At 47.2% G+C, this 275,708-nt stretch overlaps 15 protein-coding genes across 29 annotated transcripts; 8 read left to right on the top strand and 7 right to left on the bottom strand.

Moving 5' to 3' along the window:
- Positions 1 to 2,711: 2,711 nt before the first annotated feature.
- Positions 2,712 to 11,914, bottom strand: LOC310913492 (cytochrome P450 2J6-like). The gene is given in 10 exon segments (XM_083868958.1): positions 2,712 to 3,120; positions 3,617 to 3,704; positions 3,708 to 3,758; positions 3,981 to 4,168; positions 5,512 to 5,653; positions 5,818 to 5,997; positions 8,221 to 8,381; positions 9,360 to 9,509; positions 9,846 to 10,008; positions 11,587 to 11,914. Coding segments are annotated over 10 exon segments (1,473 nt in total). The 5' UTR covers positions 11,758 to 11,914; the 3' UTR covers positions 2,712 to 2,941.
- Positions 11,915 to 14,645: 2,731 nt separating this feature from the next.
- Positions 14,646 to 25,523, bottom strand: LOC310913491 (cytochrome P450 2J2-like; the record flags this gene model as incomplete). 4 transcript variants are annotated; one of them, XM_083868956.1, is made up of 12 exons in its annotated part: positions 14,646 to 14,981; positions 16,842 to 16,983; positions 17,394 to 17,581; positions 18,884 to 19,025; positions 19,777 to 19,953; positions 20,634 to 20,794; positions 21,434 to 21,583; positions 23,132 to 23,294; positions 23,704 to 23,817; positions 24,808 to 24,873; positions 25,084 to 25,210; positions 25,413 to 25,523. In XM_083868956.1, the coding sequence occupies 10 exons, from the start codon at positions 24,838 to 24,840 to the stop codon at positions 14,803 to 14,805; spliced, it is 1,449 nt and encodes a 482-aa protein (XP_083725082.1). In that variant the 3' UTR covers positions 14,646 to 14,802. The 4 variants fall into 4 exon arrangements, with proteins under 4 accessions (XP_083725082.1, XP_083725081.1, XP_083725083.1 ...); XM_083868955.1 differs by lacking the exon at positions 24,808 to 24,873 and having other exon boundaries at positions 23,704 to 23,824; XM_083868957.1 differs by lacking the exon at positions 24,808 to 24,873.
- Positions 25,524 to 28,367: 2,844 nt separating this feature from the next.
- Positions 28,368 to 36,424, top strand: LOC310913209 (cytochrome P450 2J5-like; the record flags this gene model as incomplete). The annotated part of the gene is made up of 9 exons (XM_083868422.1): positions 28,368 to 28,813; positions 29,838 to 30,000; positions 30,471 to 30,620; positions 32,018 to 32,178; positions 32,831 to 33,004; positions 33,235 to 33,376; positions 34,045 to 34,232; positions 34,347 to 34,488; positions 36,246 to 36,424. Exons 1-9 carry the CDS (start codon positions 28,643 to 28,645, stop codon positions 36,422 to 36,424), a joined length of 1,470 nt encoding a protein of 489 aa, XP_083724548.1. The 5' UTR covers positions 28,368 to 28,642.
- A 1,078-nt stretch (positions 36,425 to 37,502) lies between these two features.
- CAPN10 (calpain 10) lies at positions 37,503 to 50,259 on the bottom strand. Of its 2 annotated transcripts, none has more exons than XM_083868611.1 (13): positions 50,207 to 50,259; positions 49,623 to 49,830; positions 48,131 to 48,262; positions 47,688 to 47,884; positions 46,218 to 46,441; positions 45,571 to 45,712; positions 43,904 to 44,070; positions 43,036 to 43,319; positions 42,362 to 42,564; positions 41,743 to 41,998; positions 40,517 to 40,716; positions 39,875 to 39,920; positions 37,503 to 38,522 (listed from the first exon to the last, which is right to left on the bottom strand). In XM_083868611.1, exons 2-13 carry the CDS (start codon positions 49,764 to 49,766, stop codon positions 38,493 to 38,495), a joined length of 2,025 nt encoding a protein of 674 aa, XP_083724737.1. In that variant the 5' UTR covers positions 49,767 to 49,830; positions 50,207 to 50,259; the 3' UTR covers positions 37,503 to 38,492. The 2 variants fall into 2 exon arrangements, with proteins under 2 accessions (XP_083724737.1, XP_083724738.1); XM_083868612.1 differs by having other exon boundaries at positions 37,504 to 38,522; positions 46,224 to 46,441.
- Positions 50,260 to 53,719: 3,460 nt separating this feature from the next.
- On the bottom strand, positions 53,720 to 73,965 carry RNPEPL1 (arginyl aminopeptidase like 1; the record flags this gene model as incomplete). The annotated part of the gene is made up of 11 exons (XM_083868569.1): positions 53,720 to 56,975; positions 57,621 to 57,763; positions 58,019 to 58,246; positions 59,577 to 59,685; positions 60,393 to 60,505; positions 61,552 to 61,665; positions 64,005 to 64,240; positions 65,398 to 65,514; positions 65,955 to 66,106; positions 66,764 to 66,904; positions 73,243 to 73,965. 11 exons carry the CDS (start codon positions 73,963 to 73,965, stop codon positions 56,703 to 56,705), a joined length of 2,349 nt encoding a protein of 782 aa, XP_083724695.1. The 3' UTR covers positions 53,720 to 56,702.
- A 4,239-nt stretch (positions 73,966 to 78,204) lies between these two features.
- On the bottom strand, positions 78,205 to 122,674 carry ABCC5 (ATP binding cassette subfamily C member 5). 6 transcript variants are annotated; one of them, XM_083868563.1, is made up of 31 exons: positions 122,590 to 122,633; positions 121,995 to 122,034; positions 121,249 to 121,423; positions 108,440 to 108,600; positions 108,036 to 108,191; positions 107,163 to 107,310; positions 102,241 to 102,474; positions 101,955 to 102,128; positions 100,532 to 100,679; positions 99,843 to 99,991; positions 99,131 to 99,238; positions 96,995 to 97,345; positions 95,510 to 95,581; positions 95,256 to 95,380; positions 94,571 to 94,643; positions 93,827 to 94,030; positions 93,022 to 93,165; positions 91,207 to 91,312; positions 90,333 to 90,517; positions 89,175 to 89,321; positions 88,720 to 88,849; positions 88,027 to 88,180; positions 87,792 to 87,920; positions 87,256 to 87,442; positions 86,221 to 86,310; positions 83,769 to 83,958; positions 82,907 to 83,066; positions 82,405 to 82,483; positions 81,657 to 81,770; positions 80,427 to 80,591; positions 78,205 to 79,736 (listed from the first exon to the last, which is right to left on the bottom strand). In XM_083868563.1, the coding sequence occupies exons 3-31, from the start codon at positions 121,375 to 121,377 to the stop codon at positions 79,635 to 79,637; spliced, it is 4,314 nt and encodes a 1,437-aa protein (XP_083724689.1). In that variant the 5' UTR covers positions 121,378 to 121,423; positions 121,995 to 122,034; positions 122,590 to 122,633; the 3' UTR covers positions 78,205 to 79,634. The 6 variants fall into 6 exon arrangements, with proteins under 6 accessions (XP_083724689.1, XP_083724688.1, XP_083724690.1 ...); XM_083868562.1 differs by lacking the exon at positions 121,995 to 122,034 and having other exon boundaries at positions 122,590 to 122,674; XM_083868564.1 differs by lacking the exon at positions 121,995 to 122,034 and having other exon boundaries at positions 108,440 to 108,597; positions 122,590 to 122,674.
- Positions 122,675 to 139,971: 17,297 nt separating this feature from the next.
- EIF2B5 (eukaryotic translation initiation factor 2B subunit epsilon) lies at positions 139,972 to 158,595 on the top strand. Its single transcript, XM_083868534.1, has 16 exons — positions 139,972 to 140,133; positions 141,238 to 141,362; positions 141,794 to 141,979; positions 142,076 to 142,253; positions 143,764 to 143,844; positions 144,512 to 144,589; positions 144,670 to 144,982; positions 145,635 to 145,780; positions 146,073 to 146,208; positions 146,668 to 146,769; positions 147,391 to 147,498; positions 148,396 to 148,486; positions 149,272 to 149,395; positions 154,037 to 154,162; positions 155,673 to 155,783; positions 156,850 to 158,595. Exons 1-16 carry the CDS (start codon positions 139,981 to 139,983, stop codon positions 156,913 to 156,915), a joined length of 2,124 nt encoding a protein of 707 aa, XP_083724660.1. The 5' UTR covers positions 139,972 to 139,980; the 3' UTR covers positions 156,916 to 158,595.
- Positions 158,596 to 162,219: 3,624 nt separating this feature from the next.
- DVL3 (dishevelled segment polarity protein 3) lies at positions 162,220 to 196,157 on the top strand. Of its 2 annotated transcripts, XM_083868194.1 has the most exons (16): positions 162,220 to 162,419; positions 183,893 to 183,962; positions 187,393 to 187,514; positions 187,894 to 188,000; positions 188,567 to 188,702; positions 188,958 to 189,051; positions 189,425 to 189,494; positions 189,783 to 189,922; positions 190,120 to 190,196; positions 190,705 to 190,772; positions 191,129 to 191,179; positions 191,301 to 191,450; positions 192,211 to 192,342; positions 192,570 to 192,737; positions 193,352 to 193,564; positions 193,876 to 196,157. In XM_083868194.1, the coding sequence occupies exons 1-16, from the start codon at positions 162,253 to 162,255 to the stop codon at positions 194,298 to 194,300; spliced, it is 2,190 nt and encodes a 729-aa protein (XP_083724320.1). In that variant the 5' UTR covers positions 162,220 to 162,252; the 3' UTR covers positions 194,301 to 196,157. The 2 variants fall into 2 exon arrangements, with proteins under 2 accessions (XP_083724320.1, XP_083724321.1); XM_083868195.1 differs by lacking the exon at positions 191,129 to 191,179.
- A 590-nt stretch (positions 196,158 to 196,747) lies between these two features.
- Positions 196,748 to 223,306, top strand: AP2M1 (adaptor related protein complex 2 subunit mu 1). 2 transcript variants are annotated; one of them, XM_083868378.1, is made up of 12 exons: positions 196,811 to 196,825; positions 198,315 to 198,403; positions 207,168 to 207,280; positions 212,608 to 212,873; positions 214,277 to 214,359; positions 218,053 to 218,188; positions 218,282 to 218,423; positions 220,713 to 220,832; positions 221,341 to 221,476; positions 222,181 to 222,278; positions 222,422 to 222,533; positions 222,849 to 223,306. In XM_083868378.1, exons 3-12 carry the CDS (start codon positions 207,207 to 207,209, stop codon positions 222,981 to 222,983), a joined length of 1,302 nt encoding a protein of 433 aa, XP_083724504.1. In that variant the 5' UTR covers positions 196,811 to 196,825; positions 198,315 to 198,403; positions 207,168 to 207,206; the 3' UTR covers positions 222,984 to 223,306. The 2 variants fall into 2 exon arrangements, with proteins under 2 accessions (XP_083724503.1, XP_083724504.1); XM_083868377.1 differs by lacking the exon at positions 198,315 to 198,403 and having other exon boundaries at positions 196,748 to 196,825.
- Positions 223,307 to 224,818: 1,512 nt separating this feature from the next.
- On the top strand, positions 224,819 to 235,548 carry ABCF3 (ATP binding cassette subfamily F member 3). Of its 4 annotated transcripts, none has more exons than XR_014590770.1 (21): positions 224,819 to 224,920; positions 225,114 to 225,261; positions 225,335 to 225,414; positions 225,724 to 225,779; positions 227,471 to 227,568; positions 227,677 to 227,799; positions 228,063 to 228,329; positions 228,534 to 228,614; positions 229,161 to 229,220; positions 229,528 to 229,584; positions 229,790 to 229,812; positions 230,415 to 230,470; positions 230,603 to 230,803; positions 230,950 to 231,026; positions 231,269 to 231,313; positions 231,622 to 231,754; positions 232,350 to 232,438; positions 232,640 to 232,731; positions 233,190 to 233,390; positions 233,746 to 233,833; positions 234,628 to 234,670. XR_014590770.1 is itself a non-coding variant. In XM_083868297.1 (21 exons), exons 1-21 carry the CDS (start codon positions 224,848 to 224,850, stop codon positions 234,784 to 234,786), a joined length of 2,139 nt encoding a protein of 712 aa, XP_083724423.1. In that variant the 5' UTR covers positions 224,819 to 224,847; the 3' UTR covers positions 234,787 to 235,548. The 4 variants fall into 4 exon arrangements, 3 of the variants coding, with proteins under 3 accessions (XP_083724423.1, XP_083724425.1, XP_083724424.1); XM_083868297.1 differs by having other exon boundaries at positions 233,258 to 233,390; positions 234,628 to 235,548; XM_083868299.1 differs by lacking the exons at positions 224,819 to 224,920; positions 225,114 to 225,261; positions 225,335 to 225,414; positions 225,724 to 225,779 and adding an exon at positions 227,112 to 227,213 and having other exon boundaries at positions 233,258 to 233,390; positions 234,628 to 235,546.
- Positions 235,549 to 237,890: 2,342 nt separating this feature from the next.
- On the top strand, positions 237,891 to 241,911 carry LOC310913396 (PHD finger protein 13-like; the record flags this gene model as incomplete). Its single annotated transcript, XM_083868790.1, has 5 exons — positions 237,891 to 237,992; positions 239,519 to 239,611; positions 239,922 to 240,534; positions 240,854 to 240,892; positions 241,005 to 241,911. 5 exons carry the CDS (start codon positions 237,891 to 237,893, stop codon positions 241,229 to 241,231), a joined length of 1,074 nt encoding a protein of 357 aa, XP_083724916.1. The 3' UTR covers positions 241,232 to 241,911.
- A 9,485-nt stretch (positions 241,912 to 251,396) lies between these two features.
- Positions 251,397 to 259,820, top strand: VWA5B2 (von Willebrand factor A domain containing 5B2; the record flags this gene model as incomplete). Its single annotated transcript, XM_083868610.1, has 21 exons — positions 251,397 to 251,535; positions 251,934 to 252,095; positions 252,421 to 252,646; positions 252,751 to 252,905; positions 253,327 to 253,458; positions 253,571 to 253,695; positions 253,819 to 253,995; positions 254,078 to 254,188; positions 254,314 to 254,516; positions 254,821 to 254,935; positions 255,011 to 255,196; positions 255,281 to 255,440; positions 255,519 to 255,808; positions 256,931 to 257,156; positions 257,242 to 257,589; positions 257,657 to 257,794; positions 257,871 to 257,990; positions 258,229 to 258,306; positions 258,510 to 258,579; positions 258,806 to 258,914; positions 259,212 to 259,820. The coding sequence occupies 21 exons, from the start codon at positions 251,397 to 251,399 to the stop codon at positions 259,818 to 259,820; spliced, it is 3,879 nt and encodes a 1,292-aa protein (XP_083724736.1).
- Positions 259,821 to 260,240: 420 nt separating this feature from the next.
- ALG3 (ALG3 alpha-1,3- mannosyltransferase) lies at positions 260,241 to 263,345 on the bottom strand. Its single transcript, XM_083868275.1, has 9 exons — positions 263,193 to 263,345; positions 262,664 to 262,763; positions 262,430 to 262,577; positions 262,111 to 262,271; positions 261,854 to 261,974; positions 261,384 to 261,589; positions 261,059 to 261,135; positions 260,722 to 260,866; positions 260,241 to 260,617 (listed from the first exon to the last, which is right to left on the bottom strand). The coding sequence occupies exons 1-9, from the start codon at positions 263,341 to 263,343 to the stop codon at positions 260,428 to 260,430; spliced, it is 1,299 nt and encodes a 432-aa protein (XP_083724401.1). The 5' UTR covers positions 263,344 to 263,345; the 3' UTR covers positions 260,241 to 260,427.
- Positions 263,346 to 263,457: 112 nt separating this feature from the next.
- EEF1AKMT4 (EEF1A lysine methyltransferase 4) lies at positions 263,458 to 267,478 on the top strand (the record flags this gene model as incomplete). The annotated part of the gene is made up of 3 exons (XM_083868276.1): positions 263,458 to 263,629; positions 264,505 to 264,788; positions 267,176 to 267,478. 3 exons carry the CDS (start codon positions 263,458 to 263,460, stop codon positions 267,476 to 267,478), a joined length of 759 nt encoding a protein of 252 aa, XP_083724402.1.
- Positions 267,479 to 269,732: 2,254 nt separating this feature from the next.
- On the bottom strand, positions 269,733 to 272,486 carry CAMK2N2 (calcium/calmodulin dependent protein kinase II inhibitor 2; the record flags this gene model as incomplete). The annotated part of the gene is made up of 2 exons (XM_083868248.1): positions 269,733 to 269,848; positions 272,318 to 272,486. 2 exons carry the CDS (start codon positions 272,484 to 272,486, stop codon positions 269,778 to 269,780), a joined length of 240 nt encoding a protein of 79 aa, XP_083724374.1. The 3' UTR covers positions 269,733 to 269,777.
- Between the last annotated feature and the right edge of the window lie 3,222 nt (positions 272,487 to 275,708).

Genomic DNA, 275,708 nt, shown 5'->3' with positions numbered 1-275,708 from the left:
ATTAAGCAGGCAAATGTAAGTGGATATTAAATCTTGGAGTTTTTAAATTGGTTTGTATATATTCCATGTACACGTTGTATCTAGTAATGGCAAGGCTGATAGAAGTTAAAAGCCCACATTTATCTTAAGATACATATACAACTATCTAATGCTTAATACAAAAAGCAAAATTTGTTACACTTTTGAATGTAATTGAAAACATAACTGGATTGATGTATGACCTCACTTTTTTCCCTAACCTGTTAGCTCTAGGTAAACTTACAGGGGGTTTTGTCTGCTTCTGCATTTCCCTGTTCAATCTTGACATAAGGTAGATACCCTGTATGATTTGAGAAATCATCAGAAAGTATGCGAGATAAATAACACATACCCATAGGGAAAGTACATTTAGTATTAAATATACAGATTTAAAAGGAAAAAAAATTAAAAACATGAGAAAAAATTAGTAGCAGTCTTGAGCTACAACCAGAACATAGGAAGAACTAGTCATGACATGACTGTGGATCCTGGGTAACTTGAAAACAGAGTCCGTAGCCAAGGCTCTTTGCCAAGCCTCAACACTGGCAGGAACCACAAACACAGCACCAGGGGAGTTCACATGCTGCAATCAGACCATGGAAATCTCACAAGAGGGGTTCTGGGCACCACATAACCATGACCATTGCAACGCCATGTTATGGATCCAGGCTGAAATGCTTCCCTGTGAAAATTGGCCTTGAGGGTAAAGCACTTGTAAAAGAAACCTGTTTTCACTAACTTCTGAGAAGACTGCCAAGACTTGTGCACCAGCTTGCTTCTTGCAAGCTGATTTTGGGACGGAAACTATTTCCAGATTTTGTGGCTCTGGAACACAGAAGACCCTTGTCCAGAAGGAACAGCCTGGAGTCTGCCAGCGCACAATTTACAAACCTCCGGGTCAATTAGCCTTCAACCACAGCTCTTTGTTACCACTAATGCATAACTGATTAATGTGTATTAACCAAGGGATGTTTGTAGGTTTCCACATAAGTTTTGTTTGCGTACACTAATAATGTGGTTTTTCAAGATAATTATTTCTAATTTGTCTCTCTCCTTCAACAGGGAAAGTAAAATTCCCTTTAAAAAGAAATTCACTAAGTTTTACCTTCTCTGTCTTCAGTGTAATCTCACAAACTCTGCTTAAAAAACCCTAATTTATCAGGACTTTTAATTTGGAATCAATATAATACACTCCCTTTTATTTTAGGTATTAGAAGATTTTCCATCTAAATGATTTTCATCAGAAAAAGTCATTTTTGTCCACTGATAGTTAAGCCCCAGTGCCTTCACCCCACAAGGACTTCAGTCTCACACCTTTAACCAGTGTTCAGCTGTAGCCAGCCTGGAATACAGTTCTCTCACACTGGAGAAGGAAGATGACTGTGGGTTGGTTCGGATATGAGGCATGAGATTAATCTTATTTTATTTGATGGAAAATGTATTTATGAGATAGCAAAGGGTCCATTTTCTTAATAATTACTAAATGCAACCAGCAGCAGCATTTCTTCAGCACTCTCTGCCAGCTCTTCTTTAGGATTAGTTCTTTTTAACTTGCTAAAGGTGATGTTTGCAGGTCCAGCATGAGGGGACTTCATACCAACCACCTACCTGCCAGGACATGCCGGACATGGGTAGAACCATCCCATAAAGCTAATCCTGCAGGGGAAAAACTACCAGCACAAGTTTCATCCTGTATGCACATCCCTGCCTGTTAGAATGGAGTGCTTTAAAGCACAAGGTGGGCAGAGGCACCTGAAACAAATACAGCTGAGATAATGATATCAGCCCTGGAGATGGCACTGTCAGCTAGTCAGAGTATAAAAATAATCCTTCCTGTGTTGGCATGCAGTATCCAGATTGTACCTCATACAAGAAGAATGTATCCCAATGCCATAAAAGAAAATTCCTTGTTAAGTGCCAGTCAGCAAACCAGCAAAAAACATCCACTTTTGCCAAGTCCTTAGGCACCTGGCTCATAAAGGCCTTCCAGAATTCTTTAGTAGTGCCAAATCTGCTCTTGGTCATGGTGTGTTAAGTGAAGTCATCCAACTGTGATAAGGAATGCATTTTAAGAAATGAAAGAATAAATGAAGCTGAATAAATTTTTGGAGGATCTGGAGCAATCATCACAAGTAGACTACTTGGCATGAAGAAGTTGTTCCCATATCGCTGGCAGCCAGTGGGTTCATAAAAAAGAGTAAATTATCAACATTCTGTGCCTGCTCACTCCAGTCCTTGCTCTTTGCTTGCAATATGAAAAGGTCTCCACAACTGCCTGATGAAGCCATGCTTCTATTTTCATCAGAAGGGTTGAAATGCTACCTGGTTTAGTGGGTGAAACCCTGAACTGTTTTCCCTAGTGACAATGACAGAGTTGTATACAACAGGCTTGCTCAACAGCAAACCATATCAGTCTAAGGGAATTTTATCTCAGATCCTACTGTCTGCCTCTAGAAAGCTTCATCCAGGAGCCTCTTTTACCTCCTGCACTGACTAATATCCTGAGACAGACCGGAAGACCTCTGAGCCCATCTCCACAAGTGCAACTATGGCTCATGAGAAAGAATCTTTATTCATGAGTCTTCCAATTTATCGACCACACCATCATTCTCTGTAAGACCTTTTCCCAGTTGATAATAAATAAGTCCCAACTCTAATTCTTCCCTTAATGTCTTTATTTGTTACACATCAGAAGTTTACCAGTATTTTCCAAACAGAACAAAAACAAACAAACAAACAAAAAAAACCACCAGAATATGAACCCTTTATAATTATAATGCTCAGGATGCAACTGTCTGTCAAGAATCTTTCAGGGTTGCAATTAACCAAATGAAGAGGAAAGCAAAAATCTTAGGACATGCAAAAAGGAATTCACATACAGAAGCATTTTTACCGAGTAACTCTTCCCTGATTCTGCCATTTCTTATCGAGGAATGGCACAGAGCTGGTAGGGAGGTGGCTTCATCGTGCTCCCAAAAACAAACTTGGTGTTGACTTCCTTCACCCCTTCTGGCAGGGTGAATGTGAATGCTTGTAGCAGGGTGGAAAAGACAATAAAGAGTTCCATCCTTGCCAACAGCTCCCCCATACACACACGGTGCCCTGTGAAGAAACAGAAAAAGCAATTCAGCCAAAGGATTTCTATCACACCTCCCTTTCTAAACTGCCTGGGATTTTCCTTCTTTTCTGCAGATTTTATCCTTTTCTCTTGTGATTTAATGATTCATAACTGAAGGGCTGCTTGTATTTCCACAAAAAGTTTCAATCTTCATTTATAGCAGGCAGCAAGACATTATAGAAATTGTCACCAGGGTGGCATAGTTTACATTTACAGTAAAAGCATTTTTTCTGCTGCTGCTTTGATAGGTGGATCTCTTCTCAGAGAGAAACTGGATCTTTCTTCCAAGAAAGGCTTTTCAATGTGTCATTCCTTCTCTTCCAGTCTTTTCCACATACAACTAGACTTCCCTCTTCTTGGAGATCTTTAAAACAGTTTGCATATGCCCATTTGTAGGTGCCTTCCCAGTTATTTTGTGGAAGGAATGGATCTGAAGTTGTTACCACAAGGAATAAATAAAGCCCTGTTCAGTGCACTTACCTATAGCAAATGGTAAGAAAGCTTCTCTGTTTACAAAGTTTCCATCTTGATCCAGAAAATGGCCTGGGTTGAACTGATCAGGTGTCTCTCATTTTTCAGGATCAGCCAGAACAGAGTCAATATTTGCTAAAACTACAGTGTTCTGAAAAAGAGGAGCAGTTGCTTCAACAGAACCAATGACTGTAGAATCAATTCATATCTAGGGCAAAGCCTTGTGAAAGGCCATCCACAAAGACAGTCAAACCTTAGAGCCACTGCTAGAACAAGAGTTCATATTCTCAATCAGGAAAAACCTCAGAAGCCTTTCTAAAATCATCTAATGGACCAAAGATCAAATTCATTCAATCATGCAGCACATTTGTACCTTTGGAATATGATATCCCAGCAGCTCAGTGTCCTTCACACTCAGTCTGGGCAGTGCAATTAGGAGAATGTTACTGTATCGCTGGATCTCATGAATTACAGCATTTGTGTAGGGCAACTTCTTCCTGTCCTCATAGCAAAATACATGGGAACGACCCACAACAGCATCCAGCTCCTTCTGGACTTTCTCTAAGGAGGAATATTCAGCTTTAAATATACAGCAAACTCTATAAAATCTATAGTCATAGTTTTTCCTGCTGCTTTTAACATTCAGAATGGCATCCAGCCAGATGAAAAAGATACTTTATAAAAAATAATGCCTACAAATTCCCATACAGATGACCTAAAAAAAAAATTGACACTGAGGTTGTTTATAGGTTGCATATATACTTTTAAAATAACTATAGCAGATTAGGTCATTCTATAATAGTATCTGGGTTCCTGTTACATTTGCTGCTCTAAGGTAATTTATAAAAATATTTTTATTAATATATATTTCAACAGGCAGGGAGTCAACAGGAAAAAATATTAATCATGTGTTGAGGGAACAGTTTAGTAATTAATTGTTCAAGGATTGTTCTTCATTAAGAAGCACATAAATTTTGCTTGTCATCTACAGATGCCCTAACTGCTATTCTGTAATTACTTGCCTTGAGAAGCACTTACACAAATTAATTTTTCCCAAGGACTTTTTTTTTTACTTACAATCTGAGCTGAAATGGCAATTTCTGATTATTTTTTATTAATACTACAGACTCTATCATTGCAACTAGAATTACCCCCACAAAACTTAAGAATGTGTTAATATATCCTGAGAAGTTGAAAAATCATGTGAAAATTTAGTATGTGCATCCCAGTCTTAAGTTTTAAGTCTTTTGAAGATAACAAAAATGGGAGATCCTTTCTCCTTAACACTTCCACATTTTCTACTTGCCAGGCTCCTGCTGTGCCTGGTATTTAGCTTAAACTCTCAAATATGAGGCCTTTAATGTGAGTTTTGTACCTTCTAATCCTTTCTATCCCATACACTCTGGCTCTTTTTTTTGCAGTCATTTTACTCTGCCAACCTCTATCTTTCTTCTGTGAATATCATTATTAAAAGCAGACATTTTCAGGCTATTCACCCCAATATTAGCAACCTCACACTGTATTTAAGTTATTTCTGCTGCAAGAGGCCAAAAGCAAATCAAAGAGTACGAGTCAGGGATTTAAAAGGATGACCCAAAGACTCCTTAGTGGAAGTCTAAGCATTACTGTGGAAGGGCAGTGGTGTAATTTATCTTATCTGAGACTAAATTCCTCCAGCTGATTAAATTAATCACACCCTGCATTCTGTTTAGATCTGTTTAAAAAAAAACCCCGAAAAACAACTGGAATGATTTGCCTGTATGTTAGAAAGGATACAGCAAGAAACAAATGAATGCAGTTCTTGTGATTCGTACTTTAATTCTTCTACTTTTCTTTGAACAGACACAACCACTATTTGAACTTGTATCATTCTTAGAGTCCCAGACCTCTTTGGGTGTGCTTACCTTGAATGTCAGGATAAATCACCATGTAGAGCAATGCCCACAGTAAAGTGGTGGCTGTAGTTTCTGTGCCTGCTACAAAGAGGTCACTAACAGTCTGGATCAAGTTTACTTCATCATAAGTAGCATTAGCAGCTTCTTTAGTCTGCAGATATACATTGAAAAGAAAGTTATGGCACACAAAAGAAGAAGTAAACCACCTGAAGAAATCATACACTTCTAAATTTCTATTAGACATCATTAAAATCAAAGAAATACTTAAAATCCCTTGTTATGAGTGAAGTGTGAGAGAAGTTCAGAGGTACTCACTTTATCTATCTCCTCCAAATAGTAATCAATAAAATCTTGGTTTTCAACAAGAAGTTTTCTTTTTTCTTTGTGACTTTCAACTTCCTTTGCTAGCAGAGCATTCATAAACTCTAAACAGGACTTAGTCTTTTTAACTAATGGCAGAAAATGACCAGTGAGCCAGGGAGACAATTCATACATCTGTAAAAGAGATATTTTTGATATGTGATATTACATATAAATATGTGGCATTTAGCAAAACTAAATTTGAATCCTCATACAGGCTTCTGGGTAACAGAAAAGGCAAGTGAAAGACTGATGACTGAATCAGCATTAGATTGAAAGGACAGTGCCTATCCCATGATTAATTAAAAACAAAGCCTTTCTTAATTCTATTTTTCCCTGTAGCAAAAACAAAACTTCTCTCAGTTTTATACTACAAAGTTTTATATATATACATAGAGATTATATAAATATAAACATGACATAGAAAGAATAAATTAAATTCCTCTCTACCACAATTCTTTGCTAAGTTGAACCTTGCTCAGCTGAACCAAGAATCTCCAATGAAACCTGTCCTTAGTCCCACTTTATCCAACACACATATGATTTCTATTTCATCACTTAAAAAAACAGGTCCAGGCTGACTTCCTTGACACATCTGTTAAGTGAAAATAGAACTATCCAAACCCAAGTTTATTTTCTTACAATAGGATAGTGAATTCATGGGGATTTTACTCACATTTGCCTTTTCACAGAAAAGAAGCAAATAGGTCACATCTGTGTGATGTGCAAAACAACTCAGTGACACAGAAATGCAGAGCTGTGTGGATTCCTTCCCCTTTATTCACTGTTCTAGACATATTCACCTTCTTGTCCTTATGCTCTCATAAAGCCATATATCAGCATAAAAGAAGTAAAACACTTCTTATATCCATTCCATTCTTCTACTTCATTTCACATTTTTCCCCCCTTTTACAGACTGCATCATGTCCTCCCATTTACAGAACTGCTGCAGCTTAAATCATCCATTAGGCCATAACTTCTGGGCTCACCTATTTAAGTGGCAGCTGCATTACAAAGATTTATATCTCCACAAGCCTCTTCAGATTCCCAGCTCTATTTCTTCTTCACCCTACTGGATAATTTTCCTTAACACTGCCTGTCCACTTACCAGGAAACAGGTAAGTACAGCCAGTCATTAAGGGATTGCACATTCCTGTGAAAGCACTGGGGAGAGTGGGACACAATGAAACATTGGACTAAAATGTTTTTGTTGGCTCTGGACACACTATTAAGGTGTTTTAAAAACAACTTATATCAATATCTACTGAGAGCAGTTTGGAAATAGCTGAACCTGTATCTACCATGATTAGAAGGGTAGCTTAGGAATCATTTCACTGGCATCTTCTAGGGTAGTTACTAATAAGTAATTTTATTTTAGCTTATCTACCAAAAGTATCAAATTAGTCCTCAAACCCTCCAGGACGTTGCTTACAGCAATCAGAGATGGTGGAAATCATACAAGACACAGAACTGCATGAGTTCCAACAAGTTCTGCAGAAGCAGCTGCCTCATACGTGGGTAAATTCACTTCTTGACTATGCACAGTACTGTGGTTCTTTTTCATGAATGATTCATAATAAAACTGCCCCAGTCTGAGGATGCCTGTTCTGCTGCTTTGGCAGCTGCAGTCACAGATGCACCTACAGAAGAAAGAGAGAATTTTTCTCTCCAGTGGACCAGATGAGAAAGGTAGTAGCTGGTGCCTGGAATGGAGGCAGATAAAGCAGCTAAAGGAAGGTGACTTCCAGTGTGTCACTGTATCCTTGTAAGGACGTGCAGATGTGGTACAGATGTTGCTGCCAAAAACTGTAGGGAAAAGCTGCTATTAAGCAATTTCATGCCATGTTACCTTTGCACAAAACAGTTGCTCTACCCCAGTTTCTATGAGGTTGGCTGGCAGTAGTGAAGGAAGCAGAAAAACCCATTTACTCTTGACATTTGTTGACAGCCATGTCATATGATAGAGTGAAGAAAGTCAGTTTGCCAGACAGAAATTAAGATAGGCCTATTTCAGAGCTTTTCAGATAATTGAACCTATATTTCAGATGTAGTTTCAAACACTGGAGTTGTACAGGTAGCACTTTTGCAAGAAAGCCCTTTGTACATCTCTCAGCCATGTAACAAATCTTTGCTTTTTCACCCTGTCCCCCACACACAGGAAATTGTTGTGCTATGATGGAGCATAAGCAATTGAAACAAGTTTTGAACTGGGCATCTGGAACCACTGCTCTGATGTCCCCTCCAGAAATTCCATGTGATCTAGTATTTATTTTTGTTACAAAAGTAACAAGCAAGTTGCCTTTTATACACCGTCTATCTATAGAGAGTAAGCAAACAAACAAAATTGATTTTCCTCACAAAAAAGGAGATGCTGTTCAAAAATGCTGCTATGGTGTCAAAGGTTTCAATCAGGCGGTGAAAATTTTCATCATCTCTGGAGAAACGATGTCCCAAAATCATAGAAAAAATCACATTTGCGACTGTATGAACAACAGGCATAGTGGGGTCCAGAGGTTTTCCTGTGAACAAAAGGGACATTTCTGTACATTCACCAGTAACACTTATTGTTCTTGCTTTTCTCACTGACAGGACAGCTGATAAAATTTCATAAACATTTCTGACATTGTTTAATTAGATCAATGGATGGCAAATTGTAATTTATTGGTGAAATGCCTGAATAAAAAAAAAGTAACTTCGGACATCTAAAAAACACTGTTGGTTAAAAAAAGGAAAAGCTTCTGCTGGGAATGGAATTAGTAGTATTAATTATAAAAATACCCAGATTTCATCAAACCTTGGCATCAGCAGATCATTTGGCAATAACCAGGCTACAAAACCAGCTGAAGCATTAAATACACAGATGAGTTGAGAGGAGAACCACCTTCTATTCTTTGCTCACATCATTGTACATTAGAATATTTCAATCTACCCATGGATTCACCCCATTTTTCAGTAGCACAACCTGAACAAACTCCCTCTCCTACTGAGGAGTTCACCATAAGTTGTGTGAGCTGAGATGTTTCTACTGCACTTGAGCAGAGCACAGGGCTGTGCATCCTTGGTCAAAGCTTTGCATATTTTATGCTTTTTATTTTCTACACAGGAATAGGAGGCATTGTGACACTGATTTTGTTACTGTTTGCTGTTGCCCTGATGCTGTTACCAGAAGTAACACAGAAGTAGAAGACTCAGAAGTAATAACACTGATAGGGACCAGTATATATATAGTGGAATATATAGATCTCTGATATATATATATAGATCTCTAATATAATATATAGATCTCAAGATCTCTAATTCTGTGATCTTGCAGTGGGGTTTCACACTTCTGCAAGTAAATATTTCATGCAGATAGCATGTACAGACTTTTGAGACACAGCTCTGCACATACACTTTGAATCAATTTTTGTAATCAAAGAGTTTCAAAAGCTACCAGTGCCCCATTCTCTCCAGCAAAGTCTCCCACTGTACAGACTGCCCTGCACACCCTCACATACCTTTTGTTTTCTCTAAGAATTCCACCAAGTGCGCAGCCTCCTGTTGGAGTAGATAATCCTGGTCTTTCTTCCCTATTCCCATTTTCCGCATTGTTGCAATTCCAAAACGCCTCTGCTGCTTCCAGATATGACCATTAGAGAACATAACACCTAGGATCATAATGAGCTAATGCTGTCAGTACTTCAAAAATTAATGGATTGGTACATCCAAGAAACTTCTCTTTTAATTTTTTCAAATTTTTTACAACAGTCTGGCAACATTTTTCTTTTCTTTCTTTTTGTATTTTAGCCATTTATCTTCTGTGTAGAAGCTGTTACATTAACTCTGCGCTGTCATTATCGTTCTGACAGAATATAGAATTTTTTTAAAAACTCGTGAAAATAAAAACTTTTTTCCTGGTGTAAATTAAGGACTTTGAGGCTCTAAATCAAAAGTCAAAACTAGGGCTAGAACACATTAAAAGAATTTCTGAGAATAATAATTACCATTTCCATGTGTCAGAATGTGAAAGATTTTGCTTATGGGCCTTCCAGCAACATCTTCAGCATGGGCAGTCAGACCTTCCTTCACTGCCTGAAACCCTTGCAGGACAACTGCAGGAGTGTTTGAAAGCCATAAGGTGAAGATATTACCATGAATTTTGGACATCTGTAGAACAAAGCAGAATCAGAATAACTGGAGTGAGAACTGGTGCTTTTAAATCAAACAAGATGAACCAGATCTTCCCCCTGGGCAGATGCCCTAAGGGTGATTGACTTCAAGAATAGAGCAGCAGGTACATTCTTACATAAAATATAGTTTGAAGTCAGGTCTCTATCTAAAGTCTCATTTATTAAAGATCGTGATGTTTCTAAAATGTCAACCAATATTGCCAAAGTCTGTGATGTCATTTATTATGTCTTACGATTCAAACTCATTATAGATGAGCCCTTTCATCCTCACCACTTGCTACAAGACAGCAGGAGCTCATGAATTTGATGTGAATCATCTACAGATTTGCCTTTGTGTGTCAAGTGTAGCAAAAGCAGTCAAGGAGCAGAGTAATGCAGGAGTCCCCCTTTCCTTTCTAGCTCAGCTGTGACAGCCTTGCCTTCAGCTGCTGTGCACACAGGATCCCTGGCAGTGGGCAGGACAGTCCTTCCCCTGGCTGTTGAATAAGGAATTACAAAAGGAGCAAAATAGGCTGGAAAGAGTGGTGTGTTGCTAAGATATCCCAAGAAATGCAGGACTAGAGGATTACAAAATTTTGCTGCCTGGGAGCAAACCAGAAGGAATACCTATGCACAGTGAGCAAAAGTGTATGTGCTTGTGTTTGCACAATTTGTGTTTAATTTCATTTTTGTAAGCACCAGTTTGTGGTTTTTGAAACCTTGGGATGACCAGTACTACTCTTGATGTCTGGGATGTCAGAAATAGAAGAAAACACAGCAGGCAGGCACTAGCTACTATTTTATGTCATGGAATAATACCACTTTGCCTTGAAATATGCAGCTCAGGAGGACAGAACTGGCAGGACGTGGAAAAAAAACAGGGAAAGGGAAGGTTGAGAACAAAGAGGAGGAGTGAGGTGCTATTACTTACATATTTAAATGTTAAATATTTAATATAGACATAGAAGAACTATAAAACAAGAGGATACAAACTTTAGAAGTGCTGCATATTACATCTGGACCTAGAAAAGGGGTTTGAGCATACTATTAATTATTTTAGCCATTTAAAAGCTCAGTCTTGCTAAGGAGATTGAAATCTCTTGTGAAAATCTGACCAAATGGTATGTCAGAAAAAAACTGATTCTAAGATTTTTGGAAAATTCATTGAATAAGTATATTTTAAAAATCGTCCTTTCTAGACTGGAAACACACATGTCCTCAGTAGCTGTTTCATGGGATGTTTAGAAAATGCCAGTGCAACCACAGTCAAAACACAGACATCCAAAAGACTGCACAGAATTAGTGAGTCTACTTAAAAGTGCATTTTTTTCCTATGTGTAAGATGGCACTATTATCATCATTGTGGTTTTGTTCATATGCACTTAAGGTATTAAATATATATTTCATTGTAAGTGCAAATTTTCACACAAAGAAACAGATATTTTAATTATCTCCACATTTATGCAATTTAGAACAAATCCCTCCCTAGCATTCAAAATAAGACTATGTTAAATACATTTACTTTTCAATCAGCTTATAAGTCCATTAATAAAAAATATATTAAGAAAATGCATACTTTTTTTAGATGTTCATGATGAATTTTGAAGTTCATCTGCAGCAGATTTCCAAAGAGGGGATATGGAGTTGGTCCAGGAGGAAACTGTCTTCGCATCCATTGCAATTTCAGAAACTGTATCAACAGCAGAGACACCACAAAAAATACCAGCACTTCACTCACTGTTAACATTTTACTTCTGATTTACACAGCTACGTTGTCTCTCTACAACTGCTGTGTAGACAGAGGAGAGATCCAGTTTATCTTGGTTTTGGGATACCTCCCTGAAAAGAGAAAAAGGACTTGACACTCCTGTGACTCGCTGTCTTTCCCTCTTTATCACTTTTACTTCCCCATCCCTGAGAATTAAATGTTCTTATTTTTAAGTGTATATGACATCATTCCATTATATTACAGCTACACATCTATCAATCATTGTCTCTTCAAGGGACACAAAATGCAGGTTAATTATACAACTCCTTGTGCCATGACTCCTGCTGTGACAAAAATCTCTGCCCACGGTCCTGGTTTCATAAAAAACCTCTTGCAGCAATGAGAAATAAAAAAAAATCCTGAGGGTTGGCTGCATGCCCAAGGGCGGTGGGGTTACTGAAAAGTTCAGGCTCATCAGTAGCCATCATATGCATCAGCCATGTGCTCTGCTACTTCACTTGCCCCATGTTGTTGATTCTGATGTTCTCTGCTATTCCTCTAATAATTTTCCTCACAGTTTATATTGAAAGGTGTTTGGGGGATGTCTCTACCTTTTAATTTTGTGCCTAGAGCACACAGGCCATAAAAGACTCCAACTGATCATTGGGTAATAGGAGTTTGATGGTAATAAAGATGTAACACTCAAGTGTCCTCCCACTCCCCTCTCAGCTGTGCAGGGAAGTGTGGCTGCACAGTCTCCTTGACCAAGCAGAAAGCAAAATTTCTTCACCCCTCCACTTGCCTCTGGCTAATCCCCCTGGATTGCCTGCAGCAGGAACAAAGATGATATACAGCTGCCTCTGAGAACTTCTTTCACAAGTGCTCTCATGCAACTGAGCAACTCCAGCTCTGCAAAGGATGACATTTGGACATAATCAACACAGATTTGGCACTTGCACAGGAACAGAATTAGGCTCGGCTCAGCTGACTTAGACAGCAGCATGTGGCACTCTGGGAAGCACCTAGATGGCCTTGCTGCTCATGTACCAAACTTACAGAACTGCCATGGCTAGAAATAAGACTTGTGAGGTGTGAAGGACATTGGTTTACTGCAGAAACAGGTCAGAGAAATAACATTTACCCATCTTGCTGGCCACTGATAGAACTGAGAGCTGAGATCAACCTGAAAAACTGAATTACCCATTTCAGAGACCACTTTTGGGACTTTTATTTCCTTCACTGGTGTTGCATTTTTGGTATCTCAAACTGCTCCCAACTCTGAGTTTAGTATTTTCCAAAGTGTTCCTGGGAGGAGACTCACAGCCCCGAGGCTTGCCTGCCATGCCCACTTGCAGCCCCATCTGGCCCCTGCACAAGTTCTGGGTGACTGCTCCTCATCTCCCCTGGCTCTCCAGGTTCACTCTGACTTTTCCACACAGATCAGCCACATTCTGGTGATTGCACCTCTCAGCCTAGACATGAACTGCCTGCACACAGGAAGGCAGCTGCCAAACAGCTTTGCCGAGTCTTTGGGAGAGATGTCAAAGGGAGTACATATTGCTCTTCTCCTCATACAAGATGGTGCTGGAGGATTGAGAAGGGAGAAGCCTGATAAGATTTTGTAAGCTGTATTTGCCACAGATTCCATGAAGAGAATTGAATGCCTGGGGAAGCAGGGGTTAGAGCTGGCTGACAGCTCAGAAGAACAGAAAGGTATCCCTCTAACAAGTGAATCTTCCTCCTTTCACTCTTGACAGGAGAGCTGCTGGCCCACGCTCTTATCCCCCTTCCTTTCAGCCCATGACACAAGGGGAAAACAGAGCAAAGCCATCTAGTCCTTGAAGCATGCTTGCAATAACAGTTGTAAAGTCTCTTCTTCAAGGGAGAAAACTGGTAGAGCAACAGTAACCCCCACTCTGACCTTGGGTTTTAAATCTTACTGGGTGGGTAACAAGGCCAGTCTCACAGTGAGAGTGGCTTCTGGTTCTTGCCATATGAGCCCTACTTGGGCACTGCTCCTGCCAGCTGCACTTCACACAGCTCTTCCCTCAGTGTGCATTTGGACTCAGCAGGCTCAGTTCAGCTGTCAGAAGGCTGCTGGTGTGCAGCTGCCCCTCTGCTCACAGAAAACTCTCAAGAGCTTTGATTCTCCCACAGCTTTTGAGGAACACCACATCAATGTCTCCTGTCCTGCCCCTCCTTTGCAGGCACCAAGCTTTGCTGGGCAAGACTGCAAAGACTGCGAGCTGCCCCTGAACTGTGCTTTTGGGTACCAATGAAGAGACATGGCCAACCTTATCTGCTATACATCATTGTCAGTACAAACCCTGGTGTGTGAGAGGACTCCCACCTTCATTGAAATGCCCCTCAAATGCACTACAAGAGTATATTAAAAAAAAAAAAAAAAAAAAAATCCAGGCCAGCTCACTAGTCCTTATCTGTTTCCATCCACTGGGTTTTACGAGTAGTGGGGCTTCTCTCTACATTTTCCAGCAGGCAATAGGAGGGGTTTGCCTTTGCTCTTGGCCCAAGTCACAAGCCTCACAGCCAAATGAAGGGTTACACTGTTGTCTCTCTGTTACTTCCAGTCTCAAGCCATCATCCACCCATGGCTCTTGGCTAAGCAGACAAAGTTGCTCCCAGCAAGTTGAGATGCTCCTCCACACCTTTGTGTTCCCATGCAACCACACCTGGGAGTTCTGGCAATGCCCAGAGCCACCATGTCTGGGAACAGCATTCCCACACACCATTCTGGATTTGAGAATGTATGGAAAGACTCCTCAAAATATGGCTCTGATGTTCCTGCTCCCTCCAGTAAGATTCTGCCAAGTTTCTAGTAAGACTAGACAGAGCAATAATTGTCTACATTTATTTAATTTGTAACACAGCAGGGAAAAAAGTACAGACACTTTCCAGACACAGGAAAACCAGAGTATTTTTCAGGGCTGGCTTCTAAGACATGTAACACAACAAGGAGAGATTCGCACTGAATTTAAGCTAAAAATGAGAACTGTAAAGATGCACAGGTACCAGCACACTATCAAACCAGTGTCTGTGCCTCTTAAATCTCTAATGCTGAGCAACCTAGCGCAGAACTGCACAGAGCTTGTATGGATGGGGTTTCATGGTGCTCCCGAAGATAATGTCTGTGTTGATTTCCTTAACTCCTTCTGGTACAGTGAACTTGAATTTCTGCAACAGGCTGCAGAAAATGATGAAAAGCTCCATCTTGGCCATTGTCTCTCCCAGACAAACACGGTGACCTGCAAGGGGTGAACAGAAAGAGAAGTCAGTCTCCACCAAGGTCTGTAACCAGCACCTGTTTCCCAGATTTTCACAGGAGTTCCTTGCTCATCAAGGAACAAAGAGCTTTGCTGAATTTAACAATTTCCTCTCAGATTGAACTGGACACATAACTGAGATGTCTGCAATTCATCTTTGCAGGATCTGCCCTGATTCTAGAAAAGATACTAGAGATGCTTCTCAGAAGTTTCCTTCTTGCTTCCTAATCTATAGACTCCTAATTTTATGAAAGGGATTTCGGTCTTTTGATTCCAAATAAAAACAACAAGAAAACATCTTTAGGTTCCATCACAGTTTCTGCTTAGTACAGGCTGATTTATCTCCCCTAATAGCAGTGAAAAATCCGAAGAAAGAGGACATTCTACACTGTAGGAACATCCTTGGACAGCAGGGAGAAGGAACTCTGCAGACCTGAGATATTCTAGAAACACGTGGTTTTATTGCAAGGGTCGTGGGTAAAAAGGGCTTTGCCTTCAGCTACCAGCCTCAGCTGAAGAGAGGCCCCAAAGAGAGAGGGAGAGAGAGAGGGTATGAGGTAAGGGAGATAACAGGGGTGAGGGAGGTAAGGGAGCTAAGAGAGCTGGGGCAGGTAAGAGGGCAGGGGTCAGTGCGGTAAGAGGGGTAAGAGAAATAAGAGAGAGAGCGAGGACCTTATTACAATACATTATATCTCCTTTTGTGTTGCATATTCTAGTTCACAGTGACCAACCGACACAAGATACAAAACCTACACACTTTGCATGCAGCCTATGAGAACTGCTATATTACCATATCATCCTATATTCTAAACTCTAAAGACTACTTTTCTTATCTACCTTTTTCTTGATACCTTGGCAGGGTGGAGAGGGGCTACATTCTTGGGTCCTTTTGTTTTCTGTCCTTCAACCTATCTCCAGCTAATCACCATCTTCCTGCCTGCCATGATCACATCTCAAAACTGGCCTTCATTTCTATTTCACTCACAGGCTTTACATCTCCAGTATTTCTTACCAGGCAATCATATCCGCAAGCCCTTCCTGTCCCATCTTTCCCAACACTACACCTGATGAAATGTTTTCCTATGTAATGGTTTCAGTGAAAACAACTTGTTAAAGAAAAATCTCTTCCCAGTTTATCAATTATCTCTCTCCAGGATGTAATTCCCAGAGACAGATAGGGACAAACTCTGAAACACGGTGGTCAGGTCATTCAATTTGGTTGTGAGAAACCAATTCCTCTTCTGCTCAATTTAGACCAGAAACCTGAGCCTGACATTTTCACATCTCAGCTGACAGCTCTGACAACCAAGCTATTCCCTCCTGACACGATCCCCAAGAGCTTTTGTTTATTTAAGCTTCTATATCTCACACATTGGTGAAAGAGTGATTCCAAAAGCTCCACAGGAAAGGCATAGACTTCTGGATGTATTTGATCCAGCTTCCAGATCTTCCATTCATCTCTCTGCACTGATGAATATTGATTTATACAAAATAAGTTAGCTCCAGCAGAGCAGCCTGCCATAGAATATCCACTGTAATGGCATAACTCAGCATATACAGAGGAGGCCTAAGGACAACAGTGTAAGGACTCAAGTTCCTAAGTGATTGGGCAATCTGGGACCTTACTCATTTTATCTTCTCTGCATTTTCACAAAAAAATTTAAGATCCAGTGTTTATACAATTGCCAAACAACTTATTTTTGCAGTCAGACATTTTTCTTGGCTGGGAAAACCATGTGCTCCTGCAGTTTGGGGTTACACTCCCCTTTTGCCTTCTCCACAATGAAAATAACACAGCTTCACCTAACCCAAACACCTGGGCCCAGTTCTCAGTGCACTCACCTGCTGAGAAGGCTAAGAAGGCCTCTCGGGTCACAAAATTTCCAGCCTTGTCCAAGAAATGGCCAGGGTTGAACTGGTGAGGTGTCTCCCAATAGGCAGGGTCAAAAAGAGTAGAGTCTATATTTACCATAATTAGAGTGCCCTGAAAGGAAGATGCAGTTGGCACAGTTCTGTCTCTCACACATCAAGAAGAAAAGGACACAAACAGATTCCAGCTATAATTCTACACATGGAAAGGCAGCAGAAATGAAAGATTACATAATTAGGGGGAAAACAATAATCTCAAGGGCTCTGAGGGTTTTTTTCTCAAAAAAAAAAATAAGCAAAGAAACTTCAGTATTTTGGGTTTGGGGATTTCCCTGCTGTATTGCTTCATGTTTCTCCTTCCAGTCTGTTAGCAAATGCCATAGAATGTGTGGTCTGCAGTTCTTCAGCACCTTATCCTAAATCTAGTGAAATGATCTTCCTGCCCTGAGCTGGAGGGCAAAGGGTTTAATGGTAAAACTTTACTCGTGGCCAAAGATCACATTGGAATAGAAAGGATATCTGTACCTTTGGGATGTGATACCCCAAAACAGTGGTATCCTTCACAGCTTCTCTGGGAAGTGTGATTAAAATGATGCTGCTGAAGCGCAGGATCTCGTGCACCACAGCGTTTGTGTACGGCAGCTGCTTCCGATCCTCGTAGCAGATGAGATGGGAGGGACTCAGAACAGCATCCAGCTCTTTCTGGACTTTGTCTAGAAAAAAATTTAATATCCATTATAGATATAAGGACGCTGTTTTGCATGAAACAGAGCTTTCATTTCCTTTTTGGGAAAGTGGTGATAGTGATAGTAGTGATTGAAAAAATTACAATATGTAAATAATTTATACTTACCATATCATAAAGTGTAAATGCATTTATACAACCAGTAAATTATGATTTTACTACACTCTGTATCCTAATTGATAGACTCTATATTCAGACCCTCTTTCCACAATCCCAACAGATTTACGGAGCATTATATTTAAAGAAGGGGGAGAAAATTGGAAATATAACAAAATCTTCTTATTAAGAGATCAATTCAGTTAAGCTGTTGATTTTACTCCAGGTAAACACAGACTCACAGCACACTAATGAGAGTGTTGCAAGCAAGCCATCACATTAAGCTGATAGATGTCAAATGCTGTGAACTGAAATAGGATCATATTACTAAACCATCACCAAGTGTTAATCTCTTTGGGCTGCTATCTAACCTTCAGTAACTAATACACATTATACAGTCTCAGATGGTTTGGGGCCAGATTCCACACTCAGAACTTAGGCTAGTAAGCTAAGAGGCATTTTTTTCTCTATAATTGATCAGAATTTGAAATGCATGTGTTTGCACAGGGCTCTGTTCTTCTAGCACTACAAGCATGAAAAGCATTTCTAGGGTTTCTAGCCCTCAGCCCAAGAGTCAAGAACATGTACTTGGCTTAGTAATTCATCACCTCCGAAAACCCTCTACCAAATCATCCAAAAATTTTGAAACTTGTGTGCAACTATGCTCTTGTCTAGAATTTCTGGATCATTTTTTTGTCTTCCCATTATCGTCTTCCTTCTCTGTTTAACATTCCCATATATTAGAAGAAATATATCTAATTTACAGAAATTAAACTGATGTCTCAGTTAATGAACTCAAATAATTTAACCTTATTACACATTCTGGATACCAGAAAAGCATCAGTTTTCCCTAACCCAAATTCTTATTTCACTTCATGTTTTTTTCAGCCTGTATCTTCCATTACATGCTTACAGTGCTGAAACATTCTGACAAAAATCATCAAGACTCAATACAGTATCAGAAGCTGAATAACCCTGAAATAATTTTAAAATCTCTGATTTTATTTTTTTTTACTACATTGGCTTATTAAAAGCAAAGCTCATAAATTATCTTTTAAAAAAAAATCTTGATCTTAAAAAAGGCCCCTTGATCTTAGCTTAAAAAACCCCAAGAAACAGTATAACAGAAGATTACTTTACTTGAATCATATCCATGCGTGTGTGTACAACTCACCTTGGATGTCAGGATAAACCAACATAAAGAGCAGAGCCCAGCGCAGAGTGGTGGCTGTGGTCTCTGAGCCACCCAGGAAAAGGTCAAAAACAGATTGCACCATGTTGTCCTCATCAAATGTAGAATTGGGGATATTTTTAGTCTACAAGTGTCAATGGGAAAGGTAAAATGGGGCATAGCTATGTAACAGAACTGAGACAGACAGTGATCACTGTATCTAAAGGAACAAGATTTCTAGAGGACAGAGAAAATACAGATACATGAGCAGAACACAGATATAGCCAAAATTTTACGCAAATGAGTATGCTGATATTGTTAAATTACAGGTGCTGTTGAAGCTATCAGGCATATGAGTCCTGTTATGCTGCCTTCTGAAGTGGCATGTTGACTTCTGTTAACTTCCACAGCAGAAAAACACATTTCAAGCTAGTTTTATCCCACCCATACCACTCTCAGCACATGCTGATTTCGCCTATCTTTCAATATAATATATCGTTTATCCTTTTAAAGATTATGGGTTTTGTCAGAGCAGAGACTGCCAACATTTTAAGATTGTCAAGATACTCATGCAGCACTAAGTACAAAAATATAACAAGGCAAAAAGAATCAGAATTAGGCAGCCATCTAAATACCTGCACCTTTTCAAGGTCCTCCCTACTGCCCAGCCCTCACTAAGGATTCCACAGTATGACAACAAACCAATGTAAATAATGGGTACTCCTAAAACAAGTTATTGAACTAACTATTCAAAGTTCATATTTTGAGTTTTTAAGCAGAGTTTTTAAGCTGTACTTGCAGAGCTCTGCCGTAATGTTGTGGACAGACAACAGCAGGGAAGAGGCAAGGAACCCATTAAGGCTGGATCTGTGTCATGTACAGCATTAATTACTCACTTTCTCTATCTGCTTCAGGTAAAAGTCAATGAAATCTTCTGGTTCGTCTATTCTGCCTTTTTCCCTGTGCCTTTTGATTTCCTGCCTGACAAAGGAACGAACAAAATCCCGGGAAAATCTTGCTTTCTGTGCAGGTCCTGGGAGGAGCTCTGCGAACCACGGTAACACTTCACACATCTGGGGAGCAAGAATTCAGCACAGAAGCAGTTAGTGACACTGTAGAGAAGCCTTGCCATAGAGGTGTAGCATGGACATCTTTGGTGCTAAATTGTTGATTTAATTTCTCTGGGAAAAATCCTGTGGCATCAAAAAGATATGTTTAGTACATAAACACATATTAAAACTATAAATTAGAGACAGAACAGTTTCCACTCTGGATTTTTTCCCATCCTTACTGCATAATTCCATTTGTATTTGCCCTGTTAATTCACCAACAAAACAATCCACTTTTGCAGATATATGTAACATGTGTCAATATTAATATATCTAATGCTAATAAACTTTTATGTCTATCCCCTTAGCATCATTTTCACACAGAGTATCATCTTTTCACCTTAACAATACTGGTATTTCCGTTACAGAAAATGTCATCATCCTAAGCACATTACCTTTGCTAAGACATTATAATAAAGATTAGTAATAGAATATTCATAATTGAATCATGTCAAACCCAAAGCACTGCAGGTCCAGTTCATATTCACGGTCAGAATATTCATCAGTATTCAATAATACAATACTTTAGTACATACATACTGATATAATTATATTGCAATAAATAATGAGCTCAATAATCAAATAAGTTGCATATTAATAATATTCTAATAAGTCATATATAATCTCATAAGTAATATTCTCACATAATAAAAGTGGCTATTCCCAAAAGCCACTATACTATTGAAGGCTTCAATCAGCTGGCGGAAGGTTTTATCCTCTAGGGAGAAACGATGTCCAAAAACCACAGCACAAATCACATTGGAGACAGCATGGACAATGGGGAAGGAAGGGTCAACAGCTTCTCCTGCAGACAGAGAAAAACATTCATCTCCAAAGCACTTCCTTCTCCTCCTTTGCTATTGGGGAGAAAAGATTACAGTGACATTTTATAATAGATGTCCCCTATTTACTGCTACTCCTATTTACTACTAGGATGTTTTCATAGTGAACATCCCCAAGTTCACTAGGAAAAGTAACAAAACTCACTCAAAAATGAAGACAGGAAAGCCTCAAATCTTTAACTCTTGGCTTTTTTTTTTTTTTTTTTTTTTTTTTTAGTTTGCTTGTCTTTTTACTTTCTTTTTAATTTTCTTTCTTTTTTAATCTCAATCTTGGTGTTGATCCCAAAATACAAACTGCTGAGGTCCAACTATACAATAATCTCAAGGGTTCTGAGGGTTTGTTTTTTTTCCCTCAAAAAATAAATAAGCAAAGAAACTTCAGTATTTTGGGTTCAGGGGTTTCCCTGCTGTATTGCTTCATGTTTCTTTTTCCAGTCTGTTAGCAAACGCCACAAAATATGTGGTCTGCAGTTCTTTAGCACCTTATCCTAAATCTGCAGATCTAAGGTGTGCTCCAAATCCATTCTCTTCTGTAACAAAAGTACCCTCAGAGTCAAGCAGGCTGTGTTGTGTCTGCCCCAAGCACTGTGTCAATGCCATACCCTCTTTGTCTCTGAAGAACTCGACCAGGAAACGGGCCTCAGTTTGTATCCCACGCTCCATTCCTTTATTCCCCATTCCCAGTTTTCGGAGGGTTCCGATTCCAAAATGCCTCTGTTGTTTCCAGATGAGACCATTTGAGACCAAGATACCTTTAGCCATTGAGAATGAATTTTATGTCATATTAAACTTCATACAATTGTAAATTATAAACACAGTAAGAGCTGTCATCTCATCGAGGATGATGAGGATGATGTCATCATCGAGGTTGCTCAAAGAGGAGGGAACATCAGGGCAGTGTTCTTTGAATTGAATGTAGTTAGAGGCAGAGAAAACACCTTGGTTAAGATATTCCCATCCCTGCAAAAGTCCCACTTGAATCTCTGGACTCACACACCAGCCTTCCAAACCTAATCCTATTTTTTTCTGAAGCATTTGTCTCTGTTCTTTGAGGGATCCTGTTCTACCAGGACCTTTACACCAAATATTGAGTTCTCATCCTGGAAACATCCCTTCTGGAAAGACAATGAAGCCAGGGCAAGAACCACCCAGCGAACATGAGAAGGAAAAATAGGCTTTAGCCAATCTGCAAATTGCTTCTTAGGATCAAGAGCTCCTGTGGGGCAGAAAGGAATCCCAGCCTGCTCTGCTGTGAGTCTGTGTTCTAGCAGAGACCATGCAGCATGAACAATTTAATCTGCTTGGTGGGGAAATTCCCTCAATCAGTCTAGCCTGCACTTCCCCTGGGAAAGCCAGCTTACTCCCCGAGACAGGTGCTTCACTACAGACTGGGATAACTCTCCCCTGTTCCTTCTGCTGTCCTCGGAACTAGGGACAGGCAGGTGGTATTTGTGTTGCAGAGTCACAAACTTGCAGCTGAGCAGCAGCTGTTTCTTAAAGCCACCCCTGCAACAATTTGTGAGTTTTAGGCCACTTGTCACAACCCAGCTACTTTTCTCCACAGCACCCAGATAAAAAGTGGCAATACAGATCCTTCCAAATGGACTGAAATGGCCCAGACTTAATAATCTCTATACCTTAAAGTGTTTTTTCCCTACTTACATTAGCTAGTATTAGAAATTAAAACTTTCTAGACTGCAGCTCACATGAAACAAATCCTGACTGAAAGTAAAGGCATCTGCTATACATTCTCTGGATAAGAGGCTGACGGAAACAAGTTCAATTATTTCTGTTTTAAACACATCACTGTCTTTAGTCTTCATCTACCATGATTCAGCAGTGTATGTGATAGCACAATAGAATGTTTTAAACACTCTGGCTAATAAATTTAAAGCTCCACTTACTTTCCTGTGACTTTGTACTTTGGAACAAGACTAGATCAAAGTTCTGTATATGCTTTTCTTATAGCAACGTTGGCTGTAAACAAACAACTGTGAGCATAAGGATTTGCTTTAGTCTCAGCTTGCAGAGGAGGCTGCAGGCTCAGGATAATTTCAAATCAGGACACACAGACAACACTAAGAATGGACAAACAAGACCATGCTGCTCTGATAAGATGCTGAAATACATGTGATATACTGGGATTTGGAGATCACTTAGGATGATGCTTCAGAATTATATGATTCACCTTGAGCAGACAGAAAAAGACAGCTGGGAACTAGGGGTTTTCGTTAAGAAAAACAAGAGAAGAGGCAAAGAAAGTCAAAGATGAAGTCCTTCCACAGACATTAACATCTTACCCTTTCCATCTGCCATTTTGTTGAAAATGAAGGTCTGCAGTCGCCCTGAAACATCCTCCGAGTTGTTGGTGAGACCATTCTTCACAGCCTGGAACCCATAGAGCACCACCATAGGTCTGTGACCCATCCACAGGGTGCAGATGTTGCCATAGGTTTTTGCCAGCTGTAGGTAAGATCAGTGCCAAAATAATACCCATGAGAGAAACACGAAGGAACATGCACACATGATGAGCTGCTCTCTTCTAGCACATTACTATGGGGTTCAGGAGGTGAAAAGGGACAGCGGCTGGGCTGTCACTTTTTTCTTTCAAGGCCAAAGATTCCCTCAAAAACAGAAATCTTTTCTGAGGCAAAATTATTATGTTAAGTTCTGTTTAAGTTGCACACTTTTCAGCTTCCATATGAATTAGACTGTCTGCAGGTTTTTACCTTAACTTGTTTAGGTACTTCACTTCTACAATTCACCTTCTCTCAGGGTTCTCCCTGTTACCACACCAGCCTAGTAACAACCATCACCATTTTTTAAATGTTTTTCATCAATAGCTCTTTAGTTCCCATCTGCAAGTACATACCTTTTTCAGGCTCCTGTGATCAGCTCTGAAGTTTATCCACCAGACACTTCCAATGATGGGAAATGGGATTGGTCCAGGAGGAAATCCACGGCTCTTCCATTGCAAATTCAGGAACTGTGCACTCAGAAGAAACAAAACCAGGGCTATGAGAATTACACTTATCATCATTTCACACTTCCAAACTCGTAGTATAAAACTGCTACAAATCTGTCTGTTGAAATGACTGTATTGTTCTTCTTAACTCTTCCCTGTCACATTGAAGATTTCTGAATTTTCACCTCCCTTCTTTCCTACCACTCTTCCTGATCCAAGAAAATGAGGATTATTTCCATTCTTGAGTGTTATTTAATACATCACTATGATGCAATATGCTAATAGAGATCATTATTTTAAGATCCAGCAGAGGCTGGATCAAAGAAGGTGGGAACTTCAGACAGAAACATCCCTTTGAGCAATCAGTTTCACAGAATGTGTCACTCAAAATACTGACTACATGCATGCCAAGAACTCAGGTACAAAGCTGCAGCTGTCAGATGAGGACAGGAACATTCATCAGGTAGCATTCTTGAGGCAGAGGTAAAAGGTAGCAGCCAGTAGCCTTGTACAACAGTGAGTACAGATGTAGACCTGGGAACCAGGAGCAATGAAGTGTTGTAATTTGAGTTTTCACAGTAAATAATATAGATGAACTGCAAATAGCACAGTGAAGAACCAAACGTAACTATTGGCAAAAAGTGTAACAGATCTCACATTAAACTCTATTTTGGAGCTGAGTTCTTGTCTCCAATGAGGCTTTATGAATTTGTTTCTGCCTATTCTCAGTCCTGCTCAGCAGAATTAATTCCAGAGTCTGTAATTCATTGCTTTGTTTTTAATCCACAGCACCTGAAGCAGTGCATGCAAAGACGTCCTCAACACGAAAATAATCCCTGCAAACAGGAGCAATTATTAGAAGATTTCTAGAGCACAGCTAGTGGAATACACTCTTTGGGATGTTGGCACCAAGCTGCCTTATGGAGAACAGCAGACCTCATAGGGATGGGGCTGTGCAGTGCTCCCCAAAGGAGTGTCTTTAATTCCATCAGACAGGGTGAATCTAAACACCTGCAAAAGGCTGCAGAAAACGAAGAACTCCATATGCTGACTGCTTGCCCAAAAATATACACAGCCCTGCAGAAATAACACAAGAAGGCAATTACTGATCTTAATTGCTGTTTCCACCACCCCCCTGCTGTCTTGTCCTGCACTTTCTCTGAGGCTGTTGCTCCTCTCACAGCAGAGATATCCCTGTGGGCTATCATTCTGTCTCAAGGTTTGCTGTCTAAAAAAACTCAACTCATCCTCACAACTCCACTTGCATAATCCATTTGTGTTATTTACCAGCTGGCAGAAAGGACACCAGGCATGTTTTGAAAGCTCTTTTCACATTTTATTCATTTCTTCAAGTTCTTCAGTAGCATTCAAGGTACCTCTCTCAACCACTGCTTACAAGGGCAAGAACACTTCCCTGGAGAAAAAAAAAATAATCATTCCCTACACAGTAATTAATCTGGATTGGATTCCAGAAATTTCTTCCAGTGCTCAAGGATCAGTTGCAATATATTGCAAATACATTTTCAACAACCATACTGTCCTGCAGGAAAGGAGGAGTTTATCCTAGGCTGTCTCTAAACCTCTGTCCCTGGCAAATTCATCTGAACAAGTCTTACCTCAAGTTTTCTGTTCCGTCCACAACTTCTGACATTCCAAGTGCAGCATCTGGGGTAACAGATACTGCTCTGGAAAACTGTCAAAAAGAATGCTGAGGCTGCAAATACTCAAACATTAGGAAATGCCAGAAGTAAAACTGTCTGTACAACATTAATTACTTCTTCCTGACACTTCAGTGAGCAAAGGGTATGTGCTGTGGTTAATTTGTGAAATTCTTGTCTCTGTTCAGCTCTTCTGCAGCTGACTGCAGAGCACTGCCAAGATTACACAGCACTTCACAAACCAGGGAGCCTCAAAGGGCACCAGGCTGTGGTAGCTCCCACACCATCAGGACGTACAGCACCAGGGCAAGGTCTGCATTGCTTTCACCTAAATAACACTGCATTACAACACAAAAACAGGCAAAACTAACCAACAAAACAGAACAAACAACAACAAAAACAATGGGAAAACAACAAGAGGGATGTTTATAGCAGTCACTTTCCTTCCTAATAGCTAGAGCTCTTGCATTTTTTAGTTCTGCTCTTATGGCATGCCAGTGATGCCAAAAACTTGGTGAATCTCTATAAGATTAGATATATCAACTGGTTTTATTTTGAGATGACTGGGATGACTATGTATTAGTAGCAGGAAGAGAAGGTGATTGATGCTACAATTCATTGTAATGCAGAGTGTTAGAATTTAAATGAACTCCATCAATGTGCGCGAATTGCAGGACTTAAGTGCACAAAATAAGGACTAAAATACAAATAAAGTAATTGTGAGTTCAAGCAGGTAGAGGCAGGTGTTTACAGAGAAGCTTTCTGCAAGCAAGTTGTTTTGGAGAAAATCAGTTTTCCTGGTTCCAATATCTTCATTATATGTGAACTGCACCTCTCCATACAAGACTTATTATTATCTGACAAATATTGTCACAAGAGCTCCTTGGCAGAGATGGAAGATGTTTAGTCAGCCCAGAAAACTCTCTTTTCTAATGAAGGTTTTAGAGCAGAGGAGTGGGAAGAAAATACAGGGAAAGAGCAGAACAGAAACAGTCACACCTGCCATCTACAACTTGACTTTCATTAGTCAACCTTCAAGCTCTTTCAAAAAAGTGAACATCAGGGGTAATAAGCTCAGAGAAATAAAGCAAGTTCATGAGAGTCTCAGACAAGTTGTGAACAAATCTAGGAACAGAATCTGAAATTTCAAGTCCCATTCCAGTACTTTGTCTATGCAACCGAAAAAACTCATCAATCTTCTATTCCCAGCAACACAGATGACAGCAGGAGGCAAAAACTTACTTTATTTATAATGCTTATCAGCAAAGTTCTCTTTTCCTGAACTGAATAGAAACACAGAATAGGAATTTCTTTTGCATACATTTCCCAGTCTTGTGTTTACTCCAGCTGTGCTGTAAGCCATATTCTCCCTCTCTCAGTGCTTGCCTGGACATAGAATGTCAGGATAACTCTCTTTCCTCAGAGTAATTCTGATGCCTCCAGTTAACAGCTCTTGTTATGAAGCTCTTGAAAGATCAGGGAGTGCAGGGCAGGAAGGGACAGCTAAGCTGAGAAATCCAAATTAGTGTCTCACTGGTGGGGGGTGAAGGAAAAGAATGACAGAAAACCAAACCCATAAACAATCCCAAAACCTGCTTAGCACTGCCTGTGCTGTTAGGCTTGAGGCCAGACCAGGCAGCAAGAACACCAGGCAGTGTTTTCTAATATGTGCTGAGCCTGTCCCTGCAACAGACAAAAAACAACCCCTGGTTTTCTGTCAGAGGAGATGACACACTCTCTGGGCAGAGGTGGGCCAGGAGCCCTTTCCACCCTCAGTGTCCACATTCATCATTTGCTTCACACCTTCCTTGGATGTTCTTCTTTGCTTCCCACTCCCGTGGCCTGAAACCTTCATTACAAAAGCAGGTTTCCTCATCTGCTCAAAATGATCAAACTTAATACCTGTCATCTTAAATGGAGATCCAGCTCTTGCAAGAGTATTTGTGTCAGAGGAGATCGAGCAAGATTTATCTGAACAGCTACTACTCACATGTACTGAAAATATTAAAATACACAGTATTGAAGCAGCTTCCTTGATTTTTCTCTGCTTGTGAACTTCAGCCCAAGATTTTGTGAAATAACTTTGCCTCACTGTATTTCAGTTTGCCCACAGCTCTCACCTAGAAGCAGGAAAACACACTTCCCACAGTGTTCAAAGGGTCAGGCTCAGACTAACACTCTTGGTGGGTCCAGACTTATTCAGATGGATCCAGATTTCTCTCACATTAAACCCTTTTCTTTCCTTTTGTTTTCTTCTCTGAAGTTGCATCATAATTGCTGTTAATAATAGGCAACCTCATGGCTTAACTCACCTTAATTCTGGTAATTTTAAGTGTATAAATCATTCCCACACTGATGGGCATGAGAGCATCAAGAGCTTTGAGAAGTCTTCTAGTACTTCAGATTTCGATGGGAGGAACTCTTCCCATCTTATACTGAAATTAATTTTTTTAAAAAAGAAAAGTTAGAAAACATCATATAATCTGATGGATAGAAACATAATCTCTCACTAGTGTTCACATAATATCATAACCTAAGATATGATAAAAGGGGGAAAGAAGATATTCTTCAAATTATTAAATTACCTTTTGTTTTTTCTTATTAAAGACAATAATTTAGCTTTATGCTGCATTAATTCATTCTTTTACACTTCAGAGACCTCAAATATTGTGTAGCTGTTTCTTCTTCTGTAAAGAAATCACACAGTAATTGTAGTATTTCAGAATGACAATAACTAATGCATTTCAATGTTTAACTACATGAGACTGCCTACGGTATTAACATTATGCAAAACTCTTGAAAACTTCAGATAACTATTCAATAATTGGCACTTTGACCCACTATCAAGACTAAGAAGGAAACAAAATTCTGAATGAAAAAAGAGACATCACAATTACAGATCATAAAAAAAAAAGGGTGGGTGTGGCTTGGCTAACCACAAAGGATAGTTTGGTTTTGCAACATAGTTTGGTTTTCTAAGGACTTCAGCTTAGGAAAACTGTAGATTGTCAGAGAGAGATAGCTACAGGAGGCATACCCTTAGAAGGAGTTTGGATTCAGTAGGAGAAACACATCTCCACAAATCCAAATTTTCAGAAGTCGTTATACAAAAAAAAAAAAAAAAAAAAAAAAAAAAAAAAAAAAAAAGAAGCAGCTAAAACCCAGTGAGAAGTTAAAATTTTTATAAAATGTTGGGGATTACTGAGATTTTTATAGCTCTAGTGGCGTGTCTCCTGATTTTGCAGTTCCTCAAGCTGCAATGGATGCGGACCCAGCTTCCTCCAGGACCAGTTCCTCTCCCCATCATCGGAAATTTGTGGCTGCTGGACTTCAAACTTCGCCGAGAAACTCTTAGTAAGGTATTTATTTATCTCTGTGGCTGAAAATCAGTCTGAATCTATTTTAACTTAAATTGTGCATTGCATAGGAACAGCCTAAAATGCTATTTTTTTAAACCTCAGGCTTGATTACCGGCCAGTTGCAAAGACTCTGAGGACCCTGTACTATGAAAAATATTTCTAAGTAATAAACATCACCATTGCTTTAGTCCTTGCTCTTTTCTCTCTCTTTTGGTTATATTCTCACAAGCACTGTCATGGAATGGTATTTCATTAACAGTTTTGTTCTGTTTCTGTGTTGATTTCTAGCCCTGTAAGCCACCTCTACTGAGCTCTCCTGAAACCAATGCCACTGGAACATCTCCATTAGGAGACAAAACACCCAAACATGTACCCTAAACAGACACTTCTTTTCCCCCTTGTTTTTACAACAAAAAGATTTCTTGACTGCAGTAAACAGGTTACTGCTAAAACAAAGCAGGAAAATCCGGTTGCTGTTAGGTTTACAACACAACCAATCAAACTAATCAAAATCATTTTTTAAAAGTAAGGAATTTGCTTCCCACTATTACAAGGAAAAATATAAGCATGATGTGAGGAAGAACAGCAGAGGAAAATAAGAAAAATCCTGTGGAAGCTATAGAAAAGAAAGCAAGAACATTTCTTTGCTTTCTTTGTAAAATAGAGACAAGAAAATAATGTAATTTTAATTCATTAATAAAGAGAAAAGCTCTAGGATTTTGCCTTTAATAATTCATTCTTTGATTCAGAGCTGACAAAGTAACCTGCTGTTTTTCTTTCTGAGAAATTTCAGAGGTGCTCTTCTGAGAGATGTTCTTAGCATCTATTCCATAAAGAAAAATTATCTTCTCTTCCCAAAACACATCAATAACAGAGATACAATTTTTTTTCTGAAACCTGCAATTCAATTAGATGCCAACAAACGGGTTTAGTTACAACTACAGAAAACTCTTAAATAAATTGATATTTGAGTGCATGCTTTTCCTGGTTTATAGTTACAAATTTCCTGTTATCAACTCTTCAGTTAACCAACATCTATGGAAACATCTACACTCTGTGGATGGGACAGACCCCTCTGGTTGTGCTGAATGGATACAAAGCAGTAAAAGATGGCATCGTCACTCACTCAGAAGAAGTTTCTGGAAGACCTCTCACCCCTTTCTACAGGGATATGATGGGTGAAAAAGGTACAAAATGTTCCACAAGACTGGGACAGAACAAGGTGCAAAGAAGGAGGATGTTTTCCTGTGCACACACACCAGCTACTGCTGTACCAGGGCATAATGTTTCATGAGGAGCTAAGCACGTTAGGGAAAACCCCAAACTTTCTTGTCTTAGAAAACACATCACGCAGTCTTTTTCCTTCCCAATACATCCAAAGGAATACTTCCCTGGAGAAGCTGAAATTGTGTCATTTCTAAACCAGGAGACTGCTCATGTAGAAGATATCTATAGACAAAGCTGTTCAGTCCTCACTGAAATCCACTCGGTTTCCAAGGACACATTTATGAGCAGCTGGAGGTCATAAAATCCTTCTAAAACCTAAAATCATTGTGTCCTGTTAGTGAAATACAACCTCATCTAAATCCAAATTTGCCACCTGCAGTGAAAGAATTTCTCTTCCCAGCAATTAACTAAATGTTTCTATGTTTTTCAGGTATTTTCCTGACAAATGGCCACACCTGGAAGCAGCAGAGACGCTTTGGGATGACGATTATAAGAAGCCTGGCACTTGGTAAGAACAATTTGGAGCATCAAATTCAAACAGAGGCTCATCACCTTGTGGATATCTTTGCAAATACAAAAGGTAAATTCACTAGAGGAACAACACTTGGAGTTTTCCTGAAACATTAGGGCTGATAAAAGTTTCACAGTACATTTTTGCAATAATATAGATATTGTTGGTATTAGTAGAACTTTCACTGGCTTCTTAACTGCATTCTTGGCAAAAAAATGTTTTGTCTGCACAGTGGGCAATATAAAATTAGTTTTTTTAAAATAAGGAGAGTTTTAAAAATGTTTATTACCAACACAGCTGGTAAGGATTCTTACACTCAAGGAGTATAGAAACACCCTCCTTAAAATATGCAACGTGTGACATGCTGGAAGTCATTCTAGGACAGCAGGATTTTAGGATTTGGCAGAGGAAGAATCCCAACACAAGGAATATATCATTCAGCTATCCAAAACAACTTCTTTTCAAGGTTTGGATGAAATAGAAACCAATAGAATTTTAGCAAGCTGCCAAAATAAAGCAATTAAATATAAATATTCTGAGCAGCCAAATCCCTCACCCACATCGTGTTCCATGTGAAAACACAGAGAGGTTGCCTGAGGTCTCTCTCCAACTCTTCTTGGACCAGGATCATCTCTTTTCCGAGAGCAACATTCACACATCTTTAAATGTAGGATAGGAGATGAAAAAAAATCATCTACCTCGAGTCCCTGAACAGCCCAAAGCTTTACCTACCATGCAATCCCTTCTCAATTTAAACTCAATAAATGTATTTACTCTTTCCAAGAACAACCAAGAGCATTGGACTGAAATCAGGGATGCATTTTCCATAGGAGTATACTTCAAAGGTTGTCCTTGCTATTGAAATGTGTGCTTAATTTTTTTTTTTTTTTTATTTAATCCTTTTCAATGGCAGATATATTCCACCCTATTATATGAGCTTTGCCAGTTCAGTCTGTGGATTGTTAAGCTGATACTTGAAAACCAAAAAGAGATAAGTCATTTCAACAGAACTAAGAAATGAAAACTCCAATTTTTTTCTGTATTTTTGTTGGTGGTTTTGTTTTTTGAGGGTTTTCCAGGGGCAGGGGCATGAGGATTGTTTGTTTTGGTTTTTAACTGCGAAACTTAAATATCTACCTCCATACTTGAAGGCATATGCTCTAACTAATTGCTTGTGTTTCCACACAACCCAGACCACAAGTCAAAGAAGGGAAAAGAGACTTTATGTTTGTCTTCTCAAAACTGATAATCACTGTATTTTACAAGAGTAAAGACCAGATTGAAAATTAAGATTCCATGCACTTATAATTCATGCAGTTACCTGTATTAAACCAGGGTTCATTTATGTGAATGTTTTCTAAAAGTAGTCTGATCTCTTGTTGTTTTTACCATGGAAAAAAAAATCTTCCTAGTTTTTCTTGCTGTAGTCTATTCAGAAGTTCTCACAGCACCTCCCATATTCACAGGCAAAGCTTTTGACCCCCACACTTCCATCGTCCATGCAATTGCAAATATAATTTGTGCTGTTGTTTTTGGTCATCGCTTCTCCTCTGAGGATGAATCTTTCAGCAAACTCATCAAAGCTATTTATTTTGTGATCTACTTTCAAGGTACTATCTGGGGCAGGGTAAGAATCTAATTTTCTTGTTCCTTAAGGTGCGTTTGCACTTGACGAGTCGCAAGAAATTAAAAGTCAGAGACAATTATTCACAAACATTTCTATTTCCAAATGTACCGTTGCTCTACAATGTACCATTGCTCTACAAGCCACAGTGAAGTAATAAATCAATATACCTTGTAAATGTAATTATTGGCTTCTAATCCTTTTTTAGTCTGTAAATCAAATCCTAAAATTAAAATTCTAGATCATCACTGCTTTTCACAGATTTCCAATGAGCAATCATTTCCAGAATACTGTGTATTTAAGATTCTTAGTTCTTAAAATGAAAGCAACTTCTAAAATTTAATTTTCATTTAGTCTTGCAAATCCAGACATGCAGTTAATAAGAACTAAGTCTTCAAATAGATGCTATTTTGGGAAGATATCTTGCTTCAATTCATAATTTGTATTACCATCAAGATCTGAGTTATTCTGAGCTTTCTAGAAGATACAGGTTACCACTTTATCACACCAAGAAGAATATTTTTAATGTTCACTCTCTGACTTGTGTCTATTGCCTCTCATCCCAATTTGGTTGCCCAGGTGTTGCAGTGACTTCACAATTATCAGGAAATAGAACTGGGATCTGACATTCTTTGCTTTCTGTTTAATACCACAGCTGTACGATGCTTTCCCGTGGCTCATGCACCATCTCCCAGGGCCTCATCAGGAGGTGTTTGCCTACAACGACTTTATGCACAGATTAGTCATGAAGGAGGTCCAGGCTCATGAGAGACAGAACACAGGTGATCCACAGGATCTCATTGACTTCTACCTGGCTCAAATAATGAAAGTAAGTATCTGTTTCTCTCTTTCTCCCTTCCTTGGCTTCAATGCCCACTACACACACTTGCTCTTCCAGTAACTGCCAAAGGATTTTTACATGTAAAATCTATTTGTGTAGCACTGAAAGGTTTTGATTTGGTGGGCTGCTCACTGTTATCATCAATGACAGTTTCTATGGGAGTGGTGAAATATCTGAAATTATCTATTTCATAGTCTTCTCGTGAATATACCCTACAGACCAAGGACGACCCTACTTCTACATTCAATAAAGAAAATATGGTTCAGACTGTGGTTGATCTTTTGCTGGGAGGGACAGAAACAACAAGCACCACCCTTCTCTGGGCACTGCTCTACATGGTACAATACCCAGAAATACAAGGTGAGCAAAAGCACTGTCAAAGACAACTGCATTCAACATCCCAATGAACATCATTAGTGTATTAGCCCACTCACTTGCAAGACATCATAAAAGCCCTTAGCTATGCACATGAATGGTGGTACACCAGCAATTAAGATCCAGAAAATGGAAGGTCAATAAAGGAAACAAACAGGTGCTTCCCCATCTGGTTCATCAGCAAAACCAGCAGAAATTAGAAGTAGCCACAGTTTTACCTCACTAGGTTGGCAAGACAGAATAACAAGTTAAAGACATTTCATACACAACCAAGCCTCCTCCTAACCTTCAAAGTAGAAATATTTTTAAAAGATACCTGATATGATACATATTTATAAACAATGGAAATTATACCTGTCATTTCAAAGTTTAATCCATTTTTTGAAACACAGAATTGTACTATCCTCATCACCAAGTAGGATATGTCTTACATGAGACATCATTCTGTGCTTCAGGGAGATGCATTTCCTTGATCAACCAAAACCTACACAGCAGTCAAACCACACACCACAATACAAACCAATATATTTCATAGCAACATAATTTCTTTTATTTCCCTCATACAGGACATTCTCATACAAAAATCTCCTGGAAAAAAGCAGGGAAGAGAGGGGATGGGGAGTGGGAAATCAAAGTATGTTCTTTGTCTGCAGAAAAAGTTCACAGAGAGATAGAGGCTGTTCTGGAACCCTCCCACGTCATCAGCTATGAAGACCGTAAGAGGCTGCCCTACACAAACGCCGTGATTCACGAGGCTTTGCGCTACAGCAACGTCACCTCAGTTGGGGTCCCTCGGCAGTGCCTGAGGAGCACAACTCTGCTGGGTTTTCACATTAAAAAGGTACAGAGGTTACCCCCCCCTGTTTCTTACATCTTTGAGCTGTTAAAATTTAGTATTTATATGACATTGAGAGAAGGAAAATCTATAGTAAATAAAGATCTCTGCTTCTTACAGGGCACGCTTGTGTTGCCAAATCTGCACTCTGTGGTGTATGACACTGAGCACTGGGCAACCCCTTGGAAGTTCAACCCAGATCATTTCCTAGATTTGGATGGCAACTTTGTGAACAAAGAGGCATTCTTACCTTTCTCGGCAGGTAACACCCTGACCTTGAATATTCCTGTGCTGTGTTTTGCAGTAAGGTTAAAAATATTATTTCTAAGTTTCTAAAATTTTAAAAACGTACATTTAAAAATGTATTTGACACAGAGATTTAAAGTCAGGTCTTCTGCTGTAAGAGCCACAAATATTGTTGTGCATTTTGTATTTTTCATATATTCAAACAGAGGATAAGTATGGCTGGGAGACATAATGCTCTTTTCTGGGCATATGCAGAGTTCCTACCGTAAGGACATCTGAGCTCCTTATCTCCTGATGTGTTAAATCAAGGTAATTCTCTGTGAAATCAAGGAAATTCCTCTAAATCAGGAAATTGATTTATTTTCTCCTTACAAACCAGAAGGCCAATGACAAAAGGAATGTGATTTTTCAAAACACATGGAGAAAATCTGTGAAGAAGTAGGAAACCAAACCTCAGTCTCCCAAATCCTACATTAATAGTGTAGCACCAGGTTTTATCTGTAGAAAATCAGCAAAATCCAGTAGATTTTGTAAGTTTTCAGTAAAATATTATTCAACAAAAAAAATGTAGCTTTCCAAAAGCATATTACAATGTACAACTTGACTAATTTACAGTGCAAAATGCAGGGATTCAAAGATATGGAAGGGGAAAAAAAGGGGGGGAGGGTAGCAAGAGTGAAAAGCAGTATGAAACAGCTCTAGTGAATTTCTCTGCGTACCAGTTTCTCCAATAAACTGATTATGGAAAAAAGCAGCACAAAAGAGCAAAGTGCTATCATTACTAAAAAAAATCACAATAAAAGCACTGGGAAACTGCTGAGGGGTTTTTGTGTTACTGTGACATTATACTACTACACTACTACTACATACGACTACACTACCCCTTGTAGAGAAAAAGCAAAGCATACTGAGTAACACAGTCAGAATAAAAGCAGAAAATTCAGATTTAAACAAAAAAAATGCCTAAATCGTCTGTAAATCCTAAAATCATCTTTGCAAAACAGGTATTTATCATCTTACCTCCTTCACTCACCAAATGGGCATGAATTGAGACAACTAATTTGGGCTCCATTTCAGCTGTGGCATAGGACTATTTCTTTAACTTGCTCTGGTTGTTTTCTGTTTATGTAATCTGAGTATTTATATACACTGAATATCCGTCTTTGGGGGGTTTTTTAGTTGGGAATATATAGATATCCTGAAATATCCTGTGTAATCAATATGCCAAAATGAGTCACTGAGTCTATATATCACTGCACATTTCACTCCCTTAGCTCACACATCTGCTCCTGACAACATTAGGGCTACAAGGACCCAATGTACCCTTAAGAATTTCTGTTAAAGAAATCCTGATTACATCCTTCTTCTTGGCTTCAGAACTGCATCCCATAATGCTCCAGCCCTCCCTTCAACAACCAAAATAAGACTCTGAAGTATATGAATCTTTTTAAAATCTGGCTTAGCTAAGAAGCAATTCATAGCTCTCACAGAACAAGAATCAACAATGGAGAGGGAGAATTGCATATATGCTCCAGGGGTAAAAAAAAACCCTAAACAAACCAAATCAAAACACCAAATCAAACACTTGACAGAGGTGCACAGTTTCTCAGTTAAATGTTTCCCTTCCTCTCCCCTAGAATATTTTCTTTTCTTACAGAAGGAAATAGGAAATAATTATATTAACATAATTTATGGAACTTAGTAGAATTTTGTGCAAAGTTCTTTTACAGACTTTAACTTCACTCAACCAACTCTTTTGGTTTTCTTCTGCAGGGCACCGTGTGTGTTTGGGGGAACAGATGGCACGAGTTGAACTGTTCATCTTCTTTACCAACCTCCTTCGAGCATTTACATTCCAGCTCCCTGAGGGAGTGAAGGAAATCAATCTGGAGTACATTTTGGGTGCAATACTGCAGCCACATCCATATAAACTCTGTGCTATTCCACGCTAGTCTGCAACACACTACAATGCTGAGAGACTTCAACCTCTTAGTAAGTGCAGTTCCTTTTGAAACATGTTTCACTCTCTCAATTCTATTCAGATGGAGGTAGCTCAAAACAGTTTTTATTTAGGAGGCCCGACCTCATCTACTGAACTTTCTGAAATGAAAATAAGGCTACTTGCCAAACTCACATAATTGAGTCTTAGGCATACACAAACACACAATATTTCCAAAAAAATGTATTTTCACACTCACGGTAGCAGTGAATTAGCTGTAGGATGTTAGAGAAGTGGCCTGTATCAAGTAGTTTCCCGCACATGTGCTCTGTCAGGTATCACACTTAAAATAGGACAACTCTTCAGTAAGAATGCTTGAATAAAATTATCTTCATTAAGCTGTTACTCTTCTGAGTTCACAGGTCTTTTCTTAGCCCTTCTTGCAGGAGGTAACAGAGTATATACACAGTGTTGATTGCTTTGCCTTCCACTCTCTCACAAAGTATTACATAGTGTAGCATAAACTTCACACACAAAAAAATGATTGTAGTATGGGGCCTCTCATAACCACAGCCCATTTAGAAATCCTTACATTTTTTTTCACTTCCTCAGTATACAATTTCTATGTCATCATAGCTCAGGTTCATGCACTTTCACAAACTTTTCCTTCTGTTTAGAAACATTATTGTACGATCCAATAATTTCTTACTTGAAGAGAAAGGAACAGCTTTTCAAGAAATTAAGAAAATAAAGATGTCAACAGTTGTTTTAGTAGGTACAGTAGAGATCTATTACTCATGGTGTTTTCTTTTCTTTCTTCCACATCAATAGATGTGGAAGGTTTTGACCATTTAAAATTCAGCCAAAAGCATCCTAAATCCTTTCAGTTTTCAAAGTTCACCAGGAGCTAGCAGAAAATATGTCAAGATGTAGTTAAAAGCAAAAGCAGAATATTACATACTTCTGGGTCATAAAAGTAATGGAAGACTTGATTCTCCTTGCAAATTTTCCAATTATTCCCTTCTACTAAGTGACAACCCCAGGGTTCTAACACATGGTAATGTTTGCTACCACAGAATAAATGCATACTTGACATCATTGACATTTTTCACCTTTTTAATAAAAGCCATTTTAAAACTTTCAATGTAACTTTACTTTTATTGAGGAAAATATAACATTTTTAAAATCCTGCTTGAATAAGAAACACTTTCAAACATAAATTAAGAAAAAACTCTTAAACTTCACATTTCTTGCAGCAAGGGCAGCTCTTCCACAAAACACATTCTTACAGATTTACAAAAACAGTCTGGCAGGATAGTTCAAAAGTTTTCAAGTCTTGTCTGTTTTATTTCTGGCGTTCATTAGAGAAAAACCCACTCACCAAAAAAATCTTTCCTTTGAACCCACCATCTGCTTGGCTACATAGAAGGCCCAAGGTAAAGTGCTCAGCAGCAGGACTGGCAGTGTCAGATATGAGCCTGGACTTTTTCTACTCCAGTGTACTTTGATGGTTCTTGAGGTATATCCTACCTGAAAAAAAGACTCCAGTTTTTCCTCTATGTTCATCACCCCTTTGGTCACATGAAGTTATTCTGTCAGGTTGATTTTTTCCCCCAATAAAATTTTATTTCACAATCATAGAATGGTTATAGTTGGAAGGGGCCTTAAAGATCATCTTGTTCCAATCCCCCTGCCATGGGCAGAGACACATTCCACAAGACCAAGGTGATCAGGGCTCCATCCAGCCTGGCCTTACATTTAAGTTATCTGGTTTTCTTCCAATACTGTAGCTTGGGTTAAAACATGCACATATTCTTCATCTGTATTTTTGAAGAACTGAGGTACATGATAATTTGCTGTACAATGCTCCTTCTAAAAATGTGGGAAGACCAAATATTCAGAGTGTTCATGATTAAAAGAGGTATTTTTTTACAAAGAAGTCATCACAGGCCTGACAGTAGGTACCAGGGAAAAACAGCTGGGCTAAGACCATCTTCTATTCCATTTAAAACTGAGAAGTGCAAGAGATGAGAAATTTCTCAGCTTCCTGATGTTTCTTGAAATGATGCGAGAATTCCACACTACCTTTTCATCACAGTTGTAAAGGAAACCTACAGGAAAATGTGCAATACAGAGAAGAAAAGCTACTTCATCAGTTTGGTTTTTTGTCAAGAAGGAATTAAAGTGTATCAGAGAAAAGATTTAGAAACTAAGGCCAAAATTTTTCATCTGAAACACCCTTCAAAAAAATCCAAAAACTTTAAAACTCATAAATCCCACCACTTCAGTAACTAGAGAACATAGTCAAACTTTTAGAAAAATAAATTGACATCCAGCTCTGCTGTTGTTTTGCATCTTTTAGAAATCACTAGCCCAAAGTGAGGCAGGCTGCCTGGAACCCTCAGAAGCTAAACCCCTGAAAGTTTAAAGTCCACTCTTTAGAAAAGCCCATATTGTTGAAGGTTGGATTCAGACATTAATTCCTCCCACTGATTAGAAAAATATAACTGCAATTTCCACATTCTTGAAGCTGTCCTGAAGAATCTAAATTGTTTGTTTCTTTGATTCTGTTTCCATTAAATAATATAAAGAAACATAAGTTTGAATAGATTCTTTTTGATATAATGGCCTTGTAACATTTTGTTCCCAAAATAATGGTAAGAAAGGACCTTCATTACACAGTTCATCTCCTAAATATTAAAGTAACAGGAACCATATGAAAAGTACACACAGGTCTGTGCCCACTTTGTGAAGCACACAAAATCCATACTGTTTGTGTGGTTTTAAGAAAAAAATGCAATCACTGGTCAACATGACCGAGATTCAGAAAATGAGTAAGCCAATTCTAAACTTTGGTGAAGAGTTTTTCCTACAATTTTTGTTTTGTGCAAAAAACAAAGGAAAAGACTCAAGCACCTAGATGGTCTTGTTTCACCCTAATAAGCAGAGTGTTACCAAGGACATGTTTTGATCCACCAACCAGAACACGTATCTTCAAACCACTGTTAAAATAATATTTTATTTTTTAATTAAACAATTTTTAACCAAAGTTCTCCTCTGCACACAGTAAAAACACCATAAGTATTAGTTACTCAGTACTCACATCCAACCCTTTCATATTACATGCCTATCTAATCAAGCAAAACAAAACCAAAATCTAAAATAGCTGTCATTAACTTGATCAAAACAACTTGCACTCCAGGAGGGATTATAATGCTGGGATGCTGTATGGGCTGGCTGCAGGGAAACAAATAAAAACTTAATATTCCCATTTTGCTGTGTTTTATTAAGCCTTTACAACCCTATAACATCATTAGAATTTTTAAATTGCAATACAGAGGATATTATAAATATCAAAACCAATCAGATGGAGGAAGGATACAACACATAGTTAAAATAAGCAGATCTGTAGTGATCTAAAAATGAATACATCAAAATATACCCATTAGAATATATCACTTACCTCTTGTAATACTTGTCCAAGTGTCTCCTGGCTGTGAATGCGCTTCCTGTTGAAAACCCAAACCACATTTATTTCTGCACAAAGCACTGAGAATCTTGCAAATATCAAGTCTTTATCCCATTTCAAAAGGAGAAGTTATATAAGGCTTCATTCCACATCCTTTCCCCAAGCAAATCTTTCTGCAGTTCTATTGAGTCTTACTGCAGTCTTATGGAACTTACAATTTTGACTCAGAGCTGTTGTTATTCACATCATAGTTAGGAACTACCTGGAATAAGGCCGGCTACTCATGGCGTTTTCTCAAAAACAACCCTGATTTTTAAGAGGCATTGTTAACTTTCAATATAAATCCTAACGCTTATGATACAGCTGGTCATTAATTACTTTAGTGTAATCTCCTCCAGCAATAGACATCTGATATTCAGCAACTGATGCAAGAAGATTTAACAAACACTACCTATTTTTAATTCATTCTTCCAACATAATCAAAGTGGTAAGCAGTGCGTGTAAACACAACAGAAACACAAAGACTTCACAAAAAGTTTCCATCAAGAGAACACATTACTGCAGTCATTTCCATGCATCCTGTAATACACACCCTAAAAAGACCAGAAATGCAAATAAAAGGCAATATAATTTTACCTGTCTATTTTGGTTGCTATGACCACAGTAAAACTGCCTTCTGTATTGGGCAAGTATGTAGAAGGTATAATGACATAACTTCCTGCAGGAAGCCTGCAAAGTCGGCTGACTTCCTGGGAGTAGCAGTGAGGAACACAGCTCACCAGTGGCTCCAAGTGTACAAAAGAAGCAGTTTGTGGTTTCCAGCTGCTGTTAGGCACCTGCAAAAAATAATGCAAACATGCCTACCTTTTCATCTGTTTCAGGTCCCACAATATTTCTCTCCTAGGATACCACAGTGTGATATGGTCCATTTCTATTCCAAATACTCACTCTGCTGTATAGAGCTAGAGAAGATGAATGGAAAAGCTTCCAGAAAACCCAGATGGCAGTACTAAGAACAGATGAATCATTCCTAGCCTGTTTGCAGACAGTGTGTAGAACCCACTACTCACTTAGCTCTAAAGCTTTCTCTGTTGTCTAACCTCACTCTTCCCTGCTGCAGCCTAAAGCACTTGTTTTTCACCTTAGGGATCTGTTGAACAGATTGCATCCTTCCTACATCTAGTAGTCTTTCCTATACTAAAAAGTCATATTAGATTCCATTTCAGTCTCCTATAGGCACAAAAAATGCCTATTCACATATTGTATACTTGAAGCTTTATGATTTTTTTGGTGCTCAACTCCAGACTTTTCACTTGAGCAACACATTTTTTTGAGGCATGCTTTCTAAAATACAGCTACCTTTCTCTGTGAAATAGTTACTTAAGCAGCAGCTTCTCAGGTTACATTTATGCAGTTGAACACTGGCCCACACGTGAAGAATCTATATCCATATCAAATCAAATCTTGTTTTCTTTCTGATTACCCACTCAAGATACCACAGTCATTCTGACCCAATATAATTTGCCTATGGACATTTAATTATTACACATAAATAAAGTAAGTTTTCATGATGAATTACCAAAAGGTCTGGTCCTCTATTACTAAGGCACTGAGAATTCTTTGTAAACCCTCAAAAGAGTCCATCATTGCTAAAATAATTTAGAACCTTGTAAGAATTCAGTGCAACCAATTATCTGGTTACTATGCTATGTAACTACCTAAGTTACTCCATATCTTTCATGAGTATTATTCCCAGACTCAATCCTGTGTTTCTCCTAGAAACAGCAAGTCCCTTGCAAACTGCAAGGAGCCCTGTGCTTCACCCTTGGCAAATGAGGAATCAAACTAACCAGAAGTCTTACCTGGAAAATATGAAAACCTATTGGACAACACTTGCTATCCAGGCAGTGCTGACGGAGGGTGACTTTCACACTGCTTTTCCCCGGTCCTGCAGGAATGGAGAGGGGAAAGCAGGGATTGGTATGGAAGGAGGGGAAGTTCCTGCTACCTCCAGCATTTAGCCCATTCTTCCAGCATCCATGCAGCTGCACTGTCTCCCATTCACCAGCTGGGAGTTCTTCACAGAGGGCAGTATCTGTGGGTGGTGGCTTTAGTTCACTATCAAACATAAGAGAGAAAAGAAACTAAAATGTATAAAACATGTACTACCAGACTATAAACAAATCTGACCAGCTTTTAAACAGCTGCCAACACTACATTTTGCCTTTACATATAGTACTAAACTGCAGTTTAGAGTTAAGATGCTACTCATCTGGCTACTTCTGGTTAGTATTTTAACAAGAGGTAGTAGCAGCTTCATGACAAAAACAAGGAGCTGGCAAACTTGCATGAATTCAAATACAATACTGTTACACAGCACTCTGCACAACTCTTCAAAATATTTTGAACATTCCCACTTAGTGCTACACTTGTATTTACGTCAACAATTTTAAGAAACATTCTGTTTTATTTTAAACCTACCTGAGAGAGATCCTTCCAGTTGAAAATACGCGAAGCAAGAAATTCCCTACTGCATCTTTCAGAAAAGTGCTGGGAACAACAAGATAAAAGCCAGGTGAAAGGTCACAGCACACATGGACTTCTCTATCGTAGGAATGGCAGACGGTACCTACAACTGGAGGAGCAGAGAGGGTCTTTGGAAGGTTAAATCGTTTCTTCTCCACCTAGAATAGATGCATAATGATGTATGGTGGTTTAGGAAAAATGAGTAGCTTTTAGTAATATTAAAAATTATCAAATATTGCTTAAAACGTTTTTAAACATGCATACATTTACAAATGAAACAAGGACAAGAGTATCAGCAGATGACCTGAACATCAAAGAGAAGCAGGAAGAGTTAATATTCAGGAGGAGTAAATTTAGGAATGGCTTCAAGTAATCAGCCTGAAATGTCATGCACTAGTTTGGAACAATCCCAAGTGCTCAGTGATAAGAAGAAAGTACTAGCCCAGTAATAGTTTGTACAGACAGTAACTGTGAGATAAACAGAACCATTCCAGCATAAACCAGACATAGAAAATTTGTGACCAGTTGAATCATATCACTGGCATGGGAAATGAATGATTTTACTCAAATGTTTCAGCAATGCTTTTAAACTTCTATTTGCAAAGAGAAAAATGTCACTTTTGTATTACCTTCCAGACATGCAATCCCACAGCCTGGTAATTCTTTCCATGTATGCCTTCAGTCAAAGATGGATTTTCCGCTGCTAAGCGAGTTGGATTTTGAATCCTTCCAGCCCAGTCAGTGCTGTATTTCCTGCATTTCTGCAGCAGAGCAATGCACACCTCACTTGACTCACAGACCCTCAGCCAGAACTTGGGGTTGGTAGGGAAGCTGCTGTTGTTGCGGCAGCCGCCTGCAGACTGGCCTCTCACCCAGGATCCAAAGAGATTCTGTGAGTGATACAGCACTTTTCCTAACAAAATAAGAAAACCATGGTGTGGATTTCAGACACGAGAAGCTGCTTAATTTTACACAACAGGTACGTGACAGAGATTCCTCAACCCAAGAAAACATGCCTGACACTTCCCCAAAGCAGAAATTCATGACCAAGATTTTAAGAGGCTTGAGAATTAATGCCACAGTTGGTAATGACATGACATGTCATTGACATGATTTTTACTAGAAACATGACCAATTACATGATTTTTACTAGAAACTGTTACTAGAAATCTCAAGTGTATCTACCATTAAAAACAGAACATCACAGGGCTGTCCAGAATAATAGCCTTCTAGACAGAGAACACTTATCGCTCAACCAACTAGCAAGTAACTAGATTTCACAGAAAATATCAATGGTTTCTCTAAAGATCTTTAATTTCCTCTTGTTTTTCTGTTCTTCAGTAGAGAGAAAAAGCCTATGGATCTAAAGGAGAGGGAAAAACTCAAAACACCTGAGTAAGAGAAATTATGGTCTAGTTATACCATTTGCAATTCAAATAAATTCTTCCCCTTGACATAATGTTACTTGCATGAGAAAGATGTCTTTTCATATCACACCTGTATAGAGGCTCTGAAGCTGTCCTTCCTCATTGACTGGAAAGCCCACAGTAATCTCATCAAATTCCCTGAAAAATTCCTCTTCATCAACCCAGAATTCTCCCTCTTGGATCTGTGAGAGGAGTTCTGAAGCAACTACTGGATCTAGCTGGTTCCATCCTTGACCACTGCACATAAGACAAAAGTTAACATTCAGCTCTTTGCCAGTAGAGTTCCAGAACAATTTCTACCAAATATCTTATGAAGCAGGACAGCAAGAAAAGATTTCTTCATTTTATTGTGAAATAATTGCATCGAAGATTTCTCTGCACATTGCTGGTCAGTGAGAGGGATCATAGGAAACACAAGTCATAACTTACCAAAGAAAACTTAGAAACAGCCTAATACTAAACTGGATGCAGAACAGACTTCTGGGTGAAACAGGTGCTTTGTTTACAACAGTCACTACAGAAAAAAGTCTGAGAGCAAAATAAAGATTTTTAACTGTTGTTAAAAAAAATGAGGCAGAAAAGTAAAACAAGCTGCACTGTAATTGTTCTGAAAGAATTTTAATGCTTTACATCAAAAACTGCCATTTTGTATTAAGCAACTGGCTACTTCCATGAATCTGCTTCCAAGTCTTGATAAACCAAGAATTTAAATGCTTCATTATTTAGAGTTCATTAAAAGCTAGTGGTTTTAACATTTTCCATTGTTTCACTAGCAAAAAAGAGCAGTTCTGCACTTGAATAAAACAGGGCTCTAAGGCCACCCAATGAAGCCCTACCCTCTTGCAACTACATGGCGACTTACTCTTTGACAAAGAAACTACAAGAGACCAAGAGTATAACCAAAAAGCTATCAAAAGAAAACATCAGCTGAAGTCTCAACAAATGCAATTCAATTATCTTTCTAACTCAGAGAAGAAAACCATTTCTACAAAAATGTTCATTAACATCACCATATTGTTAGCATATCTTAATGCTGAATGCTTGTTGCTTGGGTCAAGAATTTCATGTTCTTTTGTACAGTCAAAACATTCTAACATTTTCCAAAATAAGCAAGTGGGTCTGCCCTTTCATTCTTGTTACTTTGCTATTTGAGCTGCTATACATATTTCTGCAAGTCCTTTAAAACAGTTCTCTTCTTTATTTCTACTTTATATGGATTCAGTTTCAGCTTCTCCTACTTATATCAATCTACAGAAATGAGAGCACACAAGCAACAAGCATAATCATCCTTCCTTCTGCTAGTTTTGTAATTATTCCTTGGCTTGATTTCTGTAGCTGAGCCAGGATCAAATGAGGAGGGTCACGTAAAGCTGAGTGACTGCAAGAAACAAACGTGATCAAAGATACTTAGATCGACAGCAGAACAATAAAAAAGCGTAAAAATCAAACCCAGAAAATTAGCCAACACCTTAAGTTTGTGTCTATAAAAAGATATGATGATTTGATAAACAAAGAAGTTATTAAAAAATTTAAATTGCAAGAACTAGGAGATCAAATTTACTAGCCTCAGAACCATGAGCTCTGTGAACTCCCAGATCTATAAAGGATTGCACACACACTGAAGCCTCTCTGTTCTGCTACAGATTATTAGCAGTGTTTGCCTATGCAATACATAGATAAGCTTTGTGCCTCAGAACTTACACAAATAGTTTTCCAAATGAATGTAAAATCGCTCACCCCTCACACCAAGGCCCTTTCCAGCATCGCCTCCCCCAAGGATTTCGTATTCGTAGTAGGAAGATTTCCTTTCCTGACACTTCAGAGAGATTCAATGTGTCTATCACAATAAAGGCATGAAATTCTCCTAGTTCACTTGCACCTGAACAGAAAAAAAACATTTGAAAATAAACAAAAGAATCTGTTCCGTATTTTACAATAACATTAGAAGAAAGCAATTTTAAAAGAAGGCAATTTTGCAATAAAATGAAATTGGTTTTAAATCTCTATTAAAGCAGCACAGAGAAAACCCAAACAGTTCATTTTAGTGACTATAGAGAAATAAAATAACATTGCAAAGTGTATTAACTCACTCCTTGATCTCAAGTCCCTACAAATTCTCTGTACTGAAATTCATTGAGGTTTTCAAGGTTGTTTTTCAGGTGCTTTTTCGAGGGAGTGCATTTGTTTTTGAGAACTAATCATATTAGTTTCTAATATAAAAAGCACTCCTCAAAAGCAGCCCCCAACCTGAATTCAGTAACATCCTTAAATCTCCATTTATCCAAACATTTCAAATTGTACCATGAAACTGGCATGGTACTAGAATCAGCACTTATATTTGCTGGCTGCTTTGTGCTTTGAAGCCGGTTAATAGAGACATTTACCATCACCTCGTCTGGAGTCGAGGACTGAACAGCTTATTACACACTGTTCCTTCAGATTCATTAATCTTCTAAACAGTGTTTTCTCCAAAACCACACCAGTCTTCTCTTTCTCCACATTTTTTCCAGGGTCTTTCAGAGTCCATCTTTCAGCGATTCCTCCAGTCAGATCAACCAAAGCATCTGCCACCTGTCCTGCCCACAACTGCTCATAAGATCCATGCACTCTAAAAAATTTAAACAAAAAATTTTAAAAACGTGATAAAAAGGTTTGTCCACACAGCAGAACAAAAGAAACACAGTTCCTACTTGTAATCCCACTCCATATCACAATCATGACTGTGCCCTACCTCATAACCCAAAGTAGGCAAGAAAAAGCACGAAGTATCTTATTTATATAGAACACAACATTTAAAGAATGTAAGCCATTGGATATTCCACTGCTTGGTGGATGTTTCTTACATTCCCTCTATTCTATTTTAAAAACTGCTGTTGTCTGGTACTAGTCATTTGTACCTTATTTTCCACGTTCTATGTTATCTTTTGTGATATACTACTGAATTCTGCACAAATAAAAATATTTCTTCCGCTTCGATTATTCTTTATTCACTCTGTACAAATAACCAGAGCAGGACTTCCCTCAACAACCTAAGAAAACCAAGAGACTGCCCCACCTCATGTAGAAGATGCAAAATATAGCAAAAGAAGTCAAGACTAAAACAGAATTATAAGACTGAACAACAAGATCTCTGCAGAAAACAAATACTACATTTCAAACCTACAGAGAAGCTCTAACATGACATTGGTGCTTCACAGCTTCTGGACAATGTATCTACAGTTGACCAAGTTACTTCATAATTGAAGTCTGTCTCTGCCCTCTGCTGGCAACCACAAAATCTTCTGCTCAGATTCTTTGGGACATTAGATGTCTATCTTAACAGCGAATTTTGTCTCCAAATTGCTTTGTCCATGTGGACAGCTTTTCCACTGATGTGCCATAAACCATTAAATATCTGTGTTTTCTTTCTAAAACAGCACACTGACAAAATATACAAAAGAGCAGTGAAACTCACACAACCAGAGCCTCATCTACCACAAACTTACATAAAGTTGTTGCTTGCCATTAAAATATCTGCATACTTTCTGCTTTTCATTGAGCTCTCATCTTACTTAGTAGAACATCTTCCTTTAACAAATTACATAACTAATGGACAGATTTAACAAATATCATTTTGAAATCCTGAAAATCCTTTTCACCAGCATTATCTCCCTAAGACTATCTTACTTCATATGCAACTGGAAGCACACTTTACCAACCTACATTTTAAAGAGCAACTTCAGCACAAGCCAGTGTGGGACCCCCAGCAGCCACAACGCTCAGATCTATGTCTAAAGCAGCCCAGTGAAATAAGAAAGCAGAAGAAATACACAAGTATTGCAGTTCTATTTCCATCAACAGCAGCATTCACATACTTTGCATAAGCTTTTTCCAGTAGTGGAAGCCAAAACAAATCCTCTGCCTGACACTGGGAAAAGCAGAGTTTTCCTCCGAGGCAAGGCAGGCGATCATCAATGGTCACTTCCACCCAGTGGCCAAACTGCCAGACCCGGCAGGTGAAGCAGCCTTGGTAGGACTCGTCTGTCCAGCTGGGCTGGCCTGGAGGGATCACCTGCAGGGCAAAAGCCAAAATCAAGGCAAACAATGAATTAATGAATTTTATTTTTTGCAAATGAAACGAGTTTAAAATATACTGAATATCAACCATTTGTAGCAAACACAGAAAAAAACATGACAGCAAAACCAGTGAAGCTGAGGATAATGAGGGCAAAACTCATACGGCAGCTTGGGACTCCAGAACAATACCCAAATGTCAATTAGGGGAAGAAAACTTCTCTGACATGAAACTTCTTCATACCTTGTTCAGTAAGTATTTGCTCTTCTGCAAAGCTACACAGGCACACAGGAACCAACAGTCCCCCAAAATTCCTTGTTTTACTGGCACATCCTGCAGATTGTTTGAAAATAACCGAGGAGAAGAACAAATGTCCTAAAATTAAAGAAAAGGAGTTATAGCCAAATCCTGCCTGACATTCTAAGAAAGTCTGTGTTTCTGGGACTGGTAGGGCTCCAGAGACGTCTCATAAAATAAGGGAATTTTTACTTCTAGAAAATTTCCCTTTCATATTCATACACAGCCTAAGTAAGAACTAATAAATAAATGGCTTGCAGGGGGTATTTTGCTGGTACTTCATGAACATAAAACTAGTTTCCAGAAGAATTTTAGTACACAACTGTCACCAACAGGTGCAACCTTAACAAAATCAGTAATAAATGAAAGACAACATAATTCATCAGCTCCTTGCTAGAATTATCATCAACTGGGACAGGGCTGATGCCATTCACATTAAACTGCACATCCCAAGTAACAAAAATCTTAAAATTACAACATGGCAAAAACCTTTCCTAGGGCACAGAAAAATAGATTAGTTGGCAGCACAAGAGGGAATTTCAGATGCAAAGTCCTGAACACTTAACCTGATCCGATAATGAGGTTGTGAAATGGTTCTCCTTATATATAAACACTGCAAGAGATGGAAATTGTCTCACCAGTCCTCAGCAGCAATCAAGGTGTAAAGTACAAAAGCAGGAAGCTGCACACTCAACTCCATGAAATTATTTGTTTGCCAATTACACCTGATAACCAACAGCTCTGTCAGTGTTGTGACAGCCAGCCCCAGACAAAGGGGGAAAAATACAACTCAAGACAACATACTTTTTTCCTCTATTACATTTTTATAGTCTTTGTTTCCCTCTACACAAGGGCAGTATCATAAATACTTCGCTTTAAATGAGTGTACTGCAGAAATACATTCTAAAGCTTTTAGCTCTAATACAACTTGCTCTGTAACCCAGCTATAAGTTTAAAAGCAATACGAGTCATATGACAAGTTATAAACTTAAAAAGTTTTCTTTCTTGCTATCAAAGAAATCAACCACAAAAAATAAAAAAGCAATAGGCTTCTGAAAAAATTCTAAAATCCCATTACTTATTTTCAAGACAGTTATGCAATATATCAAAAAAAATTGGGAATGACATAATGCTGCATTCTAACTTGGTATGCACATAATTTGCATAATAAAACATATTTATAATTAAATATATTAATTTCTACTACTGCCATGAAATTTAAAAGCTCTACAAGAGGATTTAAATCAAGCCTACAAACAAGCACCTAGACTTAAAACTGTAACTCATGTACTGTTAAGGCTGACATACATTGGTTTTATCACTTCTGTATTTCTCAACAAAAATACCCACTCAGAAGCAGTAATTCAGTGCTAACTTGCATTTTATTACCTAAAAGCTCAATTCTGCTAAAATCAGCCTTTTATACCTTAAAACTCACCTTAGGTCTCAACCAAGATATCTCGCCTCTGAATTGGGCAAGCGGGGTACAATAATCAAAAAAAATAGAGGTATCACTGGCCGGAAACGTGGGGTCTGTGTAAAGGTCTCTTGCCACCATTAACTGCTTTTTCTCTCCCAGCATTTTCAACACAGTCCTAAGCAGCTTTGCCGGCTATTCCTACGACTTTATATCGCCGGGCACCAACCTGCAACAAAAGCGAGTGTTACTGGGGAATTGTAACAGAGAAACAAAACAGGCACGGCGGATTTATTATTTAGGGATGAACAGCCTCTCACTCTAACACGGAGCACCTGGAACCACCGCTGGCACCTTCCAGCAGCAGATGCCACCCCGCACCGCTCAGCTGGAAGAGAAGTGGGGCCTCTGAGGAGACCTGGACCCACTTAGGTCCCTTCCTCCCGCTCTGCGCACATCCTCCACACAAAGCTCCCCCCTCAGCCCCTTTTCCTCACGCTCAGCCCGAACACGGCCCCTCCGCACACGCCTCCTCACTGCCCACCAGCCGCCCGTCCCCACCAGAGGTGTCGGCCCCGCCGGCCCCGCTCCCGTTCCCCCCTCACCGCGGGGCGGCCCCGCCGCCATTGCCCGGGGCGGCCGTTACCCGGCAACGCCGGCACGCGAGGCCCCGCCCAGCCCGCGCATGACGGACGGAGCTGCTGACCAATCAGCGGGCGCAACGTCACACGCACCACACATTGTCCCCGCCCCCTAGGCTGAGGGGAGGAGAGGGGGCCGCGGGGTCCGTGACATTCCCTGGGCGGGAATACCTGGGGGAAATGGGAAACTGGCCGCGTGGGGCACCAGCCGTGGGCTCCTGAAGGAGGAAAATGAAGCCAAAGTGTTTTTATGAATATTGTGACAGAGAAACCCAGAGAAATTTCTGGCCCTCATCGAGTGCTTTCCTGACATAAAGGCAAAGATCACGTTTTCGGGTAGTTTATCATATATAGTCGTCCAAGGGCTGAACAGGACAAAGGAGATATGTCAATTCCAATATTCTGATAGCTACTGCTGACCAGTGAAATAGGAGTGCCTTAAAAATGCTGCCTGGCTCAGGAACAAAGAACAGAAATGCAGAATAAGGGCCCCACGGGGCCATCCTTCAGCACACCGAGGTTTTGGGTTTCAGGGCACACTGAAGGAGGCTCTTGTCTTTTTCATGTTCGAGCCTTTCTCATCAGTGTCTCTAAAGGAGTTCGGATGTGGTCAATAAAGAAGCTGCCACTGTGGAAGGACGAGGTGTTTACCAAAAAAATCTGGTTTTCACACTTGCCTGTGATGATGTGTTTTGAGTCTAAGGTCACCTGGCCCTTGGGTAGAGAGATCATCTGCATGAGACAGCCACAGAAAACACGGGCCTGGCTGGTTTTTATCGGACATGAATGCAGAAATGCTTCTCTCAAGCCACCTTCAGCAGATGGAAGTGCTCTCAGGTAACTGCAGCAGCATTTACCCCCTGACATTCAGAAATAGGTTCTCTGCCCCTTGGTCATGCCTTGGTACAGACACAAGGCTTCTCCTCTGCATGCTGCAAATTTCATCAACAAACAAGACTTTTCACATTGGAGTTTTGACTCTTTTGGGAGCAGAGGAAACACTGCTGGCAGCAAGAATAACCCTCTTGTCCGCGGCTCATGTGAGGGAGCTGCAGCTGCGCGGCTGCGAGGGAGCGACACAGGAGAGCTCTGTTGGGGGAGGGAAGGGGGAAAAAAAGGCCTCTGTGTCAGGAACAGTGAGGCTCTGATCTCTGTGATTTCACCCCTGCATTCTTTAGGGAACAGCGATCACACAACTGCATAAATTCCATTAGAGGACCGATTCTAGAAAGCAGGGTAAATATTGAGCTCTAACTGTAAATACAGGAGGTCCAGCCTGCAACAGTTAATTAGTTAAATACCTAACTATTTATTTATGAAGCTATTAGAAGAAGGAAAGACATAGCTATTATCTTGGTCTGTCTGATACCCAACATGCTTTCCCTGCCCCACTGCAAGGTTGGAAAAGGGCAAATTAATACACTATGCAATTGATGATTTTCTTTTTCTGTTAACCCGAAACTCTTCGGAATGAAAGCAGCAGAGAACTTTCCCTGTTGCATCTTGGCAATCCTGCTGGATTAAACTGTTCCTGAAGACAAAACACAGGTCTGTTTAGACAGAAAGTCTCAAAGATAATATTTTAGGACAAAATTATACTTGCCTTGTTGTCAACCTATTTCTCAGTCCACTTTAACAAAGCTGCTTCATTTCTCCTTGGAAAGGATGAAAGAAGACAGAGAGGTTGAGTCCCGTTGCTGTAGAAATTTAAAAGGGATTTGTGTTCAGCCAAATAACCAGCTCATTTCCATGTGAATGAAGATGATAGTTTAGAATAGTGTTTGATATTTTCATGGTTGTTTGCCAGTTTTGGGGTTTCATCAATCCCATGTTTGCTTTTGTTCAAGGACAGGGAGGGGAGTAAAAGTAATCAAGCAGCAGTGGCTGGGCCCAACGTGTTTGTTTCTGCAAATTCTGACACATGGAAGCTGCTCACAAGGAGCTCTTCCAATTCTCCAAATCCTGATACCAGGATTGGGAAGGCACAACAATACTCAGCTGACAGTGATCAGAGCTGTAGGAAAGGAACAGCACAGAGTGTATTTTTGCTTAAGGGAGATTTTGGAGTGGATATTTGGGGTTATGGACCTCTCTCATTACCTCAGGCACACACAGAGGTAGAGCACAGCTCCAAATTTCCAGCCTGGCTACAACAGTACACAAGATGCTGCATCTCAGTAAATATGATTTTGGAAAAGGGTCTAATGTTCTGCAAACTCCACTAATGCCTTTCCATTTTTAGAGAAAGACTTGTCTCTAGTATATTAGAACCCCTTCCTTGTTGGACACAGAGCATATTATGTTCAACATAATTATAATTCTCTGGACAAGAAATCCAAGGTCAAAGACTTGAGTTTTCCAATGCAGAAGGTACATGCAGGAAGAGGACTGAAGGGAATGTTCACACAGGCTCAATAATTTATTGCAACTAGTTAGTATTCCTCTGTATTGAGTGAAAAGTCACCTCCAGAATATGGAATAGCTTTTCTCTACACTCCTTTATCTTTAAAAGCCTCCCATGTCCAGGTAAGACATATGCTAACAGGTGCCTAAATTACTACTGCTTTTAATGGAAAAAACAGGATGAATGGACAATATCAATAAAAAATTCTTTTAAAGTTGATGAGGAATATACAGCAGCAATTGAGGTAACTTTTGAGAAACAGAGTGCAATTTCCATTTTAAAAGGATATTGAAACATCATACTTCACCCAAGCTAAATCAATACACAAAGTTGTGGAAGACACCTTGCAGCAACAGACCAATCTGGTTTTTTTAAGAATTAAAAAGTACTTACATGAGAAAGAGGTAACTAGTTTATATATGAGTAAGTAGTTTAACTTTCACAAACAAAGCAATAGTTTCCAGAGCTGAAAGATTAAAGTAGACAAATCCAAACTAGACATTAGGCATGCATTGCAGGAATGCATGTAATCAACAGCTAAATCAATTTACTTGGGGCTTCATCAAAATCAGTGTCAAACTGTGTCCTCACAACTGACAGTAATTCTGTGACGCAGAGGACAGTGGCTTGATAAATCTCACACAGTGATTTCTAGAACAGTTTCTCTTATACACCAAGTCTGATATTGTGGTCAAAGTGGCTTTCAATCAGTCTATAGTAAAAAGTGTGAAAAGAAGTGTGAGGTGATTTTAGTGTGTTGACTGTACTGTGTTGCTCTATCTTTGGGCAAACAGGGAGAGCAGACTGAAGAAGTGCACTTGACCTTAGATGTCCAGTGGGTCCTGTGTTATCCGAAAAAGGCAATGGCCAAGGTCACTGCAGTGCAAGTTTTGTTTGAAGCAGAATGTTTGGGATTCTTGATAGAATTGTTCTTGGTTGATGAAGTTTGTGGTTAAAATGTTGCAATGTACCATGACACCAAAATTACTGATACAAGCTTAACAGAGTATACTGTAGCTAACAAGAATTATATTGAATGTATCAACCAATATGGCTATGAAATACTAAAAAAATTAAGTCATAAATATTCCATTTTATTAAACAATTTGGCTCCTCAGAGCTTTCCTACAAGTGATATTTCTAGATCCTCTGTTGCCCTGCTTGAAGCTGCAATGAAATAACCCAGTCTCTTGGCATCTCTTTGAATAAAAACTATTTGATGTCTAATCTGACTTGAACAGATCAGAAATGAATGTACCAAAGATAAGGCAAATAGTTTCTATTTAATCACAGTCTAATTTCCCTGTCAATGTGAAGTCTACTACAAATCAAGACAGCAAGTAGCCTGAAGCACCAATTTATTTTCTGTCAGCAAAAGGAAGGCTTATCTGCACAAACTTGCTGCCAATTTTTTGTCTCTACAAAATAAAAAATGCACTCCTCACTCACAGGAGAAACAGAAGTACCTGGAGGAGGATGCATGGAATACTTTCAAAAAATCTTGCTCTACTTCTGTGTTTCAGAAAACAAGTCCTAGGTAAAAAGCCATTTGATGGGATCTCACAGAGATGAGAGCAGAAACACTAACTTACATCTTGTGTTCTTTAACCAGAAAACAGTCTGTTCAGTTCAGACAGCATTTCCTTGCTCTGATGGGTGTCTATGCAAACATGATGCATTTCAGTCAGTTCTAGTAACAATAGAGAATATTTTTGATTGATTGCTTTTGCCACCTCTCCAGCACCTTCCTCTGCAGCTTTGAAAGAGCTTCCAAACTCCCTCTATGCTGTACCCCAGAAAAGGACAAAACAAAGACAATGTTCCTAGTCAGCTCTTCCACACAGCTAGAGCAGGGACGCCAAAAAACTGCCCAAAAGACTGAACTTGTCACAAAGCTTAGTTTAATTTGACAATCATCATAAGGCATCCATGTAAATGAAAAATTCCCACCAGGGTCACAAACATTCTCCCACTAAATAAAATGTGTTAAAACAGAGGCCCGTGATTCCAAAAAATGCTAGTGGTTCCTGGTCTCGACCAGGCTGCCGCTGCTGGCAGTGGGGTACAGGAGACACAGCACCAACGGCGGCAACTCCGGAAGTGTCAAGTCAGCTTGTACAAATCTCTTTCAATAGAACAACAAATGAAAAGGAAAGAGATTTGTGTAGAAAACATCATTCTCCATCCTTTCTGGGAAAACAAAACAGAATTTAAAAGATAATCCCATTCAAGGAGGAAAGAGCAGAGCTTGGAGTTCTGAAGCCCAAAAATGCTGATGGCCCATTTTTAAAACTAATGAAGCACTACAGAGGCCTGAGTTTATTATTGCTTTATCCCAGTTCAGCCCAGGCTAAGGCTATGGTGAAGTCCAAATTCATTTAAAGCCAGAAAATGCAGATCCAGTAACAGCACCTAAGTCCCCATCCACACATGGGTGTAAACAGATACTTTTGGTGAAGACAAAAAAAACCTCCCAAATTTCCTCCTCTTCCTGTCTATGCAGATCCCCATAGCAGAGCTAAAATTTGCCCTGAATATAAAACAATTTCTCTCGCACATCTCTTTTAGCTGAGTCTTTTCCAAATGTTTTGCCTCTTGTTGATACTGTCCTGGTGATGCATCAGCTCAGAGATGCCTTGTGGGAGCTCACAGAGAGCACATGGGTACCCACATGTTAAAAAGTTTGTGGCACAAAGTCTAAGAACCATCACCTGTACGCTGCAATACCTCAGGACACTTTGCCCTCAGCTTCCTGAGACCAAACAGCACAGAGGGAAGACAGTGTCTTCCCATCCTGCATGGCTAGCCAGGGATCCAGAGAAAGAGCATGCCAGGGAAATGAAATGGCACCTTACTCCCACCATAAGTAAGAAAACAGACTTGGGTAAAGTGGGACTTAAAATTAAGATCCACATCAAGAAAGATGGTGCTTCCCTCAGACTATTGTATGACAGGGCAACAGTTATTCAGGCAAACATTATTCAAGGCGGTGAAATCTTAGCATGGATATTTTCATGGCTGACTTACAGGCCAAGATATGCTGGGGATCTTAAAAAAAATACAGGACTTGTTAATTCCTTCAAAAGGACAGAATAGGAGACACACAGAGTGTATCTGATGCATGTGCCACACACCAGCAAAGTGTGTGGCACATGCACAAGTTGCAGTAGACTTGTCAAAACAGTTAAAAAGATTTAGGCATCCAGCTAGTACCAGAATTGATGGCATTTGGGAATCTAATTTTAACTTTTTTGAAAATTCAAGCCTACACATTTCTATATTGCTTGTCCCATCGAGTGCAAAGGGAAAACTGAGGGTAGGGTTAACTACAGAAGGATTTCAAATCCATCATGTTTCCCTGTTCTTTTTTATATCTCTTAATATATATAAAGAGCATTATTATTATTATTATTATTTAGCCACCTATGGGCAGGGGGGAACCAGAGCTATTTAAAATTAGTTTCTTATTTAAGCATTAGTCCCCTTCCTCCCAAATCACAATACCTCTGTCACAGGAAGGAGCATAACATGAAAACATGTTTGCTGCCACTAACAATTCCTGAGTCTCTCCTTTGCAGAACTGTAGCCCAAATATTAGGACAATGACAGCTTGACACATACACACTCCCCAGCAACATACACAGAGCAAGTAGAACATGCCTCAGTGGCCTCAGACAAAAAAAAAAAAAAAAAAAAAAAAAAAAAAAAAAAAAAAAAGAACACCACCCCCCCCCCCACCAAACAACAAATCCGGAGAAACCATCCAGAAGAGCCTCAGGAAAGGGTACTATCCACTTTCCATGGAGAAGCAACAGCCCAGGAGTCCCTTCCCAGTAAAAACTGAATCAAAATATTAATCACACAGCTGGCGGAGATCTCTGAAACCTGGCAGTATCACACTGGATACTTGAAGGCACATTTGCTTTGTGTTTTGGGAGAGAAATCCAGTTACGACACACTGCAGCTGCAAGGCTGAGGGAAAGGAGGCAACGCTTGGTATCTTTCCTCTGTTCCTGTCCCCATTTTCAAGCTTCGTGGCTGGCATGAACTGGTGATCTAAGCAGACACGTTGACATCCCTGAGTGAAATGGCACCATTTGTGGCCTCTGAGACTTTGTCCTCAAGCACCATTGCTGGTGTGTCTGTAGTGACTGCTGTAGTGTCTATGGCAGGAAGTGGATTCAAGCCCTGGGATAAGATCTGTTGGATCGTTTTCCGCAAATTGGGATGCAGCTGGTTTTGGGTCTGGTAAAAAATTTCTAAGGCAAAAGACTTGAGGGTGCCAGTGCAAAGGTCCTCGTAAAGTGGAATTGTGTACATCCGAGACATCTACAAAAAAGGAAAACAAGATAAAAACACTTCAATAAAAGTCAAGAGGTTCAGCTCTTCTACAGCTACACTCCAACAGCCCTGAGTAACTTCTGACTGGAGACACATTTCTTCAAAAGACAGATGAGTCTATTCTAAGTCTGATGCAAGGATTTTTATGAATGGTAAACTGAGCTACTTCCACAAATAACAGAACTATCTTTTAAAGGCCAAATAGAAGAGGCCACACTGAACACATGCATTAACCTTTTGCTCCAGCACAATAACAACTACTGAAAAGAACTCGATGAGCCCTAGCCTTGCTTGAAGTGTAAATATTCAAATAATCACATGATTTAGTAGTGCAAAAACTTGTGGTCTGGAAAAGCCAGGGCTGCTACAAAGCAATACATAAAATGCATGGGGCAGAGCTGGGACAAGGGTATTGAATCAGACTAGAAAAGCAGAGGTTATCTGTAGGCATTTGAAATTACATCTGCCCATTCCTCCCCACCGCTAGCAGGTGAGCCATGCTCAGCCCCTTCGCAACACACCTGGGCTACACTTGGCCAGGAAGCAGAAGTTCCAAGGTCTTTCACGTCGCATGTCTCATGCACATGTCTCATGCACTGAGAGGTGCAGTGATTTTAATCCAGCAGTTAGTACCTGGTTTTCCAAGAAGCGACGGACTTTGTAAAGGTCTGGATAATAGTCATTTCGGACTACAATCTGCAACCAGCGGATACGGATTTCTGCATTCATGGAGTCCAGCTGAGAGGAGTAACATTCCGAGAGCTTTTTTATCACCTCTGAAGAGAGCACATACACAGAGAAAGAACTATAACCTATTTTGTCAATTTTCAGGGTCATCAGGTAGTAACAATTCATAAAATCACAGAGTCATAGAAAGACTTTTGAAGATCACTTATTTCAACCCCTCTGCCATAGCCTGGGACATCAATCTGACTTTATGTGAATTATATTGTCAACCAGAGGCAGGGATCTTTAGAATTCAATCAATTATTCCAGGGATAATTTTCTCCTGTCCTGGTAAGAATACTTACCATGTGGCAATGGTGATCCATCCAGCAATCTGTCCAGGAAAAGCACAGTTTGGAACGTTCTCCATTTAGTGAGGTCAACACTGCTGGCAGCAGCAACAGAGTCCAGAGGCTCTGTGGTCCAGAGTTTGAAGAGTGTCTCCACTGGTCTGGTCAGACTGGATCCCTGAGATAAGTCTGGCTCAGCTAACGGAGGTCCTGTAGCATTGAGCCAACGTTCAAACTCCAGTCCTGGAATGAGGAGCACCAAAAATGTAGAGCAAAGACCTCTGCAGGTGGCTTGGCTGCCTCAAAGTTCAGGACTGCTTCTAGCATAGTTGAGAGGTTCTAACAACAGCAGCCAATAGTTATAGTAGCATAGCAGTCTTAGCAGCCTCATTGGGGTAGCCTATGGAACACCTGGAAGAGTGCCAGCAGCATCTCTCCAAACCTCCCTGTGAGCTTTCTAGAGCTCAACAGTACAGTAAGTACAAGAAGCAGCCAGCCTGACAAGTACCTATGTTCAAATCATGCTCTAATATTTGTGTGCCTGCATTTCTCTCTCAGAAGTTTCAGGAAGACTGACAAATATGGAGAAAACCCACTTTATAAAAAAAAAAGTGAGAGGGCTGATTAAACTTCTCCTACCCACCAGTAAACCCAAGCAATTTATATTTATTTATGCAACTAATAACAACAAAAAAAAAGTTTCTTCACAAGCCTGTTTTCCAGCAGAGCTCTTTCTCTTGACCTTTTACCACCTCTGTACTTTCCTAACCCTTGGCAATACTTCCTGTTCCACACCATCTACGCCAGAACTCCTATCTTCTGCATCCCCTGAATATTAGCCAGGCAAAAATTAGCAAATTCTGTGGTTAACTCATTAGCCTACCAGTGGGCCAAGTAAAACACAGAACTGCCAAGCTCATGCTGCAGCTTTTCCCACAGTAAACTCTCTCATCTACACCTCTCCACATGCAGTTTCCTCTCCACAAAGCCTGCAGGCGCCCAGTACCCTTAGGAGCTGTACTCTGCCAGTCTGGTTTAAACTGACCAATGGGCTCAATAGCTGCTTGCAGGGATGGATGGACACATGAGTCTCATTTCTTTAAGAAGGTGAAATAATAAGCACCTGGTAGGCCACAGACTTCCACAAATCCACCAACAGCTATAAATAGGAGATATAAGGGAAAGAGATTGTATAGGTATGGGCTAGGATCTTGGGGAAGTTACAGTTCTCAAAGCCTGTTTTCTGTTATTAAAATAGATGAAATTTCAAAATGTGTTCACCTCTTCTCTGCATTTAAGCATGTGTAAGTCTCACAAGCACTGATCCTTCAGTCTGCAGAGTGAAAGGTGAGTTAATGAGAAACTCAGCTAATTAATGCCAAAATTGTGAGTAATTTCAGAGGCTCTCATTGCCCATCGTAGAGCAGTAACCACAAATTCTGTCAAGAACACCTGGTTGTTGCCAAACTATTTTGTTTGCCTTAGCATTTCCCTGTGCATCCTCCAAGCCAAGCACAAAATTAATCATCCAGGTTTTCTACAGTGTTTACAGTTAACTTAGTAATTCTCCTACCTGCTTTGCTCTCAACACATTGCTCTTTCAGCTCTGGAAAAAAATTCAGGAAGGAATCCAGAAGATCTTGAGCCACAACGCTGGTAAATTTATACTTCTCAATGTAGGCCTAAAATAGTAAAACAGTCAAATTAAGATTAGGAGCAAGACAGATTCCTTTTGATGTAGAACCACTGCGTGCCACAACTATAACAACAACAAAAAATACAAATATAAGAGTAAGAACAATTATTTGAAGGTTTTAAAAAAATGAAGAAAAATAGTCTTCCTCGTCACCCGGTTAAATAAAGAAGCACCATAACAAGAAAAAAAAAAAATGAGTTGCTGCAAATACATTGACAGCTGAGTATCATTTAATTTTCCTTTTCCAAAACAAGGCAGTAGCTGACAATTTTCTATAGATTTTGCAAGTGTGCTTCCAGGCACCGACCTGCCCCAATATAGTAACCCATACCCTTTGTCATCCTGGTTAAAAAAAACAAAGTTAACTCTTCTTAGTAGTGAATCAAGTCACATCTGTCCAGTCACAGGAAATCTGTGCTGGAACAGCTTTTAATTATTTGGAGCACAGAACAAGAGATAACAAAAATATACTACTATTCTGTAACTAGCACCTCATAAGCTCAGAATCTCAGAAATCTTGTAGAAAGAATCATGTAGGTTGACAGACAGGCCCACAACATTCCTCCATCTCTGACATACTCGTATTCAACTTGACCCTTAACAATTAACCACAGTGAAAGAATCTGGGGGGAAAAAAAACCCAAAAAACAAAAAATCAGCTCTAAATCTCAAGACAACACAATTTACACTCACTCTTAGGAAGGAGTCAAAGTGTCTGGGGTCGCCACAGAGCTGGGACAAGTAATAAACAAAGCAGTAGCCTTTCTCATAGGTGAAGAGGTTCATTAAATTACTGGGATTTACACCTGAAAGGAAAAGAAAACATTATAAGAAACTAATGAGGAAAGTGATTTCCAGCCCTTCTGAGTTATACAGACCTCTTAGAGATCACCAAGGTGAGACACAGTGACTTAAAAAAAACTAAGCTTGTTGTCAGTACATTTAAGTTACTGCAATAAATTAAATAGATGCAGTCCAAAGACACAACCTGAAAAATATATATTTTTAAATCAATCATTGTAAGGTAAGTAGCAATTCCCAAAGAAATAAGTCACTTAAAACTAGAGGTCACTGAAAACAGATCTGGAACTTGAAAAAAATCCTTTTTTCTTTTTTCAGTGCCAGGTTCTGGGAATCGCCATATCACAAATTTTCAAGATATCAACATAAGGTATTCACCAGTTGCTCCTTTTTTGAGGCTTCCAACACACGCTTTTCTATTCCATTTGACTCCAATATCATCTCCACTTGCATTTTAGGTTGTTTTAAATATCATCTAGATAGAAGACTGCTTCACCCACCCAATTGTGACCACAGAACTAGAGACCTATCAGTGAAGGAGACAGATGAATCTGGAGTGCAGTCATGCATCTGGCTCAGGGAATAACCAAACAGCCACTGCACAGCTCAACTTAGAGCAATTATCTGTTTATCTGCATGCTAAATACATACATACATAGTTCTTACGTGAACACATAAAGAGAGGAACATTGAATACCAGAGGATTTTATACTATGTTTCCAAATATTTCCATTTTAAAATACTTTATTTTACATATCCAGAATTTCAAACCCACATAGCTATCAAGGCAGTTTTTCACATTCTTTCTACTCAGTAAGTCTATTCTTACACAGAACAACACCTATAAAGACGAGTTATCCAACCTTGAAGAAACCTTGAAAGCAAAGCTTCCTTACTTATTTTTAGACTGGTTTACCAACCAGTATTTCTTTCTTTTTCTTTTTTCTTTCCATAAAGGATATGTAAATATTAGCCATTTTTGTCAATATTCCATCATGGATATACAGAGGTGTATATTTTTGTATAGAGCAGCCTCAGCCAAAAGCAATACCTGGCTCCAGTTTAACCTGAAGCTTGCTGACAGGGTTATCTTCTCCAAGGAGCTTCATCTGTCTGTGGAGAGCATCGAGGCGGAATGCAGTCTCCAAGCATGTGAAGGCAGCTCCTACCCCAGAAAGGAACTCGTTAGTTGTGGGAAAATGATCAGCAAAACCTGATCTGTGCAGGACTGGCACAGGGACAAAGTAAAAGCTGCTGCAGGTGCAAAAGACAACAGTGAGACAGAATTACAGTAATGTAATGGCAGAGAAACTTGAGTGCAGAACATCCTTGTAATTAGTAATAGAAGTCAGAGCTTAACCCAGTGTATTTCCTCACTCTGATCATGCATCAGGCTGCACTGAAAAACAAAACAGCGTGAAAACTATGCTAAAGTTTATATCTTTGACATCACCTCATCAGTTCTTGCAAGGTAAGGAGAGCAGCACTGAAAAAAGTATTGTACAGGTAACTTTCAGGGAGCAATCAAGTGCTACAAAAACATACTGTCCCTGGTAGAAGAGTAGATGCAATTCCATACTCAGTGCCATGGATATTACTAAGTAAATGTCACCTTGAGTGGGAAGAGAAAAGAATTGGATTTGGTTATTGTATTATATATCCTGTGTATATTTTTAAAGTTTTATCTATCATCCTCTGGTTTTTGCCCTAAGTATTTCACCTTCCTCTCATTAGGACTTTTTACAGTTGTAACTGGGTAAGCTAGTCCTCCCTAACTGCAATGTAGAGCATTCCATGCTTTCAAACCAAACTAGCTGTATTACACTGCTAAGTCAAGAGATCTTTCCTATGCCCTTGCAGACATTAGAAGCTGCAGAAAATGGATTTTCAGATTCAGAAGATACTTAACATCCATAACTATTAACATTTTAGCCTTCTTTGCTTAGTTTTTCACCTGAAGATAGGGTTTGTTACATAGATACCTCAGAGTCTCAATGTAACACCTGAATCCTACATAACCAAATGAGAATTAAGAACCAGCATATATCTGGAAAACAGGAGAACCTGTATGAGGAGAGAAAGAAGAGGATTTGCTTCCCAGAGGAAAGCAAGAACTAGGATAACTAGAGTTAAGGGCAATTACTTCGGGCTACAGAGAGGATAATTAAGCAAGATCCAAGAGGAGATGTAGTCAGTGGACTCAAATTTCCCTAAACAATATCATTGCAAAGATGACTGCTTACTATCAACAGAAGATACTCCAAAACTATGTCAGAAATGGTGAGATTTAGATCAGAGGCTTGTCTTGGAAACAAAACAGAATGAAGAAAGAACGTACTAAAGAATTACACAGGGAAAGACATTTTTTAGTTTCACAGCAAATGCTTCTTGAAACAACCAGTCCTAGAGACCAGACCAAAATCAGCAAGGATTTTGTTCTGTGTTGGATGGAACAGACTAAGATGATGAACAGGTTGATATCTGCTGACCTACTCACATTAATGCCATGGATAATGTGATTTAGGACAGTACCACCCACTGAGAATTACTCAACATGAAACAGTTTTCGAAGATACATAATATGCATTGTAACATCTCCATAGATGCTCACAGCACTTCTTTGTCTACACTTGTCATCAGTTCATGTCCAGAAACAATATACATGAATAAAAACAAATGCTTTCTTCTAAACATTTTTGCTGCCAAGATTTCTAGGAACTTTTCTAAGATTGCTCACAATGGATGGTTGAGAAAAGACATGGAATTGGCTTTCAAGAACATAACAGGACAAACTAGAAAAGCATATGTTCCCATTATTCACTTCAATAACAAGCCAATTAAACTTAAAAGCAAGAGGAATAATTTACTACTTATATATTCTAAAGACGGCACCATAAAACTGACCTGTGAAATTCACTAACACAAGCAAAGGCAGGGCTTACAATCCTGCTGGAAACCTCCAGCACATAAACAGCTACATAAATTTGTACATTTTTTTAGTGCTACTGCCATTTTAACAGCAGGTAGCTACTAACTGAATTAGTATTAAAGTATTAAAACTAGTAGTATCAGTAGCTACTAACTAATCAGAATTAAAAGGACACTTTTTCAGAGGATAGTTATTTCACAATTTAATTGTGATAAGATTCCTTACATCTTTCTCTGAAGCATCCTCTGCTCACCTTGCTCTCACATATCAGCCCCTGCTGGTACCCAACAGTAGCTCCAAGTTCTCACAACATTGTGCTAAGACACTCACTCAGAGCCCCTGGTACCATATCAGGTATTGAGCCCACTAAAGTCAAGACAATGTCAAACTCTAAGTGTGCAAGATGTTCAACACAAAGTTTGAGGCTGCGTGTGGGTGCGTGTTCCAGAAATAAAACAAAACCTAACTGAAAACCAGCTCCCTATAGACTTCTGATCTTCCAAGGCAAACAGCCTAAGCAGGCAGCTCTGAGCTGTGGTACGAAGCAGCACAAGGAGAAGTTCCTGCAGCCGTACCGTAGGTCTCGGTGGTGATCCGGCGCTGCGCGTAGGTGGCCAGGCCCTCGCTCAGCCACATCTCCTCCCACGTGGCGTTGGTGACCGCGTTCCCAAACCAGCTGTGGGCCACCTCGTGAATGACGTCAATGATCAGAAACTCATCGCTCTCCAGAATGGAAGAGATGATGAAGGTCAGGCATGGGTTTTCCATGGCAACAATAGGGAAGGATGGAGGAAGAAAAACAATGTCATATCTAAAGTTAGGGAGAGAAGAAAGAAGAAAGGAGATGAGTAAATTGCAGCTAGAAGACACACGGTAACATTTTCTTCTCTCAGAAGACACAGTAGCATTTTTCTTTCTTTAGGAAAGGCTCTTCTGAGACCATCTTGGGACTTCAGGAAGAAACTTTCTAGACCAGTGGTGCCTAATTCTTCTGATCAGAGGATCACAATTTATTTTGTTGGCCAAGGACCTGTTTACGTTTGCATGTAAAGACTTGACAGTCTTTTGATGTGCAGCGGATGCAGCACATCCCAGAAGCATTGTGCTCCTTTCACACACACAAAACCATCACAAGTTGTGTATCTGGGAGCTACAAAAACTGTTTACACTATAAACAGTACTGTAACACAATGCTGAGTCCCCAGAGGCTCCCAGGAAAGAGAGAGACTAGGAAGCTGTCAATGAATGAGTTGATTTACCATACATGCAGTGTCAGCAAAATAACTTCAATCTGTCTGCTCCAGAACACAACAGTAATATTTGTTTATTTTTCTAAATTTCTTTACCAGTTATCAGCACTGGCACACTGCACCATGTTCTCAGATTATTTCAAGCAATATTTTATAAGTCAACAAGATGATCTTCCTGCTCACCTTTAGCAAAGAAATATAGGAAACCTTTGTACACATTTTCTCCCATCCAAAGAGTGAAACTATTCTCTCAAAATCACTCTTTTTAAATACATAGTCAAGCTATTCAAGAACTATTAATGTTGGTTTGGGGGACTTGGACTCTCAAGGAGTCTGTACTGAGATTTTCAGTATTCTCAGGCATGCCACAATTAATGCAGAAATAAATGAGATAAATAAAACAACCATCCCATGGTGTCTGGCCCAGTGCAGGACTTATATCACAAAACACTGTGGTATGAAAAACCCTCATTCCTCAAGAACGATCCACTGTTTAGAAGCCCCCAGTTCTGCCCTGCAAACCAGCTAAAACACCTCCATGCCTCCATGGTCCTCCCTGCCACTTGTGGAGACAAAACTCCAGAATCTGTTTTCAGCTACTACAATGCCGCCAGTTGAAATGCTAGTTTGCCCTGCTATAGGGAGAAAGCATGATCATTTCTCAATTTTGGTTTATTTTGTTCCCACTGGACATTCCCAGGAGACTTATTAAGCTCACCTTCCCCATATGTAGGGGCCATACAGACTCTCTGCAGCAGTCAACCAGCGTTCAACAATGCCAGAAAGCTTGCTGATGGCTGTTGGCAGCAGGCAAGGCTCTGCCCACACTCTGCTCCTGTCAGAAAACAGAAAACATCAGGTGATACTTCAGCAAACTGAATTATCTCTTAGGAAAAAAAAAAATAGTCTGACTGCTTACCACACTTCCATGTATGGTAACAGAACAAGGAGACCTCCCATCAGACCCAGGCCCTCCTAGACTAATGTTCCATGGAACATTGCAAGAGGTAACCAAAAATCCCTTCAACAAGGCAACAAGAAAGCAGCTGCAATAACTTCAGGGGACAGTAGGGAACATTTATGAAAGAGGAACATATCTTTGCTAGTCCAGTGCCATGAATTTATACCCAACTACACTTCAAACCCTCTCCATGCTCACAGCTCATGAACCCAACTGTTCCCTTGTCAATGACTCAACATCTTTGCTACTTTGCAGTATGAAGCACTGTACAGAAACAAACATAAAATGCAGAACAAACTCACTGCAAATCTTACCTTGGACCTATGTCTGCATGTATGAGGTCTCCAGCCACCAGAGCCACTAGGTAGGCAGGAACTGGATATTCCATGTAAAACTGATATACTCCTTCCTCTTCTAGGTAGGAGCTTTGGGTGGCACTCATCAACACCTGTATGCCTGCTGGAGCCTGGAATACCAACATCATACACATCAACTCACCAGATAATTACAGCTGAATGACTGAACCACAGATCTCTGGTTCATTTTCATCTATGCCGGGTGATGTACATTAAAAACAATCATTTACATAGCACAAAATGTAAGATTGCTGTGAAGTTTTTATACCACAATCTGTCCAATCCATGAAAACATACCAAGCAAAGATATTACTTCTCCTATATGCCAGCTGCCCCAAAAGCACCCACATATTAAATTATTTCATCGCTACAAAATTCAACATTATTTGATGCTGATTTCAAAAGACTTCAGGTTTTTTCTTTCAAAAATTTGTACAATACAGTTGAGTATTATCATCAATAATGACTATTGGAAGGGGTCAGCCAAATTCTCTCTCATATTTTCATTTCACAATTACTCTTTCAGCATTGAGTACAAGGAAGGCAAGACCTAAGCATGGTAGGCAACAGAGTTACCTTTGTGGCACTACCCTGATTCTGGCCCAAGAACCAGAATTGTATCTAAAAGAAAAAAATCAGTATTCTTTATAACACTGAATCACAATATTTTTAGCAGGTGTAAACTGCTAAAAATACATGACATAACTATCCTTTCACAGGTTTACAGCAACTAAGAGCTCCATGAACCATTCACAGCCATCTCTTACCTTGACAGTAGCTGAGTAGGTGCATTTCACTGCAGGGGTGTCAAAGCAGGGGAAGAAGGAGCGGTTACACACCGAGTGTCCCTGTGTGAAGACAAAGGGCTTGGCATTGCCATATGTCAGCTCTGGATCCAGCCACCAGATCTGTTGAAACACGACGGGAAGGAGAGGTGAGGGAAATGAATAATGTGACAAGGGTGAACTGCCAAAAAAAAAAAAAAAAGTGAAATCAAGAGGATTGTAGGGGAGAAGCACCACCTCAGCTGTTCAGCTCCCCAGATGAACACCTCGCACAGGGCACATTTCCATCTCTAACAATACATCTTTCTACTCCGGTTTATTTGCTGGGAATGCTCAGAAAAATTTCTTAATGGCTGAACACTGAGTAGTGACATGTAACATAGTGACTTCCAGCCATTCACAATGTCTGTGGTATCAATTCACTTGGTTTATAACAAACATCCACACAACCTTCTTCTGAAAGGGAGTACTCTGGACATCTCCATGTTTAAAACTTAATAGGAACAGCTTATGTCAGGTAGCATAAGCTGAAAAGAAAAAAAAAACCAACCCAAAACAAACCCAAATCCACAAACCAAAAATCCCTGAAGCTGAACAGTGTACACAACATTATCTGTGACCCTGACACTGCCCTCTTGGCTGAAGCATCAAACATTTTGACACTATGCAAAAAAGTCAGTATATGTAAGAAACATCTGGTCAAGGACACTGGAGGCCCCATTTTGCAGAATGGATAAGGAGATTCTGGGTGGTCACAAAAAAAAAAAGCCAACAAAACACACCACTGAGCACATCAATTTTCAGTACCAAACAGCAAATAAATCACAAGTCAGACCCTCAGCAAATAATTAGAACAGATTAAGAATAATAAGAAAAAGTCCAATTATTTGCCTTTTGGTTTTTCTGTTTCAAAAGTTTGTGCTTTCACATGCTCCCTGTCTCAGACTTTGAAGTATAGGAGCAATTTTAAATAAGAATTTCCTTGTAATCCTAGAACTCTGGAGCTAAACTTTAATGGAAAATATCAAATATTGTGAAATTTGCAATAAAATTGGAACCACTGGAAGTCTTGGAAACAGTCAAGCACAAGGAATAAAACTTCTGAGACTGCTGAATTCTTAGATCAAAGCAACCAATAAATCTGAGATCAGGGAACAGCAGTTAGTATAAATACTAGTTCAGTTCTGGTCCTCAAGGGAAAGCAACGAAACAGAGAAGAGAAGCCTGGGTACTAAGTCTGCTCACGTTTTAACAACATATTACAACTCTGTCTCCTAGTTAACTTTTAGAAGTTTTCTCTCTCTCCTTTTGTCCTATAAGGTTACTTCTTGATATGTTCTTCCCTTGCCTTTAGACCTTTTTCCTCAGATGGCAGTGTGCTCTTCTCCCAAATCATCCACTGCAGCAGCACCCCCAGGGATCAGTGAAAGGTGTGGACAGGAAACACACAGTCAGCAGCTTTCAGTTATTCCTATAGAGTCTCACACTTCTGCTGGCAAATATTTGGGGGTTTTAGGTAGGAGGCATTACAAAATTAAAAACTTTTATCTAGAAGTAAAATCAATCTCTTGAGATTTGTTTTAATATTACCTTCTTCTATTTCAAGCCTGTAGGGCCAAAAATAAGCCTAAAGGAAGACTTCTGAGGAGCCCTGTCTGTTCACATCTATGTGCTGCATTTCAGCATAGCACTGCCCACAGCCCTGGGTCACAGCCCAGGGGCACCTACAGATTTCCACTACATTTCTCATGGATACCTGCTTTTCACAGTCATGAATATCATTTCTGCAATGCCACATTATGGAACTGAAGACAGCTGTTCCAGAAGGCATTTGGGGACATATATATGTCTCATTACACACCAATAACTAGTAACTTCCACCCAAAACACACGTTTACCAAAAAATGAAGCTGTTGTATTTTAATACAGGGCAGTAGTTTTCTAATGATCCAGGGAAGAAGGTCAGAAATTAACTTTCAAAGATCTGCCCCAATGCCTTTTAAAAACACTCCCCTGACCTTTGTGCTTGTATCACAAAGTCTGACTTCCAATCTATATCACTGGCTCTGCTGAAGAGACTCATCTTCAAAACATTGTTTCCTTTGCTTTTTGAGAGACAGAAGAGGATAACAAAGAAAACAGAGAGATAAGGCACCACCACACCTAAATTGCAACACTTGAGTAGGAAGGAAAGATGTCTTTACAGTGGAAGAGATAAGGGGAAGTTCTCCCTGAGCAGTGCAAGAGGAAAACATAAGCAGGAAGGGAAGGGGAACCAAGAGTTGATTCTTGTTTACAAGAAACTCCATAAATTAAGGACAACTTCTTTTCAACCAGTCCTGCTTTATTTGACATTTGGTTGAAGTTAAGCGAAGCACCAGCCCCACAAGCCAAGAGGGAAAACATTTGCAGAGGATGAAGTATTTTTTTCCCCTGTTTCCTAATGTCTGCAGCTACATGGCAAGCCTCTGTCTCTCTTTCCAGATGCACTTGGAACAATGATGAAAGTTATCCTGAAACAATATAAATAGATCTGTAATATAAATAGACCAGGCTATGCTGCTGGACAGAGGCAGGGCTATGTGCTGGGGAAAATGAGTATAAGCAGCATCCCAGAAAGGAGTGCGAGGCACAGGGCACTGCTGGGGCAGGTGGTGGAGCATAGAGACAGAGCAGTATTTGGGACTGTATCATCTGCTCCACACCCAAATCCCTCCTGCACTTCCCCTTGGGAAATACACATGACATCATCATCATGCTCTTCATTTTTATGTAGCTTTTCATGTATACAGGAGAGCTGCTTCACACATTAAAACCGTGTTCTGTGGTGCATTTCAATTAAAAAGACCTGCTGGATGATTCCTCTGCTGAACAAAGGCTTTGGGCAGCCCAGGCTTTCCCCTGCCCACATATTGCAAAGAAGCTCACATTTTATAAGACACCTGCCAAGAGTATAATTTTTATTGACTTAGATCATAATCATTTTCTCAAATCTGGGAAATGACAAAGGCAATTAGCTAAGCCTCTTTTAATTTTAAACCTCTCCATGATTCTCACATGCATTATTGATGAAGGTCACAGGAAGAGCTGCAAAGCCACAGCTTCTGTTCTAGGCAAACAAGCTGCTCTATCTGATGACAAAGTAAACAAAACACCTGAGATGCAGAGCACGTGACAGAGCAAGGAACACCTGGGCAGCAAGTCAATCTACGGGGCTGAGGAATCAAGACAAATCTAAGGAATTACAGGGAAGTTTCTAGCACCGCAAAGAGGGCTGTCCTTTCTGCTAAATCCTGAAGATGAGAAAATGTTTTATTTTTTTTGTACCAGAACCCAGAGGAGGATTTGCATTTAAGGAAAGAAAATAGCACTGGCGTTAAGATGTGCACTGCCAAATCAGAAGAATGACAAGAATCAGTGGGCAAGAGATAGGTGTAGATTTTTCTCTCTAGGGAAGAAAAAAGAAAATACCACACAAGTGTATTACCAAGAAGTAATGGATGAGGGAGAAGAAGGAGAGGAAGAACAGGACTAGTGTCCCTGACACACCTGATTACTGTGTGCCTTCAGCCCACACCAGGAGAGATACACAATGATTGTGGCAGTCTTGCCTCTGATGGAAACTGGTGATGTACTGAGCATATGGTTTCCTAACAGCACAGGGAGCTGGAATGCTCTGTGAAAGGCAGATTTAATCTCTCAGCTGTCTCTCAATGTCCATCAAACAACCAAAGATCCTGGCTTCTTCCTCCACACGAGAAATAATGGGACAGTCAAATAACACGTCCAGATGGCTCAAAGCAAGTATATCAAGACAACAGGTTTCCAATTTTAAACACTACTATCTCTGCTGCTGATCTGACTGCCAACACATTCACACTGCACTGTAACATGCATTTACTGTTTTATGGGTCCCACAAGTATGCTAAAGGTCCCACAGATAATAAACCCTGACCTAAGGAGAATAAATTCCTAGAATAGCCAAAGAAAATAGAACTTTTAGAACAGAGATGTCTGACACTGTAAATCTGTGCCTCACTGAGAGAGAAAAGGGACTGCCAGAATATTTACAAGACATGAGTATAAACCAATTGACCCTTATACACATATGGGTTACTCATCCCTGTTAACGTACAGTGCTGGGCCAAAGAACAGCAATGACAGAGAGCACTACAATAGCACCAAACTGCTTTGGATCCAAACAAAATAGTTCAGCATGCTGAACATGAAGGGCTACAACAGGTGCTACTCGAGGACAAATATTTTGCCAGCCAAAACCTACAATAGAGAGTGAGCAAACATGGTAGGATTTATGTCAGTGAGCATTCCTGCTTCTGCTTTCCAGTATCACTTAGGAAGGGCTGTGCATGTCCCCAGTGAGGTGACCATCAATAACCTTGACATGAGCCCTTGAAACTTCATTTCAGCTGAAGCAGGACACACTGTTAAAGGTACAATAAAGAATTTTAAAAACAGTGTAAAAAATAGGTAGTTCCCCTCTGATCCAGGGGGAGCAAGACAACAACAAAAGGAATGATAGAAATGTCCTCCTCCAGCATTGACACAGGACTGCATGTGGGGCCAAGGAGACAACACATTAATACAAGGTGAGATTAAATGAACATCACATCAATCAGTGCCCTGAACCTTCCAGTGGTTTTTACATTCCCAAAGCCAGATCAGTATTCCAATCATACTGAGATCATTTCTCCATAGACGCAGCAGGACAGACTGCCCCTCTGGCAGCAGGGCTGGCAAAACGCAGGGGAAAGCACAGGCCGGCCTAAAATAAAACAATTTGTTCAAGAGGAGGAAAGCACATTATCGTGTACTTTGGGAGGTGTGGCTCAGCCACTGGGAACGATTACAGAGCACACAGCAATGCCAAATTAGCTTTAAGGCCTTCTCACCATAAACAAGGCAGAGAGTGGACAAAAGAAATATGTTTCTTCATAAACCTGGGGGAAATAAAAAATAAACGGAATCTTCTGAACACACCGTGAGCTACATGGCAGAATATTGTACAAGGAAGTAGTAAAGCCAGGAATTCCAGAGGTGAAAAGGAACAATATCCAAGTGGATCTGAACTTTAAAAGCGCCAGAATCTTACTTCATTTTTGCACCTACAGGGAAGCATTAGAACACTTAAAAGTCACCATATGACCACAGGAAACTTCTGTCAATAAAAATCTTCATGTGGAACTCACTATTCCAAGTGAGCCAATGTATTAAGACTACTCAGATCATTCCAAGGATGAAATTAATTTTGTGCTCTTCCATGTAGTATTAAAATTAGACAGAGAAACATCCAGTAAAAGCATTCTAATCAACAAGACTTTCCTATCAAGAGGAAGGGCCTACTATTTACTTCCTGTGGGTTGTTTTGCAAGAAGCTTTTATGTTCAATTCCTGCTCTTGTTAAATACGTTGTAAAAGTCAAATAGATCTACACATTTACTGGTTTTGACCAGTGCAACAGAAACACCAAATCAGAAGGCTGGGAGACAATTCCTCCAGGCAAGATAGAGGCAACAAAGTTGCGAGACTCTACTAAAAAAAACCCATTTCTTTTACAAATAGATTCATGAACCACATGATGAAAATCACCTCAGTTTAATTTCCAGCCTGAACAGACTGTACAGTAATAAAAAGAACTGATGTTCCAGTGGGAACTTCATATTTTCACTATCATAACTTCTTAAAAACACCAGATCTGACAAGCAGTACTCAAAAGGCTGGGAATAAAGTGCTACTAAATACTAAGGATTTAAATGAAATTACAGAATTTACAAAGCATTTCACTGCTGAAGAAAGCTAATCCACAGACATGGAAGCACCTCCAAAGGGGTCTTTTGGGCGATTTCTCATCCCTTTTTCTAGCAGATTACTTGTAGGAAGAATGTGGAATCACCCCTATTCTTCTCAAAGCTCCTGACCACGGCCCGTTGGAACACTAGCCCAGCTGTGTAAAGCCTGATGTTGTTAGCAGCTGGCAAAACCCACAGGGAAACTCCCGCATTGTGGATGACATAATTTATCCTGAAGGGCTGAGTCGAGGCAAGAGTTTGCAAATTTTCACCCACCTCGCCAACAACTGCAATGTCCTTAAAGAACGAAAAACTTTTAAATTAATATAGTGAGGGGGGATGAATAGCCTTGGGGTCGCCAGGAGGGAGAGCGGCTGGGTCTGTACGAGCACCGCTGAGTGCGGCGGGGGAGCGCGGGGCTGGCGGTGCCCAGAGCCCCTCGGGCAGGGGACAGACGCTGCTGCCCTGCGGGCTGGGGCTGCCGGGCGGTGGGGCCGGGACAGGCCCGGAGGGGCCGGCACTGAGACACCTCCCTGCCCGACGGTCACTCAGAACAGAGGCAAAGATGTGCGACAGGCGCGGGCGGCACCGGAGGGCTCCGCCAGCCGCCCCGGGACCCGAATCCAGCGTTACCAACCCCCGCCCGGTACTCACGGCGGGGCCGTCGGCCGTGGTGTAGCGGACGATGATCTGGAAGGGCTGGTGCGGCTGGAGGGCGGCGGGCAGCGAGACGGTGAGGGACGAGCCGTAGTCGGTGAAGGGGTCCACCCTGAAGCCGAGCGGGCAGGCGGAGCAGGGCGGCTGGGCGAAGATGGGCAGCGGCGGCGGCGGCTCGGCGGCGGCGGTGGCGGGCGGGGGGCCGGCGGGGGGCTCCCCCGGGGGCGCGGCGGGGGGCAGCGGGCCGGCGGCGATGCAGGGCGCCGAGAGGAAGGTGGCGGTGGCGGGCGGGCTGGCGGCGCAGGGCGGCGCGCAGGGCGGCGGCGGCGGCGGGCAGGGCGGCGGGGGCGGCGGGGCCGGGGCGGCGGCGGCCTCGGCGGGCGAGAAGGCGAAGGCGCAGGGCGCTTCCTCGGCCGCGGCTCGGCGGAAAGCGGCCGAGAGGACGCGCAGCGCGGGGTGCACGTCCAGCACCAGGGCGCGGGGCTGCGGGCGCAGCGCGCAGAGCTCCAGCACCAGGCAGCCCGCCAGCGCCCGCGCCTCGGGCCGCAGCTCCAGCCCCAGGTGCAGGTGCCTCAGGCTGAAGAGCTGCGAGCTGGACGCCGACGCCACGTCCGGCGGCGGCTCGGGAGGCGGCGGCGGGGCCGGCGGAGCCTCCGGCCCGGCCGCGGAGCCCTTGCGGCAGCAGCACAGGCCGGGCGGCCGCGGAGCCGGAGCCGCCATGGAGCGGCGGCGGAGGAGGAGGCGGCGGCGGAGGCGGCGGCTGCTATGTGAAATCCATGGGCGGGCGGGGAGGAGGGAGGCCCCGGCGGCCGGAGCGACCGAGGCGGGGAGGGGGAGGCGGAAAGGACCGGCCGAGAGAGCGCAGGGCCCGGGCCCGGACGGCAGCGGCGGGAGCGGCCGCCGGGGGGCGCTGCGGGGGCGCCGAGGGGGCTCGAGGGCGGCCCCGCCCCGCCCCGCCCCGCCCCGCTGCGCGCGCACCGGCCCCGCCCCCGGCCCTCAGCCCACAGCGGGGCCGCCGCCGTCCCCGGGAGAGCAGCGGTCACTTGTGCAGTCACTCATTCATTCGTTCATTCCCTCGCTCACAGGCGTGGGTATCTGCGCTTGCCGCCCTGCCCGCCAGCGGCTCCGTCTAGCCGTGCTCCTTTCACAGCGCAGCTTTAACCGGCCCACGCAGAGCTCCCCTCCTCTCCCCACAGCCCGGCCCCGGTGCCTGGCCCGGACAGGGATCCCAGCCCTCCTGCTCTGGGGATTGCCACTGCCATGGCCACAATGCCCCGCTGGGATCACTCCCGTCCCCTCACAGCCGGCCCTGTCCCCCTCACTTTCACCGTCCCCACGACACACACCCCAAACCCTCCCCCCCGGCTCCCCGCGGGGCCGATTCCTGCGCGCACATCCCACCGGTACCGACTTTGGCTCGCTCACTCCTCCTGGTGACACCCCCACAGCGAGCTCACAGCTAACCCTAAATAGCCTCCCTTCTCCCTCAACCCATACACACTCCTTTTTTAATCCCTTCTCTCACGGCTGGGCTGCCCATAGTTTCCTCCCTCCAACTCTCACTGCAAACTGGCCCCAAAGCCCAGCTCAGACATAATGGCCTTTGCTCTTCCCCAGAACTCAAGGCAATCAATCACACACCCTCTACTGCTGCCTTCCTAAATGGGAAAGGACAGAAACCACAAAATTATCAGCTTTGTACAAGCACTTTTTTCTCTGCACAACAACACAAGGAGTCAGCAAGCTGGAAGGAAGGAGATGTGTGCAAGTAACTGTGATTTGCACTCCCCCCAGCCCAAGAAAAGCAGCCTCTGCCCCACGTAATGACACTTCTGTAAGTTATTTTCACTCTAATTTTCCCTGTTATGCTTTGCCTACCTCACTGCCCAATGAGGCTCCAAGACACATATTTTGGACAAGACAGGAACATTTTTCACATGGTTGTGGGTTTAATGAATCCGTAGTGGTACATTCTGAAAGCCTCCCGAGCCTTACAGTAACAACTGCAGCATCTGCACCGAATTCCAGCTCAGTCTCCACTGTACCGTCACACCAGAGGCACAAAGTGTGGCCTCAGCACATTGTGGCTGCAGTTACAGGCCCAAACAGGGGTTAAACAAATCACTGTATCACCCTCCACCAACCTGAAGCTAAAGAAAACCTTTGTGTAATCACATATATATAGTAAAACATATGCTACAGTTGCAGTAAAAAATAATGAGATAGCGCTCAGGCTCTTTGGTTCCTGCATACGGCACCCTGCACTTTCTCAGTGTTCTTTTGAAGCACCTTCAAAAAGAAATTTTGCCTTTGCAATAAATCCCCTTGTAACTAAGAAAAACATTTTGTCCTGTCATTTTTGCTGTCCATGTCCTCCTTTAATAAATCAGATGTCCTGCTTTTATCCTTCTGACACCTTCTCTCACTCATACCATAAATTGCCTTTTGAAAAAATTTGGCTTCCTCCAGTTTTGTTTCCAGTGATGTACCAAGCCTGCTTGACCAGGCTTTCATCTACAGGTAATGGGAAAAGCACAGCCCCAGCAACCTCAGGATCTGATCCTGCACGACCTTCACCACAGATAAATGTCCTCAGGTGTTCAACTTTAGGGCCTGATTACCCCAATCCAACTCCATGTTTACTCCAGGGTAATTTTAGAAGAATCCTGCCTGTGTTTCGGTTGAAGTGCCAAGCAAGTGCAGTGCAACCACTCATCAGACAGATGAGATGAGCAGGAGCACATTCTCTTGAAGAGCCTCTAAGCCTTTGATAATGAATCAGGATCAGCTACACTCACTGTGTTTGGACAGAATAAGCAAAACTGATGTAATGGAAATTCCAGAGAAACAGCAACCAGTTATCCCAGGCAAATCTCTCTCCTCTTGCACAACTGCTGGTCCTGGGCCACAGCCTTTGCTGTAAGGTGTGCTGGTTTTGGCTGAGCTAGAGTGAATTTTCTTTGCAGTATCTGGTATCAGGCTGTGTTTGGGGTTGGTGCTGAAAACAGTGTTGATAATTCAGGGATGTTGAATAGCTGTTGCAGAGCAGGGCTTGCACAGAGCAGCAAGGAGGCTGAGGGTGTTCAAGGAGATGGGAGTGGACACAGCAGGGACAGCTGACCCAACTGACCACAGAGACATTCCAGACCATATGGCATCATAAAAGCTGGAGAGGAAGGAGGGGACATTGAGAATGATGGTGCTTGTTTTCCCAAATCACCACCACGCACAGTGGAGCTCTGCTTTCATGGAGACAGCTGCCCATGGGAAATGGGGAATGAATACCTTGTTTTGCTTTGCTTGTGTGGCTTCTGCTTTCCCTATTAAACTGTCTTGATCTCAAGTCTCAAGTTTTCTAGCTTTTACCCTTTCAATTCTCTCCCCCATTCCAAGGACTGTGTGGGGCTTAGTTGCCAGCTGATATCAAACCAGAACAGAAGCATGTGCTATCTCCATGCTATTTTGGGTAGGATCTCTTTAAGGCAAGTCTCTGTCTCAATCCCAGTGTCTTATTCTATTCCTCATAGGTTGAAGTCCTCTCTGGATATCATACTATAAATTCTAAAGCAGAATCCACCTCCTGAATATTCCAATCATCAACCTCTTCAGAATGTTTCAAAGATACAGATATTTCAGTCCCATTCATAAATATTAATGCTTCTTCCTTCCACTTCAGTTGGCCAGGCCTCAGCTTGCTCCTGTGGTTCAGGATGAAAGCCAGTAAAAAAATTACAGCTACCCCTGTCAGCAGCAATACTTCAGTACACCTGTGAAACAAGTGCCAAATGAAGCACAGAAGTGATCACAACAGAAAGAACGTTTCCTTCTGTCAGTCTCTGTCTTTAATTCCAAAGTAACAGCGCTGCAGTCAAGGTTTAACAAAATGGTTGAGCTAATCCCTGCTGTTCACAGGTGACTGTTCACCTGCTCCATCACAGACCCTTGTCTGGCACCTTGCTGAGCTGTTTCAGCTGACCAAAGCTGCAGCAAAGATTCAGCTCCTTTGGAGAGTGTAACTGGGAAGCAGCAGTTTGGAGCAGTGACTGCTGAGCAGTTCCCTCTCACACCTATGCTACTGTTACAGCCAGCACCTCCTGAAAAGAGCAGCCTCACTTCACCTCCCTTCCTGTGGGTGGTGCCTTCCTGTCTCCTCCTTTGTACAGCATTCCTGCTTTCTGCAAGTTAGCTTTCTGAACTGGACCACACAAGAGCCACTGCTGGCATCGGGAAGGGAAGAGGAAGTCCCAGCCTGGAAGAAGAAGGAGGATAAGATCAGGATGGCTCCCCTTTTGTCCAGACTGCCATTAGCTCAGCCTTAGCTGCAAAGTGAAGCCACACACTGACCCCAGCAGCATGCAGAACCAGGTATATTAGCCCATTTCCTTCAAGGGAAATATTGAAGTCCATGGGGTAAACTCCAGGCCTGTGAGCAGGGTAAGGTCTGTGTCAGTTAATTCTTGCTTTGGACAAGAGTTAAGAACGATCACAACAATGCTTTTTGTGCTACTTCAGGATACCTTAGAAGCTCTGTTAACGCCACAATTTGCCCATGGTACTGTTAGGTAGAAATGCTTCTTTCTGTGACTTTGCAGTCACGTCACTCTCAACAGTAGTGCTTTTAGGTAAAGAAAATGGAAAATCTGAGCCTAAGAAGGTCTTCCACCTGACCTCAGCTCTTCTACTTGGCTTGAATACTTGCACAATAAATTATTACTCCCTGTACTACTCAACATATGTGTATTGCAAGCTATCCCCATGCTGGAGGGCACAAAAATCACCCACTACACTTTTAAAGAAATAACTTCACTCTGAAGAAAGAGATCAGACTGCAGTACATGATAAAAGGAAAAAAAAAAAAAAAAAAGAAAAAAAAAAAAAAGCTTGCAAACCTGTTCCCCAGGGCTCAAAAAAGTACAAAGTTCTTTATGTCTCCAAAACAAACCACTTAAGCCAAAAAAATTTACAAAACCCAAAATAGTTTTATTTACTTTTCAGATTTCTGCCTCAATGAGACATTTTGCAAACATGCTAAGGCTACAAAATGTCCAAGTTGACAAAGACATGCAACGCTGACCATTCAATAAGTCACGGCTATCACAGGAGCGACTGTGTCCCCCCGGGCCACAGGTCCCAAAAAACAGGGATGGTGTACAGTGATCATGGCAACGCACTACGCAGGACCCAGTAACCTGAGGTAGGTCATTTACAGTAAGAAAACCATGTCCTACACCAGTGTTACATCCTGATCAAGAGGAACCCCTTCAGGGTTCCAGAAGACGTGGGGTCAAGGACTGCTTCCTTAACAAGTGTGCAAGAAAGGAACAGGAAATATTGATGTTGATTAATCTTAGTATAAGTGAGCAGAACAAAGAGTTACGTGTTACCCATGCCAGTGAAAGCCAACCTAAACCTCTGAGGAGTGTTAGCAGCTTCAAGATAAAGAGTCAGTCAGCTGAAGCAACTCTGAAAAGGCTTTCCTGCCAGCATACAGGGTATGATTTGAACCTAATGAATAATTTGTTACAGATCATTCCACGAACAGTTAGATTTTGGTTGTGTTAGATCAGCGAAGCAGGAAGAGCTTGGGCTTGCTTGCATTAAAATAAACTCTGCTGATACAGTAAGAAATACTGTGTCAGGACACTGAGAAAATACAAGGCCTTAATGTGACCCAGGAGTGGTTTTCCACTCGGATCACTAAAAACCCTGCTTTGGAAAAGCATCATGGGAAGCAGCAGCCGCTGCCGTGGTGAACATTAGCGATGCCCCAAATAGCTTTGATAAATTACAATGCAATAGTTACACCACAGAGCTCTTCTCTGCTGCGCTAGACAAAGATGTGACAATAAAGGACACTATTGCAAAGCTTCACTTTCACTCAGACACGCAGAAAATCCGGCACTAGGAAAAGACGAACTGTAAGAGACAAAACGTTGTCTGATACAGTCCGATAACAAAGCCAGATCTCTGGTACCATAAACTGTACAAAAATGATAGAAAAGAATATGCACTGTTATTAATACAGTGCTTATTTTAATATAAAATAAACAGCTTACATTTCCACTGTAAATATAGGCTATATACAGAATTATGTATAGATATAGCTACATGTATAAAGCTTCATTATAGGCCTCTGATACATTTATAACTATGGCTCCCTGAGCCATTTGTAGAGTGCATTTAATAACAAAAAATTAGTAATATGGAATAAATACAATAATAAAAACATGAAGAGTTCTTCTGACATGGTTTCAAAAACTCTCTGGCTTGACACATTGTGCTAAAAATTAAAAGATGAAAAGGCAATAATCTGCGAGGAGGAGGAAGAGCTGGCCTGCCACAGGCAGGGAGCATAGCTCTCCAAAATTAAAGTGACTTTGCCCTGAATTTCAGCCCTTGACAGCAACCTTGTTCTCAGCAGCAGCAAACATAGCATAGAAGCGCGAGTTCTCGTTGGCCAGAAGGGCAGTCGGGGTGTCGAATTCCACTACCTGAAACCAAACAAGGCAGGTAAAGTATGTCAGTAAAATTCAGCAGAGAATTGACTCCCACCCCTTGGACTTGTGATGTGATGGTAAAGAATAGAAAACACAGTGTTCATCTTTAGATGAGACACCAGGCAGTGGAGGTACCTGCATTTATGGATACTGTAACCTGGAATGCTTCAAACTGGCTCAAAAACTGGAAGCAGCCCAACAGGAAGCAAACCCTGGTGATTCTGGCAGAGGCAGATGCTATGGGCTTTTGCCATCTCTACCCTTAAGAGCCTTGCCCAATGCTCTTGCATTTAACTGTTTATGGCTCCCAAATGGAAGCCTGAATAGTAGGTAAAGTATCTGTCATAGGTGTGCTTGATGGCCCAGGGCTTTATGAAAATAATGGGAAACTGCCATTGAGCCCAGCAGAGATGTTTATGTTATTACCCATCTCAGAATTAACCTACAGAGGAAGTCTCAAAAAGATTTCAGAAGACAGAATGTTATCCTATGGTACTTTCTCGGTGTGAAAAAGTATTTTTGCCATCTTTGATCTTGTCAGAGGCAGCAAGTGATTCTGTCAGAGTATTATTACAGAGGATATGAATGAACACAGTATTTTCTACCCTGCAGTGCAGCTGTTCCTCAGTTCAGCCTGCACACGTGGCACCAGCAGACTGGAGGCAGAGACACCTCCCTGCTCACCTGTCCCTGTGTTAGCACCATGATCCGATCGCAGCCCAGCACCGTGTGCAGGCGATGAGCAATTGTTAACATAGTGCAGTCTGCAAACGCCTCTCTGATGGTCTCCTGGATCAGTAGGTCTGTCTCTGTGTCCATAGCAGCTGTTGCTTCATCCAGGATCAGTATCTGAAAGCAGCACAGAATCCTGGCTGTTACCCATGGTCACACCTTCCCTCCCTGAATATAAAAATAAATAGAGCAGGCAGAATGGCCACAGCCAAGCGTTGTCACAACTGGCAATCCTTACAGAGTTGTGGGCACAAACACAGGTTTTACAAGTACTCTTTCAGTTTTCTTTATGTAATTACCTTCAACAAAGCCTATGGATGACACATTTTACAGTTTTACAGTCACATCCTAGAACTACATGTAAGTTACGACCTGGGCCTCAAGTTTCCACTAATTTCAATTTCATATTCAATAGATGAATCTTAAACACAAATTTTACCAGTAAACTAATTTGACACATCCCTGGTGGTGACATTCCTCCTGGAATGAGTCAATACTGACTAGGCTGAATAGCTTTCTTACACTGGGTAAGAAATATTTTCCCCTCAGACAAACTGATTTGGAGTGATTTCTTGTCAAAGCTGAAATGGACATGCTTTGTGGAGGTACTGCAGAGACAGCAGTAATTCTGTTGAATAGTCTGACTTTAAAAACAGATGCAGAGTGAACTTAAAATATGATATGTCTGTTGCATTTCAGAAAAAAGGTTGTTAAACCAAAATCCTGGTCAATTTCAATCCAAAAGTCCTTTCTCACTGCAATTATTGCTTGTTTTCCAAAATCCTCCAAAATCTTGCACTTGGCTGGCATAACATGGTCCCAAATTCCATTTGGAGACCACACTTTAGTGGAGCACCACGTAGAAGGAAAACAGTTGGCTCATATTCACAAAAAGGTGGAAGAAGGGAAGAATCTGATGTTCTCCAGTAACAGGACATTGATTAAATGATTAGGCCAGTCTGACATTATGGTTCCACCTGCAAGCAATGCCTTTCCAATGGCAGGACATTACATGACCTGGCTACACACACTTTCCTGGTTGTTTAAACCTTACACCTCTCTGGGTTGCAATAATAATTGGTGTGATTCCTCTGACACACAGAAAGAACCCAGCACATAAAAAGGCTTATTCAATCCTATAATTCTGGTATCTCCAGCTCTTTCTTTCCCTGCTGTGCTCACCTTGCAACGACGCAGCAGAGCTCTAGCTATGCACAGTAACTGTCTCTCTCCAACAGAAAAGTTCTCTCCATTTTCCATCACTTCTGAATCGAGTTTCATAGGCAGCTGTGCAATCTTTGTGGGAAAGAAGAGGCAAAAATCTTAGAGCACTGCACATAATCATATAAACACAAACAGATCTCCTGACAATCTTTGTCACCAGAAGAGAGTGAACCTAGTCCTTGCAGGAATTCCTGCAGTCTGTGTTCCATAGCCATTCCTGCCACCTGACTCACAATAGAAAGAATTGGAAATGTCATGGCAGCAAGACTTGCTGCAGAGGGCCTTGGAAAGGGCAGGTTTTAAGTTCAGTACAAATCTGCACATGTGACATGTACAGTCACAAAGGGAAATATAGAATGAACACCTAAGGCACATAAAGAAAAATATCACTTAAAATGTTTTAACACCCTAAGAATCCCTGTGATGAAGCAGCACTCTGCTATATATGTTTATATATAAATTTCAGTATATGCTAAATACTAAAAAAAACCCAGAATATGGCATGTTCCTAAAAACCAAAAAATATCAGTCTGATAAAAACATGGGAGAAAAGAAAAAAAAAAATGGTCAAATAAAGCAATTGGAGAACAAGGGGGAAAACACAGAGAAAAAGCTTAGATAAAGACCTCTAAAGTAGCTACTAACAGATTATGTTGCTTTGGAAGTTAAATGCAAGCATGCATCTCTCAGGGCACATAATACTTACACACTCCTTCATGTGAGTCCTTTCCAAAGCAGCCCAGATTTGTTCCTCACTGTACTGATTGAAAGGATCCAAGTTTGATCTGGAAAGGGAAGCAGAGAACAAGCAGAATTTTAACTCAGCAATGAATGGCAAACCAGCAGTGTGCTAATTAATCCAGACAGGTGATTCCTATTTGCCCTTCAACTAAGAGTTTCCTTGCCAAGGAAATCAGATATTCCCAGCACACTGAGGTTAGAAGAGCCAAAAAACAAGAGCAGAGATGGAAGACAAAGATACTAAAACTTCAACCACATCTAAAGGGAAGCAGGACTTCCATACAGGATGATCACACCCAGTGCTGCACTAGGCCAGCTAAAATCATTCATCTGTGGGGTTTTTGTTTCAAAACCAGAACAGAAGCTAGGATGCCTGAGAGCTACCACCTCACTGGGCACCTACTGCATTTCAGGTGTAAGCTGGAAGACTGCTCAGTCCCTTCTTGCCTTCTTATGGTCTCACTAACCTCACAGTGCCACTGAACAGCACAGGTTCCTGAGGGATTATGGAGAGTTTGCTCCGAAGATCTGCCAAGCCAATGTCATTTATTTTCACTCCATCAATTTTAATGCAGCCTCCAGACAGTTCAACGAGACGGAAGAGTGCCATTCCAAGGGAAGACTTCCCTAAAAAGGAGACAGGAGAAACAAGATTGGTGTTTCTACAGAATTGTACCAGCTTTCAGATGAGAACACGTTTTAAAAGCTGTCCACATCTAAGGAAAGTTTTAAAATACCAAAACGTCCCAGCAAGCAATGCTCTGGTAAACTTCTGAGTAATTGTGGAGGCAGCTCCTAACCTCTCCTCAAAAAAGCCATCCTGTAGTGCTGCTCCAACCCCACTGCCAAAACCCTGCCACAAAAACCCCATAAAACAACATAAATGACTTATTTAGAAACTCATTTTGAGGTTGATTTAAGGCACCTCACAAACAGGGGTTTGGATTCTTCACATTTGAGAGTTCCGATATGGCTCAGAGCCAAACCTGGCTGCAGCATCAGTACAGAATCTTTCAAGAGAGTCAGACAAGCTGCAACGAGCACATTGTAGGCACCAATCTGTGCTGCTCACTGATTTGGGGAGCTAAATATGATCAACATCCTGGCTCAAGCATAGCAGGATATCCCTCTGCTTTAAATGGAAACTTGTTTTCATTATTGTTTATAGGGATCTTGCTTATGTACAGACATGAATGGAACCTCCACTGACAGAGTGCTCAATCCCTCCTGTGCAACCAACTTACTCAAACACCCAGGAAAACCAACATGACTGCCTGAATCTATTCTGTAAATGCATTAATTTAACTCTGCTTAGTGTTTTTTCCTTACCTGAGCCTGTCCTCCCCACAATGCCAATTTTTTCCTTCGGTTTGATGGTAAAGGACACTTTTTTAAGTACCAGAGGGAGGTTCTCTCGGTACCGCATCTCTGCATTTTCAAAAACAACTTCACCTTCCTGTGGCCAGTCCAGAGGAGGGGTTTTATTCTTAATTCGAGCAGGAGCTTCCAGGGAAAGCGTCTTGTAACAAAAATACAGAAGTTCAGTTTCCAGTAAATAAAGCACCAAAGGAAAATTATCAGCTGCAGCTTTCAGCAGTTCTTCCCTGCAGACTCCGCCCAGATCATTTATGGCAGTTTCATGATGAGCTGTTTGGCTGAATGTGGGCCCAGTGGTTCAGAAGTTTGCTGTATTACACTGACCACACTATTAATTCCCCTCTTGTTGCCTCAGTAATGACATCAGTCCTTCTATACAACAGTGGTTTTCATCAGTGGAAGTCAAATGTATTTTAGGCCCGTTATTTATCTGCACAATACTATTGAGTTTCATGGCACTCCAAAGAGTGGATGCAAAATCTGCTGCATTTCTAAGCCTCACATGCTATGCTATGCCAGGGTCACCACTGTTGACTTTGACACAGAAGAGAATGTCCAAGTAACACATTAAATGCCATCCTCTTCCTTCTCCTCTTCCTGTTCCCCTGTCCTACTGAATCACTGAGTCAGTCCCAGCCTGCTCACTTCTGCTATTTCACTCTGCCCCTTATTGAGCAGTTCACAGATTAAACAGAAAAGCAGAACCTCTGAAAGCCAAACACAAGGCTTTATAGCATATTTAGAATGAAGTCAAGGTCACTTTCTCATATTTGGCACAAGCACCCTCAAAGAATGCCAGCAATCCTGTCATGGAATTCACCTCATGTAACTGAACCAGGCCATGACAACTCCTTTATTGTCTTTACAAAGAGATTTCTACAAATCCTATAAAACAGCATTCCTGGAGAGTGATTTTTCTCATTCTAATATAAATACTTGGAACATGTAATAAATTGCCCTCTAGAGACACCCATTTCCTACACTGACCATTGAGAGATCCCACAGGGATGTCAGTTGTGGACATCTGCAACATCCAGTTAGAGGCAGATTAATTGTACACCAGGGGTTTGAGAGAAAAAACAGCCATCTGCTATGATAGTGCTCCAATTCTTTGAGCTTGGTGCTCAAAACAGCAAACTTGAGTCCCCACTGAGAAAAGCCAAGCCTGGGCCTTGCTAAGACCCAGGACGTGAATGGTGTTTCACTGGCCCCCTGCCCTTCACTTCAGCTTCAAACTAGTTTTACAGTTCCATAAATAGCTGTCTGGAAGTAAATTAAAAAAAAAAAAAAAAAAAAAAAAAAAAATCACACATAGTGTTGCTTAATAGTGATATAGAATGAGAGACATAACTTTTAAAAAATCCCAAACAACAGCCTACAACTGTAGGTGGTTTTGCCACTAAGGGTCTGACTGTGATAAACCCAGCTCAGCCCAGTGAGAGATACAATATTTGGCAGAGTTGCCAATTTGTGTGGTCACCAAGTCTTTCACATGAAGAAATTTTCTGATTAGATGCCTCCAGAGAATTTATTTAACTGGGGGAATAGACAGGTTTTGGGTTTTTTTCTTCTCTGTTTTTTAGCCTGCGGAATAAATCCACAGGCTTTTAAAAAAGTTACAAATATCAACTACCAAATAGCCCAGATTTACCAAATAAATATATGTATCTCCCTCTGAGGTTCACAGGGAACATTAAATGGAGAAACCTTTCACCTCAGACACCAGACCCAGTAGGAGGCTTTCTCCTGGCTATACTTTCCCCACTGACCTATGCCCAGTTCTGCACACACAAATCCCAGTTACGAAGAAAGGGCTACAGAAAATCAGAGTAGCTTGCTAAGCATTTAGCCTGGCACATTTATCATGTTCAGCTGAGCACATTTCTCATGTTTACAGTAAGAGCATTCCCTTGACTTTTCAAGCATATGTAATGTAAGACAGCTGTGGAGAAGTAGGCTTATTAGGATGAAGTGGAATTACTTGTAGATAAAGTAACAAACAGTTATCTGTGCTTAAATGAAGGAATGGTAGGTTTGGAATGAAGGATGCCAGAATCCAGGATACCATCCTTTTGCTATAAAATAATGTTTTGAATACCCAATTTACCCTTTTCACACACTCCACTCTTTACTGTGAGTGTCAGCAAACTTTCAATAGCCTTACATAAATCCAGCAACACCTCTAAGTTCAGTTACCTACCAGCTCTGGGGCCATTCAGCCCCCCAGTGCTGATACATATGCTTCACAAAACAAACTCCCTGTGCAGTGTTACAGCACACGCTTTAGTGCCTTTCCAAGATCAGGAACATTTATTCTTTCCTAAGGCAGACTGTGGCTGAGGCCAGCAATGTAACAAGCAACACAAAATTTCATAACAGGCAGTTCAATGCATTACAGTCCTACCTTGATATAGTGGTCAATCCTCTCAACTGAGGTGAAACGAGCTTCTGTCTCTGAAGCCAGTCTGACTGTAAACTGGAATAACCCTGTTAACTGAAGGGGTGAAAAAACAATTTTAGACCTGTGACTGGTTATTGAATTAAGAGATGAATGTGGCCAGCAGGACCAGGGCAGTGACTGTACTTGGGACTGGCGAGGTCACACCTCAAACCCTGTGTTCAGTTTTGGGCCCCTCACTAAAACACAGATATTGAGGTGCTGGAGCATGTCCAGAGAAGGGCAACAGAGCTGGAGAAGGGTCTGAGTCCTGTGAGAAGCAGCTGAGGGAGGTGGGAGGGCTCAGCCTGGAGAAGAGGAGGTTCAGAGGGGATCTTATCACTCTCTACAGCTCTCTGAAAGGAGGGTGTAGCCAGGTGGGATTTGTTCTCTTCTCCCACTTAACAAGCAATAGGACAAAAGAAAACAACTTCAAGTTGTGCCAGGGGAGGTTTAGATTGGATGTTAGGAACATTTCTTCATAAAAAGAGTTGCCAAACACTGAAGCAGACTTCCCAGGGGAGTGGTGAAGTCACCATCCCTGGAGGTATTTAAAAGTCGTGTAAATGTGGCACTTGGGGGCATAGTTTAGTGGTGGGTTTAGCATTGCTGAGGTAATAGTTGGACTTAATGACCTTACTGGTGTTTTCCAACCTAAAGAATTCTATGATATTTGACACTTTTGAGGTTGGGCACCATATAACTAAACTGTTCAAGGCAAGTTGATGAAACAGTCCATTTTAAAATCACCATAATTTATGAATCCCTTGAGAAACCAGCAGCTCAGAAACGTTTCTCAAGAGAACAGCTTTCAGTATGAGGTATCTAAGCTCTTTAATTTCACCTCAGTGCCACAAGGAGGCAGAAGAGGCCAAACAGCAGCTCCAGCACGAGTGCTCAGAGCCCTGCAGCTCCTCTGAGCCAGCACTAGACGCTGTTTGCACATTAGCAATATCTACATTAAAAGAGAAATTGACTATTACAGTGTGTGGCCACACTCACCTGCACAGCGTATGAGATGGCCAGGCCAGCATAGGCAGGAGGGATCTGGCCATGCATCAGGACAATCATAAGGCCGGTGGTTGTGATCAGAGCAATGCTGATAATGTCCAGGCGCACAGCCAGCCAACGCATGGCACAGCTGAACAGGTAAAACGGGGCCTGGTTGTCATCCAGCAGCTCCTGGTACCTGAAACAAACACAGCAAAGGTTAGTAGACTCCATGAGCCTGATGTTCTACAAATATCAGGCCTATTTAAATCTCTGTTCCAGTACCAGGACTCAGGATGGGAAGACTTGTCACTGACCAAGTTTCAAACCAAAACATGATGGCACCGTTTGCAAACTTTCCCCACCACTCCTCTTCCCAGTTTTCCCTTAGTCTTCCTTCTGTTCTCACAACTTTTTTCCCCAGAAAAGTAACTTTCACTCATAGTACCAACGATCCATCAGACCCCAGTAATAAATCCTTCTGAATGCCAGAAGCTGTTGCTTTCAGCTTTGTGCTCCACCATTCCCAGATGGATATCTAGACTGACCTGTGCAGAAATTCCTGTCCTTTGTGGTACGCATGGATTGTGGAGAGACCCTGGATGCTGGATGTAATGTGAGACAGGAATGGAGACTGTGTGATGTTGTCCAGACGCTTGAGCTCTCGAATAAAGACTCTGGAAGGAAAGAAGCACTTTGAGTTTCATGCAGAACCACCGTATGCCAACCACTATGCTGTATTTGAGGGTGAATATATTTAGCCAAAGCAGCTGGTGCACTTACCTAGACACAACGTGCAGAACTGTGAAGAGGACAATGAGGGGCCCCACTGCCACCAGGAACCAGGGGAAAACCCCAGAAATCACCCCCACACAGAAGAACACAAGGATGACGTTCTGGATGAACATTTCCGCTTGAAATGGCAAACGAACGTCAACTGGTGAAATGGAAGGAAAAGAAGATCTTGAGTACAGAAAACTAAAACAACCTGTAGAAATCAACTCAGTCCAGCTGTACTGTAACAAAGACAGTGATTTATCCTAGTTTATTCAAATTTAAAATGTACACTTTCATTGGGATGTTTTTATCTTCTGAGTTGCTGGCAGTCTAATTATTCCCACTTGCAGAAATAGCACTGATGGAACTCTGACCTAATTAACACCTCTGCTGCACATCAGCTTCACTCTAATGTTTTAAGTTTCCCCTGCATTGACTGCTGAGAGCTCATGTGCAGCCTGGAGGTACAGCAGCAGCAGCACACTTCCTTCTTTGTAAGTGAATGATCATACTTGAGCCATCAGCTGCCTTCTAGAATCATAATCCAGGTACATCCCAATTCCTGCTTTGTTTACTGCAAGTGCACCCTTGGCAACAGACATAGGGTACAATCACCCCAACAGCAACAGACTGGAGAGTATTCAGGAGTTAACTGAGAGGCCTGAACGTGGGATTTACAGGGCACAGAGTGAGAGATACCTTCATCCATGTCTTTGGAAAACCTGTTGAGGATCCTCCCAGTGGGTGTAGTGTCAAAGAACTTCATGGGGCTACGCAGAATCCGTCGGAAGAGCTCGTCATGGAGCCTTGAGGATGCTCTGAGAGTTCCCTGACAATGAAGAAAACATTGCAGGGTTATAAAGCAGTGTTTGTGTTCCTGCCACTGCTTCTCCTCTAGCACCCAAGTATTCTACTCTGTCTCTCTCTCCAACCATAAGAGGTTTTTTACTGCATTCTGTGCTTCCAACCAATGGAGGAAGCTATTAATTTGGGCAGAAACATGGTGCAGCCTCAAGAGCTGGCTATAAAAACACTACAATCCATGACTGACTCTGGTTCAAAAGTCTCTCTTGGGAGATGACTAGAAGAACCACAGTGGCAGCAATTTGCAGAAGTAGGAGGAGAGGGAGACAAACACCAGCACTGGCACATACCTTTACGAAGACCACACCACGAACAGCTTTCAGGATCAACATAACTGCCATAGACAGTGCATAGATGCCAGCATAGTAATGCATGTGAGGGTTATCTTTCATACTGTTGCTTATGACGGTCTCATTTCCCAAAGTCACAGTGGTGTTCTGCAAAAAATTCAAGGTTTCAGAGGGTGGTTAAGACAAGGATGAAGCACATATACATTACATTGCAATATTTAACTGCCTTGTGCCTTCTCCCACTACATTTGATATTTCTTCTTTAAGTACTTCAGTGACCATTAAATACTTCAGAAACTTTTCCTCAGCAGAGATGCTTGACTTGTAGATTTATAGCCCTTGATCTCTTTCCTACAATATCTTTCTAAATACTACCACAATGCCTATTTAATTTGATTCATAATCTCTCATTTCATGCTTATTTCTTGTGTTCTTCTGAACAATGTCAGATACTTGCATACCACCACACAGCCATATTCACCTTGGATAGATCTCTCTATCAAACACTGTTGTTATTTCTGCCACTATGCAATAAATTCTTTACTGTCACGCTATTACACATTCTCATTCTCTCTTTTAGTTTTGATCTTTAAGTATGTTTAAGGACCTCGTTGCTGATTCTAATATTGTTGGCCATCTGCACTTCATTATTTCATCTCAGATTAGTAGCTTTCTCTCTGTGCCCCCACAAAAACCTCTTGCAGTTATATTTGGATTTTTAAATGCAACAAGACTTGCAATCAAAGCCCTGAGAGTGGGAAAAAGCCCAAACCACCCCAGGTCATCAGAATCTTCAAAGCAATTTCCAAGTCATCTGACTCAAAGCCATATTTTAACAAAAATTATCCTGTTAGGTATAAGATCACATTTAAGTAAAAAATAACACTAGAATTAGCTTGTTGGCCCCTTTCATATTTTCACTTCCTTTTCTTACACTAACAAAAAAAAAGAACAAGAGGGCAGCATTAAACCACATAAATTATTATATCTTTCTTATTACTGGAGCTCTCTTATTCTTGGAGATTAATTCCCTAGTGAGCCTTACAATTTATTTAAATTAGGGAATACCATTTGGTCTCGGAGGACTGCTTGGGATTAGTCTAGCCAAGCAAACCCCCAGCCCATCAGACACAAGAATAGAAAAGCCATTTAACTTACTCCACTGCCTTGCTTGATCCAGAAACTCAGCCACCAGTTGCTAAAAGCTGTGCTGCCCACATTGAGTACAAACAGTGCCATGATGATGAGGAATGCAAAGGGGCCTCCAGCTGCCTGAATGTAGACACCATAAACAGACCAGGGGACAGAGCCTTTGCCTTTCTCTTCCAACTGGACCAACTGGCCTGTGAAACAACAGAGAATTAAGGGGGAATAAGGAAAAGAAAGCTCTTCCATGAAACTCCTACAAATTTGTAAACATACACAAAATTAGTCTTTCAAACTCTGCAGAGTACTTTCAAAAGCACACACTTTACTTCACACTTAGAACTCAGTTGTTCAAACAGTTTTTCGAAAAGTCACATTTCTTCTGCAGAATCATTTAAGTCCATGGTACAGCTGAAAAAGCCTCATCAGCACAGACTTAAATGTTAGGCTGGGATTGGCCTCACTATTAATTTTTGAGCCATGAAGTTCAAAGCTAACATTAAACAGAGAACTACAGAGGTCAGACCTCCCCTTCATCCACAAATGCATGTCCTGCCCAGGACTGAGTGCCAGGCTGTGCACATGGCCCTCACAGGACAGGAGGGAGAGGTGGTGTGGGAGACAAGGCAGTACCAGCTCCTTTGTGCTCATGGTGTCTGGCCAAGAGCAGCCTGATTGAACTTAAAAACATTGTACAGGCACTCATATTTAATGAATTAATGAATGGTCTGTGCCCACTACCTGCATCCTATCAACCACACTAATTGATTAGGATTGAGACAGCTTCCAAAACCTTAGAGGTACATTAACAATATACTTTGAACATATGTTTTGATCTTACAGGAGTACAAAATAATTACAGCCAGAAATTTGATTACATAGTTACCCTCCTCTTCCTTCTTTACAACTTTCTCCTTCTTCACAGAGCCTGTTTTGGTACTTTTATCCTGGGGCCTTTTCAGTGAATTGTTTGTGTTCTTCTTTATACTAATCTGCAGGAAAACAATTACACTAAACATATGGGAGTAGTTGGCTTTGACATTTTCATATCTAAACACAAACTTTTACTAATCTGCCACCTAAAGACAAAGGCTTTCAATAGCTTAGCATTCATGTCAAAGAGGATATTAACTTCACATTTATTACAGATGATTGCCAACTCTGATGGAATAAATTCTCCTTCTCTATTAATCTGAACTACTACCAACCTGTACAGGTAGAGTGCGAGGGTAATTTCCAGAATCAGTGAAATTATGAGTGTATGTGGTAGAGGAATGATATCCCTACTACTGCAAGAAAGACAATCTCCCTATCCCTTTTAAAAGTAACTCACAGTTTAAGAGGCTTTTTTTCCCCAAGCACCCTAGCACTTACGGACATTTCATGAGAGATTTCTTAAGAAATGTCAGGTTAACTTGATCTTCCAGAAATCCAATATCCAAACACTAAAGTACACACACAAGCATGTTCTAAACACAGCCATCTTCCTATAACTGGGAGTTACTGCCTGTCAGCCTACGTGGACTGAAACCCCTTACACACCATCTTCAGGGTTGCCCTCCCACACTTTCCATGAGATCAAACCACAAAGAATCAAACTGATCATCCATTTATTCATATCCCATCGGGAATGCAATTTAATGGTCCTCTCATGAGCTAATGTTTACAGTGACATTGAAAGTCAGCCAAGCATGAAGACTGGAGAATCTCTTCCTCTCTATCATTATATTAGTCTTAAAATGGCAGAACTATCATCTTCATGCCTCAAAGGATATGAGGAGCAATGCATTATATCCTTTTGCTTTTTTCATAAACACCTCCCAGGAGAATGTGTCACCAAGCTCCTTCTATATCTGTAATTCTTATAATGCTTCCTTCTCAGAAATGTTTTGTTTTAAATGTCTTGTGAGTAAGGAACCTCTCATCTCTTAAAAAATAAACTACTGATGTACTTTTAATCTTTTCTTACTAAGAGAAAATGCACACAAAATTTAGACAAGTAAGTTATTATAAAACAAAATGCAAAGATCTTTACTCCAGAGATTAATTTCAGGAAACAAAGGATGAAAGGTGGGAAAAATCAAATTGCTGAAAATTTAGATGTTGTACTGAATGGTTCTCGTTATTTTCTAGACTTACAGTTTTTGCACCAACTGAAATACTAGAGCACATATTCAAGTTTGCATTTACAGACTTTTTTCATAACAGAATTAGTGTCAAGGCAAAACATTTTTTCTCAAACTCCCCCAAAACACTGCATTTTCAGTTATGCTTCCAAAATACTGTCACATCTAATGTCTGACAAGTTGTGTCACACCTGCTGTGCCTCAGTCACACTCCATTGAAAAATTAGTCACAAGCCAGTAAGAATTTTTTCAAAGGTTGTTGACGATCTGTGCTCACTTGGAGATAAATTAGAGTGTGTACGATAAGAGACAAACTTCCTGCTCTGAGCATCACCAGGGGACACACTACAATATTTTCATGATTTCATCAGCTCATTGGCCGAGTCCTCTCTAGCACACATTCCCTAAAAACAAACTGTGACAAAGTGCTAATGAAGCACAGAATATTCTATAGGAAATCTATTGGTCAGATCAATACATGAAAATGTGTAAAGCCATTTTTCACGCTTCCAACAAGATCACTTGGTTCACCCTAGAACAGTCAAGAGTCAAAACACTTTAAAATAAACAAGTACCTCAATATGCGGTGTTTCTCCCAGCTGTAGGCTATTAAAAATAGTTGCATAATCCCCATTTAAATTCATCAGTTCCTCATGACTGCCTCGCTCAGTAATGCAGCCTTCTTTCATGAAGATGACTTCATCACAGTCAACAAGATACTGGAGAAAGTGGCAGTAAGAAAAGTCTCTATCACGACATTCAATAACCAAACACTCCCACACAACCCTTCTCAGTAACTTGTAGACACTGGCACAGAGCACACCTATTCCCACATAACAGACAGCTGATTTTCAGAGGCCCTCCTCAGACTGGAGCACCATGATTACTCACACTACACAAATAAAATGGTTTTGTGTCCTGTCAAAACCAATCTCTGCTGGAAGACGTGACTCAGGACACTTAAACATTGCAAATACTGATTGACTAAGCACTTATATTTCTATGCACAGAAGATGGCAAAAAAAAGTTTCAGGTACATCAATTCTATTTACTGACACCAAATATAACTGTTTTCTGCTGTGATGAAATAGCTTTATAGGAAGTTAGCAAAAATATTTTTCAATAGGTTATTTATTTCTCTGGTAAACTTGCTTTAGCCAAGTGTTACCAGTTCCAGTCAGACACCAAGCAGCACTGGTACCAAATAATTAAACTGTGCTCAGTGCATATTTACAAACCTAGTTTATAGATGTTTTACCACACATTCTATAGACATAGGGTTGTCCTGTCACAGTTCATGGCACAGAAATTTCCAGTATGATGGCAACTGATTGACAAATCATTTCAAGAAAGTCCAAGGAAGTATGGGAGATTCAGTACCTGAAGCTGATGCGTGATGAAAAGGACAGTCTTTGACTTCAGGTGCTTCCTTATTGCACTGTTAAAAATGTGATTTCCAACGTGAGCATCTAAGGCACTAAGGGGGTCATCGAGGATGTAAATGTCCCTGTCACTGTACAGGGCTCGAGCCAGACTGATTCTCTGACGCTGTCCCCCACTCAGGTTAGCCCCTCGTTCACCAATCTGCACAGAGACACACACACATTGTTTTATTTCTTCAGCACCATGCAACATAGATAACCAGAATAAAGCAGACCATAATATTCATTTTTATATATTTATATAAATATACTCTCCCATCATTTTATATTAATATATATATATATATATGTATTCAAATTTAGGTGTCCTCTTTGTGATGTGTTACACATTTTAACTCAAGGTTAATATGCTTGAAATGTGGCAGTACTTCCTTTCCTTATTTTACCTTTTATGAATTAACATAGCCTTTTTTTTTTTAGCTATTTTAAATCAAGTTCAATTAGGTCCTGGTTAAGGCAGCTAAATTCACAACACAATAAAAAAATTCTCAGTCAACATCGGAGTAAAAAACAGGGTACAACTCTTAATAGTCCAGGGCCCACTAAGCTCAACTTAAGAAAGTTCATTCAACAGCCTGGCTCATATGCACCACAGGACTGATGTACCCTCACTCCAGTTTACCCTACCAAACCAAAACTCTTTTCTCCATCTATTAATTAGTTTAGTATAAGCAAAACATACCTCTGTCAGGTCCCCATTTGGAAGGATGGCCAGGTCAGGCCTTAGACAGCAACCATTCAGCACAGTATTGTATCTGAAGAACAAGTAGATAAATAGTTAAGAACACTGATCTTCCCCACAATTATTTAGCTAGTACAGCATTGTATCATTTTCTACACTAATAGCAGATTAAAATAGCAGCCTAAAACAAATCATCTGCCTTGGACTCTCAGGAGAAAACTGAGGGTAATAATTAATCACCTACTTCAGAATCATTGTGAGGATGAAGAGACAATTTGTTTTCAGGGATATTTGGCTAAGTGCCACAGGAAAGTCCCCCACTGGAGGGGGGCCATGGAAGATATCAGCACATTGCACACAGCAGTTGTGTCTGAAGAGGGCAAGGCCAGGACAGCAAGAGCAAATACCACTTTAGTGCTGCCACAGCAGCTGCTGGTTTGAAGCAGAGGTCCAAGATGAGGCCCAGACTCACTGTAAGGAGCAGAGACAGGCACAGTGACAGCCACCAGCCACAGGGCCACATGCAAGAGGGGGAGGATCCTAAATAGGACTTAGAGGAGACTTAGAGACAGACTGCAGAAGGGCATAGAGGCTTTATCTGCAGTGTACTCTGGATTAAAATTTTCCCACTCTTGCGCCAAGAGTTACTAAGCTTTCATGAAAATCAGCAAGCAGTCTGACAAACCTTTCTTCATCATAGTCCTTGCCAAAGAGGATGTTGTCCCGGAGAGTGGCATTGAGAATCCAGGCCTGCTGGGCCACGTACGCGAACGTCCCGCTGACTGCAATGCTCCCCTCCAACAGGGTCATCTGCAATTACAGACCAGCTGGGAGATTATGCTACCCCATGTTTACAGTAGACCTCATTCTACAGAGCACAAATAAGTGAAATAGGAGATGGGAATGAAGAGTAAAAGTACTCAAAACAGGATTTCTCACCTGTCCTAAAATTGCTGAGATAAGTGAAGTTTTTCCGCTCCCCACACTGCCACAAATTCCAACAAGTTTTCCCTACAGAGAAAGGAAAAAATTATGGTACTCATTTCTTACATTCTTCATCCCTTTCAGAATTCAGACTACCTTCAGTACCTCTGAGAGGACAGCTGGATATGAATGACAGCTATCAAGATACACAACAGATTAAAAAAAAAGCAGGAGTCAGCATTTTAATGCTCAAATTGTATAGTGAATGCAATCCCACAGTGAAATAAAACTGTGAAATCAACTCTACAGGTAAAAACAAAGGTATTTGAAGATCAGCTTCCTTCTTACTAGGGATACAGGCTCAGAGGATCAATAAACCAAAAGCACCAAGGCCTGGCTGAACAGAATGCACCAAGATGCTTTTGAGAGTGCTAAGGAGAGTCTGAAAGAAGGGAGAATTTAGCATATATAGGTCCAGTAAAACTCTTTGCCACTTAGACTCTATTTGCTAAACAACATTTACCAAGAAAATACTAGAATTCAGTCACTTAGAAGAATTTCTCTGCAATATAATGGGTGGGTTAATACCCATGTTAAACAATTAATTTATCAAAACTATTTTTATTCCTTTTGTAAAAAATGTAAAGTGAACAAAAAAGGTATATAGTGGAACACATTGCTGGCCTTCTCATGGTAGCACACTTCTGAGAAAAAAAAACAGCCTTGACATTTTCAAGTAACTGTACTCTTTTTGAGGCAATTTTTTAAACTATATTTTCTTTCTGTTTAAAACAGTTTGAACTCTCCCTCTATTTGTATAAATACATAAGACTATTTAACCATGAATAACTTCATAAATATATGGATCCCATTATTACAACATCCAACTGCCAGACTGCAAAGCTTTTGTATTTGTAGATAATGTCATGCATTAAGTTCAATACTTTTTCTTTGACATTTTAGCAATAGCTCCAAATGCTTCTATAATTCTTGAAAACCTGCATCCTGCTGTACAAAAATTCACAAGGAAGAAGATTGCACATCCTTCAATGAAAAGCACTGCTATGCTCCATTGGAACACCTAATCACCTGAAATGTTCACCCAGAGTACAGCTGAAATGCTGCAAAAATATCAAGCCACTGCAGGAACACACTGTTCACCAGCACCAGGTAGCTGGTGCCCTGCAGATGCTCTGAGCTCAGTGGTTCACACGCTGTCCTAGGAGCTGCAAACCCCTCAGCTGGATGTGGAAGCTTTACAGCCTGCCCTTGTTTCACAGGCTGTTTGCAAAGACCTAGTTGCTAAAATGGCACAGCTGTTTACAGCAAGATCAGACACTGCATCCTGGATACTGCAGTTGCCATGGATATTACAGGAGTGCACAAAAGCAATATGCTCCATTTCATACAAAATGAAACAGCACACAGCTCTCTGTTCCAGGAGGCAGCTAAAAGGAGACCTTTTAAAAGCTCAGATTTCCTCCTTTCATTTCTTCTTACCTTTTCTATCTCCAAGTCAATGTTGTACAGAGTCCTCTGAAGCCGAAGGTTAACCAAGTGGATGATCTTGTGCTCCTCTTCGGGGCTGTGATGGTCATCACTGTCCACTAGAAGATGGCCCCTCTGCTCTGCCAGCACAGCTTGCTGTCCCTCATTCTGTAGCTTCATTTTCTCTTTCTTGCTCTTGGTGACTTTCTTGTCTTTTTTCATTTTGGGGGTCAACTTTGGTGAGCTCTGGACGCTGGCGTGGGAGAAGTCCCAAGCCAAGGTAGCATTTTTCACCTCTATCGCGGTGTGAGGATTGGCTGGTTTTTTCTTTATCATATGAACCTCTTCCATTAGAAATAAACTCTGATAGGAGTTGTGAGAGAGGTGTAAAGATGAGACACCTGATCAAGACTGGGAGACAAGCCTACGGCACACTCACGCAGCAAAACACATCAGGCTATATAGTAGGAGGAAGCTGAAGAGCAAAAGGTAGCTCATTAGTGTAAACTAACTCCAAGTCTGCTAAGTGGCTGGGGCATTCCTGGATGTGGTGGAAGCACTTGGATACACTCGACTTTCACAGAACTGCAATACTCTGGATGTGATATGACAGGGGCTTCTTCCTTTGACACTGTTTGCAACTGCAGCTCTGTATGTTCCAGATTAAAAACACATGAGCAGAACACACAGGTTGGAGAGGAGAGGTCACTTGAGACAAAGTGACTGACTTGTCCTGCACACCAACTCACTGTTGAAGGAGACAGGATGGCTTTTAAATTGAGCCTTTACCCATTAATTTTTCTGCTGGGAAAAAGTCATCTTGCACAAGTGTAGCTGATCTATCTTGGGCTGCTTGGCAATAAGAAGTAAGCCATTAAGTCAACTGTATCATGTTTTCCACCACATCCATCAGTATTTATAATCAACAGATTAGGAAGACATTTTTCACACAGTTTAATTACACGATAAAATGTTTGCCACTTACACAATTTGTTTTGAACCAAGTAGTCTTTTGTGACTAAAAATTCTCAATTCTCAGCCTTATTTATTCGTGCAATTGCTGTGTCTGAATCACACATTCATAAGAAAGCTCATACTCATTTACAGAGCTAAAAAGTCAATTAATTTTTTATTGTGATGTCAGAGTATCTCTACCTTATGTTACATTTCCTACACAATTGATAGCCAAACTGGGAGATAATTCAATTTCCTTTTCCTTCTCTTCTCTCCTAAAGAAAATTCCCTTTAGTGCACTTGGATTTAAGCAGGCTGATTTCAGGCTGACTCAGAAGATGAAGCACAATTGCTCAAAAGCAATGGAATCTCAAAACCACTCTAGAGATCCTGTTTTTCTCACACAGTGGTTTACATTACACAGAATCCATGTACCTGTCAATGCTTGTGAAAGCTTCTATTTGGAAAGTGCTATTTTCCCTTTTGGAAATTTCCACAATGTGTAATACACTGTTATCTTCAAGTGAAAAGACAAAGTAAAGGTCTCCCCTCTGAGTTCATAAAGTACACACAGTGTATTCATCCTCCAATCCCCATGGCGTGAGATAAGATTGTTCATTATCAGGGTTTTACATTTCCTGCCATAGATCCGTTTTGCCAGATCACAACTCCATTTTACTGATTTGGGGAATTTCAGTCACTTAATCAGGTCTGGAAAAATAAAATCTCAGGGTTCTATGACTATAGATAAAACTCCACTATTTTTGGTTAACCTGCTTACCTAACACCTGATATTTTCAAAAGGTTTTATTAGGAAAGCATAAAATTTTATTGTACACATGTTGCAGTCTTTTCATACAGATGTTCTTAAAATGGAATTAAAAATTATTATACTGTGAGCCACCAAGTCCTTCATTCTTATCTCTTCCTGTGGCCAACTTCAAAATCATAAAATTATTGAATCAGGCTATTTTGCTTCTCACACTGTTATTATTCTGTTCTTAAACTGCTAATGTTCCTTCACTACATGAGTATCTCTTGCAGAATCAAAAAATCTGGAATGCTAAGTGTAAAGAAAAATAACTTCTCTGCCATTAAAATCATATTACCTTCCAAGTGTTCCCTTTGCATCTACTGAACACATACAACACTCCACACTTACAGTGAAAACTGTGAGGCAAAATGACTGCTTACCTTAAATCTGTCAACAGAAACAGATGCCTCAGACAGAGACTTCACTGAGAACGGAGTTACTTTCAGAGCAAAAGTCATAGAGTTAAAGACAGTGACCACTGTGAATGCCTAGAAACAAAACAAGAAAAATAATCACATTTAGATGCAATATTTTAACAGTTCCAGCCTTCTAAAAGCTGAAATGGCACAGCAGCAAGTCAAAACCATAGAAAAGGCCCAGTCCAAGAACAACCATTTAAATATTCAACATATATTCTCAAACAGCAGAAAACAGCAAATCTACCCAACTCCTTCTCTAGTGCTTTTAACAGACCAAGACAGACCTGTTCCATTTGTAGGTCTAACAAAAGCAGCAGCCAGCAAATTCTGCATTAACTTACTAGTGAAGGCACAAATTCAAACCCTGTTTTTAGACATTTGTGCTGTTTGCATCCAAGCACACTGCAAAACGAAAACATCCAGTAATCCCCAATGACCCATCCAAACAGCAAACAAGAGAACTTATTTATATTCAGCCCAAAACCTGTTCTGAGGAAGGTCAGCACAAAAGAGTACCAAGAGCCTTTTGTACAAAATATAAGACTACACCTGCTGCTGTCACAGCCATCAGATGTTCACTTCTGTGAGCTAGGATACAGCCTGGCCACATGGGCAATGGCTCAGCAGAAAAGCTACAGAAGCAAAAGCATAAAGAATGTTTTCAACAGTTTACCTGAGCTGCTGTAAGGTCATAGCCAAGGATCATATGGACAGAAAAGGTCACCACACTGGCAATGACAACAACAATGGGAGCTACTCCCACAGTGATGCTCTGGAAGTAGCCTGCACGCTCCAAGATTTTGCGCTCCTCCTCACGGATTTCTAGAAATATAAATAGGGGCATCATGTTTGAACAGTGATTCAGGGGGTACATACACAAACAGACAGTATCATAGCACCATAAAAAGTGAGTCAGAGGCCTAACTCTACACTTTATGTAGAGTATCAAATTATAAACCTTTATGTATCAAATTATAAACCTTTTCATAAAGAAAGCAATTATAGACAAGAAAACTATAATGGTGTGTAATCTCCACACAAATATAGGGATTTCTAATTTTTTTTAACAACAGTTAAAATTTATTTAACTGTTTATTTAACTATAATTTATTAAATTATAAAAGAGGAACAAAACTGAAATTGAAAAATTCAAGATCAGTGTCGTGCCACAAACATCATTACACTAGAAGGTGAAATTTCAGAAGCCAGTCTGTTTGTCCAACCCACAGTGCATAACACAGGGACAGATGACAGTGTTCTGCTTGTACAGCAGCACCTACAGCACAAAGTCAGGATGCACCAGGCTACAAAGCAATGGGGCACCTGCAGCAAAGGAGACATTTACAGGCTGTTGGAACTCACTTTGAACATTCTGAGAAAATGGCTTGACCCAGGCATACATTTTAATGAATTTAATGTAATTAAGAACTTCATTCATCTTTTGCACACGTTCATCTGTTGTTGCTACGCATTTTCTTCTGAAATAAGCTGTGAGGCGTGACACAAACATCTGAAACAAAAGACAACACCATGAAACATTAATGGCAACTCAGAAAAAGCAAGTACACTCAATTCCTAATTACCAGAGGAAATTAATTTTTAATCTGAAAAGGGGATTCAGGGATAGACCCAGGCAACTGCTGCTCTAACATAAAACTCAGGCTGGAAACACCATTAATTTCCTCCTGCCCCAAGCACCAGATGTGTGAGAGCAAATTTCAACAAAAATTTGAGAGAATAAAGCTGTGCACTTTTACCAATATCGAATAGTACATAGTTTAAAGTTTCTGAACCACAAATTCAACCTAAAGACACATGAAGTTGACCCCCCGTTTTAGCCAGCCTTTTAACCTGATTCTATAAGGCAAATCAGGACTTTGCCCAGCCAGATCAATTTCTAGTCTATGCCAGTGCTATGAAGGTAGTAAACCATTTTTTAACATTTTTATTAAACTAACCTAAAAACAGAAGGTTGTTTGACACGTTTTAAAGTATCTGCTACTCCTACATTCATCCTCATTCCTGGTCAGAAATTCAAACCTAACACACTACTTTAGGAAGTTTTACCTCCTTGCCTTTTTTCATACACCTACAAACTCCTTTCAAGTTCCCCATCAATAAAGGAGGACTGCTGGAAAGAACTGGAAAATGTGTTCAAACTCCACTCCTCACTCCCCTCTAAAATGCAATTCCCACTACATAACCCTTACTTTTGGGCAGATAAATTGGACCACAGTGAACCCCACAGTATTCAGGCTCCATGGTTTATAAAACATGTATTATGAATACAGTGACAAATCTTCAGCAGTCTTCTAGGCATTTTATAGGCAAGAAGATTTTGGTTTGAACTAGCTTATTTCACAGCTCAGCAGAAGCAGGAGTACCTCATCAAGAACAAGCTGTGCCAGATGTGTTTTTCAACATCTTGTGTTGAGTCAAGAAATTGGGAACACTGCTTATGCAACACTGAGTTCCCATGCACAAGCTGGAGGCCTCATGTCTTTCCAACCTCAACCATGAGCACTTGAATATTCTGAAGTTTCATTTAGCTATGAATATTAGTCTTAACCAAATCTATCACCTTTCCTACCCCTATTTTCTAATTTTATCACTTTGAGCTTCCTGTTTCCAAATTTCTGCTTCATACACTATCTTATGAACACCTTCAATAATGTGCAATGCCATAAACTGGCTAAATCTAGCCCATTTCAACATCTTTTATTCAGAACTATACATTTGTCTGACTCAAGAAAAATAACTCAAGTCTTAACTCTTTCCAACTCACCATTGCTGGGTAGAAGAGGATGAAGACAGCAGATCCCAAAAAGCCTGTTGGACCCAGAATAATCACATTATAAACCATTCCCAAGATGGCTACAATAGGGCCCCCAGCCAACAAACTGCCAACTGCTGCAGCTTCAAACATCCTCTGACCATCATTGGAACAAACATTTATGAGCTGAAAAATAGACAGAACAGATTATTTACATTTAAGACACAGCTCATTCTCAAAGGAATACATCACACATCCCTTTTCACTCTGCCATTTCCAAAACAAGGCTGAAGCTTACCTCTCCAAGAGACTTCTCCTTGATGTTCTTCAGCTTAAGAATTTTTTTAAATGCCATTGTCAGGACAGCCCCACGCAGTCTGACCCCCGTGCGATAATTCAACGCCCAGGTTAGCGCCAGGGACCACGATCGCACCACTTCCGTCATAAAGATGCCAAAAACTAAAAACAAGCTGTACTGCAGGTTGGACTCACTCTGCTGGGTATACTCCAAGAGGTGTTTCACAACGAATGCCTACAGGAAGAAATGCAGGCTTGCATGAACACCCAATCATCCCAGAAGACCATACAACAACTTTATGTTAAGTTAGAAATAAGTAGGCTACTTTGCTTTTAGAAGAGCCGTTTGAAATAGAAAGCATCTTCTTTCCAGAAGTAAAAGGTGTCAATACAAGAAGTACTGTAACACAAGCCCTGCTGAGAGCCAAGCACTGAGTCAAATTTAGTAAGTAAAGAGAGTTTAATTTGGAACCATATTCCTCGCAGCACGCTTCTAATCCTCTGTGTCTTCTAACTTAACATAAATGTGTCAGTTAGCTGAAAGCAATGCATTATCATATAGAAGAGTTTTAAAATATAGTCACTACTTATACATCTGCACACATTAAGAAACATTCCTTTACGTGATATTAAGACCTTTTTTATTTTATCTTTGGTTTGCTTCAAACGTGCTTATTTGATAAAAAGGAACAATGTACCTACAGTTGTAGAGGGGAAGAGTGAGAAGGGCATTTGCAAAACATTCCTGGAAATAAACATCAGCAGTTTAATAGTAAAGAAAAAAACAAGCAGAAAGCACAAGGTACGCAATACCACAAATCATTGGGGACAGGGGAGAAAAAAAAAAAAAAGACAAAAAAATTAACCATTCAATCCCTCCCCATACCCTCTTCCCCCAAGAACATAAACACTTTACCTCAGGAATCACATTTCAAACATCACCTGCAGAAAGAGGACAGCCCCCAGAACCACCAATTCCCAACTCCAGCTCTTTGTGGTCCAATGGCATAATAGAATATCATACAATTCACAACCACCAGTATTAAATATTATTAACTGTGAAACAATGGCTTTTATTTGAAATTAAGTGTCATCTTAAATGGTAACATCTCAAAAACACTATACAACAGGTAGACCATTGTATAAGCATACAATCTGCACATACAGGATAATTATAAAGGGCTAATATCTAACAGTCAGTCTTAGCTTCTAACAAATTAGATTTGAATCTACACACAAGGTTATAAAGATACAAAAACAGAATGGTATTTGTTCACGAAGTCCAAAAGAAGTCAAACTTGAAGGTACCAACTGAGGAGGCTTCTGAGGCTGCACAAATTCTTAAATCTGGTTTCAAAAGTATCCTACAGCAAGGCTTCACAGACAGCAAAAGACTTCCTAGAGAGCTTTTCAACAAATGATGTTTTAAGATACTGGTGCTTTCAATACACTAGTACAGAGTAGAAAATTACCTTTGCCCACAAGAAAACTCAACAAAAAATCTGAGACTAAAGAAAATATTTGAGAAGCCTTTCACATCATAGTCCGTTGAAGTCCTCATGGCTAAATCATGTTTTGCAAGTAGGAGTTCTGTATAGTTTGAAGAGAGAGGAAAAAAACAAACCCCACACTACTCCAGCAAAGGTTTTCATAGCTACAGCCCAGCACCAAATAATAATAATAAAAAAAAAGGAGATCAAATTCATCTGTTCAGAGGAAAATAATTCTGCACATCAGAACCAAGGAAACATGCTGTAAATAATTTTGCTCTTTTTCACAGGTGTGAATTAAAGCCAGATGTCCATCAGGTTCTAGAATGGCCACTGAGAAAATTTACATACCGATCACTGAACAAATGTGAGGAGCTCACATTCACAGATCTATTGCATTCCAACTTTCTCTTGATTGGATTTAATTTTACATCGACTTTGTTTGGATCACAACTGCATACAGTTGGTTTGCAGTTACTGTGGAGATTACTGACTTCTTTTTCCAGTATTCAATCCAACATATGCAACCGAGTCACTGAGCAATGGGGGTGAAAATCCCCCTTTTTCCTCACGAGCTGTAACTCAGCATGGTCGCAGACTGCAAGCTTTTTCTCACACACCACAGCATTGCTGAAAGTCTCCAAGAGAGGATGTATAAAGATAGCAGATGTTTCCTGGGGTCTCATTCCTCCCAAAACTTTAGTGCAATTTTGCAGCACTATTTTATAGATTCAGCATCTCCCATGATGAAATAGAGACCAGCTTACATTATACCCCAATTTATTTTTGTTCCGGAAGAAAGAAAAGAGGAAACAGCAGATTAAAGAATTTTGAAGAGGGAGGGGAAAAAAGTCACAGAAAATTAACATTAACATCTGAACAAGTACTATTCAAATTTGTATTAGTTTAACGAAAAGAAACCAGCATAAAGTTATTTACAAAACAAAAAACATTACAGTACATAAACTAAGCTAAGGGGGGAAAAGAGCTCCTGTGGCTATTACCGGAGTGGTTGGCACAAGCTGTTCGGCTGTCTTAAGCATTCCCATGGAATAAACATTACCTTACCTTTGCTCTTGGCGGTGGCTCTGGCCAGCAGGAATGCCTCATCCTGACGCAGAAAACAGCCATCCTGAAAATGCTGAAGAACAGCTTCTGTCACTGGTCCCACTGCAGTGCTGGCATCCCTGCTGCAGCCAGCACACATAGCACGAGGCAGGCTGCAGCTGGAGCCAACTGGGAAACTGGAAAACTTACCTCCTGCAGCTTACCACTCCCCCCTCCAATAACTGACCAAAGTGTCAAGCTGTGCTCCACTAAAATAGGAAGTTTCCCCATCTCCCAAATGGGAAGAATAGCTCTGAACAGTAGCAAACAGCTACATTGTTCAGACCTGGAGTTAAACTGATCATGTTTAGTAATCAAGAAACTTCTTTGCTCCTCTACCAGAATTTGAAAGTTTTAGTAGCTGATCAAATAGGAACAAGTATTTACTGGAGATAAGTAGTTTATCACCTATACTAGTACATTCTGATGGTTATTACAAGGCAGTCTGACACATGCAGCTGACCAGGTTATTATCAGATTCTGGGCCAGATGCAAAATTTATCAAAATAAAAAAAGAGGAAGACCCCTGAAGGATCTGGTACCAAAAAAACAAAAACAAAAACAAACAAAAAAAAAACATACCAAAGCAAAAGAGTCCACACAGGAAGTCCTGAATAACTCTTTTCCAGTTATAACCATCACAATGCTCATTAGCAAAGCCACAGCTGTTTACTGGCATTTCAAGATCATAGGCATTCAATTAAAATTTTTGAAGTTTAATATAGTGTTTAACTCCACTTTTATAATTTTCCTCCAATACATGAGGTCAAGTCAAGTGCTCTTCCTGCTCTCCCTTTTCACCTCCAGGTGAATGAAAGGGTGTAACAATACAAGAAAGCACTGATAACTTCTGGGGAGACAGCATAGGCATATCCATAGGCATGCCATTTTTAAAAACAGGGAGGAGGGATGGTAAAGACTTATTTTCATGCCAAATGGTGGAACCAAAAGTTAATTGGGCCTTATTCAGAAAAATGAATAAGGTTGTGTGTAAATGGGCAACTGCCTATAGATAATTTTAAGTTACCCATATCGAGCATCAGTTGCAGCAGTAGCTCTCAAAATAATCAGCTGTTTGATTTTTCCTTTCCCCTCTCTCTCTCATTCAGCAGTTTGGCTGAAACAAATTAGGACCATTATGCTACAGAAATTAGGGGTAACCCTGCTGCAGGTTCTTTGCTAAAGACAAAACAGCTCCTCAAGCCCTGCAGTGAAACAATGACAGAAGCTCTTCTTGGGAAAAGCTAGTGCTGTTAAAACCTTAATCATGATTTATTGTTAATTATCAAAGTATGTTCATAAATTTTATAATAAAGACAACTATAAAATACTACAAAGAAAACAATACCACAGAAACATTCATTGTTGTTCATATTACATGAAACAAGGCAAACTTTAAGAAGACTTAAAAAACAGAATAACATTTTGATAAGACATTTAAAAGCAGAAAAACATTTTAAAAAGACATTTCACCTAACAGTGCACCCAAGTGTACTTACCCAAGAAATGAACCTCCAGCTTACCAGCACACTGAAACGTGTACTACTAGCAGTAATACTGCTCCTACTCCTCAAGGGAAATGTGTAGAGAATAAATTTAGTCAAAATTTCAACTTTAAATCTGCACATCACGTGCAACAAACAGGTGACAAAAAATGGTGTGAATGTCAAGTCCCATGTTGTTATCTTCAATAGGACCCTTAGCAACAAACAGCAGCCGTTCCTAGAGGCAACAACATTTTCTAACACTTCTACCTGAAACCTGTCTGGCCATCCTCTGTAGGATCAGTAAAGACTATGCCCACAGACTTCTTGTGACCTGCTCACATTAGTTTCTAAGCAGTGCTCTCACAGAATTGTTTCGGTCCGCTTCTTGAAGACTGTTATTAATGCCAATAATTTAAGATTAGCATTTTATCAGACTGAATTTTATTCCAAGATGAATTTACAGAATTACAAAGAGAAAAACAATTAGAAGACCTTCAGTAAAAATCTTATGAAAAAAGCAAGTTATGCAGTTAAGCTTATGCAGTTAGGGAAGAACCTTAAACTATACTCAAAACCAAAGAGAAAAACCAAAAAGTCCATTTCCTCCAGGATACCTAAACTCCCCCTCCCTTCTCCAAGAACTTGCCTGGGTATTCAGCAACTGATCCATCAGCTGTAGGAATCCTATCTTGGATTATTGAATCGCTCTTGAATTTTACCCCAAAATTTCTAGCTAGTCAAAACATTTAAGTGATTCTGCAATAAAACCTTAAGATTTTACAGTTGGCCATGAAATGGAGCCCTCTGGGGTTGTTAAAAAAAGGATGGATATTACTTACTGGTCCACTGAAACCCGCGAGCTGCGTGATCATCAGAGACACTATGGAAAGGATGAGCCTGGTGCGGCAGAAAATCCACACAACCCTTCGGAGAGAAGCATCATCAGGCCCACTTTCTTTCAGTTCTTCCTGCCACAATCTTTCCAGCCTAATAAAAACAGAAGATTTATGATGTTTATTCATGTCATAAATTTTTCACCATGAGAGAAGGTTCAGTCTCATAGGTGCTTCCTTGTTAAAACTCTTAAGTGCTTCCTAGCTCAGAAAACCAAAAAAATAATATTAAGATAAATAAATACATTTTGTGAGGTAAAGAGAAATATCTATGTAGTATTACTTCCATAGGACAGAGGGATGAAAAACACAATGCTTTTTCTTTGCCTGGAGTCCCTTAGGCTGTCAGTATACTGAGATTGCCATTCTCTGCTGAACTGACTGAAGAGCTGCAGACTCAAAACCTGAAGAAATTCTCATTAACCACAGAAGGTTAGCCTGATCAGAAGATCTGATCCACATTCAAATCACCTTGCTACTGACAGTATTATTTCTCATTTTAGCACAAGATTTTTTCACTGTAGCCTTAAGAAAAAATTCTGTTTTAATAAAAAAATCAGATTAAAGACATGCAAAATCAGAAGAATTGCAAGACACTCCTAAAGATAAAATCCTCTAATTTCACTGAAATTTGCAAGGCTACAGAAACTGTGCTGCATGAGAAAGTTGTTTCTGAAAGATGAAAGTGAATTCCACCATTCTGAGAAAGGCAAAACAAAATGTCAGTGCTGCTCTTCTAGGGCAACACTGTACCACTGCCTGCAAACTAACATGTAATAAATGGAAACAAGAACATAATAACAAACTAGATGTCTTTACCTTCTGCAATTGATATCTGAAGACTCATGCCTTGATAAAGACCATACATCATCCATAAACAATTCCCCTTTCTTGTATGCTCTGTGGGCCAAAGGAGTGAGCCAGGAGAAGGTCATGGAGGAGAAAAGCCCAGCATTATCAACAGGGTGCTGGTGTCTAAAAGAATGAAAAAAAAAAAATCACAAACAAATGAAAAAGGAAACAGGAAATGTAAATCTTCAAGAAAAACAAAGTCTCCTCTCATTGAAAGCACTCAGAGTACCAAATGGTCCATGCCAGCCACACTTGCTAAACAAATTCTGATGTTTCCAGTACCAGTCAGCAGACCTACATCTGCAATTCTGCTTTGTGACTGGTTTGAAAAGCAAATGCTGTATCAGTTCTGTGGTAGCCTAAAGACGTACTTGGAAGTGGTCCGTATGGGTTTCAGTGCATTCAGACCATGGTGGTATTTGCCCTTGTGATGCTCTTCGTCCAGCATTCTCAGCTGGGAATGCACAGAGGTGTCCAGTGGCAGGCCCTCTGCCCGAGCTGCTGCTTCCAAGGCATCCTGGCATTCAATCTGCTTTTACAAGAAAGACAACAGATTCAGACTTCAAAACTACATTTGAAGTCCATGACTCCCATCTCCAGCAATTTTGCACCTCTTTCTTCTGCAAACTATTGTGCAACAAACAGTCACTTCAATGTCTTAGACCACAGGCTTCATCCTGGCAGCAAAGCCATGGAAGGCACAGGCTCTAGATCTGTGTTAAACTGCTGCATTTGTAAAACAAATTAGTATCATTATTGCACCTGTGCATTCAAAGGATAAACGGATAGACCAGACTAATCCTGCCACAGGAAATATGAGAGAGAAAAATTACAACATCAAGTACGTATGACATCAGTTCAGGAAATCAATGACTGGCTTATGCAGTGAAACTAAGACATTTTCTTGATGAATTTACACCCTCTTAGCATAATTTAGATATTCTTATCCACAGAAAATAAAAGTGTTTTCAGAATGCTACCAAAGTCCCTCATTCAAAAAGACTTTAGACTAGATAAAAAAACAAATATGCACTCAGCAGAATTGTACTCCCTTTTATCATGTTTCCTGTTTTTTTCTCTTTTCCCATAATCTAAATGGAACAAAGACGACAATTTTCTCTGCTCCCAGGCACAGCTTCTCAATGCCTCAGCAACTCCGGTAACAGCCACTTTCTTAAAAGGCAAACCTTATCTCGGGAAGAGTTTCCAGAGCCCCAGTGAAAGGCAGACTTAAATGCCAATCCAAGACAAGAAACAGCAGTGATACACAATAGTCAAAATGTTGCAGAGTTCAAACAAATCTTTTGATGAGCAGCCAGATGTGGCAAAACTACAACAGGAGACGAGCCTGTTATCTGTACTGGCAGAGGGCCCTTGACTGGTTCTGCTAACTTAATGTGCCATTTATTGCAGGACCATGTCACCTGCTTGTATTCTAGTTTATAGCAACCAAGCTACTTTGTAGAAAAAAAAAATTCTGAGGTAAAAATCTTCCCGAAGGTTTTACAAAGATACTATGATTTTACCTCTATTAGTTGATTTATCAGAGCCAAGTTAGCTTATAATTCCTTGAAATGAAGCAACTGTAATGCACTGCAGCCTCCAACAAACACTAAATGCAAGCACTTGGTTCTTGACTTCCAAGTCAAGTAATTGTTTTTGGAAATGTCATTAATTATCATAGGCTCTGTCTGTACTACGTTAACATGTAATAGGATAGCACACTAAGTCACTGCTTCCACCCATGTGAAGGATGAGAACAGGAAACTGGTAATGTCATAAATCTGTCTCTTGTTTACTTAACCAAAGTACTTAAATAGTGCCTAAGCATGTTGTCAACAATCCACAGTTCTAGCTCAAAAACCTTATTTGCTAGGCTAGCACCTAAAGCTATGGTAACAAAAGATAGCCAAATATCATGAAAACAAAAGAACATTAAAACCTTATGACACATGGAGTGACTCAAAAATTCACAGTACTTGAAATCTGAATTAAAAGACTTTTCACTCAAATTATATTAAATTACTGACTCACTAAGGCAACACTGTCTTACTAAATCCATGCAAATCAGCATTAATAAGAGACCTGCCATAAACACCCTAAAGGAGCCAGTAGTGGGGAAGAGTTCTGCACCACCTCTTTTCTGGGTCCAGCAGAGGAATTCTTAACTCGTTTGTTCTGTTACCCTCGCAGAAGGCCCCGGGCAGATCCGCCCAAACATCTTGTTGCTGATACCTTGTTTCTAAGTGATGCCATAAGCTAGCTGTATAAACATTGCTTTTCAGAGCACACAAAAAAAGTGCGTATAAGGAAAAAAACCACCAAAAAAAATTTGCAAAACAGAAAACACTATGTTGATGAGCATAAAAGCAGATTTTCACCACTTAGAAACAAGAATAGCTATTTAATAAGTACAACTGCAAGGGAGTTAGGCAGTCCAAAGATAATATTCATAAACAATCACTGTGAAAAGTAATTAAACTCTCCAGAGCTGCTCAAGAGAGTTCTCTCAGCAAATGTGGAGAAGCTGCATTGACAAAGATGAGGGCACTGCCTTTGAAAGGCCTTTATTATGTCTTGCCATAGAGACAAATACAAGCACAAACCCCCTGTCAAGAGCATTGCTCATCTCCATTTTGGAGATTGTCAAAATCCCACATGTAAGACTATCAAGAAACAAATGCATCACACCACTGTACAATTAAGATTTAAGAACAGCTCTACAGTTCTGCGTAGTTCTTTGAAGATTAGAAAATCTTCAAAGCAGAGTTTATCAGGAAGAAGTGAGCTTCCTAAGTTGTTCTACAATGCAATTCAGGAACAAAAGACTGAAGTAAAAAAACCAAAACAATCCCAACACTGTTAATTTAGGTTTCTGATTAGGTTTACTGATTGCCTGCATGTGTGCACAGTTTTCTTGGAAACCAATGCCTTGGGTCCTTAACTAATGTGCTACAACAGCTCTGCTATTCATAAATGTCTAATAAACATAACAAATAAATTAAAACACACTTTTTCTAATTCATCAACTTATTAATATGCCAAAACAAGTAATGAAATGAGTGATTCATTATCAACATGGTATTGATAACTCCAAAGAAATGCTCACAGAAACAAAACAAGCCTAAATCAGATATTGCTAATTGGAAGAAGAAGATTAATTCAGACATTTATTGAGGAACAGCAGATGACTACTCAGCACCAACAAAATGTCAAAAAAACAATGAAGGATTGTTACAAAAGACACAAAGGATAAAGCAGAAAACATTACCATACCACTTTAAAAACCCTAGGGTTTGCATCCTTTTTGAACACCAGACTATGTCCCTTGTCACTTCAGTTCAAAAAGGGCATTATACTTAAACTTACTTTCCTTAAACAATAATAACAATGGGGCTTGGAAAAGCATAAACTTGAGATTCTTCAGTTGGATAGAAAAAAGGAATAAAGGTACAGGTATTTGAGAGGTCCATAAAGCCTGAAGAAAGAGAAGTAGAGAGTGACCACCAGCTGTTCTTACCACAAAAGAACAAGGCACACCTAAATTTAGAATTCTCCATCATAGGATACTGTAAGGTTCAAATGTATAAATGGATTAAACACTGACAAATTAAACTCACATAGGATAAGCATACCATGGCTTACTAAACACATGAGAGGGCAAGAACAATCATTGATCCAGCATCTTATTAATAGCTGGTGGATTCCAAATAAATTTTCTGCAGCCCCAGGCATCTCCTAATAGAGTATAATAGTTCTGCACTCCACATGCCATGAAGCTCTGGCACACCTGAGTACAGGATGATACAATTCAATAGATGACTGTAAGAACTAACAGATCAAGAAAACAGTTAAACATTTAAACTTGGGCCCAATCTCCAAGACTGGGGTGAGCACCAAGGAAGCATCACTGCACACATGATTCTCCTTCACGGGTGGGTCACAGAGGGACAGAGGAAGAGAAGATGCTACCACAGAGCACCCCTGCCCCATCTGATTTTCTACAGCTTAGGAAAACAACAAAACCATACCAGCACCTGTTAGCATGAATTCTCTGTCAAAAAATTGGTCATAGCAGTGGTAAGCACATAAGGCAAGGAGAGAGTCAGAAAGATTACATGGTTGGCTCAAGATACATGACAAAGCCTGAGTGAGATGAGGAAAATTAGTGGTTGAGGGGCAAGGGAAAACAATTTGCTCTTTAAGTTACAGATGTATCAAATCCACCATCCAAGGTCATGAAAATGCAGGAAATTTAGGAGCCAAGCTACAAAGCTGTCATATACACACGATGTCAGAAGTTCCACAGGAGGCAGGAATGGCATGAGGAATCTTACTCAGAAAGGCAAGCAAACTCAAATATGTGAACTTGCACACTTCTGAAAACGTGCTAAGCAGGCAACACAGGCATCTGAGGGTGGGGAACAGGTAAAGAAAAAGAAAGCAGCTGTCATGTAGGTGGGAAGGAAAAAGACACCCAGGGAGATTCTAGCCTTTCACACAATCCTGTAAAAATCTCCTATTTAAGAGAAGGTAGCAAATTACTGGTTTGACAACTGTAACATCATACAACTGCAAAACCAGACCAGAGGAAAAGCAAAACAGATTTTTCCATCCCTTACTCATCTTGCAGAGGAAGAATCTGATGTGGGCATACAACCCAAACCCCACCCACTGAACAGCTATTGTCCCTTCTTCCATAAGGAAGAACATCTCCCAGGGCTCAGATCACAGCAGGGAAGAAGCTGCATCTCTTCTGGTCCTACCAGCAGCTGACAGGAAACTAGAACAGACCTTTAACTACTTTTTTACTAATCCTTGCAGCTGACATAGAATACAAAAGCTACTGTGGTTGACTTATTATTACATAAAGCTAAAATTGTTTAAGTTGCAAAGGTCTCTGAGCTGGCAACACTGCAGAACAGAACTCCCACCTCTTGCATTTAGCAGCCAGAGCTCAGCAGGCTTCCTCATGCCCTTTAAGTTCCCAGCAAGGAGAGGCAAATGGGAAACCTAGAGACCAGAACAGCAGAGCTCAGAATAAGGTGGGCATGTGATGAGAAAGAATTATATCATCACCAATTCTGCTCAGTGCTTAAAGCATTCTCCATATTACAACTCCAGGATGAAGAGCAATTTAAAAATATTTAAGACTTCATTAAAATATTGGTGTTGCAAAACAAGATTAATTATTAGTTTTTATGGGCTGGGGAAGGGAAGAAAAGAATCAATTGTTCCATTTAGCTTAAGCACAACTAAAATAAAACAACAGTTTAGGAAAAGATTCTCTGAAATTGTAATTACGTTCTTCTTCCCAGAAATTCCTCTGACTCCAAGAATACTCACACTAGAAAGGAGTAAGGGGTACATACAGTGCTTCTGCAGGTAGCACAGGCAACCTCTAAAGCACTGTTGTCCAGACTGCAAGTCATCAAACCCCAGAGCATCTAAAAATTAAATAGATTTGCAGGTCCAAACATTGTCAAGTCTGCAGTTGCTTGGTGAAGCAGCAAGTGCACTATGAACTTTATTGTCTACTAAGACAATTCTCTTCACCTTTCACTGGATTTGATGCAGTACACCATCTATAAAAATATTAACAAGGGGATTTGCAGGATTAAGCTCCCAGCCTTCTCTGTAGCTAGGATACTTTATAATACCCTGTCTGATTAAAACATGAGCCTATTTAGGACTAGTTTGGTGTATCATCCACCCATACCAGCTGTCTCCCTGAGGCAGCAAGGAGCAGGCACTGGGCTAGATCAGAGACAGTGGGTGTGAGGAAGGAGGCATTGATCCTTTAGGCACCTGCACACATTGATTGCCAAGACCAGACAGCACAGCTGAATTCACACAGCAACAAAGTGAGAGCATCAGAGAGTGTCAGATGCCTAGAAATTATGGTTACAATTTCCAGAACTGCTGAAAAGAGCCAGTCAGAGACTCCATTTTCTTCAACCTCCTGAAACAGGGGGTATAAATGAAATTTCATGTCTCTGCTGCCTTCCCAGCTTCTGCTACCTGGAAGAACAGCTCATCACAGCACCAAACACATAGTCAAATGCAGGAATAAGTACAGCTGTGCCATATTTCTCTTAAAAGATATTTCAGTTTCTGAAATTAACTGTTCAGAAACATGCTCTGATTTACCACAGCAGTTCAGAGATGGAAAAGCTTGAAGTCCAGCTATTCACTTTAACAGAGTTACATGGGACTGAATTACACAAGATCTGCTGTTACTTTTCTGGGCCAGGATTAGCAGACACTGTTTTAACACCGGAGTCATGGTATTAAAACTAGTCTGAGTTTATGCATCCTCAGATTAAAGAAGTTTCCCAACAGTGCTTGGTACTGATATCAAGGCTCTGTAGGCAAACAAGGCCAGGGTATGTACATCTGGTAAGCCTGAGCATTTTAGTCACATATATTGAACACTTTCACTTGAGGCCCAGAAAGTCCTTGGTGAGGACAGGTATATCAGCTTCTTACAGGAATTATTCTTATTTTACCTTGCCCTTGAATTCTGGCCAGCAACAGCTTTGAGGTGAAACGTTCTCAACTCTTTCCTAGCAAATCCACTTATTCCTGCAATCCAAGAAATACAGAGTTTGGCATGAAGTGTTTATTTCAGGATTTTGCAACTGTAGCTGCTATGAATACACCTGATAAGCAGCTGTGCATGTGCTTAGGTTTGTGGTATCCATGAATCCATGGATCAGTCTTTTGTTTTGCACTAAAACCAGTACTCATGATCTTGTAAGCAAAGGTTCTAGGATTCATTCAAAACTAAGGCTGTACATTGATCATCCAGCACTGGAGCTACATGGCTCATGCACAGTGACAGCAGACTCCTGTGGAATTGGAAATAACCAGCTTTAGAATTGGCACCCTACACATCTCTGATTACAAAGAAGGGAAACCAACTCCTCACTAAGCAGATCAACGTAGCACAGCACAGGCTGAGAATTTGGCTCCTGCCTTGCCAGCTCTGCTCTCCTGAACCACCCTGACACCCTGCCATATGCTGGGGGTGTTCTGCAGTAACAATCTTTATTCAGGCCATGCCTAAGCCAGGTCACAATAGAAGCTTCACAGGTGAATTTTGTACAACACTTGGAGTATCCAGGGAGGCTTTGAACCTAAACTCCTATTGAATGGAATCACCAATAAGTGACAGCAGAAGCCTTGACACCACAGCATTTATCAAGCTTAATACAATAATCTTGTATTGAATGCACCTTCCTGTACCAACACATGCTTCCAAAAGCAAACAGTAAACTAGGAAATTCAAACAAAATGTCTCAGGGCTCTAAACATGTTGACTTCAAAATTCATTAACCTTCATTCTCAAAAACAACTGAAACACAGATTTTGTTTATGGAACAGCTTGTTTGCAGTCTGTGGTTCAGAGCATAACTGACTATTCTTTATCACGAGGATATAAATTTTCAAAAACTAATAACCATCTCAGTGTCTCAAGACACCAAAAACAATCCCCCCCCCCAATATATGTGAGTTTTAAGTTGCTTCAAGCTAAGTTCACCAATAGTTTGGGATAAATGCAGTAAATATTTCTGGTGACTCTTATGGTTGTATACTGAGTTTCTGAAACAGCCATAGAGCAGAATGTCTCCAGCACTAATATAGAACAACACAACAGAAAAAATACTGCAAGATTTCCTTCACTGATAGCTAATCTATTCCTTACACACTTCTGGTCATAAGCAGGCTGATTTAGAAATCTGCTCTGAAGCAACCCACAGTAGTCAAAGACAATATCAGCATGTGGTCAGAGCTGAGGTTTTATAATGTGGCTCAGAAGATGGCTGCGCACTAAGGAAGGCAGTCAAGTTCCAATGGAAGTGGTGAATTATCCAGAATATTAATGTTCCTTCCTCTAGAAACTGTCTCTGCACAGTCACAGATTTCACCTTTTTGTTCTTCCTGTTAAGTGGAAGGCTTCTCTGATACCATAAACCCCCCTCCAAGTGTCAGATAAACTTTTGGTATACGACTGGCTGTGGCTATGCTCCTTTCTCAGATGGTGATGTGTACATCTAGGCATGGAGGGCAAGGTAGAGATACCCCTTTTCAGTGTGGTTAGAGGGTCATCTTAAAGCATACACCAACAAACAATTCCAGGATCTTCTATCAAGGGATCCTTGACAGAATCACTTGATTCTGTGACCACTGTCAGTGACTGCTTTACTAACAGAACTTCAACAGTAAAACAACTTCACAAAACATGATCGTAACCAACATACTCAGTTCTTCAGGGATATCACAGAATTAATGCATCTTTAGAAAGTACCATGACTGTTTGCTTCTGCTAATTGTGTTCAAAGTTTTCAAAGATAATAGAACTGCTTTCATTTGACTTGAAAAAGTACAAAAATAAGTGTTTACTTGGTTATGAAAATATGCAATCAGCTGGAAAAATGCAGACACATCCAGCAGCTTCAGCTACAGACAACTTTATAGTTAAGCTGTCTAGGACTGCTCTAAGCATGAAGTGCAAAGGCAGAAGTACCCAGGCTACATTCACACCCCTATTTTTAACCTGTTGTTCAGTTGACTCAGACACTCAGATGCTTCAGAGAGGTTGAGGCAGAATTGATCTATTTAAATACTCAGTGATAAATCACTTCAAAGCTATCAGTGCTTGAAGGATTTACATCAATTCCAGCAAGTTATGATCACATTCCCTGCTGTCTTGGGCAAAAGATGTCAGAGACAAACCTGAAAAACAAGAGATCAAGGTAAGGACAGAAATATTAGTAGGGCTTCTGATAGCTAAAGTTAGCAACACATTTCCTGCATGTTTGAAGTGATCTCTACAGTTCCCCGGCTAGTGCCTTGAAATGAAGCAATTTGCACTTGAGATTTACCACAGATGCAGTCATTACACTTCAGCAGCAGAACTAAATCCTGAGCAGCACATTCTAGCCAGAACCAACCACATTTTGGAGTACAGTTTGTAAGTGCCATAGCATTGTTAACATAGAAACTCAAATTCCAAGAAGCAAGTTCTCATAAGCTCTGTATATCGTAGAAGCAGCTTGTTCTTATGTCCTTCTCTATTGTAAATGTAATGGAAAGCTAAATTCATTGCCTGCTATTCCATCAAATAAACACAAAATTTACATTTGAGACAAGCCTATTGCAAAAGCATTTCAAGAACAAATCATTTCTCTTCCTTGTCTGTCATTTTACAGTATATTTCATGGACACAGTGGGGTCTGTCTCCCCCAGGACACGCTGCTTCCATGAGAAAAACTACATACAATTATTTCAGCTGCAGGCTGAAGGGCACAGGCACATTCTGAGAACAGAAAGTCCTAAAGGTGTAAGTACAAATCAGTATCTCAAAACATCCCTTTATTATTACTCACTGGTCATGTAACAGCTTTTACAGATGAAGACCACTCACTGCAGTGCTAGGCAGCAAGTGCACCTACAAGTTCTCCAGCAGAAGCATGTCCCCACATACAATAAGCTCAATTAGTAAGGTACTGTGCAGTGGGAACATGTAGTTAAGACTCTGTTTTATAAGCTACATTAAGGTCTCCAAAGACTTAAAAAACAATTGTTATCAGAACACACTGCAGACACTTATTCATGAGGTGAATATATGTATTCACAAGCTGAATAAATTTTTTCTTGAATTTCAGTTCCAAAGTGCCTATTTTGAAGGTCCATATTTCTATAGCAACATTCCCATTAAGCACCAGGAAATGTTGGATTAGACCTACTTATATTGCAGAATTATTTCAATTATGATTCCAGGAAGCCTATTTGAAAAGCTCCTGTCTTTCAAAGATGTGATCTTTCAAGCTGTGACCAAGCAACATTTAAGCTTCCAAGAAAAGAATTGCAAGTTCTTTTTCACTATTGTCATGAACACACTTGTGGTAGTTTCAAACAGCATCCTTTCAGCAGGAAATAAACACAAGAATGGAGGTTTCAGAACAGAAAATGGAAAGCTGAATATAATCTTTAAGCAATGCAAAGAAGAGGGGCATATGAAAAAGGTCTGGGACCTTGGCTCAGTAGTAAAACAGGTTTTTCACCTATAAAGATCATGATCAGAAAATCAGCTAGACTTGTCTGCTTCAAGTTAAGAATGATGCAGAAAATGCAGCAATATAGGCAACAAAAATCCCAATGAGTCATATTATTGATCAGCCAAAGGTACTTGTAGCCCTGCCAGAAGTGGTCATCACCACTGGCCATGAACCAGTAGCCCTTGACTACTCTCCCCAAGCATATGGGATTCTACCTCACCCTATAAGGATGCACCATGTCAGCAAGAAGTCCACCTCATGCAGTGAAAGTCTGCTGCAAAACAGTCTCAAACTTGCATTCCACAAAGACCTAAAGTTAGTGGTGAAATAACAGCCTACACCTGCTTGCAGCTTGTTCCTGGCAATACAGATCATGATTATAGCTTAGTCATTTTCTGGTAAGCCTAGTTCAACCTAATTCTGAGCCAGATTTTCTACAAGAAATCTGAGTCACAACATCTCTACTGATGGTACACTGGACTCTGTTGTCCAAATGACAGTTCCACTACAGTTTATCCCTCTATCTGAACTGCTGTGGTCCTACCCTCCCTCATCACATCAGCCCTCTGTTGTGTTCTGTCACCAGCTGTGCCAAGTCAGTTTAGGCATCTAACTCAATCCAGGTTCCATAAAAGATAAAGTAGCAAAGAACAGCGTCTCTTCTCTTCCCTTGAAACATCATTTTCTTTACAGTTTCTACCATTTTCTTACATGCAGAGGGAAAACTTAACCAAACAGACAAAGCTCAGCCTTAGGAAAGGGAAGTCTTTGCTCTTCCCTAAGCCAAGTATGCTGCTGCAACCAGAGCTTGTTTCAACTAGAAAGGGAAAAACTTGGTACACAAACATGAATCCCTAACTTAGATAAGTTGTTATGAATTCCTTTTACTTAACCTTAGTATTCTGCAAGCAAGCAGGATTTAATCTCACTGACATGTGGCAACAAATTCAGAGCTGTTTATGTCTGTGGACTACATAGCCCCGAGCTGCAAGGCTAGCAAAACAAAAATTGGTACCAATGTCTGAGCTAGAAATTAACACAACCTTGGCTTACTGAACAAGACAACTACCAAGTAAAGTGGGCGTCCTATCAGAACCAGAAGATTCTGTTAGAAAAACAAGTTCATTCTTCTACTCAAAGAGAACAAACCAGATAAAGTTCAAGGTATAACTTGGGTAAGCCCTTTGTTAACATCAGTAATCACAAGTTTACAGAACGCCAGTTTTGCAATCAATTATCTGTTTGTACTACCCTGTAGTCATAGGCAGCATATCAAATGGTAGTGGTAGAAAAGGGTAAAAAAGACCAGCAACATATTTAAGCTGACCTGAAGCTGCCTCAGTTTGATATTTTCATGCCAGGCTGTACAGACATGCAGGACTTGGCATACTTTCTCCACAAAAGAAAAAAAAAAATCACAAAAGTACCCACAAATATGCTGGGTACTATTTCATTTAATGATGAAATTATTTCATTTAATTAAAAATTCAAGGGTAAGATAAGGATTGTCTCCTTTAAAAGTTAAACCCTGATTAGATGATACAGACCAAAAGGGAGAGAGAGCATGCATTGATTACTGCTGAACTCCACTGCCACTGGTCAGGAAACCGAGCTGCCTGCCAATGGCATCACTGTTGTCACCAGTAACGTGACAGAGCAGATTTGCTACCGGACAGGGTAGGGTCAGTGGCAAGCCCATGACATCAACACAATAAAGACTGTTAAAAATCTGCACCATGACTCCAGAGGGCTCTTGGTTCTGCATCGGTGCCTGCTCTAATGCAATCAGACACTACCTTGCTCCAACACCGTCAGCAGCACTGTGCTGAGTCATAGAGCCTGTGGGGACACTGGAGCTGCAGGGCCTGCGAGCGCTGGCTGCACTCAGCCTGCTGCAGAGCTGAGCCCTCCAATCCCAAAACACAGCAGTGCAGCACTGGGAACCCCTCAAACCCAGTGAAACAAGGGAAGCCTTCAGCTGAAATACAGAGTATCTCAGCATCTACTATAACACAGCAAAGATTAAGCCTTCTTAGAGGTCTTCACAATTCCTCCGTACAAATAAAGCAAGTGCCCCTATTTCCAACCCTCTCACAGCAGTGCTGTCACAGGCAATCTATGTGGAATGACCAGCAGCACATCTTTAAGGAACTCATCATTGCAAAAATCAGACAGAAGCACTATTAACTTTATTTGTTTGTCTTCAGAAAAATCTACAGTGTGTATCTCTGTGTGTGTGTATATACATACATACATATATATATACACACATCTCAGTCCCTGGAGTATTTCAGAAAATGTCAAGAACAGGATATGTAAGAAAATATTAGCTGCTCTGAATGCTAGCACTGAAATATCTTTACCCTTCTTCAGCTGGCAGGGCTTATTGGTTTCTGACCGTATCTTTCACCAGCGTGGGTGTTTCCATTTCTCTGAGCCTTTTTTTTCCCCCTAGAGCACTTGGTAGTATATGCACTCTTCCCAGTGAAAACAAGCTCTAAATATTAGAAGCTCTGAACAATGACAGGCTAGCTCTAAGCCAGTAGTTATTCCAAGACCCAGCTCTCAAAATAAACTAGAATTACGACGGTACCTCACCATGTTAAATACACGGATGTTCAAGAAATCGTTCAATAATAACTACTTTCATCTGAGGGGAAATGTAAAAAAGTCATGCTACTAGAGCAAGCTAGACATCTGTTTTAGAAAATTAATCCTTGAAACAACCACGGCATGATTAAGAGTTTTTTCAGCTGTCAACACTGAATGGTGCATGATTTGTGCCGAGTTCTTCACTGCTCTTTCTTGGTTGTAATGATTCTCTAAAACACAAAGGTTTAAAAAATTTCCTTGATTCACATCAATATCTGAACACTAGAAAAAAGTTTTGTTCAAATGTTACTGAAAGCCACATTGAAAAGTGAAAAATGCTTAATAGGTGCTCAGACCTGTTATCAAAATAGCTACAGCACCCCTTGGAATGACCTCTTCCACACAATAGGCAATACTCATTATTGACCTTCAATGCAGCAAATCTATATACAGCTGGCACAGCAAAAAGGCTACTGCATGCAATTTAATAAGCATAAAGACTGCAAAATGAAAAAGAAACTGACCTTAAGTTTAGAATGCTGAAAATCAGACTCTTCCTGCTCTTCATGCTGCACTGAGTCAGCTCTCTCCCTCACACTTCTATACCCAGGACTGGGTATAATGTACTCTTTTCCTATGTCGATGTCTTTCATCTTCTGTAAACGCCAGGGTTTACACGTGTATTTTCACCTCAAGTATCTGAAAAATAATTAAATTTCCCTTTGTTATGTGCCATGCCCAGTACATCAGTTACTTTTAGCCACCTATTTTTAAAATTTATTTTTGAAATCAAAATTGGTAAGCAAGTGTAAATGAGTTATATTACAACAGGACTGTAACAACATGACTTTCAAAGTCCACACAAGACTAACTTCCCATGAACTAGTTTAAACATACCCTGAGGTAATCAAATAGTACAATGATCCTCAATGCACTAGAGTGCTGTCATACTTCCTCCCTTAGATCTCTGAAATACAATTATGCAATCTGACAGATTAAAGTAACAGCTACAGCATTTAGCTGAAACCCTGAGAAACTTGACCGGGAAGATCAAATCCCCAAAATCTTTTGTAAAGAGTCTGAAATTGGATAGATCCAATAATTTATCGGTACAAAGTTTTGCAAAACAAATCTGTCTAGAGAGATCATTTGATAAAAGTAGTCAGTAGAAACACTCTGGAGAAAACTACATCCCTTCTCTATAGCATTGCTCACTTCTCCATAGGCTGAGCTATAATTAAGTACAGACACGCACAGGAATGAGTCACACCTTCAGTGCTGCAGGTTTTCACTCAGTCTATCGAGCTGCACTGAAAGGTCAGAAGAAGAACCAGAGTCCATAAGAAAAAAAAATCACTCCCCACTACGAGACTCCGCTTTATTTCATTCTGCCACCCGCCCTCAGATGAGGCGATGGGAGACGCCTGGTTGCGCTGCGCCGGTCAGACTGCACCAGGGGCTGTGCGGGGCTGCCACAGCTCTGCCGCTGCCGCATCGCCGCCGGGCACGGCCGGGCCGGGGGTGCCGCACCCGCGGGCTCCGCGTGCCTCCCGCGCCGGGGATGCGGAACAGCCCCCCCGGCCGGACATCCCCCATAGACCGGCGGGAGCCCCCTCCGCTCTTCCCCCGCCTCGCGGTGTCTCCGCCGCACTGGCGTAAACACGGGCGCGGCCCCGCCCAGGGACAGGTGCCCCCCGGCTGCAGCCGAGGCGGGACGGAGCGCGGCGGGAGGGGGCACCGCGCAGCCCCTTCACGGGGCCCGGGTGAGGGGGCTGCTCGGCTGGGCTCCTGACAGGAGAGGGGACGGCAAAGCCGCCTCCTCACCACACAAAGGCTCGCCCGCCCCCGGTACCAGCCCCGCTCACCTCCGCCCGCCGCCGGCCCCGCCGCAGCTTCTCCACTCCGCGGCCGCGAACCCAAACAACGCCGCTTATAGCGGTTCCGGCGTCCCTACTGCGCCTGCGGGCGGGCGCTGCGGCGGCCGCTCCTTCCCGGCGCCCCACGGGAGATGTAGTCCCCTGCTCAGAGCTGGACGCCCACTGACAGAGAAATTGAACTACATTTCCCTCAAGGCCTCGCGCGGGCCGACTCCGTTTGGCCGTGCCCCCGTCCCGCCGCGCCCCGCCCAGCCCCGTCCCGCCGCCGCTGCCGCAGCGTGGGGGGTCTGGAACGTTCGCCGCCAGCCGGGGCGGCCCCGCGGCCAGGCCGGGGCACCGGGACACCGCTCACGGCACCGCACTGGGCCCCTGCACCGCTCCGCTCCGCTCCTGGCCGCTCGGGAGGGCGGCAGCGCAATGCAATGCAGTGCAATGCAGTGCAGCACAACGCAGTGCCGTGCTGAGCCGTGCCGTGCCGGGCGGTACCGTGCAGTGCGGGAAGGACGGGTCCTTCCACCGAGCCAGTGCCGGTGGGAAGAATTGGTCTCCCCTCTGTTCGGGCACCGCACGCAGAGCCGAAGGGCTCGGGGCAGATGCCGGTTCCCCCGCCGCGGGCGCTGCCGCAGGGCGCTGCCCGGTTCGCAGGGGCGGAGTGGCCGCCGGTGTGGCGGACAGAGCAGGAGCGGCGGCCTCGGTGTCCGCCTCTCCCGGCCAGCCCGCGGCTCCACCAGCCCGTCACTCGGTGCCGGGTATCTACAGCCCCTCGGCCGGGGAAAGTGCGGCGTGCGCTTATCTGGGGTTTAACCCTGGCCGCAGGCGGTACCGGCCCCTGAGCGCGGCGCCGGGCCCCGCCAGCCACTGCCGCAGGCCCGAGCCGGGCGTGATTCCCTCGCCAAGGCCCAGCTGTGCCCTTCCAGCTCCCTCAAGACCACCTAAAGGCACAGGGAACTTGTCCCAGGGCTTTCACAGCCAAGCTTTTCCGGCTGAAAGGGATGGAAGCTGCGGCTCCGTGTCCCTGTGTGGTGGTGGCTGAGGGCCAGCGATTCTGCTTCCCCAAAACTGTGACACGGGGTGTCCGGCCCCCGCCTCAGGGGAGTCAGTGAAGGAGATGGACACAGCTGCGCTTCCTCTCACAAAGGGCTGTAAATATCCTTAACAAACCCTGAGCTGTAGCTTCTCCCCTGCCGCGTTTAAATACCCTGTCCTCAGCTGACATCTTCCTTCCACCAGCCAGATTTGGCTGATGTCTCATTTAAGTGGTTTATGTAACCAGTGCCTGTTTGCACCGCAGTCCTTGCTCTCCTGTCAGGAATGTTTGTGAGAGTCAGTTTGATAGAAATGCTGAAATGAACTCAGGTAAAGAAGGGAGATGGGAATCTGAAAATAAAAGGGGACCAGAATATTCCTTCCAAGCCCACAAGCCAGAGGTACAGGTAAAAGGGGTGACCATGTAAGTAACAATTCAAGGACACCCTTAAGGTGCAAGAGAATCTCTGCAGAGCTCCCTGACACACATGGTCACACATCCTGCAGACCTCTCATTCTATTTCTGGAAAAAATGAGAATCAGCTCTGTTGCAGGTGCTCTTAACATTTTGGGACAGAGGAACTGACTGACAGACATACCTTGCCCTAATATAGCAGCCAAGAACAAATGTAGCTGCTGCATTTTTCTGCAGTCTCTTCCCCAGGGCTCACAATCATGCCGTTTCAGATTGGTTGGACTGGCATTTTGTTGGGGAAGGCACTTAAGGTGCACTTCATCCTTTATAAATACTATGTCCCAGCAAAATGTGAATTTTAAGACAGAAGCCAGGAGACTTACTTCAGTAAGTCCCTGAACAGTCACTAAACTGACCTTTGTCTGTACCAAACGCACTGGAATGCAGGGGTGAGTCAGTGTCTAAATACTGAGCTCTGTAGTTAAAACACCATAAACAGAAAGGACAAAGCATGAATGTTGGGGAAAATTAAACTGTGTTAAAGCTTCAAGGTGAATCACTGATTTTTTAGGGTATTGACCTGAAATTGTTCTGAGTTGTAAGGATGTCTTTGGCCTCTGGGCTGTGGAGGCAAACAGAGCTGCTTTTTGGAGGTGTCTGGCTGTTTTTTGAGCTGCTGACATGCTCTGCATCACATGCCTGGAAAATAAGAATATAAACCTCCATTATGCTAAGGTCATTACAAAATGTGTTCAGAAAGTTGACCAGAGACTGTTGTTTAAGCCAAGGGAGCCTGACCCCTGCCTACACCTGTTCTATCCTCTATTTCTCCAGTGCTGGCGGAGGTCTGAGAGTAAAGGGAGGACATGAGTGCTAGTAGAAAACTGCTGGTAAGTGATGATGTGTACACAGCTCTGGGCAATGGGCTGGCAGCAGCATCAGGAGTATTTTCACACCTGTGGTCCTATGAGTACATTCTCCCTGAGTACGGTGGTGGGATGAAATGCTTAAGTAGGCATAACCCACTTTTTAGTGTGTCACAAGTCTCCTCCAGCATTTGTTCTAAAGGCTATAAATGTACTGGTGCTACCAGCCAGAGGAGTTACATCTTTAGCTCCAGTGGCAGCAGCTAATGCTTTTAGTGCTGCAAGTCCTGGATTCATCCCTGAGGGACGGGAGCTGTTACATAAACAAGGCCTGTACAGTATTAAAACTTGCCCTGATTCAAGATCTGGGATTTGCTGTAATCAGCCCTGACTGCAAAAGAAAAGCAGAGCCAGACCAAAGAGCCAGTAGCAGCTTCAAAGCTTCAGACCAGGGCAAGGAAGCAACACCTGACAATTAGTTTCCTTAGAGGTGTCCAGGAACTGCTCTCCTCCACCCAAAACAGCCATCAGCAACAAATCTTAAGCAATGCTTGAAACAAATTGATTTGAGTCATTGGAGCAGAAAATGGAGCCTCTCCAGACTGATCAGGAAAACCAAGGCTCAGTTTGTGGGAATGTTGGTCTTCGTTCATCTCTCCCTCTTATTCCATCTTCCCTGTAGGAGCTGAGGACCTGTTTCTGCCTTTTAGGGAAGTGGAGCATGTACTGCTCAGGTGAATAAACTGAGCTGAACCTGGATGAAAACAGAGAAAGACTTCTCAGGACATCTGAGCTTGTAGAGCATGGCTGCACTTAGCGCTCATTGTTTGGACTCATATCATTGCAATTAAAACCAGCCATGCGAGACCCTGTTGCACATAGGACTGGGAAGCAAAGAGTTTCTTACGTGCTGAAGGGATGCAAGTGCCTGGTGAGCCCAGAAGGCTCTGGCTGCCAAGGCTGGGTGAGTGACTAATGGGATGGTGCAGTCAGTGTTTTGCTACTGGTAAAATATTGCAATGAGGCACTGAGCTAAAACAGTTTTTCTCTTTGCCCTGAAAGAAAAGCTGTTCCCCAAAGAAGCAGCATGATGTGACTGGACTGATGTCCATGGAATTATGTCGAGTCCCAGGAGGGTTAACAGGAGTGGAGAACTGTCATGCCACACCTGCCACCCACCCACTGCTTCCTTTCAGGCCTGTGGGCTCTGTGAGCTGTCTGGGGAACACAATCTGCTTTGGTCAGTGTAGATGGTCCTTGAGGAGGTGTCTTCCTTTTACACAAATCTGGGAAGACCAGTTCTTTCCCCTCTCCCAAATCCCCTTTCCTATGTACCTCATATGCAGTGGACATCATCTTCTTACCCTCCTCCACTGGGATGCTTGGTCCAGGGTGCTGACACTTGCATTTTCAGCCTGAGTTTTCTGAGTGTGTCCCTCCTGATGAGCATGCTGACAGTTTTTATGCTTACTAGTGGTTTTTTACTCTCTTGCTGATCAGAGCTCTCAGCCATGAAGTGCAGAACTCACAGATTAATTGGACAGCTCAACTAGAAGTCCCATGGCCAAATTTAGCACTGCAAACCATAACAAGTCCAGAAACAGGGAGGTTTGAAGAGACTGCATTATCAGCTTGTTCATGATTCTCTATCCCTGTGCAGTGGCCAATCTTTTATTGTCCATCATGTCCAAGTCTCCCTCCCACACACAGCCTGTTCAAGACTTTGAGCTCCCAGAGCAGTCCGAAAAATTTCCTATTGCACAGCAACTGCTTCAGGTCAGTCTTCTGGAAAATAATAACTTAGCCTCCTCAGCTGAGCCACATGAACCACCAATCCATGTGGGCAGCTTGGCAGGTTGAAACAAGCTGCCCACATAGGTAGGTATATGTTGCCAACAACTGGAGGTTAAAGAGACATTGCTATTCATTTTCCTTTGTATCTTGTATCCATTTTCACAGTTCCAGAGGGGGAAAAAATTTTGTAGCAAAAGCATCAACAAGAAGATCACTGAGGGTAGTCATTGTTAATCCATCATATTTAGGCTACAGAGTTAACATCCCGTTGAGGAGACAGGGAGGGAGGCAGAAGTCAACATGGTACTTGTAGCAGGGCTGTCACAGACTGCTGTGGCTTGCTCAATCATTTCCCTCTTCAATCTCACTAGAAAATAAACAATTTGGGAACATTGGTGGACTGGGTTTGTCACATGAAAACCACAGTCCAGTTTTCTGCAAACGATGACGTTAACAATCATCAGTAACATTGCACAATAGGTCATTACTCTTACAGCAAGAATTGGGCACGGTTGCTTTTACTTCAAGAAAAGTTATGGTATCTAATGGATTTGGTCATGGCTTGCCATTGAAAAACTAGAGGCACCAATGCTCCCTGCACATATTTAGTGCTGCTAGCATCAGTCTTCCTAAATACCCTTCTGCACTGGTCTGGACAGGGTCATGGGCAAGCCCTCCAAGCTACCTGCAGCAACACCTGGATAGGCACGATTGTCCATGCTATGCCAGGCATCTCCCTGTCTGCTGGACACGGATACTTGTCCACAAGACCATGCACAACCATACACAATTCATGCCTACATGGTTCCATCCAAACACACAGCATGGGGCTGATAACCTCCCTGTATAGACCTGGTACCAGAACCTTTCCCCATCCCGGTCATAGCTGCACAGAGAGAGGTTGGCACACTTGGAGCACCGAAGACTCAGTGCCACGAGCTGAACATTTCCTGGAACTCAGAGTGGCTGCTCTGATTTTCAGGGCATGTGAGGCACAGGACCTTGTGGGATGCTCAAGACCTAATCAACACCACAGGAATCCCTCACTTCACAGAATGGGCACTCTCTGAGCTCTTAGTTTTTCATTACTGCAGTCTCATTGTGCTTACAGCTCTGCAAATGACTCATCCAGGCATTCAAGTTCATGTGCTTTATGTTGGTTCAGTGCTGAACAATCTGTGTTGCTAATCAGAAATGGGTGAGAGTGAAGGCCAGCTCATACAGCACAGTGGAGAGCTGTTATTTCTCTGCCCTTTCCCCAGAAAAATACTCAAGAGGAATATGATGTGTTTGGAACTAGAGAAAACAGGTATCTCTTTCCTCCTGACCCATTTTAGCAGAAGGAGTTCATTAATATCTTAATATACCTGTGCATTTGGCTTTCCTGGAAACAAACTGTACTTGCTTGATGTTTGTGCAAAGCTCTTGATAGTGTGGGCGTTCGCATTGTGATTATGTTTCAGAGGATGAGCCTCCTAAGCTGATCCAGGCAGAGATACCACTCCAGGCTACAGCAGTACCACCCATTGCCTTCCCATCAATTCATGTGGGAGGATGAACCTTCCTAGCCAAGCTAACGGTGTTTTACTCTTGTTCTCAACAGCTTCTACAAATAGCCGTTCTTTTGCAACAAATGCCTCTTGGTGTTAATTTTTCTTTTTTCAGGTTTTGATCATCCTGCCCTCTTTCTACAGCATTTATGCTCGTAAAAGTGTAGAGTAAAAGGTGCAATGCTGTGCTGTATCACACACATTAAATTTGGTTAGTAATTCATCATTCAGGTCGGGAGGAGAGCACTGAAAAAGTATTTTATTTTATATGCTGCTTTCTTTGGGTTTGGGGAGAGTGGGATACAAATAAAACCCTCCCAGCACAATTAGCAGCAACTTATTCAGAACTGTTTCTTCATACGAGGAAAAGCAAGAAGGTTTCAAAGCTGTTGCAATGTTTGAAATGTAATCCAGTGGAGAAAACCAGTTCAAGGCAGTTCATACCTGGACTGATTGTTCAATTTTTCTTTTATAAACCCTGTAACTCAGAGGACAAGATCAATTCAAGGGTAAAGCACTGCCCAGGGACCAGAAGCCAGTGCAGACCTACACGGGTAGCAAGTTTTGTGATTCCTACGCCTTGCACCACACCCACGGCTAATGAGTAATCGATAGAAGTCAGCAGCACGGGTCAGGCTGGAGCCTGCCTGCTCTCACTGGCAAAGCAGACTGTGTTGTATGGCTGGTTATTTGATAAAATTAGTGGAAAGAACAAACAGTGCTGTGATAAAAAAACTGGAGATGTGTCTGGATGAGCATTAACAGGCTGGGATGCATTCTAACTATACCACTCCAGCTTTGGGAGTCAGGTCCTTTCAGCTGGACCCCTGGTTCATTTCCCATAGTCTGTAGATGTGCAGCAGTAGCTTTGATTAGCCTGAGGCATGCAAGGAAAAACTCCTCCAGCCCCTCTCCAAAAGCAGCCCAGGATTGTCCCCAAGCCAGGGTACGGAAAAGGGGAATGGCCACGTCAGAGTGTTGTGTTCAGTTCAGTTTGCTTTTCTGAAATAGTTCTTAGCTTGGCAAAGCAGCCATGGCTGGGGCCATACATGGGCTGTGGCAGGGGGAACCAATTTAAACCTCACGAAACCCAGAGCTGGTGGCCAGAGCATGATGCAGCATGACCTTCCCACTGGCTCCCAGGGACATGGTCACAGTCTGCTGCCAGGGCAAAGCACCCTCTGTCCGCTCCTCCTCTGCCTCTGCAAAAACAAAGCTGTGGGTCCTTTGAGGTGAAAGTGTCACTGCTTCCAGCTGCATGGAAACCGCAGAGCCAGGCACAGCAGCAAGGTCACTTGGCTGGCCTGTACAGGGATGTGGGCTCCTTTTAGTTGGCTGCTTATGTGGCTGTGCAGAGCCCACTGGATGGGACCATCAGGATGTACAATGGACAAGTGATGTGTGCATGCAGCAGTGACAGCCCTGTGGAAAAGTGCAAAGTGCTGCCTCCTGCTGCTCTCTCTGCCAGCACCCACAATGCTGCAGCTCCTGGTCCTTGAGCTGCACATCAAACATGGACAGATACCACCTCTCATCTTCCAGCAGATGATGAACTTGCCACTAGCTGTGTCTTCACTCCCATTACCTCAAATCCTCCCCATTTCCTATTTGTTGTGAAGTGATTCTGCCAGCAAAGGGTCTTGGGGACGCTGCATAGCAGTGACATCCAACACCTTCCTCTGCTGCCTTCTCCTCCCCCAGGAGTTTGTGGGTTCCATCAGCTCTCTCACTACCTGTTCTCATCTTCTGCAGAGATGCTTGTTGATGACAGCTCAGCTGGTTATTACATACCTTACATATGCATCCTTCCCCACTCCTGGGAAGACAGGATGCTTCCCTGATGCCTGATAGTGGGAATGTAAGGAAGGCACTGCAGGGACTGCCACTGCTGCTGGAGTCAAGGTCTCTGTTTCCCCATGTGTCCTAAAACTCTGGGTCTTTTCCATAGTGGAAATATAGCCAGTTTTTATTTGTCTCCATGCTCTCAGGTGTCCCTCTGAGATGCATGAGAAGGATGAGCCAGCCTGAGCAAGCACACAGCAAACAGCCTGTGGGGAGAGGGCTGTTCTGTCCCATTGGAAACAGCATGAATGGAAAAGGCTTCAAAAAAAAGAGAAAAATAATTAAAAATGCTGGGAGCCCCTGGCGGTGCCTGGAATCCCACGTGGTGGAGAAAAGGCCGTCTGGGATGCCAATTTTGGAGCTTGCCAGTGTGATCAGCCAGTTTTAGAAGCAAATGAGGACAGCCAAGGTCAGAGAGCATTGGGCTTCTGGGATTGTCGCTGTGTAGCTGAAAACTGGGGAAAAAAGGGGAAGCTGCAAGTCAAACACAGTTCTGTCCTTGCTGCTGCAGCTGGGGCTGGGGCTCTCCCCTGTCTCAGGGTGGCCAACTCCCAGGGGCTGACCTGGCTGCACACAGGGGTAATTGGGGCAAGAACCTGGGGCTTTTAGGAGAATCCTGCCCAGGGTTGCAGGGGAAGGCAGGAAGTTAAGTGTTCAGAAAGCAAGGTGATGAGAACTCTAGGGAGCAGTGAGTAATTATCAGGGCCTGGGAGACTTGCTCTGTTCTGCTGCTAGGGGAGAAAGCAGAAGAGACAGTTGTCTCCTGCTTTCCCCTCCTAGAAAGAGCAGAAAGTTTCCTGAGGCTCCTCAGAAAACCTCCCTGTGTACATCTTGTTTTGCTGATCTTATTGCTTTTGCTTCCTCGGGAAGTGTTGCCTGAGCACCAGCAGCCACCCTGCACTGCCATCTCAGCCCCCAGGCTCCTCAGGAGCCCCCATGCTCCCCTCTGTGCACAGCTAACCCCAGCCCCCACAGGGTTTGTGTGGGACTGGCACAGTGAGTGGTGGATGAGTGAATGTGTCCTGGTGAACTCTTGGCTCCTGAGCAGTGGATTAGAGCCACAGTGCAAGGAGGCTGGGTCTCAGTCTGGGTGGCCATGGCATTCATTCAAACCTCTTCTCATTGCTTCAACCAGTGGGACCATGGGGATGGCTATTGTGGCACACCAAAAAATTTGGGACAAAGCCTAGGCAACAGCCTAGGTTAGCCATGCTGAAGCCTGCAGTGAAGATGTATACCCCAAAAGGAAATACTGATCAGTCTGAAACTTAGAGACTGTTAAGGCTGCAGAAATCCCTGAAAAGGAAGGCGTATATCTGGTGTAAGTTTGTTTTGCCACAGAGAGCCATGTCACGTGCCTGTCCCATGTCCTGCAGGCAGGGACAATCCCCCAGCTGTTCTGAGCCACAAATAGGAAAAGCCCCCCGTGTAATCATGGCTTAGGTCAACTGGAAACAAAGCACTCCAGCTGCTGTGTGCTGCTCTCCATCACAACTTGAGAGGACAGGAACCCCCGCAGCTGCAGGGATGAGAACAGTGCTTGAGGAGTGGGAGGGAGCTCAAGGGTCTGCAGCCTGGTTAATTCAAAGCACAGCCCCATAACCCCACAACACTTAGAATAACAAACAGCCTAGCACTGACAACCAGAAAACAGCCCAGCCTCCAGGCTCCCCCTGTCCTCTCCCCAGGACTGGGAGTGCAACACGTGGGAGCTGGGGGATGTAAAGCCCTTCAAGCATCAGGACCACCTCATCCAGAAGGCAGTTACGGGATGAGAACAAGGAGACAGTGGTGAATTTTTGGGGTGGTCAGCAGCTTGTTATGTGACCACAACTGTACCACATCCCCAAATTGTGGCTCAGTTCTTCTTCCTAAAAAATGCATGACTGCTGGAAACCATGTGATAGAGGTAAAGGAGAGTCACTGTATGAAAAACAGCAAGGTCTCAAACCACTGCTGGGCAGAAGATCCTCCCCAGGAGGGAGCAGCCTCTGGCTTCTTCTTAAAGACAAAAGATTGAAACAATTTGAACTAATGAAACATACAGTATTCAGACCCAGCTCCTTTTTGAAGTGAAGCACATGTACTGTCAATCACCAGCTGCTCCTGACATGAAAATACAGCAGCTCCTCATGTGGGTGGGAAAAATGAGCTCCAGCATTGTACAGCTTTTGTGAATCCTACTGCTGCCTCCTCTGTCTTTAAAAAAGCCAGGGTCTGCACTCTGCAGTGCACTTACTGTGGCTACAGTCTGGTCTGAATTAAGTTCAACTCTTAGTGTTTGTTTGCCACCTTTCTGTTTCATCAATGTGTTTGCAGTGATGCACAGAGATGATTTTAAACAGATTTTACTGCAGACATTCATCAGATCAATCAGATCATACACTGATGTCCTGGTTGCAGGCACAGATAAGATTCAGATCAGGTTTCTGGCTGAACACCTGTGTCACCTGTAGGTAAGAGCAGCCTGGGTAATGTCTCTGCAGGGAAAATCCCTGCACCATCCAGCTGTGGAGGGGAGAAGAGCTGACCTTTGACTGTTCACCTAGAGCTGCATGTTCTGGACTCTCTTCCTGCATCAGCACAGAGAAGTTACTGCAGTCATGGTATCTTCGGGCTTGCCTTTGCCCTGTTTTGCACTTCCTGTCATTGCAGATACCCTTCAAAGTCCAAGCCAGGTCTTTACAGATGCCCCTCCCCAAGAGGTTGTGATTCCCTGCACTGCAGAGGTCAGAGCTGTTGGGTTATCTCTATGGGCTAAGGATCAAAGCTGAGTATTATGATCCTGCAAAGTGTGTTTATTCCCATATATAGTATTGGCACTGCAGTCATGTCTGGAGTCCCTCATTGGATGTAGAGGCCCTCCAGTGGGGACAGACAGCCCCAGAGGCAATCCAGACTGGCTCTGACAGCATTCATCCAGCCTGGCTGGATCAGGAGCTGTCTGAATGCTCAGCAGGGGGCATATTCCTACCTGGTGGAGATAATAATTTCATTTCATCGCAGGTTTGTGAGAAGAAACAACTTTGATAACTATAAGGCTGCAAGTGTCAAACCTTATGATTGGTAATTATTACCAGTGCTTCAGATTGTGGTTGATTGCAAAAGGGTGAAGAGAAGTAGAAATAAAACATCTGTTTAGGGCACCCAAGCCAGCACTCAAACAAGAGAACTGCAGACAAGTGGAGTCTGGGAAGCTGTTCCCAGAGAAAAAGCATCCCAACTGCCTGTGCCTAATACTCCCACTGATGTGACAGAAAAGTGATGGGAGCACTAAGATTAATTCCTCCATGTATCTTAGGTACAAACCCTCCTCACATGGCTGAGCACATTGTGTTATAGCATAATTAATTGCTTTGACTTGGAAGAAACAGAAAAAAAGAATCTCTAATCTAAGAGACTTTATCTTTTCTGGTTTCCAGTGTATTACCTTTTCTTTGGTGTCTACTACAGCTGGAACGACCACATCTACACTACCAGGAAAAAGGTCATAAATCAGCAACTTCCTTCAACTTTTCTGCAACCATGTGCATGTTGCACTTTGAAATATATCCCATACAAATTAAAAGAAGTGTTGGAATAAGTCCATGGGAAACATAAGTTCAGTAACCAGATCTGTAGTATACAACATCTGTCAAGATAATGTGATCTCTCAGCAGCTTTGATGTGGTGGAAGGGGGCCACTGAGTTTCCCTGAGAAAGTTTCCCTTCATTCTCTTTATTAATTAGATCTGTAGGCAGCCTCAGCACAAAGATTTTCTAAACCAAAACCCAGAGTGCATGAACAACTGAATGGATCCTTGAAAAAGCACAGTTACTGAACATCACTCAGTTCCCAGACATCCCTAGAAATGTGAAGCCCTTTGGGCTGAAAGTTCTAATAAATGTGCTTTTTTTGTGGAGCTCCAGGCTTGCAGGGAGAGAAGGGTTAAAGAAAATGTGCCCTCTCCTCTGAACAGGGCCCTTGCAGGAAAGGCAGTGATCAGAACACAGATAGTTGTGCCTTGATCAAAGCTCCCCCTCACTTCTGGCAGACCAGGCAGTGGGAAGCAGAGCTGTCTCCTTCCTGAAATGATGCATCTGGGGCCAGCAGCAGGGAGAAGGCAGAGGGATGGACTCCTCCTCATTCAGCATCTTCTCCAGGCAAAGCTGGGGCTGCTTTGAAGGGAATGCTGCAACAGCCTTTTCCGTCCTCTGGACAAGTTGAGGAATGAGGAATAACCCTGCCCTTGCACAAGAGAGGAGCAGCCCCATCTCAGAGCAAGGGAGCAAGAACAGAGCAACAGTTCCAGCTGGTGCCTGCACTCTGTGTTGGTGAAATAAGGCCCCAGGTGGGAGGAAGTGGAGGGATGGGCTGGAGCCAGATAAATTGCTCTGGAAATGAGGGCCTGGGTTAGGCAGTGGCCAGCCAACCTTCTCCTGGGTATTTGACCTGGCTGTTTAGAAACAGGGAGTTGCCTCCTTGCCCCTGGCAGCCCTGACTTGGCACCATGGATTCCCTTCTCATGATGCAGGTGACACTAGGTCTTGTCCCTGTACTGGTGTGCAGTATGGTATTTCTCTGCCCATCTCCACAGTCCCAAGGTTGTGGTAACCCAGCCCCACACCTTTTTCTCTCTGGCTCAGCCCACAGATCCCTTCCTAGGAGAGATTATTGAAGTGCAAGCCTGTCTGGGCTACCCTGATATACCTCCTTGGGAAGGGCTCTTCCCAGCTTCTCTTGCCACACACATCAGAGCTGCGAATGGGTTAGCTGGGAAAACAGGAGGCAGCTCTGCTACCTCCCACCTTTTGCACCACTGAACTGAGAAAAAGAATCTGCTCGGAGGCTGCCACCCTATTTTGCATGGCTCAGTCCATAGACAAACAGGAGGGCAAAGCAGGGGGTAAACCTGGACTAAGGTAGGGTTTGAAGGCCAGAGACCCCAGGGAAGGATGTGTTTCTGGTGCAGCAGCAGTACAAAACATTGTATGTGAATAAGGAACACAGAAAGGGCAGGGGAACTCTGCAGACTGAGGAGCCTTGCTCCAGGGTGTTCATGCTCAGGCAGTCCCCATGTGACTGGGAGTGCCTGTCCCTGTGACTGCTCCAGCACTGTCCCCCACGGGAAATGTGCTTTGCCCTTCAGGCTTAAGCAGCTTCTGGGGTCACACAGGGTGGCTGCTTCCAGGGACTGCTGTCCCTGTGGCTGGAGCACATGCCAAGCTCAGATGGCCGCTGACTCATTTTCCACCCCTGGACAGGGTGTCCTCATTCAGCTCACTGAGGAGCCTGTGCCTGCCATGGCCAAAGCCTCCTCAATCTCTGAGAGTGACCAGAGGGATGAATCAGCAGAGGATGGAGCCAGAGCATGAGCAGTGATAGTAGAAGGGCAGCATTCAGGTGCTCCTGCATCTGCACCATGGTTACCTGGGAAAGACCATGTCGTTAGTTGGACATGAGCATCATCATGTCTCATCACTCTGGGGCTGGTGTTTCTCCTCAGGAGATCTGCTGGTGAGGGATATGGAAGCAGTGTCCTGAAGGATGAATCCCATCACACAGAATTCATCCATGAGCTACCTATGAAATCTGGAAGGAGCTATTTCTTGCTGAGGCCATGTGAAGAAAGAAAAACCATTGCAAGAAGGAGAAACTGGAGCAAGGCTTGCAATGGAAACTCAGCTAAAATATCCAGGGCATTATATCCTACTGCTCAGCCTGTGTCTATGAGGGCAGACCCTGGGACCAGGAAAACTCCCAAGAAGAAGTAAATTAAAGAGAAGTTTACCCTGGGACTTTGCTGTGCTTTCCCTCTCATTTCAGCTTCCTGAGCTCCAGGCAGGGCTGGTCAGTGGCAGACAGACTGTCACATGGATGTCCCTTCTCTAAGTAAGCAGAGGGGCACTTCTGCTGTCACCTGTCCCTCCAGGATGACCTGTGTCACTCGTGGGGAACCTGCTTAGCTGAACATACCTGTGTGGTATCCAGACATAGGATGAACATCCACCAGCAGCACCTCTCTGCTGTGAAGGCTTTGCTCCTTGCAAATGGACCCCTCCAGCCCTGTCTCCATATTCTGGTGGCTGGGGAAGTGCTGATGCAGCTCCTGTCTCGTTGCATGTCCCAGCTGGTACAGCAGCAGCTGAGTACAGAGGGCTGTGGTAGCCCAGAGCTCAGGCAGCAGTAATACATTCTCCCTTTTAGCAGGTGAGGGATGCTGTGCCCACCCTGTGGTGGAAGGGAACACCAGGGAGTTCTGCAAGCAGTACCCCAGTAGAGCTGGAAACCCAGGGGGATGCAGATAGGCTAGCCTCGTGTCTGGTTCACCTTCTCAAGTCTGTCAACCCAGGAGCCAAGAGTGGACGAGGCCCAGCAATTCATCTGGCAGAAACCCTCTGCTGAGAAGCACAGGAGAAGCCCAAATGAGCAAAGAGTAGATGAATAGCCTGTGAGTCAGTATCCCTGCTGTCCCTGCTTGGCCAGAGCCCAGGGTGTGGGAGGGAGGGAGGCAGAAGGATTGGGGTGTAGAATCTATCTGGCTTTCATGCTTACTGACTTACTTGTGGTCTGCAGTTTTATTTTTCCCTGCAGAACTTGGTTCAGTGCTCAGGTAAATCTTGTCACAGAGTCATTCAGATGTTTAATAGGGCTGGACAACATCCATGCCTGGCCATTGTCTACCACTTCTCCCAGGGGGAGGGACTCCTCCAAGGGTGCTTGGGGCAGGCAGACCCCTCTCTAGACCTGCCAAATGAATGTCAGCTATCCTGGGCAAGTCCAGGACACTCCCCTGAGTGCCCAGCCTTCTGTGTGCCAGGGTTCATGGCCTGCCCCTGTCACCTCTGGCACTGTATGGGAATAGCCCCCACCAAACCAGGCTCCCTGCCAGCATGGAGTGGGCCAAGAAGAGCTGAGTTTAGGCACTAATTGCATCCCTGACCTGGAGCTGAGATGACAGAAGTCTCATAGCTCTGCTGAAGGCACAGAAGGATGCTCTAAGGGCATCAGAGCTGCTGGCCACCAGGCAGGACATATGAGGGGAAATGAGCCTCGTGTGAGGTACATGGTTCTTCCATGCAGACTTCCTGTGAACCTCCTCATTGCAAGTCTCACCACTCTGGGGACCCTCTGATTCCACTCAGCCCCTGTGGGGCCCCAAAGCTGTCTAAGGTACGACCAAACCCAGAGCTACCTGCCAAGGCTTAGAGATGCCTCATGGGCCATTGTGTCTTCAGAAGGAAAAGCCAAGAACCAAATGCTCAGAGAGAACAAATGAAAAGAGAAATGGGTTTAAAATGCAGGAAAAGGGACCAGAAAGATGTCCCAGAAAGCAGAGCATCCCCACCAGGGTCATCATTCCCAGAGTCAGTGTATGCTGCCCTGCCCAGGGTGTATGCTCTGTCCAGGGATATCCAAGGATGAGACAACAAGGAAAAGTCCCACAGTCTCTGTGTCTTCCCACCACCCTGCCCAGCCACTGTGGGATACTGGGATTGATAGACTTCCAGTCAAACCCAGTTCCATCTAATTTCAATTTTCATGAGGTAATTTTATTTTAAAAGCTCCCCTGGAACTACATTGCTTTCAGAAAATGTTTGGCCTGGGTGCTGCTGGCCTGCAAGTTCCCAGTGAGAACAAAGGGAAACGTGTCTGCAAAGCCTGAGGAATATTTGTCAAGCTGATTTTGAGTTTAGTTCATTAGCAATTACCTTGATTTTTCTTCCCCTGTTCTTGCCAATTTACCAGGGCAACGTCTTGGAAACTCACCTCATTTGGAGAGAACAGGATGTAATTAGCCAGATAATCTGCTGGTTCCCCTGTCAACCTCTCTGTGCCCAGTCCCAACACACGCAGTGGCTATGCAGGCTGGATCAGACCTGATTTCTGGCACTGTTTATGCACTTAATGCCACATGGGCAGGAACTAAGATGCCGTCCTACCCTCAGGCAATGACAAATCCACCTCTTGGATCACTCCTCAGGCTGTAACCCCTGGGCTGAAACCATCTGGGAGCTTCTGTCCTGGGGTTAGTTCCTTTGCCAGGGCAACACAATTCCCAAGGGTATGCAGATAACTATTTTTGAAAAGGATAGTGATGATTTATTTCCCATGGGCAGCTCATTTCTATTTTCTTGCTGTGTCCATCCTTGCTGCTTTTTTCCAAACCACTAGCTAAGGTCAAGCAACTCAGCCACAAGTTGCAGCACAGCAAGGGCTCAGTCACAAGTCACTGGGCACAGATGGCACCACGTAAGTGATGCCTGAACATTTTAACTGCTCAGGGAAATTTCAGGGGATGCCCAATGCTGCAGAGTCCTTCAGGAGACAGAGGAAACTTTGTTTTCTACATCAGTTCCAGACTTGCAATTCAATCGGTGGGGAGGAATTATTACAGCTATTATTACAGCTTTCTTCCCTTTACTAAAGACCCCTCAGCAATGCCACAGGGGCTGCACAGCACTGCCCATGATATTGACGCAGTGCTGTAGGTCTGCAGTTAAGTGGTGCCTCCCTCAATTTCCCTCCCTCAGGACAGAAAGGCCATACTGTGTGCTTTGGGCTGATAAGTGTGTGCCACCTTCCGCCCTTGGGAGAGGCCCTGCCACGGAGGTGGGGATGCAAATGCCCTGTTTGTCTCAGATCACGGCTGAATTTGAGGCTCTTTGAGTCTTTGAGTCTTTGGCTTGTCACTCAATAGCAGATGACAGCAGCAAGGACCAGAGCAGGGTGTCACAGTGGGTCAGTTTGTGGGGACCCAGGGGCAGCAAGAGAGGCTGGCGAGGTGACAGAGCTGTGAATTCATGTCCCGCGTGGAGAGGGGCAGAGGTGTGACAACGGGGCTCTCCTGCTGCCAGGCTCGGGACTCTCCACAACCCTTCTGTTGCCATCCTGTTAGGAGCTCCCTAGGGAGATCTTTTAGCCTGTTCTCCTGGTTTTGAACGCAGGGTTATCACACCGCTTTCCCTCGGTGACAAATGGGCAGGTGATGGTGCAGAACGACCTGCGCCAGCCAAGGTCTGCAGCCCTGGGGCGGCGGCGGGGAAAGGCAGCAGAGCAGGGACACGGCTGAGGGCGGGTTTTCTGTGCTGAGGGCTGTACACGGCACATCCCTTTCTGAGGACCAGGATAGCACCGCAGCACGATCAGAGCTGTGCGAGGACAGAGGCTGGGCTGGGGCAGGAATGGCTGGAGGGGCCGGGATCCGTGAACTGAGTGTCTGAGCAGAGCCACAGCCAGACACCGGCACTGCAGCGCCCCGGCCGCTTCACCGAGCTGAGGGGAAGGAACACGCCACCCTCCCCCTCAGAAATCACGTCTTCTTTCCTCCCATCCCCTCTGGAAGGGTTTCTGAGCGGGCTTCGAGGGGTCCCTCAGGGGCTGTGGGGTTTGGGGACAGCCTTTTGACGGCAGGTGTGAGCTGTGCACTGACGGGCTGCTTCATACCAAGGCTGTCCTTTGCGTCTGGACATTCGGAAACGTGGCACGCTGCTAGAAAGTGCATCAGAAAACATCACTGCTCCCAAAACCAGACACCTCCAGGGTCACATCAAAGCACTACACACATCCCGAGGCCACCCGGGGATGTCTGTGGGGATATTCAGGCCTTCCCCAGGCCGGGTGCCGGCCATGGCAGGGAGCTGCGCTGCTCCATCCCCGCTCCCTCCTCGGGGGACGGCGATGAAACGCTTCTGCCCGCTCCTGAGGCCGCGGATCTTCGCCAGGGAGGTGACGCCGGGAGGAGGGCGATGGTAGGAAGGCGAGGAGCAGCTCTGGCCCCGCTCCCGCCCCGTTCCCGCCCCGCTGCCGCCGGGACGCGCCGCCCCGCGCTGTTGTGTCCCCGCCGAGCGCCCGTTGCCGCTCCCGTCTGAGCGGAAGCGGAAGCGGCGGCGGCCGCGTGCGGCGATGGCGGCCCGCGGTACCGCGCGGCGCGGGGCGGGCGGGGGGTCCGCCCGCGGCCCCGACCCGCAGGAGGAGCCGCCGCCGCCGCTCCAGGCCGTGCTGGTGGCCGACAGCTTCAACCGCCGCTTTTTCCCGATCTCCAAGGACCGGCCGCGGGTGAGAAATCCCCTCTGGGTGATGCTGCCTGCGCCGCGCCGGTGCCTCCGGGGCCGCCTGTCCCGGTGTGCGCTGTCCCCACGAGGCCGGGCTGGGCCGGGAGGGGACGAGGCCCCCCGGGTTCGGGCAGCCCTCGCCGCGGCTTCTCCCGCCCTCCTGCGTTCCGACAGTTCTCGCCCGTAGGAGTTCTGTCCCCCGCTGGAGAGGCAGCGAGCATCGAATTGCCGTGTTGGTGCTGTCCGCTCCTCCATATGACGTGGGGAACTGCGCTGTTGGCTGCTCGTCTGTGGCCGGTGCAGGGCTGGCAGCGGGCTTGGACAGGCTTGTTACTGATAAAGGAAAGAAATGAAGTCTTGGCCCTTGCCAGCTGTAATGCGTGAACGAATATGGCCAGAAAAATGGATGAGGGTAGTACTTTAATTATCCAGCTCAAAAAGCTGTGTGTTAAAGGAACATAAAAAGCTCCTGGAGACTTTAGGTCTGGACAATTATCTTACCTCGTTTGCTGATTAAGTGTTGGTGGTGCTTGTAATTATACACGCGAGCTCAGGCCTGAAATGAAACAGCACCAAAAATGAATTAAAGAATGGTATGCCGTCACTCAAGTGTGACTCAGTGACTCAATTTAAAAGTGTAGGTTGAATCTCAAGTCAAGAGAGTACTTACTTCACTTTAGGTTGGGGTTTTTTCCCCCTTGTTTAATTCTGGACACTCATATTCCTGTGGCTTCATCATTCATGTCTGACAGGTTTTTCTTGAAGCAGTTAAAGCCTGAGTCAGGGAATCAGCAGGGTTTTTTTTCAGTCTCTGTCATTTATCTGAGTCTTCTTGAACAGTTTTCAGTGATAACTTCACTTTTTTGTGCCTTTCTTTCTGAACTGAGGATGTGCCCCTAGAAGATCACAAATTAGCTCTTACTGTTTAGATAACTCTAAAAGATTTGTATAAAAACTGGTGGAGCACTTACTTGTGTTATGTTTTTGGTACTATTGATGACATTATATCCCCAACTTGGAAGCGACTGTTGCTGATGTTGGGGTACTGAGTGTTTGTTCAGCTATCTTTATGTTTCTTTGGTTTTGTTTGTTTGTTTTTTTTTTCCAGGCTCTTTTACCTATGGCAAATGTGGCCATGATTGACTATACCTTGGAGTTCCTAACAGCAACTGGAGTGGAAGAAACCTTTGTTTTCTGCTGTTGGAAGTCAGCTGAGATAAAAGAGCATTTGCAGTAAGAATCTCTTCTTCTTTTTAGTTTTATCATGGAAAGTATTTGTCTGCCCTCCAACAAGCCTCAAAGGCCTCAGTGATTCTTATGAAAACTGTAGGAGACACCTTTTCAGCAGTGGTCTCCTAGCATATCTCAGAAAAGACTGTTCGTGCTGTAGAAAAGATATCTCAGAAAAGACCATTCCTGCTGTAGAAAAGATATCTCAGAAAAGACCTCCTGTGTTAGGAGGGTGCAGTTTGTTAAAAGGGTTGAGTGTTGTGGGGCTGCTCCTCAGTTCACCTTCTGAGTGTACCTGAGCCTGGCAATAGCAGGCTCACAGTCACAGGTGCTCCTTGCATCCCCTTACAGATGTGGCGTGCACTGTGTCCTGGTGTGTCTGTAGGAACATCCTCTTTATGCCTTCCTGATGTTTTTTTTTTTCCTTTTTCCAGGAAGTCCAAGTGGTGCCGGCACACGTCCCCCAACACGGTGCGGTTTGTCACGTCAGACCTGTACCGCTCCCTTGGGGACGTGCTGCGAGACGTGGACGCCAAGTCCCTCGTTCGTTCCGACTTCATCCTTGTCACTGGTGATGTGGTGTCCAACTTCAACATATCCAAAGCCCTGGAAGAGCACAAGTAGGTGCTGGAGGAGTGAATGCTTGCCTGGTGTGCTGAGTCTGTGGTCTGTAGCTCTCCGAGGAGTGTTCTCATAGTTCTGCCCTCCTTTCTCAGGTTGCGTCGTAAGATGGAGAAGAATGTGTCTGTGATGACGATGATATTCAAGGAGTCCTCGCCTGGCCACCATGCCAGGTGCAAGGAGGATGACATTGTTATTGCCATGGACAGTGCCACAAACCGTGTTCTTCACTACCAGAGAACGCAGGGGCTGAAACGATTCCGCTTTCCTATGGTGCGTCTGGAAACTGACAGGTGGAAAAGGGCTGTGGTAGTGAGGAAAAGGGTGAGGTAGTGAGGTAGTGATCCAAGGAGATCCTCCTTGGATGGGAGCTGGGCAGCTGTCCTAGCTTCTTCTCTTGGAGGAGCAGATGATAGGAAGCAACTTGGGGTAAACTGGCTTTTTCCCCCTTAATCTTTATTTGAGGCTTGGTGAAATCATTCTGGGACATGCATGTTTGTGGCTCGTTCCAGTTTGAACATGAGGCAAATGTATTTCTCACAGTTCAGGTTTTGCCCTTTATTTCCTTTCCATGATATAAAACAAGGGAAGGAGATTATTTGTATTATCACAGCGGCTCCCAAATTGGGGTGCATATACCACTACACAGACTATTTTTACCAAATCATTTAGGCGGGAAAAGACCCTTGGGTCCAGCCTTTGATCACCACCTTGTCAACTAGACCATGGCACGTTCAGTCGTTTCTTGAACACCTCCAGGGGTGGGACACCACACCTCCCTCCATTCCAGTGTTTAACAACCCTGTCCTTTTTGAGGTGTTGTTGAGTCTGACATGGGGGGGTGTCGCAAAGGACACGAAAAGAACCACACTCACTTGTCAAGTTGAAAGCAAGAAAAAAAATTTCAGATTCAGGGTTTAAACAGAGTTTGGACTTTGACCAGTGACTGGGGGGACGAGATTGACACCCCTCAGACCCCACTGGTCAAACCAGCACTCCATCCATTTGTCCTTCCCCCTGGAAGAAATGTGTTGTTTACAAAATACCAGTCTTTGTTTTTGTCACAAGCATGAGAAAGCTCCAGTAGAAATGAAAAATAATCAGAAAGCTGAAAAATCAGGGCGACAGGGTGGAATTACAGAGGTGCAAGGAATGGTACTTCCCATTACCTCTTTGTTCACCTAATAAAGTAAATGCTCTGTAAATGTCGTGGAGGCACTTTATCCATGAGATAGATGGGCCAGTTTCTTTCTTCAGCTCAGAACTAGGGCTGTGATTGTATAGTATTTTTGTCCCCCAATCAGTAACCAGGAGATGATTAGTAATCAGGAGATTATTTTATGTCTTCAAGTGGAAGTAAAAATCACCATAGGAAATAAAAAAGGAAAACCAAAAAGAAACAAAACCCAAAAATACAAAACTGATCCACAACTGTAAAAATTGTATTTGGATTTATCAGTGGTTTTTTTGTACAGTTGTAGCTCTCAGAGACCTGAGGTAAGGAGCCTCCTGGAAGAAAAGTGATTGTTGGAAGTACAAGTTGTTCCTGGGAGACCTGCACTGTGTAGGGGCAGAGGCAGTCTCTGCTGGCTAACACTTGGCTCTTTGTGTGACCAGTCTGTGCCTGCTAAGATTTGGTCTAGTGTAGATTGTAGATTTCTGTGACCTTCAGAACTTCAGCTAGTTCAATAATTCAGTCAATACTGCCCCTGGCTTATTGAAGGCTTTTGGGGTTTGATACTGCGTGAGTCACTAAGGTCATCTGAACTTTTTCCTCTTTCAGAGTCTGTTCCAGAACTCTATTGAGAATGTTGAGGTGCGCCATGACTTGCTGGATTGTCACATCAGCATCTGCTCTCCCCAGGTGAGCCCTGCCCTTCCAAAGGTCCAAAATTCAGTCTGCTCTCTTGGTACTGCTGGTGTGCAGGGGCTGTTTGTGACCTGAATACCAGGTTTGGAAAACTGAACTGGCTGAGCTGAGGGCCTGTGTGGTGCTCTGTGTGGACCATATGGGAGCTCAGTCTGTTTCTGGCATCCACCACTCAAGCCCAGGCAGAACTACATGGTGGATACATCCAGAGACTGCCTGATTTGGCACAGGATGAAACTATTTCAGAAAAAATGTGATTTCACTTTGGGTATAATAACATCTGTGGAGCAGAGGGGGTGGCTGTGCTGTGGAGAAGTGTCAGTACTTGTAAGCTGGTACCATGTTAGGGTAATATTCAGGGTTATTCCAGCTAAGGCTCGCTAACATATCTTCCAGATCTGATAAAGTTTGTCTGCAGCCTTCCTTTGGGGGTGAAACAACAAAGTAAGGCTGGGCAATGGAGATGCTGAAGCAATGTCTTACCCCTTTTGGAACCCAGAATCTGTTCATGGATTCTGGAGGAGTAGGAGGAGGAGGAGATGGGAGGGTAAATATTCCTAGCAGAAGGAATCAGAGCTGTATTCAAGGCAATATCATCACTTTCCTATATCGTATAACTGGACTCTAATTATGTTATTTACATGTACTTTATTCCTGGCAGGTGGCTGAACTGTTCACAGACAATTTTGACTACCAGACACGGGATGACTTTGTGCGTGGTCTGTTGGTGAATGAGGAGGTAAGGAGAGGGTTGTTACAAGGGAGGTCCTGTTACTTTGTCTTAGAGAACCTTCTGACATGCTCCTGCCTGTCTCCCAGGTCCTGGGGAACCAGATCCATATGCATGTAACAACAGAAGAATATGGTGCTCATATATGCAACCTGCTGATGTATGAAGCTGTGTGCTCTGACATCATCCGGCGCTGGGTTTATCCTCTCACTCCAGAGATGAACTTCACTGATGACAAGAACCAGAGTTACACCCACTCCAAACACAATATTTACCGAGGGGTGGATGTGAGCCTTGGCCATGGCAGCGTGCTGGAAGAGAACGTGCTCATCGGGCAGGGGACGGTCATTGGCAGCAACTGCTGCATCACCAACAGTGTTATTGGGCAGAACTGTAGGATAGGTGAGTGCAAGAATGGAGGATGTGCCAGCCTTGCCAGGCCAGGGCACGCATTTGTTGGGATTCAGGTTTTAAAGTGTGTTTGGCACTGAGAGGGGATGATAGGTGGTACTGATTGATTGCTCATGGGCAGAACGGAGAAAAGCTTGGTTTTCCAGCAGAGGAGATAAAAGTTTTCAGGGTACCATAATGAAGCTGGGAAGTACTTCATGCAAATCAGTTGTTTCAGCAGCAGAGAATGTCTGACCTTTACTGCTCCAGAGTTATCACCAACATCCTGCAAATGCAGAACATCTGTTCCCATTTTCCTGAGCTGTTTCCTAGCAGCTCACTCCTAACCTTGCTCCCTCCTAGCTCACTCCTTCTTAGCCTTGGCTGGAGTTTCTATTTTTTTTTTTTTTTTGTGTGGTTTGGCTGTGTTTGTCCAAAACTGAGATGTCAGTTGTTACTCTTGAGTCTCTGTAGAGAACAAATTTGTCTTTCAACTTTGGGTAAGAAGTGGATGTAGGCCTCTGAGGCAAATTTTCCCTTGTCTAACATCCATCATGCGTCAAGGGCATTGGGAGTCAGTAAAGTGCTTCCTACTGGACTCAGCAGTGTCAGAGAGCACCAGACAGCCTTCCTCAACATATTTGTACTTTGTGGTGTATAACAGGTGATAGAGTCACTTTGGATGGAGCTGTTCTGTGGGACCGAGTGCACATAGCAGATAACGTGGAGATCCACCATTCTGTTATCTGTGATGAGGCCGAAGTGAAGGAGAAAGTGAAGCTAAAGCCCCGCTGTGTCCTCTCTTCTCAGGTGAGCTGATTTATGTCTGTTCTGCTTTCTGCCTCTCTTGGCAGGTTACTCATCTTACAGTATACTATTCCAGAACACAGGGCAGCCCCAAGCCTTTTAGCAGAGGTGGAAACTCTGCTGCTGCTCCCACCCTTTTCTTGACTTTGCTTGTCTGGGGCAGTATAGTATGGAATGTAGCAGTGCTGGTGTCTTCAGTTACACCTGTTAGTGACAGGTTATCTGGAGCTGCTGGTGGACGTACAAGGGGGCAGTCAGAGTGTTTTTCATTAAGATATGTTTCACATATTTTCAGGTAGTAGTAGGTCCTGGCATCACTCTCTCTGAGGGCACAGTGATCTCTCTGCACCCCCCAGATGAGGAGGAAGAGGATGATGACCAGTTCAGTGATGATTCTGGTGTGAACAAGGAGAGCAAAGTGAAACTGAAAGGTATGAGAGTCTCTTGTCTCCATGCACTACAGCTGTGCAGAAGGTTTTGTCTTCCGTGATCTTTTGGAGTCTTTACCATCCCCATTTCAGACACTGCAGTGCCAGGGTGGAGCTTAGTGCTGCATTCAATCTGGAACCTGTGTGTTTTCTTCAGGGCAAGCAAGGATACTCAGCTGTGTCCAAGAGCTTTGTCCTTGTGAAGTACTGTTGCTACAGTGTGGGTTTGTCAAGGGATCTAAACATGGTCTGCCAAATGTTGCTGCTGTAGGAAGGAGTAAGTCACTTGTCAAAGCATGTGAGAAAATCAAAGCTGAAATCCATATGCATCTGCAGGAATCCCAGCTCCTTCTTGATGAAGGCTATTTAGGGGCAGTAATATGCAGGTTATACCAGTCTGTTTCAGGTTTGCCTCTAAGCAGATCCAGTACATCCACGCCCTGATTGCTGATTCTTTTTCAGGTTACAATAAAAAGGATGTAGGCTCAGAGGGCAGAGGCTATCTCTGGAAAGCAGATGACAAGAATGAAGAGGATGAAGAAGAGCAGAGACAAAGCCTATGGGGTGAGGAAAAGTTTAATGTGGTCACCTGGGGGCGAATAGATGTGTTGGGGAAATGGGCCAAGTGAGATGCTGGTAATTGTGTCTAGAGCAAGACTTGGGCTTTGTGAAGCAGACTGCCTCCAGAAAACAGCTATGTGTGGGGGGAAGGTGAGGTAAAAGCAAGTCATGGACCAGATTCTCTCTACCTATGCTCTGTGGAAGGTGTTTGTTAGATATTTGCCTTGCACTAACACACAGCTGGGAGTGCTGCACTATGGGACACCAGGCCTCCCTCAGATGGGAATATGCTATGGCTACTCTGAGTGCTGCTGGCTTTCTTCCTGCCAGTGGCAGTGTCTGCTGACATTGCTCCATTGTGAGTCAGCAGTCTGCGCAAAATGCAGTTGCTTCTGTCCCTGTCCTTTGTTGTCTGCCTGCAGACTCCCAAAAAATCCCATTATCCTAGTGCCAGCTGTAGCGTTCCCTCTGCAGCAAATATAGTCATCTGGACCTGTAAATAGAAGCTTCCTTGCAAGGACAGATAGTTGCTGACTTGGTTGGGAAGTCCCTGGGACACTTGGTTCCTCATGGCATATTCCTTGCAGCTTTGAGTGCTGAATGCTGCATCTTCTCCTTCCTCAGGCCCAGCTATGCACTCAGAGGAAGAGAGTGAATCTGACAGTGACCTGAGCATGGGCTCTGAGGAGCCAGACAGTCGGGCAGCTTCCCCTCAGCTGGATGACATCAAAGGTGAGATGGGCTCTGAAGGAGTACAGTGACTCTGTAGGCAATGCAGTGTGTGAGGCTTGTGCTGCTTTCTCTTGGTGTATTGGAAAATCTGTGCATCTCTGTGATACGGTGTTTTCTGATCTCACTTCCTGCATTTTCTACAGAGTTCTTTAATATTTTGTGTATTATTGCTGGGTTAACCCAAGGCAGTCAAGGATGAGAAACTAGACAAAGAGCCTCCTTCTTTCCCATTCCTCATCACTGGACCTTCATGAAAGAGACTTCCCTGAGCTGTCTGTTTAAATGGCCATGTCATTGCCTAATTTTAGAGACTATGGAAAGGTCCAGCAGAATTTCTCTATATGGACAGCTTAGTACTGTAATCATTCTGGAGAAATAAATGTTCTTGTAGGAGCTGCCTCTTTTGGCAGAGGTGTTTTGGTTTTCTCTGTTGTTTTGTTAAGCTCACCTGGATTTGAAAGAGGTTCAGGCCAAATTGGAAAAACCCAAAAACTTTCTCATGTTGGAATATCACCCCAAAAGAAATTAAACCAATAAATTTTAGATTTGGATTAATACTTTCAGTTATTAATGGGAAGATGAGGTTTGTATGAATAGGAAAGGCTAGATTGTGAAAGTATAATAGAAACTCCGCTGTAAAAGGCTGCAGAGGTAAATAGCTTTGTGCTGGTTTCTGTGGATAGATCAATGACATTTAGTAGGTGGTTTCCTTTGTTTGAATTATATCCCCCTATTTATAAGTATAGTTCCTGTGGGTTTGTGTCAGCCTACAGAGAACAAATAGACATCTGTGTCAGAATGCTTTGTTTGTGAAGGGCATCATTCCTTCAGCAGTGAGCAGTTTGAAGAATCTGTGCTTTTCCCTCATGTCTAACTGCCTGTCCTTTCTTTCATTAGTTTTCCAGAATGAGGTTCTGGGTACGTTACAAAGGGGTGAAGAAGAAAACATTTCCTGTGACAACTTGGTCCTGGAAATCAACTCCCTCAAGTGAGTTGGGGATGTCCTTAGGGATCCTCAGGGTGTCCTTAGGGATATTGTCCCTTATGCTGAACAGTTGGGATTGACAGCAGACATGTCAAAAGAGGAGAAACCACATGAATGCCCATTGTTAGACATTTTATCAGTATGGAGCATGAGAAATGCAGCTTAAACATCATGACTGAATGACAGCAGGAGTTGATGGAGAGCACCAGCTGCATCTCTAGCATCCTTAGTGGTTAGGCTTTTCCTGCCCCATCTCTGTAACAAGAGATTGAATTGCTGTTAAATAACTGTGGACTGAAGAGAGCAAGCTAATTCTTGTCACAGTTGCCTGGAAGTTCATGCAGGGTCTGCTGCTCTGGGCATTGCAGCATTCAGCCAGCTGCCTGCAGCTGGGGCTGTGCTCTGGTGTGGCTTCTCCACAGGATTTTTACAGCAGCACATTATCAGACTGCCTTTTGTCTAGTGTTTCTCAAATCCAAACCTGTGTGCCTTCTTTTGTGGAAGAGCATTCCTAAGCACTTTGTTAAATTGGTAAATGTGAGGGTGCTGTCCCTGCAGCAGCTTGTTCCAATTGTGATTACAGATTTTTCAGGACTTAGAGCTTTATGCAGGGCCTGATGCATGCAAAGTGATTTTATTGTCTGAATATTTGGAAAACCAAATAAACAAATAAAAAACAGGTTGAGAGGATGAAAATCAGATTTTCTTCTCTATCTCTGTGAATAGCCACAGACTGCAGAGATCAGACAGTGTGAAATGTTAAGGGTTGTTTGCCTTTTTCATCATAGGTATGCATATAACATTGGCCTGAAGGAGATGATGCAGGTGCTCAGTAAAGTGATCCTGGAGTTCCCACTGCAGCAGCTGGATGCAAACCTGGACTCCCAGACCTATTTCTCAGCGTTAGTTCCTGTGAGTCCTGCTCCATTTGACTCTGCTTTGGGCTTGTCTCGTAGTCTGTAGTAGTTTCTCTGTGTGCCCCAGGTAGTTCCTGACTGAGAAATCTCTTTGGGTAAGCCTGGAGCCACTTGAACTCTTCGAGTTCATGAGCCTCTTTGTCTTCTGTAGAAGTAAAAATGAACTGAAACTGTTCCTGCTTGACAGAGCTCAGCTAAGACTGTAGGTGGGGGAGCTCTACTTCAGTACCTGTGGCTGTTTCTGTTGCCTGTGTGAGATAGAAGTGCATCATCTGTAAAAGAGAAAATAGGAGATCTGTTAGAGATGTCTTTATGGGCTTGCATTCCAGCAACCCCGTTTCAATCCCTCTGAAGTCTTGTGCCTAGGGCAGATGGGAGCACTCCTCTCCCAATGGGATCCTTTCCAAGGTCTTACTTGTCTGCATACTATAATTGGTGCCAATTTTTTTTTCAGCCAAATGCAAAGGCATGATATTGTTGTCTTTGTGCAAAGATAAAGTTCTGCTTTGTTTCTAGGAGATGGATTGTATAGTTGGGTGTACCAACTTCAATTTTCTGCCCTGGCAGACAAAATAGGGTAGGATCTGCTTTGAAAAGCAGTCAGTCTTCTCTTAATGGTTTTGTTCACCCAAGCTGAAGTCATACTATTTTTGTCTCTGTGTTACAGTCCATTTATGTAGTTGACTTTGCAAACTCTGCAGATTCGGAAGGTGCTCTTTCAGAATGAATAGGTCTGACACATGTTTGGGACAGACTACTTACATTTTTTTTAGCACTACTTTTTTTTTTTTTTAGGCGATTAGGAGGAACACTAGACTTCCTCATAATCCTTTCTCTAAGGAAGTATGTGCTTTCAATTGATGGGAAAGGGTGGAAAACTAATTCTCCTTTGTGTAGGTGTAAGCATGCTACTTAATTCACCTCTTGGACATGTGGAGATGTCTTCTACAGAAAACATCCATGTAGACTGATCTGTTTTTCAGGTGGCTTAATGAGATTTTGCTGCTCCCTCTGTTTAAATTCTTCTTGCTTTTGTTCATTTTTCCAGACTATTTTCTTGAATAGCATGTCCTGTCCTAGAAAAGGAGAATTGAAGGAGGAGGACTGAAAAAAAATGTTGAAACAGGTGTTAGATTCCAAATGGAAAGCAGTCTATCTAGACAACAGCTTGTGTAGAATTGGTAGCTGTATAGGATGGATTTGTGCCTCAGTTGGTGTCTTCAGTGTTCAGGATTGCTGTGCTGACTTTCTGTTCTGCATTCAGCAGGAGCACAGTGTCCTGAGGTACAGGTGTGTTCACTTGCACTCAGGATGTTTGTCACTGGTACAATTACCCAATATTTGGGTTGAGATGTACCTCCAATAAATGTAGTGAACCAGCTTTGAAATGCTTATTCAACACGCATCACTGGACTTCTGAGGCAGCAGCTTTGTGTATTTACCAGCAGTGCTTTGAAAAGACCAGTTCTTTGGGCAGAAGTTGTACAGCATCTGGAACAGTGGCTTCTCTGCAGCTTGTGATTCCCTGGTTAGTAAAAAGTACACTCCATTAATTTACTGATTCTTATTTACACTCTGCAAATCCCAAGCACAAGCTTGGTATAGGTTAGTACATAATGAAAGCAGTTGCTGCTGAAGTTTGCAGCTAAAACTGCCTCAGGCAATAGCAGTTTTGGGCTGAGAGCTGCTCATGATGGAGTAGTTATGGAGAAGTGTTATTTTGTGTGAGATGGGACTGCCTGCATTCTGAGAGTGATGGGTATCAGAAGCCCACTGAACCTTACAGACCTGTTTTATGTTTCTCATTCTCTTTGTAGCTCAACTCTGACCAAGAGATGCTGAAGTAAGATGGGTTGTTTATGTAAAACTTATGGTAGAACAGTCCCAGGCAGCTCAGGTGGGGGAATTGTGGGAATGCCATAGTTGTGATGTATGGTTTGACTTGAAACCACAGTATGTGGTCTGAAGTGCTGGCCCCTGAGCATGAAACTCTAAAGTGTTGCAGCAATTTTAGGAAACAAGCATCTGGTAAAGAATATGCCCGTGGGGTTTTTTTTTTTCAGATGTAACATGTAGGCTTGAGAAATAGAGGTATCCAGTTTGATGTATGTCAGGCGTCTTGTTCAGCTCTTGTACAAGTTGTCAAGGAGAGATGGTGCAGAAATAGATCTTTTCTAGAACTATGGACCTTTCCCAGAACACGGATTCTGTAATGGTGTGCATGTGAACACACTGTGGGATTGCTTGTTTGGGGACGAAATGGGTTTCTGCTGTCACTGCAGCCATTTGTGGTGATCAGCACAGATGCTGTTGTGGTCTAACAGGTTGGAATTACAGTTTTGTCCGTTGTGTTTTGCACGTACTTCCTGATGGTGTTCTGTGCTGGTGGTCGGTAAAAAATCGTCTTGGTGTTGAGACTGTCCTTTTGACAAGAGAGCCGGATCACAACCTCTTTGAAGTTGCTGGAATATCATTGACCAGATTTGATGAAAGATGAATCAACCTGTCAGAGAAATTTGATTGGTTTCTCCAGACTGTAGATTGTTTTGAGGAGTTACCTATGTAGAGTCAAAGCCTGAAAAATTGTGATATGGTCTATAGGGCTCTCTGTCCGGTAACTTTTCACATTTTTCAGTGTTTTATCAAATCCACATTGCAAGCTTCTAATTCTTGAGTTTAGAATTTCATGAAACTCCCAAAATAGCCTCTCTGGTCATACAGGCGTAGAGGATTTTTTCCTAAGGGTTCTGCAGGGCTGAGCCTTACTATCCCCATTAGCACCAGTTACAGTGCAGTGCATGTTCTCAACTTGACATGGTATATTTTTTCTTCTTTCCCTTTTCCAGCAGCAGGCACACTGAATTGAATCCTGGGGTTGTGAGTGCTTTTTTTATAAATGACCTGCTTTCAGAAACCTAACTTCTGGTTGGATTTGTGCCTGCTTATGATTTAAAGGCGTTAATAGAAAGGTATTACAAAGTGTTTCTTGGCCTGGAAGGAACTTTCCAGTAGCTTTACTGCAGTTGAGGTAAAGATTCTAAAGAATAGTAGGAATGGGGAAATGATTATAGAGGAGGGAAGAGTGTTGAGCATTAAGCATTTTGCTAAACACTAAAGTACCTCTTGTAAATATGCCACAGAACCCTCAGTTGTTTTATTGTGATACCATGATGATCAGGATCATTCTGTGCTGTTACTGTTGTTCCTTAAACCAGTCAGTGTACCACTGTACAGATGAGTTTGTTTGTACTAATCCCCTTCTTTGTTTCTGCTTGAGGCATGCAAATTCCAGCATGGTTGCATAGCAAATGTGTCTGGAGAGGTGATGGAGTGCAGTACTACAGGGTAGATGAGCACTGTTTCCTAGCTCAGGTTACCTTTGGTAGTCCACACCAGCCTGGGTTATCTCCACAGCTCCACTGTGTCCCCTGGAGCTCTCCCTCTCTCAGGTCTACTGCCTCTTAACAGTCATCCTGGACAGTATAATGCTGATTAATGCCAAATGTAGGTGACTCAAAACTTCTTCATCACACCCCAAAACCTTGTGAATTGCCAGTTTCCCTTCAAAACAGACCAGGTGTGTTCTGTAAGGAGACACTGCTGAAGGCACAGCAAACCATTGTATGTGTGCAGTCATGCCAGGGGTGTAGTTGCAGGATCATCTGCTGTTGAATTACTCCATTGAAAAAGATGTGGAACTCTGGTTTAATTTCATGCAATGTTTTTGTAGGATGGTCAGGTCATGATGTGGCCAATGAAGAATTTTTGTATCTTATCCAAGTTCTGATACCTTTTAAAAATTTTATGGACGGGGATCTAAGTATTATCTCCTATCCCAGATTCAGGTCAGTCTGTGCTGCTTTGCAGAGTTCCCTGCTGCATATTTCCTAGATATGTACAACAAGGGAAAGAGCTGTGGGGGACTCGGAAATATTGTTTGAAGAGGCAGCACTAAAATTATTAAACTCAAGATTTCAAGAAAAATAAGCCTTGGAGGAGAGAACAACTAATAGTGTAACAACTTCTTGCCCTTCATCCTTCCACCCATTCCCTGCAGCAGGCTTCAGGATCCAAACAAGCCTCTAGGCACACAGCAAATGTGTGATTTGCACTTAGGGGCTGCTCTGACGCATTCCTGTTTTAGAGGTGGTTGTTTTTCACTGTTCACTTCTACTCAGCTGGTAATTAACCTGGCATTATCTTTTCCTATGTTTCCTTATTCGTCCTTCTGCTTTGAAGGAAAATTCCACTGAAATGTCAGCTGCTCTGTGGGGGGAGGCTGTGAGTAGCATGTAGGTATCTCTCCTTATCAGTCTGCAGTGAAGAGATTTTGTTTGAATACCAGACTCCATTGAACACATTTATTGTGACAATCTGATATTCCATCCAGAGAGACAAAAACAAGAAAGCTAGTAGATATTCTGAAAGCTTAGTAAAACTAGGTTCTGTCCTCACATGTGAGACTCAATAGCATCTGTTTCATGGACAGAGAGGGTCAAATACCTGAAGTAGTCAGCTGAATGGTTTCATAAAATGCTTCCCTGGATCACTTTTGTGGTGTAACACAACTGAGACGCAGGGCTGAGTGCACCCACCCATCTCGGCTCAGGAGCTCTTCTGTGTTTTCTCCCTGCAGCTGTTGAAGAACTGGACCCCGTTGTTTAAGAACTACATAAAACGAGCATCAGATCACTTGAATGCCTTATGTGCCATTGAGGAATTCTTCTTGGAACATGACAGTCTCTGCACATCGATAGCTAAAGTGAGTATCTGCTCCCAAATCTGTTTTTGCTTGATTCACAGTGGAATGCATCCTCCTATTTACATCATCCCCTCTCTGCTTTAGGGGAGAGAATTTTGGGGTCTCAGTGGAGAGGGTGTATAGAAAATCCATCTATAACAATTTCTTAAAAAAAAAAAATAGTTCTGTGTCTGCCTGTTCCTCTGAGGGAGCACAGCTGAGGGTGAGTATTAATTACCAGCCTGCAGCCTGTGGGGAGCTATTATTTTGCAGCTTCCAACATAGGATGTCCTTGTTGTGTGACGCTGGAAGAGGCAAGGCCAGAGACTCACTCTAGGAAGAGCTTCACTTCATTTATCTCTCCATGGTCCCTGGGATCTCACTGCTAAGTGGTTTATCCTACTTTAGAGTGCAAAACAGAAAAGCTGGGAATAAAAGTGGAATTTTATTCAGGCTGAGCTAGTTATGAAATTGGGAATAAAGGGAACCTGTCATGTGCCTTGTTATCTGTCTTTCTGCTTCTGAGAATTTTCATATATTCCCCCTTGCTGTCCTTCACAAATATTTTCTCCCTGCATTCTGTCTGCCCTATCACATGGAGAGCATTTGACTTGGATTGCAAGGCTCCTTTAGCAGCAACTCAGGAAGCCCCTGTCTGTTTTGAAAGAGCTCTCCTAGAGCTTGCTTAACTCTTGATTCCTCAGGAAAGACTAATCCTAACTTCTGCTACCAGTGCTTCTCGCTGATGGCAAAGCACTTAGGACTGGAGCCAAAAGCCTTCAGTTTGGTGAGCCAAAATGTCCTTGAATTACAGCAATTATTTGGCATGTGTCCATTGTTCTAGGGGCCTGGGTTTCCCTGGAGGCTGAGAATTGAAGTGACACTTTATATTGGGAGTTGGCAGCCAGCTTTGTTGGTGCTCTGCTGCAAGGAGACCGACCGCGAAATGCCTGCTCTCCCCGGGCACAAAGGCACCCTGAGAAAGCCTGATCGTGTCTCCCCCTCGCTCACAGGGGAGGGGCTTGAGCTGACAAATGACCAATTGCTTTGACACCTGCCATAAGGCACTGCAAAGAGAACTGGCAGGAGGAGGGAGCCTGGGGCAGAGCTGGATAGGTTCACACTCCTCTGCACGTGTCACTGTTGTAGGTGAGCCTGCATCAGTTGCTTGTTGGATCTGCTTTGGAGATGGCATTTGGGTTGCTTTAAAAAGATAACTGATGTCTTGAACTGATGTCTTCTCTGACCCCTTGTTGCCCACTGCTCTCAGTCATACCCAGCATCCTCAGAGCTGAAGCTGATGGGGCTTGAACTTTTGACTCATTATGTGTCACAGCATCTGTCAGGAACATAAGGCTTGGTAGGAGAATCACAGTTATTTTTAACAGTAGAAGGAAAATGGAGCAGACTGAGCGCCTTCTGGTGAAGACGGAGCTGAGAGACACAGATTACGTGCAAACTTTGTACTTGGACATGAACTAGTCCCAAAAGAGTTTATAGAGAGCCTGTTGCTCTTTTCTAATTGATGCAGGTGTTGATGACATTTTACCAGCTGGAAATTCTGGAAGAAGATGTAATTCTCAATTGGTTCTCTTTGCGGGACACGTCTGACAAAGGAAAGCAGCTTCGTAAAAACCAACGGGTGAGTCCCAAAGGTGTTGGGAGAGGCCGGGGTGGGGGGAGAGAGACAAACAACAGCTGCTGAAAGAAACTTCAAGTGAAGTTTGGTGTCACTGTCACCTTCTGTGGAGCAGCTGCCATCACATGGTAGGCCAAGAAATGCACCAGTGCACTAAACAACACAGATTTGTTCTCCAGAACAGGCATTTCTGTGCATTCTGCCATAATCGTCCTGTTTGGATGAGGAATGGAGGTAATATGAGGATTGTTTCTAGTGGACTCTCTGTAGCACAAGGCCAGCACTTTCTGGAGTAGCAGCACGGCTTCTCTAAGCCAACACCCATTTGAAATGGGCTTTAGGCCAATGCCCTGTGTGCTGGCCCCATGCAAGTCCTTTGAAGCTTTCATTCCTGGCTCAGCAGTCCCTTCACATATATTTCTAAGCATTTGCTGTACTGAGTGGTTTCATTTGGCTTCTGTTGCAAGGAGCATATAAACTTCCCTCCTCCATCAGGCAGAACTTTGTGCTGCAGTTTGTCTGAGCCCTGTTCCAGTCCTCCTCCCTGGATCTGGGAGGGAAGTAGAAGAAAAAAAGCCATCTGAAGAACAACTTTGTTCAAGACCTTTGCAAAGTCAGCTATTAGTATAGGTCAGCAGTGCTTTCAGCTGCTTGTTCAAGCCCAGTTAAAATGTAAAATAAGCTGCCTTTTTAATAGCAGTTTCTGAGGCACAAGTTTTTGTTTTTTTCCCAGCAGTTTTCCTAACGTGTCAGCTAAGGTGCAGCTGCCATTGCTTTGCCCTCAAACTCTGAAAAACTCTCAAGCTTTTGCCTTTTTGCTAAATGTTGGAGGGATGGTCTGGCTGGAGCAATCTCCTTTAGGAATTGAATCAGTCTGTATTTGTCTGTGGCATCTCAGTTGTTTTTCACCTAATTGTCTCTCAATATGCCTCCATTTCTGTTTCTTCTGGAAATACTTCCTCTTTCTTATGCATAATAGTGATACTCACTCACACAGTGTATTTGTTGAGCATTTCCAGCATCTCTTGGGTGTCAGTTGTTACCCAATTATGTTTCATTCTCTCTGCAGCTCCAGAAGTTTATCCAGTGGCTGGAGGAGGCAGAGGAGGAGTCGTCTGACGGCGACCAAGACTGACATGGTGGCTCAGCATGAGAAGAGGCTCTCACTGCCTTTCTGGGCCAAGTGGGCAGGGCAAGATCAATGCCAGTGCATGATGTGAAGATGTGGGGCCTGACATCGAAGTGACTGACAATCCCATCATTAATTCAGTTGTGTGTTCCCAACTTTGCCACTTCCCTCCCTCCCTCATTTGCACCTTATGTTGCAACCCAGTATAAAAACTATAAGGGAAAAGCAGGAGGCGATGATACCTAAAATCCCTCTGGAGCCTGGATATGATGTACTATAAGCTGTCTTTTGGGAGGTCATTGTTACTAATACAAAGGGAGAGAGTAGATGCAAATGCATACGATGCCCCTGTAGATCTAACCATCAGGGTTGTGGAAGAATGGTCATACAGCTAAGGTATTTGGAGTCATTGTTGCTTCTGGAGCTAAGGGAGCTCCTTCTGAAGAGACACTGGCAAGGTTGGTGAGTAAGAGCATGCGGATTAGGATCTGGAATGCAGGACTGGAATTCAGGAGTTCTTGTGCCTGGAGAAGATGCAGTTGTCTGAGGATGCCCAAGGCATTTTGCAGCCTAGAAGGCACTTCTGTGATCTTTCCAAAAGGGAAAATCTCTTGCCATCTGCCATGCTAGGATCTAACACAAATTGCACAGCGGAGTTGGTAAAACCACGTGTTTCCCATGCTGTAGAACTGGGGGTGATGTGTGCTCAGCTTCCCCACAGGGTTGGTTGATGGTGGATGGCTGTACAGGTCACCATATCCTGCATGTGATCGTTCTTCTGTGCCCCCATCTTAGCAGACATGTTTTAGAGAAGTGTCTGTTTCTTTATTTTTTTTATGAAAAGGGAGCAGAGGTGCCTGGCTCCTCCCGCTGCACCAACTACACTTGTGTTTTGCCCTGGGGGGCAAAATTGCACCAGCTGCTTTGAGGAGAATGCAAGTTCCTAAGTTCTGCTCCAGTGTGAAAAGGAGCGAATGGTATTTCCTTCAGCAGCACATGGTCTGTGTATCCATGTGATTTCAGTTATATAAGCTTGCTTACTTCATGGCCATTTATTTATTTGAAAACTTCCCTCAGACAGCAGGGAAAGTGCTGCAAACCCACTGTGAGGCTCTGCAGCCGCAGAGCAGCTCAGCAGGCAGCAGGGAGTGAGTGTGCCTCTGGCTCAGACAATGTGTGGCAGCAGCAAGGCCTTTAAGAACAGCTTCCTTGGAAGTGTCACGGTGCTGTATTCTCCCCTGCTCTCAAAGAACAGAGTGAAAAGGGTACTGCTGCCATCAGCTTGTGTTCATAGGTGGGTTATTTGTTGGATGTGCTGACCTTGCCTCTGCCCCTTCAGGAGGAGCATGGAATAAATCCTTTGCAGGGGGAAATGCACTGGAGCTGCCCACTCAGGATTATTTACTTGGCCGTTCCGTGGTGCCACAATTGTCAGTGAGGGGAGAGCATTGAATGCTGGAGACCAGGGATACTGCCTCTAAAAAGCTGATGTTCAGGCAGGGCCATCTTGTGCACTCACACTATCAGTTACCAGGATTGTGCATAAATGTCCTTGTCTTCTGACATTGCAAACTCAGTCTTGTAAATGTTGGGGAAATAGTTGGTATCTGAATTTTCTGTATCTGCCAATATTTAATTCAGGGAGCAAATAAAAACTATCCTGGTGTTACCAGCTTGTTTGCTTTTTTTTGACTTGGAATTGTATGTCTCCAGTTTTACATGCCTGAGCAGGGCTTCACGTGTAAGTTAAATAACTCATCACTGCTTTTTCCTTAGATTTTAAACACACAATAGGCACGTAGGAAATCAGCACAGCATTGAATTGGTGAAAGTGTTTGATGGTAACTCATGAGCCCTGTTTGCAACTAGAGAACAATTAGTTAAAACTTCTGAACTTGGAATCCTGAAGTGGGTGAGGTTTGGTTTTGTACAGAATTATGTTGTAAAGATGAACCTTAAAGCCAAAGAAATCTGTTATCATTTGTCATTATGGGAATTGCTGGGAATGTTGGCTGAACATCCTGCATTGTGCCCTCCTGATGCTGGGAAATAGGAACTGGCAGAGGCAGGGAAGGGCAGCTACAGTAAAACCATTTACAAACCAGCTGCAAGACTTGTTAATTTTAAAATCTCCTTGGACATCTCAAGTATTTTTTTTCCTTTTACAGGGTAAAAATGGCCTAAGAATAAATTTAACATGTAGGGCTGTAAATAACTCAGTTTTGCCAGAAGTTCTTGATTATTACTGCCAAGTAACAATTCCACTTTTGTTTTTCCACATTCCTTCCTCCTTTGCTCCAACTTCGTGGTATGAGCTGCTTTTTTACCTGGGAGTTAAAATCCAAGGGGAGAATGTTGCTCTATGGCCACATCCTTCAGGCCTTGGTGGTGTGTGTGGTGGGGTCGTTTTACAGATGCCAAGAATAGAGTAGCAAAAAGAAAACAAATTTGGGCACTTGATACTCTCCAAAGTGGAGTTCTGGCATGGTGCAGCATCCTTATGTACTGATATATACTGTACTTTTTAAAGGAGCATTTACTCCATTGCTGAAGTGTAGGGTGGGTTTGATGCTTTCTTGTTGCTTCAGTCAAGATGTTTTTTTGGTTGGAAGACTAGAAATGCCTTTGAGAGCAATCATGAATGTGGAATCATTGCTACCCATCTCCGAACAATATAAGCAGTAAGTACTTTATTTTCCTAAGGCTGTAATAATCAACTTGTTTGACTTCCCATCTAGCAGGGAGGGAGAGGGAGATGGATGGATGGATGGATGGAAGGAAGGAAGCAAGCAAGCAAGCAAGCTGGTGTTCCTGTATCAAACCCATAACTTAGTTAACAATAGTAACCCTTTTAAAAGAAGATAATAATTTGGTGTTGCTTAAAGGTGTAAGTGATGGAACTCAAGTATATCCACCTCTGCTTCGGGCTGTTCCAAGATTCACTAAAACATCTGAAGCCTGTGTACTCTGTAGGGAGAAGCAATGTTATTAATGCTGCAAATTTTAAGTTGCAGTAATTGCAAAAATAAGCCAACAGGCAGTTCAGAAACTCTTCCTTGTGGACCTTGGAGTGCACAGCACAATCCCCTCCTGCTAATTCCTTTGGCACTGTGTTCTTAGCTTCCATTCAGTGAGTCATACAGCACAAGGCCTCTGTGAGCAGTGAAACCAATCTATCATTGAGTCTGTTCGGTCACTTGGCCTGTTTTAAAAGAAAAGGCAGCTGTAGCAATGAGATTTCATCTACTACCACGCTGGGGGATGTGGCACCCCTCCCCTCAGCTGCATGTGCTCCCTTAGGAGCTCAGCACTACCGATTGCCCTTTTGGAAACAAAGGTAACAAATTTGTTGCCCTTTTGGTAACAAATACAAAGGTAATGTGTACAATACAGGCTCCAAGGTGCATCCAGGGCTGTGCTGGGAGGTGGGTGAGACAGTGGCCCTGCCAGGGACAGACTGGGATGTGCCTGCTTATGGGACAGGGAGGTGTTGCAAAAAGACTTTAAGATTAGCTCTGTCAGGGTTGAAACAGGAAAAAGCAACTTAAACTAAACTTTTCCATTCCTGACCTGAATTCCTCATTTCAGGTACACCAGCTTTTACCACAGAGCCCTAAGCATAAGGAAATTACAATCCTCCAAGAGTTGACATGGAAACATGGGAGAGTCTCAGACCTCTTACAGCTTCTGCTTATCTGAGGACTTCTCTTGAAATGTTGGGGTTTTTTTTCAATTTAATGTCAGGTTCTTCCCCCAGTCTAGCAGTGCTGCCCAGGTAATTACTACCAATGCCTGCAGGACTCTTTAATGCATTAGGAGGCTTATTTAGCTCAGCCTGCCCGCCTGAGGAACTTGGCCCTGTTCCCTGTAGGATCTTTCTGGCTCCTTTTCCTACGGCAGGGGAGTCTGGTCTGAGGGCTGATCTAGTCTCATGCCCTGTGCAGGCCCATGGTGTGGTGCTTCCTCTGCGTTTGTTCCTTCTAATCCAGGGCAAGTTCTTGCCCTTCCTGTTGGTGGGTGTTCCCAAAACTCCATCCACCCCAGCTTTGCTTTCAGCCACAGCTCCGGGGAACTGCTGGAGATGGTTCCTTGGTGCCTGCTGCACGCTGGCAAGGTGTGCAGAGGGGAAACCAGACAGCCTGAGACTGCTGTGCAAGAGAGGCAAGTCCATGGGGCTGGGGTCACAGTGCTGATGACTATAGGTAAGAGTGTGCTGGGGTCCAGAGAGATAGAGGATGGGGAAAAAAAACACACAGCCAAAGGGTGCCCAGTTGGAGAAGCCATGGTACGTGGAACAGAGGATGCTCATGAAGAGCAGAGTCTGCTTGGTGAGGAAAAGGTCTGAGTAGTGGGGTTAGTTGTTGGATGGTAACAAGGGGTTCAGAGGAAAGCCTCAGCTGGAGAGGAGCTGTGGTTAGAGGTAGTCCCTTGTGTGTGATGGCCATCTGAGGCACTACGGGGAGCTCAAAGGGGTCTGTATGTGGAAGGATAGGGTAGAGATGGATATGCCTCATGTTTTGTAAACTGTGCTGGTCGGGCACACAGCCGTATGAGGAGCATGGAGAAGGCTGGAAGGTGTGTGATAAAGGACCAGGGCTGCAGGGATGGAAGCAGAGGTCGTGGGACACATGAATGACCCTGTGGAGCAGCATCAGAAGCGTTTTAGGGGGTGTGAAAGCTGAATGGGGCTGGGGAGCCCGGGAGAGGTATATTCCCAGCTGGCACTAGGAATGCGGGTGCACGGGGAGGACCAGGCTGGAGATGGGAGGATGTGGATGTAAAATATAAACCCAATGCACCCACGAGCGATGAGGCGGGAGGTGTGCAGTCCCAGGGCCGGGCACCCACATGGGGCACAGCAGCAGCGGGGACGGGCAGATGGGTGTGTAGGGGGTCAGTTCCAAATGAGCGGGTCGGTTCCAGCCAAGGGGGGTCTCCTGTCTATGGATGGGGATCTGGCTCGGGGGCAGGGCGCGGGCCCGCAGCGTGGCGGGGTCTGGGCCCAAAAGCTCCCGGGTGCCCGCTGAGCCTGGTCGCGGCCCACGGCGGGCCCCGGTTGGGGTCGGTCCCGGTCCCGCTCACCGCCGCGGCCCCGCGGGGCGCCGGTTCCGGTTCCGGCGGGGCCGGGACGGCGGGCGGGGCGGGGCCGGCCGAGGCCGAGCTTGCGCCGTGCGGCCGGGCGGCGCTGGGACCCGGAGAACAAGGGGCGCGGGGGGACCGGGCGTGCGGAGGCCGCAGCCGGGCCGGGGCGCGGGCGGGGGCCGGGCCGGGTCGGGGGGTCCGCGCCGGGCGGAGGAGGCGGCGGAGGCCGAGGCGGGGGCCCGGCGGCCGGGCAGGGGCGCCATGGCGGCGGCCGAGACCAAGATCATTTACCACCTGGACGAGCAGGAGACACCGTACCTGGTGAAGCTGCCGATCCCGGCCGAGCGCGTCACCCTCGGCGACTTCAAGGGGCTCCTCAACCGCCCCAACTACAAGTTCTACTTCAAGTCCATGGACGACGACTTCGGGTGAGCGCGGGCCCGGGCCCGGCCCCCCGGGGCCACGCGTGGAGCCCGGGCCCCCTGGGCCTCCCCGGGAGCGGCGGGGGCGGCCGAGGAGCTCCTTCCCCTCACGGGATGGGCCCGGGGCTGCCTCCCCTCGGCCTCGGGAGCCCCCCGGGACGGCGGGGCCGCGACCCCTGGGGCGGGGTGGGGAGGTGCCCCTCTGGCACGGGGAGGGGGCCCCCGATCCATCCTCCGTCCCCACTGAATTTCCTTGGAGGCGATGGGGATGGTGACCCCCTTGGGTTCTGTCCGGCGGGGACACACCCTCCGTTGACCCCAGGACCTCACCTGTGGGGAGGCTGGTGGTGAAACCCCCCCGTGCACGTTCTCTGGGGGTCGTTGTCCCTGGGCGCCGCCTCCGGGGGCAGCCGCACATCCTCCATCCCCCTCCATCCCGCATCAGCGCTGGGGAAGCTGCCCCATGTTCCCCCCTCAGCGAGGGAGCTGGTGATGCCCTGCTGTAGGTGCCAGAGGCACCTCGAGGAGACCGTCATCCCCATCCGAGGGTCATCCCCTCCTGGTACTCAGGATGTTTGACCAGCACTTTGTCTGAGGTGGTATCTTCAATGCAGCCCACACTGAGTGTCTAGGGTGGCATCCCCAAGGTGTGTCCTATTCAGGACTGTCATTCCCCAGCAAAAGGGCCTGGGCATCTCCCACTGTGCCCACCTGGGGAAGTGTCCCTTGCTCCCTCCAAAAGGGTGTGGAGGTAGTGCCACCTCCATCAGCCCTTTCCAAGAAATGGGTTTGGGGACAGTTTTGTTCTCCTACCATCCATTTTGGGGAGGGACATCCATTTTGGCAGCTTTGTCCTCCACATCTCATTTTTGGGAAGAATGCATATAGAAGACCAGTCTTCTCTTCCCCTTCCTCCATGGAGAAGGAGTGAGAGCTCTCCACATGCTGCCTATCTCTGAGTAAGGGCTGTATGCAAGACCCACTGTACCCATGTCCATGTCCCATCCTCAAAGTGAGATGTCCTGTGCTCAATCTCAGGTATGGAAGAGGAGTGCAGCCCTGCCTCATATCCCATCTCCTGCAGGGCGGCTCTCTTCCAGCACCAGTGTTTCCATCACTTCTTTTGTGATGCTCTTTGGTTCCTCCCATCACTTGGAGGTGAGGGGGTGTGTTCTGTCCCTTGTTTGGATGTTGTACTCACCGATATTCTGGGGAGCCCCTCCTGTCTTCTGCCTGTGTAAAGTTGGTTACTGTTCTGGGGAGCGAGTACAATGTAAAGCCAGCTCCCTGTAAGACCCTTTGTCCTCACTCTGTTTTGTCCAAATTTTCAACATCTGACTTTCCTTTAGCCTTTTTGAAGACCTCTTTTTCCATCCTGAGACCCTTTTGGTTTCCCTAGCATGTGACCCTTTACCATTCCTAGGACTTTGGTATTTGAAGGAGTTGTGGGATGCTTCCTCCTCTGAAGATTTAATATTTACAGTAGGTCTTGTGTATGGGGTTGCAAAGTGTTTTCAGTTTTATAGCCTTCCCACTGCACCAAATACCTCTCTAGGCTGTGATTTTGGCTTGTGCCCCATGGTGAACAGGGCTGGGCCTGTTTGGGATTTGGATGAGATCTGTGTGGCTGCCTCAGCAGGGGGTGCTCTCCCCTCCTCAGCCAAATCATCCCAGTGCCCAGGTTCCCGTTAGTTTGGGAGGTGCCAGCTTTCAGATGAGGCTTGAAATTTGGAGTCACTCCTTTGACCACAGTCTGGGATGCTTTGCCTCCCTAAATTCCTCCTGACCCAGTGGAGAGCTTTAGTCCTCAGAAGTTTCCCCATTCTCTCCTGGCAAATGAAAGTCTCCAGCCCTCATTTTCCATAAGTTTCCTCAGCAGTATCAGTTGTCTGTGGGTCGTTTCCTGTCCCTCAGCTGTTGAGTGGCGTTGGGTGCTATGAAACAGCTGCCTCTCCCTGTCTCAGAGGGGACCATATCCATTGGTGGGAGAAGTGAATTCTCCATGCATGCTGTTTGTAAACAAATGCTTTGGGATCCTTTGAAATGTTGTTCTTGAAGTGAATTCAAACTTGTCTTGAATGAAACATTGCCGTGTGGGTGGGAGAGTGCACAGCTATAAACAAAGTTTGGTAATAAATAGCAGCGTCTAGCATTGGGAAGAGGGGTCTGGTGGCAGTGAAGTTTTGTGCTGTGCCTTTTCATCCTCCTCTGTCTCTTTAAGGTTCTACAAGAGGAGGTAGACGGTAGATTACCAAAACTCAACTATAAAGCAGCATAGGGAGTTATAGTGGGTGATAGCCGGGAGAGGGGAAAGTCACTCAGGAAGACACCACAAGATCAGAAGTGCATGGGATGAGATTTTTGTTTTGACCAGTTCAGCTAAATTGTTTGGGAAGCATAAACTGCTCTGGAAGGGAAGTACAGCTGAGAGGGGGTCGGGGGCTGTGTATGGGCAGTCCATTCCTTGGAGAAGTCCTGGGCAATGAGTTGTGCATTTGAAGCAGCATGTGCAAGGCCATGGGTGTGACAGAGAGAGAGCGAGCCTCTTGTGGTGTCACCATGGATGCTTCATCAGGAAAGCTGCTTTCCAGAGAGCTAAAGAACATGCTGGGGGTTGAAACGTGGTAGGAACAACCAGAGAAGTCCAGCTGCTCTAAGAAGCCCTGAAGCCCCAGGCAGCACACAAAATAGAGTTAAAGAATCATTTTGGTTTGAAAAGACCTTTAAGATCATCAAGTTCAGCTGAAAAATTTCATGATCTCTGGTAATTGATTTCTGTGAGAAAGCAAGCCATTGGTCTGCAGTGAGAATCAGAGACAGAAGGGCAGGAGGCACCTTGGCTGCTTGACTCTGAATGCACGGGCAATTAGTGAAAACTAGAAGGAGGTTAACAATGGTGGCATTCAGAAGCTGTGTGACAGGGAAAAATTTCTCTCACACATGTATTCCTCTCAGCTCCTTCTCTGAGGGGATTCCCTCAGGGTGCCTTCTGTCTGGTTTGTGCTGGGCTGCTGTCTGTCAGCTGGGCAGTGTCCAGGAGTAGGACCCAGGTTAAAGCCCCCTCAATGAGAGGTGAAGTGGATGGCCTTAGGGCAGCTGATCAGTGAGGAGGAGGCCTGCAGGTCCCATGGCTCTGCTTTGGACCTTCTGCAGGAACTTGTGGCATGAATCAAACTTTTCCTTTGGTCTATTATTAGGAACAGAGGCATCTCACCTTCCAGAGCCAGCTGGAGCGGGATGTCCAGTGTTTCCTCTCACCTCTGTTGCCCAGTCTGAATCTTTCTTGCTCTTCCTCCTTTTTTTTCCAGGCTGTGGATCTCCAGTCTGGTATTCCCTTCAGCTCACCCCATCCCCGAGGCAGTATTAGAGCCTCAGTCTTGGTGTGTGGGATTTTTCATTCTTTTGTTTATCTCGTTAATATTTGTTTGCTCTGAGAATTAGAGTTGTGATGGAACAGCTTCAGTGTTTACATCTCCTTGGAAGTGTGAACTGAGGTTCCCCTGGGTGGCTGTGGAGTTGTTGGGCTATGGCAGGAGTTAGTGCTCAGCTTCAAATAATTAAGACCCCAGAGTGGTGAGTGTCACTTCTGGGTGGCAAGGAGGAGAAGGGAGAAGAATTCATGCTCTTGGTCCTGGGGAGAGGAGTTGTGAGCAGCAGGAAGGCTGCAGGGTTTTGTTCCTGATGCAGTGGGCTACAGAGGTACGTAACAGGGTGCAGATATCTGTGCCTTTGTTGGCTTTGTGTCTTGCTAATCCCAGAAGTGGAAGCACATGAAGGTCAGCTGATGGATGGTGTGAGTGTGGCAGTGCACAGATGTGGTAGGCTCTTCTTGGACTTGAGATGCTTTGTGTGGATGTGTCTCACCATGAAGAGTGGAACTACCCTTGGCTGCTAACATTGCCCTCATTAGAGAAGGAAGGTTTCTTCCTGCAGCTTGAATCTTTTCATTCAGTGTTTCACAGGTAAGAGCTGTGTGATGGTCAGCAGGAGAGCACCTTAGATCAATGCAGTGCTGTGGCTGCTTGTGAGATCCATATTCTCCATCACACCTCCCCCAGGTTTTTAATGGGATTTTGAGCAGGCTTTTTAATTTTTTTTTCCCTTAATGCATGAAATGGAATTTCCAGCTGTGCCTTGTCTTATCGACTTGACTCTGGGAGCTTCTCGGGCAAACATTTGTGTGGCTCTTAGCATGACAGAGCTCTCAGTTCTATAGAGGTGCTGCAAGAGAAGGACTATAAATTCTTCTGAGTACCCGTGCAGTTGGGAAGGGAGCAACCATGCTGATGGTCTGTAGTTTGTAGTTTGCTGGGACATAGGCTTCAGTGATGTGTAAAGTGTTATCTCCTACCCAAGTCCATCATGAGAAATTTACCTGGGTAGAGTGGAGTTCTCACCAGCCAGGTGTTGTGCACATTTCCCTCAGCTGAACTACAGATTTGTCTTTTCATCTGGTACAACTCTGAGAATATTCTTATATCAGCTGAAATATGATTTCTTTTGATTAATTTTCTGTTTCTTATTGATACTGCTCATTTTCTATTGATCAAAATGTGTTCCCACAGGGGTGTCCTAAAGTTCAGGCTAGACTTTTCTGAGCAGTTTAAGGAGTGCACTTTGTGTGTCCAGGTAAATGCTTAGCACCTGGCCTGAAGTTCTGCCTTGTCTTTCCATAAATTGTGGGGTGCTTGAAAGTCTGAATTTCTTTTGCCTGTGAAGAAATCACTTTGGTGATAATTTCGTTTATCTTCACTTGGCCACCTCCCCTCTTCTAGACTGGAGAGCAGAAAGGCCCCATTCTTTTGCAAAGGGACCACTTCTCCCTCCCCATCCTACTGGTTCTGCAGTGCTGGGAGAACACCAGTGATCTGAGGTACAGTGGTGGGGTAGTGCTGCTCCTCTTGCTGCTGCTGGTTTCTCCCTCTTGCAGGTCTCCATTCCAATTTTAGTTTCATAGCTGTGGTGATTCCTTGGTCTCAGCTGTGAAGTGAAAATTGGTATGCAGCTAATCACTGGCCCAGTATCTTATCCAGACCTGCTTAATTATCACCTGCTCTCCAAAGCCGGGTCCAAGGCAGTGATTAGGACAACCCTCTGGAGGCAGAACAAAGCGGGCGCTGCTGGAATCCCCAGTGAAGGGGTCAGATGCCGTTGGTATTTGGCGGCCTCGTCTCTGCACATGTGCATGAGGAAACGCGTTGATGCGCTCTGAAAGGCCCAGTGATTTATTTTTATTGCAGGGTCTTTTTGAAATTGATGCCAGCGGTGACTGTCCTCCTGGCTGGAAATGCTGGGAGCTGGGGAAGGGATCCTAAACTTAATAAGCAGTGTCAGTTTCTAAGCAGTGGTGAGCACTGGCATGGTGCCCCTGCCTTCCCTGCCAGCTCTTTGTAGCATGTGTTGGGGGAGTTGTTTTATTTTGATTTTGGGAACTTTTTAAAATTTATTTTTAATTGGAAACTTTTGCTGTCTCCAGAAGACCTTTGCCTGTCCCATGCCCCTGGTGGAGACCGTTTCCATGTCAGCATGAATTTCATGCTGGGAGAGGTTGGCAAGAGGTCTGTGAGTGAAAAGGCCTACAAAACTCCCTTGTGTGCACATGTCCCTTCTGGTGGTCTAAGTGACAGCATTGACCCTACTGGGAGGTGGCCATCACTTTTTTCCAGTTTTTAGTCAGTCCCTGTCCATTCCATGTGGAGGCAAGCACTTTACACATGACAGGCCACAGCACCCCATCTGTTGTGCTCCAGAGGATGTGTTTCCCTGCCTGCTGTGAGGTGAGCTGCCCTGGTTAGCAAGGGCCCACCAGCAGTTACTTCAGACATTTTGCATGTAGATTATTGCAGCCTGTGCCTCTGTCTCCTGAGCTGCTGAGGATTTGGCAGAGAGCTGCTAACCACTGTCTGCATTTGAGGTGGGGAGTTCCTGTAATGCTGCCCGTGCTGGGGGTGGCCCATGGATACTGGAGCTGATTCTGGCTGGAGCTGCTGCTGGAGGCTGTTTCCAAGTGTTGTGGTGATGGTGGTGGGGGCTACAGCAGTGCCAGGGCCGAGGTGAAGATGGAGATGGTTAGTTGACAGTATTCCCTGCTTCCCTGGCCTGTATTGTCTGCGCCTGGCCCTGTGTGTCCTGCTGTTCAGACCCAGCTATTACTGGCTCTGTAGGTGTCCGGCGTTCTCAGTAGTGGTTGGAGCTGTGCTCTGGAGGCCACATTGGATGGCAGTCACAGCCTGGTTTCTTTGCCCAGGGGTGGCCTTCAGAAAGCCAAGTTAGCCAAATCAGGCTGCAGACCAATTTCCCTAAGGCCTTGTGTGTCCTATGCAAACAATGAAGCTTTACAACATCTATTGAACTAGTTTGCAGCCAGAACTGGTCAGAATTTTTTTTTTTGACTGAATGTATTTTCTCCCAAAATATGGTGTTATGTTGAAGCCAGCATTTTTCTTAGGGAGGCATTGTTTTCAGTTATGTGTTTGATGGGAATGTTTCTTAATTTTAAGCCTCTTTTGTAATTTCTGAAAAAAAGAAAAAAAAAAAAAAGAACTGTCAAGAAACCTTTACTCAGCCATGTGAATGCAGCTGTTTTGGTGCAGTTCAGTGTTCTGAAATCATCTGGGGGACTCTGGTCCTCCAGCTTCCAGAACAGTGCAAAAACCTACCTTGATGTCTCAGAAATTGCTGCAAAGTAAATCAGTGTGCCTGCCCCAACTATGGTACAGCTGTGCTCCAGCACGGTTCAGTCTGGGAGGTCAAGGCAAAATGCTGTAAAAAATGGCTCATAAACCACCATAATTTGGGTCACAACCTGAGCATTTTTTGTTGTTACGGGATGATAATGGTGGCCCCACTGCTCAGTTTTCTAATTCCTGCTGAGAGACATCTTTTTTCTAAAGTGAACTCTAGAATTTCATCTACAACTTTGCCGTTCCCAAATCCCAGAGATTGGCTTGTCTGCAGGGTGGTACTGCATCTTCTGGGTGGTAGTGTAAGCAGTGATGTTCCTTCCTACATGGCTGCAGTGAGAGCAGGGTGTTGCTGGGGAAGGCAGTGTTTCATAATGGACTCTGAGAAGGAAGATGCTGGTGTGCAGGGGTGGAGGTAGATGGTCCATGAGCCCAAGGTCATTGTGCTTGGAGGACTGAGCTTTCAGTAATTCCCTCTTCTCCATCATGCTCCTGGCCTCTTTCTCCTGTGATTTCTTCATCTGATCTAGCAGGTGTGAACTCTTGGAAGGTGGAGGCAGCCACCCATCACTATGCACGTGGAGATGCTCAGGAAAGAAAGGTCTGTGAAAATAAGCAGAGAAAATCTAGTTTCCCCTGCAGCTTTTCTGCTGCACACACGGGTTTGACTTCAATCCTCTGTCAGGGTGGGCATCAGGCCCTTCATCTAGACTTGAAAGCTCTATATGTAGAGGTGTAGGGAGCATAGTTGAAATTCCTGAAGTCGTTTTTGAGTTCAGTGTACTTAAAGGGGTAGGAAGCCTCTTCCGTGTCTGCATGGCAGTTGAGGGTACCTGATGTAATGAATTGCTACTCCTCCACCCTTGACTGCATCCAAATAAATAGAACAATGTTGTGGTTTAAGATATTTGATCTGTGAAAGGGCCTGTAAAGAGGAGCTGGGCTTGCAGAACACAACAGATACTGAGTCTGCAGGAAATTGCCTTCATGTTGCACCAGCTTTGCATCGTGCTGTACATCTGATGAGGCAGCAGTCAGGGCTGTGTGTTTTTGGTGTTTCCTAATGATTTCCTCCTCTTTCCATCCCTTGTTTGTTATTCAGAGCCTGCCCTTCTGACCTGTGCTGGATGGATTGTTGTTTTCCAGAAGGGGGATGTGGCACCACGTGGCTGCGTTACTGTTTGTCCCGCTGGTGCTGGCTTGTTAGGCAGCAGCTGGCAAGTTAAGTAAAACTTAATCCCGCTGGTGGCTGCTGTTGGAAATTTTTGGACCAAATCCTTTTGTAAAGGCTTTTTTGGAAGGCGTTTCAATAAAGTACAAATAGGGGAATTAGTCTAATCTCTGTGACTTTGTCTGCTTTGTCCATGTGCTTATCTGTGTAATGCCGTGGTGGCCTTAGGAGAGAGTGTGAGCTTTTGGGCTGTGAATATCACTGTCTCTGAGGACTGCATTAGCTTGCAGAGCTGAAGCATTAGTGTCTCCCTGAGCCCCAAAGCTCCTGGTTTCACTTGTTTCCATTGCTATGTTGTTACTACTGTAGCACTAATATTAAACCCATCCAGGAATGGGCTGGAACTCTCTGGAGGCTTTGGCAGGCAGAGATGCCTGGTGCTGACCTTCCTGTGCCGTGTAATTCTGTATCACAGTGGAGAGTTGGGACTGTTGTGGTTGTTGTATCAGTTATTTATTAAAGGCGACATGCCAGAGGCGTTGTTTTTCCAGTCACAGCTAGCTATGGAAGGTAGCAGAAGCAGCATTTGGGAACCCTATTCCACTAAATCCTTTGTGGTGATTATCTCCTCACTGGGGTAGCTGTCCTTGTGTCTTTGTTAGGATGTTAGAGCTGAAGGAAGAGAGGATGCATTGTGAGCAGTGACTGAATTTCTGCAGTGGGAGTCTGTCCTTCTGGACCTGGCTGAAGACAGAAGCTGAAGTGGGAAAAGCTTCCTCACATGACTTGGAGCAAAGCTCTGTTTCTGGGAGAGCTGTCACTGGCTGCTGTGTGGAAAGGTCTTTCCTCTGCTGGTTTTTGACCTGCCCCTGGGGTTTGGAGAGGAATTTATTTGCTACATGGCCCCTCTGATCGCTGGCAGCTGTCTCTGTGATGGGCCAGGAGTTTTGGGTCTGGGTAACAGAGTTTGTGGACTTTTCCTTGTTTGATGGTGGCTACAGGCTGGTTCTGAAGGCACAAGAGTCTGCCAGAGGGGTCTGCGTATCAGGAGCTTTGGCTCTGTATGGATTATTATAGCAAGGAAACTGGTGTTAGCACAGTAACCTTCCCCTGCCTGGGCTTCAGCTCTTTCCCTCAGCATTACCTACTCATGGTCTTTTTTTGTCTCATGATCTGCAAGCAAATAGGTTGTCCCCTGTACTGTGCTGCTGTTGTTGACAGCCAGAGCAGTGTCAGCAGCAGGTGACAGCCTTGGCTTCGTGGCCTGATGCCATCAGGGCAGGGAGAAAGTTGCTGCAGTGCCAATGGCTGTGGCCTGGTTGGCTCCCGGGCGCCGGAGCTTCTTGAACTGAGTCTTTTTCCAGAAGCTGTGATGGATATGCAAACTCCATACTTGTGTTTGCATACAGCTAACCAGCTGTCCCAGTTCATTCAGCCCTGCCTAGCTCAACCAGTATGTTAGTGCCATTCACACAGACTTGCCTGTGGGCCCACCTGGGGCTGTGCCATACTGAAAATCCATATAGGGCTTTCATGCATGAAGTCTTGGTTTTGCACTGTGTTCGTTTGAGTTTTCTTGCTGGTTTTTGTGACTCTGAGAAGGGTGGTTTTTCATGGTTCTGGCTGTGGAGCTGAGTCCCTTATGGCAAACCTGACTTAGACCTAGAGCTGATAAATGTACCTTAGATCCTGAAGCGAGTCCTGTGAGGTGGATTTTTTTCACAGATTAAATTTCACAGATTTTCACAGTAACACAGATTAAAACTGTGTTACTTCAACTGGGACCAAAAGGTTAGACTTGGGAAAACTCTTCAAGACTATTCCTTGTTTAGTCATCCTGGAAGTGTCAGAGGATTTTGAGGATGTCAACATCTGCATCAGCTTAGGGTGAACTCTGGGTTTCCTTGGGGCAGTTCCAAACTAACACAAGGTGTTTAACATCTCTGTGTAACAGTGTGCGTGATGTTGGAGCTGGGTCTGACTTAGCTGTGCCATGTAGAAGGATTTGTAGGTTTGAGGTGGGGACTGTGTCTGGCCATGTTGACTGCAGGGTCCAACTGTGCTCCTGGTTGATGAACACGTGGTGCTGGCACTAAGTGTGGTCACTCTACATGTAACTTACAGGAGAGATGCTTCACAGGAACTTGATATCAGTACTGCTGATAATTAGGAAGCTCAAAATCAGGGTGGTCTTGTAACTTGACTTACCGGCAGATCCACAGACACAGGAAATGGCCGTGTTGCAGTAATAACATGTGATGAGTATTTCTGACCTGCCTTTGGGAATAGTAAATGTGTAGAATGACCAGTTCAAGACAGTTACCAAGCTCATGGCATATTTACAGACTTATAGACAGGTTGTATGACCTTCCACTACACTCTTCCATCCTTGAAGGAGCTAGGAGATGGTAGTTGTAGCTTGAAATCCTCCACAAGAGGAATGTTTCATGTCATGTGATGGTGATTTCTGGAGGTCAGTGGCCATTACCCAGCCTTGGGTGCAGTTGTCAGAGACAGCAGGTGGAAGATTCTACATGGTATGTGACAGGGTCAGGTCCAGGAGTTCACAGTGTCAAAGAAAAGAAGCAGTTGGACCTGGTGCTACAGTTATCCAAAACACTGTCCTCTTCTAAACTGAGGGGAAGTTACCCTCTTGTTGAAAAGGAAGATGATTCCTGTTCTAGAGGTGAGTCCTGGTAGGACATGAACTGAATTCTGTACGTGGGAACTGTGAAGCCTTTTAATTTGTGGTAGTGTATTGAGTCCTACTATATGGCTTTCGTCTGCTCTCTGGACCTGTAGCTGAGTAAGTTGTGTGCCAGCACGTGCTTGGTTTGGTTAGGACTGGAGCACCTTTCTTGTCCCTTTCTTCCAGCAGTTGAACAGTATTTTCATGCTTGCTGGATTGTTGGCTGGAGGGCAAGCCTGGCTGGCCTGGTAAACCTTGGTAGGTTACTTGTTGTATTCAAGGGTTTGGCCCTATGTCTTGAACAGAGTTTGGTGAATAAAACTGGTGTTAGTGAAATTGATGAAGTGTGTAAAAGGCTACTGAAACGTGCTCTATTTGCTGGTTTTTATACAAGGAATTTTTTTGACCATCTAATGCATGACACTGTCAAAAGCAGGTGAGGAAGAAAAATAATGAGTGTCCCTGGCCTAGCAATGGTCAGAAAAGCTCCTTATGAGTGTTCAGACCCCTCAAGCTCTCTTCTGCCTCCTGCATTTTAGGATCAGGGGGATGCAGTATCAGTATTTGCGCATTTTTGGGGATCAGGGACAGAGTTCTGTCTTTGCCACTGTGCAGCTGTTGTGACACTGAAAGGCTCTGCTTTGCGTGAGCCCTTTTCATTGTCTTTGGCAAATGTTTTGTGGTGAAAGTTTGTCGTGAGCCTTATTAATTGTCTGTTGGTTTTGTGAGGGTTCTCTGTATGTCTTACAGACGTAGTTAGCAGCACTTTGCTGATGGCAGCCCAGCTGAATGTGCAGAGTAGGTGCAGCCATCTACAGCCTGTCATGCTTCAAGACCTCTTCCCATCGGGTAGGAGGTTGAGCCGGTTTCCTGGGGAGACTTTCAAAATTGTTTATGCAAGGAGAGAGTAATGTGAGCTGGTCAGTGTCTTGAGGACAGGACACATGTGGAGGCTGGTTTGTCATCTCCTTGTGGAGATCTGTCATTAAATTAAATTAATTATTAACATGATGGGGGGGAAATGAGCCTTGTTCCTCTTCCCCACAGACATCTGCCTTGGTCTGTGTGGTCCCAGATCTGCTCTGGAGGTATCTGGCTGGCAGAAGGTGCTCCTAGAGCTTAGGGCTGGTCCTGGACAGGGCTGCTGTGCTGGCAGCCTGTGACGAGGAGGTGCTGGTGAGCAGACTGCTCTGTGCTTCCCCAGGTGTGGAAGTCCAAGCTTTCAGACTTTGTTTCCCACCCTCCCCCTCTTCCCAATTTCCCCCTCTTCTCCTCTCCTTGCTCTCCCGCTGAGTTGATGCTTTTCCAGGAATGAGCTGTACTGCTGGCCCAGCACATTCCACAGCAGCAGCGCTTTCTTGGCACGAGCCTCGCTTGCTGTTAGAAAAAGCAGGACTGACTTGGTGTCCCTCAGCTGAGGGCCAGAAAAGGAAGGCCTGGGCTTGCATTCCTCATGGTGCATGCAGAGCCTTTACAGGCATCATAGCCTTCTCCTTTGGTTGTGATGTATGTGCAAGCATCACACTGTTCCTGCAGCAGCCCTTGGGGCCCTTTACAGCTCCTCACAGTTGTCTTAACCAGTGTGAAATCCCTGGACATTGCAGGGGAGGCTGTTGCTCTTCTAGCCAGCCTAGAAAGAGGGGAGTGACTTCTCCCTCATGGGGAGTTGCAAGGAGCTCCCTGTGGGGCCCAAACACCTCATTCAGAAGCTTCTAGATAAGCTGATGTTGTGTCCTTTGCATTTTGGTACCAGCAGTAGCCAGATAAACTCTTTGTCCACCTTTGTACTTTTTTCACCTCTGTCCCTTAACCTCTGTCAGCAGGAAGTGGTGTTTTGCAGCTCTGCCTTGTGGGCTCTTCCTGCTGTCTGTGTCCAGATGGAGAGCAAAGTGTCACAGCAGACCAAGCCTCCTTCCTCCAGTGCACTTGCTGTCTCACAACATCAGTGTGAACCACAGCAACCACATCAGGATTTTACCCTGTCTCAAACACATCTCTGGCTGGGGCCTCTTTGGGCCTGTTTCCTCTCCTACCCTGAATACAAGCCCAGCTTTTGGCCACTGTTATTATATCCCTGGAATTGTCTCCATTCCCTGAAGGTCATTTCTGCAGATGTTTAACCTCAAAACTTTTTCTCTCACAGTGAGTCCCTGCATTTGTCTTGTATCTTTATGTTGGGCTACGCAAGCTTTTAGTTATTGAGGAGTTGAAATTGAGTTAGCAGGGTGAAGAACCTGACTTGGCTTCTGCTGGAAGTTCCCGTTTGTCCTGATTTCCAATTCAAAGAGACTGAAAGTGTCACTGAACCTTCGGGGGCCTGCAGAATGCTTCCTTTGATGATGTCTGTAAATGTCCTTCCGGAGGTTGGAAGCATCGCTTGGGCAGGGCGGGATTAATTAGCGTGGAGGTGCCTCCTGCAGTCCCCGTGCAGCTTCCTGCTGCCGGCCGGTGGAGGACAGGCCTGTCGGGCTTGTTTGCAGAGCAGGGCTGCAGCCAGATGGTCACTCTGGGATCAGGGCGGGAGGGGCCGCCAGGGCTCCGCGCTCACTGTAAAATCAGTCTGTAGCTTTGCTTTGATAAGTGCTGCTCCTGGGCAGGCCTCTGAGCCTGGGTGACTCCTTCCTAAGTGCCATAACTCTTCCAGTCTTTGGACTAGGTGAACAGGAGGTCTGATCTCTGTCATCTCCCACCCTACAGTGATGCCTGTAGGACTGAGCACAGGTCCAGCCAAACATTGTGCAGAGCTGGGGCTCTGCTTGTCCTGGTGTCTGTCCAGTGGAGTGATTGCAAGTGTGTTGATGAGGGCTTCTCAGGGAAAACAGTTGGCATCTTGGATGTCTGCTCAGCCCTTGCCTGACTGACCGTGGGGGGAAAGTGCAGAAAGCTGGGGGTGGTGCATGAGGAGGCTGTGGGGCAGCAGAAGTGAACATGTTTGAGGGAGGCTCTAGACCCGTAGCAGGGGGAGTGGGACTAAATGATCTTTAAGGTCCTTTCCAATCCAAATCATTCTCTGAAAACGAAAGAACCTACTCTTGAGGAGTGCAGATAGTAGCTTGGAAAAATGGAATTACCTTTGAGGAGTCCTTGTGATGCTCCCTGGACTTGTTAGGAGGATAAGGGTAGCCATTCCTACACAAATGCAAAGGTGTGTTATTGTTGTGGTAATAGGACAGCTGCTAACAGATGCTTTGTGCTTCTTGATTCTTGAAAAGCACACCAGGTAAAGACAGTGTTGCAAGGAGTTCATGTTCACATGGGGTGCAGGGACAGACAGGAGGACAGCAGCTCCTCTGGGGAGGAAGATCTGACAGAACGAAACTATCTACAAATCTGTGTTTTCCTTTTTACCTTGTGCTGCAGTGTAGAGGAGCAGTGTGGAACTCCCTGTCTGGGAGCTTGGAAAGGGAATTAAATGGGAGAGTGACAGTCTGTTTACGGTCAGAGAGCCCTTCTCACCCCAGTGTCATGCGATTTTTACTCCTCTTTGCACAGGAGGTGAAAATACAGTGAGGGAAACGCAAAGAGTGCCTTGGCTTACAGAGACAACTCAAATCCTCTAATCCTGTTTGATGTGTCCTGTTTGCCTGCAAAGCCCGAGGTCTCACAGATAGACGTGTGATCACTGCTATGTGTATTCTTTGGCTGGGCCTGTAGCTCTTGGGTGAATTGTATCCGCATGGGAAGCACACATATCATGTCTGGGCTTAATCTAACAGGCATGTATTTCCCAGCTGAAATCCCAACACTTGTAGAGAATTACCCTGTCCAGTTTTCTCTTCTGGTGAAATGGCTGCAGAGCTCATCCCTGTGGCCTCAGCATTATCTTACAGAAGAGATGAGGATCTTGCTCTAGAGCCAGGAGCTGCTCATATTTGGGTGGTAGTAAAACATCAAGGTGCTTCCTTTTGCTATGCAGCTTTATTAATCTATACAATCATTTGGAAGCAAGACATCCCTGCCCTAAGGGGAGTGTACAAAGAGAAAATGAGATCCCATTTCTAAGTGTATAAATCCCTGAAGCTTGTGCTGTTGGGTAGAATTGTCTCCTGATGTTTTTTTGTTTGGGATATTTTTCTTCCTTTTTTGTGAGCTGTAGCAGATGGGGGCTGTTATGGTTACAGGAATGACCAAGCTAATTGTGCACTTCTGGAATGTTGTAACAGAAGATTGTTTATAATTGAATTTCTGGGCTTTGCACTGTTGGGAAGAACATCGCTGTTCTGTAAAGGTCTTTCCTCTTAATAATTGAGGAGACATCTAACTTTTTTTCATCTGCTCTACTAGCTTTGCATCTTTTTAATGTAAAATTGTCACTGCTCAGTTGTCTTCTCAATCTTTGCACCCCGGCCATCAAGCTGTCCAACATGCTTGAGTGGTCCCCACCCCTACCTCCCTTCTTGGTACTGACCCCTCTGATTCAGCTTTTGTGTTTGCTACCACATCTGTGACTTCTTTCTCTCTGAGTATTCTCCCCACTGCAAGCCCTTAGATAGGCAGGGGACAGGGGGGACAGGACTGCCAGAGACAAGCAGTAATTGCTGCTGAGCTCCAAGCCTGCCTCCAAATCTGGGGTTCAAATCCTGTGTAAGCTTTTGTCCATGCCTCTTGGATTTCTTCTATTGCTGGGCGTCTGTTACTCCATCAGAGTTCTTTGCAGGGATCTTGCTGTGGCTATTGGATGCTGCTCAGGAGAGACCGGAGCTGGCTGAAGCTAGAAACTCGCTTGTATCCTCAGTCTCAGCCAGGCTGGAGGCCACCGAAGGGAAACGAGGAGGCTGGAACACAGCAGCTGTGCTGGTGATGTGTGCGCAGCCGGGGTCTGACACGGCGCGGCCGTCCCCGCAGCTTGGGGTTTATGGCCTCCTTTCTCTCCTCTGCACGCTCTTGTTCCCCACCTTCCCTTCATTCCTAGGACATGACTCTGTGATATAAAATACCCTCTAATTTCCTGAGCCGGGCTGGAACTCCCCGGAGAAGGCAGCATCTGCCTGCCTGTCCCTCACCCGCCTCTGCATCCATGTCCGAGGCTGCCAGCTGCTCCCGCCGGCGAGGCAGAGGGAGGGAAACTGGGAGCGTGGCATCTTCCCAGGCTGTGGGGAGAGGGTCTGCTGGCTCCAAAGGAGGAGCTGGTGGGAGGGTAGGAATGGAGCCAGGGTTGGAGCCGGGTTTCCTTTTCTTCCCTCCCTGCTGCCGGGGTTGTCCCTTCCCCTCCCCCAGCTGCATGGGAGCAGATGTGCTGTTTGTGTCAGCGCTGGCAGCCCCCTCCGCACACCCCAGCCGGGCTCCTGCGCAGCCAGAGCCGCGTCCCCTCCTCCTCTTCTTCCTCCTCCTCCTCCCCCCGGCTTGGCCCCGTGTCACTGGGGATGGCGGTGGAATCATCCGCCCACTCGGCCTGCCTCCCCTGTAACCCTCCCTCCTTCCTCCCTCCCGCAGGTCTCTTTGTTGGAAAATTCAAGGCAGATGAGTGCCGGGGAGCGCTGGGCCTGCGGGCCAGGCTGAGCTGCAGCTTGGCCTCGGCGTGTCTGCTGGCCCCAGGATGGGAAGGGGGCCGGTGAGTGCCCGGTGCAGAGCAATTCTCTGGGCAGGGCAGCAGCACCGAGGGTCCTGGACTCGCGCTTGCCTGGGCAAGGCTCGGGTTGCCTCCATATGAAAGGATTTTTTTTTTCCTGGCCACCATTCTTAGCCGAGTTGCACCCAACCCCCAGCAGGACGTTGGAACATTCAAAACCTGACAGTAAACTCAAAGCAGTCCCTCTGAAATCAGCCTTAGGCAGATGTTTTCCCTGGCTTCTGGTAAAAGGAAAGGCTTGGTGAGAACCGAGAGAGCCTGAACTCCTTCTGGGTCTGCTCTTTCAGGATTTCCGGGCTCAGACCCCATCAGGTGGGGGCTGTTCCCAGCACATTCACAGGGTGGTTTTCTCTGCCAGCATATCCACGGGACAGTTTCATCTCATGGCTGCCTCCCCGTTGAAGCGCGGAGCAGAAACGTGGCACTGCTCACAGCTCCCCCAGAGGCTGCTCGCTCAGTGGCTTCTGACGTGTGAACCTGCGGTCGTGTCCGTGCGAGAAGTGTGACTGGAAGAGTGGTGAGAGGTGGGAGGAGGAAGGCTGCAGCGAGGGCCGAGGCTGGAAAGGAATGGAGGAGGAAGGCTGCAGTTCAGGCTGAGGCTGGAAAGGAATGCAGGGCATGAATAGCTGGGATGGTGTGAGGGGTGACAGATGTGAGCAGCGCTGCAGAGATATTCCTGCTCGGCATATGCCTGACTCCAGCACTATCAGTTTTTGCTCTGTAGAGTCTAAATATATAAGCCATTGTGCTCTGGCATCTGGGTGATAAATAGTGATAAATAATGTAGTGGCTGGGGAAGGAGGGAGAAAACTGCTCCGGGGTGGAGCTGACCCCTGGGATGTCTGGGGCAGCCACAGGGTAATAAGAGTGAGGAGGGACCAGCTCTTAGGACAGAGGGAGCTTGTTCTCCGTCAGGCATTGCAGCTGAGGCTGAATGGGTGCGTCTTGGGGTTGGTTTCCTCTGTCCCCACTGAAAGTGGAATAGTTGACTTGTGCTGAGCGGTTGGTCACCTTGACCCAGCAAATATATCACCCTGTCCCTTCACCCACAGGCAGGGCTCTGTGTCCCTGAGCAGGCAGCATGTAGCACTGAAAATTGGCTCTGCCTGAAGTTCTCTCTAGGAATTGGATGCCGTCCAGGCTGCTGGCGACAGTATGAATGGATGCTAGTGCAGCCAGGGCAGGGTGTATGTGTGTGTGCACTTGGAAGTGAGAAGACGACAACTTGCCTGCATTGGAAAGGGCTGATGTGGGCACCAAAAAGGGTGGGTCCCACGGGGACTGCCTGTATTTGACATTCATCTGGGCTGCAGGGGCTTTGGGCAGAGGCTGGCACAGAACATGCTGAAGAAGCATTAAGATAGCAGGATTTTAATCCATCCTCACTGCTCCTTTCCTGCTTTTCCTGCTTCTCCATCTGTGCAAGAGGAATTAACACACATCCTGCGAGTGGATTAGACTGCTCAAACCATGACCTCCTCATCTGTGCCTTCTGGGGCTGGGTGGCCTTTGTGCAGTCCCTTTGCTGCCTCTCCAGTTCTGTCAGGGATTGTGAGTGCCAGCTGCCAGCAAAGGCCTGGCGACGTGCTGCCTCTCACCCCATGGGACAGCCCTTTGCTGAGCCTGTGTGACACCGGTGCAACCAGTGGGGCTGGCAGGGTGGAGCGAGCCTGCTCCCAGGTCTGGGCTTCCAGCACTGTTCATTTGCTTTTTGCTGATGCCTTGTGAGTGTTGGCAAGCCTCGTGTCTTGTTTTTGGGGACAGCTGGGGCAGCTGTTGGCACACCAGGGAGCGCAGCCAGGAGCCCAGAGCTCCTGTTTCTCCAAGTCCCAGCGTGCTGCGACTTGATGGCATTCTGGGGCAACGGGTCACAGCTTTGTGTCCCACCTTTGAATCCTCTTCAGTTCTCCATGAGTTGGGGACTGGTTTGGGGACCCTTCAGAGCTGTTGATAGGATTCCACTTCTGAGTAATGTTAGATACTTATAATCTACTTACTTTTAATACATAATTTCTCTTGGTTTCACATTCTTTACTTTGTTCTTTTTTGGACTTCCTCCCCCCCATAATTTATTCACTATTTAGTTGCTTCATGTTTTAAGCATAATATGTGTCAAGCTTCCTTAGATATAGCTTGGAAGGGGGAACATAGTATCACAAACTAGTTGTAATTTATCTTTGTGTTAAATAAGAGCGCTTAAAATGTCATTGGGTAGAAAAGGAAATGAGCTTGTTAAAGCCTATGTTGGTATTTGATTTATCAAAGATAGTAGTAATTGAATCTTCTGAATTTGGAAGTTGTTTTGATTGGAGATTCTCTGGAAAAAGTATTTAGGGGTCCAGTAATATTTAAAATTAAAAAAATAAACTTTCTTTCTCCAAAGAAAACTGATTTTTTTTTTTACTCCTGGGAAAAAACAAAGTTAGTACTTCTTTCACTGTGAAGGCTGATAATAATGTAGCTGTTTGTGTAATGCAGGGACATGACATTATGGCACAACTATAAAGCTTGAAGTGATGTTGAAATATTATGTATGTAATTAAAAAGCAACAGTATCATTTGGTAGGCAGCCTGTTTAATGTATTTCACTTTCATCTATTAGAAATCTCTGGCGTAGTTTGTGATTCTTTCAGATCATTATAAAGAGGCTTAAATTATGTATTTCTTTAGAAATAAGCAAACTGGTAGAAATATTTCTGCTGGGAATTCAGTACAGCAGAAACAGTCTGGGAGGTTGCTGGAGTGTGTGGAAGAACTTCCTGATACAGCGGATGATGGAGCCAGCTGGGGAAGGCACTGGACCTGTTGTTTGTGAACAGAGAAGAACTTGTGGGTGATGTGATGGCTGGAGGCCATCTTGTGCACACCAATCACAACATGGGAAGAGTTTTGGGATCCTCAGAGAAGTAAGGAGGAGGATCAGAAAAATTGCCACCTTGGACTTGCAGAGAGCAGACTTTGGCCTGATGAGGGACTTGGTTGACAGAGTCCCTTGAGAGGCAGCCCTGAAGGGCAAAGGAGCCCAGGAAGGATGGATATTCTTCAAGAAAGAAATCTAAAATATGCAGGAGCAGGCTGTCCCTATGTGCTTGAAAGACAAGCCAGTGGGGAAGAAGAATGGCCTGGCTGAGCAGAGAGCTTGGGTTTAAACTAAGGAAAAAATAAAATATTTTACCTTTGGAAGAAGGGAGAGGCAACTCAGGAGTGCTACAAGGATGTTGTGAGGTTATGCAGGAAGAACTAGAAGGGCCAAAGCCCCACTGGAACTTCTCTGGCTACTCCTGTTAAAGACAATTAAAATGTTTTTACAAATAATGTCAGAAGGAGGGCTAAGGAAAATATCCATCCTTTATTGGATGTGGGGGGAAAACAGTGACAAAGGATGAGGAAATGGCTGGGGTACTTAATGTTGTCTTTGCCTCAGTGTTTAATAGCAAGATCAGCTGTTCCCAGGATGTGCCAGCCAACTGAGCTGGGAGATGGGGACAGAAAGCAGAATGAAGTCCCTGTAATCCAAGAGGAAATGGTCAGCAACCTGCTATGCCCCTTAGACACATGAAAGTCTAAGGGGTCAGATGGGATCCACTCAAGGATACTGGGGGAAATGGTGGAAGTGCTCACTGAGTCACTCAGTCATTTACCAGCAGTTCTGGTCAACCAGGGAGGTCCCAGGTGACTGGAAGTTGGCAAATGTGATGCCCATCTACAAGGAGGGCCAGAATGAGAATCCAAGGGATCTACATGCCTGTCAGCCTGACCTCAGTGCCAGGGAAGGTCATGAGGCAGATTATCTTGAGAGCCATCATGGGGCATGTACAGAACAGCCAGGCAATCAGACCCAGCTGGCATGGCTTTTGGAAAGGCAGGTCCTGCTTGACCAACCTGATCTCCTGTGACAGTGTGTCACAGTTAGTGGATGAAGGAAAGGCTGTGGTTGTTATCTGCTTGGGCTTTCATAAAGCCTTTGACACAATTTCCCACAGCATTTTCTCCAGGAGAAACTGGCTGCTCATGGCTTGGAAAAGTGCACTGTTTCCTGGGTAGAAAACTGGATGGTTAGGCCCAGGAGGTTGTCAGGAATGGAGCTACATCCACTGGCTGCTCACAGTGGTGTTCCCCAGGGCTCAGCACTGGGCCCAGTCCTGTTTAATATCTTTATCAATGATCTGGTCGTGGGGATCGAGGGCACACTTAGTTCACAGATGACTAAGTTGGGTGGGAGTGTTGATGTGCTGGAGGGTAGGACAGCTCTGCAGAGAGATCTGTACAGTCTGGATTGACAGGCCAAGGCCAGTTGTATGAGGTTTGACAAAGCCAAGTGCTCACTCCTGCACCTGGGTCACAGCCCCACACAGCTCTGCAGGCTGGGGGAAGGCAGCCTGGAAAGCTGCCTGATGGAAAAGGACCTGGGGGTGTTGGTTGACAGTGACTGAACATGAGGCAGCATGTGCTCAGGTGGCCAGGAAAGTCAGTGGCATTGTGGGTTGTGCCAGCAGTACTGTGGACAGCAGGACCAGGGCAGTGACTGTCCCCTGTACTTGGGACTGGTGAGCTCACACCTTGAACCCTGTGTTCAGTTTTGGGCCCCTCACTACAAGACAGACATTGGGGTGCTGGAGCATGTCCAGAAAAACGCAACAGAACTGGGGAAGGGTCTGGAGCACAAGTCCTGTGAGGAGCAGCTGAGGGTGCTGGTGGCGTTTAGTCTGGAGAAAAGGAGGCTCAGAGGGGACCTCATCACTCTACAGCTCCCTGATAGGAGGTTTTGTCCTGGTGGGGATTGATCTCTTCTCCCAAATAGGAAGCAACAGGACAAGAGGAAATTGCCTCAAGTTGTGCCAGGGGAGGTTTAGATTGGACATTAGGGACATTTCTTCACCAAAAGGGTTGAGCACTGAAACAGGCTGCCCAGGAGAGTGGTGGAGTCACCATCCCTGAAGTTATTTAAAAGTTGTGTAGATGTGGCACCTGGGGACATGGTTTGGTGGTGGCCTTAGCAGTGCTTGGATAGTGGTTGGATTTAAATTGGGCAATGGATGATCTTAAAGGTCTTTTCCAATCTAAATGATTTGATGATTCTATGATATGCACCTAAATTTTGGTTTTACTGATTAAAATGTGAACTGGGGAATGGAACAGCTGCATGCACGTAGAAAGGCAATTCTGTCTGGTTCCTCTTTAGTCTGTCAGTCATGGCTGTGGGCATAAAAACCTGTGGCCTGGCAGCAGGAGAGAGCTGCCAGTCCTCTCTTGCTCCATCCCCAAACCTGAGCTGCCTGGTGTTGTGTGCAAATACCCATCTGGGAAGGTCTCCTTTTCCTTTGAAGTTCTGAATCCAGCTCTGACTGCCTCCTCTCCCCTCTGCAGGGTGGTGAAAGAAGAGATCTCGGATGACAATGCCAAGCTTCCCTGCTTCAACGGCCGGGTGGTGTCGTGGGTAAGCAAGCCCCTTGCTTTGGTATCTCTCAGCCTGTTTGTGCCCTCTCTGAAAAAAACACCATTTGGATGTGGAGTGCCAAGTAAGGCACAGGGACTGCTCTGTACTGTTGGTGTGCCAGCTGCTCACGAAACTGATGAGCTGGATCCCCACACTCCAGTCCCTCAGCTGGAGAGGAGGCTCTGTGATGCTGAGTCCCCTGTGCCAAGGAAGATGTGGGACACCTCTATGAAGAGCTCATGGTAACTGATGCCGAGCAGAGATCACAGCCATGGCCTGTCTGCAGCATAACCCCTGTGCCCCTATGGCAGGGTCGGCTTTCCAGGGAAAGTCCCACTCCAGTGACTGGCGCAAAGGGCTTAAGTGACTTTAGTGCTGGTGAAGTGGACTGGATTTGCCTGCCCTGAGGACTAAAGGTACTGCCTGGGCAGCTGCAGGACAAGCTTTTCCCTCAGTACCATGCCATGCACACGCTCTGCTCCCTGCTCGCATGCTTCCCTCTGTCCTCACAGGGACCCTCCGTTAGTGGGGGGAGAGTCTCCACAGTACATCATCCAGTTTTCCCTCTGCTGAGCTGCAGTTTGTGCTGATGAGGGTGTGTGGATCTACACCAAGAGCAGAGCCAAGACTCAAGTGCCTTTTTCCAGAGGCCTCTAAGCAGACCCTGAACAGTAAAAATCCTCAGACTATCAGGCTAGATCAGACCTAATTCTGCTTCTGTCCCTGCACCAAACAGTGACACGGACAGGCAGGTACCCTGCTGCCGACACAGCTGCCACTGTGATTCCAGCCGGGGGAGCAGGGTACAGGCTGGAGCAGGGAGGAAAGGGTGTGCTGGGCTCCCGCACAAAGAGCCGGGGCCAGACGCCTGCCGTCCTCCCTCTAGCGGTTATCCAGGGCCTTCGGAAAACAGCCCGTGTCCGGCTCTTGGCCACCACACGTTCCTCTGCATCCATCCCGCTGCTGCTGCATCTGCCCCAAGATGTCTCCCCACCTCACCCTTTCCAGCTGCTTTTTGCTTTCACCTGCCCTAAGGGGAGTCCCAGAGTCTCTAAATCCATTCCAGTGCTCCTTTTTTATCTGGTGTGCTTTTCCTTGTGATCCATGTATCCATGCAGCTGCTGGCTTTCTTTGTAGGAGCTCTCTGGTTGTTCAGTGTGAGTGGCACAGATCTGATGTGGGTCTGTCTGGTGTGACCACCATGCTGCTACTCTGCTGGGCTGGATCCTTGCAGGGGACTTGTGCCCAGAGTGAGCATCACCACCAGCCCTTGTGCATGAGGGGTAATGGCAGTCCCAGAGGCCTTTGTGCACCTGATGATCCCTTTTTCTACCTCTGCTGAGAGTCTCCTAGTCCATGTGTGGTTTGGGGGCTGAGAGGGGAGCACTTGCTTTGCTGCTTCTGACAGACAGGCTGGGATGATACTATTTTAGCAACTCAGTACTAATTTTAGCAACAGGGAAAGACTTGAAAGGGGCTTGAATCCAAGTGAGTATTTCCTGACAGTGTAAGAGGCAGGAAAAGTGCAGGATGGTTATCAAAAGCTTCCTGGGAGGAAATCCCAGCCTTGGGAATGTTAGAGGAAGATAGCATCAATCCTGCCTGCTTGGGAACACTCCCTCAGCTCTCCTCACTGCTGTTTGACAGCTGCCTGTGGCTAGTTCCCTTTGTCCAGGTCTACTTGCTTGATGTGCCTTGAGATTTTCAAGCATGATGTGTTATAGGACTTTTCCCTAGGCAATGCTGGCCACTTTCAGCATCTTTTCTACCATGTGCTCCCAGGCAGTGGCTACCAGAGTAGGGATGTGGCCCTTGGGGAGGGGTATGTGTCCTGGGAAGACAAGTCACCAGGAAGGTGCCAGGAGCAGAGCCAGGCATGTGCCTGGGGCTTGCTGGAGGGAGAGAAGCTGACCTGAGCGTGAGACAAGAGCTGGTTAGACAGTTATGACAGCAGGAGCCGTTGGGCTTGTCCTGGGGCTTGTGGGACGGGCTCTGCAGCTTTTGACACCTGAGGCTGCTCTCTGCCCTGTCTGCTGCTTTGGCTCCAGCTTTTTCAAGGCTGCCCTGTCTTCCTTGCCCCAGCTACATCCCTGTCTCAGTTACCAATGTCTCTGGCAGTAGACCTCTCATCTGCTATGCTAATAATAATCTCTGGGGTCCATCCCTCCCTTATGAGGGTTTCCCCAGTTCCTGAAGGTGGTCAGGGCACAGCTCTTTCATCACTGATGCTGTGAAGCACTCTAGACCTGTATAAATGGGCTGTACTTCTAGCATCCGAGTTGGCATCTGCTCTTGGATTCATGCAGATGTGGTTCCCGCACCTGCAAGCAGTAGTGCTGCCTCTGAATTTACACTGGGTATTATGGTTTGGACAGCAGCTATCAGCTTTTTGTCCAGCTTATGTTTCTTCTGTCCTGAACAACAGTGGATATCCCTCACCTCTGTTAGATCCTTTCTGGGCCCAGCCACCTCTGCTCTGCAGGTCCTGAATGCCTCTGTCAAGGAAGAGGCTTTTTGTTGCTTTCTTGCTTGGCCCTATTGGGATCAGCCCAGTTAATTACAGCTTGAAAGTAAGGGAGAGTGCAAATCTGGACAAGGAGCAATATTAGGGAACAACTCACTTGGGCTATCCTCTGTTTCATTCCACTGGTGAGCCCGTGGCCCCTGGGAGAGTCTCCAGCTCATTCCCTGAGCTCTGAAATTGGTGGTTTATGATAGAGCCAGAATCACAGTATGTTGGTGTGTCTGGGCTGCCCCACAGCATGGCTGGTATAAAGAGTCTCTAGGGTTTAACCTTTTCTTGAATTTCTGCATTGAGCATCCCAGAGATGGGCTGAAGGTTGTGCTCAAGCCAATAAGCTGAACACAGCCTGCAAGTTTGTGAAGAACATATGGGTGCCAGAAAAAGAGCCTGTTTGGAGAGTCTTTTTCAAGGATAAAAAGCTTTGGCCCTGAGCTCTGTTACCCCCAGCTTCTGATGGTTGGGAAGGTGAAAGTCCTGCTGGGCCTCACAGCTTGAAGGCAGAAGTGTAGAGGCTGCTAGAGCTGAGGAAAGGAACGATTTGTAACTGCCTTTTACAGTGTGAGAACTGGAGGAATCCAGTCCCTGCTGCAGGATGTGTGCTAAAGGTTACCTGAGTGTGTGGTGTGGGTGTGCAGGTGATGTCAGAGTGTCCAAGCACAGCTGTCACCCACCTGGGCTTCACTGCTGGGTCAGGAATTCCTGAGCCACAAATAGTCAGTGTCTGGAAAGACCTCAGAGGTAACTGTTGCTACATGCTTGGCCTGTTCCATACCTGCTCCCAGGCATCTGCTGTTGTCAACTGCCAGAAATGAGATTCTGGGCCAGCCAGGCAGGCTTTTGGCCAGCTCCTTTGGCCACTCTTATAAATGTTTTCTCAGTTTCCTTTTCTGTCTCTCATCCCTCCAGCTGGTGTCTGCAGAGGGTTCCCATTCAGATGCTGGCTCAGTCTGTGCCGATAACCAGACAGAGCTGCCACCCTCCATGGAGCGCACAGGAGGAATTGGAGACTCCAGGCCCCCCTCTTTCCAGTAAGTTACATGGGCATCTGTTCTGGTTTCCAAGGGACACACGGTGCATTTGCTGTAATCTAGACCAGGCTGGGACACTCTTACCCAAATTGTCAGGGATGACAGCAAGCAAGAGGGGAGAGGAGTGGGACTGGGAGCAGATTTGAAGTGGAGCTGTGTTATTCAACAAACAAGGGCATGCTGAAAATAATGCAGGGAAAGAGCCAGCACAGCATACCCAGTCCTTTGCCCTGCACTCATAGATGTGCTGTTGTTGTTCCTGTCCCTCAAGAAGGAGACAGTTGATGGCTGGAACCTTGTGTTTGTCAGGACAGAGGCAGAGAGAGCCTTGTGAAGTTGTTCCCTGTTGAACATATTTGTTGCTTTTATCTCATCACAGCCCTAACACTGGGGGGAGTCGGGAAAACCTGGACAATGAGACAGAGACAGACTCGGTGGTGTCATCACAGAGGGAACGACCTCGTCGGACAGATGGGCCTGAGCATGGTGAGTGTTGCTAACATGGTGAGACCTCTGCAAGGGCATGGCTGAGGCATGGTGGCAGCACCAGCTCCAGGCTTGGAGCAGCTTTCTCTGCTCTGCAGAACCTTCCCAGCTCAAAAGGGCTATTCTACGGCTTTTAGAAGGGCCATAGCCTCACATTGGAGGCAGGAGCTAACACCTGTGTTACATCAGAGCTTGGTGTTGAACCCTTTGGGGTCAAAGGAGGTATCTCCTGTAGAAGCCCCAAGAGCAGGAGACAGTTGTGCCTCTGTCTTCTTAGCTGAGAAGCAGAGTGAGTTTTAACCTTGCCACTTGTGCAGCTTCTTGCTCTACCAAGGAAACAGCTCCAAGTCTTCCACAAGTTTAGCAGCATTGTTCCTACTGGCCCATCAGCCTCTTCCCCATCCTGTAGTGATAGAAGAGGGATCCCATAGGAGATGGATCTAATCTCAGGGTGGACTGGGAGTTGTGTGGCACTAGGTAGGATTGGCTGATGGCCAGATTTGTTCTGAGGAGGTTGCCATGAGCCATGAGGGGAAGGGTTTATCTCAAGCCTTGTCTTTTCACAGCACCCAGGGTGAATGGGACAGTGAAGGGAGAGCGGCGCCGAGACCTGGGTGGATACGAGAGCTCCTCCACACTCATGAGCAGTGAGCTGGAGACCACCAGCTTCTTTGATTCAGATGAAGATGACTCCACCAGCAGGTAGGAGAGCTTGGGTCTTAGGGGAACATTAATTTCTCTCTGACTCCCAGAACAGAGAGATGCAGGGCACAGTAGTCCTGGGCTCAGACCTGTTTCTATCTCACCCAGCAGACCTCTCTGCCATTGTCTGTCCCCCACGTGCATGTTCTCTCTGCCCCTGCAGTCCTCTATTCCCTGTGCCATTTCCATGGCTCTCCTGCTGCCAGAGCCACCACTATGGCAGCAGAATAGCTGACTCTTGCTTTTTTCCTGCAGGTTTAGCAGTTCAACAGAGCAAAGCAGTGCTTCCCGTCTGATGAGAAGGCACAAGCGACGCCGACGGAAACAGAAGGCTCCACGCATTGAGAGGGTACCCAGGGAGGGGCTGGGTGTCCTGGGGAGGGCAGTGCAGGTCAGGGTGGGCTCTCAGAGATTCAGCTGGTTTTACTGTGGGCATGGCTTCAGAGTGTCCAAGTGCTGAGACTTCAAAAAGTGCTGTGAACATTTTCCAGGCCAATGTAGCCTCAAGAGCTGGGACCACAGGCCTTGTCTCAGCTGTAGAGAGGTCATAAGGACTATGGCTGTTATCTGGCTCTGCAAAGCTCCCAGCATAAGACTGGAGTTGTGGGTGGTGGCTGTGGTGACACAAGGAGGGGCAGGAAGGAAAGGACAAGTGGAGGAAGCTAGGGCTGGGAGTGTTACTGAGGCACAGGAGGACATCTCATGTTTCGCTTACGTTGCAGTCCTCGTCCTTCAGCAGCATCACAGACTCCACCATGTCCCTGAACATCATCACAGTCACGCTGAATATGGGTGAGTGGGAGGTGTGCATGGAGCCTGCAGTCCTTCCAGAGCGAGACTGGGTTGTGGAGAGGGAACTGGGGAGGGGGCAAAGAGAATGCATGGGGGAGAAGTAAACACATGAATTCCTTAGGACATTGGCTTCTCTCGTAGAAATTGTCTCTCAAGAGTTTTTGTCCTAGGATGTCTCTGGGACAGGGGTGCAAATCACTATCATTAGGATGTGGTTTTACTGAGGTTAGGTGTGCTTGTGCCTGATGCTTTAGGGTGACTTACTTCTTTCTCTTTCCATCTCTGCAGAGAAATACAACTTTCTGGGCATTTCTATTGTGGGACAGAGCAATGAGCGTGGGGATGGAGGCATTTATATTGGCTCTATCATGAAGGGAGGTGCTGTGGCAGCTGATGGCAGGATTGAGCCAGGAGACATGCTCCTACAGGTACTTCACACCCACATATCTCCATCTTTGGGCCTGGGAAAGCAGTAAGAAAAGACCCAGAAGCCTCCCTGAGAACTTTGGCAGGCTAAACCCAGGAAGCTGTGCTTGGAAGAGGGAAGCTGAGTCACAGCTGAGCTGAGTGGGGAGCTCAGCCTCTGGTCACATCTGTGGGACTCACCTCTTGGTGTTTTTTACAGGTAAATGACATCAACTTTGAGAACATGAGCAACGATGATGCTGTGCGCGTGCTGAGGGAGATTGTGCACAAGCCAGGGTGAGTGCTTGGGTTGTTCCTTCCGTCCAGGGACATCTGCACAGTTTGTGCTTGGGGTGTGTGTCATATCTTCCAGCCACCTCTGCCAGTGTCTCTGCTGAAGCTCAGAACTTAGGGTTTTGGTGTTGCTTTGATTCCTGGGCTTTCATGTCCAATGCGAGAATTGCAGCCAGCAGAATTCTGGGGAACTGGAGTCTGTGCCCGTTTATTTGTGGGGATGCCATATTGCTGCTCATTGCAGGGCAATTGGACTAGATGACCTTTAAAGATCCTTTCCAAAACAACTGTGCTGTGATTCTGTGATTCTATTTGGGTCGTCAGCAACCCTCAGCAGGGTCACATAATTTTGTTCATGTCACTAGGGAAACCCATAGCTGGAGGGGAACAAGATCATTTTACTGGCAGCTTCTCCCTGTCTCCCAGGAGAGAGCTGTCACACAGAATCCACCCATCATGCAGGGATTTGTGTTACTGTGCTCTGGTTCTAACTCTTACCTTTTTGTTGCAGGCCCATCACCCTGACAGTGGCCAAGTGCTGGGACCCCAGTCCACGCGGCTGCTTCTCATTACCCAGGAGTAAGTGGATAGGTGACTCACCCTTAGCGCTGGTGCCCAGCTCATGTGAGAGCCCTGCCTTAAGCACTTGGTTGTTGTCTTGTTTCTCCCCTGTGTGTGTGACTCCATGGGGCACTGAATTGGGGTTTGATGGGGTTTCAGCTCTCCTTTTAGGAGGCTGCTATGTCCTAATCCTAGACCAAAATGCCCAAAAGCCCAGCCCTCCTTCCCACATCACGCTGGGGACGCGTTTCACTGGGGCAGGGAGGTCACTTGCTCGGGGCGCCAGAGGAAAGAGAAACCCCTCCCATAAGTCATAGGGGATCTCTCCCTCTGCACCTCTCCTGCTGACCCTCCCTCTCTTCTTTCTCTCCCAGTTGCTCCCCAGCGGATCTGGGCTGGGCCAGACTCTCCATGCTCCGATCCGGGTGAGTCCCGGCAAATACTGGGGATGAAATGGGCTATGCTGAGTCCCTGTCCCTCCCCAGAGGTTGTTTTGATGAGGCAATAATTTCTTTCAACTACTGACTGACTATTTCTTCATTGCAGGTGAGCCCATCAGGCCCATCGACCCGGCAGCCTGGGTGTCTCACACAGCAGCGATGACTGGCACCTACCCAGCGTACGGTATGAGTCCATCCATGAGCACAATCACTTCCACCAGCTCCTCCATCACCAGCTCCATCCCAGAGACCGAACGTAAGTCTTGGTGCCTCCGTGCTGCACCCGCTGCACGGCCTCCTCGCCTTCACTATGCTGTGAAGGGAGCAATACATTTGCCTGGGAACAGCTGGGGTGGGCCAGATCTGCCCTGCCAAGGGACTGGGAGAGAGGCAGCTCTTGCTGGGCTGGCACTTTGATCAGTCGGAGTTCTGCCTGACAGAATTAGTATCACATTTTTCAGCCTTCTGTGTGAGGAGAGTAGAGGAGCCTGGGTGCAGTCATAAGCTATGGCAGGTATAGAGGAAAGGCAGTGCAGGCAGTCAGGGGTTAGCTGCTGAGAATATAGAGCCGGAGGGATTCAGCATGTCCCTGGAGCAATTGAGAGCTTCTCCCAGACAGCAGATAGAGCAGGATAGAGGAGGCAGCTGAGAGCAAAGAGCCTTGTAGTGGGGCAGGGTCCTGCTGAGCACAGGGCTCTTGGTTGCTTTCTGAAGGTTTGGGATGATTTGGTATATAGAACCCTGAAGCAAGGGTCTGGAGAGCTTGGGTGAGGCAACAAGCCAGGAGTTTGTTATAAGTTTGTGACTCTTGCCTTGGCTTTGCCCGAGAGAAAACAGCTGATATGTGAAGGATAACATGGGAAGACTGGAAGGGGGATTACACAGCACATACCCCAAGGCTGTCTGCAATGTATTGTTCCCTGGCCCATTCCTCCCGTGTGTGATGCTTCCATGTGGCCCTCTTGTCTCTTCTGTCCTCTCTCACCTCTGCCTACCTTCCTTCATCCACACCACAGGCCTCGATGACTTTCACCTGTCCATTCACAGTGACATGGCCACCATTGTCAAAGCCATGGCCTCACCAGAGTCAGGCCTTGAGGTGCGTGACCGCATGTGGCTGAAGATCACCATCCCCAATGCCTTCATTGGTAAGAGACCATGCTGCCTGCAGCAGAGGCAGGGACTGGGGAATGGGTGGCTTGTTTTTGAGCAGATGTCCAAGGGAGCATCTTTGTCACCATAAACAAACTTAACTAGGCAGGAGTCACAAATTGAACCTTTTGACCCACTTTGTTTTTGTTCCAGTGTGGCTCACTGCCTCAAGGGCCACCATCTTCCTCTCTCTTGCCAAATTTAACTCTATATTTGGTGGCAGGTTCGGATGTGGTAGATTGGCTCTATCACCATGTGGAGGGCTTTACAGACCGCCGTGAGTCCCGCAAATACGCCAGCAATCTGCTGAAGGCTGGCTACATCCGACACACCGTGAACAAGATCACCTTCTCGGAGCAGTGCTACTACATCTTCGGGGACCTCTGTGGAAGTATGGCTCCTGACATGGGTGGGAGGGAGAGGATGGAGGGGTAGTGGTCCTGCAGGGCCCTGCTGACACAATGGGGACACACCTACAGCCATTGCCATCAGCTGGGTCCCTTGTTCTACAAATCCTGTTAAGGGAGTGATGGGGATTATCCCCGCTCTCTCATCCTGCTGCTGAGGTAGTGAAGTTGGAAGCAGCATTGACAGTGTCACCTGCTATGTGATCTTTTCTCCCAGGCAGTCATAGCAGAGTCTTAGTCTTTACTGACTGTCTCCAGGCTCTGAATTTCAGTACTGGCAAGGGGTTGGTGCTCAGGCAATTGGGTTCTGCTCAAATAAGATGGGGGAAGGAATTGGCAGGGTGAGCTGTAGCTCTGATGAGGTCCTTTCCCACCAAGCTGGTCTCTGTATTAGAGCGGCAGCTTGGACTCCCACAGCCTGGCAGTTGTTCAGCCAGGAAGCACAAATGGTGGCATTGACTAACAGAGAGAGTGCCAACTTCTTGTGTCTTCTTGCATATCCTGTCCTTGTCCATCAGTGAGAATGGACAGAAGGCTGCTTCACCACACATGGTTGTTTTTCTGCTTGGATTAACCCCTGTTGCCTGTTTTCTTGCAGACATGGCTAATCTGTCTCTTCACGATCATGATGGCTCCAGCGGTGCCTCTGATCAGGACACTTTGGCTCCGCTCCCCCACCCAGGAGCTGCACCCTGGCCTATGGCCTTCCCATATCAGTACCCACCGCCTCATCCATACAACCCCCATCCAGGCTTCCCTGACCCAGGCTACAGCTACGGAGGGGGCAGTGCAGGCAGTCAGCACAGTGAAGGTGAGTGAAAAGGACTAAAATATCCCTGCAGTGGGCAGATGTCCTGATCAGTACAGCAGGAAAAGATGCTCTGTCCAGGGCAGCAGCAGGAAAGGCTGCTTAGACAAGGCCCTCTGTGGGGGAAGCCAGGGCAGAAGCCATCTCAGAGGGGTTGTGGGGACTCATTGCTGAAGTGAGCCTGAGAGCACAGACTGTGCTGAGGCCTGGCTGTGCCCAAGCATGCTGCAGTCCTCCCTTGGCTAAAGGAGCATCCATCCGTTTTTCCTGACTTGTCCGAGCTGGCACCTAACCTTGCCTCATGTGCTTTGCAGGGAGCCGGAGCAGCGGTTCCAATCGCAGTGGCAGCGAGAGGAGGAAGGAGAGAGAGAAGACCGGGGAGTCCAAGTCAGGCGGCAGCGGGAGCGAGTCGGACCACACCACGAGGAGCAGCATGCGGCGTGAGCGTGCGGCCAGCGAGCGCTCGGTGCCAGCCAGCCAGCACAGCCAGCGCAGCCAGCACTCCCTGGCTCACAGCATCCGCAGCCACCACAGCCAGCAGTCGTACGGGCCTCCCGGCCTCCCCCCTCTCTTCAGCCCCCCCATGTTGCTGATGCCTCCACCGCCGTCAGCCATGGGGCCCCCTGGGGCCCCCCCGGGCCGTGACCTGGCCTCTGTGCCCCCCGAACTGACAGCCAGTAGACAGTCCTTCCGAATGGCCATGGGCAACCCCAGTGAGTTCTTTGTGGATGTAATGTGAAGCGCCCGTCCCCTGTCTGTCTGCTGTCCCTCCTTTCCCCTTCTATCCCTGTTGTTTGTTTCCTAGGACCAGCCCTGGCTTCAACCCTTGTTTTTTTGGGTTTTTTTTTGTTTATTTTTTTTGTCTTGATAACGAAAAGAAAAAAAGGGAAAAAAATAATAAATGGAACTAAACCTTGATTCTAATCCCTCCTCGAGTGAGGTGGACAGGCCTGGCAGGCCTGCTGGGTGCTGTCAGCCCATCCTGCCACCAGACTTGTGTATTGCCGATGGTAATTCCCTCCTGCCATCCTCTCTAACCCCATTAATCCGCATCCGTCCCAGCACCCTGTGCTGCTTGCCCGTGTGTCACTGCTGCCTCGATCCTTCCACCCTAAACATCTCTTCTTTCTTTTCACCCTTTTGTGTTTCTTCTATCAAGCAGCAAAGAATTACGGGGTGTTTGACTTTCTCTGAGCCTGCCGCCCGTGGGGGGGAGAGCTGGAGCGTGGCGTGGCCCGACAGCAGGACACGGAGCTCCAGGGGCGCTGGGCACGCATGGCGCTGAAGATGGCTTCTTTCCTCCCCCTTGCAGAAGATTCCCTGCCCTTCCCACAGCCCTGAGAGGGGAGCAGGGACCAGCCTTATACATGTATTTTAAATCCCATTGTAGTTGCCTTTTGGCTAATGCATGAATGTTCCAGGGCTTCAGTGCCTCCAGGGAGTGGAGAGATGCTGCCACTTTCCTCTTGCCTCCCTTCTCTTGCCCACATATTGGGCCAGGTCTGAGCCTGACACTGCCCCATGGCAGGACCCTCCTTCACCTTGGCCAGGCCTCAGGGCTGGGGCTGTACCTCTGCATCCAGCTCAGAGAGATGGTGATTGCCTGTGCAGAGTCTCTTGTGTGACTCAGTGCCCTACACCTGCCCTGGGGTTCTTTGGGGGTATTTAAGGGCAGAGCTCTGCTCCTTCCATCCTGCTCTTTGCCCTCCTGCCTGCAATGTGCTGCTGCCTGTCCTGTTTGTAGGGGCTGTCCCATGCCTGGGTCTGGCAGTGGCAGCTGTGGCCTTCTCCCTCCTGCTGTCGCGCTGCTGCTCAGCTTTGTGATACATTCAGGGGCCTGGATGGAGTTAGAAGGCAAGGGCGGTGCACAACTGGTTCACTTTCATGCTTTTGAGAAATGTGGAGGTCCCCTGTATTTGCCCTCTGAAGGGCCTGAGTCTGTCTCCTCCTCTGCCCAGTACTGCTGGCCTGGCTGCTGGGAGGGACAAACCTCTGGGACAGCGCCACTCCCTCTGGGCTGTGAGCAGTGCCTGGTGGCAACATGAACTCTCCAGGGCTGAGGTTGCAGCCTGAACCATGGCCTCTGGGCTCAGTGTCCACAGGTGTGCTGGGACAGTTGAGTCTGTTTGCTCCAGTGCTCCCTGCCTTTCTTCCTTCTCTTCTGGGTACTCGGAGACGTGCCTGGGGCTGGGGCAGCCCTTTCCCCATGCCCAGGGCCAAGCACGGTACAGTATGGACATGCTCAACCCTGCTGCTGTTGGTGCTGGCGCCCCGGCGCCCTCTCCTCCTGCCACGCCGTGGCTTCCTCCACGAGCGTTGCCTCCTTTCGTCTTTCTTGTGTTTGCGGTTTTTATACGATGGAGTTGAATTGTATTTTGCTCCCTGGGAGTCTGCATTGCCTCTGCAGCCCCCCTGCCAGCTCTCACGCACCATCAGGTCATCTCCCTGACTCCCTAAAGCCTCTCCTTCCCTCAACCCGCTGGAGTCAGACTGTCCCCAGTAGCCTCCCTGGCCACTGCTCACCCCTTGCCCTGCCCTACCCACTGGGTTTTATAAAAACAACACCAATCTTCTTGTTTTTATTTATAAACATAGTTTTATTGGACTCCTGTCTCGTGTCGTTTATTTATACTTTTTCCTCCAGCCTCCTCCATCCTCCTGCCTTTCGCTCTAAAGCGAGATCCCAGCACGATGAGGGCATTCTGTGCCAGCTGTCTTTTCCCGGGACGCCGAGGGCGGCTGCGGGCTGAGTCTCCCCGGGGCAGGGCCTGGGAGGGGCTCTCGGGGTTCCCTGGCTCCCCGTTTCCAGCGGCAGCACCGCGGGTAGAACCAGCGGCCAGTCCGGCCGCGGGCGCTGGCCCTTGGCGCAGCAGTGCGGGGCGGGGTAGCGAGGATGCCTGGGCGCGGGGCCAGCGAGAGCTAGCAGCCCTCTGGAAGGGCGCGGTGACCTCAGGACTTTGCAGGGCGGGCGCGGCCTCCTGCCCGGGTGGACCCCCGGCCCAGCCGCTCGCTGAGCGCGGCAGCCATGCCGTCCTCGCCCCGCCATAGACTACAACTCCCAAGATGCCCCACACGGAAATGTAATTCCCGCCCCGCTGCGCGGCCCCCCTGCGGAGGCGCATGCGCAGTGGCGGGGCGCGGGCGGGGCGCGCGCGCGGCGTCTCTGCAGTGCGCGGGGGGGGCGCGGGGCGAGGGGGGGCGGCGCCGCCATCTTGGGCGCGGGGCGGCGAGCGGCGGCGGCGGCGGCGGCTGTGCCAGGGCCAGGTGAGGCGCCCCGGGCCGCGCTCCGCTCCCCGCCAGGCTGCGTGCTCCCCGTCCCTCCTCCGGGCGACTTCCTGCCGTCGGGCTCGCTCTTCGGCCGCGCCCGGGCGGTGGCCGAGCTGCTGCGGGTGGCGGCTCCTGGGGCGCTGGTTGGGGGTGCGGGTCCGCAGGCCCGGGGCGGGAGGCGGCTGCGGGGCGAGGTGTCCCCCGGCCGCCCTTGAGAGCGACAGGAGCGCCGGCGGAGCCGGGAGGGAGGAGAGAGCGGGGCCGTCCGGGAGGGCTTTGCCTCAGCTTCCTCTGAGGGGGTGCTGGGCGACCCTTTCATTCGTTCCTGCATTGCTGGTGGCTCAGGGGGGTTATTGACAGCTGTTAACCTGCTCTTTGGCTGGAGTACCGGGGTGGCAGCCCTGCGGTGCTGCACCCGCCGAGGGTGGGGATAGGGTCGGGCTGTGTGTGGCACAGGAAGGCCGGCACCGATGCGTCAGGTCAGCCTGAGCAAAGGTTTTTTTCAGTCGGATCGGGTGGAACTTCACTGAAAATATTTGCCTGTACTACTGATCCGAATGTGAATTAGCTGGGTCATGGCTTGCACTCTGCTTCCTCCCTGGAAAACCTGCTGAGGCAGAACGCAGCGCTGCTGATGCCGAACTGCTTATTCTGAGGCTTAAAGCAGGCTCCTGTCCAGCGGCTCTTGTGGATGCATTTCCATATCCATTCTTCCCAGGACTAGGTTTTTGGATCCAGGAAAACTGCAAGAAGCACAGCCTCTGTTTATCAGCCAGTGCAGTTGACTTCTCTTCCCACTGGGAAATGACTTGCTTTTGCTAGTGTTCTCTCCATAAGCTGTGCAAGTCCATGATCTGTTTTGTGCTTGCTTTAGTATGACAAAGCTGCTATCGAGTTTTAGCCTCAGGCTGCCAAAATCTGAGCCTGGAACTTGCCCAGATAGGTGAGTCTGGATGGCTTCTGTGGCTTGGAAGTCTCGGTATTGCAGGCTTCTAACTGTATATGGGCTCATGTGGTGTTTGGTTGGGCAATATTTACTTGAATGCTGTCAGAGCTGTACCTACTATTTTTTCCCATAGTAAAAGCTCTGTGTGTCCCTGTGAGTTTTGCTTGGAGGGACAATCTCAAATCTGAAGAGATGCTGCCAAGCTGTCTGCATCCATATTTTTCCTGTCAGAAGGGAGGCATCACTTCTGTTCTGTAAGAAATGCCATGTTACTGACATCTAGTGACAAAGATACCTGGTGTTCTTTGGGCTGTAGTGTGGCCGTGTTCCAGGGAGAGCATTGGGATGTCTTTGAAGGGTATCATGGCTGGCTGCTTCCTCCTCCCAAAAAAGCACAGTCCTGGCTTTTGGAGATGGAATCTTGAGGCTGTGAAGGGTTACATCCTGAGTTCTTTGAAACACAGGGGGCTGGACGTGCATTCCTGTTTGATACTGTCTCTTTCCTTTTTTTTTTTTTTTTTTTTTTTTTTGGTGGAACAGGAACAGTCACTAAACAAAACAGGCTTTATAAAGAAACTTCCTGTAGCCCTGGTTAAGCTTTTCTTCCCTCATCTCTGCATCAAAAAAAGGTAAATCCAAGACTGTCTTTTGCAGCACAGTGTCTTGCACTGGTTTACTAAGCTTATTCTACTGAAGACCATTAGGGTATTTAAAGGCTGTTCCTGGGGCTAACTGGAGGATGGCCTGTGGTTCCAGAATGTAATTGATTTGTGAGGCAGAGTCTGCTTTTCTCCTTTGGTGAGTGACCTACTGAGTCAAAAGTTACTGGCAAGTCATGTATTATTTTGATCTTGGCAGGAGATCAGCAGCTCAGCCAAAAGCTTGCAGGCAGAGGCACAGAATGTGAAATGCAGTTATCTGCACTCCAGTAAGAGTACTGAGAGAGAAGCTGATACATCAGGGCACCTAGACCATTAGTGATCTGCAGAACACAAGCTCTTACTCGAACTCCACTCTGTGCCTCTAACCTTTTCTGTTAGAAGACATATAGGAAGTAAATCACTGTTGAGGTTTCTAGCTCAAGAGTAAAAAGCCAGTAGTTCATATTGACTTTAGAAATGCTTTGGTAGAAAGGGTAGAAATAGAAAAAGGCATTGAGGCTGTTCATATCAGGTTGGGCTCAAAATATGGCAGAGACATGTGTTAAATGCTGTACCTGTGATGTTTTACTGGAGTAAGGGAGCCTCTTGTGTGTCTCTCTGTCAGTATTTATCTCTTGTTACTCTTCAGACTAGCTGCGTGCAGTATGGCATGCAGAAGGGGGCTGTAGGAGGAGAGCCTGGTAAGGGAACGTGCTTCTCTTCCTGCCCACTGGTTATGGGGATTTATGGGATTGTGTTTAAAATAGGAACAGTTTCTCTGAAACTGATGGGTTTATCTCAGGAGCTCTTTAGCTCAGGGTATGCCCCTTAAGTAAATTATGCACTCTGTCTTTCCCAGGATGAAGTGATTGGAGCTACTCTTATTTAAAACCAAGTGCAGCCCATGGTCTCCTGGAAAGTGACCAATGCAGCCCTCTAAGCAAAGCTTAGGTGCTCAGATTAGCTGGTGGGGTGATGGCATTGTTTTGAGCCTTAAGTCTTTGGGGTTGATAATGGCTAGTGCTGGCTGAAAGGATGGGTTTTCCCAACAACTTCAGTTTGCCAGACCAGCCTGACTAATCCCCCTCCTGCTTCAGCTATTGTCACTTGTCCAATATCATACTGATTTCTGGAATGCAGAAATGGCTGCAGTTGGTGCTTTGCCTTCAGTACCTCTCCTGATTTCTTCCTGGATGAGAACTCAGCAGCTAATGTACCTTGAACTGCTTAGTTAGATAAGCTCATTAATGCACAGAAGTCTTACTTATTGTTAAGTCAGAACCCAAACTGTCTTTTAATAGATTACTAAAGGGCTTGGTTGCTTTACACCAGCTCATTACTGACTTGTGATTGCTGTTTCCTGGATGTGCTCTGTAAATGACAGAAATCAGCATTCCTGTTTGCATTTAAACTAAGTGATGTCTGTGCTGTAGGAAACTTCCAGCCCCTTAATGGGAGTGACAAAGTCCAAGTAGCTGAGTCTTGGGCTCACTACTGATCAACTTGTGTTTATTCTTACCCTGTGCTGGACGGAGCTCATGGCCCGTCTCACAGGGGGGCTGTGGCCAAGGGGGCTCTGCAGTGAGCAGCAGTCCTGACATCTGCTCATCCACCAGGTCAGTGGCTGGTTGAAGGCTTATTTTCCCCACCTGTAGTGCCAGACTCTTTTCTGCACAGGTTTCTCTGTGGTAAGAAAATCACCCACACAGCTGGACTGGGACAATACAGCTGATCCCAAAGTTGCCTCCTAAAATGAGTGGACAGATGTGCTCCCTGGTGATGCTACTGGTGCTCATCAAGTCCTTGGGGTGATAATGTGAGACTGTAGTTGTGTTGTTGTGGGCAGCCTGAGAACTGCTGCAGTCACATTGCTCCTGAGCAGTTATTCTTGACCTGCTGTGTCACCACTGCACCTCTGGAGAGAGGACACAGAGGATTTGCTGAGCAGATGCCATGAGAGCAAACAGGCCTGGCTCAAGAGTTCCTCACCTTGTGCCTGCACTGGACTTAGAGAAGCTGGCATGAAAGGATACAAAGAAGCATATTTGTGCTTTCCTGAGGAAGAAATACCAACATGCACCCAAAATTTATGGTGATTCTGGTACCATTTTGCTGTAGACACATTACACTGCTAGTGACACGTTTCTCTTGGACAGTTCCTAATTCTTTAGGAGCTAGAACAACTTCTTGCCTTGCATGTGAAACTGGAGTTACTGCAGCCATGTTCCTTCTACCACTGAAGAAAACTGACTAAAAATTCACTGTTTTTTCTAAGCAACAGATTTGAGCAGATCAGCTTGTTTGTTTGTTTTCACTTGTGCAAATACAGTTACAGAAGGTAGAGAACTGTGTTCCAACGTTTTTGGTGTAGGTTGAAGCTACCACTGTCTCTGCTGGTGCAGGGAAGGGTTAATGGTCTGTGTGGTGTCACATGAAAGACCTCAGGTTATGGGACAAGGGTATCGGAGAAAATCACTTGTTTGAATATCTGTGTATCTGGGATTTAGGCTACAATTCAGCTTAGTCTTTCATACCCTAATGAACAGATGACTGATTATTGCTGGTGTGGTGCTGTGGCTTCTCAATTAGAGAGACCATGGATGGCTGCACTGAACAGAAACTACAGCATTGGTGCTGTGTGCTGTGGTGGTCCTGAAAGGATTGCTGTAGATAAACAGCTGCAAAGGGAACAAACAGTGCTGGTTAGTTGATTCCTTACATGTGCCTTGTTTAGTCTAAGAAAGCTCCATGCTGCTTGTAGTTCATTTTTCTGCAGCTATTATAAGTCAGAATTGATGAAGAGGAGATGGAGGAGGAAGACTGGGCACTCACATGCTGCAGGACGGAGCTGCTGTTTATCTCCATTTGATAAATGCAGGTTTAGTGCCTCATCTGACTGGATAGCTCCTAGTCCAGCCACTTGTTGCATCCCACAGTATGTGAAACTGACAGTCCAGCAACGGGATCCTGCTGCCTGAGCTCCTGACTTCACCCAGGCATTCCAAGTGGGTGGCACACTGAAAGGATGAAGTCTGACTTTTGGAGAATGACCTGTTTTTAGATCAGATCTGATAAACAGAGCATTTTCCATCTGTGATAGAATCAATGCTCAAAAACAGTTTTTCAGATACTGTGCTTTATTGTGTCTTTATCTTTCTCTGGACTCCCTTGGTTATGGTCTGCAGCTCACCTGCTGCAGACTGACTTCTGGGGCTTCATCCAGCCTGTCCTGGTGGTTTGAGAGAGGGATGCTGAGACATGATTTGAGGCAGGTATGTGTGATTCTTAGGAAAAGGCATGTTACCATGTCAGTCATTGTAGGCCCAGCTAATCCTGCTGCTTTTCTGTTATGTAACTACTGAAATGCATTAAAATGTTTCTCCCAACCTTTGTTTTTATACATGTACTCTTTTTGTAGCTGGCTGTCTTAATGCTGTAACTTTGCCACAATTGCTCTAAAGGTATATTTTAATGTTCTCGTCTTCACTTGATGAGTCATTTCCATGTAATCTTAACTCCTGGTGGGTTTATAGGCCTGTATATAAATGTGTGGTCTGTCTGTGATGTTCTTCATGCTCCTTTTCTGTTCATAGGTTGAAATGGAAGTATATGGGAATGTGAGCACTTGGCAGGAGAGTAGGAAGCCTGCTGGCCTTAGGTATTTGGTGGAGCTGCATTCAGATGTTACATCTACCCCAGTAGCTGCTTGAAGAATGCAGAGTGTGTTGGGAGAGGGCTGTTCCTGAATTAAGGTGATTACTCACCAACTGGTGTGAATTCAGCATACATGTGGATTATCCCTGTACCTTAACTAGAATAAATCCATCCATACTGTAAGTAGAAAACAGGGCTGTAGCTACCAGTATGGAGCAGGTTGCCATATGTTTGTCATAAGCCAGTGAAACAGGAGGAGTGGAGCTGCAAAGCTCTGAAAATGCCACTGGTGGATCATTAACCCAAAGGTTTCAGCTAGAGTCATCTTGGTTTCCAGGCTCTTGGTGGTAAACAGTTGAAGAAATGGTGGGCTTTGCTCTTAAGCTGTGTCTGACAGTGAGATATTGGGCTGAGGAAGCTCAGAGCTCCCTAGAAAAGGCTGACTGGAGAGGAGCAGAGTGAGTCATTGAAAGCTGATTGAGCAATGTTTTCTGAGTCATGTTGCTAATGCTCAGGGAGCAGATGAATCCATCTCCTGTGCTGGAGTTTTTATTCTGAAGCTTTCTGATTCCAGCAGCCATGAGTCACTGAATGTCAGTCTCAAATTAATTTCAACCCTGTTCTCTGCAGTTATTAACCACTGCAAGTACTAGAATCTTTCACTTCCACAGCTGATCTGTAAAGAAAACTATTAATTATTTTAAAAGATGTGGGAGATTGTGCTATGTCTGAACTGTACCACTAAAATCCTCTTTGTAGTTAGAATGTAACCTTGAAATAGTTGAAAGGAGTATCTGTGAAACTTGAAACACAAGGGAGGATCAAAACAAAGCAGGCTTATTTCCACTGCAGCCACTTCAAGAAGAGCCATTGTCATCTTGAAGAGCCATTCTTCTTGCTGAGCTTTAAGCAACTTTCTTTTGCATTCTGCCCTTTGTATAGCTTTCCTCTCTGTTCATAGATCTCTGGGCTACTTACTCCACCTCTTGAGTTTCCAGCTGTGTGGACATGCTTCCATTAGCTGCTGAAAGTAATTCTGTGGTGGAGAGGGAGTGTAGTCACTCTGGTCTTGTGTCTTGGAGGGATGTAGTGCAAGGTTTGAACAAAAGACTGGAATGTTGTCCGTGTTCCCTGAACTCCCATCGTGGGCAAGCTTGGTAAAGGCTGACAGAGAGCAGCCCTGCACCAAACTGAATTTGCTGTAAATTGTCTTGATGCCATTGTGCTGTCTGATGTCTGGAACATTTCAAGATGCCAAACTGCAGAAGTTGAGCAGACAAGGGAGATCTGCTTATAATTGTGTTAAATGCCTTGCATAGTTGAGCCCTCTTTGTTCTCTGATGCCGTTAGATGGGAGTGCAGCTGGAGGTTTATACTGCATGTGTCCTTCAGCTACTGCAAAGAACTGGTTGACAGCTGATACAGTTGGGCAGGTCATCTAAAACTTTCCTTATAGTCACTGTTTTTAACCCATGTGGCTGCTGGTACCTGGAAGCACTTTACCAATTGTCTGATACAAAGCATTAGGTAAATTGTACTTAAATGTGAATTCAGATTGAATTTTTAGAGCTGTAGAATTTGTGGGTTCTTTGAACTTGAGGAGAATCATAACTTGTATGGAGGCATTCTGCTGCTGCTACATGTGAAATAAAGCTCATGCATGTCTCAGGTATGTATGGTTGGCTACCTTTATAAAACAGACTCTCAGAATGGTGCTGATCCTGTGGCCAGATCCATAGTAGTGGGGAAAAGCACAAGCTCAGGTGTTAACCAGGGTCAGAGCCAGCCTCTTTCTGACTTTGAGCAAGTTCGTTATTGAGTTGTTTTGCCAGTGCAGTACAGTAGGCACACATCAGCTGGTTGGTGGCAGATCTCTGCATTCTTCTATTTTGTACCATACAAGAATTTGCAATAAGAGCATTCCTGTTCAGTAGCCATGGCAGCAAGATGTGTGTAGGTAGGAGGGTGTTCAAAGTAGTAAGGGCAGAGTAGATCAAAGTAGACCAAGGAGGTGCAGTGGGATGACAGGATTACACCCTAAATCCAGTTGTACAATGGTGCATATAGGAGATGTGTGGATGAAGTAGCAAAGGCAATTCTGGCTTCTCCTGTAGCTCTTCAGTATGAACCAGTGCAGCTCTTAAGTGTGCCAGTGAAGGTGGAACCAGGAGCTAACTTTGTATGGGCGATCTGAAGTTTGAACTTAATCTCCTGGGGTATTTTGTATAAGGAAGAAGCCTAGCATTTCCTTGCATTGATGAAAGATTTTTGAAGACTAAAAGCCTTTGAATTATGATCTATCTACTCTCCATCAAACATTTTACTGACATGTAAGAGGAGGAAGCAGTTGACTCTGCTGCCTGGTACTGTGATGTAACTAAAAATGCTGTTTTTTTTTTTTTTGCCTGTAACATCAGCAAAGCTGTTACAGAATATATTCTAACCTAACATACAGGAAAGCATGCCATCATTATTTCAGTCAACGTTTAAAGTTTGTAGATCTTCCTAAGAGAAGGCTTTTAATTTCCAATGCAAAGCTTGATCAGCAGTCTTCTACGTGTTTTATAGTAATGCAGTAAATATTCAAATCAAGGGTTTTTCAAAAAGTGGTAGGCTCGTCATGCTGACAGAAGGCTTTTTCTTGTATATGTTGCATGTCTGATCCTGTTGCTCATCAAAGCAGACATTTCCTTTATACTAAAAATAGTGAAACAAATAACTTAAGCAGCATTAAAACCCAAGAGGGAGATTATTTTGTTTTTTTTAAGACTGGGATGTGCTTTCTAGGATTCTTCTGGAAAGGGTTTGTAGGATTCTTATGATCCAGCTTTGACCAGTTGCATAATCTTCCAGGAGGCTGCTCTATACAATGCCAGTCTTAAAGAGAATGCAGGAACTGTGTTTGATTGCCATAGTCCATATCTGAATGTGGAAGCCAGCACTGCAGAAGTCTGAAAACGCATGCTTGTTTCTTATCTGGAGTGAAAAAACTAGTAAGTAGGAAAGAATTTTCTAAAGTGGGCAACAAGTTGCTTTCACTGTCATAATGTTTCTCATTTTTTTCATTGTTGGCCTGTGTGAATGACCTTGCAAATGTTTCAGCATCTCTCTGTCTTGTTGGGCAGCTGTGTTCAGTTCTATGTTTTGAGTTTCAGCCCTGCACATTACCTCTTTGTGACCTTTTCATGCCTGTTAGGGCTGTGTGTGCTTTGTGTCAGACAATAGTCTTAGTTTTGAGTCTGTGGTACAGCCACTTCCTTCAGTCTGAGAAATTTGGTTTGTTTGGTTGGCCAGTGGGATTGTCTTCTGCTCTGGGGATGTTGACGTCGCTGCCTGTACAGTTTGTAGCTTTGTTCATGAAACAGTGAGCAGCCACAAAAGGCTTTTCCCACTCTGCATGGGAACCTTGGAGCTGCCTGTGTCTTCATAGGTTTGGTTACAGAGACTTCAAAGTAAATGAAATACTTGTATCCTGAAGTTATAAAGTGTTAGAGTTGGAAGGGGAAGAAAAACATATTCATAGAGCTGTTCTGTGTTAATTGGAGTCTCAGACATGAAAATACGTTGGTGACAGTGCCACAAGAAGCCACTGACAAGTGGCAGAAGGCAGCCTGTTAGTAGCCAGAGAGACATGACCAGCAGAATAGGGGAATAAAAGCCAAAAAGCTCACTACTGAGCTTTGGGAAAACTGCTTATCTTTTTCTATTTTGACTTAACTGATTTTTGGGTTCTTTTTTTCTCTTTTAATAAGCAGAAGCAGCCATCTGGAAGCTGAAGACCTGTAGCAGAGAAGTATGATTAGTGTTATTCTTTGAGGACTCACTAGATGTAGCTAAAAATGTTGGTGTAAAGCTTTAAGAAATTTAAAGTTTTGGTTTTGTCTTGAAATTAAAAGTACTGGCTGCACTGTAAACCTTGGTTTAGCATGGAACTCATATCTGCAATAGTACTTCCTTCAGATGAGAAGCTACTGTAGTCTGTTGAGTGTTAACTTCTAGAGGATACATTACTTTTGATAATCCAGAAGTCACTTAGTCCCTCTGATGTGTGTATTGGTTTTGTATTCTCTTTTTTTTCCTGACCTTTGAGGTGATCTAGGGCTGGGTCACTTTAGCTTTGTCATTGCAGGATTCCTGAGCAGACACATATCGGTTCACTGTCAGCATCTGTCCCTATCCTTTTGACCCAGCCCAGACTGGTGGGTGTAGGCTAACCCACCCAAAGAGCAGTGTGGAGATGGTTGTTATCTAATGCTCTGCAGTGCCCAAGCTGAGCAGTTCCTGTGTGATCACCCCAGGGCTTGCCCTGTCAGTGTTGCAGTTCTCTTCTTGGGACTAAGCCAACCAAACAGTTGCTGCTTGTGGGTATTATGACTTTGACCTAAGTGAGTAGGAGTGCATTAGACTCCAGGAATGGGATCTGGTGAAGTAGCTGTATATTTTTAAAAGTCTTCTGTATCAGTAATGTCTACCCTATCAATAATATCTAATGTCTTTGGGGGAGCTCTGTAGCTCTCTACAAAGCAGTCTTCCTTTGAAATAAGAGAACATTAGCAGTTTAGGAGGGTAACATCTGAGGGACTATATCCCAGTTCAAGTAGGTCATGATTGTGACCACTCCAGTGGCCACAAGGGCTCTCAGTTTGAATTCTGAAGTGTGACTCAATATGGCTGATAGGGATTAGCAGAGGCTCTTACACTGATGTGTAAAATCTGTGTAAAAGTGGTAATAAATGGAGATGTACTTGCTGCTAGGAGCCCCGTGTCATGAGGTGATGGGCTTGGTGACGTGTCAAACATTTGTGTGAACTGCATGTAAAGAGACTTAGGAATTGCATCTGATTTGTATCTCAGTTATTAGGGACATAGACACTTTACAGTAGAAGTAAGGAGTCTGATTTGCTTGTAGTTCCAGGCCTGTGTTTTTTCTTACATTCAAGAGGTATGTTTTGGATACTTGTCCTTGAGCTTAATCAGTCCATGCTGATTTTTGGAATGAGAAGTAAGACAGCTTCTATTTCAGCGCCAATTTTAAGCTTTAGTCCTGGCTACAAATTGTTTCTGTACAGGTGCTTATATATACTCTTTCTTGCTCCAGGTATTAAGCAACATGGGAAGTGAAGACTAAAGTTCCATCATGATCGGAGGCTTGTTTATCTATAATCACAAAGGAGAGGTTTTAATCTCTCGCGTCTACCGGGATGACATCGGGTAAGTGCTTCTGTTGCATCCCTGGTTTTTGCATTTTTGTCTCATTTTGGTGCAGTAAACAACCCAGAGCTGCTTTGTTCTGCATTAGCTGTGCATGCATGTAAGACTGCAACTCAACTTGCTGCTCTAGGCTTAGCTTAGAAGAAAGAAGTTTAAGCCCTACCTACAGTGAAGGATGGCCTGCAGCCAAACCTGGGACTTTCTTTTCGATGGTGGCCATTATTCCAAACATTTCAGCAGCATGGACTGCCACTGTGGGAGCCTACCTCACTGTAATCACTAAAACTTTACAGGAGCAGTAATGTGAGAACTGTCTGCCCCACACTATAGCCAGGGCTCTGAGTTAATTTCAGGCACTGATGTCTAACATCAAGTACAGTCATGCAGGGGGCTGTGGTCCTGGAAAGTTTTATCTGCAAGCAGTCTCATAGCAACCATGGCTGTACTACTACAGCTGGCTTTCTGTCCCCCAGCTTTGTATGGCAGCCTTGTGTCAAAAGCTTACATTGATTGGGTAAATAAAGTTGTGGGAGGCCTTGAAAACCTTCAGTAGATTGTAGGTGTCTTGTTGCACTTCCCCCAAGTGATATGATGCTCACTTAGACTGGATCTCTGCAATCCTTAGGCTGCTAGTTTCCAGAAGGTATCTTACTAAAAATATGGTGTCTTGTAGGCAGTGGATCGTAAGTGATGGTGCTGCTTGGGCTGAAAACCTTAAATTTAAGGGTTTTGTGCACAACAGTACCCTTTCTAGTGGGTTTTCATTAATGTCAGGCATTAAATGGAAGTTAGTAATTAAGTTGGCAGAGTTAAGGCAGAGCTAATGGAGGCAGAGCTGTGGTAGGTGTTAATTCAAAGTTCAGTGAGAGAAAGCCTTCAGGCCAATTTAGGAAAAGTAGTTTGTACCAGGTCTCCACAATGACTAGTGGTAGGATGTGCTGCAAAATAACTTGTTGCCATAAATCACAAAAAACTGTCAAGTCAGTCTGCCTTCAGACTGTTCTGGTCTGAAGAGTATATCCCTTCTGGTTATGAATTGTCTAGTGGAGGTTAAAAGTTGAGGTGGAACTAGTAGCTAGTCAAGGCTTGTATGTTTCATCAAGGGAGTAGTCAACACAGTGTCTGTAATGAGGCTTCACCTAATGAGCTTTTAAGTCTCTTGGCTTGTTCTAGGTCAGCTAAGGTGAAGTAGCTGTTCTAAGGTTGACTGAGTTATTCCAGGACTTCCACACATAGCTGAGCCAAGGAAACCTTGTCTTTCTCAAGCAGAAAGCCAGTGGCTATGATGCCTTGCCTCTTTTCTACTGTACAAACTCTCATCAGTCTTCAATACTTGTTAGCTGAAGCTCTTCAGGGCAATTCATATGACAGGACTGACTTTGTAAAGCTGATATCACAGCGACTGAGCCAAGCCAGTCTGGATTATAGGTAACTCTGCAGAATATTTCAGGTGGGGTTAGGGACAGTTTCACTGCAGTTTCTGGCAAAAAAAATAATTGTGGTTTTCAAACTTGAAACACTTACAAGATTGTTCTCAAACTGATGTTTATCCAAGAAAGGCCTTTTGATTTAAATGGCATTATGGCTGTGGAGATGCAAACTGGGGAGCAAAGTAGGTATTTTTAATATGATCTTCTATTGCTTTTTATCTTGGCTCATTTCTCTTACAGAGTGAGTGCCTTATGTTCAGTACATGATAAAGTACTTCCTGCTAGCTGGCCAAAGCTAGAAAATGGGATTTCCTGCCTGATCCTATCTTAACTTTTTCATTTGGCAGAGTGCCAAAATATTCCATTGTTTTCTCTAGGACTTGAGGAATTAGTGTTCCTTTCAGTGAAATCATCCATTCAGTTCTTGTGAAAGTGTCAGTCTTGTGACTTAGGTGGAGCTGGTCTTGGCTCTTAACCGAACTTGCTCCCCAAGGTGCTGGATTTCTTCTCAAACAAGCCTTCAGTGCTGGTTTGGACTTTTTTTTAACAAGTAGCCTTACAGAAAAAGTTGTTATAAAATGGCTATGTCTCATCTTGTGGTGTAATCAAGGAACAGAGAGTCTTTCCATTTCCTAGTCTGAATATTAGCATTAATGCCAGGTCTGCTTAACATTTTTAATATCCTAACCCTCAGTGGGAGGTAAGGAAAGGAATAGCCATGATACTGTAGTTTGTATTCAACTGTATAGGAGTTCTGTCTCTAACCAAACAGCTGAGTGATAGACTTCTAGCATATTACACAGTTCTTAGTTCCTAAGCAGTAATTCTGAAGTGCTGAGGGCTGGACCCATCGTGCTTGTTGGGAGGTAGTTGAACAGGAGATGAGCATAACTGCTCCCTGTCTTCATGAGTGACCCATAAGACTCCTTAATCTTGGCCGTTGCCTTTGGCACTCTGAAGCCTCAGTTTTGGAGGTGGGAGATACTAAAGGTCATCTGTGGTTATGACAGCACCTCCCCTTGCACAGTTTAAGGCCCTTAAAAAACACATACTAGCTCATATGTAATGACCAAAGTGATGAAGAACCAGGATATCCTTTTGACTTTAAAGGCAGAAGTACCACAAAACTTGAACTTTCTTTGCTTGCAACTTAGAATGGCTTTGGTGCATGTAGCGCATCTGTCCATACAGCAGCTAGCTGCATGTATAAGCAGCCTTACTAAAAAAAAAAAAAAAAAAAAAAAAAAAAAAAAAAAAAAAAAGCAAAACACCATACATATAACTTAGGATACCATGGAGGGCTCTCTGCTGTAATTTTCAAGTGCTTTGTTCTTCAGTGACTTAGTCGTTGGGGAACCTACCTGCATTTAAGAATGCAGCTGTGTGATAAAACTTAAGCTATTTGAAACTGAGCAGCTTACATGACAAACTGCATGCACATTAAATGTAATAGGTGTTTGGTTTCTGAGCTTCTAATACATCACGTCGGCTTCGTGGCTCTTGATCCTTAAGGAAAAAGTGCAAGCTGGATAGAGCAGTGTCTGAATCTGCAGGATGTGCCCTGTCTCTCCAGATGTGCTCCAGCTCTATCAAACTTGCTGTATTTCCTGTTGGCTGGACCAAACCAGAAAGCATCGACCCAAACACCTTCAAATGAGAAGTACTGTCATAGAAATTCCCACCCAGACTTGTAGCCCTGTCCTGAGGCAGACTGGGAAGAAGATACCTGGTACTCTACGGTCCCCAGGTGATGCCTCTGATTGAGGCTTTGGGGTTTTTCCACACCAAGGCCTGCTACCTGTATTAGCAGAGCAGACTGGGTATCACTGTTGTGATACAGGTGCAGCTCACCTGGACTAAATGCCCAGTTGGCCCTAAAGTTCAGCCAAACACAAATCTGTCCATGCTGACAGCCTGACCATGGCATGTCAGTGTTGTACCTTGCCAGGGCTTCATTGCTGCTGTAGCTTGTTACTGTCCATCCAATACCACCTTGGCCTTTTGTGCCAAGGAGCAGGGGGAGGGGGTGCTATTTGGTCTCTTCTTATCTCTTTGGATTCATTGTGCCTTGTGTGTGTGTTTCTAACCCTTTCTCTTGTTGCTGTCACTCCTCCTTTCTCCGCTGGCGCCATTTCTGTCCATCCCATCTCATTGGCTGCTGTAGCAATAGGTAAGAGACGCGTGGTAGGCCACGACTGGCACTGCACAGTGGGCACCTGGTGTGCTGGCAAAGCCTCCCTGACCTGAGGCTTCTCCTCTAGTCTGCACCAGTCTGGTGACTGGTTCTGGTGCTACTTTCAGCGGGTTAGAACTTGAGGCCAGGAGGGCTAATGCTCCAGAACAAGCTGAACTTTCCTTGCAAGGCTTACTGGAGGGGAGGATTTGGGCTTTTAGATATTGTTATTTTATAGTAGATTAAATTACTTTCTTATGGAAAAACTAAAGCAGAAATCAAATAATAATTTAACTCCAACTTGCAAACTTTCTGGAGCAATAAAACCTGAGAAGTATTCGAAAGCCAGAATTTTGCTTATGGGGGAGCGTGTTTACTGATGAAACTTGTACATATGTCCCCAGACCTTCAAGGAGCAAACACCTGCTGTGGTAGCATGTGTTCCTTTGAATGTCCTTTGTTTTCTAACTTGGAACTGTGTGTTGGATTGTTGACAAACCTCAGTGCTTACAAGCATTTGTATGCCTGTATCCTTGCTTGCAAGGATGAGATTACTGTCTGCTCTCAAATATGTTTCTGCATAATCACTACCATGGCCTTGATGCTGCAGTCAGGCCCCCTGTTCTACAGAGTGTCTGAGAGTATGAGTAATAAAGCACGACTAAACGAGTCTTGGCTTTGCGTGTAGATTGTTGCTTGAAGTTTTGGTCTTGTCATATAAAGCACTTGGGCTTCCTTCCTCTAGTCTCAGGATTGGTGGACTTAATTTGGGAAGTTTATTCTGACTTGCAGTTACTGGATAAGGAGACCAATGTGTAAGAGCTGGCATCCAGAATGTCATTTGGAATCCTTGTGTAATAAGGAGGGTTTTTTCCCCTGTTGCTAGTGTATAGACAGTTTGGATCAAAGAGGGCAGCACCTATGGGCAGCTTGCACAGCACTTTTTCAGCACTGGGCAGAACCCTTGACTGTAAATGGTCCTGGACCATGCAGTACTGCTGACACTTTGCACTGTGGGGACTCTGAGTCCGGATGCAAGACACCTGTTCTGAAGCACAGCAGTCTTGAGGTGACGTGTAACTGGAAGGCTGGCGGTGATCCTAATCCTCCTGGTGCTTTGAGCCTGCCTTCCAAGGTGTGTGGGGTATGGAGGTGAGCTGGATCTGAGAGCTCCCTTCTGGAGTGTACCTGGGCTCTGACATCTCGGGTGGCCTGGGCTAATTTTGCTGTCTGGGAGCAACTGCCATTGACACATATCTTGGGAGACTACAGCTTGCTTTGGGGCAAGAGTGTGAAGGCCTGGGCATGCAGAATAGACAACAATTAGGTGTTTGGTCAAAACTGGACTCCTTGAGCCATACATTGCTAATGTGTTTGTCTCCAGCTACGACAATCAATTGGGAGTCCTGTCAAAATTAATTGAAGGAAAAGTTTCTTTGCCATCTTACTCCAGATGGAGATTTGCTTCTCCTTCTGACTACATTTTACTCTGTAGTCCAAAGCTCCCCTAGAGAACAGTAGCACTCTCTCTCCCTTGAACTTGTGCAGAATTTAGTGTCTAACTCTGCTCAGAGCCTTCACTTGCCCCTCTTAGAGACATCCCCAGGCACCCTCCCTAGGTGAGCTTGGTGTGTGTAGCTCAGTGTCTGACCATAAAGCAGAGCTGTGCAGCCAGCAGGTTTCACGTTGGCCGTGCTGACTTGTCTTTGGTGGTGCTCTCGTAGGCGCAATGCCGTGGACGCGTTCCGCGTCAATGTCATCCACGCACGGCAGCAGGTGCGCTCGCCCGTCACCAACATCGCCCGCACAAGTTTCTTCCACGTCAAGCGCTCCAACATCTGGCTGGCTGCTGTCACCAAGCAGAATGTCAATGCTGCCATGGTATTCGAGTTTCTTTACAAGATGTGTGACGTGATGACTGCCTACTTCGGGAAGATCAGTGAGGAGAACATAAAGAACAACTTCGTGCTGATCTATGAGCTGCTGGATGGTGAGATGTTTCCCTTATGTACTGTGGCCTATTGCACTTGGTCGTTCTGAAATACTTAGCTTAGTATGGTGTAGTAATAATCCTTGAAGTATTTGTAACGTGTGGTAGAGTTCAAAACTACTTGTTCGCCTTTCTAATGCCACCTGTACTGCAGATGTGAATGGTACCTCAAGCCCATAGCCTTGTGCTGATTCCCTTCCCTGAAATGGTGGGGGCTGTGCACTTGTACAGCTGAGACAGCTGGTACTGGAGCTCAGCTTCTGAGGGGATCCTGTGTAGATGTCAGGCTTTCCTTACCCCGGGGTATATAAAAAGGTCTGTCAGCAGCACCTCTAAGGCCAGCTGGTGCCCAGGTGGCTGTAGTAGTGTATGGAAACAGTCACACCTGGCTTAAGTTGATTGCCCCTAGTAAGTTGCCTTTTGAGCTCAATTCTAACCAGAAGGAAGTCAATAAAACCTAATGTGCTTTATCCCAGCCCTACCTCCCCCACTGATACAGCTCCAAATTTCACCACAGATTAAGAATAGTGTTCCTTTAACTGCCTGTGGTATCAGCCTGCTTGTGGAAGGTTGCCCTTGAGCTGTCCCTGTTTCACATATCATGAGCACTTTGTGTTAGTTATCTTTCAATTTTTTTTTCCCGACAAGGCACCACACGTGTGTGTCCTGGGATTCTTAACCAAGGGTCACAGTGACTGATGTTTTCCCTGTCCCCTCAGGGCAGACCAAGAGATAGCCTGTTCTCTGCTTTGGTCTGTCACTGCTGTCTCCTTGCAGGCACAGCAAGATCAAACCTCCCAGTGTGGTGTTGCTCAGTATCGTGTTAGTGGTCTTCTTTCCCCTCTAAATCGCTTGTGGATTGTTCCTTTCCCCTTTGAGGAGAGTAGGTGTGTACTGTACACTGTGTGTAGTTAACATCTGTTCCCCTCCTACAGTCATCCTGCAGTGCCACTATTCAGCTGTTGGTTTAGGTTTTGGGTTTTATTACTTACATCTTCATAAGAACAAAACTTTTTTAAAAAACTGCAAAGTTAGAATTGCTGTGGTTTTGGATAAACTCTTCATTGTCCCTTGGATGTTTTTGGGAAAACTCCTCAGTGTGCCCTGTGCAGATGGCTAGGTTAGTTGAAATTTAGTCCTGAGATGTGGTTTGTGTTTAAAAACTGGCAAATTCATGACTTGCACAACTTTCCATCCCCCCTTGTCTCCAAAATATTGGTCCGGGAACTCAGTGTAGCAAAACTGATTATTTTCTCTTGGTAAGGAATGCTACAGCAACTTACCCAGAAATTCAGTGTGTAAGCCATATTTGTGCTCTAGTTGCCTTTCTCCTGATAGCACGGTTAGCCTACTTGATGTGTTTATACCTTGTAGCTCTGAACTAACCTTTTACCCTTCTGTAGAAATCCTGGACTTTGGTTATCCTCAGAACTCTGAAACAGGGGCCCTGAAGACTTTCATCACTCAGCAAGGCATCAAGAGTCAGGTAAACAGAGGAATTTGGGGTACAGCACTGCTGGTTAATTTTTGCTAAGCCCATTCAAGAGAGTATGGTCTTAATTACCATCTAACTGTTTGACCTGTATGGAAGGAAGATGCCTGAATAGATTGAGATCACCTGGCAGGGGTGTATCTCAGTAGCACCTTGTTCTAGGTGTCCCTGCTCTGTGTTACCTCGTGTTCCCTGGCACACGATAAGATGCAGGAGGAAGAGCCCAGAGCTAGGATAATGTTAGTCCCTTGCATGTAAATATGATTGCTGGCTTCAGGCTCTGCTCTGTGTCAGCTTCTGAGAGGATAAACAAATCTACCTGCTGAACCAGAAGTAGCTCTTTTGCATGTGAAGCTCACTGAGCAGGTCTATTCTCTGCCAGAGCTGTCAGGATTTCATGCCTGCCTTATAATGAAGCATTCTTCAGCTTGTGAATCTTGCTGTTAAGTCAGGAAGCTCATCTCTGCCTGTAACATCCTTGCAGGTCAACGTCAGTACAGCCTGAGCTTTCTTAGGTTAGAGATGAGAATCTCTCCCTGCTTTTAGCATAGTATTAACCTTTGCAACAAAGTTTACATGGAATTACAAGATAAAGGACGTATTGGGAAAAAGATGGTTAGTTGGACTGGTTTGGGGAATGTGTTTAAACTAGTTCTAATCCTACTCCAGGTAGAGCCCTCAAAACTAGGCTTCCTGTCTCATAAGCTCATGCTTAACCTCTGAATTCAAAGGAAACTCATAGTAACTTTCTCACATTCCCAAGGAATATTGCCCACCTTGTCCATCTGACACAGCCATGCAAGTCAATAATGACGACTTCGCCTAAAAGTTAGTCCTCTCCCCTACATAGCAATGAGTCAGGAAAAAAAAGCTAGGAGTCTGTAGTGAGGCAGTCTGTGGCAGAGTAAAGCTTCAGCCTCAGGTACAAATAGAAGCAAAGGGCTGAGCAACAGCCTGCATGGTGACTGTTCTTGTTTAGCTTAGCAGAGGTCAGTCTCTGAAGGCTCTGTTTCAACTCAGTTCATCAGCACTGAATTCCTGAGAATTCCTTTTTAAACTTTTAATCTAGTAGCGAGACTAACTGCATTTCAAGAGGAAGTGAGAGAGAAGCTGCCCCTGAGCAGCGTATTTCCCGCTAGAACAGCAAACTGTTTTGCAGCATGGCCAGATGTGAGTGCATCCGGTCTCAGTCCCCATCACGAGTCCTGGTGTAAATCTCTGCCTTTCTGCGGTCTGACAGTTTGGGCAGTCAGCACTGAAGACAGCTGAATCAGCTCCTGTTCCTAGAAAAATCAAAACTAACCACCACCCTCACTTCCTTCCCTTGCTTTTTTTTTTTGCTTTTGTTGGTTTTAACAAACTCTTCTGCTGTTTGAGTGCAAACCACTGTCACAGCATCATGCTTAATTCAACAGCAGGTTTAGTCCTTTCCTTAGAAAGAAGAGTTTGGCTTTCAGCTTTATATGAGTAAGCAATTCTTGTGCTCGGTACTGGAATTTTGTGCAGCTCAGTTCAAAAACCAGAAGTAATCCATTGCAGACACAGGATGGCAAGGGCACCAGTTGAAACAGTACCTGCCATGTTTCCTTGTCTGCTCTCTGCTCTGGTACTTCTAGCCTTCAGCTCCTCATTGACTTAGAGCCAGTTCACACAGGCACCTGGGACCAAATTCTGGGTCTGGATGGTCTACCATCTGTATTCCCTATCTTTACTTAGTTCCTGATGATGCTTTCCTTGGGCTTGTGTCCTGAGGAATTTAAGGAGCAAAATCCACTAATGGCAGACTTTTCAAATTTGGCTTTTTGACTTTGTTCTCAGTGAAAGATTGGAAGTGTACTGTGTCCAAACTTCATTAACTAGATGTACACTGTAATTTTCTTCCCTTCTAAGTGATTTCTGGCCGTATGAATTATTCAACTCTTAGTTACAGTCTTCCCCCAAACTATAGATATTCTTTAGTGCTAAAATGCTGATGTTATTTTTTAAAGTGGGCAGAGGGCCACCAGCAGCTGGAGGATCCCAGGAAACCTGCTGGTAGCTGGCTATCTTTAACCTAGTCAACATGCTAGCAACTCATCACGGGGTGGGTGTTCTTGGGCTGCTTTAGCTGACTTATTTGTCCAGCTCTGGGAAGCACCTGCTCCAGAGAAATTCCAGACCCAGATGTCTTCAGTGCCTCCCTTAGGGAATGGTCATGTTGCTGGGTGGTCTCAACTTCAGCAGCTGCTTCCAGATCCATCCAGTCACTTTACAGAGTAAGTGTAGGGTCAGGGTACTGGTGCTGTTGCAGGAGATGAGAATGTCATCACATGATCAATGTCCCTTTGGAAAACAGAGCACTGGGTATTAAATCTACGTGTTCTTCTAAAGCCTGAACAAAGCATTGAACAAGGCAGTGCTTTTTTTGTGGGACAGACAAGAGAGGTACTTTGTGTACTGTATTGAGCACTTTCCTAGGCAGTTCTCAGGGGAATATAAAACTCTGTCTCTTAGATAATATGACAGTGGCTGTGGTTGCTCAGGAACTGACCACGTCTGGCAGGAGCATTGTGTGAAGCTGAGATCATGTACTGCCACCCTGTGGGCCTACTGCAAGGCTGCTGTGAGAGAACCCACTTGTGTCTTGTGCAGTTGTGGTGGAGGAGCAGAATTTACAAGGATATCACTTTATATAGAATCCAAAGTGCCTGGTATTTCCCATAGTCTGGGCATCTGTGACATGGTAGACATCCAGGATTTGCATTAGAAACAACAGCATGAGTCTGCTCTGCATAGAAACGTTATTAGGAGGGGTATTTTGCCTGTCTCTCCCTCTGTTCCACCTTGTGTTTGGATTGTCAGTAATGTGCCAGGTCTGAAAATTCATTTCACGGCTTGGAGTGCTGGGTTTCCTGCAGGGAGCTAAAGGCCAAAACCCCTCATCTTGTTTGTGCTAATTAGCTACCTAATTAACAAAGAGCTGACCTGCTTTTTTCCTGTCCTCAGGTAGCCTTAAGCCTAATCTGCCTCTTTCTCCCTTCCTCCCTTCTCTTGCTATTGACCTGCTTGCCTGTTAACCCTGTCTACACTGCACTTGCTACTATACTCCTACTTCTTGACCTTCTGCGTGTGGCTGGACCCACCTCTAGCATCAGGTAGGAAACCTCTCTGTGCCTCAGTACAATCCTTGGTGCTTTTCGGAGGCTTAGAGCCTGGGTGCTGTTAAATGCATTTAGGGTTAGTGTTGCTATGTAACTCTGCAGTTATTAAGAAACAGGCCTTGGGGATTAGCTCTCTTGTGGCCCTGGGGTTTCATGTTGGATAAGGGTGTGAACTGCTACATCAATCCGTGTTAAGCTTCTCTGTTTTAATGTGGATTGATGTGACAGTCTTAGACATGATTTGAATGTCGTTGGTGGAGCCCCTGCCTCCCTGCACTAAGAGGTGGCCTAATGGACTTGGTAACAAAACAGAACCATGTTCCCTGCTGTTGCTATGGCCAATCCTTGGTTAGGCATAGAGTTTGATGTTCTGAGGAGGGAATGACCAAATTGTGTGAGGTGTGAGAGCACCCGTATCTAAATGACAAAAGCATTCATGTGTAATAAATGGCAAGCATTTGCTCTTCGATTCAGAGCAAGATTTCTCAGTCTTTGAATTTATTTAGAGGAAATTATTTATGTCTAAGATGTCATTTCTTCTCTTCAGACCAAGGAAGAGCAGTCCCAGATCACCAGCCAAGTGACTGGACAGATTGGATGGAGACGTGAAGGAATCAAATACCGTCGCAATGAACTCTTTCTTGATGTGTTGGAGAGCGTGAATCTCTTGATGTCCCCACAGGGTAAGTAGGAGGTGTTGAGCTGGCATCCTCCTGCTCAGGGTTTGTAGGTGGTGACTCTTGCAAGTGTTCTGAACTCTGGTCTTCTCTAACCAGGTCAGGTTTTGAGTGCCCATGTTTCTGGTAGAGTGGTGATGAAGAGTTACCTGAGTGGAATGCCAGAGTGCAAGTTTGGCATGAATGACAAGATTGTCATTGAAAAACAGGGCAAAGGGACTGCAGATGAAACGGGGAAAAGGTAAGAGGTTTGGACCTGGTGACCACTTGCCACCAGGGACTCTTATGAAAGGGCAGCCCTTAATAGCTTTTCTGATCTAACAGACAAAAAGCTGGGGTTTTTTCTTCCCTTCAGGTGGTACTGCTAACTTTGGGTAGGTCAGTTGTCATGCAAGCTACCAGCCTGAGGGCCTCAATACAGAGGGCTTCTCTACAGCTCTTTAAGTATTAAGATTCAAGCATAATTTTAAGTGTAGAGTTCTTGCACCTGGAAACACTTCCCCAAGATGGATTTTCCTAGAATCTGTATCTCTGTAATCTGAGCAGTTTTGCTCAGTGCAGAGACTCTTAATCATAAAAGCAGTAGCAGTGCTCCCCAGAAACAGTGAAAGAATCCCTCTGCCTGCTTTACCTGGACTGTTCCCACAAAGTAGATCAAAGACTGGGGCAGCCCCTCCTGCCGATTGCAGGTGATCAGTGGCTGTATGAGTAGGAGTCACATCCTTTCCAAAGCCCAGCTACCCTCCCTCCAGCTGCACCTCAGTCAGTACCCACATTGAAGCTAAAAACAGCTCTTAACCCCTTCTCCAGCTTTCCTGCTTGGGGTGAAGAGATAAAAGCAACAGGACTGCCACTTTCTCTCACTAACCATTTGCAACTCATCTGTATTTCTCTTGGTTGTTTTTTTTTGCTTTTTTTGCTGACCCCCAGTGAATTGGGAAGGTAGATAATCTGCTTCAGCTTTGTGTGCACTCTGCTCTCCCCCTGTCTCTTGCTTTGTGTGACTTGTGCATGTAACCTGGATCTCAGACACTTTCCATGATGGTTCCTGTAAATGGAACTGAGCTGCTATTTGCCTTTTCTCTCAGAACCAAGCCAAGAGCTATCACTTCACTGTCACCTTTAAGCCATCTTTCCTGTACCTGAATTGAGCTAGTAAAATAGATGAGCCTGGGATGGCTGATGGGCCCAGTGAGGATTTACTCCAGTGAAAATATCAACTGCACAGGCCTTGAAGAGTCAGTACACTGTCCCAAAGCTTCTGTCCCAACTGCCTTTGCCAGTAAATATGCTATTTTTTTGAGTTACAGAAGTAAGATGAACGGGGATTCTTGGCAGGTGGTTCTTGCTAGCTGTGATTATCCAGTGGGCATCTCCAGCTTGGAGATGTTACTCTCCTGAAGCATTTAGTTATGAGGTGACCCAAAGGGACTGCTGCTGTCAGTTGCTTTTTGGGATCTAGCTTGTGGCACGGCCAGCCCTGGGTAGTGCTGCCTGAGACCTGGAGCAGTCCTAGGCAGAGGGCTTTCCCAGCTGTTTTCCAAAGAAATAGAAATCAGTTGGTTGTCATCTGGGCAACAGACTAGGAAAGACTTGAAGCACAAACCACACCATGGTGGTTGTGTAACTAGACAGCCAGTCACCTGGGGTCAGTCTGCTTCCCTTTTGTGTAGGTAGTAATGGTTCCTAGGACAGCTAAACCTGCTGTAGTTCTCACACATCTTGGCATATTGGCATGGTTGTCCTGTTGCTTCCAGCAGCTGAGGCAGCCTAGATAACATAGTGATACACTGCTGCACCTTCTCAACACTGCTGCCTCTTCTGTTGCTCCTGCCTTCTGGTCTCTCTCAGTAGCTGAGGAGTTTTGGCTGGACCTGTATTCTCAGGAATTAATACTGGCACAAGTTCAGTGCTGGCAGGTTAGGCTGGTGCACCTACATGGACAGGTGGTAGCTCATTAGATTTTTAGGAGAGATACAGACTTGTATGTCACAATATTGTGGTTTTGGCAATTTGGTTCAGAATCAAACCACCTGCTGTCAGTGTGGAAATGAATAGCTGTGAAGAGATTTCTGAACAGGAAGACTCTGAACCTGGCATTTCCTGGCTGTGTGGCAGTGGGATAGCTTTGTGGACAGGAAAGTGTTTTCTCTCCTTTGAACTGTGCTATGAGAAGACTTGGGCTGGCAGAGTTGCCTTTGCAGTACTGAGTGCTGCTGGCAGGCAGACCCAAGTATTGTGTTGCTGGCTGTGACAGAAGGGTGCTCTTCTAAGCTCTCTCCTCTTTGGGGAGTGGAGGGAGAAAATTCTTTCAAACAAGTTTCCTGAAATACAATTTTTGTGGTGGTAAAACAAGGAAAGTCTGAGCCAAGAGGCTGCTGTCCCCTAAATCTCTCCCTGCCTCCCCATTTCCTGGACACCTGTGATGGCAACATGCTCTGTAGAGTAGTTTCTGCCTGGACAGATTTTAACTGCACCAAGATACCAGAGCTGCAGCTTGTGCTTCTCTAATTGTGTTTTGTGTTTTTAGCGGCAAACAGTCAATTGCCATTGATGACTGCACTTTCCACCAGTGTGTGAGGCTCAGCAAGTTTGATTCCGAGAGGAGCATCAGCTTCATTCCACCAGATGGAGAATTTGAGCTCATGAGGTACTGTGGGTGGGGGGAGAACAGGCTGGTGTTGGCATCTGCTTGCTGCTACAGTAGTGTTGCTGCTCCCAGGCAGACTTGCAGCCCTTGAAATACACACTTACTGCCACCTTTTCAGAGTGGAATCTGTAGGCTGTCCCAAAATCCATCTGTTAAAAATGTGGAAGCCCAGCTGCATTTAGTTTTCTTTGCCACAACCATAGTGTTGGATGTGGGTTTTCTTGCTTTTGAGCTTGCTGTATCTGTTGTTTTTAGTGTTTAACAGTGGTGTCCTTGAACAAGGCTGTTGACAGGAACCAGATATAAAACTTGAGACACAAGAAACCATTGCTGCCCTACAGCAGCACACATCTTAACTGCTGTTTCCTTCTGGGATGTTTCCCTTTCTAGCTGATGTTTCTAAGCTGTTTGCTATATTCAGAAGCTATCTCTTTAGGAGGGTGATAAAATTTTAGGGATAAGGGAGTTATCTCCTCCTCGGAGTTCACTGTAGCTTCCATCCCTGCAGATACCGAACCACGAAGGACATAATCCTTCCCTTCCGTGTGATCCCACTAGTGCGGGAGGTGGGCCGGACCAAGCTGGAAGTGAAGGTGGTGATCAAATCAAATTTCAAACCTTCCTTGCTGGCCCAGAAGATAGAGGTAAGAGAAAAAAAAAAAAACCTGTAGTATCTTGTGTCTGGAAATCATGCCTCTAGTTTATATCTGCTGTGGTGGAGTCCTCACAGATGAGACTTCAAGCTTGAATAGGGCTGAAAAAGTGAAATTAGTATCTCTCAGATGTGTGGTGCTGCTGTGCTGTGGGAGGGAGCTGCTGTAGAGTAGGGAGGTGAAAACTTTTTTCATTTGCACAGCCACCTTGGCAGGGGCCTTATTCTGCTCAATTTCTCAGTCACTGTGAAAATTTCGTGTTCTTGTGTATGCATGATCTGATAGTATGTCAGACAGGCAGCAGGCTGTGAGCTGTGTAAGACAGGCTAAGGGTGGCTTTGCAGCTTAGTCCCCCTTCGAGAAGGCATACTGCTGCAAGGCTAGGCTGTCCAGAGCCTGCTGCAATGCCTGGCATCCTTCCTGACCTCATCTTCCCAACATTAGCCATGATTCCTGCAGCATGGAGATCTCTGTCCTGTTCCTTACTGAGTTTTGTGTATTATGGAACCTGTGAACCTGTGCTTCAGAGCAAGAAACTGGAGAGCTAGCCTAGGATGCCTTGTGATAGCTGAAGTTCTCAGGCCACTGAGCTGGGAGAGAGAGGGCCCAAGGGCTCCAGGACAGACCATCTGAGACTGCCCAGAGTGCCCAGGCTGCAGTCTCCCTGCCCCTGCTCACCAGACTGTGCCTTCCAGGTCCGGATCCCAACACCCCTCAATACGAGTGGAGTGCAAGTCATCTGCATGAAAGGGAAGGCGAAATACAAGGCCAGTGAGAATGCCATTGTCTGGAAGTAAGTGTACATGTTGGGGCTGGCCTGCAGGGGCAGGCCTTGGGGAGGCAGGGTCTGTTTTGTGCTCCTCTCTGACCTGAGATTATGTAGTGAAAGGCAGCATGAACTCTGGCACCTTCTCACTTCTGGGCTTTCTCCAATAGGATAAAACGTATGGCTGGAATGAAGGAATCCCAGATCAGTGCAGAGATTGAACTGCTGCCCACCAATGACAAGAAGAAGTGGGCTCGACCTCCCATCTCTATGAACTTTGAGGTGAGTACCTGTCTGCCTTTCAGGATGCACCCAACCTTAGAGAAGCTTTGTTGGTCCCTCTTGGGAGTTACACAGGTTTGAGCATTCCCTGTGACAAGCTGACAGGTGAGGTCAGCCAAGATGGCAAAGCTCATGGAAGAAAATTGCCCTTAGAGCCACAGGAGTCTGGCACCATGCATGCAGGGAGTAGGGAAGGGAACAGTGGCTCTTGGTGTCCATTTCTAGATGCATTGCCTGGGGGTCCTCTGGCATTTGTGTACAGAGAGCATCTTACCCCATTCCAATGCTCTCTGTTGCTTTTTCCTCTCACAATAGGTCCCATTTGCACCCTCTGGGCTGAAGGTGCGCTACCTGAAAGTCTTTGAGCCAAAGCTGAACTACAGTGACCACGATGTGATAAAATGGGTGAGGTACATCGGCAGGAGTGGGATCTACGAGACCAGATGCTAGCCCCAGCAGGCTGGCAGGCTCCCTCTTCTCCAAGCCATGCTCTGCCTCTCCTCAGTCTTCAGCTACATTCAGAGATGTCTGCCTGGCCCCTCGACGCAGATTGAAAGACCCTGTGGCTCACCCCGGGAGCAGACTCGCCTGCCCGTGTTCAGTTACAACCCAGGCTGCAGATGAAGTTCAGAACCCAGTCGTGTGCAGGGGTGCAGTCAGCAGCCTCCTGCTCCCCGTCCCAGGGTGGGCAAGGGCTAGTCTAACTCCCATCCTCTCGTGATCTTTCTAGGGAATGTCCACCATTAAACTCCTCTTCTGTTGGTGTCTCACTACTTGCATCATATCCTAGTATTTTTGAAGTTCTTGTGCATATGTACTCGTAGAATAGACCTAAACATAGACTGGACAAATCTGAGTTGAAGTTACCCTGGCTTCTGTACTAGCTATTGCTGTTGTGGTAGATGTTGCTGGCCAGTCTGAGATGTCTGAGGTGGTGAGTTTGTTGGGCCCCCACCACAGAAGATGGTGGGCTCACCAGATCTCACCACCACCTTATTTCTTGCAAAGTTGTCAGTATAGAGTCCTGCCGTGGGAAGGTTTGTGACCAAAAGGATGAGGGTTTAGGCTCTTGCTGGTGTGTATGTGGGTGGCACAGCATTTCAGGTTCTTGGAGCATTTACCCCTACCCCTGCTGGCTTGAGCCAGTCTGTCCTTTCCAAACAAATTGGAGACCTGGCCCCACTGTCCCAGGGAGTGTGGATCAGCTGAGCTCTGTCAGAATGTGAACAGGGTCTGTCTTCGAGGAATCTCAAATGCAGTTGGCAGTAAGAGCCCCCTGACCAGCCTACCTTCTCCATGCTTCTACCAAATGCTTCTGGGCCATAGGAATGCTGCTGCAACCCACAATCCTGCTTCTGGTAGTGTGGTCTCCATTTTGTACACTTTGTGATTTGTCCAGCTCTGAATCTAATAAAGTATGTAGAATGGAGAAGGCTGCCTGCACTGCTGTTTGGGACTGGTGCTGCAAGAGCCTGGGCTGTGCTCTGGGCCTGTGCCACAATGTCTTGGGACTTGCTTGTGCTGCTTCCCCAGCCCTGGGTTGCTTGGGGGCTAGTAGGTGAAAAGGACAAGAGATGCTTTTGTTTCCAGCTGTGCCAGTGCTGCAACTCCCTGGGAAAAGGAGGATGCTCTGGGCTTTCCTTGGGGCTGCTGCTGGGATGAACTGAACTTGGGGGAGTGTGTCCCAGCTCCCTACTGTAAGTCAGGCTCCTGTGCCCCAGCCACGCTTAAAAGAATCTTGGTCATCTTTTCCTTGTGCACACCTGAATAAAAATCAAAAGCCATTTCCCCTTTTAACTTGGCTTTTGGTGGGGGCCAATATGGGTGCTGTGCAGGGTAGCTGAGGGAACCAACAGCTGCTGAGCAGCTGAACCTGGCCCTCGACTCAGCTCCTCTGCCTTCAGTCTGTGAGCAGGTGAGGGTGTCCAAGTGATCATTCCCCGTCGGAGGATGAAAAGATGCAAACCCAACCTGCAGTGTCTTGACTGTGGTTTAAAAGAAGAAACTCTGTTTTTAAAAGAGGAACAAAATTCTGAATTCTCCCAAAGCCTCTTTCCCTGGGCGACAGGACAAGCAGGGGCTGAGCGGGTTTTGGGCCCGTCCCGATTGCTCCGACCGTTCCCGGTGCTTCTGTCCCGGCACGTGCGGCCGGGATCCCCACTCCCGGCACCGTAACGCGCAGGCGCAGTCGGGCCCGGACTACATCTCCCGGCGGCCCCCGCGCAATGGCGGCCGTCCGCCTCCTTCCCGGCAGCGCCCGCCGTCCCTTCCGGCTTGGAGCGGCGGCGGCTCCGCGGGGCGGGCTCGCCCCGCCATGGCGTCCTGCGCCGACATCCTCCGCTCCGAGTTCCCCGACCTGGACGGCGAGCTCTTCGCCTACGTGACGGGTGAGCGGCTCCCGCCCGCCCGCTGGGGCTCAGCCTCCCGCGACGCCGCATGTCGCGACACCTCCTCTCTGTGGCGACAGGGGCAGCCTCCGAATCGCGACAGGCGGCCGGGGAGGGGAGGGTGGGGGACCGGGAGGGGGCCACCTGTCGCCACAGCGGCGGGGTGTGCATTGCCGGCGCCCTGTGCCCGCAGGGATCCTGCACGGCAGCGGGGCGGACTTCGAGTCGGTGGACGATCTGCAGGAGGCGGTGGGCGAACTGCTGCGGGAGGTGTCGCAGGACACCAAGGACGACGGCGCCATCAGGGAGATCTGCCAGCGCCTCTTCAACACCCTGCAGCTGTAAGGGCACCCGGCGTCCCCTCGCACCCCCTCGCCCCACTCACGCACCTCACCCTCCTCCTCCTCTCCGTAGGGACGAGGGCCAAGCCCAGCGCTGCAGCCAGGTGTTGCTGGATGCCCCCATCCAGCTGTCCCAGATCACTGATGGATATGGTGAGTGATGCCCGCGCCTCACGTCCTGCCCTCAGGGTCCTGGAGCTCGGCAGGGCTCGGGGCGTTGGGTGTGCTCACCTGACCTTGGCGAGGGAGCTCAGGCTCTCCCTCACAGCCACACATCTGTGTCTCGTTCTGTTGCTGAGCTGTGGGCAGCTGGGGTAAGCTGGAGTGAAGGTGGAGATGGAGAGTGCCCTTTGGTCCCTTCATCCTGAGGGAGAGCGATCAGTCATGTCTGGGCATGGGTGGTCATTAAGGCAGGGCTTTGAGCACTGCCACACGTGCTCACCAGCCACTGTCTCCTTGCAGGTGACACTAGTGCAGATCTGCTGCCGGGGCTGCTGCTGAAGAGAGGCCAGACCTCGGTAAGTGAGGGCTGTGCCCTTCCTTGTGAGAGCAGCTGACACGTGGGGCTGCAGGTGCCCTGCCCTGCCCTGCTCCAGTCCAGGTTGCCCTTGGAAAGCAGCCAAGGCAGGCAGCATCCTGGCTAGGAGTATAGCTGCAGGGACTACTGCTCCTCCTTGCCAGGCTTTCTGTCATTTGGCAAACTCTTGACCTTGGTCTGGTGAAGAGGCTCCACATGAGTTAGCAGCTTATTAATCTGACAAGATCTATTTTGCTGTAATTTCTTAGTGAACTCGTGACTTTTGCTGTAGGACCTTTGGCTCCTACAGCAAGGCTATTGATTGAGAAAACACGCTGTCCCTGGATGACATCTGGAATATTCACTGAGGCGTAAAGGCCTGGATAATGGCAGGAGAAGGCATGTTACAGGTGGGAAGGTAGCAGAGAGCTACTGCAGGGATGTTGTAAGTCCAGCTCTAGAGCTGTTGTGGTTTGGGAAATAAGATCAAGAGCAGAGAGGTTTGGAAGTAGTTCCCACTTTATGACCTAAAGAAATTGGGACATCTGTATGGATGGAATGTGTAGCTGCTCAGGAGCATCCTGGCTTGCTGTCTGTGTGGGATGTGCATGGGTGAGGTGCAGTTGTACATCCACAGAGCAAGGACAGCAGTAGCTGTACAGCATGGGCACTGTCTTTGCCAGGTCACTCACAGAGCTCCCTTTCCATGGGTTAATGTGTTGAGGATGAGAACCCTTCACTTGGAGGCTGAGACCTAACACCACTCCCACACGTCTGAACGGGAGCCTTAAGCAAAAACTGGCAGCTCTGGCTGGTTTTGGCACAGGAGTTGTTGCGGCTGAATTCACTTTCCAGCTCTTGTGTCTGCAACTCAAAAAAGGATCTTCAGGAAAATTTGAGATGATTCAGAGAAGGCTTTGGGAGGCCTGTCAAGCTTTGGAGGACATGTCTTACTAGGAGATTCAGAAAGCTGGGTATAGTTCACAGAGCGACTCTGTCTGTAGGTGTGGGGTCACAGCTCTAGTAACAAGACACTCTTCAGTCTGGCATGCAGGTCTGTAACGTGCTCTGGTGCCTGCAGAGTTGCCTAGAAATATCTAGGAGTATTCTTGGTCAGCCACAAATATTTGACTCTACGCAGGAATAAACTGGAGTGGGCTGAAAGCCTGGCCAAGACCAGAAGCCACGTTAAAACACTTGGCGCCTTCTTGCCTTCAGGGTTAATTAAATTCTTTTTGTCTCTGATCCACTGCTGAGGAGGAGTTTATTTCAAACTGGCTAATGTTTAACGTGTTGGGAAGGGAAACACCTCACGGTGCACTTCAAGGGTGGGTGCAGAGTATACCAGAAGAGGCACTGGGTGGCAGGTTGCTGCCATTGAAGTGACTTGGCTGATCCAGGTCCCTGGAACTACAGAAACTGACTGTACGACAGGGTCAGCCAAAACCTCTGCCTTGCTGAGGCAAAACTTGTGTATGAGCTGTTGATTTAGGACTTCATTCCTGAGGTAGCTTCCTGGCCTGATTAGCCTCCTCAAAATATGCTTGAATCTGTCCCAGTTTCCCTGTCCTTCCTCCCTCCCTTTCTTCCAGGCTTGAGAGGTTGATTGATCTTTTTTCTCCCAGAGCTGGGCTTTTGGGGGTTTTGCTGAAGATGCTCTCTCTCTTCTTCAAACTCTATTCTGTGTCACAGATGGTGAATGCCAAGAAACTGGAGAAGGCAGAAGCCAGGCTGAAAGCCAAGCAGGACAAGAGGCTGGAGCGGGATTCCCTGAAGTCATCTGGCCCTGTGTGAGTATGCAGGGCACTTTGAACATCCCTGCTCTGCTGAGCATGGCCGGGATCTGGCTGTAGCAGAGCTTTCCTGTTGAGCCCCCTCTCTGTTCTTCCTGTCCACAGGGTCCTTGAGGAGGCGTCTGCCAGCCAAGCTTCCAGCAAGAAGGAGACTCGCATGGAGTCATCGGGCAAGAACAAGTCGTACGACGTGCGCATCGAGAACTTCGACGTGTCCTTCGGTGAGCGGTGAGTGCTGGGGACAGACCCTGGCTGGGATTTTGGACCACGGGGGATTGAGACTGGAGTAGAGAGCAGTTGAGAAATTACAGCGGGTGTGGCAAAGGTCAGGAAGCAAGGTAGGCTCTGACCCTGTTGGCTTTGGGCAGGAGAAGCCCGTGATTTTTGCTTGGCTACAGCACAGCTTGAAGAACACCAGGGGCAGGTGGCTGTCGGTTATCTCCTCTCCATGGGACGGTCTGACCAGGGATCTGCCTGTTCCCTTGTTTCAGTGTCCTGCTGACGGGAGCAGACCTGAACCTGGCTTTTGGACGGCGCTATGGGCTGGTGGGCAGGAACGGGCTGGGGAAGACCACGCTGCTGAAGATGATCGCCAGCCAGAGCCTGCGCATCCCCTCACACATCAGCATCCTGCACGTGGAGCAGGAGGTGGCAGGGGATGACACACCAGCACTGCAGAGTGTGCTGGAGTGTGACACCACTCGTGAGAGCCTGCTGCGGGAGGAGAGGGACCTGACAGCCAAGATCAGTTCTGGCAGGTGAGGTGGCCCCCTGGATTTCCAGCCCTTCTGTGGCCTCTTGACCACGAGGTCTCATTCTGAGGTCTCTCCCTTCTAAAGAAAGGCTCTGGCAGGGGTGGGCTGTATCTTGCCCACCTTAGTCCTGCCTGAGGAGATCAGCCTCCCCCAGCTCTCAAACCCTGACTTGGTGAGTCTCACACCCTCCTCCTTTTTCTGCCCTAGGGGAGAAGGGACAGAAGGGGCCAGACTATCAGAGATCTACGCTAAGCTGGAGGAGATTGAGGCAGACAAGGCCCCAGCAAGGTGAGACAGCCCTATGAGCACCACTGTGTGTTGGCATGGCCAGGGCTGAGCAGTGGTTTGGGGTATGGAAGAGTGATGCTGTGGCCCTGGGATCCAGCATGTGGAGATGGGGTTTTCCCTTCTCCTCTTGTCTCTTCTCTGTCACAGCTCTGCTGGTTTAGGAATAGCTGAGCTTTCTGCTGAAGCTAGAGGGACTTTTTTTGCCCCAAATGGCTTATATTGCTGCTGCTGCTGCTCTCCAACCTCCCCTAGGTTCCTGGTGCCTGGGGAGTGTTTTTGGGATGGTAGAGGTGGTGTGACTCTCTTCCTGGCCAAAGAGATGAAAACTCCTAGCAAATCTCCTGGGACTTCATGTGGATGCTGTGCCCTGCTGGACTGCATTTCCTAGCAAAGGGCATCTCTTAGGTGTGCAGGGAATTTTTCCTGCACCAGAATGGCTTTAAAATATGTAGCGGAGTTCCCTTGGTGGTTGTGGGTCTGAGACCTCGGACTGTGCTCTGCATTGGATGCTGTAGCTGGATTCCAGTTCTCTCCCCTTTTCCCCAGGGCGTCCGTCATTCTTGCTGGGCTGGGCTTTAATGCAAAGATGCAACAACAGACAACCAAGTAAGTTGCTAAACTTTGGGTACTGAGGCAGTGATGGGGCTGGGGAGATGTTCCAGTTGAGCCCCCAGACACTGCTGTGGCTGTAAGGAAGAGCAGGAGTCTATTCTTGCCCATCTAATGTGGTCTTCTGCCACCTTCCTGCTTGACCACAGATCTTGTGCTGTGCCTGAAATCTCTGCTGGCACAAGTTGCCTCTGTGTGACAGCAGAGCCAAAAGAGCCATGGGGGAGGAGGGATCCTACAGGCAGGCAAACACAGAGTGGTTCTGTGTTGAACAGTAACCTCTCTCTGCATCTTCCCTCCTCAGAGAGTTTTCTGGAGGCTGGAGAATGAGACTGGCCTTAGCCAGAGCCCTGTTTGCCAGGTTGGTGTCCAGGCCTTCGTACTGTGGGTTAATCCTCCTTGTTGTCTGTGCAGCGAGGTGCAAGGGTGCTGCCTGGGGGTCCTCTCAACCCAGGCTCTGGGGGTGGGGTGTGTTGGAGGCACTGCAGCTTTGTGTGTGTGATGAGACACTCTGCACTGACCCTGTGCTCTTCCTGCTTCTGATACCCATGTCTTGTTTTCCCCAGGCCAGATCTCCTTCTGCTGGATGGTAAGTTGATACTGTGAGTCCCCCTATGACACTGCTGAGCCTGCCTGTGCCCTTCCTGGGGTTGGGAACATGCCATGGCCTTTATCTGCCTGCTCAAAATAGCCCTGTGTGACAGGCTGGCCTGGCAGTGTGGTTGGCAGCAGTGGCACGGGGAAGTCTGCCTGGGCAGCAGCTCTCACTGTACTCAGCAGAGCCTTGCCCTGTGCTCCAGCCAGGTGGTCTGCATGTCATCCTGCCCCAAGTTTTGTTCCCTTTCCTTTGCCAGTCCCTAGAATGGACCCTGGCTGCCAGGTCTGTGCTGGGGGAAGTCCCTTCACTGCAGAGCATGCCCAGGTTGGGCAGGGAATCTGGGTGAGATGCTGCTGTGAGGCACCAGAGTCTGGGTATTGATGTGGAGTGGGGGAAGCATCCCTGCCTGAGCCTCAGCCCCTCTGCACACACCACATCACACTGTACACACAAGTCCCCTGAGCTGGGCAGAGAAGGTCTCCACGCAGGCTCTTTCCTCCACAATGCACATCACTGGGCTCTCCCATGGGAAAAAAATGTAATCCAGCCAACCCCATCCCTCCTGACCTGAGTGCCTTTTCCCCTTTCCTCAGAGCCAACGAACATGCTGGATGTGAGGGCAATTTTGTGGCTGGAGAGCTACCTACAGGTAGGGGGGTGACAGAAGGCCTTGGTACAGAGAAAGGGTGAGGGAGGGAGATGTCCTCACCTCTGTGGCTGGTGGGACCAACCCCTGTGCTCAGGCTTGATGGTGCTCAGGCCTCCCTCTTGCTGTCTCCAGACCTGGCAGTCGACCATCCTCGTGGTGTCCCACGACAGGAACTTCCTGAACGCGGTGGCCACGGACATCATCCACCTGCACTCGCAGCGCCTGGACATGTACCGTGGGGACTTTGAGAACTTCATGAAGACCAAGGAGGAGCGGCTGAAGAACCAGCAGCGAGAGTATGAAGCCCAGCAGCAGTACCGCGAGCACATCCAGGTACTGGGAGGAGCTGGGGCTTTCTTCTCCCAGCCTTGTCCCTTTCTCTCTGCCTTAGTGGTTGTGTTGCTGTAGGTTTGGCAGTGGAGCAGGGTGGCTGGTGCTGAAGGGGACTTGGGATTCTCTGATGCTTTTCTCTCTTGCAGGTTTTCATTGACCGCTTTCGCTACAATGCCAACCGGGCGTCCCAAGTGCAGAGCAAGCTGAAGCTGTTGGAGAAGCTGTGAGTGCCAATCCTACTCCTCTCTGGAGGTGGGAGAGGGGCAGTGCTCACGGGAGGAAATGGAGGTTCCCAAGGTATCTGGCAGATACAGTTATGGTTTGGGCTTTTTGAGTGCTTGTCTCTGGTCCAGAGGCTTTGGTTAGGGTGAGGTGTCACAGAGCTAAAGACTCTGCCTGGGCTTCTATTGTGGGAGCAGATCCATAGTGCAGAGCACCTTGGTTAGATGTCTCCTCTTGTTGCAGGCCAGTGCTGAAGCCTGTGGACAAGGAATCTGAAGTGATCATCAGGTGAGCGTCCCCTGAGCCATTGTTGGGAGGGCACCTGGCTCCATTTCTGACATGACCTTCTCCAGGGTCCTGACCCAGCTGGGACAACCACCCCTTTGTGTGGGCCAGTTTTACTCTGACAGGGAGACCAGGCAGGTCCCCTTGTTCAGGCTGGGTTTCCTGGGGCTGAAGCTGCAGGTCTTTGTTGCCTTCTCGTGACCGTCCTTCCCTGAGGCCCTTCTTGTCAGCTGGGGACTTACAGAGGTTGTTCCAGGCGGTTGGAAATCTCCAAAGTTCCTGACCATCTCTCACCTCTCCTGCCTTCTCAGGTTCCCCGATGGCTTTGAGAAGTTCTCCCCCCCAATCCTGCAGCTGGATGAAGTAGACTTCTATTATGAGCCAAATCACTACATCTTTCATTCCCTCTCTGTCTCTGCCGACCTGGAGTCCCGCATCTGTGTGGTATGTGGGATTGCAGAATAATGGAGGCTGTGAGGGACCTTGGGAGGACCCTGCTCAAAGCAGGGATAGCTTTGGTTATAGGTCAGGCTGCTCACGTCCTTGTCCAGTTGAATGCTGGATGTTTTCCAGGGAGGACTGTTTATTCCATTCTGCTGGGTCCCATCACAGCATTTGATCATCCTCATTTTGAGGAACACTGGAACATTTTTCCTAGTACCGTTTAGAATTTGCGATTTCATCCTTTCATTGGATACTTTGGAGAAGAGACTAGATCCATATACAATTCTTGTTAGATGAAAGCAGCATGTAGTGGGGGCCCTGCTACATGGGATGGGGCAGCAGACACAGTGCTTGCAGATGAGGCTGGAACTGGGTAATCCTTGGGCTTGAGGGTTGGGGAGGGAACATCTGGCACTGCTGCCAGTGCTGCTTGTCAGTGATGGAAATGCAGCTTCCTGGTAGCTGAAGTCACCATTTATGGTCTATCCTGCTCCCCCTCATCATCTGCAAGAACTGAAATTCCCTGATCACTGCCTCTTTCTCCAAAGTGCCTTCATGGATTTCACATTCTCCAATGCTGCTGCTGTTTCTCTAGGTTGGGGAAAACGGAGCTGGCAAGTCAACCATGCTAAAGATCTTAATGGGGGAGCTGGCACCAGTCAGAGGCATCAGACATGCTCACAGGTACCTGGTTGGAAGGACTGAGGGACTGGGAGGAGTGGTGCAGCTCTGGGGCTCCTGGACTGTGCTTTGGAGCAGTGGCTGCTTGAGCAATGGGGATGGGTCCAGCACACCCACACACGTACCTCCTTATGGCACTGCAGCTATGAATGCTGTGGTTGTAGGGTCTAGTACCAGCTCCCAATCTCTCTTCTCATTCTGCAGAAACCTAAAGATCGGTTATTTCAGCCAGCACCATGTGGATCAACTAGACTTGAATATCAGTGCTGTAGAGTTATTGGCAAGAAAGTTCCCAGGTGAGTTTTTGTTGATCCCAGAGGTGTCCTTTGCTGTGCATGGGGGAGCATTGATTTGTCCATGGTCCTGGGCAGCAGGCTCTGTCCCATCAGTGCTTAAGGGGCGCTGTCAACACTGGGGTAACTCCCCTCATCCAGCCGAGTTCAGGTCATCAGCCATGAGAAGTGGAGTAGCTGATAGTCTGCAGATCCCAGGCTGGTGCCAAATTTTGGGGGCAGATGAGCTGTTTTCCTGCTCACAGGATGAGCACTGGATCCCCCTTTCCCAGCTGCCATAACCTCTGGTTCCCTCCTCCATTATTTGACACTGTGACAGGCAGGGAGTAGCATCACTTGGTGCCCGTCACCGCCCTGCAGCCCCTGTCCTGATTGTGTCAGTCAAGTTTTCCTTGCAAACCCCCTGCATGGGAGAGAATTGCCTGGAAGTGTTGCTAAACTTCTGTTTGCTGGTCTGGCAGAGGCTGCCCAGCTGTGGCCCTGTGTCACACCAGGTGTGCCACAGCTGTGTTGTGACATGATCCTGCAGGGAAGACAGAGGAGCAGTACCGGCATCAGCTGGGGAGCTACGGCATCTCGGGAGAGCTGGCCATGCGTCCTGTGGCCAGCCTGTCTGGGGGTCAGAAGAGTCGTGTGGCCTTTGCCCAGATGACTATGTCCTGGTAATGTTCTCCTAAATGCTGTTAATTTTTGCGTGATTTCATCCCTGGAGCTTGCCTCACTGGGAGGAAGGCAGGCATCCAGGGATTTTCTGCTACCTCACAAAAGCCTTGTCCTTGGAGGTTTTTATGGAGAGGGAGGTGTCATCCTGGGGAGATTGTGTGGAAAGAGGCAGGCGGTTTTCTCCCGCTGCTTTGGGCTCACAGGGATAAGAGGTGTCCCTGGGACTGGGCAGTGCCAATCCTGGAGCCAGGCACATGTCAGTGGCTGTGGCTCTAAGCAGCCAAAGCAGCGGTCACGGTGCAGACCCAGCCTAAACCTGTTTCTGTACATCCTCAGAGCTGTCTTCTCTTCTAGTCCAAACTTCTACATCCTGGATGAGCCAACGAATCACCTGGACATGGAGACCATTGAGGCACTGGCAAAGGCACTGAATAAGTTCCGGGTAAGGTTCTGCCAGCAACAGCTCTTGTTTTTCTAATGCCTCCTGCAGCCTCCAGCTCAAGTTACTTGGTATCTCAGGCACAGGTGGATGGTGAAATACCAACAGTGACTTCCAGTCTAGGACAAATTTGGGAAATGAATCACATTTCTTCCTTAGCCATCCATCCTCGTGGTTTCTTTACTTGATGGCTTTGGCTACGAGTGGCTGAGAGAGGCCGTAGCAGCCCAGAGGGCACCTTGTCTGATCCTCACCTACACTCTGACTTCTCACATGCTGTGTGCAGCTCCCAGCCTTGTCTTGGGGCTGCCCATATCTTTCTTAGGCATGTTTTATGCCTGATCTCCAAAGACTCAGCCTCCAGATATCACTGTGATCAACCTGGATTGCACTGGTTGTTGCTCAGGTTAGTGCAGTTTTCCTGTGGCAGAACAGCTTAGCTGATGCTGCTCAGAGCCTTACCCAGACACCTTTTCATTGTTACTTTGTGTGGATTCTCCATCCTTGAAGTTGTTGGAGACCTGGAGAGCCAGTAACAAAGCTTGTACTTTTCCTTCTGAGAGTGGAGATTAAATATGTTACTACTGCACATGGCTCCTCCATAGGTGATCCGTCTGTCCCCCTGCAGGGAGGAAAGGCTGGGATGAGCTCCCTGCCAGTAAAATACTGTTAAGTTTTCCCTGGAGCTGATGGAAACCTTAAGTGCTAGACAGAGGCACAGGATCTCCACGCCACCAGTCCTTGGCCCTGGCTTATGCTCCACTAAGTTCCTAATTTTCGCCCTTGTATATTGACAGGGTGGTATAATCCTGGTGTCCCATGATGAACGCTTCATCCGCCTGGTGTGCCAGGAGCTGTGGGTGTGTGAGAATGCCACCGTGACCCGCATCGAGGGTGGCTTTGACCAGTACAGAGACATCCTGAAGGAGCAGTTCCGGAAGGAGGGTTTCCTATAAGGGAGGTGGGAGCCGGACTGCGCCAGGGGCTGGAGGGCAAAGCTCGGCCACCTCGGCATCCATCCCAACTGTGCCTGGCAGAGCGCCGAGGACGCTGCTGCCCACATGGACCGTCAGCCATGCCATCAAACTGCCACCTGAACTGCTCTCCCCTCCCGGGGCCGGGTGGAAGGACAGCGTGGGAGCAGGAGCCCGGCGTGCGTGGCCAGGGGCTCTGTCATTGTCCGGGGCTGTGCCTGGCACTGGGCACACTTAGAAGGCTGTGCCTGGAGCTGCTGCTGTGCCGAGAGGAGGGAAGGCAGAGCATCCTGACCCTCGGTTTAACTCCGTGCTCTGCAGGGCAGAAGAGCTGTTCTCTGTGTTTCTTCACTTCACCCTCTGCCTTTGTTTTTGTTTTTGGTTTTTTTTTTTTGTTTAACTGGCTGAGCACACTAGTCTGGCTCCATCACATGCCACTGTCCTCCCTGCTGCCTTGGAGGGAAACGAGGCATTTGCTGCTAAAAGTGACCCCTGCCTCTTCCCCAGCCCCCCGATGCTGGGGCTTGCTTATGTCTGTAGTGCCGAGGGAGCCAGAGCCCAGTTCTCCTGGGTGTGCTCCCTGCTCCTTCCCCTGTGCTGCTGCCGGTACCGCCTCGCTGCCTGCCTTGCCTTTGAGCCGGCCCGGGGCTGGGCTGCCCTGGGGTGGGCTGCCCTGGGGTGGGCTGCCCGGTGTCCCTCCTGCCCACCCACACAGAGGTTGTGGTGTAAATAAACCCAGGACGCAGTGGGTGCAATGCTCTCCTTTCCTTAGGGGGCTGTGGGGCTTGACTTTGGTGGGGAGGGTGAGATTGTCCTGTGTTGCCCCAAGCAAGCACAAGGCTGGTGAGGGGAAGATGCTTTCCAGATGATTCTCTCTGAATTAAGTGGCAGCTCTGTGGTGCAGGTGAGGCTGGGACCTCCTGGATGGAGCGTGCCAGTGTCCCACTGGGCAGTGGGAGGCCACAGGCCATCTTTGGGGGCATGGAGCTGGTGTGAGGCTGGGGTTGGGTATCAGTTCTGGAGGGGGTACCAGATCTGGTTGTGGTTTTGGGGGGAAATGGGCTGAGGGTGGGCAGGAAAAGGGGGAAGAGCTCTAAATTATATTGAGCAGGGAATGGGGATGTATTCTGGGTGTCAGAGAGGAACCAGGAAACACCAACACCTTAGGAAGCAACAGGGTAATACCCATAAATCGTCTCAAAACAATGACTAGGCAGGGCTCCTCCCAAACGGCAAAAAGCCCCAGCTGAAGTGTCTCCACACCAAAGCATGCAGCATGGGTAACAAGCAAGAGGAGTTGGAAACCATGGTGCAATTAAAAAACTGACATAAATGCTATCGAAGAAATAGATGTGTCACACAACTGGAGCACTGCAATGGAGCACTACAAGATTTCAGAAGAGAGGATGGGAAGGAGGGGCAGGGGTGTTGGACTCTTGTAAGGAAGGGACAAATAGTGAAGAACTGCCTCTGAGTAACAGCCATGAACAGGTTCAGAACCTGTGGATAAAAATCAAGGACAGGACCAGCAAAAGACAGGCTCTGGTGTCTGCTACAGGCTGGCTGGTCAGGGAGTCTGTTGATACAGCTGCCTTGCTTCAGATACATTGGTAACTTGGTGTGTCTTTAAGTCCTGCATCCAATTAGTTTATGAAGATTTGAAGAGCACTGGCCTTAAAATTGAGCACTGCAGACCTCCACTAGTGACTGGACACCAGTGTGCTGTCACCCCATTCACTATAACCTGACCCATCAGCCTATTGCCCACCCATCACATGACATACTTATCCAGCTGTGTGCTAGACGTTCTGTCCAGAAGAATCCTGGGAGAGACAGTATTGAAAGCTTTACTGAACTCCAAATTTTGTATCAAGGTTTCCCTAGATCAACTACTTGAGTCACCTTGTCCTTGAAGGAAATTCAAGGACAAGGTGAAATTAAGTTTCTTAAGCAGAGCTTTCCCCTCGTGAACTTGTACTGGCTGTGACTGATGCCTGTGTTGTCCTTCAGGTATCTTTCCATAACTCTCAGAATAATGTTCTCCATATTTTACCAGGCACTGAAATGTGACAGGATCATCCCTTTTGCCCTTTCAGAAAACTGGGAAAATGTTTGTCAGTTTCCAGTCAAGTGGGATCTCTCCAGATTCCCATGGCAGTTCAAAACTCATTCAGAGGCCTCCAGATGACATCCACCAGCTCTTTTGAGTGCTCTTGGATGAATTCCATAAGGCCCTGTGTACCATCCCTATAAAGGGATTCAGCTGGAACAGCAGATCCTGCACAAGTTTGGGATTGACTGGGAGTTTACCTTTCTCACAGCCATGGTCCTCCAGCTCAGGGACCCCTAGAGCCTGCACTGATGTTGAAAGCTGAAGTGAAGAAGGCATTAAACACCTCTGCCTTGTCTGTGTATCTGCTTGTGGGGTGTCCATCCTCATCCAGTAACGAGAAAATGTGAATTCTGGGGCGGCTTTTGCAGTTGACATATTTTAAAAAGAGAGAGTGACTTTTTACACAGGCAGATAGGGATGAGAGAAAGGGGGATGGCTTTAAAGCGAGAGAGGGGACACTTATACTGGATATCAGGATGCAGTTCCTCCCTGGGAGTGTGGCGAGGCAGCGGCACGGGTCGGCCAGAGCAGCCGTGGATGCCCCGGCCCCGGAGCCGTTCCAGGCCGGGTCGGAGGGAGCTCCCGGTGGGGCGGGGCGGGGCGGGGCGCGCGGGGACCGTTCGAGCGCGGTGTTCCCCCCGAGCCCCAACATTCCCTGAGCCGCGGCCCCGCGCGGGCGGTGGGCGGTGCCCCGGCGTTGCCGTTGGAGGCGGCGGCGGGTCCGGGCGAGTCCAGAGCCGGGCTGCGCTCCCGTGCTCGGTACCGGGAAGGGCGGGCGCTCACCGGCACCCCCCGCCCCGGGACGGCCGGAGCGAGGCCCCGCCCCCGCCTTCCCCGCCACCAGGTGGTCCCGCCCCTGCGGCCGGGGCGGCGCTCGAGCCTCGCTCCCACCGGCGGCGGGCACCGCACCGGGACTGCTACCGGCACCGGGACTGCCACCGGCACCGGGACTGCCACCGCCACCGGCACCGGCATGAGCGCCGGCGGGCAGCCGGCCGAGCCGAGCCCCCGCGGCGGGCCGTGCTCGGCGGGGAGCAGCCCCGTGCCCAGCCCCGCGTCCCCGGCGCCCGAGGAGGTGAGCGGGCACTGGGGAGCGGATCCTGCTGGGGGGGGCTCCGGGCGGGGCTGAGGGGCCGCCGGGGGCTGCGGGGGTGCCCTGGGGAACGGGGGGTGGTCTGTGTGTGCTTGGGGGGGGGCGAGGGGGGTGGGCTCCTGTGGCTCCGTGTGTGCGGGGGGGGTCCCCTCTGTGTCTGTGTGTGCTGGGGGGGTCCCCTCTGTGTGTGGTGAAAGGGGGAGGGGGTCCCCTGTGTGTGTGTCTGTCCGGGCGGCTCCTCTCTCTGGCTCCGTGTGTGTACGGGGGGGTCACTCCGGGTGTGTGGAGGGGAGGGGGGTGCCCTCTGTGCGGCTCTGTGTGTCCGGGGGGGTCCCCTCGGCGTGGCTGTCCGGGGGGGTCCCCTGTGTGCGGCCATGTGTCCGCGGGGGCGGGCGGTGTGTCCCTCGGTGTGTCCTGTGTGCCGGGGGGGGGGGGGGGGTCGGTGTCGCGGAGGCCTCGTGGGGGAGCGCTCTGTGGGGGGGGCGGGGGGTGGCTGTGCTGGAGGGGGAATCCTGGCCGGGAGGGCTCGGGGGGCTCTGTCTGTGTGTCTGTGTGTCCGTGTGTCCGTGTGTCTGTGTGTGCCGGGGGGGGGCGGCTCCGCGTGTGCCCGCGGGGGCCGTGTGTGGGAGCGGAGCCCTCAGGGGGTCTGTGGGCCCGGGCGGGGGATGCTGCCCCGGGGGGGAGGCGGCGGCACTCGGGGTGCCCTGAGGGGGCCCGGGCTGGGCCGGGGGCTGGGGGTGCCGGGCTGAGCGCGTGTGTGTGAAGGGCAGTGGGGGTGCTGCGCGCCGTTCCGGGGGGAGCGGGGGGTCCCGGCCGGCGCGGTCGCGGCGGGCCCGGGGCTGTCGGTTTGGGGGGCGGGTCCCCCTCAGGCCGGCCGGCCGGGGCAGCAGCGGCAGCGCGGCGCCATCTTGGGAGCCATCAGGTGCCCGGCGCGGGGGGGCGGCCCCGGCACCCCCCCCAGCCCCGGCCGCGGGGAGAGCGCCGGGCCCGGCCCCGGCCGCCCCTCCACGGCCCAAGGGGTGCGGGGCTGCCCGGGGGGCGCTGCTGCTGCTGCCGGCGGCGCCCGGCCCGGCCCGGCCCTCCCACCGCTCCCCCCGCGGGACCGAGCCCCGAGCGCTGCCCCGGGAGCGTCCCCCGGCCCGCAGTCCCCGCCCGCGGGCGGACAGGCCGGCACCGGGCCCCCTCGGCCCCTGGTCCGGGCTCCGCCAGCGGCTGCCGGCGCTGGGTGTCCCGGCATGTCGTCACGGTGTCGTCGCGTGTGTCCGGCCCTCCCTCCCCCCTGCCCAGCCCCGCCACCACCCGCCCGCAGCGGGGCTTAAAGGGAAGGGCGGCCTTTGCCTCGGCAGAGGATGGAGAGTTACGGGAAGGATGGATGGATGTTGGGGTGACCTCGATATTCTGTGCTTCTAAAACTGCCGGGGAACCCAGAGCTGCCGCCAGAGCCGGCTGTGGTATCGGCTTGGTTGGGATATCCCGGGAGTTTAATCCACTCGTGGTGTTTGTTGCAGCCACTTCAGAAACGGCGGAGAACTGTGGAGGATTTCAACCAGTTCTGCACCTTCGTTCTGGCCTATGCAGGCTACATCCCGTACCCTGAAGAGGTAAGGGGGTCTTGCACGCTGTTCCTTTACAAAGATGCTGGTTCTTCTGGTCTCCCTGCCATGTGCAGGCTCGGCTCCTAATCTTAAAGAATCATGGATTGGTTTGGGTTGGAAGGGACCTTAGAGATCATCTAGTTTCCACTCCCCCACCATGGGCAGGGGTGCCACCCACTAGATCGGGTTGCTCAGGGCCCATCCAGTCTGGCCTTGATGTTTGGGTAGACACTGCTGGAGAGTGTTCTCTCCTCACCCCAAATATCTGTGCTCTGTTCTCCCGTGCTAATCCTTCATCTTCCCCTCTTGCCACTAGTACGTGCCCTGGACCCATGGAGGCAGCATGAGCCCCCAGAACAGCACAGGGAGCACTCAGGACAGCGACAGCTCGACCTCATCTCACTCCTCCGATGGCCACATCCCAATGGACAATAGGAAGAGCAGGAATGCTGTGGCCAGGGGGGGTGTGGGCAGTGGCCTGCTAATGAACAGCCCTGCCTTTTCCACCGCCTTCTACAACGTCCGGCCCCAGCAAATCAAACGGAAGAAACCACCAGCAAAGAAACGCATTTTGGAGCAGGAGGTGAAGAAGAGGGTGCCGCTGACTGCTTGGAAGGACTTTGGGGCAGAGCAGGATGGGGTGAAGCAGCTGGCTGCACTGGCAGGACAGCTGTCTCCTGTGAAAGAGGAGCTATTGGAGCCTTCCCTCAACCCACCTGGGGACCCCCAGTCCAACTCCCTCCTGGAGGAGTCAGTGATGGAGGAGAAGGACTTGATGTACGGAGCACAGGGAACTGAGAAGCCAGCAGATGATCCTCAGCTTAAGGAGCATGACCTCTTTTCTGGAGAGAGGAAAAGCCCTAGTCCCTGTAATACCTTGGACCAAAGCACAGGGGAAGATACAAGCAGAGAGACCTCCCAGCTCAGTGGTAAGTGTCTGGGGGACTGCAGAGGCCCCCGTTGTGCTGCAGCCACTGCCAAACGTTGTCCCTCCCTCAGCTGGAGCCACCCTTGCTGTCCATAGGGAGGGCCTGTTGCTGGCCCAAGCTTCTCCCAGTGAGAGGAATACTTTTGAGACCTGTGGGACTAAAGAGTCTGCTTTAGCAGGGATCTGACCTGTCCTTTGGTAGTTCTGTTCCGCAGAGCAAGTGGTGCAGACCTGAAGCAGGTCTGAAGTGGGGTGTAGGGCTGCCTTACTCATCTGGTTTTGATTTTTTTGTTTTCTTTTTCCCCCTTCTGCAACTTTAGCAGTCGACTTTGCAGAAGTTCCCAACACCAAAGCAGAAGGTGAGTAGGGGGCTGTCCCTTTTAACACCAGTAGAACTGGCTGGTCTGGCCACAGCCAGACCTGTGGCTGTAAGGTGGTGTCTGACCAGTGTCCCTCTCTGTCCCCGAGCAGACGACGATGCCTGGGATCTGATCACCTGCTTCTGCATGAAGCCCTTTGCAGGGAGGCCCATGATCGAATGTAACGAATGCGCTACCTGGATCCACCTCTCTTGTGCCAAGATCCGCAAATCCAACGTGCCTGACATTTTCATCTGCCAGCGGTGCCGGGACGCCAAGCAGGAGATTCGCCGCTCGAACCGAGCGCGGACAGTGCCCCGCAAGCGCCTCGTTGACTGATGCTCCTGCAGAGCAGGAAGGCTGGGGGTCCCTTTTTAGCCTGAAGACTTCGACAATCAATGCACTGGCAGGGGAGGGGCTGGGACGCAGGGCTGGACTGTCCCCCTCACACCTCTGGCCTCTGAAAGCTGCCCTGCGTGTCCTCCCTGAGAATCGTATTTGCCATAGAGCTTGGTTATCCCAGAAGCGTGTGGGGAATTAGGAGGATGGTCCAGATGCTCGTCCCTGTGGGTGGTGTGTTAGTGTTTGTGATCTCCTGGGGCCCCACATGCACTAACTGTTGGATCCCACCTCCTCCTCACAGCCCCTCCAAAGAGCCCTGCCCATGTGCCTTCTGCACTTTCCCTGGGGGATGCAGGCCCCGCTCCTGTCCTGGTGACACTCAGCTCAGCCCCCACCTGCCAGTCCCCATGACTATAATTCTTAACTGGGTTCTTTCCTACTTGCACATCTGGTTACTGTGGGACCACAGCAGGGGGCAGGGTGTGGGACAGCCCCCTGTCACACAGCAGCCCCCAGGCTCGTCCCTGTGCCTATCTCCTCCTGTGGAAAGCCTGGGCCCCAAAAGTGCTTTATGTTTTTATAGTTAATTTGTATTATAGTTAATTTGTATTATAGTTACTTTGTATTATAGTTAATTTGTATTATAGCTAATTCTGGTCCTTGCCCTGTGGAGTGTGACTGGAGTCTTATGTATATAATAAATACTTTTGCCATAACAGTGGTGGCTTTGGCATAGGTCAGTGACCGTGGTTCTCATGTCCCTTGGGGACCCAAGTGTTCCCCTGCTTCCCTTCTGCTGTGTCTGGGAGAGGACCTGGTGTAGAGATACCTCTCAGTCCTGCTACTCCCCCAGGTAAATCCCAAGCTGCAAAAACAACAGGAAACAAGCAGACCAGTACATCTATATTTAATTTGGCAATGACCACCTCCTCACACTGCTGCAGTTTACAGGGATGCTCCACAGGTAGGTCCTCAGGAGGTGCATGGCCTGGGGGACAACCTCTTGAGTGGGAATCATGTTCCAGAGTCTGTAGGCATCTCATGGGGGAATGTCATGGGTTATTCCGCAGAAGCAGCAGGGTCTGATGGCTCAGGGAGGAAGGGTGTCCATGTGCTTTTGCTCTAATGCTTAAGGCACATCCCTGATTGGCTCAAAAGAAGTTTCGTTCTTGGGCTCTGACAAACCTTTCTTGTCTCTGTCTCCACTCTGGAGTGCAGTGAGAAATTAGTCCCGACAGCAACTGAGGTGCCAAAAGTTCCAGTTTTCTCCACAAAATAAGCCTCTAATTCCAACACAGATATCATTGGCTTCATTTGCAGATCCAGAGGTATGCCAGCTTCCATCAGGCATGCTGTTGGGACATGTGGGGGATGCAATGAGGGTGACAGGACAAGAAGGCTTTGGGGGCTGAGTGCTGACCTGGTTGGGACAGCAAGAAGGCACTGTTTGTGGGGACCCTAACCAAGTAGGGTCCTGCTGGTACAACTTTTCAATTTCAAGACTATGAACGGTTCAAGAACAGCAACTACTAACATGGGTGTAACTTCTATGCTAGGGAACAAAGCTGGAGTCATGCAGCCAAGCAAGTCTCCAGTTGAGGTAGGCAGGCAGTGGTCTATTCCTCTTTGGCCCAGACAGAGCTGCCTGCCTTCTGCTCCAGGTGGGGAATCACTGCCTCCGTGTAAAATTTCTCCAGCTTGGGCACCGTCTTCCCCCAGAACTCCCTGTCAAACTCCACAGGGACCACAGCTGTCTCCTTGTTGGTGTGCACCACGAAGTCAGCCCGCTGGAAGCCAGTGGTTCCCAGCTGGCACTGGACCTGCGTAAAGTAGGGATGATTCTTCTTCAGGGCATAGGAATCTCCATCCACTTCCAGGCAGAAATTCTTGTCCTTGCAGGCCTCGCGCACCGTCCTGTTCCTGTGCTTGTAGGGACACTTCACCTCCAGCAGCCCCAGGTCCTTCCCTGTGGCTGCATCCTTGATGATCCCATCTGGGCTGGCAGCAAGCCAGTTCTTCTCTGGGTGAATGAAAAGGCCACAGTCCTCCACTTGCACTGGCTTGCCCCCCTTCTGTGATTTCTGCTTGTAGGCCTCCACTGCCACCTTCTCATTGAGGATCCCCCAGGACATGGCGGGGGTCTGCACCTTGGAGCCAGAGCTCACCACCTCTTTTAGGTAGGACTTGGGCACCTCGTCTGTCTTGCTGTTGGCAAACTTGCTGTTGGCAATTTTGGGTGCCACGGAGGCAGTGATGCGGTTCTCCCGCCACTCGTACCACTTGGGGTTCTCCCGCTGGCCGCGGGTCTCCTTCTCCACCCTCGAGATGTCCTGGCCCTTTACAGGGGGCAGGAACTGGTCACAGGCCTTGCTCAGGTCAGCCCTAGGCTGCTTCTTCTGTGAGCTCAGGTCAGTTTTGGCAGGACCAGCAGCTCCCTTGGCATCAGGCGCCTTCTGGGTTGTAGAACTCCTGGTGGGTGCTCTGCTCTTGTCGCCAGCATCTCCTCGGGCTCCGCGGGATGCTGTGGGTCTTGGCTGGGCAGAGTCTGCCTTCGCCCCCCGGCCCTGTGTGGGGGTGGCAGCCTTGGCAGCTGAAGTGCTGCGGGGTTGGCTCCCTGCAGCTGCGGCAGCAGTGGCAGCAGTGGCCTTGGCCCGGGTGGCTGAAGTGGAGGGCGGGGGCGCAGCGGGGGCTCTTCTGGGGGCGGTGGTGGCAGGGCGGGGGGAGGATGCGGCAGCAGACTCCTTCCTGGGTCTCCCCATTGCTACAACTCAAGAGGATCTTACACTGTGGACACGGAATAAAGTTTAATGCAGATCCTCACAACACTTACTTCCCCTTTCTTGGCACTCCCTGCACCTGCTCCAGGGCACAGCGTGTCCCCGCCAGAACTGCTACTCTCACACCTTCCCCCGGCTCACGTGTCACGGTGCAATGGCAGCTGTGCCAGCTGGGGCGCTTGTTCTCACCCCTTTGCCGGCACCCGGGGACAGGGCGAGGGCACAGCGGCCCCGGAGCCGCCTCGGCGGGGACGCGCAGCGGTGCCCGCAGGAGCCGCTTTTGCCCGGGGACCGGGCGCGCTCCCCGCGGGCCCATCGCTCGGCGGGCAGGGCTGCCGGACAGGCGGGGCGGGGGAACACCCAGCACCACCCCGGGGATCCCCGGCGCGCCCCGGGCCCCGGTGCCGCCGCTCTCACCGCTCCCGCCGCTCCGGAAGCGCGTCCCGCCCGCACCACGTGCCGCAGGGCGCGGCCCCAGCGCTGCCGGAGGGAGGGACGGAGGGAGGGATGGAGGGAAGGAGGTGCGGGCTGGGCTGGGCTGGGCGCAGCCGGCGGCCGAGCCCCCGGTCCCCGCTAGAGGGAGGCAAGCGCTCGGCCATTCTCACCGCGGCCTCTGCCCGGGCTTGCCCGCCCCGCTCCGGCCCCGCACCGCTCTCCTTCCCCGCATCCAGCGGCCACCGGCACCCCCAACACTTTACACCGCGCTGGGGACAAACCCCGCAGCCCCGCCCGCCGACAGGGCTCCGAGCCCGGCCCTCGCATCCCCCTCCCCGCCCGTGGGCAGCGGGCTGAGCCTCTGGAGCTCCGCCGTGAATCCAGGACAGGCTGACCTGGCGGGACGCGCCGAGCCCCGATGGCCCGGGCTGATCTGAACCCCCACCGCGAGCAGAGTTCGGGAGAAGGGCAAGGAGCTGGAGCAGTGATCCTCACCCTGGAGCAGCGATCCTCACCCCGGAGCTCCCGCTGTGGCTGCGCCGCCGAGTGAGGAGGTCCCGGGTGTGCCGGGATGGCCCCGCACCGCCCCACCCACCCCCAGCCCCCCCGGGGCTCCCCCGCCCCGAACAATGAATGCACAGGGAGGCGTCATCAGCGCAGCGCTTTCGGGTTCCTCAAATCGGTTTCGTTTTCTCTCAGAGCCCGGCGCCACAGGGCGAGCCCTGGTGGAGGGGAATTGCTGAGAGATTCCCCCGGGGCCGCCCCATCGCTGAGACCCCCTGTGGTTTTCGCCTGCCGAGAGCAAATCCAGCAGCCACCGGTGTGTGGTCCGGGTCTGTGTCAGAGCTGCCCCACGGGGGCTTCAAGCCCCTCCATCTCACTCTGCCAGCTCCTTGGGAAGATTTCGGCCAGGCAGGCTGGAGTGCTGGCAGCATTTCCAGCCCCTCTCCCCAAGGATCCCAGATGTCTCCACCAGCCGTCTCTATCTCTGCTGATGTGTTGTTTCATTTCCTCCCTCCAGGCCCTCTGTAACTCCCTCCAGCCGGGCAGACCAATATTACTCAGGTTAAACCAAAGTGTGCCTGATTTTGACCAGAAACATTACTGGCACCTTCCTCCTCCATGGTTACCCATCCTTAGGATTTGCTCTAGTTTTTGCTTATTAAAGAGCAGCTGAACAGCCCCTGCCCCTCTCCCTGCAGGCAAAGCCCCCTGTCTGTGCTGCCTTCAGCGGGCTCTGAGGAGCTGCAGCTGCACTGACCACAGTTGTTGCCAGCCTGGGTTTTGGGTTATTTCCCAAAATAACTAAACTCACACTAAATTCACAGGGCTTGTCAGCTACTCGAGACCTGAGAGCACTTGTGAAATCTCTGTGCTCTGTGGCCCCTCCAGCAAAGCCCTGTCAATGGGCGATAATTCAGCTCAAGGAACAGGTGATTTGGGGATGAATACCCAGCCCTTGGGTGTGCTGCAGCTGCCGATGAGGTGTTACCGGGGTGTGAGGATGCTGAATGGAGCCGTTGGGCTGAGCTGGGCCTTATCTCACGTCTTATCTCAGCACTCTGCTGAAAAGTAATGCCAAGCTCTGCCGGTCTATTTGTGTCTGTGACAAACTGCTGTAGGGAAGCTGTGACAGGGCAGAGCAGGGACACAGACACCTGATGCTGCTGGGAGCAGATTGGGATGGAGCCCTTCTGAAGGTTGCCAGTGCTGGGGGAGCCTCAGCTGTGTCCCCAGGACTGCACAGCCCGTTGTTATTCCCCTGCTGTCACACCGGGGCCGACGTCTGACGCTGTGGGCTGGCTGAGCTCCATCACCCGCCTGGTGGCACTGAACCAGTGCTCACATTTGGACGCTTTTCTTTGCCTCAGCTTGGCCTAGAAATGATATCTCAGAGAAAAATCAAAGCTTGTGGGTTTTTTTTCTGGGGCTGCAGTGGCTGTGGCTCTTGTTGTGATGATGGAAGCAGGAGTCCCAGGCACCTTTCAGGCTGTGTGGATGTGTTGTGGTGTGTGCAGGGCCTCCAGCAGCTCCCAGAGCTGGCGGCTGTCACGGGGGGATAACACATGGATTAGCATCCTTCTCCTGTGGCTGTAAAGGACAGGGAAGGGGAGCAGCTGCACACTTCAGCTCTCCTCTCTGCACAGGGAGGGGAAGTGATACACCATGGGGCATCTCACATGGGGGAGGGAATGGCTCAGAGTGCTCTAGCAAGGGCCCTAGGGATGCACAGAGTGCCTCTTGGCCAGATAATTGTTGACTAAAGCTCAGGGTGAGGGGTCAGGAAGGAGGAGTGTGTCTCATTCTACCATGTGCAGCAAAGGGCACTTTCCACTGAGATTTCCCTCGTTGCTCCTGCTGTCACCTGTGAAACCCGTGTCAAGGAGCTGAAACTGTAGTGGCATATGGGTCACCCCAGAGGTGAGATCTAAAAATACAGGCTGAGGACTGGGGACTGCTCCCCTTGTGGTGCTGCTGGATTTTTCTGCCCCAGTTTGTACCTGGACTGGCTCCAGGTTTGGTGTGGCTGTGACGGTGGGTTCTGCGTTGCAGGAGTGGGGGGGACTCCTCTCTGTGTGCTCTATAAAAAGAGCTGCAGCACCACAGTCCTATCTATAGCACAGGGAGCAGCCTGGGAAAGTCAGGGCAGGGATTAGCCCAAATCTGATGGATTTCTCTGGTCCTGCTTGGGAACGTGGGGCTGTCAGTGGCTGAGGGATTCCCAGTGCGCCCCGGGCTGTGAGATCTCTCTGCCAGCAGACATGTCCTGACCTTGCTGGGATTTCCTGACTGTCTGCACCTTCCCCAGGGGGGCTTGTTGTCACACTTGTCACCCAAAAGCTGGGCTGTCCCTGAATCCCCCCCTTTCCTGCTCCTCAGGGCTGTGATTTCACTGCAGCACATGGAGGCTGATGAGGAAAGCCCAGTGGTACCCCAGGGCATCTGGATTTGTGGTGGATATTGAGCATCTATCTGCTCCCAGTCATTTTATTATGGTCTCAGGGCAGCTGAGACCTTTAGCTGGTTGTGACACTTGTGGCCAACATGATTTGTGCTGGAGAGTTCAGCTGGTTTATGGGGGCTATTTTGCCTCATGATCTGTTGGGGGGGCAAGCAGGGGGTGGTTACATATCCCAGTCAGACAAACCCCGTGGTTTTTCTTGCTGCAGCATCACCAGGGGTCTCACCAGTACCCTAGTTTGTCTGGACATTGCTATTCTGGGGGTAACAGAGCAGCCCACAGCCATGGACTCTGCCCTTGACTGGTGCCTGTCACTGTCTGAGGGTGCTGGCTGTCCCCTGAGACCCTCAGCATTCCCCCTGAGAGCATCTCCCCACCCCCCCAGGGTGCCGGTATAGGGAGTGTGTCTCTTTAATGAGGCTGGGCTTGGAGCAGCTCTGCTGCTGGCACAGGGAGTGAGGGATGGAGCGAGGGCGGTGAAGGAGCCAGTGCCAGAGAGGGAGCCTGCAGCAGGGAGAGGCGGGGAAGGACCGCTCATCCCCCGGGTACCGCAGCCGCCCAGACAGCGGGACAGGGAAGCCCATCCCCAGGGAACAGGGCTCTGCAGAAGGCAGGGACCCGGCGGGGGCTGAAAGAAGCCTGCAGCCTCTGTGTCATCCTCATCCTCCTCCTCCAGGTAAGGACCAGGGGCAGGGGCAGGCAAGGCAGGGACCATGGTGGCCTGGGACCCTGAGGGTATCCTGCAATTCCTTGGTGTCCCTGGGTTGTGCATCCGCTGTCAGGGCAGCTCTGGGTCATAGGAGGGGTGAGAGGTGGAGATGAGACAGCAGGGCCACAAAAGTGCTGAAATCACCATCCGGCAGGGACTGGACAGGGCTGGCTCAGTAACTGCTGGGAACATGCTCCAGGTTATCAGCCACCAGTCCCTGGCCCACGCCACAGCTGTCCCGTGGTGGAGGACACTGGGACCCTTCTGCGGGGCTGCCCTGCCAGGATTTGCCCTTGTCAGGGGAAATCCATGGGGTTGAGGCTTTTCTTTTAGGGGGGTGCCTGTGTTAGGGTGCATTGAGGGCAAGTAACTCCTGTTTCCTGACATGAGGATGGGTTTTTCCTGGGATTTTAGGGGCTCTGTGCACATGAGAGCAGGAGTGCAGCTCCTCGATGTGGTGGTCCTGGATGTGGTATTGGAGTATAGGGTGTAAGTGCCAGTTTGCACGTGCGTGTGCCGTGGACTCTGCTCTGTTCCCACTCCCCAGCAGACAAAGCACCCATCAGGCACCACAGGCTGGAGACAGTCCTTTGTCCCATCCAGCAATTCCTTTCCCTTTCACTCCTCTTTGGGCTCTGCAAAGTGGTGTGTCCCATGGGTATAGGGCAACAGCACCATCACCTCCTGCCTCCATGGCCTTCTCAATGCTCCAGGAGTTGGGATGGATCCTGCTCTCCTGCCTTTGTGCCCTATGGGATATCTCGCAGGGAGGGGAGGCCAGGGAAGCAGGGGGTAATGCAGTTGAGCAGCTGGGGCAGCAGTGGCTCCTCACTCCAGGCACTTTTGCAGCTTGGGCTCCTCTCCTTCCACCCTTTCTCTTGAACCTGCCTGTGTATCTGTCACCAATGGAAATTTCCGCTGGATTTGCCTGTGTCAGGTTTGGCTTCTTCCTTCCCCTGGACCGTGCTGAACCCCAGCTTGGGAGGCTGTTGCTGCAGCAGGTGAAACTCTGACAACTCCCCAGGCAGCTAAGGAGGGTCCACTGGGCTCAGGCACCTGCCTCCCTGCAGCAGCATTGCTGGAAAACTCAGCCTGCCCACAGGCGAGAAGAGAAACATTGATTTACTCTGACCTAGGGAAGAGTCAGCTCCTTCTCGCCTTCACAGACAGTTTTTGGCTGCCAGTACAGAGAGCTGCCCCCAGCCTGCTGTAGCCCTTTTGGGGTTATTGCTGGTTAAACCAGCTCCTGCAGGCAGTAGGTGGAGGAGAGGAAAAAGAGAGAGCTTTAAAGGCTCTGGAAATCATGCTGGGGATGAGGAGAAGGGCTGGGGACCCGTTGGTGATGCCACGCTGGCATCTGGGGACAAGTTGCTGCCCCTGGGAAAGAGGATGAAGAGGCTGGGGTGAGGACCATCAGGTCTGGTTTTATTCATTACCACGGGCTTAGAGCAGCCAGCACAAAGCATGGCAGGACCAGATGGGGCCTGTTTACTCTGTGAGAGTAAATGTAAAGAGAAGTGATAAAGAGCAGCCAGGACAGCTTCTCCAGTAAGTCCCTGGTAAACAAGCTGGCAGTGACCCGGCCGACAGGTGGCACGGCAAATAGTGGGCACGTTGCTGAGCATTAAACTGGGTGCCTTGGGAACAAATTAAACAGCTTTGGGAAGAAATACATCTTTAATGGCTCGGTGTGGCTAGGTTGGAGACATCCTGGTCTCCATATCCCGTCTGAGTGCTGTGGTCAGGGCAGGAACCAGCTGTTGATGCTCCCAGCTGTGGAACTGCAAGTGTGGAGGAACAGCAGGGACCCTGTGCCACCTCATGTGCTGGGAGCACAGTTTGGGGGGCACAGCAGTGCGTGCAGCATCCTGCACAGAGGGTGGAGGGTTGGTGATTATGGGGTGTGGTTGGGTGGCCAGGATCTGCCAGCATAACTGCAATGCCAGCTGAGCACATAAATGGCTCTCCTCTGGTGTAATGGACTGATTTTCCTGGGATGCAGCCACGTTGCTAATGCACTTCTGCACTTCTCCAAGGCTCCTCTGTTTTGTGCCAGCTGAGAGTTTGGTCCCTGCCTCCAAAGGTGCAGCCCTGCTCTGCTTTCAAGGATGCTCTGTGAGAGGCACTCCGTGACCACACGCTAAGGGCACCCCGAGCCTCCTGTTACCAAAGCTCCTTTGAGCTCTTCCCAAGATGAAGGCCAGTGGAGTGGGGGCACCAGATGGCTCACTTGTACCTGGCTTTGTCCTTGCCCCGGGCACATTATGTGCTGGAGCACCAGCACACGGCGTGGGGCTGGGGCCTTGCTGCTGCTGGGTCACAGGTGCTTGGGGCAGAGCAGAGGTGCAGACCCACGTCTGGAGCAGACCTCATGCACACTGTCCACAGATCCACACAGCCAGGGCTAAGACAGGAATATTTTACACAAATATTTGACAGCACAGGGTGGACTGATGTTGGAGTGATACCTTGACTCCAGACAATTATTTGTGATGCTGCTCCTGGATGTTTTTCCCAAGGGGAAGAGAGGTGTGGAGTGGGTTGGTGCCATGGCTGGAAGGCATCCCCAGCCACCTCCCTTCCTGCCAAAAGGTGGGACCCCAGACACATCCATTTCTGGGCAAAGAAGGTGATGATGATCCACTTGTCGGGCTCCACCCTGCAGTGCATTCCTCTCTGTGCTGTTCTTCCGTGCAGCACTGACCTTGTTGTTAATTATTAAACCCCCAGCAAACACGGCTCGCTGCTTTGTCCTAGTTACACTGTGGGCTTCTCACCCTTCTGGTTGGCTTTTTTTTTAAACAAATTACCCTGGTAACCTCTGTGGACGAATGGAGATGGGAGCAGCAGATGCTCCTCTTCCAACCAGTGCAGGAGATGGCCTGGAGAGGCTCTGGAGTTGTTCTGGGGCAGTTAAGAGATGGGCTGTATGTGGTTGGCCATTATCCATTCTGTCAAGGAGACCCTGCTTGTCTGCCAGGGCTTGGGGCTTGCATATAACCACTGCCCACAGGAGTTTCGTTGCACTCTCTGTGGGCTACTGTGGCTCCAGACCTGGTTTGCAGGTGGGCCGGGGTCCAAGGAGAGACCTGGGTCCAAGTCCACATGTTCTGTGGATGCTGAAAGGCAGCCTGGGTTGTGGGAGGGCTGGAGACCTGCTCCCTCTTGCAGGCTGGACAGATGAAAATGGCTTGTGGGCAGAAGCCCCTTCCAGCAGACCCTGACCCTGAGCATCCAGTGCTTTCTTTTCCTCTGCTCACAGCTGCCCACTGAGGGACCATGCCAGGCCTCTACACCCTCTTGTCCTGGGAGGCTCTGCCCCTGAAGAGCTCCATGGTGAAGGCTTGTGCCAATGGATACTCCCTGAGCATCACTGCTCACCTCATGTACACCAACCCCCACAAGGAGCCTGTGGAAGGTAAGGAGAGGCTGTCAGGTCTATCAGGCACCCAGGCTGCCTGCACAGCCCCTTAAAATTCCCAGTGCTGGAGAGCATCCTGTCTCCAGCTCACCTGTGTCCCAGCCCCGAAACCTCGCTCAGTTTGGGGAGCAAAGATGGAGGCCAGCAGAGGTGGGGCCACTGTCACATACTGTGGGCAGGAGGAGAGTGAGACTGAGCAAACAGATTCCCATCACAGAGGAATAGGAGGATTTCATCCTCCCTCTGGGTTAGCGAGGCTCTGGGTCGCTCCTGTGTCTCGCTCGCGTGTCTCAGTCGTGCTGGAGTCAGACAGGCTCAGCTGGGCTCCCATGGGCTGTTCGTGCTGCAGCAGTGGCCGTGCCAGGATCTGCCTCGGGGCTCTCTTCTGCCTGCAGGCATCTTCATCTACCCGCTGGAGGAGTCAGAGGTGGTGGCCGGCTTTGAGGCAGTGGTGGGCAGCCGGCGGGTGACGTTCCAGCTCCAGAACCGGCACCGGGTGCAGGACTGCTGCCTCCAGTGCAGCCCCAGCCCCGGCCGGCTGCGCCGCTGTGCCAGCGGTAAGTGCTGTGCCATGGGGGGTGCTGTGGGGTGTTCCTGGCCAGGAGGCTCAGAAGGCGGGGGGAAGTGTGGGGGAATACGAGGGGTTGACAGCCCCTATCAAGCCGCCCCAGTGCCTGGTGGGTTGCTGGGGCTGGAGATCTCAATGTCTCCTTTCCTGTTCCTCCCTCCACCTCTTCTGGAGCTCTGCCATCATTCACACAGCCTTTGTGACACCCGTGCTCTGCTGTCACCTTTGGGAGCAATTAGGGCCACTAATGACCTCCTCCACAACCCCACATGCCTTGCTGACCTCCCCCTGTCCCTCATCCCTCTCCTGCCCAGGCCACCTTGTCTTGGATGAGGATGTGGAGCGCTCCACCTTCATCATTGTCACTGGCACACTGTGCCCATCGGAGAGCCTGGCTGTAACCCTCAACACCGTGCAGGAGCTGCCCACGCTGCCAGACGGGGCCCTGCGCCTCCTCCTGCCCCCCATCCTCACGCCCCACGTCCCCGCTGACCCCGAGAGCGAGCCGGCAAGCTTGTGTGACGACAGGTTGGCCCTATGGTGATTTTCATGGCTTCCTCAGTCTCTGCTATCCCAAGGGGGTGATGCCAATGCTGGGCGAGCAGGGCAGGGGGCAGGAGCCATCACTCCCTCTCCCCTTGCAGCCCCACCAGCTGTTTTGGGGGGCCAGGTGCCCGGAGCCAGTCACCCACTGTGGTGCCTGTGGAGAGCATGGATGTCTTTCGGGGACGACCCTACAACCCTTTTCCTTACGAGTTCACCTTCGAGCTGCTGGTGAAGGGCCCCTGCTTGCTGGCAGGTAGGGGTGGCTTGGGTGTTATCAGTTGGTTGTGTAAAATCTCCTCAAAATGTGGGTGATGTTCCCTGGTCCTTCTAGGAGGATGTGAGGGCCTGTTCCTGGGCATCCTCTTGCATTCCCTCCAGGTGAAGAAGCCCTTTTCCCATTCCATCCCTGGGGATGGGATCCCTCAAAGTCACCCTGCCTGTGCCTTTGGGCAGCTCTAGGTCAGCAGCCTCCTTCCCTGGGGTGATGTGATGCACTGGGGAGAGGATGGGTGAGGAGGGGAAGATGGCTTGTAGGTGGGGATTTGCTCCTTGCTGCTGGCCCAGTCAATCCCGTTAGCTCTGTCAGGAATAAGCCACTACTGTGAGGCCTGGTGGTTGGAGGGCTGAGGAGGGGGTTTGTGTGGGACTTACCTGCTGCCTTCCCTTCTCTGCAGGGCTGGAGAGCCCATCACATGCCCTGAGAGCTGATGCCGACCCCTGGGCCAGTTCTGCCACCACCACCTGTGTCACCCTAGCCGAGCCCCACCGCTATGACAGGGACCTGGAGATCATCCTCTACCCTTGTGGTGAGGGGAAATGGTGCCTTTGCAGGGTTTGAGGCATCACCCCAGAAACAGTCAGAGCATCCCCCAGCCCCTTGCAGCACAGGGTAGCTCGAAACTCTCCTGTGCCCCCCAGAGCCCCACAGCCCCCACCTGGTGATTGAGGATGGCACCATGACATACCCTGAGTACGAGGCGCACATCCGGAGCCGCCGGGATTTCGTGCGGATTGCCAGGAAGGACGGCAGTGGCGAGAGACAGGTGACAGGGCACAGCTACTGCTGCCCCAGCCAGGAGGAGGAGAGGGGGAGGTGGTGGGATGTGGGTGAAGATCTTGGTGTCGTCTGAAAGGTGTGAGAAAGCCTCTGACTGCCTGGCTCGCAGGTGGCTTTCGTGCAGAAGCGTTTCCACAAAGACATCTTCCCCAACCCCGTGCTGATGCTGAACTTCTGCCCAGCTGTGGAGAGTGTCCCCGGGGACCTGCAGAGCGTCACCCGTGAGATCCTCTTCCTCATTGACCGCAGCGACACCATCAGTGGCCCTGACCTTGACAAGGTCAAGGTGAGGCAGGGCCATGGGTCCAGGGGTGCTCCCTGGGTGGCCAGCCTTTGGCTTTAGCAGCTGGTCCCTGCTGTCACCTCAGGAGGCTTTGCTGGTGGCCCTGAAGAGCCTCCCATCAGGGACATTGCTCAACCTCGCCAGCTTCGGCACTGACATCAAGCCGATCTTCCCATCCAGTCGCCTCTGCAGCAATGTGAGTATCACAGGCAAATCCTGGGTATCCAGTAACCCCTCTTTGTCCTCCTCTCAACTCCTTGACTTGAGGTGGGGGCTGGTGAGCCGTGGGACCACTGCAAGGCCAGGTCTTTGTGCTGACAGGAGACGTTGCGGCGTGCCTGTGAGCACCTCGGTGGACTGCGGGCAGACCCTGGTGGCACCAACCTGCTGGCAGCCCTGGGCTGGGCACTGGCACAGCCCCTCCACCACGGCTACCCTCGCCAGCTGTTCCTCTTCACTGGTGCAGCAGTGGGCAATGCAAGCAGGATCCTCCGGCTGATGCGCAGGCAGGCTAGCACTGTCAGGTATGGCACAGGCACTGGGGCAGGTCTAGGTGTTCTCTAATTCCCCTGTGCTGTTCTCACTGATTTCTCCTTGTGTGCAGCCTCAAATCCTACCTGTGTCTGCCCCAAGGGTGTCCTTCACCCATCACATCCCCTCAGCCCATCAGCTCAGCTCTTCCTGGGATGCCCCAGCCCAGCACAGAGCCAGGGCAGCACTCTGGCTGTCAGACACCCCTGCCCATCCCTGCTAAAGGGCTCACCACTGGATTTTCCAGCTCCCAGCTCCCTCCCAGCCATGGCTTTCCATCCCCTGGCTCTCCTGCAGGTGCTTCAGCTTTGGCATGGGCCCGCGGGTGTGCCGGCGGCTGCTGAAGGCCATGGCCAAGGTGAGCCGGGGCTGTGCCGAGTTCCTGAGTCCAGCTGAGAGGCTGCAGCCCAAGGTAACACCCAGGCAGGGGCATGGGGGGCACTGGGGACACTGCCGTGTCTGACACTGTCTCCACTCCCCACCGCAGCTGATCAAGTCCCTGAAGAAGGCCATCGAGCCAGCCATCAGCGACATCACCATCGACTGGTACGTCCCTGACAGCATGGAGGCTCTGCTCTCGCCCACCGAGCTCCCGGCCCTCTACCCCGGTGACCGCCTCGTCAGCTACTGTGTCCTCTACAGCATCGCCCGCTTCGGTGACAGGCGCCCACTGGTACCGCTGGCCCTGGCCTGGGGATGATGGCACAGTCCCAGTGCTACTGGCTGGGGGCTGATGGTGGTGTCCTCTCTCTCCTAGGGCCAGGAAGGGGCTCGCCAGAGCTCCCGGGGTTCAGCCTTTCTCTCCCAGCAGGAAGTGCCCAGTCTTAGGGAGAGCCTCCAGCCACCCCAGAGCAACCCAGGAACTGGGGATGCTTCTCTGGAGCTTTTTGCTGGAAGTACAGAGGTGTCAGAGCGGAGTGAGTGGGGTCCAGAGCTGGGGTGGGGGGCAGTCGTGGGAGCCATGGGCTGACAGGGTGTGTGCTCTCACCGGGCAGGTATTGATCCTGTTTCTGGGGGAGACATCTGGAAGCGGATTTACCAGCCCTCCTACATCCAGGAGCAGTATGTCCTGACACACTGTTCTGTCAGCACTGACCGCAGCCAGGGGCTGCTCTCCCGCAGCTCCACCAGCAGCGAGTCCACTGGCTCCCGGGATGTGGCCCCCGAGGGTGGCTCCTCAGCTCCTGGTGCTGATGTCACCTCTCAGCAGGGCCAGAAAAGCCTATCCCTCTGCGAGTCCTCCACCAAATCTGCCCCACTGCCCTCTGCCCCAGCTGCCACCAAGGTAAGAATGCCCATGGGGTGCAGGGGCTCATGGTGTGGGGGTTGTTCATGGCTTAGCTGGAGCCTTGCTGCCCTATTGTGCCCAGGCATCTGCCCCCTGGGCTGGGAAGCAGAGTCCTGTAGCTTGGATTTTAAGCAAGGATCAGCAATGGATGCCATGAGGATGTTCCTTGGGTGGTTTTGCCCTACTGAAGTGGGAGAGCTGGGGACCAACCAGCTAGTCTCTTAGTGTCCCTGGCCAGCAGTCAGCTGAGTGTCTAACAGAGCCCTGAGCCAGCTCAGTGATGCCTTAGAGTTGCAGAAACCAAATGAAAATAGCTGGGATGGCATCACGTAACAAATCTGTTGAACTGGAGAGGAAGGGCTGGCTGGGTTTCAGCCTGGCTCCTTCAGCCCTCAGTCAACACTGCCAGACACTTCATTAGTGATGGGCCACATCCCTGCTGCTTCATACCTGGGTTTAAAACCCACCTTGGTCGCTGGGATGAGGAAAGGAGGCTGCCCTGGTGACGAGGGCCTCAAGGCTTGGTGAGACCAGCTGTCACCCAGCACCAGGACACGCTCCTTCCCAATGGCACGGCTTAGGTAACTCACTCCTGTCACACAGCAGCACAGCTGGTGACCTTTGCTGCTGAAATGTCAAGCGTAAGTGATTTCTCTGCAGAGTAAATGATCCTCCCAGCTCCCTGCTGCCGAGGCGAGAGGTGGCATGGGTGCCACTGCCCTGACATGGCTTTTAGGGGAAGCATCTCGATGCAGGGACATCACAGGGACATCCCTCAATGCAGGGACATCACTCTGCACTGGGGAATGCATCCCATGGTAACATCATCCAGCCTGAGTATTCTAGTTAACCTCACTTCTGCACACACACAAATCCCTGGCAACTCCAGCATCAGCCTGAGTCAGTCCCCAGGGATGTTTGCAAACTCCTGTGTGGGTGCTTCTCATGTCTGTGGTGCCAGAGCAGCACAGCACTGGGAGGCAGCTGGTGCCAGCCTGCAGAGCACTGGGGCTGACGACAGCCAAGGCTCCAGCCTTGATGGAGCACAGGCGCCCCATCACAGCTCAGTGCAATCTGGGCTCTGTGCTGGGCCTGCCAACAGCCTTGTCCCCACCGCAGGTGCCGGTGGCCCTGAGCACGGAGGAGCTGGCGCGGCAGAAGAAGGTGCTGGCCCGTGCTGCCCTGTCTGGGCGCAGCTTTTCCACCCCACACGGGGAGCTGGATGCCCATCGACTCCGCCAGGCCCTGGAAAAGGTGTCGCAGAAGAGGAACCAGTCCCTGGAGGGGCGGCTGGATGAGCTGGGACCCCAGGCACAGCAAACACAGCCCAGTGCAGTGGAGTCAAGTATGTGCTGGCTCTGGGGACGAGGGCAGTGGGGATGGAGCCAGGTGCCCCTGCCTTGCTGAGCCCACCCTTTCCCATTGCCCAGATAACCTCCTCTCGCCCACCCACCTGGACTGGGACATGCTGGTGGAGCCCTCTTACCTCTTCAGTGCCTCGCCAGCAGCACCCGAGGCAGGGCAGCCCAGCGCGGGTGATGCCAGCCCGCCCCTGCGCTGCCAGGTGGTGATCCACGCGCTGCGGGCCGGCAGGCCGGTGTCCTGGGAAGTGACGGCCTCGCTGGAGTCACTGCTGCAGCCCCGGGAGGGGCCGGGCAGGGAGGACCCGCCGCGGCGGGCGGCCAAAGCCTGGGACAAGCCCCTGCACCGCCTGGCAGCGCGCTCCGTCGTGCGGGACAACGAGAGCGTGGCACAGCGGGAAGCCAAGCTGGAGCAGGGTGGGTCTGGTGCGTCCCCCCGGCGCGGCTCCGGGATCCCCCCGCTCTAACCGCCTTGTCCGGGCAGGTTTCGCCCGCCGGTTCCGCCTGAAAGCCGTGCAGACCAGCAAAGCCTGCAACGTGCCTTCCCTCTACACCCGCCTGGTGCCCGTGGACGGGGCCACGCAGGCAGCCCTGCCCGCAGCCCCCGAGGTGTGGGGCATAGGTACGGACAAGGGCCTGGTGGGGTGGGGAGGGGACAGCAAGGGGACAGAGGGTTGAGGTGGCACCATCCCTTGCAGCTGGCTCCGCCACCCGGACACGAGCTGCTGCGGCAGGGAACTGGCACCACCGGAGCTCCTCGGCAGGTCAGGGGCAGCAGCAGGATGTAGAGGAGCAGGATGAGGCCCCCGGCACTGCAGGTACTGGCTGAGACCTTTATGTCAACTTATGCTCCCCAGGGATCTGCACTGGGGTCTCTGGAGACCCTCAGCTGGTGGCTGTGTGGGGCTGGTCCTGCCTAGGGTGCTGTGGATATCTGGACAGAGGCATCTCCCCCGTAGTGGGGAGGGGGGAGTGGGAGGAGAGTATAGCAGCCCCTAAGAGCAGCTGTGAGGGTCTGTGGAGCCCAGGACCCCACAAGACTTTGCTCTTTTACAGAACGAGATGAGATTGCCAGGTCTCCGGGCAGCATCTCCTCCCCTACCTTTGGCTGGGAAAAACAGAACTACTCAAACGGTGTGTCTAGGCTGGAGGGGCCCAAGGGCTGGATGAGGGTGGGAGATGAGGTACCCTTGATATCCTGCCACAGCTGGAGCAGCCACTGTGCCTCTAGTAGTACCCTGGGCACATGGGTTGAGCTGACCTCCCAGAGACTGGGCAGTGGGACACACCTCTGGGTGCATCATGTTCCCACTGTGCTTAACCCTTCCCCCTTGCAGGGCCTCCATCCAGCCCCTCCACCACCTCCATGGGCTCCCAGAAATCCACAGAGAGCATCGCAGGCTCCAGGTGACACTGTGGGATGGGGGGATGCAAGGGACCAAAAAATGGCATGTTGTAGGGAGAGGGGGACAGTGCAACTTTTTGGGAGCTGCTGGTCCCAGGTCCCCTGCCAGCTCCTGTGGCGTAAGTGGGGAGGGGGTTGGCTCTCCAGCCCCTTCCCTGCAGCAGTTTGGTGTCCAGCTGCCTTTCAGGAATTTCTCCCAATCCTGTTATGTTGCCTGTGGCCCCACAGGTTTAGCCTGAGCAGGCGCAGGGGTCCCAGCCTGGCGCTGCGCCCGCAGTGCCTCAGCCCTGGAAGCGAGCGCTCCAGCAACCACGCCAGCCATGACTACCTCCCGCTGGTAAGGACCTGCTGCTCCTGTCCCCAGTCTCCATCCCAGCAGGGGGACCTGCTCTGCTGGGTGCCAGCTGAGCCACTCAGGTCATGCCTGGCAGCATGAGCAGCAGAAGATGCTCCCAGGAGATGCCTGCTTAGCTTTGCTGCATCCTTAAATGTCTCTGGGGATCTTGGCTGGCTTTTTGGGGGCATTAGACTGTCCTCGTGCCCCAGTGACACTCCTGCAGCCCCCAGTGTTTGGTGCTGTGGTGGGTCTGCACCACTGCCTGCCCCCCAACTCGTCTGTCCTCCCTCCTTGCAGGTGCAGTTGCAGCAAGCCCGGGGGCCGTTCCAGCTCACCGAGAGCTTCTCTGAAGTGGTGCAGATCCCCCTGGACCGCCTGCGCCGGGCCTCCCCCTACGCCTCCCACCGTGCCAGCCTCAGCCCCATGTCCCCAGGGGCCAGGAGCATGCCTGAGGCAGGACCTGGGGCTGAGGAGGGTGAGGAGTCCATCACGGCCCCGCAGCCCAGCTCGCCCCCGTCGCGGAGCACTTGCTCCGAGGTGCCCAGCGCAGCCGTGTGGGCACAGGTGGACAGCGGGCACGGCTCCGAGTCCGACACCGGGCCCCACTCGGCTGCCCCCTCTGAGGCCGGTGTGAGCTGTCAGGATGTGGGGCCAGAGGATCTGGAGAGTGCCAGCTGGGCCACGGCAGTGGCCTTGGCCTGGCTGGAGCATCGCTGCGCTGGGTTCTTTGAGGAGTGGGAGCTGGTGGCAGCCAAGGCGGACGCGTGGCTGCAGGCACAGCGCCTGCCCGAGGGGGTGGACGTGGGCTGCCTCAAAGGGGCAGCCCGGCACTTGTTCCTGCTGCTGCGTCACTGGGACGAGAACATCAAGCTGAACATGCTGTGCTACAACCCCAACAACGTCTGACGACTGCCCAAGGGGCCAATAAAGACACCTGGCTCCAAGCCACCTGCACTGGTGTTTCTGTTATGAGCAGAGAGCTGCTGGCTCTGTTCAGGCCATGCCAGGACTTACCAGAATCCTAGGAGGGGGTCACCTCCTTCCCAGCCATCTCTGGTGGGAGGGAGCAGGCAGGGGAATAGGAAAAACTGTACTGGAGGAATTCCTGGGCTCCATCAAAGCAAATGAAACCTTGAGGCAAAGCAGCTCTGCAGCTCCTCTGTTGTAACCTCACCCCAGAGGCTGTTGCCCAGCTGTGGGCACCCCTTTCCCACAGCTGGAAGCAAGAGCACCCATGGCTCTAGAAGCTGCTCTGCCTTCCCTCAGGCAGGGCAAGTTCAGGGACAGCTGTTCTGACATCATCACAGGACAAGGATTTTGGGGAAGGGCACACAAAGCCCCTTTATTCAGGAAGTCCTGCCTCTTGGAGGTGCTCACACCTGACCCCTTTGCACAGTTCCAGGGCTCACGGCCTTCTTGGGATTGCTGTGGGCAGCATAGGAGTCAAGTGGGAAAAGAGCAGGTAGATGGGGCAGTTCAGAGGCCAGTTCCCACTGGCCAGCCATCCCCATTCTCACTGGGCTTTCTTGGACGTGGCTGTGGGTTTCCTGCTCGGTGGAGGGGTGTGTGACACCAGCGTGGGGGCTGTGCCATACCAGAGCTGGAGCAGGATGAGTCCATGGCAGATGTGCAAGGAGATGGAGCTGCAGACTGTGGAGGGGTAGGTGTTCCAGCAGAGCTCAATCACGCCCAGCAGCAGCACCCTGTACAGGGGGGAAAAGCTGGGGGTCAGCACGGGGGACACAGCAGCCATCATCACTCCCAGAACCCCAGCAGATGGGTGCTCCCCCTCCCTGCCAGCACGTACTTGGGCATGTGGGCGAGCTTGGTGGTTGGGGTGCACCAGAGTAAGTAGGGCAGTGTGTGGAAATACCAGACGTAGAACTGGTAGTGCAAGGAGCGGCTGCAGCAGACACCCAGGAAGTTGGAGGAGAAGAGGATGAAGACAATCCATGCACTGGCATTAAGGGGGCAAACACAGGAGGCTGGAGGTGTGATCCCACAACAGCTCCCCAGCTGTCCAGCATAGCTCCTTTCCCCAGGGCAGGCTGGTACAACAGCACTGCATGACCTGGAACCCAACCAGGTATCTCCCTGCCCTGCCTTCTCCCTCGCTCCTTGCTGCCCACTCTGCTAAAGGATATTGTTGACAGTCAAGCGAGGGGATGCAGGTTTCCTTTTGGCAGGATCTTTCAACAAGGTCAGGATGTTCTCTCTGGAACTGAGGGGGAAGAACAAACATTGATCTCAGCTGCTGAAACTCCCTCCCAACCCAACGTTTCCCTGTGAGCCACAATACCTGGGTGATATATTCCCCAAAACAGAACAGTAACTGCCCTCCAACTCACGCCTGCAACCCCAGAACTGCAGCACTGCAGGGGCAGGGGAGTCACGGATCTGTATCCTGCACACGGATCTGTATCCTGCACATGGCAGGAATCAACACCCACGGGGAACCCCAGGTCTCACCTGTGCCACCGGTGCAGTGCAAAGAGCCCCAGGCCTGCCAGGTGAGCCAGGAGCAGAGCAGCATGGAAGACTCGATTCTGGAAAACCTCTTCAGGGAGGAAGCGCCAGTTCACTGTCCATTTGAACTGGAACTGGCGGCCCAGGTCAAAGGAGCGCATCAGGTACCCCACGGGGTTCACCAGCAGGAAGGGCAGCCCCAGAATCACCTGCCAGGGACACACCAGCACCATCACAGAGCCCTACACCAGGTCACTGTAACCCTGGCTATCTCCTGGGAAGCCCAGTGCCACGTGTGGTGACAGGGACAGTCAGCCAAAGATGAAAGTCATGTCAGTTAGATTATTTATCAACACCCAGCTTGCTGTGAGAGTCCACAGATGCTGGTACCACTGTCTCCACCCATGGCTCTGCAGCCTGGCAAGGCAGCCCACTATTCCCTGCTGCTGCAGCCAGTGCAAACAGGGACCCACCTGGAGAAGGGCACAGATGCAGAGCTTGGGGATACAGCCCAGGAGACCAAACCGTTGCAGGAGGAGGAAGAGGAGTCCAGGGGCGAAGAGCAGGATGTTCATCTTCACCGACACAGCTAGGCTGAGCAGGAAGCTGCATTACCACTGCAGACCCCACACGGGAGCCCAGGCAGCCCCTGAGCCAAGTGCAGCCTCCTCCTGGGGCTGAGCTGGCTCCACACCCAGCACGCCACAGAGGGCAGCTCCCAGCCCCTCACCTGAAAAGGAGGCAGCCCCAGGACCAGTGATCCTCCAGGAAGAGATTGATGGCGAGGAAGAGGATGGCCATGGCCACAGGGTCATTAAAGAGCCGCAGGACAAAGATGGAATGGATGCGATATGAGGCGCAGCACATGAAGAAGAAAACGTATGGCGGGACCTTGGAGGGGACAGAGACACAGAAGGGTCATCAGCAGCCTGTCCTGGACTCCCTGCCTGCTACTGAGCTCCTGCAAACCTTAGCCCTGACCCCGTGTCCATTTCACCGGGGTGGTCCAGGGGAGGTCCCGAGGGGCAGGAGCCCTGGCCTCAGGGTACCTTGTTGGTTCGGCAGTAGATGCGGAAGACGAGGAGCAGGTTGAAGAGGTAGAGGCCGGCGAAGAGGTACTGCGCCAGGCGGATGTCGGAGCCGCGGGCGGTGACATGGTAGAGCCCCAGGAAGATGTAAACGAAGCCGGCGGGGTAGCTGTGGGGAGAGGGCAGTGAGGGGCCCGGCCCTGCGGCCCCCCGGGAGCCGCTGGTCACGGAGAGCTGGGTGTCCCTGTCACTCACACCAGCGGCCCGGTGTCACCCTTCAGCTGGGTGTAGTCGAGGGTGCCGTTGGCGAACCCCTCCACCTCCTGCATGTAGGCCTTCCAGTCGATCTCGGTGTCTGCGGGACGGCGGGGTCAGGCGGGCTCGGGGGGCGCGGAGGGCTCTGCAGGGGGCTCGGGGGGCTGACCCACCTCCAAACCCGCCAGCCTGGCCCTGTCCCTCCCTGCCCCGCTGTCAGCACAGGCTCTTCCCCTGCCGCCCACACCCAGGACCCCCAGTGTCCCCCCCGGCCCCGTCCCGGCGCCCCCGCCCGCCCCTCTCCCCCTGCCCGGGGGATGCTGTCACCCGCGGGGCCGGGGCAGGCCCGTCCCCCTGCCCGCGGCATCCCCGCCCCCCGCGCTGCCCCGGGCCGAGCCCCGCCACCACCTCCCACCCCGGGGCCGAGCTGTCCCTGCCCCCGGACCGCCCCGCGCCGTCCCGGACCGGCCCCGCCATCCCCGGGGGCAGCCCCAGGCGGCGCCGGGCCGGGCCGGGCCCCGGCACTCACAGGGGACCCTGCGGATGACCCAGAGGTTGACGCCGCCCTCGGCCAGGCAGAGGCAGGCGGCCACCAGCGGGGTGTAGCGGGGCTCCAGCAGCGCCGCCCGCCGCTCCCGCCATGCTCGCCGCAGCACCGCCGCCCCCCGCCCCGCCGCCATTCCGCTCCGTGTTTCCGCCCGGAGCGCCTAGCGCGGCGCACCCGCCCGGACCGGAAGCCGCACGTGGGGGCGCGGGCGCACGTGGCGCCCGGTGTTCCCGCCCCGCTCCCGGGCATGGAGCGGCGGCGCGCGCCCGCCGCCCCCCCCCGGTACGGGCGGCGCCAGTTCTGGGACGCGCTGTACCAGAGGGAGGGCGCCGAGACCCGCGAGTGGCTGGGGGGGCTCTCCCGGTTTCTCCCGCAGCTGGAGCCCGAGCTGCGCCCCGGTGATCGCATCCTCGTCCTCGGTACGTGCCCCGTGCCCGGCGTGCCCGGCGTGCCCGGTGGAGGGCGGGCGGGCGGGGCTCGGGGTCCCGCCGGCGGATGCTCTGGCGGTAGCCGCCAGGGGGCGGTGTGGCACCGGGCCGGTACCGGGAGCTGCGCCCAGCGCGGCCCGGCGGGGCGGCCGCAGTGCCGGGGGTGCTGCCGGGCGGCGGGGTGGGTATAACCGCCCCGTAATCCCACCTGCGCTCTGATCCGCCGCCGGGCCGGCGGGATTAAACGGGTGTAATCACCGATCCTGTTAGCGGATCAGCCGCTGCCAGCTGCGCTTAATAGCCCCCAAATCCACCCCCCTCCCCGGGATCCCCCTCGGCCCCCCCGGTGAGCGGTCGAGCCCCGGTGGAGCGGCGCCGAGGGGAGGGCTTGGTAGCGGGCTCTCCCCGTGTTTCCCCGTGTCCTGTGGAGACACCCGTTCTTCCATTCCTCTCTCCATTGCACCCGGTTAAACCCCCCGCCGAAGTCCTCTCATTTCCCACTGGAGTTATCCAGCAGGCTCTTGGGGACCACGGCCGGCTCCTGCCCCACAGCACTGCGGGAGGGATAACTGGGGACGCCCCTTGCCTACTTCTTGCCTCCAGCCTCTCCATACATCCCACCCCAAGGTGAGGTGATCAGGTGTGCAGGGCTGCCCCAGGACAGGAGCCCAAAGCACTCACCTTGCAGGACAGGGGTAATTCATGACCGGCCCAACACTCACTAACTGGCCTCAAAGCCACAACCTGCCCCTCTCCAGCAGCCCCAGCCCGCCCACACCCTCCCCTGGAGCACAGGAACAGAGTCGGGGTGCCAGCACCCCCACGGGCCCCCTGAGCCCTGTTTGAGCTGTGCCCCACACACACAGGCTGTGGCAACAGCGCCCTGAGCCACGACCTGTACGAGCTGGGCTACACCGACGTCACCAGCATCGACTTCTCCCCCGCCTGCATCGCGGCCATGCGCGCCCGCTACGCCCGCTGCCCCGGCCTGCGCTGGGCCGTCATGGACATCCGCGCCCTCGCCTTCCCCGACGCCTCCTTCGACGTGGTGCTGGAGAAGGGCACCCTCGACGTGCTCATGGTGGAGGAAACCGACCCCTGGCGCGTCTCCCCCCAGGCGGCCGCTGCGATGCGCCGGGTGCTGGCAGAGGTATGGGGTGGGGGGACCTGAGTAGGGGTGTGGAGGGTGGACACCATCCCTGTTTGGGGTGGGGGAAGGTGTAGAGTGCCACCTTGCTTTCCTGTGGGTGCCTCAGCTGGTGTTTCTGTCCTCCCAGCTGGTGCTGCCCTCTCAGCTCTGCTGCGGGGGGGCACCTGGGGGGCTCCCAGTCCTCCTGTGGATGGAAGACTGCCCCCTCTTACACCCCATCATTTCCTCCCCAGGGAGGTGGATGGAGCAAGATGTGTCCCTGGATCTTGCTGAGGGACTGGATGACCCCTCTCTTTATTTGCATGCTAAATACAAAGAGTTGGCAGGAAAAATGGGCTCCATCCTAGCGTGGGTGGCTGTAGGAGACCTAGGGGGACACACCGAGGTGGCCCTGCCTGCCCAGGGCAAGGTGATGACCGTGGGGCTGTGAGAGCTCTGGCCCCCCCGCAACCCCCGCCCCAGCTTCGATTGCCTTAGCCGGGGTCCCCATCATCTGGTCTGGTGTTGCCATGGCAACTCCCATCAGCATCGACAGGGCCGTGGCGTTGCCACGGGGACGGGTGATGCCTCGGGGCCCCGTTAATTGGCGGCGTCGGGGACCGGATTGAACCTGTCCCGGCGCGGGGGTGTGGATCCTGGCAGCCTCTCCCACCCTGCGGGAATAACTGCCAGGATAATTAATTGCTGCACCTCCCTGGCACCCTGGGGTGTAGGCACGGGGTGCTGGAAGGGTGCTCATGGCTGTTGACAACCCTCCCAATCCTGTCTTGCCTCGCTGAGCCTGTGAGGGAGTGCAACCCCCGGCAGGGCAGTGGGGCTGTGCTCGCTCTCCATGCCCTGCCCTCCTTGCCAGCGCTGCTGCCTGTCCTTGTCATTTTGCCAAACAGCAGGGATTTAATTTTCCCTTTTTTTTCCCTTTTTAATCCTCTGCTCAATCCCTGCCCTCCCCCAGCATCGCTGAGTACCAGCTTCCACCCGCAGCCAGTCCCTGCTGTCCTCATCCCCAGGGACATTTGCTGGGTGTTCCCACTCACTCACTGCTTGTGGGGTCCCTTCAGAGGGGTCTATCTGTGGTATCTCCATTCATACCCCCATCCCCCTTCACTGGGAGGCTCACAGTCTCTGTCTTCTCTCCCTGGTGGGGGGGATATAAGGACCTGAAACCACCCTGGCTGTGGGGACACCCCAGGGACACCCTGTCCCAGCGAACTGGGGACAGCGGGTGTGGCGGGTGCTGGAGCGGGAAGCGGCCCCCCTTGGCCCCCCCTGCTCCAGCTGACGGATGGGAAGGTTTCCTGCGCTCGTCTCCAAGCAACGGCCATTATTGCTCTATTAACGAGGGATGGGATGCGGACATGCGGGATGCCTTGCTCAGTTCCAGCCGGAGATCCCTGCCTGCCCCCACCTCTGGGGACCCCCCTCCTCGCCCATAGGTTGGAAAGCTGTGGGGTCTTCCCAGGGCAGATTTGCCTAGCAGGAGGGATAATGAGCTGGGTTCCCAGAGAGGGATGCAGGGACATGCCTTCCTCTTTTCCTGGCCAAAACCAGTAAGGTTTGGTTCAAAAGCCACCGCCGCAGCAGGGGAGGACACACAGGCTGCCTGTCCCCTCTGCTGGCCCCAGCCAGAGCTCCCCAGCTGGAGCTTCCCAGCGGGATTAAACCACAGCTCGGGAAACCCTCCACTTGGCCCCCAGCCCTGTCCCCTGCAGTGGTAACTCTGCCCTTGCCGGGGGGGTCTGGGGGTGCCCCCGCCTGGGGCAGGGTGCCGGGGAGGGGGCTGGATGCCCGCCCGCCCCGGGCACTGCCTTTGCATGCTGAGCACGCGGGTGCTGGCCGTAAAAGCCTTTTGACATTGGATAAAGCCAAGCAAGAAAATTGATGTTCTTTTCCATCCTGTTAGCGGGGCTTAATTCCAGCAGGGAGAAAATGGTGATTAAAAGGGTTGAGTCCTTTCCCATCAAACACCCTCCACATCTCTCTCTGATTCTGGGTGTTGGGTAGTACTGGGTGGTCTGGGGAGAGTGGGTGAGATGGGTGTCCCATGCTGTGCTTGGGGGGCCCTGTGCTCAGAAGGGTAAAGCTTTTCCCTGTGCCGGGGTTGGGTTTCCATGCTGTCTGCTGTGGCTGGGAATGAAGAGTTTTGGGGTGCAGGGAGAGCTGGGGCATGGAGGACCCTGTTCCTGGTTGCCCCACCCTGTGGATGGTCTGGGGACAGATCAGAACCGGGGTGTCTCTTGGGGGGTCAAGGTTAGGACAAGAGATTTGGGGGTGTGGTGGGAAAGGCTGGGAGGGGTCTTTGGCAGATAGTGATGGGTCCCTGGGAACGGAGCCAAGTAGTGAACCTCACTGTGTTCCCCCACCCCATCCTGGGGGTTTTTCTGACGCAGGTGAGCCGGGTGCTGCGCCCAGAGGGCTGCTTCATCTCCATCACCTTCGCCCAGCCCCACTTCCGCAAGCCCCACTATGCCCAGGAGGCCTTTGGCTGGTCCCTGCGCCACGCTGCCTGTGGGGACGGGGACGCTGGTGCCTTCCACTACTTCCTCTACGTCATGCGCAAGGGGCAGCCCCTGGACCCCCGTGACGTGGCCCTGGGGCACCGGCTGCACCAGCCCCCCCCGCCCCCTGCCCCACCACCGCCTCCTGCCCCCCTGGAGGACGACGAGGACTATCTCTTTGCCATCCAGCTGTGACCCAGGGGGATTTCCCAACCTCCCTCCACCCAATAAAGCCTTAAGATGCTCCGTCCTTACAGGTGGGAGGCAGGGAACTAGTGGTGCATCCCCCTGCAAAGCTGCCCAGTGATGTGGGTAATTGGGGGGGAAAGAGGGGGATACTTGACCTCCTCCATGGGGCACAGGGATGCTCCGGTGATTTCTGTTCCCCCTCCCTGGCCTTTCCTTACTGAGCTGGAGAGCAGCCAGGACTCCAGGCTTTGCAGCCAGTAATGAAACCAAATCGGGTTTAATTTCACCCATCCATCTTGTGGGGAGTGGCTCCCTGGCCCCCATCCCTTCCCCTTGGCACGGGCAGCCGGGCTGAGGGCAGAATGGGGGTGCTGGCACAGGGTATGGGGGCAGGATTAGGAGTGCCCACTGCTCGACTCCCCCACCCCATCCTGCACCAGGACCCCTGCCCCAGCCTCCCTGGCCATGGGGGTGTGCAAGGGCACCGTGTCCTTGTCACCCCTACCCAAACAGTGGGGGGTCCAGGCTGGAATGTGCCAGCATGGGGCAGGGGGTGTCACAGGGCAGGAAGGGCAGCACATCTGCCTCTGTCCCCATCCATCCCCACTCTTGCCTGTGGTGACAACCCCGACGTGCTGCACACACCTGGCCCGTGTCCCCCTGTGCCTGGGGCCAGCAGCACAGTGACATGTGTGTGCTAGGGTGGGTCACAGGTCAGCCATCGTGTGCTGGTGGGACTGGCTGCACGTGTGTGCTGGTGTGGCAGGTGCCTGGGTGCCACTGGCAGAGTCTCCAGAAGCTCTCTGGGCACCAGCTCCCCCTGGGGTGGGCAAAGGGGACCCCTCCTGGGCGGGACGGCGGTGACACCACAGAGGTGGAAGCTCCTGGGCTGCTATTTCAGGCAGAAGGTGTAAAGTGGGTCAGACAGCGGCTCCCCCTGCACCAGAAGCCAGCGAAGGGCTCTGGGGTCTGCTCCCACCCTGGCAATGCCACAGGCACCCCAAAAACCAGCTGGCACGAGGAAGGGACAGAAAGGAGCACGAGACTACCGGCTTCACCTGGGTACATGAATGTATTTTATTCATTGCATTTTGTTCACCAGTACAGTGAAAAATGGCATTTAAATTTACAATGGATCATTCATAGAACATCATGACACAAGTATCTTTTTTTTTCTTTTTTTTTCTTTTTTTTCTCAGTTTTTTGTTTGGTTTTTTTGTTGTGTTTTGTTGGTTTTTTTTTTTTTTTTTTTTTGCGTCGTTGTCTCCATAAATGCCACTCGTAGGTTATTGAAAAAGATGACAAGTTTCTCATGCACATCAGAACCCCCCGAGAAGCTTCTTAAAAAATAAAATTAAATTAAAGTAGAAAATTAAAAACAACGACTCAGGCCTGTCCCTGCCCTCCCCACTCTCCCCCAACCCCACCACCCTCAGGCGAGGGGCAGTGCTGGGACCCCCCGGCACCTGCAGCTGGCCCCGGTGGGCTCTGCCCCGGTGCTGCCGGTAGGGAACTGCAGCGGCCGGTGATGCTGCCAAACCCTCCGGTGCTCCTGCTGCTGCCAGCGGGGGTCGGGCCAGGGGTCCCTGCTCCCCTCCCTCCTCCTGTGGCTTTCCTCATGCTCCCTCCATCACTCTCGCCCCCCTTTAATTTTTGCCCTCTGTTTTTTCTTCTTTTTTTGTCTTTTTTTTTCTTATGGAAAAAAATATGAACCTTTTTTTTTTTTTGTTGGTTGGTTGGTTGGTTGTTTTCGTTTGTTTTCTCGATGCAGTTATTTCGACATCTCAACGTCAGCAGATCGTTTTTAACAAAGATTCGGATATAAAAATACAAATATGAGGAGTTTCTGTTTAAAAAGAAGCGTGCCGGAGTGGTGGGGCTGACCCTCGGCCCCCGGGCCGGCCGCCCGGGCCACCAAGCTCATGCAAAAAACGATGGAGCAAAAAATGTCTCTGGACAGCAGCGCTCCCCCCCTGCTCGTGGGGCCGGGTCACCCCGGAATTCGGGGACCCTCCGCCAAGGAGGATGGGGGGGACGCGCCGCGGAGCAGGGGGCTGGACCCCTTCCCCGGGGAGGGGGGGTCTTCGCCCCCGGTTGGGGGGCTCGGCGGCTTGTCCCGGCCCCGGGGGAGGCGGAGGGGTAAAGTGCATGGCTCGGGGGGGGTGGTGGTGGCTGCAGGGCCCCCCCCGGGCCGGGGGCGGGGGCAGCGGGCATGGCCTCCCCCTCCTCGTCGGCGGTCCAGCCAGCATGCGGGGCGGCGGGCTGGAGCGGGCTCGGCCGGCGGGTCCTGGCGGCGGGTCCCGGCTTACACCCCCGGCGGCGACTTCTCCGTCATGCCCTTGAGCACCTCGTCTATCCGGTCATCCTCGATCACCACTGCGGGGACAGGCGGGGGGCGCGTGGGCGAGGGGACGCGACAGCTTTTGCTCCTCTACCCCGGCCCTCGCCCCGTTCGGGCTCCAGGTGTGCCCCCAGGTGCTGGGCAGAGGGGCAAAGGGGGTTCAGGTGGGTGCGATAGGGATGAGGGTGGGGGATCACCCCCCGGCCCGGCTTGGAGGGGCAGCATGCCCCCTGCAGCCAGCCGGCTGCCTCTGGATGGGTGATTAGGGAAGGGGGGGGCAGGAATAGACCAGGAAGGACCCCCCCTCCTCTCTGCGGCAGGCGCTGATGAGAGCAACAGGACTGGAATGGGTAATGACCCAGCGGGGGGGGGCACCGCCGGCTCGGCGGGGGTGGCAGCCAGACCCCCATCAGCATCACCCGCTGCGCAGGACACCCACCCTCTCCACCGGCATCACTGCGGGGGGAGCCGGACAGCCCCCCACCAGCATGGTGGGCTGCACGAACCCCTATCAGCATCACCATGGGGGGCTGGAGAGACCCTCGTCATGTCACCTTCAAGAGAGACCCCCCTCAGCACCACCCACTGGGCAGCCCCCTCCCCAGGAGGAGCAGCAGCGGGAGGAGGCTGGACAGACCCCCATCAGCATCACCAGGGATCTACACACACATCCCTTCTCCCCACCCCACACCTGACTGGCTGAGCAGGGACCCCCCATCAACATCACTCTGGGGGTGGAGGGCAGACCCCCACCCCAATATCACTACTGGGCTGGTCAGTAATCCCCCCCATCACCCTTCTGGGGGTGGATTAACCAGACCCCCCCACCTATCACCAGAATCACTGAGAGCAGATGGACACCCCAACACCACTGAGGGAGAACCATCACCCCGGGGGGGGGGGGCTGCTAGACCCAGCCTCCACCACTGCAAAAGGGGGCAGTGGAGCAGGCAGCGCTCACCCCCTGTAGGGCTGGGGTGTATTTGAGCTGAGGGGGAACTCTCCCTCCCCCTCCTCGTCCCTGCAGCCTAAGGAGGGGTGTTTGCCTACGGAGGACCCCCAAGCGGGTGGGATGGGGGCTGCAGGAAAAGCAGGGGCCATTTTCAAGGGTCCCCAAGGCATTGGGGAAGATCAGTGGTGACAGATCAGGGTGCAGGCAGGAGAAAGGGGCAGTTATTTGGGTCCTGATGGAAGCAGGGGAGATACTGCTGGGGTCTCTGCGGCAAGCGACAAAGTGCGGGGAGGGCAGGACACAGGCTCCGGGAGTCCTGGGGGGACAGTACAGAGGTGGGGGGGGATTTGCTGATCAGCCTGGCCAGAGGCTGCTGGTGGTCTCTGCGGCAGGCAGAAACCTGAAAGGAGAGAGGTTTAGGGGGCCATGGGGGCTGTTCCTGCTGATCCTCGGATAAAGGCTTGTTTATACAGAATGAGAGGGGGGCAGTCCCAGGGGGGCTGAGGAGCAGTTCCGAGGGGTCCCAGGGGCACTCACGGAGGTGCTGGGGGACAGTCCCAGGGGCAGCCCCCGGGATGCTGCAGGGTAATCCCAGGGGTAGTCCCGCCGTGAGGCGGGGGCTGTTGCAGGGCAGCACTGGGGGAACAGCGTGGTGTCTGGAGCAGGGGATGGGGGCGCCTCTCGTTTTGGGGGCGGGTGTCAGTCACAGAGCTGGGGAGTCTCAGGGTTGCCGGGGGACAGAGCTGCAGCTGATGTAGGGCAGAGATGGAGATTCTGGGGGATGCTGGGGGCAGTGCCAGGAGCGGCAGGGACTGTTCTGGGGATGCAAGGCAGAGCCGGGAGTCGCAGCAATGCTGTGGGGCAGCGCTGGGGATGTTGCAGGGCAGAGACAGGGGTTGCCATGGGGCAGAACTGGGAATATAAAGGTAGAATCGGGAGTCTGCGGATCTCGTGAGGGGGTGCCAGGGATGCACTGCCCAGTGCCGGGAATGCCAGGGAAGCAAGGGCAAAACCGTGAATCCTGGGGGTGCTACGGGAAGGTGCCGGGGATGCCGGGGGGCAGTGGCAGGGATGCTGCAGGGCAGATCCGGGGACGCTGCAGGGCAGATTCGTGGACGCTGCAGGGCAGAGCCAGGGATACTGCAGGGCAGAGCCGGGGATTCCAGGGCAGAGCCGGGGATCCCAGGGCAGAGTCGCGAATGCAAGGACAGACGCGGGGGTCCCGGGGATGCCGTGGGGCAACGTCAGGGATGCAGGAGGCAGTGCCGGGGACGTTGCAGGACAGATGTGGGGGTTCCGAGGATGCCGTGGGGCAGTGCCGGGGATGCAGGAGTCAGCACCAGGGATAAAAGGACAGATCCGGGGGTCCCGGGGATGCCGTGGGGCAGCGCCGGGGATGCAGGAGCCGGGGTCAGGGATGCCGGGGATGCTGCAGGGCAAGTCCGAGGGTCCCGGGACAACCCCGGGGATGCCGAAGGGCAGGTGCGGGGGTCCCGGGGATGCCGCGGGGCTGAGGCGGGGCCGGGGGGGCAGACCCGGGGGTCGGCGGTACCTCTCTTGGCGCGGCCGATCTGTCCCAGCTTGGGGGGCCGCTTGCCCTGGTTGCCCCCGAAGAAGGCGTTGGTGTCCTGCAGGCGGCAGCTGAAGGGCAGCTCCCCCGCCTCGGGCTCGGCGCCGTAGCGGCCCACCTTGTCCTCGCCGTAGGGCAGCACCTGCGACATGGCGGGGCCGAGCGGGCCGAGCCGCGCCGCGCCGAGCCGGGAGCCGGTCTGCGGCGGCGGCGGCGGCGGCGGGGAGGAAACCCGGGCGGAAGGATGAAGTCATGCATCCGGGGGGAGCGGGGACCCCCCCGGCGGGGGGCGGCTCCGGAGCGCCGCGGCCCGGCCCGGCCCGGACAGGACAGAGACGGGGGACCCCCAGGGCCGGTGCCCGGGGACCGCCCGTGGGGATGGGGACCCTACACACCGCCCCTGCCCCGGCCCCAGAGCAGGGTGTCCCCCCGGCACTGCCTTTCCCAGACAGTCACCCCGACTCGGGGGTGCCCCCAGCCGCGGGGTGCCCCTGTGGAGAGGGGAACCCTTGTCACAGCCGGGTGCCACCGGGTCAGACAGCTGAGGACCACCAGACACGGCTGGGCCCTCCCCCGGCATGCAGAGGTGATGCCGAACAGACACCCAACACCCTGCTCCACTTCCCCCAGCACCCCACAGCCCAGAAACCTCAACCCTCAGAATTCCAGGCCAAGTCCCACCCTGCGTCATCCTCAGCTCCTCACTTGTGTCTCTTGCCCAACACCCATCCAGGCACCCACTCCTGTAGCCTCACTTAGTGCTGGGATTCCCCTTTGCAGCCACATCAGTCCTGCCTCAACCCCTGCCAGTCCTCTTGGCCCCTATATGTGTGTGTGTTTGTACACATCCTCCCATTCCATATCTTTGCAGGAATGCAGGGGTGCACAGGTGTAATTCTGCAGGTGTCTGTAGAGTGTGGCCATGTGGGGACTGTGCCCTGGGACACCCCTTGTCCCACTGACCCTGGGGGCTCTCTGTGGAAAAGGGAAAGGGCCATCCCCTGGGGGACCTGCGATGGGGCAGCAAGGGGTGATCCCAGTGTACCCACAGAGCCCCACTGGTATTTACACTCCAGACCTACCCTTGGTCTTTCCTCCTACATTGCTCACTGCCAGGGCAGTGATTGCATTAATTGATATTGTTGGTTCTGAGCCGCCTTACCCAGGACCTCCCTCATTCAGGTCACCTGGGGTGGCTGGGGGGCTATTTAAGCTTGGGATAAAGTTAGTGTTTCTTGAATGCACTGTGGGTACAGCCTTGACCCGTTGATCTCGGAATGATGGTGACAGCAGCAGTGGCTCTGGCTGGTTGGAAAGGACCATCCTGTCTTGAAGCAGTTTCATTCCTGCTGTTCCCTTACATCCAGGTCCTGCTGCTCATGTGGGCGTCCTGGGTTGCAGCTAAGCCAGATCCCTGAATGGAAATGGCACTTCATTCATGCCAGCCTACAGCCCAATGAGAATATCTTGAGGGGTGAGAGTGGGGTTTTCCACATAGCCCTGTGGTCCATCTTCTTGCTATTCCAGCATCGCCATAGTCTGAGATCTTGTTGAAAGGTGCTGCAGAAGAGCATTTGGGCTGGTCCATGAGGGCAGATAGATTCTTCTATTTTGGGAAGGCTCAGCCATGCTTTTACCTTTGTGTCTGGATCTGCAGAATACTGGTCCCTGCTGTCCCCTACCAGAGCCAGGTTGGGGTGGTGGTACCTGCTCTCCTGGCAAGGCAATACTTTAATTCATGCCTTTGCTGGGGAACCAGCTTGAACTTTTTCATGTGAAAGCTTCTGCTCCTGTGAAAAGCGCCTGAGAAAATAGGCAAGAGGCCCACGCTGAGATGTGGCCTGCTTTTCCCATTGCAGAGCCCACGTGCCACTGCCCGTGGGCAGGGACAGGCAGACCGTGGCACGCGCGGGGCCGGGGGTGAGTGAGAAGAGGAGCAGATGGGCTGTGTGGGATGTGAGTGGCACCGGTGCAGCGCTCCAGGAGGGTTTCCAGCCTGGCAGGCTGCTGGGGAGAGGCTGGAAAAGGGTCACCCTGGGAATGGCCCCCCATATCCCACACCTGTATCTGTACAGTGCCTTACACGCGGGGGAGTCACTTGACTTGGCTATGGGGTGGAGGGAACTCTGTGGGGCTGCCTGGGATTTCGGGTGTGGGAAGGACCATCTGCCCATCCCAGGAAGGAGGAGGGCTGGTTTTGTGCCAGCACAGCTGGGCTGTGGGTGGAACGGGGCAACACTGTGGCTCTGGGCTCTGCATCTCCTTGGGACAGCTCTAGTCTCTGGTTCCCCAAGGGTGCTGCTTGTCACACATCCCTGAGTAGCAGGGGAAGGTACCAAGGACCTGAATGTGAGTGGGTTGGCAATGGGGTGCATAAGACCACCCTCTCATCCCCTGCCATTGCATGTAGCATCCCCTCTGGTGAGCCAGTTGAGCACCCTCCTTCCCCTGGCTCTTCTCCCACCTTCCTTATTCGTCTTTTTGCAGCCACGTAATCTCCTTTCTTGCTTCCTTTGCAGCCTTTTGTCCAACACAAAGCCAACTCCACTGGAAAGAAGGAGCTGTGGGAGTGGGAAGCAGGTGGTTCTTCCTGCCCTGGCTCCTTAAACCTGAACAGCAGCCCCTGAGCTGGGTCACCTTGGAGATGATGCAAGGGCTGGAGGCCAGTCATGCCCCCTCAGTGGATATGGAGCTGGGTAGGAGGCACAGCATCAGACTCCTAGCTGCAGTGGGGCTGGCAGTAGAGGTTGTGCTGCACTGCCCACACTTGGGCGATGCTCTGGGAGCTCACCAGTCCCTGCCATGCCCTAGCTCCACACCTGGATACTGCCCCTGAGCCCTGCACCCTTGGTGGGAATTTGGGTACCTAGTCCAGATGCTGTAATGGAGGTGAGGGCTTTTCCTGCAGTCACTGATGGTTCAAGTGGTTTTATGGTGGAAAATCACCCTGTGTGTGTACAAGTGGCTTGTGGTAGAGCATGTCCTGCCCATGTTCTGCAGGGATTCTGGGCAGCTGGAGCTGGGAACCACCAGGCACTCCCATCCAGTCCAATGCCTGGCAGGAATGGGGTCAGTAGCCTGGCAGGCTGGATGTCAAGGAGCTGAAAGGAGGCAGGAGGCACCAGCCACAGGATCCAGGGCTTTCTCTGCTGCACGTCTGGGAGGCAGTGCTATCACCTCAGTTTGGTGCCACAGGGCTGGGGCTGCCAAGACACACCAGGAGGCCAGTGCGGGTGCCTCCATCTGTGTTGCTTCAAGCCCTGCCAAGAAACGTGAAATGGCACTTCTGTTTCAGCAGTGGCAGCCACTGGGGGCCTCACTGAGCACCTGCTGTTGGCACTGATGCTCTCCCTGAATCCCCATCCCAGCATGA

The sequence above is a fragment of the Zosterops lateralis genome (assembly GCF_965231275.1).
Source record: "Zosterops lateralis genome assembly, chromosome: 10".
NCBI lineage: Eukaryota > Metazoa > Chordata > Aves > Passeriformes > Zosteropidae > Zosterops > Zosterops lateralis.
Note: the sequence above shows the minus strand (reverse complement) of the source record. Positions and strands in the feature narration are given on the sequence as shown.

Excerpts from the sequence above, each read along its gene's own strand:
- ABCC5 (XM_083868562.1), bottom strand. The coding sequence starts at position 121,377 with ATGAAAGACATCGACATAGGAAAAGAGTACATTATACCCAGTCCTGGG. Across the intron at positions 91,313-93,021 it reads GAGAAACACCGCATATTGAG|ATTAGTATAAAGAAGAACAC; the intron begins GTACTTGTTTAT and ends GTTTTCCTGCAG. Across the intron at positions 87,921-88,026 it reads GTTCTGCACGTTGTGTCTAG|AGTCTTTATTCGAGAGCTCA; the intron begins GTAAGTGCACCA and ends CTTTCCTTCCAG.
- ABCF3 (XM_083868297.1), top strand. The coding sequence starts at position 224,848 with ATGGCGTCCTGCGCCGACATCCTCCGCTCCGAGTTCCCCGACCTGGAC. Across the intron at positions 225,780-227,470 it reads TGAAGAGAGGCCAGACCTCG|ATGGTGAATGCCAAGAAACT; the intron begins GTAAGTGAGGGC and ends TCTGTGTCACAG. Across the intron at positions 232,439-232,639 it reads GGCATCAGACATGCTCACAG|AAACCTAAAGATCGGTTATT; the intron begins GTACCTGGTTGG and ends CTCATTCTGCAG.
- CAPN10 (XM_083868611.1), bottom strand. The coding sequence starts at position 49,766 with ATGCTGGGAGAGAAAAAGCAGTTAATGGTGGCAAGAGACCTTTACACA. Across the intron at positions 47,885-48,130 it reads GCAAATACTTACTGAACAAG|GTGATCCCTCCAGGCCAGCC; the intron begins GTATGAAGAAGT and ends TTTGCCCTGCAG. Across the intron at positions 43,320-43,903 it reads GCTTCAGAGCCTCTATACAG|GAAAAGTGCTGTATCACTCA; the intron begins GTGTGATATGAA and ends TTATTTTGTTAG.
- ALG3 (XM_083868275.1), bottom strand. The coding sequence starts at position 263,343 with ATGGCGGCGGGGCGGGGGGCGGCGGTGCTGCGGCGAGCATGGCGGGAG. Across the intron at positions 261,975-262,110 it reads TGGGGCTGCCTCCTTTTCAG|CCTAGCTGTGTCGGTGAAGA; the intron begins GTGAGGGGCTGG and ends CTTCCTGCTCAG. Across the intron at positions 260,867-261,058 it reads CCCTCGCTTGACTGTCAACA|GGATTGTCTTCATCCTCTTC; the intron begins ATATCCTTTAGC and ends ATGCCAGTGCAT.
- DVL3 (XM_083868194.1), top strand. The coding sequence starts at position 162,253 with ATGGCGGCGGCCGAGACCAAGATCATTTACCACCTGGACGAGCAGGAG. Across the intron at positions 183,963-187,392 it reads ACGGCCGGGTGGTGTCGTGG|CTGGTGTCTGCAGAGGGTTC; the intron begins GTAAGCAAGCCC and ends TCATCCCTCCAG. Across the intron at positions 192,343-192,569 it reads CATCCCCAATGCCTTCATTG|GTTCGGATGTGGTAGATTGG; the intron begins GTAAGAGACCAT and ends ATTTGGTGGCAG.
- EIF2B5 (XM_083868534.1), top strand. The coding sequence starts at position 139,981 with ATGGCGGCCCGCGGTACCGCGCGGCGCGGGGCGGGCGGGGGGTCCGCC. Across the intron at positions 142,254-143,763 it reads AACGATTCCGCTTTCCTATG|AGTCTGTTCCAGAACTCTAT; the intron begins GTGCGTCTGGAA and ends TTCCTCTTTCAG. Across the intron at positions 143,845-144,511 it reads TCAGCATCTGCTCTCCCCAG|GTGGCTGAACTGTTCACAGA; the intron begins GTGAGCCCTGCC and ends TATTCCTGGCAG.
- AP2M1 (XM_083868377.1), top strand. The coding sequence starts at position 207,207 with ATGATCGGAGGCTTGTTTATCTATAATCACAAAGGAGAGGTTTTAATC. Across the intron at positions 207,281-212,607 it reads GTCTACCGGGATGACATCGG|GCGCAATGCCGTGGACGCGT; the intron begins GTAAGTGCTTCT and ends GTGCTCTCGTAG. Across the intron at positions 220,833-221,340 it reads GGAGAATTTGAGCTCATGAG|ATACCGAACCACGAAGGACA; the intron begins GTACTGTGGGTG and ends CCATCCCTGCAG.